This window comes from Macaca thibetana, chromosome 6 (assembly GCF_024542745.1).
Source record: "Macaca thibetana thibetana isolate TM-01 chromosome 6, ASM2454274v1, whole genome shotgun sequence".
In the NCBI taxonomy this organism is placed as follows: Eukaryota; Metazoa; Chordata; class Mammalia; order Primates; family Cercopithecidae; genus Macaca; species Macaca thibetana.
The window spans coordinates 148,720,353-149,008,710 of NC_065583.1; the positions used below are offsets into that span (position 1 = coordinate 148,720,353).

A 288,358-nucleotide genomic window follows, 5' to 3' on the forward strand; every position below is an offset into this window, starting at 1 on the left:
TATCATAGAATTTTGGTCATGTCACAGTTGACTGTTACATGTCAGCAGTAAAAAAAAGAGTAGGGGCTGTGTTCCACACAGTCACTCAGGTATCAAGTCTCCTTTGATCATGGGGTTCTCCAGCTTTTAGGATCTCCTACTCCTCTGTATTCAGTCAGTAAATGTTGGATAGAGAGTGTAGAGGATTTTCTGTGATCTTTTCAATAGGCTTCATCTTAGGTGGTGTAAGTTGCTTTTACTCACATCATATTGGTCATATTCAGTCTAATGAAAGCAGCTGAAGACAAGACTTCTAAATATAATCAGGCAGTATGATTTGTAGGTAAAGGAAATAGATAAACTGTAAAATGTAATTATATAAAAATACAATTAATGGTTTTTGAAAACATACATTTATAGTGGATGTGTATTTGTTTTAGTTTCCTAGTGGTGCTGCTATAAAACATTAGCACAAACTTAGTGGACTAAAACAACACAAATATACTATAATAATTCTGTAGGTTAGAAATCTCATTGTCTTTAACTCAGTGTTGGCAAAGCTGAATTCCTTGCTGGAAGCCCTAAGAGAGAATTCAGTTCTTTGCCTTTTCAAGCTTCTAAAGGCTGCCAATTTTCTTGGCTTATGGTCTTTTCCTCTATCTTTAAAGCCTGCAGTATAGCGTCTTCAAAAACTCTATCTAACTCCTCTTCTGCCTCACTCTTACTTTAAAGGACATGTGTGATTGCAGTGGGCCCACTAGGATAACCCAAAGACAATCTTCCTAATTTAAGCTAATCATCTAATTAGCAAACTTATTTCCATCTACATCCTTATTTCACCTTTACCATGCAACATGATCTATCCATAGATTCTACAGATTTGGGCTGGCATTTTTGGATGGGAACATTATTCTACTTATCACAATATGTAGGAAATTATTGCCTAATATAAACAACTTGTAATATTTATTGTCTCTCTCTGGATAGATTTCTAGAGCACTTCATCTGTATTTGCAATCCTATGTTTATTTTTAAAATATAGCTGTGAATAAACATCACAAAATTATTGGTCAATTCCAGTGGTGCATTCATGTTTTCATATTAATCTTTGTGATTTCTTGCATTTTAATTAGTGGAAATAAAAATACATCACATGTTAATGAATATGAATGAAGTGAAATAATTATAGATAACTAGTTCAATGAAAAGAAAGAAATAATTTATCTTTCTTTTAAGCATAACACCTGTAAATTTAAGTGCAGTTTTAAAAGGGGAAAAAATGAGTAGGGGAAAAATAAAAGAATTATGAAATGTATACTAATTATTAAGAAAAAAGCCCATTTGTCAGAAAAGAATAAATTATATGCCATTAAAGAAATTATAAATTATCATTCAATTAAAAAAATAAGAACTACATGAACATAAGTTGACAAAATAGCAATATTTTCAGATATATTCAGCATAGCCATGTACACAGAGAAACTTCTACCTTAACTTTGAAATTTAAAGTTCCTCCTGAGCTTGGTGTGGGAGGGGGCGGGTTGCACAGTTCCTGAGAAGAAGGAAGTTCAATTACAATCAGCAAAGTTTTCCACTACCAGCAGTAGGCTTTTGATCTGAGATTGCCACACATGGTTTATGTTCTGTGAAGGGCAGATATACAAATAGAAAAGCTCTGTGTTAAGCCTTGGCAAATGCCATCAGGAAGGTAGGAGGGCAGAGTAACAAGCAAAGTTGTTACCATAAAGAGAGTATAAATTTATGTCTCTTCGTCCCAACGAAAATGATCTTATTGAAAAAGATGTAGAAATGCAAGATGAAATGTTGAGGGGAACAGGAGGAGGAAAGTCAATTACAAATTAACTTACAATTTTGTAAATTTTGAGATAACTGTAGACTTTAAAATATTTGAGTAAATATTTATATCTCTAAATGAAATATTATTCAAAAAATTTTTTCACAGATGTGTCATGGCATTTAGATATTTTGTAGTTAGCATTGCACGTCCAGAATAATTATAATTTTAACCACCTCACAGAACAATTACAAAAAGTAGTATTGATTTTTCAGCTAAGAATTTTTAAATGTCTTAAAACTCTTCATTGAAAAGCTACTTTCTTTGGTAAATTAAATAAGGTTACTCTGGTGACCTGTGAGATGTACATTATACTGTACTATTCCAGTGCTTTTTGAGGGTATATGTAATGACACTCCTTAAATCACCATGACCATGGCAGTGAGATCTAGATTATGCTTGCAGGATGTTTTCCTGAAAAGTGTGTATGCCAGTTTTTTCAGACTCCTCTTATTTCTCTTTAATTTTGGACATTTTCAATATCTTCATTGCCTTGAAAATTCTAAATGGCTGAGTAATAACATCAATTGAGAAAATTATTGTTTTCCTAGAAAATATATGTCACAATGCAGCTTTTACCTTTTGTTTTTGGATTGTTTAAAATTAATATAAGTTTAAAAAGCAAGATGGGTTATTTTTCTATGTGCAGGCAAAATATCTGAGCTATAGGGATGAATATGAGTATCAAATCTTTAAAGGCTAAAGGAAATTCAAGGAGGTCATCAAATTTCCTTAGACTAATCTATAGTTTCATTTCCCTTTTGTTTTGATTTTTGTTTTATACTCAGCAATATTACAGTTTATAGACAGAATGTATTTTAAATTCTGTTTAATGGCAGAAATTTTATTACTGGAATAAAATTGGACTACATTATTCTGCTTTTGAGAAAATAAGAAAAGAGTCTTATGACACAACAATATGATTATTAACCTAAAGACAAAAAGAAAATGAAGACAATTTAAAACATAACTGTAGAAGCCAAATGAAGAGTAACTTCTGTGGGTCAAGTTTTCAATAGAATAGATGGATGAATAAGTAGATATAGACAGAAGTTGAGTAAGTGGGGATTTGGTGTTTTTAGTTTGTATGAGTGAATGTTGGAAAATATGGAAGATTAGCAGACATGAAAGTACAAGAATCTGTCCAAGAATTTTACAGAATTTCAAGTAAGATATTACAGTGGCTGGCCTAGGAAAGTGACTCTGGAGGTAAAAATAATTATAGAGGTCTTTAATATGTATATTAAAGAGTGAAATGACAGGACTTACTGATTGATTAGGTGTGCTTCACAGAGTGAGAGAAAGAGGAGATATCAAGGAGTATTCAAAAATTTTAACATAAGCCACACAATAAATGAGTGAGGGGTTAAGTGACATGGAGGGCATAAGTAGATTAGTACGTCTGTTGAGAGATGTATTTATTTTTGAGCATTTTGTGCCTTCATGACAAATTCTATTTAACGGCAGAAATATTATTACTGGAATAAAATTGGACATTATTCTGCTTTTGAGAAAATAAGAAAAGACTGTTATGACACAACAATATGATTATTAACCTACAGACAAAAAAGTCAGAGAATATAAAAATGAAATAAATCAACATAAACATGAAATTCTACAAAGGGAGGGTAAAAAATGAAGATAGTTGTGGTCTATGTTGAGGCCTAAAAAAAGATGAATAAAAATGAGAGGAATTAATTAAAGGGTATGGATTTCCCTCATGTTCGTTGCTATTTCTATTAATAATGAATAATCTTGTAATAAGTATTGTCACTTTATACTGTGAGGTAAGTTATCCTTAACATGGTTTGCATTATTGTTTTAATTCTTTATGTCCAAATACGTCACTCTGGTTACCTCTCTTTCCCATAGTTTTATTATTGCTTTCACTTTCAGCACCACCAATCCATTCTGGACACAGCTGCAGGAGTGATCTTTTCAAAAATGGAATTTGGATTAAGTATTCCCTAACATAAAATGACTTAAATTCATAGTATATTATATTTGTGACTATGGGCATACTCAAAAATCAGATAAACTTTTCAAATTACTGTTAGGAAACAAAAGCTAAAACTATGACTCTGCTTAATTTCTCTTGCAGAAATAGGTGTTGAGTTTTATTTCTGGTGGCCATGCATTGCAGGAAATCAAAACCAGGCTAGCAGCGCTAAAGTACTCACTGAATTGGCCCTTCTGCACCCAGGAACAGAGACTGTAAACCATCAGAAACTGAGCCCTATAGCTGTGGCTTTTATAGATATTGCTCCCCTGTGATAGTGAGAGGAAAAATGATAACCATTCAATTTTGTATCGGGCTAGGCTGCTTGAGGCATGATCTCTCCCTAGTTTCCTCTGAACAACAACCCCAAGTTGAGGGGCCCAGGATTGGGGAAAGGCAACCATAAAATAATGGGTTGGGAAGAAGTGAGCACAGATTTTAAAAAGTAACAGCACCCCCCCCAACCACCCAATGTGGAAACCCAAACCTTTTATAGTGAATAATAAACTGGCAAAGGTTTCAAAGAAAATGAGATAAAATAATGGTTCTTATTTATTAAATAAGGTAACTGACAGATCAATTTAACAATAGAATGTACACACACACACACACACACATATATATATAAATACACATATATAAATATATATATATAAATATAAATACACATATATACACACACACATAAAAAATATATATAATTTTTAAGAGATGAGGTCTCACTATGTTGCCTAGGCTGGAGTGCAGTAGCTATTCAAAGGCATCATCATAGCTCGTGTAGGTCAAACTCCTGGCTTTAAGACATCCCCCAGCCTCAGCCTCCTAAGTACCTAGGATTACAGGCATGCCACCATACCCTGGATGGAAATTTTGTTTGTTTGTTTGTCTGTCTGTTTTTGAGACAGAGTCTCGCTCTTAGCCCAGGCTGGAGTGCAGTGTCGCCATCTCTGCTCATTGCAACCTCCGCCTCCCAGGTTCAGGTGGTTCTCTTGCCTCATCCTCCCTAATAGCTGGGACTGCAGGCACCCACCACCACACACAGCAAATGTTTGTAGTTTTAGTGGAGACAGGATTTGGCCAGGATGGTCTCAATCTCTTGACCTCGTGATCCACCTGTCTTGGGCCTCCCAAAGTGCTGGGATTACAGGCGTGAGCCACCTAGCCAGGCAGAAAATGTTTTTAAAGAAAGTAAATTTACGTTTCTTAAAAAGAAGAAAATGTAAGTAAAGTGTTTAAAAAAGCAAGTAGAGATAGAAATCAGGAAATGATATAAAGGCAAATGAACCATGCTCGCTTCAGCAGCACATATACTAAAAAAGGTAAATGAAACAAATTAAATTCCTTATAAAGGAAGATATTATGATTGCCACAGGAAAAAACAAAAGTGGAAACTTAGACTTCCTAAATTAGATACGCTCTGATCTGGTAATAGTCAAAGAGAATTGATCAACAAGTTATACTCAAGAATTCACAGGGATGCCCTCTTTCACCACTCCTATTCAACATAGTGTTGGAAGTTCTGGCTAGGGCAATTAGGCAAGAGAAAGAAATCAAGGGTATTCAGTTAGGAAAAGAAGAAGTCAAACTGTCCCTCTTTGCAGATGACATGATTGTATATTTAGAAAACCCCATTGTCTCAGCCCAAAATCTCCTTAAGCTGATAAGCAACTTCAGCAAAGTCTCAGGATATAAAATTAATGTGCAAAAATCACAAGCATTCTTATACACCAGTAACAGACAAACAGAGAGCCAAATCAGGAATGAACTTCCATTCACAATTGCTTCAAAGAGAATAAAATACCTAGGAATCCAACTTAGAAGGGATGTAAAGGACCTCTTCAAGGAGAACTACAAACCACTGCTCAGTGAAATAAAAGAGGACACAAACAAATGGAAGAACATACCATGCTCATGGATAGGAAGAATCAATATCGTGAAAATGGCCATACTGCCCAAGGTAATTTATAGATTCAATGCCATCACCATCAAGCTACCAATGAGTTTCTTCACAGAATTGGAAAAAACTGCTTTAAAGTTCATATGGAACCAAAAAAGAGCCCGCATCTCCAAGACAATCCTAAGTCAAAAGAACAAAGCTGGAGGCATCACGCTACCTGACTTCAAACTATACTACAAGGCTACAGTAACCAAAACAGCATGGTACTGGTACCAAAACAGAGATATAGACCAATGGAACAGAACAGAGTCCTCAGAAATAATACCACACATCTACAGCCATCTGATCTTTGACAAACCTGAGAGAAACAAGAAATGGGGAAAGGATTCCCTATTTAATAAATGGTGCTGGGAAAATTGGCTAGCCATAAGTAGAAAGCTGAAACTGGATCCTTTCCTTACTCCTTATACGAAAATTAATTCAAGATGGATTAGAGACTTAAATGTTAGACCTAATACCATAAAAATCCTAGAGGAAAACCTAGGTAGTACCATTCAGGACATAGGCATGGGCAAAGACTTCATGTCTAAAACACCAAAAGCAACGGCAGCAAAAGCCAAAATTGGCAAATGGGATCTCATTAAACTAAAGAGCTTCTGCACAGCAAAAGAAACTACCATCAGAGTGAACAGGCAACCTACAGAATGGGAGAATATTTTTGCAATCTACTCATCAGACAAAGGGCTAATATCCAGAACCTACAAAGAACTCAAACAAATTTACAAGAAAAAAACAAACAACCCCATCAAAAAGTGGGCAAAGGATATGAACAGACATTTCTCCAAAGAAGACATTCATACAGCCAACAGACACATGAAAAAATGCTCATCATCACTGGCCATCAGAGAAATGCAAATCAAAACCACAATGAGATACCATCTCACACCAGTTAGAATGGTGATCATTAAAAAGTCAGGAAACAACAGGTGCTGGAGAGGATGTGGAGAAATAGGAACACTTTTACACTGTTGGTGGGATTGTAAACTAGTTGAACCATTATGGAAAACAGTATGGCGATTCCTCAAGGATCTAGAACTAGATGTACCATATGACCCAGCCATCCCATTACTGGGTATATACCCAAAGGATTATAAATCATGCTGCTATAAAGACACATGCACACGTATGTTTATTGCGGCACTATTCACAATAGCAAAGACTTGGAATCAACCCAAATGTCTATCAGTGACAGATTGGATTAAGAAAATGTGTCACATATACACCATGGAATACTATGCAGCCATAAAAAAGGATGAGTTTGTGTCCTTTGTAGGGACATGGATGCAGCTGGAAACCATCATTCTTAGCAAACTATCACAAGAACAGAAAACCAAACACCACATGTTCTCACTCATAGGTGGGAACTGAACAATGAGATCACTTGGACTCAGGAAAGGGAACATCACACACCGGGGCCTATCATGGGGAGGGGGGAGGGGGGAGGGATTGCATTGGGAGTTATACCTGATGTAAATGACGAGTTGATGGGTGCTGACGAGTTGATGGGTGCAGCACACCAACATGGCACAAGTATACATATGTAACAAACCTGCACGTTATGCACATGTACCCTAGAACTTAAAGTATAATAATAATAAATAAATTAAAAAAAAAAAAGAATTCACTCTAAGTTAGCAAAGGGGAAAAATAAAAGAATAGAATAAAAAGCCAAGTATAAATCCCTGGATGGGCGATTGAAAGACTCCATCAAACAATTAATAGGCGTTTTTGAGAAAGAGCATAGAGACAATGGCAGACAAGCTATTATTGAGGGTAATTGCTGAGAATTGCCCTGGCATTAAGATTAGCATCTCCCCTTAATTTTAAAAGGCCATAGAGAGCCAAAGGCAATTAACTTAAGTAAATCCACACATCTAGACACACTGTAATAAAACTGTAAGACACTATGTCTTTAAAAAAAATCTTTAAATATATTACAAACGGAAAAACAAATAATTAACTAACCACATGGCCTGAAAGGTCTGTATGACTGTAGCTTAGAACCTACCAGTTCTGTAGGTTCTCACAGGGCTTTATTCCTTGGGCTCTAGGTAACTGCCATGTTGACCTTGATCATTTCTTAGAGTAGATCAAGTCATTTCTTAACCCAGCCTCTTCCTTTATTCCGTTAGGCAAAAGAATCATGCTTCTACTATACTTCTCATAATTAAGTTTTAGTTATTGCTCAGATTTCTGCTTAAATGTTTCTATTTTGGGGATAACTTTCTTGAGCTATCAACCTAAAACATTTTATCAGGCACACTTACATTCTTTTATTTCATGCACTGTGACCTTCACCTTCTTTGCAATGAACAGAAGTTGTAATTACTCAATTGTGTTTACATTTTTAAAAGGTAATTGTTTAGTACCCAAGTATTATCTGGGAAATATACGATTTATCTTATGGTCAAGCACTTTTCCTAAGTATTTTCAAATGTGTGATTGTTTTTGGATGGATCTTCTTGCAGCCTTGCAGTGGAATTCATGAGTGAATTGTTTAAGCAGATAGGACATACAAATGTGTTTTTGTTTTTTTCCCTGTAGATTATGCATTAAAAACTGAGTGCTGCATGAAGTCCCTTGAACAGGAATTGCATTTAAAGTATCTCTCTCCTTTGTGTGTCTATTCCCTGTTACATTTCAATCTAAAAATTTTGAAAATAACTTCTCTCACATACTCAGTTCCACAGCCTCCTAATTTTAACCAACAGAGTGGCCAGCTAACTCCATGATGTTCAAACAAAAAACTGTGATGAACACATATTATCTGAGGACTTCTCTCAGGAAGGAAATTTGTCTGATTCTCTGTCTTGAGACCTACCTTGTGTAACAAAATGAGTATCTGCCTTTCATTCTTTGGAATTAATCAGGTTCTTCTGCAAATTCTCTTTGTTTATTCTTTGTTCATGCCTTAGCATTCTTTACTCATTTATTTACCTTTGCAGAATTGGGTTGTTCTCCCACTGATACCCTAAACCGGATGCAATGTGCTCTCTTCTGTTCCATCAATGATGTTCGATCATTCCCTGACTTGGTAAGGGGTCAGAACTTCCAGCTGAAGTTTCAAAGAAAGAGGGCTTTAGCTGGAAATCTTCTTGCCCCTATCCTCAATATATTTCATTACCTCTCAGCAGTTGCTGTCGTCCCTTGCTGATTTTCTGCTTTCTTACAGGATATGTCTCATTTACAGGGACGTGAAGCTCTCTAAGCCGTATTCTCAGATGAACATGTTATTATCTCTGATTCAGCTCTTTTCAGGATTTTGCAAAGAAAAACCCTGTTCTTCTAAGCAGCTTATGAACAATGTATTTGATTTCTTGTTATCTGTGAGCATATTTTTCTATTGTGCCTCCCACATATTTGCAAGTCTATAAATCTACTTCCCTTTGTAAGATCTGAAAGACACTTATGCATGGAGATCATACTCTGCTCTATTACCAATTTATCAAGAATCTCCTTCGTGATTTGTATGTCTGGACTTAGCCAAGAATACCAAAGCTTAGATATTCCTCTCAGAGATGGAATCTGAGAGGTAAGCATGTAAATTCTTTAATGCTAGTGTGATAGATCTAAGCCTTGAAATATTGCTTATGATTAGCAGGTCCTTGGGAACATGGGCGCATGCTGTTCTGATTGAAGACTCTCATAAGGTCTTTCATGCTCCCATGAAAATCTCAGATCTGTAGCCAACCTTAGCAGAAAATGTATCACCATAACTCAAAACCTGGGTTATTGAGAATCCAGTCTCTTACTTAGATTTTTCTATGATAACTTTCTATTTTCTTTTGTTTTTAAATAAATCCCACTGTAATAAGATTACAGTGTTCATAAATATTTTTATTTCCTACCCTTCTTTGATTGTTACATATGATATATCATAAATTCTTATTTACTTATAAATACCTTACTGTCATTTCAATATCTATCTCTAAAATATACTCAATGTAATAGAGACTGTAATTACTTCACAACTTTTATGTACTACCTGGCACACAATGGGTGCTCAGTTTTATCATAAAAAGAAGGACATTTTCTGATTACTTCTCTCTTACCTGACCTGCAGTTACTCTTGTTTTTCAATTCACATATCTTTACATAGTAGCATCTGAACATATTTTGGTCCTTAACTTGCAGAAAAGTCCACTGTTCCCTTACTTTGAAATGAGTTACTCCTCCAACAACAAATGAACCTGTAAATGTTTGACTCAGGCTACAGCCAATGCTGTACCAAAGCAATCATGGTGTGATGGAGTAGCTTCATCACAGCATTTTCCATCTATATCATGTTGATTCTCACTCATGACCATTACCTTCTGTTACTCAAGTGTGCTTTCCACAAAGCATTCAGAATGCACAGAAGTATCCCAGATGACTCAGGCAATTAAAATAGAAACGTGGTGAACTCCTGCAATCTCTCTTTCCATTCCCATCCTGATGGTGAAAGTAAAAGTCTAAAGGAAGATTAACTGATGTGTGATTGATTACACAGCTTATCATCTAAACAGAGACACTTTTGAGAGCGAAAGGGAAAACAAAATTAAATAAAATGATCTAATGTTGAAATATTTCATTTTTACCATTATTATTACTGTGGAGGGTGTAGTATTTATATTATTATATTTTCAAAAATAAAATTGTTTCTAAAACAGATATAACCTAATCAGTACAGTAAAACAAGATTTTTAAAAAATTTTTATTTTCATTTTGTGAGTAACAAATTACAAATGAACAGAGAAAGTGTTCTACATATTATTACATGAATTAGTTTCTTAGCTTCTAATTGTTTCTAATAATTATATTTTTATGCATTTATTTTCAGTATCAGTTTATGTTTTATAAAAGTGCCAGTAACCTCTTCAAAATTGTATTTTATTATTGCAAAATTTGAAACTGAGATAGTCTTTTATTTAAGCCATGTTTTTTATTGAAAGAGTAATTTATCTTAAAATGTTGAACTGAAAACAAATTCTACTAATGAAGTATTTTCTTAAAGCTTTCTTTTTGCATTTTAATGTGTAAATACTTAAGCTCTAGCATTTTCACAGATGGTGCATTTTTTCTTTCATTTACAGTATCTTTTTCAATAAACATTTTATGACACGCAACTTGTTTTATAGGCTCCCCTTACTTATGATTATTAACAATATTTTTTCCAGAGTTTGTAGACTTAAAAGTGAAAGCTCTTTTCAGATTTACTCCATTTAGGTTCAAGAATATTCATTGACCAAATTTAAAAATGTGTGTTCTATAAAAGCATTTTTCCAACAAGTTAAGATATTCAAACTTGAGGTGCGGCTGAATTCAAAACTTCAAATTACAGGTGCGGTGGCTCATGCCTGTAATCCCAACACTTTAAAAGGCTGAGGTGAGTGGATCACCTGAGGTCAGGAGTTCAAGACCAGCCTGGCCAACATGGAGAAACTCTGTCTCTACTAAAAAATACAAAAAATTAGCCAGCATGGTGGCGGGTGCCTGTAATCCCAGCTACTCAGGAGGCTGAGGCAGGAGAATTGCTTGAACCCAGGAAGCAGAGGTTGCACTGAGCCGAGATGATGCCACTGCACTCCAGCCTGGGTGACAGAGTGAAACTCTGTCTCAAAAAAAAAAAAAAAATTAAAACTTCAAAATTAAACCATGCACAGTGTTTCGGTTCACCTTATTTAATGTTTTCAGGTTCTTTTTTGCTTCTAGAAGGAAAATTCTAAGTAGCTTTCTTTTGAAATATTTGTTTTCAATAACTGCAATTTACAAAAAGCTTCAAAAGCTGTTGTTGCTAACTGTTTTAATCATAAAATATTTTACTAAATATTTTCAACTGGTATTGAACCAAATACAACCAAAATCCAGCAGTCAAACACTTCTAAATCTGATCAATAACTGGCAGTAAAAGGAGAATAAACAATTACAGTCGAAGCGAAGATTTTAAAAAAATCTAAATTTTAGCTTATGGAGATAATACGCTGACACCCATTTTTCCACTCTGCCTATGTACAAAAGAAAACTTCAGATATGAATAAAATCACTTTAAAATAGTAGTCATTTCATCCAAATGGGAAGACAAACTTCAAAAAGTGATATGCAAAGAATTCTTTTACAAGCACTGTGGTAATTCCTCTTCCTTGGAGATAATCTTCTTAAAATAACTATTACCATTTCCTCAATAGATTTATGTCTTCTGGTTTTCCAGTGGTCAAGGCCATTCCTACAGCTTCCATCATGGTTGTGAATGTAGACAAACATTTTATTCATGTTATCTATTCATCTTATCTATTGGGAAATTTAAATATAATAGTTAAGTTTTCATTAAATGCACAATTTGTTCATGGAAAGGAAGTGTACATTATTTTGCACATGGAAAGTGCTAAGGAAGAAAATAAAGACTATCTTCTTATTAAAAAAAAAAAAAAAAAAAAAAAACCCCTGAAAAAATCGGAATGGGAATTTAAGAAAACAGGTATAATCTAAGTTTGTTGCCAACAAAACATATGGTCATCTTTAAGTATACAACACAACTCCTGTCACCTCCTATCCCTTAGTGGGGCAGTTTCTAATCATTGATCAAAAGCCTCTTTCCTTCATGTCCCACATTCTGTCCCATAATCCTTCTCGACATCCACTAATTTCTAACAAATACACAAAAACAGAATTTGGTGACCAAAAGACCTCAAATTTAACTCATCAAAATAAGTGATTTGGTAGAAGTTGTCTATACTTTTCTTGACAGTGTTTGTTTTTAATAGCCAACTTAACATTTGTGTTCTTCAATATTGGGTTTAGAAATCTATGTAACATGTTACCTGCTAAATAAATTATGGTGATTTTCAAGGTATGGCACCTAATAAATGTTTGCTGACAATAATTCCTGTGTAACTCGTATCTGGAAACAAAACATCTTACAGAGCCATTTGAAAATGTTGTTAATAACTTTCCTTTTTGTGACTCAGCATCTATTTTTAAGATACATAGAATTTCAATTTGAATTGTAACATTACATTTCAACTTTTTTCCCTATTCTTTTCCTTTCACTTGAAGGACTATCATACCAAATGCAGAATAAAGAATAGAACTTCTTGTAATGATTTGATTATAGCTTGTTAAGAATAGACTTGTTTTTCACTCATCATTCTCTCTTCAATTTTTTACTGAGCTGTGCTCTTTTAGAAATTTTGTTGAGTGGGAAGATGTGAGCTTATGTAAACATGCATTGAACAGCTGAACTGAAATGTTTATAGCCCCAAACAGGAGATTACTCATTGGCACTAGTACAATGCACAGACATTTTCATGCATGGACTGTAATTGCAATATTGTATTTGAGGAAAAATGTGTTTGATAAAGAGTGAAAACAATTCTACAGTTGCTTAGGAAGATAACATTGGTTAAGTTAACTAAATCACTGTTTCATCTACTGGTTTATATTTCCTCAGATCTAAGGAACATTATGCTATAAAGCATGCTGAAATGCTAAATTATAATTAAATAAGACATGGTATAATTAATTCTAATTCATCCAATTGAATGATTCTATTCAATTTTGTATGTATATAATAGTATTATCCATACAGAAATTACCCAGTCACCTTAATGTGCATTTTACTTTTTTTTCAATTTGTGAAAAAACTACTATCAATTTCTATCCTACTGTTTTGATCAATCTATCAAAAATGCTTGCTCTAGGTGGAAAATAATTGAATCCAATGCACTATTATTCTGCTTAAACCAATTTAATAGAATTTCCCATAAAATTTTCTTCAAGTTGGTCATTTGAATTTTAGAATTTTATGTAAAACAAAAAGAATAACTCTTCTGATTATTTTATTTAACTTGCAGAGTATTAAGGAGATGTCTTTGGGAAGAGATAGCAGACAGATTACATGTTTTTATATTTTTGCTTTATAATCCTTTACTATAGTTCCTATAGCTTTTTAAAAATCTTTTTCTAAGGATAAGAACATCCCTCATAATAGACCTTTAAAATGCTGATCTGAAAGTGGAACTATTACCAGAAAGGGGTCCCTATCCAGACCACAAGAGAGGGTTCCTGGATATCACACAAGAAAGAATTCAGGGCAAGTCTGCCGTGCAAAGTGAAAGCAAGTTTATTTAGAAAGTAAAGGAAATAAAGAATGGCTACTCCATAGACTTAGCAGCTCTGAGGGCTGCTGGTTGCCCATGTGTATGGTTATTTTTTGATGATATGTTAAACAAGAGGTGGATTATTCATGCCTCCCCTTTTAGACCATCTAGGGTAACTTCTTGACATTGCCATGACATTTGTAAACTGTCATGGTGCTGGTGGGAGTGTAGCAATGAGGACAACCAGAGGTCACTCTCATGGCCATTTTGGTTTTGGTGGGTTTTGACAGGCTCCTTTACTGCAATCTGTTTTATCAACGAGGTCTTTGTGACATGTATTTTGTGTTGACCTCCTGCCTCATCCTGTGACTTAGAATGCCTGAACCATCTGGGAATGCAGCCCAGTAGGTTTCAGCCTCATTTTACCCAGCTCCTGTTTAAGGTGGAGTTGCTCTGGTTTGAATGCCTCAAAGGGAACCACTTTTCAACTTTCAAGTTGGATTTGGAAAGAGCTGGAGTGTTGATCCCACTCTTAGAGCAAGATAAAAAAGCTATACAACTGCTAATTAATGACTTTTCTTGAAACCATCAGAGAACTGAAGGTCAAGCAACTTACCTAAAATCTCTCTCCTTGAGGAGAGAGAGAGAATCTAGGCCTTTGCTTGGCTTGAATAGACACCTTTCAATGTCATAACATCTAGTTAGTAGATTCAACTGGAAAATATAAATGAGTTGCAAAAGGCTAAGTATGAGTTAGCGTGAGAGTGTGAAGCTACAGCTGACCAGAGACAAAAAGGAATTTCTTAGTCTTGCACTTACAGGCTGTTCCTCCTGGAACCCCGCCAGGTGCTCACATGGATGATCAGGGAGAATCCTTAGAAACCATTCCCATGTGGTGTCGACTCAGGTAGGAGGCACAGGCACTGCAGAAATTCTTCCAGATCTATCTCCCATCTTTCCCATATGGAACAAAAGTCTTAATATACTGGAATAACAACAATAAATGTATTCTCCAGGCATTGGTGGAAACTCACTGCAGAGAAAGTAGGTGGAAAGAAACAGAAAAAAAGAAAAAAATCTACCCTGAGAATAGATATAGAAGTGGCAGAAACAATCACTGTATGGGATAAAAGGGGAAGATAGAAGAATGAATCTGTAAATATAGAGATAGAATTTTAGAAATCAGCCAATCTAAACAAAGAGAAAATAGAATAAAAACAGTCAACAAAGCCTCAGGGGCCTGTGGGAATATAACTAAAAATAAAACGTTTGTGTCACTGAAATCCTAGAAGAAAAGGAGGAGAATAAAGCTGAAAAAGTATATAAAGAAATAATGGCTGAAAATATCTAAAAACTTACAAAAATACAAAAACCTGCATAATAAAAAAATCAAGCTGAGTAAACCTCAAACTGGATAAGTCCAAAGAAGTATAGTACAAGAGACGTTATAGTCAAGCGGAGAGACAGAACTAGCTGGATTTCCTAGGCCTAGCTGGGGAAGGTGAATGCACGCACCTGTAAACACAGGGCTGCTAACTCAGCTCACACCTGACCAATCAGGTAGTAAAGAGGGCTCACTAAAATACAAATTAGGCTGACAGCAGGAGGTAAAGAAATAGTCAAATCATATATTGCCTGAGAGCACAGAGTGTGGGGGGAGTGGGGCATGTGGGAGGGGGTGTGGACAATGATGGGGATATAAACCCAGGCATTTGAGCAGGGAGGGACAACCGTGGTATGGGAGCTCTGGTTTCACTCTATTAAATCTTGCAACTGTAGGCTCTTCTGGTCCGTGTTTGTTATGGCTCCAGCTGTTTAGCTCGCCGACACCACTGCTGTTCGCCACTGTTCCAGACCAGCCATTGACTTCCACCCCTCCAGATCTGGAAGGGTGTCCTCTGCATTTCTGATCCAGCAAGGCAGTCCCCATTGCCACTCCTGATCGGGCTAAAGGCTCACCATTGTTTCTGTGTGGCTAAGTGCCCAGGTTCATCCTAATCGAGCCGAACACTAGTCACTGGGTTCCAAGATTCTCTTCCCTGACCCACAGCTTCCAATAGAGCTCTAACACTCACCGCATGGCCCAAAGTTCCATTCCTTGGAATCTGTGAGGCCAAGAACCCCAGGTCAGAGAACAAAAGGCTTGCTGCCATCTTGGGAGCTCTAAGAACAAAGACCCCCCTGTAATAAAACTACTGAAAAATAAAAACAGAAAAAAATCTTGAAACCAGAGAGACAAAAAAGGCACGATACATACAAGAGAAAAATGATAGAAATGATCATAGTATTATTATTAAAAACCAGGGAGATAAGAAGTAAAGGACACAGTACTATTCAAATCCTAAAGGAATAAAACTGCCAATTCAGAATTTTACATCAGGCCAAAAAAAAAAGCCTTCAAGAATAAAGGATAATTCAAGACAACCTCAAAAGAATGTAAACTAAGGTAATTTGTGGCCATCTGATTATACAAAAATAAACATCAAATAATTCAAGCTGATATAAAGAATCTAATTAATAAATTGAAGAGAAGGTGAAAACCTTCCTTATAAGAGAATTCTGATTCATAAATATAAAAAAAAAATAGGTTAAAAGGAAAATCATCATGAGAGCACTACAGCATTGAAGGCTGATCAATGTTAAAATTCATAGTCAAAAACTTTAAAGAGAATCAGAAGTTTCAGAGATTCAAAGTGTTTCCTCAAAATATTGGATTACTATGGTGTTTTTAACTCATGTTCAGAAATGAGGCTTGATTTTTTTCCCCTCTTGAACTTAGTGATTTGCACACGATATTTAGTACCTCCTGATACAATGGGATAAGAAGGCATTCCACTTTGTGGTATTCACACATATTTAAGTAGAAGAATGTTCTGTAAATTACCTGTACAGTACTCTTCAAAAGGTCATGGAGAAAAAAAAATAATAAACAAACCATCATAGAGTAAAGGAACCTAAGGAAACGTGCTATCTAAATGCAATGCAATAGCCTGGATTGTATCCTGGAGAGAAGAAAGGACATTAGTGGGAAAATCAGGAAAATCTAAATAGAGTTTGCAATTGCACAAAACATGATTACTGAGTTTTGATAATTGGCAAAACATATAAACCTACAAAATGAAGAAGCTAAGTAAACCTCAAATAGAACAAATCCAAAGAAATATGTTCCAAAGCATAGGTTTGGACAGTAATGAAAGCTAGGTGAAAGATACAAAAAAGTCCTATGTTACCTCTGTTATGCTTTTAAATGGAAACATTATTTCTAAGTAAGAGGAGGTTGTAAAAATCTTAAGACAAGTATCTGTGATATTTCCAGTTTCAACGGTTCTCTCTAAGGATGTTCTTATATCCAATCCTTGTTTTTCCTAATTTCTTGTTTTAGATGAATTATTTCAAGTTATCTGAAAGAAATACAATGACCAAATATACAAGTAAACAGACTTTCCTAAATATTTAATCTTAAATGAGAAGCACATTTATGAATTCACATCCTTGAATGCAGTCTTTCATTTGAATTTCACATGGATGAGTCAATAATGCAAATATGCTTCATAGAAAAAATGTTTCTGACAGCACCATTCTCTCACCTAGGGGAACATTTCCATGTACATATAATTGCTCCTTAAGTGACAACAACTATGAATTTCTATTAATAGGGACAATGTTTTCTCTTGCCCTTAGACTGCCTCTGGGAAGATACCTTCCCACATGTGACTGTACCTCAGCAGTCCTGCTTTCCCCTTTGCAAAATCAATGGCTTGTATAACACTTTTTATTTTTGCCCTTACATTATTTTTAATTCCTTCAAATCATTTAAGGACTTGACATAAAATTATGTTCCACATTCTTGTGAACTTTGATGAAGAAAATGTCATCTATTTATTTAAATGCCTGTGAAAGTGTTTTTACTTTATTTATCCACACTATCTTCTAGGTAATGGTTATGTATTTTCCTTGTACCTTATGTATAGAGATGCAAATTTACAAATTCAAAATAAATAATTTGAATTCTATATAGAAACTACAAATCACTACAAGCTAGGAAGACAGCTTCATTTTTCACTGGAAGTTTAAATCTGATTTGGAAAAACACTGTGAGTGTTTGTATCTCGCTATGTCTATTTGTTATGCCACAAAATCATTAATGAGTCAATCCATTCTCCTTTAATGTCCATTATGATTTTTTTGTCATTCTGTTTAATTAAATTATACTTATTCCCATATTAACTCACAATAATAACCATGCTCAACAGATGCCTAAGTTATCCACGGTCTATAACCTTCAAAAAGTCTCAATCCAGAGTCACTTCCTAAAAAACAGTTTCCTGGAAGAACCCAGCTTCCATTCAACTTACTTTTACATGAATCACTAAAATATAAACAGGAAAAAAATAAAGAAAAAATGTTATTTACTGTATATAAATGCTGTGCTGTTTTAACTGTCTTATTCATTCATATGTTCACTCTGTAATATGGGTTAAATTAGAAATCCCCCTTTGAAGATAAATTTCAAATACCGAATACTCTAGTGTTCATGCTTTATTCCCTGCACTTCTGTTATTTGTGTTTGTAGGTGATAATAATCTTTTTACTTTAAACTTCCCCGACTACTAAAGAAGTATTGCGATTTATTCACATAGTAAAGTGTCTAGAATATAGTACAATCCCAAAATAATTTGGATTATGATTTAAGGATATCCAAAGATAAAGAGTATAAGATATTGGCACAGCATAATTAAAGATGTTAGATAAATTATTAGATTCGTAAATATTGATAGTCTGCTCAATTTATTTTACCATTGTCTTGGTGTTCTTATACAATTCTAACTTGTGCCAGAGCTCTGCAAAGTAGTAGTGTATATCAAGAGTACCCCTCACCCTCAAAATCCTTATTCCCCTATAATAAATAAAAATTCAGCCGGGCGTAGTGGCTCACTTCTGTAATCCCAGCACTTTGGGAGGCCGAGGCGGGCAGATCATGAGGTCAGGAGATCGAGACCATTCTGGCTAACACAGTGAAACCCTGTCTCTACTAAAAGTACAAAAAAGTAGCTGGGCGTGGTGGTGGGCACCTGTAGTCCCAGCTACTCGGGAGGCTGAGGCGGGAGAATGGCATGAACCCGGGAGGCGGAGCTTGCAGTGAGCCGAGATTGCGCCACTGCACTCCAGCCTGGGGGACAGAGCCAGACTCTGTCTCAAAAATAAATAAATAAATAAATAAAATCAACTAAGGTTCAATAATAAATTATTAATTTCTTCCTGATTTGGCATATATTTTTTCAGCATGGGTGACTTCTTAATCCTCATTAGGTATTCTTAATCTCGATTAGGTCATTTTTAATTACATATAACCCACAAACACATGGGTCAGTTCTTATTATCATAGTAGATTTACTGGATAGATGAAGGGAAAATTAGTTCACATTGTTTTTGTCTGGTTTATCTTCATGGGGAATTTCTTATACTGATTAAGCCCTCATGAGAAAAGCATCCTGAAACTCTTTGCAGCAGAACAAGGCACTCTGGATCATACCCATTGGTGCAATTAAAGATAATGGAGAAAACTTGCTTAGTAGAGAGACTAAAACTATAGTTACTTTGACACTCAGAAGTAGCTTATGCCTACCCACCATGTGACCTTTTTGGTTGTATAAAGTTCTATTCTGAGATAAATAACTTTTTTCTTCATCAAGTTGATTTCTAAGAAGTCTACTCCTTGAAGATGCTGAAGACATTAGCCTATTTACCACGTGAATTGTTGTAAAGAATCTGTTTTGTTCTTTATCCACATTTCCTATTACCATTTCCCATTTTAGACAACATTATCTTAATACTTACCTTTGAACCGGTGGACGAATATGTACATTTACAAAAAAGAAAGGCATTATCTTTGTTCTAAACGTGATTTGTCTTATATGGTGCACAGGCACTCAGTATAAGAACCTTTTCATGCCACCCAAAGCCTATATGCTATGCCAAACTAAGGGAAGCATTATGGAAGCCCTTATATTTTTTAAAACTCTAGATATAACCAATGCATTCATGGGAAATCTGCATCCAGAGACTCATAACACAAGTTAAATTATTACTGTATTTCTCTCGAGTTCCCTTATACATTTTACCAACTTGCATAGTGTGTAATTTTGTAGAATTGCTCCACAGGAGTAAGAGTGATGTCTGTTTTCTAATCTATGCTGCCCTTTGTGGCTATCATTGCTATGGGGTATGTTTTTCTTATTAAAAATTACATATGCTCACAAAAAAAAATTGTATTGTAGCTGTTTCAAAGGCACAAAATTCGGTGAGCTTATTATAAAGAATAATGATGAATAATTTATTCTCCTAAAATAGTTGTTTCACATTTATTCTAGTATCTCCTCTTTTTGGTATTTTGTGTGTATGGTTAGAATTCTTGAATACATCATTCAATCTGCGTCTTAGGATATAGGTTGTTAGGAATGATAATCTTATGTGATCCTTTAGTTTATAATTCTATCAAAGAGAACAAAGAAAACTCATATTAAGCTAACTTCAAAGTGCTTATCTCAATGGGAATCAGCTCTCACAGACACATCCACTGTACGTAGGCTTGTTATCCATTCTGATAATATCATACTAGACTTATGCGCATTAGTGGAAAAAAAGACTCACCCTGGTGAATCATTTCCAATCATCACTGGCAGAGATTAACAGAAGTAAAATCAGAGCACCCAATAAGAAAATTATGTTTTCAGATACCTATGTTTTGTATGTCCAATGCTTTCTCTCAGGTTTTCAGAACCTGTGTTGAAAATGGCATTACTACTTTATTTATTTTTATTTATTTATTTATTTATTTATTTATTTATTTATTTGAGATGGATTCTCAGTTTGTCATTCATGCTGGGGTGCAGTGGCACGATCTAGGCTCACTGCAAACTCCGCCTCATAGTTTAAGAGATTCTCCTACCTCAGCCTCCTGAGTAGCTGGGATTACAGGTGCTCACCACCATGCATGGCTAATTTTTGTATTTTTAGTAGAGACAAGGTTTTGCCATGTTAGCCAGGCTGTTCTTGAACTCCTGACCTGAGGTGATTGGCCCACCTCGTCCTCCCAAAGTGCTGGGATTACAGGCATGAGCCACTGTGCCTGGCTCTACTTACTTTTGCTGTCTTCAAGAGTGAGAAAAACAAATCACTCACTTGTTTCTAGTAGTTTCTACAGTGACTAAGTTAGCCCTAGTGCTAGAATGTCCTTCACATTCTGTACAGTGTTCAAGAGAATATATTATGTACTTTATTCCATTTTGAATGAGAACATGTATGCCCTGCCTTAGGTAAAATGAAGTTCTGTAATATGTAAAAAGTGTTATGTAATAAATAAGTAATTTGGAGAATATTGCATATTATGCTACAGTAGAATCATATGGTATTGTTCTTATTCAAATTTGTCTTATTATATTTACTATGAGAAAAAGAGAGAAATCCATGTAAATTAAGCAGGCCATGCTGTCATTTGATTTCATGAGCACATTGTATGGTTATGAGATGGAAATATTAATGTCGACTTTTTATTCAATTATCAATTTCCTTTATAGAAGACACATATTTCCAAGCTAAGTATAAACCTGGAAATGAAAACATACTGTAGTTTTTCTTAGTGAAACACAGCCAATGCACTTTTACTATTTGGCAAAATAAATAGCCTTCCATTGCTTATTCTATGTTGGTTTAATAATACTGTTGGGTAGGAGGGAAACAGCTTTTGGAAAGGAAGTTCTGACTCAAATGTGACCTCAGTGCTTTCTCTTCTTGGTGTTTGAAAATGCACATTAAGATATTAAAGACTAAAAATTTCTGCAGTGTGGAAATCTGGGGAAGAAAATATCTTGGCTGACATGGAGCTGATTTGTTTCATCTGACTTTCTCGGGTAACTTATTTTGTTGATTATTCGTGCTTTCTCAGTCTTTTGTTTCTTAGTTCTTATCACTTTTAATGTGTCCCATATTGTAAAGCAAACAAGCATGAAGCATACACACACACACACACACACACAGAAACACGCACACACACACAAACACAAGCGCACGCATGAGTTAATGAAATATCACACTCCAGCTGCTTTTATGTCTCATTTAAAAATAAGTATCTTTATTCACTCACATTACATCATTTCCCATTCATTTCTTTTCACACTGAGAACTGAAATTTAACCCAGCACTCCAATAAATCTTTCCATGGCAAGGTCTCAAAAGTCCCTAAATAAAATATAGCATTTTTAATCCTTACCTTGCATATATTTTAAGAATCATTTAACACTGTTAACTTCCCCTTTATTTTAGAGCACATACTTTATTTAGGTTTTATGTTTCCATGCTCTACTTATTTTAAAACTACATCTCTCAATTAACCGTGCAGATTCTTCTTGCTATACCTGATCCCTAAGTTTTCATAGTTGTTGTTTGTCTGTTTTTCCCAAATTCTTATCATTCAACACACTTTCCCTCAGTAAACTCATGCACTCCAACGGTTTCAAGTTAAATTTCTAACTCTGTCCTTTTTTCCTACTCTAGAATTATCTATAAAACAATCAAACATATAGGTATATATATTTGCACACAAGAGAGTCCAACTTTTGTCATGAAGGCACAAAATGCTAAAAAATAAATACATCTCTCAACAAACATACCAACCTACTTATGCCCTCCATGTCACTTATCCCCCCACTCATTTATTGTATGGCTTATGTTAAAATTTTTGAATACTCCTTCATATCTCCTCCTTCTCTTACTCTGTGAAGCACACCTAATCAATCAGTAAGTCTTGTCCTTTCACTCTTTAATATACATATTAAAGACCTCTATAATTATTTTTACCTCCAGAGTCACTTTCCTAGGCAAGCCACTGTAATATCTTACTTGGAATTCTGTAAAATTCTTGGACAGATTCTTGTACTTTCATGTCTGCCAATCTTCCATGTTTTCCAGCATTCACTCATATAAACAAAAAACACCAAATTCCCACTTAATCAAATTCTATCTATATCTACTTATTCATCCATCTATTCTATTGAAAACTTGACCCACAGAGGTTTCTATTCATTTGGATTCTACAATTATGTTTTAAATTGTCTTCATTTTCTTTATCATCATAAACTATATCCTTACATTATGAAACAAAAAACAGAGATATATTTAAAGAAAATTGTTTTTTGTGAACATACATGTTTCCAGAGTCAAATTTCAATGCAGTAAAAATAATGAGTTGTTTTCCTTTTTACAGCATTGAAAGACTATGAAAAGCAGAATTAATTCTAAATGGATAAAGTATTATTTAAATTGATAACAGTATGAAATAAGATGTTAACGTGAAGCCATTATATATCGCAAACTTTGGCGTTACAAAATCTTATTCCAACCTTGACTATAATGATAACTTCGAACAAGTCACAGCTGATTCTCACAAACAAAATAGAATACTGCTAAATACACTGAGCATTTTTAGTAAGAACAAAACAAATGATAAATATTTGAAAGAAAACTTATTTCTCTATCATCACTGAAAATAGAATAGAAAATTCTGTCAGTACACAAAAGAGTTGTAGAAAGCATTTACAACTCTTCTCTTCCCTGTCAGTAAAATATAAATTAAAACCTAAAAAAAAGTTCTAATGGTCACTGTTCTTGCATAATGCAAGCTCTTGCTTGTAGGACTTATGTGTACATGTGTAATTCTTTTAAAAAGGGCAAAAAATGACCTACTATAGTTTTTTATTACATTGATTGTTTCCAAGAAGTGAACCAACAGAAAAGAGACTTTTCCTTCTCTTTCTGTCTACCACTTCCGTACAGGAAACTATAATTATTCTTTCTGCCACAAACTTCTAGGAGCCTTACATTTGCAGATGAGAAAGGAAAGTTAGTTGGTGCTTGTCTGACTTCCAATAAAATAATGTACTAATCCTTCTTTGTCAGTGATGTCTGCATCTCATTGATTTATTTGTAAGAATCCATGAAATTATTGAAATTATTTTGTTTATGTTCAAACCATGTAATTTCTAATGTTATGATTAATAAGATTGCTATTAATATAATTTCATTGTTAATAAAATAAAAATAACAATAATAAATTTAAAATTTGAAGACCACATATCTCAGATCACCAAGATATGTAGTAAGTGGTAACGTGTGTGCATGTGTTTGAATTTATATTAGCACTTTACAGTTTACTATTCTTTGTCAATGTCATATTTACAAACACTTTTGTTAGAAAAACACACATTTATCTTTATATTTTATACTAAATAATATATAGGCTATTTTGCAGGGAACAAGTCGTATCCCTCTTAATTCTTAACTAGAATGTTGCTTTAAAGCGAAAACTCTGGAAAGCATATTGCAAATATCCATAGAAGCTAATTTGTGAGCTTAACAAAGCTAGTTCCTTTTATTCTCACATCCTATAGATTACAGAGAAAAAAAACTGGAAGATTTTATATCTATAGAAAAACATAAATTCAGCATGTTAAAAGAAATATATAATAGATATATGCCAAATGAGAGTCATAATTGCTCTTTCTGACACTACAGTGTTAGCATGTAAAATGCGTATTGAAAAAATATATAAAAAAAAACACATACCCTTAACTATAGAATAAAATTCATACTCAACAGGGTAGATTCCTCGACAACCTAGATTAATCCTCTATCTTTAGTTTCAACTTTAGCAATTCTTCTCAGTATGCCTTAGACTAATGATTTCAGACTTTTAGATCTTCTCGGAATTTGCTAATAACATTTCATTATGTTTAATAATGTATTTCATTACCAAATTTAGATTACATGCCTTTTAGCATGTGTCATGTAGCACTGAAGTGATTACAAACAGTTACAGAGTTTGCTAAATGAGAGACCACATGACTTGATGTGATAAAAAATACAGTTGTAATCTGCCGGGCGCGGTGGCTCACGCCTGTAATCCCAGCACTTTGAGAGGCTGAGGCGGGCAGATCACGAGGTCAGGAGATCGAGACCATCCTGACTAACATGGTGAAACCCCGTCTCTACTAAAAATACAAAAAATTAGCCAGGCGTGGTGGCGAGCACCTGTAGTCCCAGCTACTCCAGAGGCCGAGGCAGGAGAATGGTGTGAACCTGGGAAGCAGAGCTTGCAGTGAGCTGAGATCCGGCCACTGCACTCCAGCCTGGGTGAGAGAACCAGACTCCGTCTCAAAAAAAAAAAAAAAGAAAAAAAGAAAAGAAAACATAGTTTTAATCTCTCTCCCCATGAAAATTTACATCACACCTTATCAGATCATTGGCTTCAAGTAGTGAACTTTCAAACACATATACTACCAATATTTTGACATACAATTTGAGAATGTACACTGTGGCAGGACTATTCTCTGCCTGCTGGTAATCTTTTCTCCAAAGCCTTGCCCATATCCCATGGCACTGCTCCCTAGCATTAGGGACCTTGGGCTTTGTTGTGAATCTCCACTGTGATGGTTAACCCATCACATAAAAAGGTGTGCCTTGGCTGGGTTTGGTGACTTTGAAAGGCCTAGGTGGGAGAATCACTTGAGACCAGCCTAGGAAATATAGTGAAACCCTGTCTCTACAAAACATATGAAAAAATGGCTGAGTGTGGTGGCATGTGCCTGTGGTCCCAGCTACTATGGAAGCTGAGATGGGAAGATCACTTGAGCCAAGGAAGTCGAGGTTGCAGCGAGCTGTGATTGCACCACTGCACTCCAGCCTGAGCAACAGCATGACACCCTGTTATACCTCAAACTTCCATTACATTGTACATGCACAGAGGACTGCTTCCATTGTAATTTAGCAACTAGCCTTTAACACTGGACTGTAAGCAAAATTGGAAGTCATTCACTATGTGTTTAATGTACTCTGTCAAGTGTATTCCCTGTGAGATTTGTTATTGTTTTCTTGTTCTCTCCTTGACTGTAAGTATTGTGAAAAGCAATTCTAAAAATATCTTTGTACAGAAATAAAACATTTGATTGGTGAAATCATACTTTGATCACCTTCTTATTTTAACTACACAAAAGAGAATGCCTTACATTCTTCTGTTGAAGGTTGGACATGATGTATTGGGTGAAAGGCAGTGAGGTATGTTGGCCGTTAATTTTATATTTATGTGGCTAAGAGTTCAGCTTTGTTTGCATTCTGCTTAAGCTTTAGCGTCAAGGCTAAAATTTCCTCATGCTTGTTGTCTCCCCTGTTGTTTTGGGGTTTTCCTAGAGACTCCCTAAATAGATTCTGAGGCTTGCAGGTATTTTAACTGAAATAGCTCATAATTATAAGGAACACTATGGATGTGGTTGGAAGGTGTTGGCAGAGAGAAGCCTTCTATAATTCTATGATTGGGTCTTAGTCTTTTAGTGAGGCTGAGTTGGCTATTTCTCTTCCCCCATATGGAAGGACAGAGGGAACTGGAGATGAATAGTTCTTTTTCCTCCACCTTGGTGAGGCTTTGGTAAAGCCCGGTAGAGTTAGGCTCCAGTGAAATAGTTTCACTTAAGGGCAGGCCCTGTAAAGGATAACAGAGAGCTCTGAGCATATCTAAAACTATATTGCTCCTCTCCGCGCTGAAATCAGGATGGCGTTTATCTTCCATCTTTATGGTGTGAAGCAGTAGGGCTCCTTAGGGGTAAAACTCTGGAAAGTGTAGAAGTTTCCCTGAGTCTGGGCCCCCTTGGAGTATTTTACTCTCAAACTCTTCTACATTGAGCCTCCATCAGTTTGTCAATTATAGCTTAAGACTCCCTAAGTTATTATCTATCTGTGGGCTTCTGTTCCTAGGCTTCTACTGAGGTAAAATATTATTCTTGTTATCTGCCTGTCTGTTTCTTCAATTTTAAGATAGACAGTTTGCCCTGTGACTTCAATTATCTGATGGATATAAGAAAAGAAGTTGATTTTTAGTTTGTTCATTATTTTTACTTGTGAGGATAGGAGTGGCAAATTCCAAGCTCTTTACATGTCAAATTAGAAACATGATAGAAACTTAAGCATTTGTCTTTTGCTTTCTCACACTCTCCACCTAGATAAGTGAAATTTCTTTTGATTTTGAAGAGCAATATTCATTAAGTTTAACTGAAATAATGAGGGTATCATTCTAGGACATTAGCAATAAGGAAAGCAAGAACTCAGACCAAAACCAGAAATAATTGAAAGAAAAAGATCAAATAGGCTCGACAGTATCTAAGGTAAAATATGATTACTTGCAGGATACAACAGAGATCTACTAGTAACTCTTACCAGTGCCACATCCACAATTTCCATCATAGCTCACCCCTTTCTGTGAACTAAGTTGAACTGACTAACCACAATCTGGTGTCATTAGTATGGCTCAATGTTCTCTATTTCCAATTTTCTAGTTTTTCTTGAACACCACATTCCTTATAATTGTTTTTCTCTATATAAATCTTTCTTCATTGTCAATCACTTATTAGATTCTTTTTGTGTTTTTCAACTTGTAGTCTACTCTTTGCTAGTGACTAATAGATCTCTCCCTCTCTCCTTGCCATCTCTCTCAATATGTTTATACATATACACCCACTGACAGTCATTACACACACATAGACACACAACACACACATACATCTCTCTGTCTCTGTCTCTCTGTCTGTATGGCTATGCCCAACATATTCACTTTTCAGAATTTATTTGATAGTGTATCTAATCCAGCAAATATTAAAGTACAAGAAATTTTAAAAAGAAGACACAGAATATAGAATACAGTGACTGATCCACAAGAGAAGAGACAGGAGTTTCAGGTGGACCGAAGAGGAGACAAAATGGAAAGCAACCACAATAAAAAAGAAGAGAAAGTAGAGGGTCTTTGAAAGAGGTAAAAAGAAAAGAAAAGGCAAAAAAGGCAGATTATAGATTTTTTGGTATAATTCACACTTTAGGTGAAATTAATGATATAAGAAAGAGATATCATGTAATCAATCAATATAATGGCAGCAATCATTACTCTAGCAGAAAAGGCAACAAAAATTATACAAGAAAGTAATGTTAAAAACAGGAAGTCAACCAAACCACGGTCTAATTTGGAAGAAGAGGTGAGTGGATAAGAAGGTAAGTGTGTGTGTGCATGTGTGTGTGTGTGTGTGTGCACGCATGTGTGTGAGCATATGTGTGAAAGAAAAAAAAGAGTGTCAGAGAAAGAGAGAGAAAAACAGAAAGACATTGGACTTTTTATCATGATTATATTTTTTTACTGGCCTCTGGGTTATGAAATTGGGGTCTCAGAGAAGGAATTGTATTCTACCATATCATCAGCACATACAATATTTAATTCTAATATTAATGTAGCCATTATCATTTAGTATTAAGATTGTATTATCATATATGATTATAAACTGAAAATTAAACATTGTTTTTCTTTTTGAATTTAAAAGTATAGTGAACAGAGTTTGGAAGGAAAAAGAGGAGAGTTGAAATGAACAAAATAGTGAAAACATAAATGTTGAAAATAAATGTTAAAAACTGAATGGTCAGAAGTCAGCCTATTCTTCATGGAGGTTGTTTTGAAGATTAAATTTGTATATCCACTAAAGAAAGTGAAAGTAGTGATGAACCAGCAATGAAAGCAGTTAGGGAATGAAGATTGAAGGGATATGAGTTCATGAGAAAATCCTCACTCACTCCAGCAGAAAGTGGTCAATATCTAATGTAGACACTTGAAATAATAGGTACAGCATACATAGAGTTTAGAGACCTGGAACCAAAAATTGGAAGGACTAAAAGTACTAAAAGTTCTGATTTCTGGGGAAAGGAATGAGGAGTAGGAGGTGTTGGACAATTAACTCTGTTTTCTACAATCTACCATTTTTTACTATGTAATTTTATAAAAACTTAAAAGCCTTAAAAAAAATATGATACACTTTGTTGTTTTATTCACCTGGTATTTATTAAGAATCTCTTGCCGAGTGCGATGGCTCACACCTGTAATCCTAGCACTTTGGAAGGCCCAGGTGGGTGGATCACGAGGTCAGGAGATCGAAATCATCTTGGCTAACACGGTGAAACCCCGTCTCTACTAAAAATACAAAAAATTAGCCGGGCGTGGTGGCGGGCGCCTGTAGTCCCAGTTACTCAGGAGGCTGAGGCAGAAGAATGGCGTGACCCCAGGAGGCAGAGCTTGCAGTGAGCTGAGATCACGCCACTGCACTCCAGCCTGGGCGACAGAGCCAGACTCCATCTCAAAAAAAAAAAAAAAAAAAAAAATCTTATGTTTCAGCCCTATGTTTTGGATTAGAGTGTAAAACAGTCAAGTGTATTTTATTACCAAATTTAAATTATGCATGATTGATTATAAAGAAAGTAGAAAAGAAAAAATAATAATACATGTGATAAGAGTTAAGAAGGAAATAAGTAGTAATGGGTAAAAAAGTAATGGTGCAAGGGGTTCAGGAAAGACCTTTTAAATGACAACATCAAATACATCAAAGATGGGAAGGAGCCAGAATAAAAGAACTACATAATTTTTTTTCAAGGCCAAAGGGACAGACATGCTTAGTATAAAACAGCATAAAATTTTCTAGGGCCATTTAGAAGGCCACTGTATCTAAAGTGATCTTCATAAGAGGGTGCGCCTCACCAGATGCTGCCCCAGAGGTAAATGCGTCATAGGTTTGTATGACACTGCAAAACATTTGAGAATGGTCAAAGGTTGAAGAGAGTAACAAGTATATAAACATGTATTTGAAAAAAGGATCAACAGAACATTTTGAGCCATTAAATATATTGGTTTTAAAAACATATTCAAATGGAATGCTCCTAGCTTCTGGCTTTGGTAAGTATGCAGACAGGGATGTAATTATTCACAATGCTGGGCGAGTGAAAAGGTAGAGGAGATATAGGTGAGCAAGCTTCAAACATGTTATAATGTTTCTTTGATTGTGAACTATCAAAGTGATAAATAGGCAGTGTGACATACAAGCATGAACTTACGAAAAACAATTGGGCTTGAATATGTAAATATTATGGTTTAAAGAATATAGAATCTATAATGTAGATGGTATAGTAATGATGTTACCCAGGGGAAAAAAAAAAAAAAAATATATATATATATATATATATATAGACTGTCAGTAGGTCTTAGAAACAAACCTTGAGAGACTTTTAAAAGATTAGTTCATGTCAGGAGAGGTGTCAGTTAACTTCAAGTCAGAAATCTACACACTTAAATGAGAGGTGTTTTCAAATGATTATTGTAAGTGAGAAAAATGTGGGTGATAAACCTTTTATCTTCAATATTTTATAATATGGTCACACCAGTCTAGCAATTTTCTGACAATGAGGTCAGTGAGCTAAATTTGACAATGCTTCATGGCATTAGGGTCATCCTGGCAACTGCGGGTTACGTCTCAGTAAAGTGATGGTGTGAGAAAACTGTGAACAGTGGAGCTGAAGGTGAATTGGTGGCTTTTCACTTACCTCAAATAGGGGCAGCAACAAAAATATAATGATTAAAAAACCTTGCGTTGCAAATGCCCTCTGCTCTATCACTGCCTTGAGGAAATAGTGTTGATTTTCAAACTTTTAATGATGACCTATCTTAGTGACCTAGAAAAGGATGGCAGTATCTGAGATGATTTTGGATAAATGTACATGAATTATAACAAAATAATGTTATAAGTTATTCTAAACATTTGCCAATGATGTTCTTCAATTAATAATAACTAAACCGAATGAATCAGTATTCAACTGGCATTGAATAGCGATGCTCAGGTTCACATAAATCTGAATCCATCAATCATAAACTTCCTTAACATCCCTATTGAAGTGATGATTGACTTTGTACTAAATAACTTCTATAAATGTCATTGTATAAGATAAATTTATCCTATGCTCAAATTTACCCTTCATCTCCACTGTCATCCTGTTTAGATTAGCAAGCATTCTTACTTAGAACGTTTTTTTTGGTTTGTTTATTTTTGCTATTTGTATAACTCATGGGAAAAAGTCACTGATTCTCCCAATTCAACAAAAAAGTCATTTCAAAGGAGTTGACTTTACAAAGCTAAATTAATCCTCCCAAAGATTCTGTTTTAGCTGGTAATTCCCTTCATTCTGATTATGTAAAATTGAAAGTTTTCTTGAGATGATAAAGAAAATGCATGAAATTAAAATTTAAGTACAATAAACATATCATTAAAATTCATGAAACTAGAAATAATACATACAAATTTACAAAATAAGCAGAAAAACATCAGAGGAAATGAAACAGTTAAATAGTAATTTCTACATTTACTTTACAGTTTGATTTTTAAAATTTGTATGAAAAACAGAAATAAAAATTATATACCTTTTTTCTTGGCATTAAACACTTGCCAGAATTTGTTGTATATTGATTTTTTTCTAAATTCAAAAAAGTAATAAACAATAAGATAACATTCATAAATAAGGTCAAGTTTTAGGTAACTATAGAAATTATAGCTATAGAAAACAGCAGAAATCTATTAAATTAAAAGGCAACTGAAAAATTTCCCTTGTACTTCCCAGCCAGGAACCATATATATATAAAAAAAGCTAAGGCCTTTCCTTTCCACCCTTTTCTTTTTTTTTTTTTTAACTTTTAAGTTCAGAGGTACATACGCATGCTTGTTATCTAGGTAAAATTGTGCCAGGGAGGTTTGTTGTGGAGATTATTCTGTCACCCAGAGAATAAGCCTAGTACTCATCAGTAATTTTTCCTAATCCTCTTCTTCCTCCCACCCTTCACCCTCTATAGGCCCCAGTGTGTGTTGTTACTCTCTGTGTGTCCATGGGTTCTCATCACTTAGCTCCCAGTTATACATAAGAACATGAAATATTTGGTTTTCTGTTTCTGCATTAGTTTTCTAAGGATAATGGCCTTCAACTCCATCCATGTCCCTTAAAGGACACAATCTCGTTCTTTTTATGGCTGCATAATATCCTAATGTATAGATACCACGTTTTCTTTATCCAGTCTATCACTGATGGGCATTAGGTTGATTCTGTGACTTTGCTATTGTGAATAGTGCTGCAAGGAACATTCAAATGCATGCATCTTTATAATAGAATGATTCATATTCTTTTGCCTATATACCCAGTAATGAGATTGCTGGGCTGAATTCCACATACTCTTTCTTTTTTTTCTTTCTAAATTCCAAATAAATATGCATACACTTAAATGGTACTTCTTACTCTCACTCTTTGCTCTATAGCATAACTTCCAAAGTACATATTTATATGCAAGATAGATCAACTTAGGAAACAGAATTAGCCCATATAAGGTCATATTTGAGAAAGAAATGTACTGGCCAAATAGATGCTACCTCACTGGTTTGGCCAATTATCAGAAGAGTAAGCAGTTTCTTTCATAAATAAATGATTTCTCAAGCATCAATGGGAAAAAGTCACATGGACTTTTTAGGCTATGTTATATTAGATTTTTCTAGACTCTTTAAAATAATTCATATTATATTTTCCAATAGTCCTATAGGATGCTTTTATTGTCCATGATTCTTAAGCTGAATTCTGTTTATACGTGTACACATAACTTGTGTCACATTCAATTTACCTTTCAGCAGGACTTACAATAAAAATCACTCAAGTAAAACGCTATAAGATAAGTAAATTTCAAGCATAATAAGCAATGAATTTGTTATCAAGTTTTAGACAAAATGTTTCCAGCAATGGATGGCATCAGTCCAGTTTAGGCTGCTGTTATTATTATAACAGAATAATACCTGAGACTGGATTACAAAGAACAGAGATTTATTTCTTACAGTTCTAGTAGCTGGGGTTGAGGGGCCAGCATTTGGCAAGGGCCTTCGTGCTACATCATGTAATGGTAGGAGGCAGAAGTGCAAGAGAATGTGTACACATGTGCGTGTCCGGGAGAAAGTGGGGAAAGGGGCTACACTCATAATTTTATCATGAATAGGTTTGCAAAATAACTAACACATTCCCACAATAATGACAAGAGGGCAGAACTCCGATGGCCTAATTACCTCTAAAGTGTCTACCTCTCAACACTGTTGCACTGGGGACAGTTTTCAACACATGAATTTTGGAAATACCTTTGGGGTGATTTAAGCTACAGCAGTGGCATCATTCATCATGAAGCGTGAAATATATCTCTATGCCTAAAATAATCTTTTTGCTTGTTTACTTTGTGCAGCAATCTGTGAAACTCTGCCTTTCAAATATCTATTGTGATAGTTCAAGTTTCTCTTACAAAGGAAAAAATTTTATTTAATAACTTGAAAAGTTTCCATGCAAAAAAATTCAGTCTACTACAAATAATTTATTATTATGTGGCATGGTCATAGACACTCCGCCGTCATACACAATGCTCCAAGAAGAATTACGTTTGTCATTGTCAATACGCTTCCAGGCTAAAATTAATTTATGTATTTATGAAAGCCAATTGCTTATCAAATTAATTACTTGTTAATTATGTTGTTATTAATTTTAGCTGGTTGAATACCAATTTGTTTTAGATTTTAAATTCATTAAAACTTGTAAGCCCCCTATTAATATTGATCTTTGGTGCTATCTATTTGCTCAAAAAATTTAAAATAACAAACAAATATATCTAAATAGTATAAGGTAAGATCATATAATTAAAACCTGACTTTATTGAAGTTTCTAAAATCTCTATATTTCTCAATTATATACAAATATAATTATATGTATACATAATAAAGCAAATATAAAAATATGAAAGCAAAGATTATATATAATATATAATTAAAGTAAATACTATATATTACAATACACATATACAATATATTTGATATAAATATAATTTGTATTTATATAATACATAACTATATATAATACATATAAATATAATTATGTGAAACAATGAAAAAATAAACCAGAAGACCATTCCCTATGAATAGTCCAATATAAAATTCAAGGATCTATTTTCTTTTGAAAATATGACTCTCTGAATTTTATAAGGGTAACCTTTTAAATACAAGATAACAGATTTTAATTTTTCAAATAAATTTGTTTTGCAATCTAATTTTAGGAATCTGCTTAAAAGTGTATTAAATCATTAACAGTAAAACTAGTTCACTGGTTGATTGTATCTATGTATATCTACTAATATGTTTCTATGTTGTGTTGTTATTTTTAAGCCCATCTAAATTACAATGAAAAATGAAAAAACTTAAAATTAATAATAGTTTGGAGATCAAATACTCCAACTTGCTAGACAAAATATGAATTTCCCTAATAGTTATTGACGTGTATTGTATAGCTGCTGCTTAATGTCTGCTGCAGAGCCTGGTGACTTATTTCTTGATAGCACAATTTATGGAATTATTTATAAAATTGAATAATTACCAAAAAATCTTGTATATAATTACAATATATATTTAATTGGTATGGTAGTTGTACATATTTTGGAGATGCATGTGATATTTTGATACTCTTGTACAATGTGTAATGATCAAGTCAGTGTGACTGGGATAGTCATCACTTCAAATGTTTATCTTTACTTTATGTTGGAAACATAACAATTCTTTGTTTCTAGCTATTTTGAAATACACAACAAATAATTCCTTATAATATCTCTATTGTATTATCAAATAGTAGAATTGATTCCATCTATGTAACTGTAATTTTGTACCCTTTAACCAAATTCTCTTCCCTCTCCCTCTCCTCTTCCTTTTACATCCTCTGGTGACCACCCTTCTGGTCTCTCCTTCCTTGAGATACACTCTTTTAACTCTCACTGATGAGTCAGAACATGTAATATTTGTCTTTCTGTGCCTGGGTTATTTCATTTCATGTAATGACCTACAGTTTCATCCATGTTGCTGCAAATGGCAGGATTTCACATTTCTTGTTGGCTGAATAATATTCCATTGTGTACATATACCACATTTTCTTTATCTATTTATTCCCTGATGGACACTGACATTGATTCCATACCATGGCTATTGTGAATAGTACTGCAATAAACATGGTATTGCATGTATCTCTTTAATATACGGATTTCCTTTCTTTTGGATGTATACTCAGTAGTGAAATTGCTGGAGCATATTATAGTTGCATTTTTCATTTGAGGAACTTCTAAAAGTTTTTCAGAATGGCCGTACTACTTTATATTCCCACCAATAGTATGCTAGCATTTCTCTTTCTCCACATCTTCATCGACTTTTTTTTTTTTTTTTTTTTTTGTCTCTTGGATAAATGCCGTCCTAACTTCGATGAGATGATATCTCATTGTGGTTTTGATTTGCATTTCCCTGATAATTGCTGCTGTTGAACATGTTTTCTACATACCTGTTGATCATTTGTATACCATCTTTTGAGAAATGTCTATACAGGTTTAGCCTTTTGTATTTGGATTTTAGGTTTTTTTACTATAGAGTTGTCCGAGTTCCTCATATATTCTGGTTATTAATGACTTGTCAAATAACAAATATCTTCTCCCATTCTATAGGTTGTCTTTTCACTGTATTAATTGTTTCTTTTGCTGTGCAGAAGCTTTTTAGTTTAATGTAACCTCATTTATTTATTTTTGCTTTTGTTGTTTGTGCTTTTGAAGTCTTACCCCAAGAATTGTTGCCCAGAACAATGTTCAAAAGCACTTCCCTATAGAATTACATTTAAATCTTTATCTTCTGTGACTTCATTTTTATATATGGTGAATGATGGGGATCTAATTTTACTCTTCTGCCTATGAATATGCAGTTTTTCCAGCACCATTTTTTTAAACAGACTCTCTTTTCCACAGTTTGTGTTCTTGGTGACTTCACTGAAAATAATTTGGCTGTAAATATGTGAATTTATTTTTGATTTCTCTATTTTGTTCCATTGGTCTAAGTGTCTGTTGGACAGCATCATGTTGTTTCAGTTACTATAGCTTTGTAGTATAATTTGAAATCAGCTGGTTTGATGCTTCTACCTTTGTTCTTTTTGCTGATGCTTAATGTAAGTATTCAGGGTCTTTTGTGATTTAATAGGAAATTTGGGATTCTTATTTCATTCCTATGAAGAGTGTCATTGGCAAATTGATAGGAATTGTAAGTCACTTTGTGTAGTATAGACATTTTAACAATATTGATTGTTTAAATCCAATAAACATATAATATATTTTCATTTTTGTGTCCTCTTCAATTTCTCTCATTAATATAATTTTTTTCCCATAGAGCTCTTTCACTTCTTTGGTTTCTATGTATTTTTATTGTTTATAGCTATTATAAAAGGGAATACTTTCTTGATTTCTATTTCAGATAAATCCTATCAGTATACAGAAACACTACTGATTTTTGCATGTTGATTTTGCATCCTTCAACTTTACTGAATTTATCAGCTCTGACAGCTTTTTGTTAGAGTCTTTATGTCTTTCTAAATATGTCATCTGCGAACGAAGATACTTTGACTCCTTCATTTCCAGTTTGGATGTCTTTTGTTTCTTTATCTTGACTAATTCTTCTGACTAGAACTTCTAGTACTGTGTTGAATAAAACTGGGCATCCTTGTCTTGTTTCAGAACCTAGTGGAAAGGCTTTCAATTTTTCCCCATTTAGTATCTTATTAGTTGTGGGTTTGTTACATGTGGCCTTTATTATGTTGAGTTATAGTTCTTTAACACCCGCTTGTTGAGGGTTTTTGTCATGAAGGGGTGTTGAATTTTATTGAATGCATTTTCAGTGTCTGCTGAAATTATCAAATTGTTTTTATTTTTGATTCTGTTGATGTGATGTGTCATGTTTATTGATTTGTGTACATTAAACCATCTTTGCAGCCCTGGCATGAATTCCACTTCCCTATGGTGCGTAAAGGATTTTTTGTGTTTTTTTGAAATAGAGTTTCACTCTCGCTCAGGCTGGAGTGTAGTGGTGCCATCTCGGCTCACTGCAACCTCCACCTCCCGAGTTCAAGCTATTCTCCTGCCTCAGCCTCTCAAGTGGCTGGGATTACAGGCCCCCACCACCACGCCCAGCTAATTTTTGTATGTTTAGTAGAGACGGGGTTTCACCATGTTGGCCAGTCTGGTCTCAAACTACTGACCTCAGATGATCCACCCTCCTCGGCCTCCCAAAGTGCTGGGATTACAGGCGTGAGCCACCATGACTGACTATTGAGTGAAATTTTTAAAGTGCTGTTGAATTTGTTTTGCTGCTATTTTGTTGAGAATTTTTAAATCTATGCTCTAATTGGAGATATTGGCCTGTCATTTTCTCTTGTTCTGTCCTTTTCTGGTTTGTTATCACGGTAATGCTGGCCTCATATAATAAGTTTGGAAGTATTTCCTTCTCTTAATTTTGTTTGAAATAGTTTGAGTAGGATTAGTATTGGCTTTTACTTAAAAGTTTGGTAGTATTCAGTAGCAACCCCAGCAGGTCATGTACTTTTCTTTGATGGCAGAATCTTTGTGCTTCAAATTTGATACTCATTATTGGTGGTTCAGGTTCTCTATTTCTTCCTGGGTCAATCTCGGTAGGTCGTATGTGCCTAGAAATTTATCTACTTCTAGGTTTTTCATTTTGTTGGCATAAAGTTGTTCTTGGTAATCTCTAATAATTATTTGTACTTATGTAGTAATAGTTATTTTTTTTTTGTTTCTCTGGTTTTATTTATTTGGGTTTTCTCTCTGCTGCTTCGTCTAGGTAAAGGTTTGTCAATTTGATTTATCTTTTCAAAAAAACGACTCTTCATTTTGTTAATTTTCTGTATTATTGTTTTAGGTCTCAATTTTATTTATTTCCACTCTGATCTTTATTATTTCTTTTCTTCTGCTATTTTTGGATTTGGTTTAATCTTGCTTTTCTAGTTCCTTGAAGTATATCATTTGATCGTTTATTTACAGTCTTTCTGTTTATTTGATACATGTGTTTATTGCTATTAAACTTCTGCCTTAGTACCGCTGTTGATGTATCCAAGAAATTCTGGTATCTTTTGTTTTCGTTTTCATCTTCATTTGTTTAATTATTTTTTAAATTTACTTCTTAACTTTTTAATTGATCCATTGTTCATTCAGGAACATCTTTTTAAATTTCCATGTATTTGTATAGTTTCCAAAATTCTTAGTATGGATTTCTAGTATTATTCTCTTGTGGTCATAAAAGATACTAGGTAAGATTTTGACTTTTTTGAATTTATTGATATTGCTTTGTGGTCTAACAGATGGCCTTCCTAGAGAATAGTTCATGTGCTGATGAATAGAATCTATGTTCTACAACAGATGGATGAAATCTGCTAAAAATGCCTGTTAGGTCTATTTGATCTATAGTATACTTTAACCCCAGTGTTTCTTTGCTGATTTTTTTGCCTGGATAATCTATTCACTGCCAAAAGCAAGCTGTTGAAGTCCCTTACTATGATTGCATTGCAGTCTCTTTCTCTCCCTTTGGATATATTAATATTTGCTTTATATATTTTGGGTAGTCCAGTCATGTATATTGACTATTATTATATACTCTTGCTGAATTGAAAACTTTATCATTATGTAATGACCCCCTTGTCTCTTTTTACAGTTTTGACTTATAATCTATTTTATCTGATATAATTATAGCTTATATTTATATCAGATAAAATAGAAAGACTACTCTTCTTTGGTTTTCATTTGCAAGTAATTATTTTAATCCCTTCAATTTCAGTTATAATTGAAGTGAGTTTTTTTTAAGAAGCATATAACTGGGTCTTGTGTTTTAATCCATTCAGCTATTCCATTTTTTAAATTACCTAATTTAGTTCACTTCAGTTGATTGTTGTTATTGATTGGTAAGCACTAACTATTGCCATTTTACTACTTGTTTTATAGTTGTTTTATAACATCCTTTTCTTTCTTTCTTTCTTTCTTTCTTTCTTTCTTTCTTTCTTTCTTTCTTTTCTTTCTTTCTTTTCTTTTCTTTCCTCTTTCTTTTCTTTCCTCTTTCTTTTCTTTCCTCTTTCCTCTTTCTTTTCTTTCCTCTTTCTTTTCTTTCCTCTTTCTCTGTCTTTCTCCCTCCTTCCTTCCTTCCTTCCCTCCCTCCCTCCTTCCCTCCCCCTCTCTCTCCCTCCCTCTCTCCCTCCCTCTCTTCCTCCCTCCTTCCTTCCTTCCTTCCTTCCTTCCTTCCTTCCTTCCTTCCTTCCTTCCTTCCTTCCTTCCTTCCTTCCTTCCTTCCTTCCTTCCTTCCTTCCTTCCTTCCTTCCTTCCTTCCTTCCTTCCTTCCTTCCCCTCCTCCCTTTCCTCCCCTTCATTCCTCCTTCCTTCCCTCTTTCTTTCTTTCTTTCTTTCTTTCTTTCTTTCTTTCTTTCTTTCTTTCTTTCTTTTTTCTTCCTTCCTTCCTTCCTTCCTTCCTTCTTTCTACCCCTCCTCCCCCCCTCCCTCCCTCCCTCCCTTCCTTCCTTCCTTCCTTCCTTCCTTCCTTCCTTCCTTCCTTTCTTCCTTCCTTCCTTCCTTCCTCCCTCCCTCCCTTCCTTTCTCCCCTCCTTCCCTCCTTCCATCCTTCCTTCATTCCTTTTCTGTTTTCATTCTTTCTTGCTTTCTTGCTGTATTTATTGTTGTCTTCCTTTATCTCTGGTGGTATATTTTAATTTATTTTTTTAAATAATGTATCTATTATAAGTTGGATTACCAAAGGATTGACAAAAATATCCGATTGTTACAACAAGTTATTTAAAACTTAGAGCAACTTAACATTTGTCACAGTACAAAAAAAGAAACATATTAACAAAAGTCATATGCATTACTTTCCTTCTTTCCCCACATTTAAAATTTTTGATGTCACAATTTGCATGTTATAATGCCTACCTTGACAAATTGTTGTAAGTATTATTATTTTTAATTATTTTTATCTTTTAGTCTTCCTAGTAAAGATATAGGTGATTATACACCATATTCACAATACTAGTGTAACAATCACATTAGCATCTGGTTTTTTTTGTTTGTTTGTTTGTTTTGGGTTTAAGAATTCCCTTTAGCAGTACTTATAGAACATATCTGGTAGTGAAAGTTTCTCTCAGCTTTGAGAAAGTCTTTATCTCTTAATTCTGAAAGAAAGCTTTTCCAGTTATAATATTCTTAGTTGTCAATTTTTTTCCTTAAGCATTCTATATATAATATCCCACTCCTTCCTAGCCTGCAAGGTTTCTGCTGAGAAGTCTGCTGTCAGGTGTACTGGATATTTCTTATCATTTATTTGCTTGTTTTCTTTTGCTGCTTTCAGAATCCTCTCATTGTCTTTGACCTTTGAGATTTTGATTATATATATGGAGGTATTCATATTTAGTTGCATCTGATTGGTGACCTTTGACCTTCCTGTACATAGGTAGTTACATCTTTCTCCAGGTTTGGAAAGTTTTCTTTTAATGTCTATTTTTTTTTTTAATGCTTTGCTTTTCAGATCCCTCTTTAACTCTAATAGCATACATTTGTTCTTTTGATATCGTTTGACAAATTCTTTTTTTTTTTTTTTGAGATGGAGTCTCGCTCTGTCGCTCAAACTGGAGTGCAGTGGCCTGGACCTCAGCTCACTGCAAGCTCCGCCTCCCGGGTTTAAGCCATTCTCCTGCCTCAGCCTCCCGAGTAGCTGGGACTACAGGCGCCCGCCACCTCACCCGACTAGTTTTTTGTATTTTTTAGTAGAGACGGGGTTTCACCGGGTTAGCCAGGATGGTCTCGATCTCCTGACCTCGTGATTCGCCCGTCTCGGCCTCTCAAAGTGCTGGGATTACAGGCTTGAGCCACCGCGCCCGGCCCATTTGACAAATTCTGTAAGCTTTTTTCCGCCTTTTTTCTCCCTTGACTATGCATTTTTAAATAGTCTGCCTTCAAGCTCACTGATTCTTTCTTCCATGTGATCAATTTGTTTGTCTTCTATATTTCATTTACTGTAATGTTTAGCTCCAGGAAATCTTTTTGATTTTTAAAATTATTTCAATCTCTCTGTTAAATTTATCTGATAAATTTCTGAATTGATTAATTGTGTTTTCTTAAAGTTCATTGAGCTTCCTTAAAACAGATAGTTTTAATTCTTTGTCTGAAAGATCACACATCCCCATCACTTAAGGATCAGTCTCCGGCATCTTGTTTTTTGGTTCATTTTAGTGATGTCATGCTACCCTGAATGTCCTTGATGCTTGTGAAAGTGTGACAATATCAGTGTGCATTGAGTGATTCGGTATTCATCTCGGTCTATGCAGTCTGGCTTTGTTTGTGCCTGTTTTTCTTCAGAGGGATCTCCAGGGCTTCTAAGCAGACTGACTGTTTCGTTTCCTGGACCTGTGATCACTTCAGCCATCTCAGAACTATACGATGTTCTAAGCCAAGGCCTGTCGCAAGTCTTGCAAGCACTCTATGGTTGATGCAGTTTTATGGCCCAAATGTATGAAGGGAAAACCCAAGCAGGATACTGGGGCTGTGTGGGTATGCTGGTCAGGGGCCTGAGTTCAGAAGACTGTCCTGGTAGCCCAGGTAAGCATGCCTTTCAGTAGGTCTCTACAATAGTAGAATGGTTCCTTGACTAGAACAGAAATTGCCAGAAACAAGGCAGGGCCTCCTTCAGATTTGTTGTGGGATGGAGATTTCCTGTCACATTCACTCAGACAGGCGCATATCTCCCAGTAAGTCTTTGCATAGATGGATTGCAGCGGGAGGTGCAGAAGCTGAGACTAAGCTCCCTCGAAATCTGTAGAACAGAGACTGGAGAGTACAGTTCTATTGTCTCAGAGCGTATGCAGCTCCCAGGAGAACTCTGTACACATGGGATAATTTCCCAACTGCCGCTGGAGGAGCTGGAGCTAATACTGAGCTCTCTTGGGATCTTCTATGGGGCTGAGGCTGGAGAGCCTGGTCTTGTTAAATCAGAGGGACATGTATCCCTCAGTAAGTCTCTGCAAAATTGACATAGTTCTCCTGTTGCCATATAGAGGTGCAAGGCAGTGGCTGGAGCTGGGACTGGGCTTCTTGGAGTTCAGTGTGGGGCAAAAGCAGCAGAGTACAGTCTTTTTGGCTCACAGCGGTCCATATCTCCCAGCAAGTGCCTGCACAGATGATATAGTTTCCTCATTGCAGTGAGAGAGGCTACAGTTGAGATTGTGTCCTCATGGGATATGTTCTGTGACAGAGCTTGGTGAGCCCATCAGGGAGGCCCAGACTGCAAGATATGGCTGAGTCTCTCTCTGTGTCCTTGTATAAGCCACTCTTAGCTAGGACCTCAGCTCGAGAAGGCTAAAGCAGGGCCACAGGTCCACTTTCAGGTGCTACTGCTGTCAGTGGGCAGACGACCCTTTCCGTCAAGGTACTAGCAACCTTGGTGGATCAGCCACCCAGGTGTCAGTTGCCCTCAAAACAACCCTCCAGGGTTTTGTGTTCTACTAGAGTTCACAAACTCCTACCTGAATCCTGAGGCTCCTGAAGAAAGATTTTTAACTATTGATGGGTGCAGAATTTTTGCTGTTTTGGGGGAATATGAGCAACTTCTATTTCACCATTTTAATTATGTCACTACCCTTATAATATATATTTAAATATTTTTTGATAGATTTTGTTTGCTCTCATGTTATTCAAATAATATTTATTGCTTTCTTACTGTAAAACTTTATAAAAACTTTATGATATTATGTTACTCCCCCCACAAAAGGTTCTTTAATGTGATGCATCATTAAATCCAAATATATATCTGCACGGGGCTTTCAAAAAATGTAACACTGAAGTTCCGTGTGGGAAACCATCAACATTAAAGTCAATTAAGATAATGTATTGCTGTTTTTCTGAATGATAAACTTCTATAAAGATTCTATATCAATAGTTATTTAGTAGGGATACTGTTTGCTTGCTAAGTATTAAATAGCATAAAACAGATTTTATTACCTTAAAGTATTTTATCATAAAATTTCAAAATTTAGTAAAACAATTTTAAAAAGAAGAAAAGAAGGATGGAAAAGGTGAGTGGAAAAAATCAGTTAACTTAAATGCAGTGAAATGAGAACCCCTGATTAAGCTAACTTTCTGTTTCATTGAATTAATTTTATGTTGAGTCTTTATTTTTATGTATTTATTTATTCGTTGTGGTGGAACACGTTACTTGAGACATATACATTATTTAAATAAACTTATTAATGCTAATAATGGAGAGAACTTTAGGCAACAGAAAACCTGATTGTATTAATATCAGAGTAACTTGCAATTGGAAGTAGGGGAAAAGGCTCCAGACTTTCCCCCAGAAGACCTCAGACTTTTCTCCTACTATGTCAGTGACCGGATTAAGTGAGACAATACAAAAATGCAATGACATGCTATATCACCCACCCTGACATGACCAGAGTTAATGGAAGAAGTGGTGGGTAATTAGTTACCAGAACTCTCAAGGCCAATGATTCAAGACAGATTTCAAAAAATAATAATAACAGTTTTCTACTTTTTGACCTTATTCTTTGTGGTCCAAACTTCTTATCAAGTTCTTTCATATTTGTATTTTTCTTCATTACAAGATAATTGCTTCAGTTTGAGTTTTGTTCCAATCTTGAGTGAGGTAGATGCAATCTCACCAAAAGTACTCACCAAAACTTTGTATTGCTACTTGTGTTACCATCATTGTGCTATTTATAAGAAATAAAACACTGCACATTTTTATCAGAGTTCACCTAAATGTGTCTCAATTTCGATAATCTCTTTCATTTTCTCTCACATATCCTTTCTCTCAGTCTTTCTCTTACTCTCATGAAAATCTGGCTCACTTATTTTTTGATAATCTACTTTTTGTCTTTTTTTTTCCTAAATAAATATATTTCCCTTCTAAATTGCCTTTAATTTTCACACTTTATTCAAGATCCAGAAATGCAGCAGTTAAATTTAATCTGATAATGCCCCTCACATGTAATTATAAAGTCTCTATGTTTCTAAACATAATTTATTGATCTATCTTATCATTAATTATCTTGTGGTTTCTAGGTCTATTTTTTAATAACTGTAAAGTCTGCTACTTTCCAGGAGTGATTAAATAAATATATCAATGTACTTTAGTAATTCAAAAGTGCTACATTAAATTCATGGTGCAATATCTCTAGTTGAGAAATCTAAAGGTGTGTGATGCATAAAAACGTAATACTCCAAAGACATAGGGGATATTTATTGTACTCATATGCTAAATCAATCATTTTATAGTCACTTCCTTCTTGTCTATTGCATTCTTTTTTTTTTTTTTTTTTTTTTGAGACGGAGTCTCGCTCTGTCGCCCACGCTGGAGTGCAGTGACCGGATCTCAGCTCACTGCAAGCTCCACCTCCCGGGTTTACTCCATTCTCCTGCCTCAGCGCCCCCGAGTAGCTGGGACTACAGGCATCCGCCACCATGCCCGGCTCGTTTTTTGTATTTTTTTTAGTAGAGACGGGGTTTCACCGGGTTAGCCAGGATGGTCTCGATCTCCTGACCTCGTGATTCGCCCGTCTCGGCCTCCCAAAGTGCTGGGATTACAGGCTTGAGCCACCGCGCCCGGCCGCCTATTGCATTCTTAAAGTAAATCCAGTTTAATGGAATTTAAGGTATTTCTAGTCTGATTAACCAAGTTTTTCTGTAAAATCGAGATTCTTTTAAAAAAGGGCATATCGTAGAGTTTTACAACACAGTCTTTGGAGTGAAAATTCCATCTATTTAGATTTCTAGTCTGCCATTTACAAGTAATGTAATCTTAGGCAAGTTAATTATGATTTAAATCTACTTATTTGGTTCTAATAAGGCTTTCTTATGTCTTCTCTGGGTTGTTGTAGGAATTAAACTATTGGGGATGAAGTGAAGTAGGTCTGATTCCATAGGTTACTCAGAACCACCATTTTCTGCTCTCTCCTCATGTTAAACAATCTCAATTCCAAATAAATACGAGTATGGACTTGAACCCAAATAGCCAATACTCATATCAAAAATAGTTATCAAGTTAAGTAAAATTAGTAAAATAAAAACAAAAGGAAGGCGTTTGCAAGAAAGAATAAAAGCGAGGGTTTAAAGTCAGTCAGTGCTAGACTACAAAACATAAAGACTTCACTACTTACAATTTCCTGACTGTTCTCCTCAAGTTATTTGGTCTCCTAAATTAGCATGCCGTTTTTACAGGGCTGTAATGCAGATTAAATAAAATAAGTCATATGTAAAATATAGCACAGCTCTAAACAGTTAATAATATCTTGTATTAAAATTCTCAATGTTGTCATCATCATTCAAATTGTCTATTTTTAGAGCACAATTACACTTTTTTATTATCTGAAATGGGGTCCATATAATTTTACAGGGGGTTGCTAATGTGAAGGTTTACATTTAAAATAATCTCTGAAGAGAGAAAGAAATTTTAAAGAAATAAATGTGCTATACAAGTTAACCACCAGATTATCAACATCCTTTATATCTCCTAAAGATTACCACCATCTTCAAATTGAGAATTGCACTATCAATGTATACAATCTCTTTATTAAAATATTCTAGACATTTTATGTACTTTGATAATTCTTAAAGATAGAATTTTTTGTCTAGTATAACGGTTATTTATTACAGTGACTGATCTACCATAGCCACACAATAATTTTTATACACTGAATCAATTGAGTGCAAATGCGTCTTAAATCATTGAAGAAACTTTTAAAAAAATTTGTTATTCTGCACTATTTATCAGGTGTGTCAAGTTGTTCTTTTGTGTTCCAGAGAAAGCAATGTCCTCATGTCCTCCTCTCCAGCCTGGCAACACAGCAAGAGTCCGTCTAAAAAAAAAAAAAAAAGAAAAGAAAAGAAAGAAAGTAATGTCCTCCTTATTCTTTCAGAAGACCATTATCCTTTGATAAATAATTTTATTTAAAATTTTAATTTGCCCCCTACTTTTATTATATTCCCATACAGCACCATTTTACTCTTCATTACCAATTACCTTTCCTTTTGGGTCACTTGAGCTATGCAAATATGCATTTTGTTTGCTTTTAATGTAATCTCTGGAATTCACATTTTTTCACAGTGCACAATTAAACTACATTTATGAAATAATAATAAATGATTTCTTACTATGGACCCTTACAATGGATAAATAGCAAGATATTTTTAAAATATGTTTTGATAGTAAAAGATATAAGGAAGAATGAGTACCACCCTTAAGAAGAAAAGAAGGAAAGTCATTCAGAATAGACAGAAATAGAATCTAAGGGAAGTATTTTGAGTAATGAGATGACACAGAGACAACAAAAAAATACAGTTTAAGAAGATTCCTTGAGTTCCGGAAATTATTTTAAATCTCCACAATGGACAGAGGAATTTTAAATAGACACGAAAATGAACAAATATCTATCGGAAGGCAGTATGCATATGTCCATTTTTTCCAAATGTTTGCCAACTGAAACTTGAAGTAGCCAAATGAAGTCTACTGTGTGGAGAGAATCTAAGAATCAACCTTCATCATAGATAAGTGAGTAGTCACTATGGTCAAGGGGAAAATATAGAAAGGAAGAAACAATGATCCATGTTAGTTAAATTCTGAGTTCAGCTCAGTTAAAGCAGTATGTAAGGAACATTTTTTTTAGGTCCAGCGGCAGCTGTGTCAGAATAGGAACAGATGAGAGACTTAGATATAGATTATGAACAGTTAGAGGAATTAGTGTGATTAAAAGCTTTTATACCTAATATGCCTAGATGCACAAAATGTTCTGAAGCTTCAGCATCAAAGGAAAGCTGGCATAGAGGAAAAGCAGGGAAATGCATGCAGCTCCGCACTGTGAGGGCATTTAGAGACTATTATTTATCTTATTTCTGGAAGAACATCAGGGCAAAAATGAGTTAATCAGTATGATAAGAGGGGATTAAGATCACAAATAGGTTATTGTATTATGTCCTTTGTCTTAATGATCCGTCTGCTTTCTGTTTTCGGGGGCTAAACACATGTAGTACAGATAATTAGTTATTTAGATCAATGACTGCTGTTTGTTTCATATAGTTTACTTAAAATTTAAGTTAACCTCTGTTTCTTTGTTTTTCAAAAGCTCAAGGATGGAGAGAGTAGAAGTTCGATTTTCAAAACCATCTCATAGCTCACTATAGTATGCAAATAGAAGATAAATAAGTAGTATCAAAGATAGTATGTTGTTGTATTTTAGTCACATTAAAATTGTTGAAAGCACCAATGACAGAAGAAAAAAATTGAAGATAGTGAACAATAAACCAATAGGAGAGAGTGATTTTAGTTATGTTCTTCTACCTCCTCACTGCTCCTCTTCCCCCTCCTCTTCCTCCTCTTTTTCTTGCTCCTCCTTCTTCTCTCTCTCTCCTCATGTGTATATATATATGTATATAGATAAATAATATAAACATTAAATACGTGCATTTAAATAATATAAATGTATTAATGTACATTTAAATAATATAAATAATTAAATAATATAAATGTTCTCATTTATATATGGTATATTAATATATAATATATACTATACATGTGACATATAAATTAAATTATATAAGTATATATAAGTAATGTACACTATATAAGTATATATAGTATAGATGTATTTATATATAGTAATATAAATTATATTAATCTTAATATGCATATCACATGACATATAAATTAATATATCACATATGTGATATATAAATTAATATATACATTATATACACTTAATGAAAACATTTATATTATTAAAATGTTTATATTATTTAAATGTATATTTAATACATTTATATTATTTAAATGTATTTATTATATACTTAGTGTGTATATATGTATACATACTATATATACTTAGTGAGAACCATTTTAGTTTGATTCTCCTCTATATAAGTTGAAGTACAAACACATACAAATTATTTGCTTTGTTTTTACAAAGTAATATTTTTGCAAACTTAGAGATTTAAATCGAATTTAAATTCGTTTTTAAAATATTGTATTAAATACATGTATTCGTTTGCTAGGTCTGCCATAAAACAAAATGTGTGGTTTAAGCAACAGAAACTTACTTCTTTTTTTTTTTTATTATTATTATACTTTAAGTTCTAGGGTACATGTGCACAACGTGCAGGTTTGTTACATATGTATACATGCGCTATTTCTTGCATCTCTAGAGGCTGGAAGTCTAAAGTGTAGGTTATGGCAGTGTCAGTCATTTCTAAGAGCTATGAGGGAAAGTTTTAATTCCATGCACCTCTCCTTGCTTTCGGTGGCTTCAGGTGTTCTTTGATTTGTACATGACATTCTCCCTGTCTTCACACCATCTTACCTTTCTACACGTTTGTCTCTATGTCCATTTTTTTTTCTTTTTATAAGGACAGCAGTAATATTGGATTGGGTTTGACTCTAAAACTTCATCTTAACTTGAGCATTTGCAGAGGCTGTATTTCCAAATAAGATCCCATTCACAGATTTTGAAGGTTAGAACTTTCAAATATATCTGGAGGAAAAAAGAAATTCAACCCATAACAATCTTTGCCATTAATTGACTTCAATTGCCTCAACTCTGTGTTTTGAGAGCCTGGGAAATATCCTTGTTGCAGTGCTAAAAAATAGTAATTTGGAAAATAGGTCTGAGTTTTTTTTTCCAGTGATGCTTTCCCCACAAGTCAAAATAAATTTTTAAATGTCCAACTAAATACTATGGGGTTTACAAATATGATAAGGCATTTTCTGTAACATAAATTTACACTGTATTCATTGGTGCTAAAAGAAAAACTTTAGCCAAATTAAATTTAATTATTTTTTTTAAATTTTAAGTTCTAGGGTACATGTGCACAAGGTGCAGGTTTGTTACATATGTATACATGCGCCATGTTGGTGTGCTGCACCCATTATCTCATCATTTACATTAAGTATATCTCCCAATGCTATGCCTCCCCTCCCCCCATCCCATGACAAGACCCGGTGTGTGATGTTCCCCTTCCTGTGTCCAAGTGTTCTCATTGTTCAAGTCCCACCTATGAGTGAGAACATGCAGTGTTTGGTTTTTTATCCTTGCGATAGTTTGCTCAGAATGATGGTTTCCAACTTCATCCATGTCCCTACAAAGGACATGAACTCATCCTTTTCATGATTGTATAGTATTCCATGGTGTATATGTGCCACATTTTCTTAATCCAATCTATCATTGATGGACATTTGGGTTGGTTCCAAGTCTTTGCTATTGTGAATAGTGCTGCAATAAACATACATGTGCAGGTGTCTTTATAGCATCATGGCTTATAATCCTTTGGGTATATACCCAGGAATAGAATTGCTGGATCAAATGGTATTTCTAGTTCTAGATCCTTGAGGAATTGCCACACTGTCTTTCACAGTGGTTGAACTAGTTTACAGTCCCACCAACAGTGTAAAAGTGTTCCTATTTCTCCACATCCTCTCCAGCATCTGTTGTTTCCTGACTTTTTAATGATCACCATTCTAACTGGTGTGAGATGGTATCTCGTTATGATTTTGATTTGCATTTCTCTGATGACCAGTGATGATGGGCATTTTTTCATGTGTCTGTTGGCTGCATAACTGTCTTCTTTTGAGAAGTGTCTGTTCATATCCTTTGCCCAATTTTTGATGGGGTTGATTTTTTCTTGTAGATTTGTTTAAGTTTTTTGTAGATTCTGGATATTAGCCCTTTGTCAGATGGGTAGATTGCAAAATTTTTCTCCCATTCTGTAGGTTGCCTGTTCACTCTGATGGTAGTTTCTTTTACTGTGCAGAAGCTCTTCTGTGTAATTAGATCCCATTTGTCAATTTTGGCTTTTGTTGCCATTGCTTTTGGTGTTTTAGTCATGAAGTCCTTGCCCATGCCTACGTCCTGAATGATATTGCCTAGGTATTCTTCTAAGGTTTTTATGGTTTTAGGTCTAATATTTAAGTCTTTAATCCATCTTGAATTAATTTTTGTATAAGGTGTAAGGAAGGGATCCAGTTTCAGCTTTCTACATATGGCTAGCTAAAAACTGGCTTTAAGATAAATTTTAAAAATCCACATTGCTTTCTTCCCTAAAGTATGCTTAGTTTTAAGACATTATTAACAATCCTCAAAACATTCCATTCTATTTTATATTGCCTATGATTTTGGAAAAAGAAATCTCTATAATATTTCACATAAAAGCCATATTTGCTTATTATGCCTTTATCAATATTTTAAAATTACACAAATCTATAATTGATCATTAGTTTTATGGTCTTACCAAGGCTTTTGTTTTCCCTATTGATAATGTGTTTTATTTATGGTACTATATTTTATTTATTATTCTTTGAATTCTTAAATGTGATATTATTCCTTCTGGATATAAAACTGACACCCATACATATTTGGGAACAGAGTAATTATTCTGTAAATTTTTTGGAAACACCTGTGTTTCTTTGGATGTTCAGTACTTGTATCTAGCACTAGTTATTTGATTAACTGAAGAGACTACCTTTATTTTTCCTAAGAAGATCAGCTTTTTAAAACAGTTATTTACTGCATGATACTACTATCTGAATTTCCTTCTGACACCAGAATTTATATGCAATAATTTGAATTCACTATTTATAAATTAAATTTATACTATTGCATATTCTTAAATAAATAACTCTTTGCTAGTAAATATAAAGCGTAATATTACCTAGAGAGGGATGATAAATTATAAACTATTTGAAAATAGTTTTTGAATAATTATATTTGCTTCCTTTCTTACTTAAAACTGTAAGTGTATAAACCTTTCTATAATCATTTAGTGATAATTAGATGACTGTCACTTATAATTTTTCTATCAGAAAAAAATAGCAATACTGATAAGTGTATAAAAGTTAATCTTAGTGGATAATATTTCAAATTTCAGATTTATAGTTCAAAATTAACATATTATCCTGGAATATGTTTGCTTCTAAATAAATGAGAAGTAAATATAGCAATAGTGTTTATGATTTATAAATACTTTACATGCAATAGCTTAACCATCATCCATATGCAAACTAGTAAATATTTTTTCAAGAAAGCATTCAAGATAAAAATATTTACATTTTACTTGGCTATTGAGTTGTCAGACATCAAAAAGGGCTTTTTGGACACAGGCGTCTACCTTGTGACTTGGTTCAGTTGACATGTTAAGTTCATAAAAGCATCCTGCAAACAACTCTACATCCCTTCCTGACTATTTTTCACTTAAGTTAGGCAAATACCACTGAGGAATAACAGCATTAGCTGTTGATGCCATTCTTAGATCTTTAAGGTAATTATGCTTGTATATGTTATTTAAATTCTTAAAATGGCTTTAGAGAGGCTTTCATTTCTACAAGAATTAGTATTATGAAAGGTACACATGGAAGAGAACATTTATGTGAACTTGATAGTCTACTAACATTAATAAAAGTAAAAAGAATTAGACTTTATAGAAGTTTTGAGAGTGCCTAGCTAAATTGGGATTCCAGTACCAGAGTGGCTAGCAACCCTAGCAACCCTGTCTTAACATGAAAGTAAGAGGAACTGGATGTGAGTGTTTACAATGTGTCTGCCATGAGATATTTCTTCTGCCTGGCAGATGACCTTATGCTTAGTTGTCCAATCTGAGACCTGGGAAAGGGGGTACGGGTCCTGGCACAAGAAACTTGTTTATACTGTCAGAGGCCCTTGTTGGTGGTTCTTGTGTGTCCAGTTTTATGCCTGTCTGATCATCACCGTGGTGCTGAGAGTCTGACTTTGTGTTTCCCCTTGTGTTCCAGGGAAATCCTGGCCTGGAGCAGCCCCTGGTTTTCCAAGTGGAAGGCACATATTCCATATACCACCACGACAGGAAACTTGTTCAACGATTTCTACTTGGACCCAGGCAGGGAAAGAATAATGAGGGAGGTTTTCTGTCCCCGGGTCATCCAAGACAGGAATGAAGAGTCAAGCAAAAAGCAAGAGAGACTGAGTGAGTGGCAACTAGTGATATATATAAGGGAATAGAGTGTGGGTGACTTCAAGTTCATGGACAAATGCCTAAATTTTCCATTTAAAAAAAGTGGCAAGAAAGTGGAGAGCCAAAGCTTCCAAGTTCTTATCTCTGGCCCATGTTTGACCCATGTCGGTGGGATGTAGATCTAGAAACTGTGTTAAGGGTAATTGAACTCTGCTTCTGGTATGAACTCTGCTTCTGGTATGAAGTTAAGCTTGTATTCAAAATGGATGCCAAGGCAACATAAAACTATAGGAATTCATCACAACGGAGTGCTGAGATGACCAAAGTTGCTTGGATTCTGTTTTGATTTCAGAAAACTCTGACTCTTTGATTTTAGTTAATTTGAATTAAGCTTCCTGTTATGACAGCACTTTACTTTGAAGTGGGATTTTTGAATGTCAAGAATGAAAATCACCTCCCAGTTGGTTGACAATTTATTAAAGCAAGAGGTCTCAGGAGATTAGCACACATAATATTGTAAGACATAATGTCACAGGGTTTGTCGTTACAAAACAAACATTTTAATATGGATCAGAATGCATTTTGAGTCTCTCTTTTAAAAAGTCAGAAAAGGCATTTAAAAGGGTAACATTAATATGAATGACTTTATATTCACTTCTGAAAAATAAAATGTTAAGACTATTAAAATTTTTCAAATGTGCATGTGTGGAAGCCTGTCGAGGTAAATAAAAATTGGCCATGTTTGTACTATTAAAAATAAGCTAAGTGGAGAAACATCAATCACGTGTGTTACATTGTGTTTCTTTCCCTTTCCAGAATTGTAATTGCCCCTCACCTGTTCCTATTGCTAGTATGATAGTCACGTGTGTTACATTGTGTTTCTTTCCCTTTCCAGAATTGTAATTGCCCCTCACCTGTTCCTATTGCTAGTATGATAGTCAGAAGTTTTTCATAGTTGATTAGTAGTCACCTCCTATGTCTTCAGAATAAGTGAATAAGTTGGAAATGATGATGATCGTAATCCAACTTGTTTTATGGTACTCAAGTAGCAAATTGAGAACTTAAGATGAAATATAATTTGAATTTGAATATAGAAATTATTGAATTGAATAAGCAATTATTGTGCTGTTATGTTGTGGCAGATCTTTCATTGTTAGGTTTGATGAGGCAAATTGTTGATACAAAGTTAATGTCAAAGTATGAATATAAAATGTTACCTGTGCCTTACTAGAGAAAGGTGTAAGTTAGTGGGGAAAGCATAAAGGAAAGGAAGAGATACTTCATTAATCCCCAGTGTTTATGTTACTACTGTTCAATCTTAAACAGTATATTGTATTTCCATTTCCATATATAGTTTACTTTTAAAGGCATATGATTATAAATATACTTTACAAGTTTGAAGAAAATGGAAAGTCAACTACTGTTATTTGAATTATAAAATAGCAAAGGTTTAACTTAAAAGTTTATTTATGAATATACTATTCAACAATAATAATTTATTTTTAACTTAATTATAACGAAAGTGGAAGCAGCATTTATATGCAGATATTTAGGTTTTCCCCAGAGATACTCCTTTGTGCTCTCTCGTTTTCTCTCTCTCCCTCTCTGGCTTTCACTGTGTGTTTTCCAATCCATGGATAATACACACAATTAATGCAATAAGATGCAAAATTTATAGGAAATAATAAATTTATATTAATTTAGCAATTATTATGTGCCATCTCTGTACTAGATGTGTACCTATCATCCACTTACCTAAACATTAGAAGGAGGTAAATTGCTTGAGATTATATCACTCATAAGTGCTAAAGCTTAGAAGAACATTCTAGACTAGAAAGCCCATGCTCTTTTCTTCCATGATAAACACTTCCAATCCAAGTGGCTATGGTATAAGTCTTAACATTTATCAAAATAATAAAGAAATTTTCAAGTACTATGGTTTTATTTATTAAAGAGGCATACCACTGATGTTTAGATAATTTCTTTGTGCAGATACTAAAATATTTAACTTGCAAATATGTGTCTGAAAGATAATATACCTATGAGCTTCTGATGATCACAGAATAATTTGTCCTTTTATTAATCATGTACCATTTTAACTGATAAATTTAGAAATTGTTAAAACATTTAGAAAGGTTAATTTATAATATTGTTGATTAGCTCTACTGAAATCAACTGTACTGATTTCTACTGAAATCAAACACAAACTCTATACCCTGCACTTGGGTATGATTAAATGGCATCTATTCATTAATTACTCATTTGTCATTTTGTACCTGTATTCATCTGGATATAGTATCAAACTGGAGCATCGTAGACCAGCATATAACCAATAGTAAAATGCATTTATTCAATCAGCAAATGCTGCAGAAAAACATACACTATATTCTTGTAATAAACATTATTAGCATATATCAAAAAACTACTATAAAGTAGTTTTCAGTATGGAATACATGGAACATAAATTCATAAATATAATTTAAATAAAAACATGACAGAAAAATGTCATCCTCTGAAATGTTCAAGGTAGAATTTAATTATATATATAGTTCACTTGGAAAAGTAAAGGTAAGAGCATATACCATTAAAAAAAATTGTTAGGATTCAGTGGTAGAAAAAATATGAAAATTTACTCTAAATTTTAAGTCCCTGTATACATTGAAACTGCAATTTCTGTATATTTGACAGCATTATATGCAAATATCAATAATTTTGACTATACTGGTCTCTAACTACAGGTAATTGTAAATTTTGTGTATAACTGGTCCTCTGGGTACTTAGCTATTCTGTATTATTCTGGGTTTCTCTGTGAGGGTGTTTTGGATGACATAAGCTTGTGCATTAGTATACTGAGTACATAGTTTCTTCTTATCCTTGGGAAGGAGATAGCTTCCAAAATCTTCAGTGTATGCCTGAAACCACAAATAGTTCTGAATCTAATGGCTGTCAATTGAGACACATTTCTGTTCATTTCTTCCACCCACAAATGTAAAGCCTTTTCCATCTTAACCAAGCACTTATCACACACTGTGGCTATAATTTTTGCAGTTTGAGGTGAGACAGCAAATGTAATCTGAATTTCTTTTATTCTTTACAATTTCATGGACAGAAAATTTGCTTTTACTGCAAATCTTAGCAACCTCAACATACAGTATTTTTCCTTCTTAAGTCGAGGACTTTCACTTTTTCCCTTAAAGGAAGCACTTTAAAATTTATTTTTGGCATATTTGAATTACCAGCATCACCACTATTACACTTTGGGGCCATTGTGAAGTACAATAAGGGGCCCTTGAACACCAGCACTGCTGCTACATTGCTATACTGCCACAGTCAAGCTGAGAACCAAGCAGCTACTAAGTGACTGATGGGTGGGTGGTGTACACAGCATGGATCTGTTGGACAAAGGAGTGATTAGTGTCCTACCAGGGATGGTGTGGGATGCTGTGAGATTTCATCATGCTACTCCAAATGGCATGTAATTTAAAACTTATGAATTGCTTATTTCTGAAATTTCCTGTTTGACATATTCAAATCATGCTTGACCATAGGTTAATGAAACTGCAGAACTGCAGATAAAGGAGGATGACCATGAAGCAGCTAGCCATCCCGAATGTGAGTGGGCTTCATCCAATCAGCTGAGGAGCTAAATAGAACAGAAAGGCCGAACCTCCTCCAGATGAGGGAGAATTTTTCCTACCTTCATACTGAGACTGACTTATTAGCTCCTCCTGGGTCTTCATCCTGCTGGTTGTTAAACTGGAATTGCACCATCAGCTCTTCTGGTTCTCAAGTTTTGGGACTCAAACAGGAACTGCACCATTGGTTCTTCTGTGTGTACCTCCAATATTTTAACTCAACTTGGAAATACTCAGATTGTCAGCCTTCATAATCACAGGAGCTCTTTTCTTATAATAAGTTCTTCCTTTTCTTTCCTTCCTTTCCTTCCTTCCTTCCTTCCTTCCTTCCTTCCTTCCTTCCTTCCTTCCTTCCTTCCTTTCTCTCTCTCTTTCTTTCCTTCTTTCTCTCTTTCTTTCCTTCCTTATTTCTTTCTCTCTGTCTTTCTCTCTCTCTCTCTCTCTCTCTCTGTCTCTCTCTCTCACACACACACACACACACACACACACTCCATTGGTTCTACTTCTCTGGAGAACCTTGATTATTATAATACACTGTAAATGTCACTCTTACAAAAGATGATAACTGCTCTTAACATATGTATTTTTTTATTTTTCTAGGTCCTCGTTCATTGCCTAGTAAATGAGCAATTGTTGAATGAGAAATTCTCAGATTCAGAGTTTTGGTATAACATATACCAATACTATTCTATTGGTACAATATATTTTCACTAACTATTGACAGCCAGTGGTGGCAATTCATCTTTTATTTTGATCCTAATTTCATATTTTATTTTTATCATTACAATAAGACATTAACATTATAATTATGTAAGTGAAAAGTAAATTCCAATTTTTTTGTTTTTTTAATAAAACTACATAGTATTTTGTATTCTTAGCTATTTCAGAAGTACAGAATAAATTTCACAGTTGGTCTAAGGTCTTATCAGCATAATTCATGGAGACTTCCAAGAAACTGATTCCTATTCTATTTTCACAGTCTTAAGTTTGAAAATAGAAAACAGACTTAAATTCAGCTGTTGGCCTAGGTAGCCTTAGTGCAATGGGTGGATTTTTTTTTTTTTTTTTTTTTTTTTTTTTGAGACGGAGTCTCACTGTGTTGCCAGGCTGGAGTGCAGTGGCTCAATCTTGGCTTACAGCAATCTCTGCTTCCTGGGTTCAAGTGATTCGCCTGCCTCAGCCTCCCGAGTTGCTGGGACTACAGACGCCACTACGCCCAGCTAATTTTTGTATTTTTAGTAGAGACAGGATGTCACCATGTTGGCCAGGATGGTCTCAATCTCTTGACTTCGTGATCCACCCGCCTTAGCCTCTCAATGTGCTGGGGTTACAGGCGTGAGCCACCGCACTGCACTCGGCTGGATATTTTTAAATCATAAATGTGGTGCATAATCATAAGTACCACATTGTGTGTTCACTGAAAAATGTTGACACTAAGGAGATACACTGATAAGAATAAGAGATCTCTAACGTAAAATCGGTGTCTGCAGTATAGTGAGGACTTAGGACAGATGGCTGTGCTTCTAGAAGATCTGACATGACACTTCCTCAGACATAATCATTCCAACTATTTGGATTTAAGAGGTTGTAGCTTAAACTTTCCTCTATAACAAAATATGGAGCTACTTTATCCACACTTTAACTGTGATAATTTTCTTCAATATCCCACAGGATAAATAAAACTTACTTAATTAGCCCTGATTTAATTTTCATCACAGCAACTTATAGGACATTATTGAAAACTATAATATAATTATCAGCATATATGCTTAAAGCATCCAAACTTTTTTCACTATTAAAAGCATTCAGTATATTGAAATGGTAAAAACTATTTGTAATATAAGTATAGATATTACTTACTTTTAGAGAAATTACATAAGAAATATTAAACATTTTGTTTGACTTCAAAAGAGAAAACTTATATGTTAATTAGACTGAGTTCATGGGATGTATAAAATTTTATTAGTAATTTTTTCTCTAAGGTGAGAGAAAAACTGAATTTGTTTAAATGCTGATGGGATTCAGCAAACAGAAATATTTTGAAGATATTGGTAACAGAAGGGATAATTGATAGAAAAATGTCTCTAGAGAGCACAGAAATGGATGCGATACAAAGAACATATGGAGTCTTATTTCTCGCCCCAACAAAGCTACATCTTCCACTGCAACTGCTGGCAAAAGTAGAGAATGGTGAGCCAGATTTCCAGTGGTCAATTAAGCTTCAGCAATTTCAACTTCTGCACTCTCCCTAATATCATGTGGACTGGAAACCTGAGAATGATTTTTCTCAGATTTCTAACCACCATGATGCCAGGCTAGATTCCACCATCAAGAGGTACTTACATAACATATACAGACTGGAAGCTATAATTGTCTTCCAGAAGGATAGGAGTCCCGAGAGCAGAAAGTAGACACAAATTCTCCCTAATTCTAGAAATTTTATTTAACAAATGTACTTTAGTGCTATTAGTGGCCGAGGCTATCGGTGGCAGCTTCTTCATTTTCTGAAAGCCGGTGGCATTATTCTCTGTCTTTCATTCTACCAGCTCTTCTATAGGCTTGCCAATACCTAATTTAAATATTATCCCTTCCGGTTTGAAATATTTAGAACACTTTGTACTTTCTTTACTCAAACTTTACTGATGAAGGAATGTGGTTTCAAATACATTTACAATTATAATGGCTGCAGTTTGAAGCAGTTTCAACCTGAAATGTAGGAAGGAAATTTAGTCATGAAAAGGATGGGTTGGATATTTTTAAGAAACAGCATTTCTCTGCAGAGAATTAGAGAAAGAATTAACTTGGCAAACATGGTATAGCTTGGCAGCCATATAAACTAGGTAAATTTGATAATGAAGATAGAGTAGCCAAACTGTGTGTTTTTTTGTTTGTTCTTTTTTTTTTTTTTTTTCCTATCCCAGCACTTTGGGAAGCCAAGGTGGGTGAATCACCTGAGGTCAGGAATTCAAGACCAGCCTGGCCAACATGGTGAGACCCTAACTCTACTAAAAAAAAAAAAAAAAAAAAAAAAAAATGCCGGGCATGGTGGCAGCACCTGTAATCCCAGCTACTAGGGAGGCTGAGGCTGAGACAGGAGAATTGCTTGCACCTGGGAGGCGGAGGTTGCAGTGAGCCAAGACAGAGTCATTGCATTCCAGCCTGGGCAACAACAGTGAAACTCTGTCTCAAAAAAGATAAGATAAAATAAAATAAAAAGACAACCCCCAAAAAAGTAGCAATTAATGTCCCTGAAATTTCAAAAGTAGATTAAGGAAAAGAAATAATTGAGCAGACAAACAAACCAAAGAAGTTCAGGGTTTTAGTCCAAACGATTTTGATAGCAAAAGTAGGTTTCTTTAAAGGAGAAGTACAAGCGTTGTACAAATAACCAAATAAGTGTGAGTGAAGCACTTAGGTTTATTTGAATTTATTTAGGTGCTTTTCGATTTTTTTATACTTCTAATGGTTGAAGGTAAGTTGACGAAGTAGAAGAGTGTGAAACTAGATTAAATATTTAGTATGACTATGGTACATGTGGAGAAAAAACAGATTGTGAGATGCCAGCTCTGGGTAATGAAGCACAGTGACTGGAAAATCTGAAATCACAGCATACATAGCGTTGTGTGATTCATATTTTTCTTCAGGTAACTTATGGAAAAAAGAATTTTGTAGAGTAGCTTGGGGAGCTAATCCCATGGACAATAATGTTTGTAAAAGAGATATGTGTTTTAACTCTAAAACAACTGACTCAGGAACACAATTCTGACACACAACCCACTTGTTTCTGAAATTTTAAATGTGCTTAGATATTTCTCAGTCCTTCAGTTCTTTTTTAATCTGTGAACCTGAATGTTTTATTATCTTATTCATATAACTTACTTCTGGGTATGGTCCAAGGAATAGATAAGGCTTTCTTACTATAGGTAAAGTTTTTCATTTCTGTTTTAATATTTCACCTTTTTTCCTTTTCTTATTTCTTTAAAATTAAAGTCTAGTTATAGGCCAGGCTAGTGTATATTTCTTTATTCAATGCCAATACAGTTCAAGTTTTTGATCTGGTGTCTTAGTTTATTAACTATAGTTTGATGAAATGATATTAAATGAATAGTAGTGATTTAGATATGGTAAATTGCTTAATAATCTAGACAAGTCAGATCATAATGATCATGTAAAATATTCAGGGACAATTAATGACCAAAACCTTTTTATAAGATTGCATGTGTTAGAATATAAATATAAATACATGCTTTTTCTTTTAAATAAAATATGACATGTTGTTGAAAAATTATCACAAGCACATCAGTCACAACTCATTCAAAAAATACTTTAAAACATAGAAGAAATCATTACTACTTTTCCTCTACTACACTTTATTATGTTTAGTTTTTCATCATAAATAAGTGTTCACTTTCTAAAGCCCCTCCCTCTGGAAAATCTCTCAACTAATTTCTATTCTCTGGAGCTCCTCTCTTCTATCTTCTGGCCAGAAACTTGGGCTTTACTTGTCTCATTCTGTTGCACTTCCTGCAAATGTGCCCATATCTGGGAGAAAGCAGCACGTGGCAAGATAAAGAAAAATAAAAATGAGAATTCACCCCACAGCCTTGTAGTCACAGCTCCTTAACTCTGAAATAAAAATATTTTCTTCCTTAGAGTTTGATTTCTCTCGGGGAAAGGGAATGTTGTTGGTGTCCCTGATGTCACTGCCAAAGAATTTCTTTAGGCATAGTTTAACAAAGAACAAAGAAAATATTAACCAGAAAAGTGGGAGGGACCGTCCACTTTCTCTGAGCATCAGGAGTTCCATTACTTAACCATGTGGCCAGATGACTTTTCTAATAGTTTAAAGCATGCTGTAAAAAAAATTACCTAAGCTTAGTGGTTTAAAACAACAGAAATGTGCTCTCTCACAGTTCTGTAGTCCAAAAGTTTGAGAGAAGTTTTATGTACTAAAACTGAGGTATGAGCAGTGTTGGTCATCCTGGGAAGTCCAGGGCAAAATTTATTCATTGCATCTTCCACCTTCTGATAACACTAGCATTCCTTGGCCTATGGCTTTATCAATCTAATCTCTGCTTCACAAGTCACAATGCCTTATTTTCTTCTACAGTCGAATCTTTCTCTATTTCCCTCTTCTAAAGACACTTGGGATTACATTTAGGGCCCATCCAGTGAATTCAGGTTAATCCCTCCATCTCAGGATTTAATAACATCTGCAAATTTCCTTTGTCCGTATAAAAAAACATTCACAGGTTTCAGAGAATACGACCTGTATATCTTTGGGGCCAGTATTCAGTCTTCCACAGCTTCTGCTGTAACTCTTGCTATCAGCAGGCCTGTGCTCACCTTTTTGTTCAGGCTGTGGGATTCAGCTCAGGCTGCGGGGATGCAGGAGAGAGAGAGAAAGGTAAGCACAACTAGTTCAATGGAAATTCAAACCCTGGCCTTCTTCTCCAATCTGCCTCCTACTACTCAGTTTTAAAACAGTTGCTTCTAGCATTCAATCTAGGTTGAATAACTACATGTAGTGAGAGAGACAGAATGGTATGTGCTTATGGCATCTTATCAAGAGCTATAACCTCCTAACTTGATTTTTTAACTTTCATCTTTAAATCAATGTAATGCAAAAATTAAGTCCTTAAACACATACTTAATGGTTAGAATTTTTAAAAAAGCATTCCCCTGCTCTACCTTGTCTCTTATCTGATTTCTGTGCCCCATAAGCTACATTTTCCATGTCGTTTTTTTTGTTTGTTTGTTTTCTTTGTTTGTTTGCTTGTTTGTTTTGAGATGGACTCTCGCTCTGTCACCCAGGCTAGAATGCAGTGGCGTGATCTCACTGCAATCTCCGCCTCCCAGGTTCCAGCAATTCTCTTGCTTCAGCCTCCCAAGTAGCTGGGATTACAGGTGCCCATCACCATACCTAGCTACTATTTTGTATTTTTAGTAGAGACAGGGTTTCACCATGTTGGCCAGGCTGGTCTTGAACTCCTGACCTCAGGTGATTCACCTGCCTTGGCCTCCCAAAGTGCTGAGATTACAGGCATGAGTCACCGCACCTGGCCCATTTTCCACATTTTTATTGATATTTTTCCTTATGATTAAGGTATCAGAAAAATATTATGTAATTGTTAAAATCTCCTATAAACATCAATAGCCTGTATGCTCTTTAGTCTTCTGTAAATATACCTGTGTGTGTGCATGTGTGTGTGTATGTGTGTGCGAGGGTCTTTTATTTTATTTTTTTAAATTTGCCCTATTTTTGAGTGGGTTTTGCTTGTTTGTGTGGGAGGGTCTTTATAGACATGGAATACGGTCTTATGTAGTAGCATTAAGTTCCCATATCAATGGCTACCGACTTAAGTGGCTTCTCATTATTACTCAAGGCTGCGAGGAAGAAGGAGAGAGAAAGAAAAGGCAGGAAAGAGTCAAAAAGGAGAGAGAGAAGGAGAAGGATACATTGATATGGAGGTGTCAAAATAAACCATACATGAAAAGCGCAAAGCCACATTTACTGGATTTTCACTTAATGGAGGAAGTGAGGCCTTATGCTTAGATAATTTTAAAGGACTTGGAGCCTCACAGGCCAAGCCTAATGGCTTTTTCTCCTCTTAGGACATTGTACCAGACAGAAGACTCAGAATTGTTTTAAAAAATGGCATCAAGAAGAAATAATCATGGAATTAAACCAAATTATATTAATAGAGTTAGGGTTACATTACCTGTTGGTGGAAAGTCACATGATGATAGGGAGTTAGAAGAAATTACTTTATCACAAAGGATCAGAATTCAAAATTGGTGGAAAATGTTAAGAAATGGAAACATTAATGTGGAAAACCTTTGTGAGGGTTTTAAGATTTTGTGTTGTTTTCCTTTGAGATATTAAAAAATAAAAACAAACTATTTAACATGCAGTTGACATATTTTAACATTGTTCTTTGTGTGTTTTCTCTTCCGCCACTCCCTTCAGAAAAATTAGCATATGTACATATGCACACATATACACACACACACACATACACATATACACACATATACATTTCTTATTGTAAGTATTACAGAAAATAGACAAAGTTTTACAGATTACACCACAATTATCCCTTTGTCTGCTTCTTTGTAAATGAAACAATATTATGCTAAGGGGATAATACTGGTTATGGGTAGCAATCATTAACTATATGTATCCATATGAACGTGGAGGAAGCAGGCAAATGCAACTAGAGTACAAATCCGTATTGTAGATGGCTGATCCTTAGTGGGTCCATGGGTGCGTGCATGTGCACATGCTCCTGAGTGTGCATGCACTCATTAGCATTTGGAATAGGAAGCTGCCTGATCCTTGTTTTCAAAATGGCACCGCTACTTTTTTTTATAAAATAAGCCTCAGCTGTTTCTTTTCTTAAAAATATCTTCTTCATGTTCTCATTTCCTAATTTTATAACAACTTAATCATTTAATGTACATTTCTCTCTAATTGTGGTGGATAGCAGTTAACTAATTTCTGTGAAGAAATTAAAATGCAAGGAGAGGATTGCATCATGAAATTTGCATGTGCGTGTATCATATTTTTGCTCTTTTAAGAGCAGTTTATTTTTCTGTTTGAGAAATAACTTACCAAACTCTATGAACATTACATCATTTTCTGCAGTACGTGTCAAATCAGTGAACATTTTGTTTTAATAATTATTGTCTTTCTTTCCTAGAAGAGTGAAGTAAAGGATATTCAGCCTCCTGTTTATTATCATCTTTTCCCAATAGAATATAGTCTGGTAATTGGAAAAATGTTCAGCCACCCCAAACTCATTTCACATGTGCTTTCCCTCATCACTGATTAATGATTCTAACTGTCTCTTTTCCTCTAATGTGTGAAACGAGGTCTTCCCACTGTGACATGGCTTGTTAAAAGGGAGATTTACGCTACCATCATGTGGTGTGATGTACTCCACGTATTATGTAAAGCAATCATTTACAGGGTCAGGCACCATGGGTCAAATCAGGCACAAAGATTTGGAGAAACGTGCTATGACAATCTGAAGTGAATGATTTTATTTCAAACTATGTTAATTACTTGATTGTATAAGTCACAGAGGGCTAAGACTAAGGCAGGGACTATATCAAAATTCATTTTTCTAGAACACATTACATGAAAATGAAAGGCCACAATGTGAGAGTACCTGGGGTATCCTATGACTGTGAAGCTGGCTGATTCTTTGAAACTGATGCTTAAAATACATAAGCTTCCATTATAGATTAGTTTTTAAAATAACCAGCTAAGGTAGATATTAAATTTAAAACAAATCTATATCGTTTAAATTAAAAGTAGATTTTAGGACAAGGAACTAAATAATGTGTTTTCATAAGCCACATACTTTTTTTAAATATACAAAGTTGTCTTTACCTCCTGAAAATTAGTTTTAGAAAACTGGAAAGTAGAGCATATTCCACTTTCTTCCAACAACTTGTGCTATACAAAGTATAAAAAGTTTTATTTTTGTTGAAAATTAGCTTTTGAACAATGACCTCGGTTAAGGCATATGCTAAAAAATTCTGTTTTGATATAATAGTCTTTGTCTTTAGAGTATGGGTAGTTGCTGGGAAGTAGGGAGTATTGGTTTAAATGTACAGGGAAAAACAAATATTAAATTATCATTTTCATAAGAACAGGAATCTAAGAACCTTGAACTTGTAAATCATTACTACAATTACAAAAAAAAATAGAAACACAATGGGTAAAAGTAAATATTACTTTGTTAAGCACAATATAGGCTATTGAAAAATACGTGCAATATAATTGTATTTATATCAATTCATAGGTAAATGCAAAAACTTTACATGACTAGAAGAGCCACTGATTAATGACGAATGTATTTACTAGGGTCTGAACTTCATGAGAGCAGAGATTTTATTTTTTCTCTTTCATTCACTGCTGTAAACATAGTGCCTATTAATAGTAATTGACATATCAATAACATTCAGTGAATATTTTCTGAGCAAGAATTATTTCCTTATATCTTAGTTATTATTATTATTATTATTATTTTTACTGTGCAATACTAGAAATATCCTACTCCTCGGTTATATAACTATCTATCCATTTGGAGTGTAACTGACAACGATTAACTTTTGGTAACATGAACTCTCATAATAACACCAAAATCTTTTTTGTTGTTGTTGTTAAAACTCAAAATGAGTAAGTTTCGTGCTAATTTTTAAAATATTTTTTTTCTCTCCCAGTATTGAGAGCATGAGTTTGTCATAAATAAAGCGAACAAACAAACACCAAATATAAAATGTTAAAACAGGAGATAATCATTCTTTCATCCATTCGTTCAAGAAACCTACTATGTTTAGTACCTTAAGAGCTTTACCAACCTCTGCTTACTTTATGTTTAGTACCTCAAGAGTTTGGTGGATAAGAAAAACATACCAACACAAAAGTAAGTACGGGAGTAGAAAATATTCAACGTTAGAGACATTTGAAGAAACTAGAAAGCACTGGCCTACCAAACATAAAGAGCGGTACAGAGGAGTAACAAGAGAAAGTGGCAAAGTTTAACCCAAGACTTAAATAGTACATAGGAATTTAAAATATTATTTCAGTCATTTCAAAATACATAGACCTAAATCAATTATAGTCTAAAATCAGACTGCATATAAAAATATGCATTCCCTGTACTTCCAGTATTTCAGAATACTTAAGACACTAGGTAACCCTCAAATTTCTTCTAATCAATGAAACTTTTATACATAGTTCTCAATAATTTTTCCCAAACATAAATCTTATCATCTTGTATAATTTTAATGTTTTTATTTAAGAAAAAACAAGCAGACAAACAACAACACAAAACATGCGTTGTATTGTTTTCAGGACCCTGAGATAACCCTTCACATTCACTAGACTTTATGCAAACGTTCTGTTGGTTGTGAGTCAAAGCTACTCTACTTGTGTATTCTTAACTTGAACAATCAAAAATTGTCTACAAACACCTATTGATTCTCTAGCCCATTTCTATAATGATAATTATTATTGTGCTCCACAGTCACCTCTAGTTCTTTAATGCCTTTACTTTCTCTCTCTTGCCTTCATTCATTCCAGATTACATTCTATGGTACAAAATTTCATCCTTCCTTTTGATATTATCAACTGGCTTCATCATATTTATAATATGCATACTAAGCAGAATCAGAAAGGGAGGATAGACAAAGCAGTAGAAGAAAAAAAAAATAGACATTTAATGGGCTATTATTGCACAGAACAGGTTTTATGAACTGACTGTTTTTGATCTTCCCCCAAATTCTTATGTAGAAGGCTTAACTCTCAGTGTGAATTTGGAAATACAGTAACTCCCCCCACGGACTTATTCATGGTTTTGCATTTCACAGTTTTAATTACCCATGGTTAAGAATGGTGTAAAAATATTAAATGGAAATTTCCAGAAATTTCAGTTCGTAAGTTTTAAATTGTGTCTCATTCTAAGGAGTGTGATGAAATCTCAAGCTATCCCACTTTTTCTTGCCTAGTATGTGAATCCTTCCTTTGCCAAGCAGCTCCACTCTGTCTACACTATCTGCCCATGACACACTTAGAATCCCTCTGGATTCCCGATCAAGTTCTGTGGTATTGTTACTGGTGGAAGGTATTCAGTTTACTGGTGGTGAATCTGTACAGGTCTGCAGCAACCTCAATTCTTTCCTCCTTAGAAGAAAGAATTTAACTGAAGAGCATAAACCCCAAAAAGAGACAGAGACAAGTTTCAGAGCAAGATTGGAAGTTTATTAAAAACTTTAGAGAAGGAAAGAAAGGAAAGTTCACTTGGAAAATACCCAAGCGGGCACCTGAAGGTCAAGTGCAGTATTTACCCTTGATCCTAGGACTCTATATGCTGGTCCCTTTCCCAAGATTCTTTCCTTAGGGTGGGCTGCCTGTGTGCTCAGTGCAGTGCTCTCCTTACCCTTGGGAAGTGCGCACATGCAGTGTGTTGAGGAAGCTGTATTCATGCCTATCTGAGGCTTCTTTCCCTTTTCTGGTGGAGTGCCCCAGGAAAATCATATTTCACTATTTTGTGTCTTAGTGCACATACCCGGGCTCACTTTTCCAATATCTGAGATTTTACTGGAAGCTCTTTTTGCTTCCCCCTGGGACCTGCTATCAAATTATCATTTTTAGAGAGGCCATGTGATAACAGTTGAACCATCACCTGACATTCCCGGTGGGTGGGGGAAGAGCCCTCTTCTGCCCCGCTCATGCCTAACTACCTGTAACAGTATTGTAGTGCTTGCGTTCAAGTCACCCTAACATTACTCAGTATGTTATTCAGTCCCAAAGCTCAAGAGTCCCAAAGCAGCGATGCAAGCAATTGGAATATGCCAAAGAGCAGCCAGAAAGTGCTTCCTTTAAGTGAAAGTTCTTCACTTAACAAGAAAAAAAATCCTATGCTGAAATTCGTATGGTAAAAATGAATATTCTACCTGTGAAATTGTGAAAAAGGAGAAAGGAATTTGTGCTATTTGGTTGTCACACTTCAAATTGCAACAGCCACAGTGCAGGAATAATGCTTAGTTAACATGGAAAAAGCTTTACGTTTGTGGGTGGAAAGCATGAAAAACATGTTCTGATCGACGACAATCAAATTCGATAGTATCTGTGGTTTCAGGCATTCACTGTGAGTCTTGGAAGGTATCTTCCATGGGGATAAGTGGAGATAACTAGAAACTTTAAGAAGGTGAATAAAGTTCAATGTGGTCATAAGGGTGGAGCCTGATTCAATAGGATTCGTATTCTTATAAAGGGAAACACTGGAAAACTCACTCTGTCTCTCTCTGAGCAAACACAAAGAAGAGATCAAGTGGACACACAGAGAGATGGCAGCCATTTGCAGACCAGGAAGAAAGTAGAAAGCCCTCCGCAGAAACCAACGCTGTTCGACATCGATCTGGAACTTCTAGCCTCCAGAACAGCAAGGGAATCGATTTCTGTCGTTTCAGCCATACATTCTGTGATATTTTGTTATGGCAGCCTGAAGAGAATAATACAGCAAGTGTCACGTGAACAACTGAGCACAAGATTTGTAAATGGTTATGTTTGGGGAGGGAGTATTTTATGAGTTTGTGACTTCAGGAACAAAATAGTTCAGGAAAAAACAAATTCTAAGAAATGGTTATGGGAGTGAGTGGTTGTTCAAGGGGTAATAAAGTTCATTGAATTTGAATTAGGTCCAGAGGACTAGGGTTTAGGGTGAGATAGATTTAACACAGAGAGAAATAAACATGAGTGAAAGGAAGAGGATTTATATTCTTAACTGGTAACAACAACAACAAAAAGCATAATAGGCATGTAACAAATATGGAATCCCTTACCGTGAATATTTCCAAGAGAATGTAGTTTTTCCCCTATGTAAAAACAAAATAAACCTGCTGAAAATTTAGATTCTGCCATTATAAATGGCATTCATAAGAGTACTCTAATTTTTATGGTGAATACCCTCTCAAAGTAGACAAAGCATTGTGCCATCTGCTTTGATAATGTGACTACTAGGGTCAGGCTACAAGTTCAAGGCTGCTTGAATTAAATATCCCAGGAGAGAAAAGAGACATGGTCTGTCTATATGCAATCAATTTGAAAGGTAAAATGCTAGTGGCCTGAAAACTAACCTCGATGTGGACAGGGCCGGCACACAGCAATACAAGTCCAGAAAATCCATATTAGTCAGGAGCAACTTGGAGAGTATAGCCCATCAGGATTGGATCAGGAAGGTGAGCTTACTGTCCCCAAGGGTGATATATTTGCAACGAATCCTGCAAATAGATTTCTTATGTAACAAGAAGTTTAATGCTTAGATAAAACTATTAGCTGAGGAAAAATTACAACTTCAATCAATTTAGGTTTAGCTACTTTTTCAGTGTTTTTATTTTTTCTTTTAAATGTATCAGTTTACATTGAATTTTTTTTTTCTGGCTTGACACATTGAGGGTTGTAGAGAAATTTGCCTTAAAGAATACATCCCAGACAGAAAACACAAAGAAAAATAATCAACTCAATGAAAATTCACTTATCAAATAAATTTATTGTGCAGTTCTAAGTGTAAACAGACCTATAGCTAAATATGCCTTGTCAGACCTTTCTGTATCACAGGTCTCACGATTTCATGTTGGAAGAAGTACTACGATTCCTCAAAATTCATATGTCGAAACCTAACCCCCATGTTTATCACCATCACATTAGGAGGTGGGGACTTGGGGATGGGAATAGACAATAAGATTAGAGCACTCATGAATGGGATTAGTGTCCTGATAAAAGACGCCTGAGGGAGTTTGTTCCCGTTTCCACCATGTGACAGTTCAGAGAGAAGGTGCCATCTATGAACCAGAGAGTGGGTCTTCGCCAGACACAGAGTTGGCCAGCTTCTTCATCTTGGCTCCACTACTGCCTTTTTGTTTGTTTCTTTAATTTATATCTTTATTTCTCTCTTTTAAAAACAATTGTATAAATTTAAGGGGTATAAGTGCAGCCTTGTTACAAGGATATATTGTGTAGTGGTGAAGTCTGGGATTTCAGTGCAATCATCACCTGAATAATGTACATTGTGCCCATTAAATAATTGTGTAAAAGCTACTCAGTCTTTGGAATTTTGTTATAGCAGTCTAAACAAACTAGAACAACAAATTATTTGGTAACTATCAAGCGGTCAGACTTCTGGTTAGAAAAACTAGGTAGTCTGATAATCCACAGATACGTTAACTATTAGGCTATACTGACTAACTTCAGACATAAATGTTGAATAAGCTATATGTCTGCTTATTCATGAAAAGTGTAGATTTTTATTTCCAGTTTCTGGAACAGAAATGACTTTATTAAGAGCCTATCTGTTGTTTCTCATGGAACGGAATATTTGAGAAGTCAGGTTACTTATTAAGCATTTCCTTGGGTATCATAGTTTTTGCTTTTAATTTGTTATCCAACATTCACAACTATTGCCTATTTTCTTTCTCTGTTTTAAAAAATAATTATATAGATATTCCTTTCAAGAAATGTCCTATTTTTGTACTTAGCAGAGTGACAATCTCTGATGCCTGATTCTCACTACCATCTTCCATGAAAGAAAATAAGAGGCCATATTTTTCCTCTGCTACATTTTATGGCAGACACTAAACCTAAGATGGACTAAATAGCCCCTCCAGCCCTGATCTCTAAGCTGTAAGTGAAAAGGGTGAAGCATAAAACCCATGGGACCAGCGGTATTGGCACAAAAAGCTTGCTGTTCCTACCAAGTGCCCATTGTCTGCTTCCTGCCACTTAGAGGGCAGAACCACATGGAATTCTACCAGTTTTCTAACTCTCTTCCATCAATCCCCCATGAGTTTTATGAGCCCAATATCAATGAAGTAATTTTATTGTGTAGTGTTATGTTTTAGGCTTAAAATACCTAAAATTGGCTGGGCGCAGTGGCTCGCGCCTGTAATCCCAGCACTTTGGGAGGCTGAGGCCAGTGGATCACGAGGTCAGGAGATCGAGACCATCCTGGCTAACGTGGTGAAACCCCATCTCTACTAAAAATACAAAAAATTAGCCAGGTGTCATGGCGGGCACCTGTAGTCCCAGCTACTTCAGAGGCTGAGGCAGGGGAATCGCTTGAACTGGGGAGACGGAGGTTGCAGTGAGCTGAGATCCACCACTGCACTCCAGCCTGAGTGACAGAACGAGATTCCATATCAAACAAACAAACAAACAAAACCCAAAAGACAAAAAACAAACCTAAAATCACTTTAGTATTATATTGGGTGAGCATAAAATCAGGATATGGGAAATAAAAAAAAAATTCTTTAGTGTTTCTAGACTAAGCATTTTTCTGAGCTGGACAGCAGGCGATGCATTCTGAAATATTTTGCTTCTGTGAATATCACTTCCACGTTTAGTAAAATTTATTTTGGTAGTTTTCCCATGTTGTTGCTATAGTCAACTTCACACTGATATTCATGATGTTATTCACATGAGCACAGAGATAAGTTATCTCTTCCGTATGTGTTGATTTAGTTCAGCATACTTGAAAAGATATGCATATTGTCCATTGATGTTTCTGTAGTCATTAAGACAAATAACCTCATCAGATATTTTTTAAAATATTCATTTTATTTATTACTTTGTTTGTTGTGAGACAGAATCTTGCTCTGTCTTTCAGGCTGGAGTACAGTGTCGCTATCTCAGCTCACTGCAACCTCCATTTCCTGGATTCAAGTGATTCTCCTGCCTCAACCTCCTGAGTAGCTGGGATTACACGCACCCACCACCAGCATGCCTGGCTAATGTTTGTATTTTTAGTAGAGATGGGGTTTCACCATGTTGTCCAGGCTGGTTTGGAACTCCTGACCTCAGGTGATCTGCCTGCCTTGGCCTCCCAAAGTTCTGAGACTACAGGCATGAACCATTGTGCCCTGCCTATTTATTTCAATTTATAATTGGAAATGTATAAAATACACATATACATACATGTATATATTATACAGATGTATTAAATAGATATAAATGTCTCTATATACACACACATAATATACATACTTACATTTTATTTATGTATATGTATAGTCTGTCTCTCATATATAATATAATATACAACACTATATAAAATACATATATATAAAAAAGATATTAAAAGTGCCAACATTGGCAACTCGTTAAGATGCATCCTATCAGAGGACATAGACATGCAGCTGTCAATATTCTTATTAGTATCTTAGAGAAGTAAGAATTTTTAAAATTTCAATTTGTGGGTCAGTGATGAATTTTGTTTCAAAGTATTCCAGCCCCATAATGTATATAGAAATTATATTCTTATGAATTATAAGTACACATGCAAAAGTTTACATAGTAAACTATTTTAAAGACTTGAGCATAGGGTAGAGTTATTAAACAAGATAGTGAAATCATTAACATAAATATTAACTTTATACATCAAGAACTTCTTCAAAAAAACTTAGGAGTAAAGAGAAGTAAATATCTTAAGTTGATGAACACTATTCTCTTATACTTTCTGCTTCTCTATTATTAAAATTGCAGAAGATGTACATGTAGGGCTGACCTGCTCTTTGGTGTCTGAAACTGAGTGACTCAGGTCAGGTAGGGTCCCTGACTGAGCAGCTAAGAATCAGAAATTCAGAAGCCAGAAGTTTGAAGTGTTCATTCAGACCTATGTCCCTAAATTGCATTCTTTAATTCAACTTTGCTTGCAAAACTCTGAGTGTGGGAGTGTGAGTACGGGAAGAGGTCAAGGTTCTAGGGAGAAAGAGAATCAATTGGAAGGAGGGTGAGTTATTTTAATAATTTGGTTATTATTCTTAGTTTATTTCTGGGACGGGAAAAAGGAAAGAGATAAGAACGAGGAGAAAAATCCCACCTGCCTTCCTCCCTAACAAATCGGAATAAAGAATCTCCCAAAATTACCTTCCTTTTATTCTCTCATCCACCCCAGCCCCAAAAAGAAACAATTTACTGCAATTCTGATTCTTTGCATATTAAAAAAGAAAGAGCAGAAATATTTGATGAGGCTTCAACAAGCCATCACTTTGAGAATGCATTTTTTTTCTTTTTATTTCTCTTCCCAAGTTTGTCTGTTTTAAAATCATAATTCTGGCCAGGCTCACATATGTAATCCCAACACTTTGGAAGGCTGAGGTGGGAGGATTACCTGGGGTCAGGAGTTCGAGAACAGCCTGGCCAATATGGTGAAACCCCATCTCTAGGAAAAATACAAAAATTAGCCCGGCGTGGTGGCACACACCTGTAATCCCAGCTACTAGGGAGGCTGAGACAGGAGAATCACTTGAACTTGGGGGGCCGAGGTTGCAATGAGCTGAGATTGTACCACTGCACTCTAGCCTGGGCTACAGAGTAAAACTCTGCCTTAAAAAAAAAAAAAAAAAAAAAAAATCATAATTCTGGTAATACAGGGATTGGCAAATCGGCAAATATAGCTCACTATATATTTTTGTCAACAAAGTTTTATTGGAATATGGCCAAACACATCTGTTTACTGTTACCTATGGCTGCTTTTGTGACAGAGTTGAATATATGAGAGAGAGAGATCATATGATCTACAATGATTAAAATCTTTATTATTTGGCCTTTTTAAAAAATATTACCAACTCTTGAAATAGATGACATGTAATTACTTTAGTGGACAAGTTTAATTGACTACTATTAATTAGAGTAACTGTAAATATAGTTTTAAACACATAAATACACATACAGGCAACTTTAAATATGTACATATATATAAATATATATTCAGGTTTTTGTTTTTGTTTTTGTTTTTCCAGACGGAGTCTCTCTGTCGCCCAGGCTGGAGTGCAGTGGAGCGATCTCGACTCACTGCAAGCTCCGCCTCCTGGGTTCATGCCATTCTCCTGCCTCAGCCCCCCAAGTAGCTAAGACTACAGGCGCCCGCCACCACGCCCAGCTAATTTTTTGCATTTTTAGTACAGACGGGGTTTCCCCATGTTGGCCAGATGGTATCGATCTCCTTTACCTCGTGATCTGCCCGCCTCCACCTCCCAAAGTGCTGGGATTATAGGCGTGAGCCACAGGGCCTGGCCTATCCACAAGGTTTTTACAGATAAACTATAAGAGTTTGTATTTAATTTGGACTGCAAATATTTTTTCTAATATCTTGTTTTCCACTACCTGTGCTTTTAAAATGTATTAAATTTTAGTTTTTGTGGATAGCTCATTTTTCTTCTTTTATAGATTCCACTGCCTGCCTGGTTAAAAATATCTCACAATGTATGAACAAATAAAGGAATAATAATTTAAAAAAACTTTTAATTCACGAAATTTTATTTTTTAATGAACTGTCATAGGAGATAATTGTCTAGTTTTATTTTCATGTGGGTATTTATTTGGCTTGTGAAATCATGTATTCATCTACTGAAATCTTATAGGTACTCTGATACATTTCTGGACCCTCTATTTCATTTCACAGAAATTTTTGCATATTCTTTTGCCAATAGCATGCTTTTATGATAATGTTGACTTTATAAATATACTAAGACATTTTCAGTTATATTGATGGTATTGTTGTTATTACTATTATTATTTACAGATAAGACTTTTAAAATTATTAGAATTACCTGTTCTTTAAAAGTCAAATATGCTCTCTGAAAATACATGAAACTGTTGTCTCATGTAAATATCTTCAAATTAAAAATGTTTGCTGGAGGTACAATTTTGGTAACTTTTGCATTTGGACTAATTATGCATGTGTTTTCTATTTTAATTTAATAAAATTTCAAATGTTAACAGTTGGATGTCAAATCTAAATGTATGTTTTATCAATATTACTTTCACCTAAGCTCTTGATCTTTTACCAGAGAGGTGTAATTTGTCCCTATTGAAGTAAGCTTCTGTTATTCATTTTGTATGACTAAAAATATTACATATGTTTTAAAGAAAAATCAGTAATTTTAAACTATTTGATATACAAAGAGTATTTCTATATTCAAGGAATATATCTGTTTTTATACTTTATTAAATCCCAGTTATCTAACAAAATGCCTGCCATAGTATGGGCCTTAAATATATTTATTTTTGAACATTGATATTGTGTATCTCATGTCTAAAATCTCCTCAAAACATAACATATTGGCACACATTTTAAACTATGACTAGAAATATGCTATGACTACATGTTGCAAATGAAACTAAACAGATTGAAACATAAATTTCTACAAAGGAAAAGTAAATGTCCTTTTAATTACATAAAATTAAAATATATTTTGTGAAGATAAAGTAATAATAAAAATAATTATTATTACAGCTATAAATTTTGAGGTTATATTATGTGCCAGATGTGCCCTAACAGCATGTTGAAAATTAAACAAAAAATTATGTACAACTAAACACTAATTGCAAGAAGAAGGTGGGGACGATTAGGAAATAATGAAAGCAGAGAAAGTGATATTTTAAATTTGACAGCTGATTAACTGTATTAAGCTGATAACATAATTAAAACTTAGCAGCTGGGAGGCTGGCAACGGTTTTCATCTATGCAACTTAGGTTACTCCAGAAGAGAATACAGGGGAAAACCTTTTACTAGTTATTACTGTATCCCTCTGTGTTTGGCAGGACATGATGTGCAGATTATTTATGAATTATTAGATTAAAATTAAATTGACTTTCCATTGCATTTTGTGTAGTATAAATATGCATATATTTTTAGTTGTATATTCATGTTTGTAGTATAATTCAGACACCAAGACATCCAATTTGTCTCTTAAATTTCTTATACTCGTTGGAAGAGGATATGAGAGATTATGAAATATAAATTATAATTGAGTACATTGGAGGCACTATTTGGAAAGTTGTGAAGAAATGACTATATATGTGCCTGTCAGACATGTCTTTTAAAAGAAAATCAAATTGCATAAAAGTAGGATTATTGAAATGTATTTTACATATAGTAAAATTTAACTTCTAAAAATGTGAAGCTCAATAATTTTGACAAATGTATAGTTATGTAATCACCACATTATCACAACAAGTTGTCTTATGACCTTTTTTTTAAAGTCAGTCCTCTCCTTCCAAACCAAACTTTGTCAACTATCCTGAGTAGCGGGGACTACAGGTTCATGCCACCAAGCCCAGCTCATATTTTGTGTTTCTAATAGAGATGGGATTTCACCCTGTTGGCCAGACTGGTCTCGAACTCCTGACCTCAGGTGATCCACCCGTCTTGGCCTTCCAAAGTGCTAGGATTACAGGTGTGAGCCACTGTGCCCAGTCTTACGTTTTTTTTCTTGTCGCTTTGCCTTTTCCAGAATGTCATTTGAATGTAACCATCAAATAGTAGCTTTTTCTGCCAGGTTTTTTTTTCACTGATTCTGAGAGTGGTGTATGTATTTGCATATTATTAGTAATTTGGTATCTTTGACTGCTACGTAATATTCCATTACATAGATAGATGTATCAAAATTTATTTTTATATTTGTTAGCTGAAGGACATTTGAGTTTTTCCAGTTTATGGTTATTGTGGAAAAAGCTACTATAGATTCAGATACAGGGTTTTCTGTTGGTATATATTTTCATGTCTTTTGGGTAACAACTGGGAGTAAGGGTCAAAGGTAGTAAGACAAACACATGTTTAATTTATAAGAAACTGACGGCCAGGAGCAGGGTTGCTCATACCTGTAATCCCAGCACTTTTGGAGGCCAAGATGCGTGGGCTCAAAGTCAGGAGATCGAGACCATCCTGGCCATCATACTGAAACCCCGTCGCCAAAAAATAAAAATAAAAATAAAAATAAAAATAAAAATAAAAATAAAAAATTAGCCGGGCATGGTGGTGGGTGCCTGTAGTCCCATCTATTCGGGAGGCTGAGGCAGGAGAATGGTGTGAACCCGGGAGGCAGAGCTTGCAGTGAACTTAGATTGCGCCACCACAGGAGTCTCAAAAAAAAAAAAAAAAAAAAAGAGAGAGACTGACAAACAATTTTTCAAAGTAGGCATAACATTTCAGGTTCTCATCAGGAATATGTCAGAGTACTAGTTATTTCACATTCTCACCAGTATTTGATATTTTCAATTTTTTTGACTTGAGCCATTCTCACACTGTTTTAATTACAATTAAGTGAGTTATAATTAAAACTACAATGTGGTGTCGCATAGAAGATGATAGTCAACATCAATTTACTATTAATCCATATAAATATCCAAAGATGGATATATCTATATATGTATATATAGTGTATATAAAAATATATATTTATTAATCCATATAAATATCCAAATCCATCAATTTACTATTGATGTTAACTATCATTTTCTATGCCTTCCTGCAATCCATAGATCTTTTTTGAGGTGTGAGTTCATATATCGTGTCAAATTGTTGTTGGAGTTTTCTTATTGTTGAGTATTGAAATTTTTAGAATATATTCAAGATACACATCCTTTATCAGATATGTGCTTTAGAAATATTTTCTACTAGTCAGTGGCTTGACTTTTCAATTTCTTTTTTTTTTTTTTTTTTTTTTTTTACTTTTATTTTTAAGTTCAGGAGAACGTGTGCAGGTTTGTTACATAGGTAAACTTGTGTCATGCAGATTTGTTGCACAGATTATTTCATCACTCAGATATCAAGCCTAGTACCCATTAGTTACTTTTTTCTGATCCTCTCCCTCCTTCCAACCTCCTCCATCCGAAAAGCCCCAGTGTGTGGTGTTCCCTCTACGTGTCCATACGTTCTCATAACTTAGCTTTCACTTACAAGTGACGACGTGTGGTATTTGGTTTTCCATTCCTGTGTTAGTTTACTGAGTATAAATAGCCTCCAGCTCCATTCATGTCCTTGCAAAGGACATGATATCATTATTTTTTTATGCATGATGTTCCATGGTGTATAGGTACCACATTTTCTTTATCCAGTCTATCATTGATGGGCATTTAGGTTGATTCCATGTCTTTGCTATTATAAACAGTGCTGCAATGAACATATGCATGCATGTGTCTTTATAATAGAACAATTTATATTCCTTTGGGTATATACCCATAATGAGATTGTGGGGTCAAATAATATTTCTCTCTTTGGTCTTTGAGGAATTTCCACACTGTCTTGCACAATGGCTGAGCTAATTGACACTCCCATCAACAGTGTATAAGCATTCGTTTTTCTCCACAACCTTGACAACATTTGTTATTTTTTGACTTTTTAATAGTAGCCATTCTGACTGGTGTTAGATGGTGTCTCATCATGGTTTTTATTTTAATTTCTCTAATGATCAGTGATGTTGAACTTTTTATAATATGATTATTGGCTGCATGGACGTCTTATTTTGAAAAATATCTGTTCATGTCCTTTGCCCATTTTTGTGGGGTTGTTTTTTTTTTTCTTATAAATTTGTATAAGTTTCTCAGATTTGCTAGATATTAGACCTTTGTCAAATCCATAGTTTGCAAATATTTTCTCCCATTCTGTAGACTGTTTACTTAACCGTTGATAGTTTCTTTAGCTGTGCAGAAGCTTTTTAGTTTAATTAATCCCATGTGTCAATTTTCGCTTTTGTTGCAATTTCTTTTGGTGTCTTCATCATGAAATCTTTGTGCATGCCTATGTCCTGAATGGTATTGCCTAGGGTTGGATAGAAGCGGTGAGAGAGAGCATCCTTGTTTAGTGCCAGTTTTCAAGGGGGATGCTTTCAGCTTTTGCCCATTCAATATTATGTGGGCTGTGGGTTTGTCATATATGGCTCTTATTATTTTGCAGTATGTTTCTTCAATACCTACTTTATTGAGAGTCTCTAACATGAAGGGAAGTTGAATTTTATTGGAAGCCTTTTCTGCATTTATTGAGATAATAATGTGGCTTTTGTCTTTGGTTCTGTTTATGTGATGAATCACATTTATTGATTTGCATATGTTGAACCAACCCTGCATCCTGGGCATAAAGCCAACTTGATTGTGGTGGATGAGCTTTTTTTGTGCTGGAGTCAAGTTGACAGTATTTTTATTGAGAATTTTTGCAATGTTGATCAAGGCTACTGACCTGATATTTGCATTGATGTTCATCAAAAATGTTGGTCTTTTTTTTGTTGTATCTTTTCCAGATTTTGGTATCAGGATGATGCTGGCCTCATAGAATGAGTTAGAGTGGAGTCCCTCCTTTTCAATTTTTGAAATAGTTTCAGTAGAAATGGTGCAAGCTCTTCTTTGTACCTCTGGTAGAAACCAGATGTGAATCCATCTGGTTCTGGGCTTTTTCAGTTGGTAGGCTATTTAATACTGCCTCAATTTCAGACCTCGTTATTGGTCTATTCAGGGATTCAGTGTCTTCCTAGTTCAGTCATAGGAGGATGTATGAGTCCAGGAATTTCAATATTTTTAATTTACCTTCAAAATATTTCTGACCATCTTCATTTCTACCATCTAATACAGGAGACCTGTTCAGAAATATTGACTATTATATACATCTCTTTACTTTACCAAAATTTGCTCCTTACCTTGTGAGACAGAGATTGTTTACATTTGTATTGTTAGAGAATTGAGTCAGTGATTTGCCAGATAGGCATTTAATAATCCATTTCTTCTAGGTTTTCTAGTTTATTTGCATAGAGATGTTTATAGTATTCTCCAATGGTTGTTTGTGTTTCTGTGGCATCAGTGGTGATATCCTCGTTTTCATTTCTGATTGTGTTCATTTGATACTTCTCTCTTTTTTCTTCTTTATTAGTCTAGATAGCAGTGTACGTATTTTGTTACTTTTTTCAGAAAAAAAAAAAGAACCTCCTGGATTCATTGAATTTGTGAAGGGTTTTTCATGACTAATCTTGGTTAGTTCAGCTTTAATCTTGGTTATTTCTTGTCTTCTGCTAACTGCAGGGTTTGTTTGCTCCTGGTTCTCTAGTTCTTTTAGTTCTGATGTTAGGTTGTTATCTTAACATCTTTCTAGCTTTTTGATATGGCCATTTAGTGCTATAAATTTCCCTCTTAACGCTGCCTTAGATGTGTCCCAGAGATTCTGGTATATTATACCATTGTTCACATTAGTTTTAAATAACTTTTTATTTTTTGCCGCAATTTCATTGTTTTCCTCATTCAGGAGCAGGTTATTCAATTTCCTTGTAACTGTAAGGTTTTGAGTGAATTTCATAGTCTCAATTTCAAGTTCGATTGCTCTGTGGTCTGAGAGACTGTTATATCAGTTCTTTTGCATTGACTAAGAAGTGTTTTACTTCTGATCATGTGATTAATTTTAGAGTAAGTGCCATGTGGCAAAGAGAACAATATATATTCTGTTGTTTTGGGGTGGTGAGTTCTGTAAATCTCTATCAGGCCCTGGGTGATGAGTTCTGTAAATCTCTCTCAGGCCCATGTAATCCAGTGCTAAATTCAGGTCCTGAATATCTTTGTCAATTTTCTGTCTCAATGATATGTCTAATATTGTCAGTGAGGTATTAAAGTCTCCCCCTATTATTGTTTGGAAGCCTAAGTCCATTCGAAGGTCTCTAAGAAATTGTTCTGATTAGACAGCCACCACTTTCATTTTTTTTCCACATTGATTTTTCTACTATACTTTCCATTTACACAAAAACTTCAAAAAGACCAACTTCCACAGAATATAATATCATTGAGAGAAGTATAGTGCAATCTAATCTTAAAACAGTGAACTCATTTCATCTGGTAGTTCACAAAATGTCTAACGAATCTTGAGTATTGCTGTATTTCCCCCCAAATTTAAAATACACCCTGTGAATAGCATATATTAACTTTATCTCTCTCTCTCTCTCTCTCTTTCTGTCTATTTCACTCACCATAAACCTTTCCATTTGGAAATTCTGATGGTATTACCTTCAAAATATTTCTGACCATCTTCATTTCTACCACCTAGTATAAATTACCTCTTCAGAAATATTGACTATTTTTTGCATCTCTTTACCTTACCAACATTTTCTCCTTACCTTGTGAGACAGAGATTTATTCACATTTGTATTCCTAGAGAATTGGGTCAGCGATTTGCCAGGATAGGTATGTAATAATTGAGGCGTTTAATACATGGCCTGAAACAGGATAGGTATTTAATGAAATAGGCATTTAATATATGACCTGAAAATCGACATACAGTATAACAAGATGTGCCCAAGCTGAAGACTATAATTCAGATAAAATAGATTGAGCCTTCAATCTATTTTGGTTTGTAAGGTTTCTTCTGTTAGTTTAATGGATATTCCTTTACAGGTAATGGGGCCCTTTCATTTAGTTGCTTTTAAAATTTTTTATTTTGCATTAACCCTGTATAGTCTGATGACTATGTGCCTTGGGTATTGACATCTCATGTGGTATCTTTTAGGAGTTCTCTGGATTCTTTGGATGTGCATGTTGGCCCCTATAACAAGATTGAGGGGTTTATATTGAATTATATCCTCAAATATGTTTTCCAAGTTGCTTACTGTCTCTTCTTCTCTCTCAGAAATACCAGTAAGTCATAGATTTGATTACTTTACATAATCTCATATTTTCAAAGGCTTTATTTTTAAAAATATATATTGTTTATTTGTCCCTGACTGGATTGATTTAAAGGATCAGTGTTCAAACTCTGAAATTTTTTCTTCTGTTTGGTCTTGTCTGTTGTTAATGCTTACAACTGTATGTTTCCTGTAGAAAAATTTTCAATTCCAGAGGTTCTGTTTGATTTTTTCTTAATATATGTATGTGATCTTTCAAATCCTGGATTATTTTTCTGGCTTCTTTCTGTTGAATTTCAACTTTGTCTTAGATCTCTTTGAATTTTTTTGCTATTTTTATTCTAAATTATATATTCATCATTTCCCATTTTATTCTGGTTAAGATTCACTGCTAGGGAGGTAGTATAAGCCTTTGGAGGTGATGGAACACTCTAGCTTTTTGTCATGATGCAGTTGTTGTGCTGGTTCCTCCTCATTTGAGGAAGTAAATTTTTTTAAATTTGCTTTTGTTTGAATGGGGCTTCTTCATTTTTTTTTTCCCTTTGAGAGTACTCCTATGGTGTATATTGTGTATGACTGTATATTGTGTCTGATTGGCTTTGTTTCCGGGTGCTTTCAGAGAGTGAAGGCTTTGTACAGTTCCTTGGTTGCAGATGGGTTCATGTAGTGACTTTTCCAGACAGTGTGGTAGTGTCTGAAATTCATCATCACCAGACTGACCTTACAATAGATGCTTAAGAGAATTCTAACTTGGAAATGAAAAAAAAAAAAAAAAAAAATTCTTGCTATCGCAAAAGCACATGTAAACACACAGCCCACAAAGCCTATAAAGCAACTACATAATGGAGACTACAAAACAACTAGCTGGCAATTGTCGTACTGACATATTTTTGTTTTGTTGTATAATTCAGAGAGTAGTCCAGTAGATGGTGCTTAAGCATTAGCGCCAGGCTGTAGGCCCTTACTCTTTGCCTGTGCTTACCCTCATTGAAGGCAGAGGCAATGAGGAAGCACCAAAAGCGTCTTACTCCATTATAAGTTCACTTTCAGTGTGGTGGAACCACAGGATAAACCTGAGAAGTGTCTCTTTCAGCCCACTACATGGATCCTAATGGTAAGAGCTGCTGTGGGAGGCTAGAGATGATCTTTTCTCCTAGTCCATTCCCAACATTGGTGATGTTGCCTTCAGAATCTAGCAACATAGTTCTATATCCTTTAACTCAGGGGGACTTCAGTAGGCTGTGCCCCCCACCCCGTTAGGGGCAGTCTGCATTGAGGGTTAGATCTCCAGGTGAGTGGGGTTCACCTCCATTTTACTCCTTGAAGCTGGTAGGGCACTGTACCCCGATTGACCAAGGAAGTAGTCTGAGACACCCAGCAATGACATATGCAGACTGGTTCTAGGTCGTAAAGTCGTTTCTGGCTGCACATCTCACTTGCTAAGAGAAATCTCAGCTTCAGCAATTGTCCTCCTAGTCCACTCTTGTGATGCCAGAGAACCCAATTCCAGTGCCCATTTCTGGGGCACTTTCCACACTCCCACTCAATTCTGGCTATGTGGCGCCCTTACCCCACTCCAGAGCAGTAATTATAATCTCTGGACCAGGACTAAAATTCTTGTGGGAGCCACTGCCGGTTGCCAAACAGTGACTGACTTTGTATGAGCCTGGATAAAAAATGGTGCCCTTCTTTTGGTTCTGTGACTGAGAAAAAGTCTGAAACTTGCTTTTCCTGGTGCCTTTTCCTCTCTCCATCTTTCAGTCTCTCTCCATGTTAGCTCCAGGGCTTGGAGGAAGCAGGGTGCTATTTTTTGTTCTGAATTACACAGATCCCTAGTGGAAAGATGAGTCATAAAGGGTGACTGACTTCCCCTCTTCTTTATTGGGGCTTCGTTCACTTTTATCAGCCAATCACCATCACAAGGAGTGCTGTCCACCTTGTCATTTCTGGAGTCTGGGTTATTCTTCATTTTTCTAGAGAAATACCATCTTCTTTCTTGAATTAAAGCTCTTGGAGTAGATCTTTATGCGACATTTTGCTGTTTCCAAGTGACTAAGGCATGCTAAAAGCCTCTAGTCTGTCAACTCGGTGAAAAAAAACATTATTTTAAAGATTTTGTTGTTGTTGTTGTGGGTTGTGTGCTTGCCTATGATGTCAATTTAGTTGGATTTTGATTAAAGAACAAGTTCTAATATTTGCTATTTTGCAGAGTGATATGATTTGGCTGTGTCCCCACCCAAATCTCATCTTGAATTCCCACATGTATGGGAGGGACTCAGTGGGAGGTAATTGAATCATGGGGGTAGGTCTTTCTCATGCTGTTCTCATTGTAGTGAATAAATCTCATGAGATCTGATGGTTTTAAAAACGGGAATTTCCCTGCACAAGTTCTCTTTTCTCTGCTGCCACGTGAAACTTGGCTTTCACCTTTTGCCATGATTGTGGGGCTTCCCCAGCCATGTGGAACTGTAAGTGCATTATACCTTTTTCTTTTGTAAATTGTCCAGCCTCTTGTATGTCTTTATCACCAGTGTGAAAATGGACTAATACATGGAGATTGTTGAGATTTTCTTTATATCTTAGTCTATGTTAAAATATCATAAATATTTCTCATGTGGGTCAAAATTATCTCTATTTCTGTGCATTGGCTATAGTAATTTTTACATGTATCTTCAGTCAAAGTTAATAATTATATTGTTCCAATTGTTTAGATATTTATCACATTTTTTCTGCCTAATCTAATACTATGAAAAATGTGTTAGAATTTCTCATTCTGATTGGGTATTTGTCAGTTATCTTTGAAATTATGTTGATTTGGACTTCTCTTTTTTTTTTTTTTTTTCTTTTTTTGTTCATGTATCCTGGAGGCTTTATTTTAGCTGCATGCTACATTACAATTGCTATGACTTACTGGAAATTTTATACTTTACTCCATTTTTGTATCTATTTTAATATTTAACAATGATGTTTCATATAAGATAATTTTATCTAATATTAATATGAGCAATCCAGCATCATTTGTTTTATACTTACCTGAGCAACATGAATTTATCTATCTGAAATCTATCAATTTATTAATCTATTTATTCCACCCTCATATATCTTTTAACTTTTTGTATGATTTTTATTTGGATGTATCTTTATTAATCTGTATATTAGTTAACTTATATTCTTCCTGTTAGTAATTTTCATTAAGTGTCATGGTAAATTGTTTTTCATGTATTGTTATCAGTAATATACTTGTAATCATTTGTACTGTATTTTGTGCTGTTATCTCTCATTTTTCTATCTTTTCTCTTTTTCTGCCTCCCGTTGGATTGATCACATTTTCTGCTCTCTTTTTCTTTGGTTTCTCCCCATAACCCAAAGTTTTAGAATTTCTGTATTCTACCAATTTTCTTTCAGTGTTCATCTTTTTTTTCTTTTTTAAAGCATACAGACATTTTTCTTAAAAGGTGAAATTTAACTGTATCTTCACCTTGTAGCTGAAAAATACTGAAAAAATATTTTACCCGTTTTTTGTTTAGGAAAAAAAAAGTGCAGCTCACTGCCTTCACTCATTTAATTTTATATAAACATGCTCTTTGAGGCTGAAGCAAATCCGACTGATTTCCAATATGAAAGTAAAATATAAAAACTATTCTTGGAGTTATTTCTAAACAGAACTGGCATCAGAATCATCTGAATCATCAGAATCATCTGTTCTGGGAAAATTGAATTCATCAACTATATCTTCAGCTAATACTTGTATGAAAACTATGTTAATATCACATGTAGGAACGCTATGTTTTCTAAAACTTGACATTTTTAGCGATTGAAAATTACCATATTTTATAAATGGAAATACCACTAAAAAACAGAATGCTATAAATAGCATGATGTCTTTTGTTTCAAAAGTTGATATACTAGAGTGATGTGAAAATGATAAAATCAAGATATTTTGTAGAAAAGTTGTTTGGGAGTAAACATGGCAGCTGCAAGCACTGCTGGTCAGTATTCTTGGAGCAAATGGAAAAAGGTCTAAATCTGTTGCTTCTCCCTACTGTCTTGTATGATGTTTGAGTTTGTTAAATTAATGACAACATATTCCACCTCCAGAATTAAAAAAAATATATATGACTATATTGTGCAATTTGTTTTCTTCAAAATTGTCTTACATTTTATTCTTCCTACATAGATTCAATGTTGTTCTTTTTGAAATGCCAATTTTTATAGTTCTTGTAGTTCATTTATTTTAGTTTCATGTGTTATTTTTTACTGAAAATACTTTATTGTGTATAAATCAAATAATAGTTAATCGTGGCATAAGATTACAGATTGGTAGCATATTTTCTCAACACTTTAAATGTATTATTTTCTTGCTTCCTGGTGTATAGTTTTGTCCTTGAGAAGTATGTTTTCCATCTAATAATGTGCATTTTAGTTGTTTTCAAAAGGATTTCCTATGTTCTAATTGATCTGCTGATGTACATTTATCTATACTTGTCTTGACCCAAACTCCCATTCTTTAATCTGAGGAATGATGCTTTTTATTATTTTTAAAATACTGTCTTTGGATATTGCTTCTCCTCTAGCTTCTCCATATGGAGTTTCTATTTTATGCTCCAAGTTTTTTATTCCTTCTTTTTAAATAATTTTATAAACATAATTAGAATCATGTTATTTTCTTTCTTTAAACTATTAAAAACTTCTCCTGAACTTAAAACATAGAATCTACACTATGAAACATAAGACATGATCTAGTCATTTGCTTCATCAGAAACCCTCATCACTCATCACATCTGCCTCTCTTCTTATGCTCGTACATGGCAACACCATCAGCCACATATCTTTTAAAAAAGACAGACATTATTGGAAATTTGAAAATTCTGTTTTAAATAACTTTGTGTTATAACTAGAAACAAATACAGTTATTGAATAAGAGTAGTTTTTTAATGAATGATACTTAATTATAAAAGATGGATTAAACAATGAGCACATCAATGGTGGGGATTATTTAAACTGTCATTTTATCTTTTTTTGTCAGAAACAGTGCCTGGCACATTTTAGGTGCACAATAAAAACTGACTCAAGGAAATGTAATTGACTTTAATGAAACAGAATTTTTAAAGAAGTTTACTGGAGGTAGCAGCAGATATACAAATGCTTAAAACATTTAACCTGAAAGTTAGGAATAGCATTAAATAAAACTTTTAAAGAGGTCATAAAATGTGATGATGGTAATTTTTAAAGGTGTTAAGAATGCACACAAATGTGGTTAATATAGCAAATCTATTCAACTTGAAATTCCATAAAACATTCAACTTTTAAGTCTATATACTGGATATTATGACAAAATTAGATTACAAAATCATATTATCAGTCTTACAAATGAGATAGGCTTACCTTACTTTCTTTGTACAGAAGATTGTGAAACTTATATTAGTCCATAGTTCAGACTTCCTTGCATAAACTGTACTGGCAATTACCATAAAAACATAGAGTGCCTAATAAAAATGAATCCACTGTTTGGAATAAAACTTGCCTTTTATTGAATTCAGAGTCATCACATTTCTTCTACCTAACTTCTTGAATAATGAGAGTTTCTGCACTCTTTAATGTTCTGAGAATTTTCTTTCTGAAAAACATAAAGGCTTATATTATTATGCAGAGGAAAAGGTATGGCCTTCTCTTGTGAACATGCAGCAATATTCTATTTAAATAAAGTTGATTCAGCACAAGTCCTCTGGATACTAGCTATTTTATAGTTTGAAGAAATGTAGGATACTTGTCTGAGTTGACTCTCTCATTATATGCATGCTTTCTACTATGAGAGACTTTCTCAGGATGTTTCTTATAAAATATTTTAGAAGAAAAGGCACAATAAAAACATATTATTACTTTTTTCTTTTGTAGGTGTAAGATAAATATATTTAAATAAGCCTTTGGCTATTAACAAATAGTAGTCATGGACTCAAGAGGCTTATATTGCTTAATAATTTAAGGCCTCATTATTTTATATAAAAGGAATTACTTGAGATTTGAATATATCTAAAGTTTTTAAATTCATTACATTCGAAACATGATAAAATATTGAAGGCTTCTTATATAATGTTATTTTTATCTCCCATTAGATTATTAAAATTTAATAGCATTGTTTATTTGGCATAATAATTAAAATGATTAAGATGTTTTGAAAGCAAACTCTCGTAATCACATACAACATACACATTTATTAATATTGAAGCATGAGTAGAAATCTAAAAGTATTAACATATAGAATATTTTGATGTGATGAGTATAATTGAACAGAATATCAAAGAAGGAAGTAAGGTTTTAAAAATGATACAGTGAGGCTGAAATTTTTCACAATAAAAACTATTTCTTTACTGGAAAATGTATTTATCTAAACAGCTCATATTAGGTTAAAATATGAATACTAAACTGAATGCACTCTTTTATATATACTTTGTATTACACTAGTGGGTGGTGTTATACACTATACCAGTAAGAACTTGTATTTTTATGTAAGAAATTTTAAAAGCCTATTAATTACATGATTTTGAGTAAATTACTTAACGCCTTTCTTTTGAATTCCTTATCTTTAAATTTAATAACAATATTAGTACTTATTTCAGAAGATTGTTATAGGATTTAATTGATATAAAATATGTAAACACAGCATTGCTGGGTACAAATTAAATGCTCAATAAATGTTAACTTCTTATTATCACTAAATAACAAATCCCCTACTTTGTCAGATAATCTATTCCTGAAAGTATATAAAATCAGTAAGTGTTGTGTAAATAAAGAAGGGTGAGACACATGAATGGCATAAGTACTAGGGTCTTAGGAACAACACAGCATTAATGTGTATGTCAAATTAAATAGAAGCTTGCAGCAGATTCTCCAGTTTTCATATAGAATAACCTTGTTAGCAGAACTCTGATTCTATGGCGGCCCTGTGACCACTTAAATATACTCTAGTATTCCTCATTTCATGAAATCAGATGTGACCACATTACAGGATGCTAGGCAATAGAAAGAGCTAGAAGCAGCCCTTCCCATAAACTTATTGAAATGAACCCATTACTTTTCTTTACCTTTCCTTCATCTACCTGCCTGAAATAGTAGAAGTCATCTTGCAAGAATGAGACAACATGTATGAAGATGGAAGATGACAATATAAATGGTGGACGCAAGAAAGAGTCTAGTTCCTGTTGAGCCACAGTACCAGGGCTGAACAACCTGTATCTGAACCTCATAGAATGTTGTTATAGCATATACTTGTGTTTAAGCCACAAAAAGAGTTTTGTTTTTATTAGGTACAATGGAATGTACTCCTACCTGACATAAAACCGATGAATGAAAGAAATAATAAAGATACACTATGCAACCAAAAATGTAACCTCCTCTTATATTAAAAGTTCTCTGTCATTCTCACTTTCTTTGTCATTTGCATTAGTTCTTTTTGTTATTTTTCCTCTTATCAATATTCTAGCTGTCCCCTTTCCATCTTCTTTACTAGTTTGTCTTCCACTTGACCATTGAAGTTTCTTGTAGATTGTTACAGAAGTAACCCCCAGTAAGTCCTGTGTCCTTCTATCCTTACCCAATATTCTTCCTTCTCACGTTGACTAAGATGGGATTTATTGCTTTCCTCAGTGATTGGGATATTGGCAAATATGATGTAAGCAAAGCCTTGAAAGGCTTGGCCATAGAGGATTACTCTGCTTTTTGTTGGTGTGGGAATGAAGTCTCCGTGTGACAAATCCCAAACTAGCCTGATGGAAATGCGTGACCTGGAAAACAGCTAGCACTAAGTATCAATCATGTGAGAAAGGCTATTTCACAGCACTTAGCCCAAGACAACATGTTGAGTGATCTAAGTTGAAAGCAACCGAAGAACCACCCCATGAACCCAATCTAAATTGTTGATCCAAATGAAAGTAAACAAAACTGTTGTTAATTTTTTAAACTATTTAGTTTTAAGGTGGCTTGCTACATAAAAATAGATATATGAGACAAGCTTTCTAAAGTATCTTTTATGTTATTCTACTATATGGCTGCATGCTCTTTTCATCACTCACAAATGGATATCTTCACACTTCAAATTCCTTCTGGCCTACAGATTCTCATCTAACTATCTTCTCAATGTCTCTGTGAAAATGTTACTTGTACAGGGACTTTAGACACATGAAATGGGTATTTCTAAATCTTTCTTAGTTCCCCCTTTTGTCTCTGTGTGCCTCATGTCTCAATAACACTCACTAAATGAGTGATTTGATTAAGTATGAAATCGATAAGTAATAATTTCTCCATTTGCTGTTGTTGCTTCACATAATCGTTATTTAAAAATCATGTCAATGTTTCACGAAACAGCTCTGCTTTATATCAAATTCTCTTCATCTCTATTGACACTGTAATATGAACCAAAAATCATCTCTCTCCCTAACTAAGGAAATAAAAATGCATCCAGTTACTTAGAACTTTTATTTTTCTTCAATTTATTCTGCAAAAAAACAGATACATTTATTTTTTAATGCGGGTATCATTAAATTAACCTGCATTATATTCCATTGCCTTTGAAATAGAAGTCAAGATGTTTACATGATTCAGAAGTTTTTACATAATTGTTCACCTCGTTTCCACATCTTAAATTTCTTTCTACTGTTTCTTTTTAAAATTTAAGCCAAATTTGAACTTATTTCATTACATTCAATGTCTCATACCCTTTCTATGTGTTTTTGTGTTTATGCTATTTAACCCTCCTCTCCCCATGAAAATCTATTTTGTCTTCCTGTCACTACTCGATTTAAACAACACTTCATTCAGGAGATTTTCATGGATACCTCTTCCAACTTCTAAATACATGGAGTGTCCTTATCTTATGTTACAAAGAGGGGCATGATAACAAATATTAAAGACCAACTCTTGTGGAACAAAACAAAATTTTTATGTTCACCTTTGTTGATTTCTATTATGTAAATATTTCCACCATCGTTGATTTCAAATAACATGACATCAATAGATCTGCAAAATTCCTAAAAGGTTAACAATTCCTGAATATTTAACAACTTGTTCTCATGAGCTGCTACAGGCGAGCTCCAGCACAGCACTAACTTCAGAGTCCAACTTTCTGCCAACATGTCCAGAGCACAGTTAATGTGAAGGTTCCATGGCATTAAAGTCCATCTCTCTACTTATATTTGCTGTATTCCCACTGGCTGGAACAGTGCTGAACCCAAGTAAATATAAGCATGCACCTTATAAAGATGCATTCAGTGTAAGGAAAAAGGAATGCATTAGTGGAAATGCTATCCTGGCCTCAGGGCTACACATCATCAGGGAGCTAAAGAAGTGTCTGAGAGCAAACATCTCTATCCCTCTGTTTTGATCTACTCCCATCAGTATATTTGGGAGATAAATTGAAATGAGTATTATAGGTAGAAAATGCTTAGCTGGTGATTTCAATTCAATTCGTATTGAAGGATACCATTTTAAAATTATATATCTCAAGTGCATATAAGTCAAAAATAGTGGATATCGAGAAGATATTTAAAAGTAATTCAAACTATATTATGCAAAGGCTTTTGTATGTATTACTGTTAAAAACAACTAAGCTTCACAGATACTAAGTTAAATACCTAGTTACCAGTCAAAAAAAGGAACTAAATGGATGCATAACCCAGTCTCTTTCAACTTCCCTATTATCTGTAGTCTGAAGTATTTGAAATAAAATGATCTTGATTATTATAGAAAAGTTGCTTGAATAAGCTATAATTGACAGGAGATTGATTATAGAATAAGTCAACAGGAGACACAATGAATATAAGTATAACTTTAAAGCTTTAAGAGAATAATTCCAAAAGAATAATACATGATCTCAGCCACCACAAAATTGATGCTGAAATGCTTAACGTCCATGTTTGCAAGTTAAAAAATAAAGAATTCTTAAGAAACAATTACAATATTATTTAATAAATTAGCACGTTTCCAGAATTCTAAGATGCATGTTTTTAATTTTCATGTATCTAAAATTCAAATCAATAAATAAAACACATTGAATTATAATTTAATTGCAGTATTTGTTTCCATATTAGTAATACACTAAAATAATGGTACCATCAATTTGATAAAATACAGTAATTTTATGTTATAGTAGATACTATTTTACAAATAGGAGATACAATTACAAAAGTTCCCTTTTTTTAAAGTCCGAATCCGAACAACAAAATAAAAGAGATGTGAGTAATAAATATTAGGTTATAATTAAAACAATGCAACCAAGGGACCTGAAAACATAATTACAATGATTAAAATAACATTTATTGAGTTTTCATTATGGCTTTAAGACAGTGAGGTAGACATTTTCAAAAAAATCCTTATACAATCACTTCAACAAGTTATTTTATTTTTTGCCACAATTCTTCTAAGTTTAATTTATTGAAGAGAAAAAAAGAAACTGGCAGAGACAGAAAGAAAGAGGAAACAGACAGACAAAAGCGAAAGGAAAGAACAGGTTTGAAATTCAGCTAGAGGTTTAAAAGAATAAGTATGAATAGTTACGATAAAGAGTATTACTAAAATTGTGGTCCAGGAATCGTATCTATAATAATTACCTGATATGCTTGTTAAAAATGAAAATTCTTTGGCTCTACCCCAAACCTACTAAATCAGAAAATCTGTGGAAAGGGACTAGAAAACTTTATTTTTAACAAGCTCCCTAGAAAGTTTTATGCACAATAAAGTTTGAGAGAACCTGAATTGTAGGGTGAAAAAAAAAACAGAGATAAGCCAAAAAATAAATCAAGCATAAATTAGGACATTACAATTTTAATTATGAAGTGAGAACTGGCTAAGTATGCTGAGTAAGCACTTAAAATTACAATACTTTCATACGAGTTTCATATGAGAATCTATTTAAAAGTAAATGCATTTCAATTGAGTTATGAATAACTGCTTACTGAAAGAGTGCTTTAATAGTACAGAATACTAGATAATATTAAACTGTATATGTTATTGATAAATATGATCTAATGCTATCTTTTTCCTCTAAAGAATTTAAAATTAAGGTTGAATGTTCTAACATATATTGTTGCTTTCTTTAGAAAAAAATACTTATTTTTCACATCTCTTATTCAGTTTTCTAGCTTATATATTTTGTCTACCGGGAGTCATCTGCAGTGCTACAATTTTGTTGGAAAAGTCAACAATTATTGTGTCTGTATCAAATTGTATGAATAATATTTTTTATAAAATTTAAAAAGTATTACATATTTTTGTATGAAACTGAATATCAGCCACAAAGTCTTGAGTTTACTTGTTAATACTAAGTTCTCTGTTAATTTGAACACATAGAAATAAATATATTCTATATCTTTAAAAAAACACAGTATGGTATATAGAAGAGAAAAATTAATTGAAATTTGCCTTAATCAATTAAGTTGTACTTAAATCATCATCATTTTCTGAATTGTTAAAACATGTATAAAAATGTCCTGTCAACAACGACAACATAACCCTAATTTTCTGTATTCATCCTCAATTGTTTTATTATTTCATTGTATTTTCACTAGATAGATTTTATTTACAGCTAGCATTGAAATATTTAATAAGAGATTGCAATTGTATCCATTTTGAATAACATGGGGCTAAAAGTCATTATCTATGTGAATGGTTTTATTTTTATTTAAAGAGTAAAAGAAATTAATTAAATTTTTTATTTAACGAGTGACAAGATGTTAACCTAAATTGCTATACATTTAGGTTAACATCTTGTCACCCCTTAAGTACAAATTTTATTTTATTTTTTTTGTCTAATACAAGTTACTATTTTAAATTTTTGTCAGTATTAAAACATTTAATGTATATGTCCCATGCTTAGACAGCTATAAATGACTTCCCTACAATTGAGAAGCTTTAAGTTAGCACATGTAACTTTTTTTTTTTTTTTTTTTTTTTTTTTGAGACGGAGTCTCTCTGTGTCTCCCAGTCTGGAGTGCAGTGGCGTGATCTCGGCTCACTGCAAGCTCTGCCTCCCGGATTCACGCCATTCTCCTGCCTCAACCTCCTGAGTAGCTGGGACTACAGGCGCCTGCCACTACGCCCGGGTAAATTTTTGTATTTTTAATAGAGACGGGGTTTCACCGTGTTAGCCAGGATGGTCTCGATTTCCTGACCTCGTGATCCTCCCGCCTCGGCCTCCCAAGATGCTGGGATTACAGCCCTGAGCCACCACGCCCGGCCTAGCACAGATAACTTTTATTTACCTCAGCTTTACATGAAGAGTCAAAGAGAGAAATGAAAACTTAAAAAGGACGCAGATTGGTCCACATTTTCTAATGGAGGTTTGCTGCATATCATGTTTCTCTCTTGCTTTTCCTGGAGCAACCTCAAGGAGGAGAATATCTTCTCAAGTCAAGATTATGCTATGGTAACATATTAGCTATGAATTGATGCAGACAGCTTTCTAACCATTTGAAATTGCTCAGAGATACATAAAGGCTATGGATGTTAAAAGGAAAAAGCTCTTTTCCAAGTTTGCTACGTTCTTGATTTATGAGGTAGGGCAATTAAAAGGGAGTCTAAGCTTAAACAAATGTGCCTTTTCTACCTCTGCTTATTTAGCAGAATTTTTATTTTTATTTATTTATTTATTTATTTATTTATTTGAGACGGAGTCTCGCTGTGTCGCCCAGGCTGGAGTGCAATGGCCGGATCTCAGCTCACTGCAAGCTCCGCCTGCCGTGTTCACGCCATTCTCCTGCCTCAGCCTCCGGAGTAGCTGGGACTACAGGCGCCCGCCACCTCGCTCGGCTAGTTTTTTGTATTTTTTAGTAGAGACGGGGTTTCACCGTGTTAGCCAGGATGGTCTCGATTTCCTGACCTCATGATCCGCCCGTCTCGGCCTCCCAAAGTGCTGGGATTACAGGCTTGAGCCACGGCGCCCGGCCCTAGCAGAATTCTTAAAAGAACAAGTTCACAGATGTAAGAAAAATGACATTGGGACATTAGTAAACATTGTTACATTTAAATAATTATATCTTGTTGACACTTATAAGAAAATGATTTAATAGAGTCCAGAAGTGAAGTGAATGCTAAAGTCATATTTGTAGAACTTAGCCCTTGATAGTGGTCTATAAATTATTTCCTTACATTATACATACACACATATAGATGCACAAACATAAATACAAAACATTTGAGTCTTGCTATTTTACCTTGAATTTAATGATTTAACTGTATGCTGTCTTTTGTTAAAATCTATGCATCCATTTTGAAAGCAGTATAGTAGTGTTGGTATAAATAGTATACTTATTAATTGTAAAAAGAAGTTACATAATTGGAAATAGCAGAGTAGAAACTAATCATTGAAATTATTATTGTTGTATCAGTCTCTTCAAAGGTATCTTCTAGGATTATACATTTTCGTTAAACAGATAGTTTTCCTTTATCAGAGGTTATGAATCTACACTGTCATTACCACATTAAATAAATTTTTTCTCTCTATGGAAAATTCTGATGTTTTATAGCACGGAAAATAAACTGATAGCACTTTCAGCAATTCCCATAAATTACACACCAGTTGCTGTGGTTTGGATGTTTCCTGCAAATATTATGTTGAAATTTCATCTTCATTAGTATTAAGTGGAGGATTCTTTGGGAGGTAACTAGAATTATGTAAGGTCATCAGGGTGGGGGCCCCATGTTGGGACTGGTGGCTTTGTAAACAAAGGGGAAGAGAGACCTCAGCTAGGACTCTTGCTCTGCCTCACAATGTGATACCTCTTACCATGGGATGATACTGCAATAAGGCCTCATCAGATGTGTCACCTTGATCTCGAACTTTCCAGGCTCCAGAACCACAAGAAGTAACATGTATCGTTTTTTAATGAATTACCCAGTCTCAAGAATTCAGTTATAGCAACACAAAAAGAAGTAAGACACCAGTCTTGCACATCATTAAGATTATTATCAATGTTGCACATTTAGGTTAACATTTCTGAAAAGTTAGATGAGAATCTTAATGCATATTTTACATTTTACTTTTGCTTTTCTGCTACCAAGATGCTCATTACTTCTTATGGAAGCAAAAATAACAATAAGCTGCAAAATCCATTGTATGAATATATGTTATTTCTCTCATTATGAGTGACTCCATGCAGTTTACTCCAAAGTTAGTTCATGAGGAAATTATACTTTGGAACTCCTAAAGAAAAATTGTACCCAACAGTTCAACAGGCAAGGGAGACTTTATTCACAACTATTTCAATAGAGAAAAGAGAATGAATCTAACTCTGCTGAAACAAGAGTCAAGAAAATTTTCAAGTCCTGTGGTGATCTAGTGGAAAAATACTGGAAGGTACTAATAGAGAAGTCAGTCGACGTGATTAGGACTTCCGTGTTTGCTAATTGGTGCTTATTGGTGAAATTAGTCTTCTACAGAGAGACTGGAAGATAAGGCACTATCTTTCTGGATGATTAATTTCAAAAGGATGGCTCCCAGGTTCTTGAGAAAGGTATTAGCTGGTAATAAAACTGGCCAAAGGCTGGGAGAAGATTTACATCTCAAAGGGGCAGGGAAAGAATTTGCATTTAAAAGTTTTCTTCAGTAAATGCTCTAAGGGAAGGGAGGCTAGAAGCCTAGAGTCAGTGTCTAAAAGTTACTCAAACTGAGGACAATGTTAAAATTCTTTTGCTCAAAATAAGAGAAATCATACACTACTCAGCACCTTCATTTGGAGGTTACTTCTGCAGAGAGAACACCAGAGGGGAAAGGAATCTATCAGAAGGCAAGGTGAGTTTCTATAACTGGAAGTTCTTTTCCTTCTCTGTATCTTTTTGAGTCAATTTTTCTTCTCCAAGAAACTTTCAAAATATATTCACTTCACATGTCCCCAGTCTAACTTACATGTCATTTCTCTGGACATCTTACAAGTCGTATCTTTTTCAAAGTACTTATGACTAGAAATTTAACTCTTGAGGTCACTTTTTGCCTTCTTCGTTACACTGTAAGAATTTTTCTGGCAAGATATTATGAATTTTTTTCTATGAATTTCCAAGAACAAACTAAGTGCCACACCTAGTAGATAAACATTGAATATTATTGAATGAAAGAAGCATTGTTTTTTCAAAGTAAATACAGTTTAAAGTAAGCTAGGGTAAAGAGAGTCACAGATGGAGACAGGGTTCTACAAAGTCCCTAAAATCTTGATTCTTAAAGCATTTATTCTGTCTCTTTGAGCATAAAGGCCAAACCTATTAGGGGGCATTATAAATGAAAAATATGCAAATTAAAAATAATAGCCCAGTTTTAATGGGATTATAACAAAATCGAATATGAGCTTAACTTTGAATACTTTGAATTTCTTAGCTTTTATGTTTCAAGTTAAATCCATGATACCATTTGAAACTATCTTTTGGAATGCAAATCAGTATCAATACTGCTGAGCACAGTGAAAATTAATGAAAATAATAATAGAAAAGAACTTACAAAGTCTACTCAATCCCATTTTAACATAAGTAAGGTGGTCTTTGTTATTATTATAATTAACTGATTGCATGCAGACACAACTCTACTTATTTAACTGAAACATAAAGACAGTTATATATCTTCTAATAGGAAGAATATATATATGTATAGTCTAAAAGGTCAAAAAAATGTCATATTTTGAATTAGTGAGAAATGGTAACAAATAACTTCAAATCTTTTGTTTGGTTGGAAAATACTCATTGTATTCTGAATAAACTTTTAAACATATTTTTTAATTGTGTGTGAATTTTAAATTACAGAACTAGATCATTAAATATTGAAAGCCAGTTTTTCTTCATTAATATTCCTTTTTTTTTTCCTTTTTTGAGACGGAGTCTCAGTCTGCTGCCCAGGCTGGAGTGCAGTGGCCGGATCTCGGCTCACTGCAAGCTCCGCCTCCCGGGTTCACGCCATTCTCCTGCCTCAGCCTCCCGGGTAGCTGGGACTACAGGCGCCCGCCACCTTGCCCGGCTAGTTTTTTGTATTTTTTAGTAGAGACGGGGTTTCACTGTGTTAGCCAGGATGGTCTCGATCTCCTGACCTCGTGATCCACCCGTCTCAGCCTCCCAAAGTGCTGGGATTACAGGCTTGAGCCACCGCGCCCGGCCTCATTAATATCCTTATAAGGAAGTATAACTTTAACAGAAAGTTGTATTGTGTTTCTTATTTAATTATAGGTAATCATATATTTGAAAGATAATTTTAATATTTAATAAATATTAAACTTGTTGTTAATAATGTACAGAAACCCAGATAATTATTTTTGACATAATTATTTCTCACAGAATTGAACATTTCTTTACATCACCCACAAAAATGCTCTGTCTCTGCTTCTGTGATATAGAAATGATGATACATTATGGTGTTTAACAGTAAGCATGAATGATTTTTTAAAATAGAGTATATTTTAAGTGTTTATTTCAAACACACTATGAACATTTTAATTTAGTGAAATTTAATTAAGACAATTGAACTATTATTCAGCATGCTCAGTTTTTATGTAGTTTTATTTTAGAGAGAAATTTAGATTTTTATAAACTTCTGGCTCTAAGATGATATCAAACACATATCAGTTGAGGAAACATATCAGATGGGAGAGAAAGAGACAGTGACACAGAAGAAAGAGAAACTGTAATTGTATACTTCTGAGAATAAGGCATATATGTTTTGTGGTTTTGATTTGTGCCTTCTCACTAAATATTTTCTATGACATTAATAATATTAGATATCAACATTTTAAGATTTCCTACTCTTCTATGTAATAAATAAATAACAGCTAGTAAATAATTCTATTATTGCTGGAAATGTATATTATTAATAGGAGATTCATATATTTCTATTAATGTAATATGCTAAAATTTACATAATTAATAACCTTCAGTGAATGACAGAAAAGTCATTAAAATACTCTGAAACAATGAAGGCAGAGGCTGCATAGTTACACAGTTAACTCAGAAGTTACACAGTGCCACACAGCTAATCTTTGTGAAGTGATGCACCTGCCCCCGTCTAGACATCAGTAGTGATAAGCATCATATGCTGACAACTGCATCTACCCATATAAAAGCATTTCCAGTTAAAAAAGGGAATACTTCCATTTGGCTTCCTCAGAAACATAAAAAGAAATTGCCAAAAACAGGAAAAGAAACAAACAACAACAAATAAAAACCCATCCCACACTTCCCTTTATGTTATGTGGGAAAGATTCTCAGCAATAATCATGCAGAATTATTCTTTACCAAGTGAATCACTCCCTAGATCTCCTATAGAATAATATTCTGTGCCTGGAACAGGACAGAGGCCTAGAATTTACAAACAGGCTCTATTAGCCTGTTTTCACACTGCTATAAAGAACTACCAGAGACTGGGTAATTTGTAAACAAAAGACATTTAGGACCCACAGTTCTGCATGGCTAGGGAGGCCTTGGGAAACTTAAAATTATGGCAGAAGGTGACAGGGAAGCAAGGCAGTCTTACGTGGCAGCGGGAGGGCGAGGAGAAACTGCAAAACACTTTTGAACCATCAGATCTTGTGAAAACTCACTCACTGTCATGAGAACAGCATTGGGGAAACTGCTGTCATGATCCAATCAAGTTCCATCAGGTTCTTCTGTTGACACGTGGGGATTACAAATTAGGATCATTAGAAAAAGGGTAAAAAAAAAAATAAAACAGTTCTGCTGTGTATATCAATCATCTTAGATTTTGACGTTGCTCTACGTATTTTCTATGGCATATTTTATCAAGGATTGTAGGGCTATTGTCAATATTAAATATGACAAATTCAGACACATATGTAGAAGCAAATATAAATTTAATTAGTAATTTTTTTACCACATACAATGGGGGAACTTTCTAGGAGACTAGTATTTGGGAATCGTACTATGTTTCAGAAAACTACCATGCTGTTTTCTTGTAGGGAAGTCACAATACAAAGCTCATCAATTTCATTATAGAATACCTTCAACATTAATAAACATAATTATCCATATTTCTGAATTTTTTTTTTTTTTTTTTTTTGCAGAAGTACTTTAATGTAGAAAATATATTTATGAGAAAATTACTTATGCCCAGGTTGAGTGATACACAGTGTTGGGATGCTTCAAATATATACATCAAACAAGTGTATATATCTTATTTATTTATTTATTTATTTATTTATTTATTTAATTTATTTTTGTCACCCAGACTGGAGTTCAATGGTGCAATCTTGGCTCACGGCAACCTCTGCCTCCGGGATTTAAGCAGTTCTCCTGTTTTAGCCTCCCGAGTAGCTGGGATTACAGGCACCTGCCACCACACCCGGCTTATTTGTGTATTTTTGGTATATACGGTGATATGGTCTGGCTGTGTCCCCAACAAAATCTCATTTTGAATTCCCACATGTTGTGGCAGGAACCCGGAGGAGGGTGACTGAATTACAGGGGAGAGTCTTTCCTTCGCTGTTCTCATGATAGTGAATAATTCTCACGAGATTTGATGGCTTTATAAGGCAGAGTATCGATGCACAATCTCTCTCTTTACCTGTTGCCTTTTATGTAAGATGTGACTTGCTCCTCTTTGCCTTCTGCCATGATTGTGCGGTTTCTCCAACCATGTGAAACTGTAAGTCCAGGGCCGGTTGCGGTGGCTCAAGCCTGTAATCCCAGCACTTTGGGAGGCCGAGACGGGCGGATCACGAGGTCAGGAGATGGAGACCATCCTGGCTAACACAGTGAAACCCCGTCTCTACTAAAAAAATACAAAAAACTAGCCGGGCGAGGTGGCGGGCGCCTGTAGTCCCAGCTACTAGGGAGGCTGAGGCAGGAGAATGGCGTAAACCCAGGAGGCGGAGCTTGCAGTGAGCCGAGATCCGGCCACTGCACTCCAACCCGGGCGACAGAGCGAGACTCCGTCTCAAAGAAAAAAAAAAAGAAAAGAAACTGTAAGTCCAATTAAACCTCTTTCCTTTCTAAATTGCCATCTCAGGTATGTCTTTATCACCAGAGTGAAAACAGACTAATACAGATGGGGTTTTACCATGTTGGCCAGGCTGGTCTTGAAGTCCTGACCTCAAGTGATCTACTCATCTTAGTCTCCTAAGTGCTGAGATTACAGGCATGAGCCACCGTGCCTGGCCAACAATGTGTGTGTGTGCGTGTATATATATATACACACAATATATATATAATCATGGCTCATATATTTTAAAATAATAAATTTATGACCAATTTTCTCAGGAGGTCCTGAATTCACAATATTCTATTGCAGCTTTTCTACATGATGATGAAATCAGTCATAAAAGCCATTGTTAATGAATTATGTATGATAGAAATTATATTTACATGATTCTGAAAGCATTAAAGCAAACCCTGTATTCACACGTTGAATGAGCTAATAATAATGTTAGTGTTAGATTCTCAGAATAAACCATTTATATTCTTATACCTTACTGAAGGAGCACTACATAAAGCTGGAAGATTTCCTACAGACTGCTACTTCAAATTTTGAACTCAGCCAAACAAATTGATACATTTCCGGCTATCAATTTAATTATTTAAATTTTGTGACAAAGAATAATTCACTGGTGCACAATTGTATATTTAATTTTAAAAGACACTTATAGGCAAATTTTTAAGATTTATGTTGGCTATAGTATAAGGCATGAAGTAGAAAAGTAAGTAGTAATTGTCCTAATTTCTTTTGGTATACAAGCAAAGGAGATTGTAACAGGAAGCATGGATATATAATTCTTTTATTCTCCTAAATATGTTTGTTATTTATCCTTCTACAAGCTGGTGGTGACAAAGAAAGACTGAGAAAAATGCAATTTGTCTATATTTTTCTGGAGATTTTCAGGCGATTCTCTAGGTTTTATCCTGGAAGCTTAAAATCTGCTGCTGTCTAGCCTGAGTGTAGGTTATGACAACCTACCTGGAAAGCTGGCTAGTCACTTCAGGCATGATGTGAAAATTACATTAAGCTTTGAAGTTTCTCTTTGTTAAGTTTAGCAAAGTACTTAGACTATATGTTTATGTGCCTGAAAAAGTGAATGAAAAAATGAATGAAGGCACATATGAAAAAAAGCTTTTAAAAGTCAGAATTAACATGAATTTGAATGTAAATATGAATGTGAATAAGTGAGATGTTAAACAGGGACTAAACTGTGAGCAAACAAATTTCTGAAATTAATGCACACAAACACAACAGAATGGAATTGTGAAGAAAACAGACACTTATATACATGAGTTTCATTCCATCATACATGAAGTTTTTTCTTTCACATCTGGCTGTGGCAGAGAAACTAGTACCAGAAATGGCCTAGAACTAGAATGAAGTAGAAAAATTGGGCAAGGTGTATATATGAAACAGTGTGTTTTTACAATTTTGGCAGCTGGAAGCTGAGAAATGTTATCTCTGAAAGAAAGAAAACAAATGAGACACACGGAATGATTTTCCTCAGCTCTCTCTTTTGGGACACTTTCTGAATTGTGGCAAAAGAAGGAGTCACTCAAGCAGAATACTGGGGCCTTCAGCCTACCGACTGAAATTCCAAGAGATTGAGGCAGAGTACCATAGGGGAGAGAACTGCCCAGCATACAGGTTCCCTGCTATTTGCACAGGGACAACTTGATTCTTTGGATAACTACCTATTAAGAATAACTGGCTGTGTAAGAACAACTATTTGGGAGCTTATATCTAAAAAATTATCAGAAGACATGTAGGATGGGAGATGCTTGATTTACAATCCATGAGAGTGGAGAAACATTGTTGAACACCCAGCGTCTTCAATAGAGGCATAAGAATTGTCATGCTTGAACAGTAGTCCTCATCTAAAACTACAGTGAAGACTTTGCATTAGTTTTCTTCTGCTGCCATAAAAAACTGCCACAAATTTAGTAGCTAAAAATAGCACAAATATGCTGTCTTACAGTTCTGGAGATCAAAAGTCTAAAATGGGTCTCACTGTGCTAAAATCAAGATGTGAAACTGCATTTCTTTCTGGAGGCTCTAGGGGAGAATCCATTTTCTTCATTTTCAAACATCAAGAGGCAGTTTGCATTGCTGGGCTCATGATTCCCTTCCATCTTCAAAGCCAACAATGACCAGTTGAGTCTCACATCTCATACCTTCCTCACATCATCACTCTGACACTGATTGTCTTTTCTGCCTCCCTGTTTTACTTTAACAAACTATTGTGATTTAATTGGGCCTACTTGATAAGGATACTCTTCTTATTGTAAGGTAAATTAATTATCAACCATAATTGCACCCACGAATTTAACCCTCAACCTTCCTCTTTCCATGTACTATAGCATATTCATAGGTAATGGAAATTAATCTAGAACAGTCTGTAGAGGAGTGGGGGTGAGGGCATACTTCTATCTAACTCAATTGTTTTAAACACAAATTAACAAACAATGACCATAAAGCATTGAAAGATTCAAAAAAAAAAAAACCTCAAGGAATTTGACTTCTTGCCAAAACAATCTACAAAAGCTTTAAAAAAAGAAAACAATGCCATTTCCCCAAATTACCAAGACTGGGAATTAAAGACAGTGCCATACATACTTCAAACATTGAAAGAATAATAAAGATGTGTAATGAACAATTTTAATGCAGTGCTGACTTAAGAAACAGGAAACTTGAATACTCTTGTAATCACTTAAAAAATTGAATTCATAATTAAACATTTTACCACAAAGCAAACTCTAGGCACAGATGGCTACATTGGTGAATTTTATAAAACATTTGATGAAGAAACATTACAAATCACACACAATTTTTTTTTAGAAAATAGAAATGGCAAGAAACGATGTTTTTTTTCTCTGAAAACTAATGGTAATTTTTCTAACAGTATAAATTAATATCTTTTGAAATCCTTCCAGATAGACTAATAAAATGAAAGAACATTTTTAAAAAAGCTCTCTGCATCTGTAAAAAGTTAACCAGGATTAAAACAATGAAAATTCTATGAAAGAGTTGGAAAAAAAGAGGCTAATGCATTTTGAATCAAGATCTAGGGCCTTCAAATATCAAAGCTAAATAAAATGAACAGCAAAACATATATCAGAGAAGGAGCACCCTTTTTTTGAGTAGTGAGTCAAGCACATGCACCAAGTCAGCATCCCCTTGCAATCTGCACCCAGATCTCTGGAACTAGCTCTACCAAGTCCAACCCTTTTAAGAAACTCTTTGGTAGTTTCTTATAAATTAAATATACCCTTACCATGCAACTCAGAAATTTTCCTCTGAGTTATTCATCAAAAAGATGCTAAGCAGGGGAAAACTTTTGTGCATATAAAATAATGTACACAAATGTTCACAGAAGCTTTATTCACAAAAGTCAAGTTGAAAACTTAAATGATCATTAGCATGTAAGTGGTAATATATCCATGTAATGGAGTACAACTCTGCAATAAGATATTATAAACTCCTCACCATAAGTATATATGATTTTAATTTGTCAATTAAAAATAAACTAAATATAATTCTTTAAAAAATGAATTACTGATACAAATATTGACATGGTAGAATCTCTAAGCCATACCACTGAGCAAGAAGATTTTGAAGCAAACAGATCCTACAATTCTGTTTATATGGATTTTTAGAAAAGGTTTATGAAATTTAGAGAAATAGAAAGCAGATCATTTCTTGCCTGAGGATAGTGGTGTTGGGGGATGCTGCAAAAGGGAACAAGATAACTTTTGGGGACAATCAGTAGTTATATCTCTTGGTTGTGGTGGTGGGTATATGGGCTTATGTATTTGTGAAAATTTTCAAACTATACACTGAATATCAGTTTATTTTTTAGCAGATAATAACAACTCAGCACCACCAATTTTTAAAAATAAATAACTCTTGACCAACCAAATGCACAAAAACGTGCTCCAGTAGAAATCAATAGAAAAATATTTGCAACAATGTAATAGGCAAATACATTTTACTTAGGATTCCAAATCACCAACTTTAATTGTAAAATTTAAAAAATGCTTTTAAATTATATCATTACATTTAGATATAAATGTATTTATACCATCAAAAATGTAAAAATGCAAGCCACTATTTGGAAGAAAACATTTGCCATTCTTATATCTGACATAGTGACCTGATCCAGAAAATTTAAATAACACGACTTAATAAAAAGAAGGCAATACAATAGAATTTGGACCAAAGATTTAGGCAGATATTTCATAAAATATGACATACATAGCCAATATATGCACACAAAGCAGCTCACTATCATTATTTATCAAGGAAATGCAAAATAAAACAACAAGGAACTACCATTACTTATTTACTGTAATGGCTAAAATTAAAAGGAATAACAACACCAGACATTGTCCAGGATAAGAATTGATTTGAACTCATATATTGCAGTTGAGAGCATAAAATGGTACAACTATAGTAGAACCATTTGGCATATTTTGGCAAAGTTAAGCACACATTTACAGTAACAACAATCTCATTTTAAGGTATTATTTAAAGAAAAATGAAAGCATATGTCCACAAAAAATACTTATGTAGGAATGTTCACAGCAGTGTTACTCAGAAAAGGCAAAAACATAAATAAACCCAAGTTATGCAGATAACTGGATATGCATGATTTCATATATTCATCTATTTGTATACTAGTTAGTGGTAAAAAAATATGTTTTTTATGTAAAAAAACATAAAGAGGTAAATATCTGAAACATGCTGAGTGAAAAATATCATAAACAAATACATGTTGCATAATTTTATTTATTTGAAATTATAGGAAAAGTGAAATCTAATAGTGACAGAAAGTAGATCAGTGGTGGCGAATGTAGAGTGACTAAGTAGAGTAGGTAAAACTTTACTCTCCTAGAGTTTTTGTTTCTTTCTTTTGTTTTGTTTTTGACTGGATCTGAGAATTAAAATTGACATAAGACAAATGGACTGGAGAAAAGCGTATAAGTTGATTTAATACAAGTTGTGGCACTGAAGCCTTTATAAAGAAATGAAGACCCAAGGAAGTAGTTAGAATCAGAGTTGTATACTGACTTGGACAAAAGAAAGCAAGTTGTGAAAAGGTGATAAAGCAAATGGGACTTAGTCTAGGGTAGTTAATTGGGTAAAGAAGTGACTAGGAAGATAAGGGTTGTTTGTAAAGATTTCTCTTGTCCTCAACTCCCTGTCCTTGATGATAAGAATGCTATTTTCCTTTTGGTATAGGGAGGACGCCTTTCACATGGAAATTTCATCTCCTCCTTTTAAGAAATGGAAGGAAGGTCAGAGTGATTCTTCTTGCACCTGCTGTTTGTTAAATGCCTTTAATTCAAAATAATTCTTATGCCAAAGTGGCATATTTAGAAGTGGTGTGTGTGTTCTGAACTTCTTCAACTACAAGGTGACACATTTGGAAATGACAGTATTGTACTCTTTTCTTGATTGTTAACATACATGAATACATTTGTTCAAACCCCCAAGGATATATTAACAGAGTGTTTTATTTCTTGTAAAACATGCCTTAAAAAGACTTTTTTGAAAATAAAAATTAACAAAAAAGAATGGAGAAAAACAAGTATAGGAGGAAGGTGTGATTAAATATGTGCCAAAAAAGCTGAAACATGAAAAGGAATAATTATTTATAATAATTTATATGCAGAACTAGAAACATTAGTTATTTGTTTGTCTTATAACTGAAATTAAAATAAGATATGGAACTTTTTTCCTAGAAAATAATTAAGGGAGTATATTTTCCTTTTGTTTTCTGCTGAGATATGCTGGAATCTGGAGTAATTCACTGAGAAATGGGTACTAGCTATTGAAGGTGTGTTTTTAAACAAATTCTCTTCAGTAAATTTCTCTAAGGGTATCTTGTCCAAATTACCATCTACAACCCCTTGGAAAACAAAGCTTTTTAGACTACTGTTGCTATAAAATGTTTTGCAATGTAAGAAGTTTATGTGCATAAAACAAGTGATTATCAAAAAATTAGTAAAACTTTGTTGATAATCTCTTCCAGGCAAGTAAAGTGGCAGCTGCCTTAAATAAGTGGACAATAAATCCCAATATATGCCTAAACAATTGTTACATAATAAAAAAACTTTTATAATACTCAATAAAATAATTTTGTAATTCATTAACGAAACTTCATAATAATGAATACTTTAAACTGGTTTTATGTTTTGTTTGTGTTTAGTGAAATAGCTGTGAAATTTTTCCCTCAACAATTTGCTCTTGTGTAATAGAGTATAAAAACTCAACTTTTATCATGTAAAATATAAACATAGAATCCGTTGAGGACTAATGTTTATGACTCAAAGAAATTGTGTCATATATTGTTATAAAATTCACATGGCATTACTTCAAATTTTTTTTACCGGCTAAAAGATATTCCACGATATTGAAATCCTTATTTCTTACTAAAAGGGGTTTATTCAGTTGCCTACTAAGGCGACAAATTTCCACCAAAACAAGTTATTTATTGAAAGTACAGCTTAATATGCATTACTATGTACTTTTAAAAATGTTTACTTAATAATACAAATACGAATTTTCTAGTAATTATTTACTATATAATATAAGATGTGCTTTAAAATAAATCGACATTTGTGAAGTACTCTTTCTATTCTAGGCATTGTATACCAGTTACTCTATTTAATCTTTATAATCACCCTTTGAATAGTTACAATTATATTCCATACTTTCCAGATGACACAATCGAGGTTCACAGTTAAGGAACTTACCTAAGGTCATTAAAAGGGTCCTTAATTTTCAGAGCCAGTGCAGTGCTTCTCCCCATGTGATCTGCTGACAGTTTTTGTGTTTCTGAACCCAAAGAATCCCACTATTATTTAATTCCCTTATATCATCATATGGACAATTTAGATTATTTGTGCATTTCCAGTTTATGATATCCAATTGGCTTTTGCAGGAAAGACTTCCGTCTTACTTCCTCTTTATCGTTCTCTCTCTCTCTCTCTCTCTCTTTTTTTTTTTTTTTCTTTTGAGACGGAGTCTCACTCTGTCGCCCAGGCTGGAGTGCAGTGGGGCGATCTCGGCTCACTGCAAGCTCAGCCTCCCGGGTTCACGCCATTCTCCTGCCTCCGCCTCTCGGAGTAGCTGGGACTACAGGCGCCCGCCACCACGCCCGGCTAATTGTTTGTGTTTTTAGTAGAGACGGGATTTCACCGTGGTCTCAATCTCCTGACCTCGTGATCCACCCGTCTCGGCCTCCCAAAGTGCTGGGATTAGAAGCGTAAGCCTCCTCTTTTGTCTTTCTCTTAAGGCTAGTTGTCATTTATCTGTCTCTTCCCAAATCAGAATTTATCAAGGAACTCACTGCAAATAGAAACTGAGAATCTCTCTACGCAAGAGAACATGAATCTTGTCAGAAGCTTGGATGATATTTATACCTTTGATTTTAAACAAATACTAGTAAACAATTGATCTAATAAGTGTGGAAGAGTTTTACAACTCCCCTGTAGCTCCCAGGAACACCGATGTGTCTCCTGTCTTTAGAAAAGAGAAAGGTCATAATAGATGGGACCCTCTGTGAAATGTCTCATTAACCACAGAAAATGGGCCAAAATCTACAGGAAGTTATGAAGTTGATGGTAGATTGTGCTCTCCATATATTTATTTTGAGTTTCAATCAGGTTGAAGCCTGTATCAATAATTCATTATTTTACTGGTGAGTAGTGTTCTATTGTGTGGATGTACTATGATTTGTTTATTCATTCATCTATTGGTGAACATTTTGATGGTTTCAAATGTTTGTTTATTATGTATAAAGCTGCTATTAATATTTATTACAAGTCTTTGTATGCACACATGATTTAATTTCTCTTAGGCAAATACCTAGGGGCTGGATGGCTGGATCATATGTGAATAGTTAGATATATATTGTACTGCTTTAGAAACTGCCAAACTATTTTCCAAAGTGAATGTATCGTATTTCATTAATACCATCGGTATAGTGTAGCCCTAGTAATTTTATATCTTTGCAAACACATAGTATGACCAGTCTTTTCTTTGCCATTTCCATACATCTGTTGTGAAACCTCATTAGACTTTTAATTTACTTTATCTGATGCTTAATAATGTAGTTTCATTTTATGTGTTTATTTGCCATCCACGTTATCATTTTGGTGAAGCGTCTGTTGAAATCTATGCCATTATTAGAAATTGAATTACTTGTTTCTTATCATTATTGAGTTTTGAGAATATGTGTGTATATATATATTCCCTTTTCAGATATTATTTGTAGAGATTTTCTTAGTCTTTTATTGTACATTTATTTTTTAACAGTGTCTTTGAACAGTGACATTTAAAAACATTGGTGTCATATTTAGGAAAATGTTTGCCTAATCCCGGTAAATAAAAGATTCATTACAGAGATCCAGAAAAACCAGTGGTGTAATTCCAGTCCAGTCCCACTCCCAAAGCCCAGGAACTGATGATGTAAATCCCAGCCCAATAGCAGGAGAAGATGGATGTCCCAACTCAAGCAGGTAGAGAGAGAAAATTCTCCCTTCCTTCACCATTCTGTTCTATTCAAGCCCTCAACAGACTGGATGATGCCCACCCCCATGGGGAAGGTGGTCTACTTTACTGGATCCACCAGTTGAAATGCTACTTTCATCTGGAAGCACTCTGACAGACACACCAGGAATAATGTTTAACTTGGGCACTCTGTGACCCAGTCAGATTCATACATGCAATTAACCATCAAACCCATTCACAAAGGTTTTCTTTTTTGTTTTCTTCTAAGTGTTTTAAATATTTAAGATTTTCGTTTAGGTCAATTTCTCATTACAAGTTAATTTTTGTATCAGTTGTGAGGTATGCATTGAAGTTGAATATCTAAGTATTCCAGTATCACTTTTTGAAAACACTGTGCTCTCTCTGCTGCATTGGCTTTATATCTGAGTAAAGATTATTTGTCCAGATATGATTTAGTCCACTTCTGGACTCTCTATTCTGTTCTAATAATCATTTATTGATATTTACACAAATACCACATTGTCTTGATTACTGTAGTTTTATCATAAGTATTGAAATAAAGACAAGATTAATCTTCCAACTTGATTTTGCTTTTGAAAGTTGTTTTGGCTGTTCTAGATCCTTTCTATATCCATATGAGCTTTATAATGAGTTTGTCAACTGATCCCAAAAAGCCTGAAGGGATTTTGATTGAGATTATTTTAAATTTATAGAATCATCTGGAGGTAATAGGTATCTTAGTGATACTGAACTTCTGACATATCACTACAGTGTAACACTTAATTTATTTATGTCATTTTTAGTTTTAATCAGAAGTATTTCATAACTTTCCCTATACAGGCCTTTCACAACCCTTGTCAAATTTTTTTTTGTCTTAAAGATAAAAAATTTATTTTATGTTACTTGTAGATATTAATGTATCAAGGAAAGATAATGAACTAAGAGAAAACTGGGAAGGAATATGCAGATAATATCGCTTTTAGAAGTCATGATAGACATATACACTAGAAAATCAACTAGCAAATTACATAATATTGATAGTTTGCTGCTCTAAATGATTTTTATATAAAATTTGTTTTCAGATATCTGTGTTTTAAATATATTAGAATATGTTGAATACATAACTTTCTTATATACATTTCTTAAATGTACTTGTATTCACTTATAATCTTCCTTCAATTAAATTTATAATGATCTAGAATTTCTTTTATACATAAAACCTTATTTGATATTTTATTATTGATAGAATAACCACTATAATATTTATTTTATAAAATAATAACGTTAATACAGTTTCTCAGTGATCATATGTAATTTTTTATATACAACTTTTATTTTACTTAATTCAGTTACTATAAGTTATTGAAGTTATATTTTTCTTACTTGCAATTACTTTTTAAAAAGTGAATGTTTTACTGGCCTCATTATTTGTACATGTGGCAGGTAAGAGAATATCTTTATAAATGAATAAAAGAAATGACTATAAAACCACAACCATATAACATTGGAAGCCTGCATGGTAATAAGCCAATTTTTGTGGAAATGAACTCATTAATGCTAAATTTTTGCTGACTTCCAACTGATCTAAAAACTGCTTTACAAAATTCAAAAGGCACTTCATGAATTGTAGAAGAGATGAAGAAAAAGGGAATGAACCAACCATTACCAAGCATACTTCAGTCATTTGGTTTCCAACAAACTCCCCTATAATCTATAGCTGAGAGCTGGGGAAATATGAATAAAATTGATGAGGGTGACAGAAGGGTTTTATCAGAGTTTCACCAAAAGCTTCTTATTGAGCAGTGCAAAGCAGTTTAAACATGAAGTGCAGCTGGGCTTTGATTATTTGTTAGATTTTATTGTACCTTTCCTTGCACTTGCAAATTTTCACACATTTCTCACAAAAATGTCATATTGCCATAAGAGTGGGATGTAGACACTGAAGGGGGGAAATTGTGAAACAAAATAGAATTTGAAAAAGATAATTATACAATAGATAGAAGGCTATGAAAAAAAAAAATCTCATCTTTTGTTAGAGTACTTATGTAAAAAGTCATTTAAAATACTTGATCAAATTGATAATTGTCTTTAATAAATATTCATAGGTTTGGTTTATAAGCAGAAAAATAACTTAAGTAAAGATAATAATTAAAGATGTCAGTTTCCTATGATAATAATTATTTTTATTGAAATATCCCTGAATGTATGTGGTCCATTTTAAAGCACCCAAAACGTCAACACAGGTTAAAAGATAAGGATCTCAAATACAAGATTTTAAACATCTTAATAATCAAAACAATCAAAAACTTGATATTTCTTTTTCATTGTATTTTTAAAATGTGATGGCAGATTATTATTTTGCCACAGTTATTCACAACCTGTTTTCTCAAAGAAGTAGACCCAGGTAAACCTAACTGTACCCTTTTGTGTCCAAGGTATGGCTGATTTTAAATAGAGAGAAGCAAAATGCCACTCTAACAGAAGGTATTCTCAGGTAAGGGGCCAATTTTGTGTCTATTTATTGTTTACATTCCCCATAGTTAAAATATTTAAATAATAAATCATTGTCATAAGACAGTTATTACACCAAGAACAACCTTAAAATTAAGCTCAAGGCCTACAAGAAGCTGTTAAAATTAATGGAAGAGCCAAATGTGTACCAGAACATTTCTGGACATCAGGTTGACCAGCCAAAATTTCCTGGAACAAGTACCTTTCTGTTTTCCACAATAAATATACAAACCAAAATGCAAATAGAATTGGAAGCAGAAATGAGATACAGTCACTCATGCAAATTTACTAGTTAAGCTAATTAAAAGAAAATATTCCATTCATTTATTCAGCCTAAGTTTATTTGAAAGTTAGTTTATCCTTTTGAAATCCATCAATATCTCATATACCATAAAAAAGTAAAATTTAGTTAAATAAATATCGTTTGATTTTATCTACCATATGCAATTCAACTGGTTAGACATTCACGGAGGAGAAAAGTTCAGAGACATTTACTATAGCTGGCTGCTACAGGATAATTGTCAGGAGTTTACTATACACTTCACAAAGATACAGTAAGTGCTATAAAAGAAACAATTAAATTTTAGTTATAATGGAGCCACAGAGCACATGAAAGAGCTTTTTTTTTTTTTTTTTTTTTTTTTTTTTTTTTTTTTTTTTTTTTTTTTTTGCAATAGCACAAGGGAATTTTAATGCAGGAGATGGAAATATTAACTGGCTACATATATCTATAGGACTTCAAAATAAAAGTGATAATAATGGTAGTTGGTCAAACAAAGGCAAAGATGTGAAAAATGTTTAATGTTTTCAGAAAATGGTGATTCAAATTTTAAAATGGATTTCAAGGGATTATTGGAGAAATTGGGATAAGATTTTTAATAACTTGTATGTCTTCCATGAGCTGATATGCAACAGACTTTAAATTTCATCCTGTTATTAATGGTATAGACTAATCTTAGGTGATTCATTTTCTGCTATATTTATCTATCTTTTCCTGTCTCTCGATGAAGATTTAGTGCTCTATCTTTTCCTGTCTCTCAATAAAGATTTACTGATAACCTACAGTAAGACTTTGCCGAAGATAGGTTAGTTACATTTATTCCCAGGTAATTGAAATAAAATATATTGTAGAGAGTTCATCAGCACATATTCCTGAGAAATTTTCTTCTTTGATTGTATTTTTTATTTGCCAATCCATCACAAACCACAGTTATCACGTCTCATTTCTACACTTAAAAAAATCATAGCAGCAAAACTCTTCGTTTAATGACTCTTAAATTGCATCATTCCCATAAAATTATCCTGCTCTCCCAAATTGTTTCTCGCCTTTGATCTGCTGATAGGATACAATTGGGTTTTTCAGCCCTGTCCTAAGTAGCATCCTTATTTCCCTTCTGAGCCACTTTTTAAAAGAAGTAATTATATTTAGAACCCTGGAGCCAAAAATGGCTTATTTCTGATAAAATAAATTGGATTAATTTTTTTTTTCCCTTTAGAGTGAACAGCACTTGACTGAATAATATCTTTTTTTTTTTTTTTTTTTTTTTGAGATGGAGTCTTGCTCTGTCACCCAGGCTGGACTCCAGTGGCGTGATCTCGGCTCACTGCAAGCTCCACTTCCGGGGTTCATGCCATTCTCCTGCCTCAGCCTCCCGAGTAGCTGGGACTACAGGCGTCCGCCACCACGCCCGGCTAATTTTTTGTATTTTTAATAGAGACAGGGTTTCAACGTGTTAGCCAGGATGGTCTCCATCTCCTGATTTCGTGATCCACCCGCCTAGGCCTCCCAGAGTGCTGGGATTACAGGCGTGAGCCACCGTGCACGGCCGAATGAGTAATATCTTAAAGATGCTTCAGATTCAAACATTTTGAGCTTATGAGGATAGTCTCGGTTTCATTGCAACCGTAAACCTGGGAAGAGCATTCAAAAGTACAAAAATAAATAAAAAAAAGAAAAAGTAAAAAGAAAAGGAAAAAAGCACAAAAAATAAACAACAGCCAATACGAAAAGCCAACTTAGCTAATGTCTTTAAGATTCGTTAATTTTGTAGTATGTATCAGTAACCCATTCCTTTGTGTGGTGAATACAATTTTGTTGCATAAATAGGTCACATTTCATTTATTCATTGATGGAAATTTGGGGTTGTTTTCACCTTATGATTATAATGACTAATGATGTTTTGAATCTTCTTGTGTGTTTGTGTGTGTATATATGTTTTCTGTCTTGAGTTTATACCTAACAGCAGGATTCGTGGATCACATGTTAACACTACATGTTAACTTTGTGAAGTAATTCAAAACAGTTTTCCAAGGTGACTGTACCATTTTGCAGTCCCACAGTAATGCATGAGAGTTCCAATTTGTCCATATCTTCTCCAACACTTACTTTCCATCTTTTTGATTAGGTAACCTATTGCATAGGAAGTGCTATCTCATGGTTTGACCAATTATGTGGATCCTTTTTTTCCCATGCTTATTGCTCACTTATATGCATTTTTTGGAGAAACGTCAATTCAAATCTTTTGTCCATTTTTTAAGATTGTGCTATTCGTGTCCAGGCATGGTGGCTCACATTTGTAATCCCAGCAGTTTGGGAGGTCGAGGTGGGAGGATCACTTGAAGTTAGAAGTTCAAAACCAGCCTGACCAACGTGGTGAAACCTCAACTCTACTAAAACTACAAAAATTAGCCAAGCCTGGTGGTCCGTGCCTGTAATCCCAGCTACTGAGGAGTCCGAGGTGGGAGAACGATTTGAACCTGGGAGGCAGAGGTTGCAGTGAGCTGAGATTGTGCCACTGCCCTCCAGCTGGCTGACACAGCAAGACTCCATCTCAAACAAACAAAAAAAAAAAACAAAAAAGAATGTGCTATTTGTCTTTTTACTGTTTAGTTGTAGTAGTAAGAGTTTTAATATAGGTACAGGTTTAACACAAATGTTATTTTAGTGAATACTATTTTATTTTACTGTTTATTGCTTGTGGTTTCATATTATATCTAAAAACCATTGCCTAATCCAAGGTCCAAGAAATGTATGTACAACAGAGGAAATAAATACAAAAAAGAAAAGTGATTATGTCCATATTTTCTAATAGCTTTGTAATTTTAGCTCTTAAATTTATGTATTTAATCTATTTCAGTTAATGTTTTATATGCTTTGAAGTACCATTCCATATTTATTCATTTGTACATGACTTTCCATTTCCCCTAGCACCATTTGTTGGAAAGACTATTCTTTCCTTCATTGAATTTTCTTGATTCATTGTTGAAAATCAGCTGACCATTAATGTAGAGGTTGTTTCTGGACTCAGAATTCTGTTTTGCTAATGTCCATGTACAGTGTGCTACTAACATGATATCTTGATTACTGAAGCTATGTAGTGAGTTTTGAAATTGGGAAATGTGAGTCCTCCAAATTTTTCTTTATTTTCAAGAATTTTTGGCTATGTTGGGTCTCTTGCATTTTCAGATAAATTCTTCAATCAATTTGCCAATTTGTGCAATAAAGGAAGCTGGGATTTTGATAGGGATTGTGTTGAATCTGTAAATCAGTTTTAAAATAATGCAGTGAACATGACATGTCTTTATATTGATTACTTTTAATACTGTTTCATAGCTTTCAGTATACAAGTCTTGTACTTCTTTGTAAAACGTATTTATAATTTTTTTATAAAAATAAAAATAATTTCTTAATTTTATTTTCAAATTTTCATTACTAATGGATAGAAATTGATTTTTGTGTGTTGACCTTGTATCCGACAATATTATTATCGGGTTGGTGCAAAAGAAATTGTGGTTTTTGCAATAATTTAGTTCTTATAATTTCTACATATAAGATCATGTAATCTGCAAAATAATATAGTCTGATTTCTTCCTTTTTAATCTGTCTGGGTTCTTTTGTCTTTTATTATTTTCATTTTATTTATTTATTTTATTTATTTATTTATTTTGAGACGAAGTCTCGCTCTGTCGCCCAGAGGCGCGATCTTGGCTCACTGCAAGCTCCGCCCCCCAGGTTTACGCCATTCTGCTGCCTCAGCCTCCCGGGTAGCTATCGCTACAGGCGCCCGCCACCACATCCGGCTAATTTTTTTGTTTGTTTGTTTGTTTATATTTTTAGTACAGACGGGGTTTCACCATGTTAGCCAGGATGGTCTCGATCTCCTGACCTCGTGATCCACCCGCCTGGGCCTCCCAAAGTGCTGGTATTACCGTCATGAGCCACTGCTCCCGGCCTGGGCTTTTTTTAAATCTTTTAATTGCCTACTTGTTTTAGCTAGAACCTACAGTACAATATAGAAATGATAAACCTGTGGAGATTTCCGTTAGGACGTATGTTTTCTCATACATTGGTTTTGAAGTAAGCAAGTTACAATAAGCTGAAGGATTTGAGTTGAAAAGAGTCCTCTGGATACTGATGCTTATAGAAAATAATATTCAGAAGAATCAGAGTTAGTGGGAATTATTTTTTGATTAATCAAATAGCAGTCTTCACTAGAGAATTCTATATTTTCTCTCGCTTCTGTAAATCAAAATCAACTGAAGGGCTTCATATTAAAAAAAAAAATTACTGAGTCAAGGTTATGGTATATAGTGTTTCCTTTGTTATTATTACTGTACTCCAATATTTATCTGGCTTACGTTAGGAAATGCAATAAAACTATTTAACTAATTTAATTAACATTCTTGACAGTACCAGAAAAGAATGTGTGGCCCACATTATACCAACCCCTTAAACAGTGATTTTACTGACATTTAACTGGAAGTTAGTTTTAATAGAGGTGTAATTTTTTTTCTCTCCTAAGTAACTAATTTGATTTTATTACTATCATAAATTAGTTAACTGTGCCATCTTCTTTGCATTAACTGTGGGATTGGTTTGAGATAATTTGTAGCCATCTATTAGTAATAGATATGGTAAATAATTTTGACCAAAACATGTTCTGTGTGTTCCCTGCTGGATTTACGTGGTCTTTCCCCTTGCCATTTTTTTCATGCCATTTATTTTCCAAGTGATTTTTCAATGTCTCCTTTTGTACTGTATCTATTTAAGTCACTTTCAATGTTTCCTGAAACTAAGACACCTATAAATAAACAAGAACAAGAAAAAAATCTCAGAAGTACAGAGTATAAACTAACAATCTTAAACTGAAATATATTACTGTTTCTACCTCAGAATGATAAATGCTTTACAAAGGTTGAGGAAACTAATGTCCCATCCTTTTTTTTATTCTTTCTTCCCCCAAATTAGCCTGCCTGTAAGCATTACTGTGGATTTTGCTTGAATTCCACCCTATCTGGGTAATTTACACTGGCCAACGTGCTGCTTTTATCAACATATCTCAAGTTGCAAAATTATCTATATTGTATATGTATATTTTCATAAATAATTAAATATGCAATTGAATTTGATCAGTGAAAAAATATAAAAGGCCTCATCCTTGACAATTAATTTTTTTCAAGTTGTGTTTAGGAAGGTGACGGAGATCTTAGAGTCAGTGAACCAAGTCAAATGGCAAAAGAAGCTGAAAATAATGGAAAGAGCAACAGAAGGAAAAATGATTTTGCCTCAGCACAACCATTTAAATAAATTGAATACACTATCAGAAAGGCAGTGTGCTATTTTCAGGACTTAGAAATTGTCAGAACAGCCCTTTCTAGATTTGCTTCAAGCTGCTGGCAGTCTCATTCCATTCACCCATTAGGCTGACGATGAAAAGCAAGCCAGGTGGCTTATGCATGCATTCAAAAACAAAGTTGTTTTATCCAAATGTGAGAATGGACAAGAAGCGAAAATAGTCCTCTGATCTGCAAATGAGAAAGAGACTTCTTTCAAAAATGAGCTCTCACGCGGAAAAAAAAAAAACCTCTTGAGATACAGAAGAAATTTTTACTTATTCATTTGCCAGGAGAAGAACCTATCTGTATTGCCTTTACAAGATTTTGAAGCTGACATATATAATTTTTAAAAGTATGGAGGTAACATTTGAAAGACTTGCCAATTAACTTTTAATTAATCCTGATGTGTGTCATTTGAAGTCAAAAGAACAATTACTTCAAGATAAAAATATATTTGCTGCTGCCAATGACCAAAACCATAAAAAGAACAAAGCATGGAATTTTGAGTGTGATTATGCACTACAGATGAGGACATGTATCTATGGTTACAGACACACATACACACAGTGTAGAAGTCACTTCTTTGCTTTACAATATTAGCAACTAAAAATTGTAAACTACCTGAATTTTAGAAGATATCCTAATTGAGAACACATCTGATTTAAAAGCCTGTGTTTGGTGCAACACTGACAAAGCTGAATTGTAATGGCCTTATTTAATACTTATAAAATGCTTGGTTTTAAAAGGCAAAGAAAAAAAAATAGAGAGAAAACCATAGTTCTGACTCCTAACTCATAAAACTAAAATGAGTGGCTCTTCTAGGCACACACTTCACCAATCTCCTTTAGTCTCCTCCATTTTACATGGACCAGTTACGCCTTCCAGACAGAAATGATCATTGCTTGCCCTATTGGAAGTGTGAGCACATAATAACATGAGGACATTTGGAAAGGTGGAAAAATAGTATGCCAAGAAAGAAAAAGAAAAAGAAGAACTCCAGACAGGATTTGCGGAAGGGAAATAATTTATTCTATTGTTGGTTTAAGGCTTGCAAATATGATAATTCATGGACATTTGGAATTATGGTTCATACTTGAAACCTAATGGTTGAAGAAAGGAAAAAATACCACAAGATCTATTTCATAATATTAAAATACTTATTTCAAGCATTTTGGAACAAGTTCAATAACTAAACTGTTCTTTAAGAGAACGAAGTTAAACAGTAATTTAGGGTCAGATGTTTAAGCGCTTTTGATTGTTAAAAGGTTAAACGAGTTGTGAGTGTGCACCTTGTTCTAAGACTGCATTATGCAAGACATATTGAAATTTTGATTCTGTCACTCTGTACCTTTTGATCTGTCTGCCTGTCCTTTGTCAAGACAAGTGCAATTCTAAAATCCTAACATGGAACTGTTGAGAATTTCTGTCTTGTCTATTATTGTACTGTATTATGGGAAGCTTTCTCCATCTTTACATCAAGTAATGGAGGGGGGGGAACCTGTATATTTCTCGGCTGTTTCAATGTCATAAAAAAGACTTGAAACTTTCAAACAAGGCTGGAAACTTAGGAGCTTGAGTCCAACACCTCTGGGTTTACCATTTAACCATTCCCCGCTGAGGTTTTACTACCTTTCTAGGGCACAGCTAGGAATCAGTGCCATCATCACTGGTAGGAATCACAGGTGTTAGCCATTTCTTTATTATTGGGAATTTCTCGCTTTATAGTTACTTCCCCCACATTCTCTGCTTCCTTTCAGTCGCTCCAGAACATCCTGTATTCTTCCCTCTCTGCATTGGACATTTATGAAAACAAAATGTTCGTTTAATTGAAGGTTCTCCAAACTCTTGGAGGACAAAGAATTACAAATCTCAAATATATGTAACCTCAGGAAGAAAAAAAACAAGGAAAGGCAAATAATAATTTAATATTTTATTAAGTGGTCCTGCCACAAATATAACTTGGAAATACGCTTTCGTTCCAGAGTCCCAAGTTGCCAGATTTCATATTTGGAGTTTCATGGGATTGTTAAGCGCTAAGAAAACCTGAGAGTGCCTAAGTTCTACCCAATTTACTTCACTATATTATCTTTACTTTAGAAATTTCATAAGGACAAGGAATTCAGCCATTAAAAAATAAAAGCAGTAGAACATAGGTTAGAGTGAGGTTTCTAACTCACGTGCATTGCTTTCATACTTCACTGCTTTAAAAAATCACATTTATGCCCACATATGCACTCAAGGTCACAATGCATAGCTACTGTATATTACAGGCATTTTCCATAGATATTGTGATACCAGTTTTAGACCAATACAATAAATATCACAATAATGTGAGTCACACAAATATTTGGTTTCCTATCGTATATAAAAGTTATCTTTACACTATACTGTAGTCTATTAAGTATACAATAGCATTATGTCTAAAAAATGTACACACTTTAATCAAAAAGGACTTTATTGCTCAAGAATACTAACAATCACCCGAGCCTTCAGTGAGTTGTAATCTTTGCTGGTGGAGGGCCTTGCCTTGATCATAATGGCTGCTATCTACTTGGGGTGGTGATTGCTGAAGGTTGGAGTGGCTATGGCAATTTCTAAAAATAAGACAACAATGAAGTTTGCCATGTCAACAGACTCCTCCTTTCATAAAAGATTTCTCTAAAGAATGCAGAGCTCTTTGATAACATTTTACTTGCATTAGACACTCTTTCAAAATTTGAGTCAGTCTGTTCAAACTCTGTCAATGCCTTATCAACTAAGTTTATGTAATATTCTAAATTCTTTGTAGTCCTTTCAACAATGATCATAGAATCATCATCAGGAGTAGAATCCGTATTATGAAACCATTTTCTTTGCTTATTCATAAGAATCAACTCCTCATCTGTTCAAGTTTTATCATGAGACTGTAGCAATTCAGTCACACGTTTAGACTCCGTTTTTAATTCTAGTTCTCTCATTGTTTCCACCACATCTGCAGATACTTCCTCTACTGAAGTCCTGAAATTCTCAAAGTTATCTATAAGGGTAGCAATCAACTTCTTCCAAATTGTTGCAAATGTTGATATTTGATTTCCTCCCATGAATCACAAATGTTTTTAATAGCCTCTACAATGGTGAATCCTTTCTTATTGAAGTATAAATCATAGAACGGAAGGATTTCAATTAACTTTGCCCTCATCCATTAGAGGAATCACTATGGGAACTATCACCTTACAAAATGTATTTTTTAAATAAAGAGACTTGAAAGTTCAAACTACTTCAAATGAGATTATGAGAAATGTGCCACTCTTCCTTTTGCTTGAACACTTAGGGATTATTGTGGAGTTATCAATTAGTCTAATGTTAATATTATTGTGTCTTAAGAAATAGAGAGGCCTGAGGGTAAGGAGAGAGATGTGGGAGCTGTTAGTTGGTGGAGCAGTCAGAACACCAACAATTTATCAATTAAGTTTGCTGTCTTACATGGTCATGGTTCATGGAATGCCAAAACAATAACTGTAGTAACATCAAAGATCACTGATTACAGATTATCATAACAGATACAATAATAATGGAAAAGGTTAAAATGTTGCCAGACTGATTAAAATTTAACACGCAAATATGACATAAGCACATGCTATTGGAAAACCATTGCCAAAAGACTTGCTGAACCTAGGGTTGCCACAAACCTTCAATTTGTAAAAAAGCACAGTATATGCAAAGTGCTAAAAAAGTGGAGCACACTAAAGCAAAGCACAATCAGATGATACATGCCTGTATATTACAAAGCCATCTCAATACACTACTCCATGATTAACATTTCATTTAGTAGCAAAAGCCTTTTGAGGCATTTTTGGTGCTGTTTAAAGCATTTTTGTGCTGATTTCTGTGACTAAACACTTCTGATCAGTTCATAGCAACATACGTTAATGTTGAAAATTACTTCTCAAGTAGGAAAAAATAATTCAAGGTCCAAGAGAATATGGGCTCCTTTCTAAACTCAATGGCTGTGTTTTGGCATCAAAAATCCAATTGTGACCATTCATGAAAAATAGATGAAAAAATATTTGTTTAAAATAAAAATTATAGAAGGTTTACAGGTATACTCACATAATTATCAGTGTATAAGTATAGTTATGCATGCATGCATAATTTCCAGTTTGTAATAGTAAACCTGCAAAGGCCATAAAATAAATTAATCAAAATCAGCATCATTTATTTTCTGTGGAGTTTTGACCATTCTCTTGGTTTTTGTTTGTTCATTTTTGGTGTTCAGAAAGACAAGTTTTTAATGAATTAATCTATTTTTCAAAGAGCAATTTTGCTCTTTGGGAAACTCCTGTTTTCTTCTAAGCCCATTCTATTTTATATTGGTTTTAAAAAGTATTATATTTCATGCACTAGCACATTTTAAACAATGACTGTAAAATATGAAGAAATTGCAAATCACAAATGAATGTTCCATACAAAAGTATTTCTTTTCTTTTATTATTAATGTGAAAGGATTCTTTGTGGTAAATGTGTCAGAATATCTTGATTATAATTAAGTCAATTGTTTAGCTTAGTTTTATATTCAGGAACGTGAAAAATGTGGACGTCTGACTGTTTAAATGCAAATCTATAAGGAGATAAATCCTCAGCAGCATACAGCATACTTATTTCTGGCAGCATTACTATTTTTAGTGTTTAAAAAAAATAGCTACAACTGAGGATATAAATAGAATTAATAATCTGATGATTTTAGTCCAGTGGTTTAAAAAATTTAACAGTTTACAGATCTTGTTAGTTTATACCAATTTCATCAGGGAAAAGAAAGTCAAGAGTCTCATCAAAATTAATTTTACCCAATTACTATGTATAGTTCTTTACAATAGAAAAGAGATGACCTGTTATTTATTATGGTTTGCTTTGTGATAAGAATGTTCATTGTAAAGTGATTTTTAATTTTCAGAGGCTGTTTAATTTGCTGCCCTTGGATTTAGTATATGAACTGCCTGATCAGCCTCTTACCCTTTAAAGATAAGGGATTTACTACTTTGAAAGTTTGGCTATCTCAACTGCAGAGCTAATGAAAAAAAAATTTGTATGCTCTAGGCTTTTATGTTATTAACTGCTGCTTTCTGAAGTCTATGGCACTGTAGGAACTAGAAATAAAGAAGCATCAGTGTATTCACGTAAAAGTATAAATCATAGAATCATACGGAACGAAAGAAATGCAGACCTTTTTTTTTCTCCAATGATCAACCAAAACCAACTCCATTTCACAAGCAACTATGAGAAAATCCTTAAAAATCTGATTAAACATATTAATTAAGGAGGTCAAAAATTTTTATCTAGGTTTTATCTGCTTTGAGATAAGTAGAGAGAAAGTATCTTCATTTTTATCAAAACGTTTATTTTATTAATCACATTCACATGTGAATGAGTTATTTGAATATGTTAATTAAATCTTCTAATTCCAGTTCACTGAGAGTCATAAGACAGAAGTTTCAAAGGACAACTATTGAGATATAACTGATCCTTTCTCTCACTTATCACTCCCTCCTCCCCATTCAGCGGGTGACCAAAGTCTTTAAATGTTTCCTTTAAACTGGTTGCTTTTTTACCAACCTCACTGAGTCAGTCACTCCTCAGGAACTATCAGACTGCATGAATCAGCCAACTGACCTTCTCGTACCCAGTCATCCACATTTCAGTCCATCCTCCATGCAATTAACTTTCTAAGGTAGAAAGCTTATGGAATTCTTCCTGGCCAGGTTACCTTGAACAAGGTCAGCCGCTCGTAGTCTAAAGGCAACTTCCACATACCTCAGAAATGTCTTAAATATAAACTCTATAGTAGTTATAGTTCTGTTTATTTGTCCTCCCTTGGAAGTGATTTTAACTAGAATTAATTGTTCTTCCCTCACACCCTCCCTACAAAATGTCTTTCCAGTGTCTTATGTCTGTGACTCTTACTATATTCATTCTTTAAGGTCCAGAAGAAATGTCACCTACCAAATGAAGCTCTTCTTATAAAAACCCTCCATTAATTAATTTAACTAATCCCCCAAAAAAGTTATTCATACCTTTAAAAAATCTAGTTAGAGCTCTTTTAATGAGATAAATAACCTATTTTATGTTATTGAATGACTTGCTTAGGCCTTTAGGACACAGCGTCGTAGAAGATTGATAGAGGCTTATATAATGTATGACTAAATTTTATCGTATTTTATAATCCTTTCTTCTATAAGCCATCTTACTTTCAAGATGTATTTTGCATGTAGATTTTGTGATCTCATTAATTATCTCAAGTGATATTCATATTTTTTCAGATTAAAGTATATTTAGGCCTAGGACTAATATAATAAAGGTTCTAACTGAGCTATATTTGAGGATCATCTAAACATTTATAAACAGGTATGGATGAATGTGCAGGGAGATTAATTAAAAATACAAATAACATATAGATTAAATATAAAAATACTTGCTAAACATATTTTATATTAAATAATATATTTACACACATTCATATGGTCATATCAAAACCAGAAACTTAGTCCTGATTGGTCTCAAGAAGCCTATTCTCTATTTTTAGAACAATCCCCTAGTCTTTAAATGACTATTTCACATCATTTTTCACCTTAAACTGCAACCAGCTTTTTTTCTAACATGTCTCTCAGCTGAAGACCTTACTCTCAATCTCAAGAAAATGCAAGTAATCAGAAGAGAGCTTTCATGTGCTCCAATCTCCACACCAACTTACCTTTATTGCTAAGCACATGCTTAGTTCTCTCTCCTCTTATCACAGATGAACTCTTCAGTGGAAGCTAACTCTTCTCCACTGCATTAGATTGCATCCTTTCCAGCTTACTCATGTATATTGCTTCAGCAATTGCTCTCCTTCAGTCTGCACTGGTTTCTCCCTTCAAATGAATCATTCCCTTCAGCATGCAAGCCTATTCCAATGCCTCCTAGTTTTGAAAAAACAAACAAACAGACAAAAATCACACACCAACACACAGATGATTTTCTTAATTCTACTTCTCTCCACAGTAACCCACCTCTTCTCTTTTATGGCAGACCTTTTTAAATGAATTGTCCATAAATTATGTGTTATTTCCTCACTTTTTAGTCTGTTTGGAGCACACTGTAATATGTGAGCATCACACTAACCCACCAACAAAGCAACCAAATTCACATGTTCTTTAAGAAATTTTCTGCCTCTTCTTTCTTCTATAAACTATATTTTCATGGCTTCATTACATGTTTCCTAACATTACTTGCAATGGGTTCACTCTTACCTTCCCAATTTTTTTTTCACCCTTACCTTCCCAATTTTTTTTTTCAGTCTTCTTTGCTTTCTCAATACCTCCCTAACTGCCTACCATTTGACTAGGTTCAGTATTAGTCATACTCATTGCATGATTCATCTCACCCAGTTACAAGGTTTAGTGTCTACAGTGATGGTGCCCAAGTGTGTAACTCCAATCAAGATATCTCTCCTCAACTCTACATTAATTTTCCCAAAGCCCTACTGGGCATCACTACTTGGAGGTTCAACAGATATACTAAGCTTGTTAGGTCCAGAACACATGTCCTGATCGATATCGTGTCAAACCCCAAACTGCTTTGGTTGTGCCTTCCCCACCTTAATAAACAGCAACTCCAATTTTATAGGTACTAAGACAAAAATGTGTAATAATTGTTGTTCCTTTCTTTCTCTTTTATTGCACATCAGCAACTACTGTAGGCTGTAACTTTAAAATCTACCCAGAATCGAGCCACATCTCACTATATTTATTACTATGATGATTCCACTCTCCCATGTTGTGTTTTTTGTTTATTAGCAAGAGCCTTTACCAAATTGCCTTCATGTTTCTCAGATCATTAGAGAGTTTCTAAAAATGTAATCCTGTTAAAACATCGGTTATTAACTAGGGGATATTTTACCCCTTAATGGGGGATACTTGGTAATGTCTGGAAGTATCTTTTGTTGTCAAAATTAGGGAAAAGCTAGCGGGTACAGGCCAGAGATGCTGTTAAACATCCTATTATGCATACGGCAGCTCCTTGCAAAAAATAATGATCTTGAAAAAATTACATACAGAAATTTCATTTGAAAATATGTCACACCCTTTGCAAGACCTTCCATAGACTTCTCATCTCACTCTGAATAAAAACATCTTTGAAGTGAATTGCCTACAATGCCCCACAATACCTGGTCCTCTAATACATCTCTGATTTCATCCTCTCTCTTGACGTGTCACTCTTCGCCAGCCATAGCGGTCTCTTTGAAAAGTTTCAAACAAGTTCCCATATCAGTTTCCATAATTTTGCATTTTCTTTCCTCTCTGCTTGCAATATACTTTAAACAGGTAATTATATGACTGGCATGCTCCCTTCATGTAGGTGTCTGCTCAATATTTTCTTTATAGTGAGGTCTTCTCCCATTATCATGTATAAAATGTCATTCTCCAATACCAGATATCCACTCATATAACTGGCTTTGGCTATAACATTTCTCTGCTTTACTTTTCTGCATAGATACTTCCTTGAAATATTCACTCTAAAAAAAGTTCACCTCTAAAATATAAATGTGAGGAGGTTAGGGACAGTTCTCTTTCTCTCTCTCTCACTCTCTTTTTACTTTAATACCACTTATGAGAATGCCTGAACTAGAAAGATATATTTAATAAATACCTGTTGCATGAATGAATGCATAATCTGATTGAAAATTTATGGTTGTCTATCTGTTGACAGAGCATTAGATTATACTTTGCTTAACTGGAATCAAGGGAATAAAACATCAGTTTTGAACTGAAGAGTTTTGATTCCTCTCATATTTTATTTTGATTACATGAAAGTAGAACATCTAATAAGTTCCTTATCAGTCAAAGAAAACATGGAACACATCAATAAAACAGACACCAAAGGGCATGGAGACTAAGGGAGAAGAATTTAAACGTTTTTTCATTTTCTCCTTTACTTTCTATTGATAAGTAATTATGGGGGTTAGTCCTCAGTTCTTTGATTTGCTTTAAACCAATTTGAAAAGGAAAAAAATCCCTGAAACTTTAAAGACAAGTTATATTAATCAGTAAAGTGTAGATCATAAATCCCTTATGCATATCCATGTGCTGTAAACAGCTAATTCCAGATATATCTAAATTCTAAGCATAAATTCCAAGTTGTTATGGCCGAGTTAGCTTACTCAAGCTAGCTCATCCCCTCACTCATTCCATCTTTGTTTCTTGGTTTATTTTGTAGCAAATATAGAGAAATCAGGTCAGTTATTGCACTAGAGTTTGAAATACAGTTCATCTTGGTATTTTAAGGTTGTGAGTTACACAGAGCCTAGTTAGAAAAACCACAAATATCAATATGAGATATGTAACATGTAGGATAGTTGGCTACAAGTTCAGCTAATGCTATTACAAACTAGCTTGCACTAAGAAAATGTATTTCACAATACAATAAGTAAGAAAGATAACTATTAGAGATGGTTGATAGTCTTAAGGATGGGAATTATTACCTTCCCTCTGTTTTGTTATTGTATGGATCTTCATTTTTAGGTTAGCTGACATCCTTAAGCGTTCAATATAACCCTAGGTACAGACGGATCCTTTTTGAATATGTCTCTTTTAGAGGAAGGAGACCTCTCCCAGTAGCTCCTCCACCACTAAACCTGGTTTCTTGTGAGATCAAGATTTGGCTAATATGGCAAAATCAGTCACTAGTGAGGCGAAGAGGTTGTTTGGTTTAAATAATTCATAGTTTTCCCTGAAACAGATCTTTTCAAATATATGGTTCTGTTAGCAAGTAAGAATGAGGGAATGATGATTGAGAGAATACAGACAGTATATACTACAAGAGATTTGTCTTTGTTGGAACCCAACATTATTTATTTGCCCTTGTCCCAACCTTTTATGCCTCTGGCACTGCAGTGCCTTCATGGTGCTTTTTTATTACCCAGTGCTTCCTAATGTAACCACACAGGCCTTTTCTTGGCTAAAATGCTTCATATTTCTCAAATCTACCTTACTTATTTTTATTATTCATTATGAAAACATACTAATTTTTCAAAAATGTTAGGACTTACCTTAGAAAGTAATGCAATTCAGATAAATCATATCATTATGAAAATAATTGAGAAGTTATATCAATTTTTTCTTGACCTCTAAGCTTCTGGGTATTCCCCTGTTACATACTTATGTTGAAGTCTAAGTCTTTTGCCTCAAACTCATAATGCATTCTCTTGGTTTAACATGATTCAGCCTACTATTTTAACCAGGAACATAGACTTTTGTGATAGACCTAAGTCAGGGGCTCAAATCTAACCCTAGATTTATGGCCTTTAGCCAATTGATGAATTTATTAAACCTCTGTTTCATCAATTAGGAACAACATATGAAACTTCAAGCCCTTTCATGATGCATATGAAATGCTTAGCACCATGCTTGATACCTAGCAATGGTTCCCTTAATTATTGTTTTTCTGTTATTAGTGTTATCATTACCATAATTACTCTAAAATCTCCAGCACCTATAATAAAATAGTATTCAGGCACTTCAAGAGCTCTGTAAATGTGGTTTATACAAATAAATTAATTAATTTTACAGAAAGGTAAGATAAGAGTTATAGTCTATAATTTGTTCTAGAATTTTGAAAAAGAAAGAAAACTGTAAAATTTAGCTCATCCTGAGAATGTCTCAACCCATATTGTAAATAGAACATAAAGCTGGGGTTGATTCAATGTCCAGGATTTTCTGATTTCAGAAAATCTCACATATAAGATGAAATGTAGGAGTAAGTTGTGCACAGGAATGTGAAATGTGGGATGACAATGAGACATCTAGTGTTCCTTGTTTCTTTCCACTCTTTTTTTCTTTTTTTACCCTTCCTTCCTCCCTCCCGCATTTCTCTCGCTCTCTCTCTAAAATTTCTCAAGATTCTCAGCAGACTTGCATTTCTTTGAAAGCGACACTTGCAGAAGCTAACTCCAAAAAGACCAAATTTATCTGACTTTATGTGTACTACATCGTCAATTGCGTTAACTGTTTATTAGTTCTGCCTAATCACCACACAGTACAACCTGCAGGGAATAATCTGGACATCTGTTTAAATACGGTGGATTGAATGACACATTTATCTCTGATACATTTAGAAAACAAGTAAAGTATATTACAGGAATAGATAAAAGAACAGAGAATAGACAATCAGGCAACAAACACAGCGATGTCCTTAATGTTCTGGAGTGAAAAGCAAGTGAGAGCATGGTAACTGATGTAGCACAGCTGAGAAAGAGAACACTTCTCTGCAGATGAAGCTGCTAATGAAGAACAAGTTGGTATTTCAGAAACCAGAGGTACGCAAGTTCCACTGAAGGCAGAAATCAACATGTAGGCAGGGGAAATGGATAGGACTGAACACAGGAGAAGTGATTAACATTTTTTTCTGGTAGGCAAGATTCTGAAAATGTACAGGTCCCCAAGATTTTCCACCCTAATTCAGGGGACTTTGAAAACAACAGTGAGATATCATGCCCCCTAATGTGCAGTGTTTCACAGCAAAGGAATCTTGACAATGTTATTAGGATTACTAATCAGTTCCTCTTAAACTAGGGAGTGTAACCTGGATTACCCAGGTAGACCTAATCTAATCATACTAGATTCTTAAAAGCAGAGGGTTTTCACTTACTGGCAGTAGAAAAGGAAAGCAGAGCTTTGAAGCATTATCTGTATCTGATGCTGGAAGGGGTTATGTGCAAGTGATGCACGTCGGCTTTACAGCTGAGCAGCCTCTGCTGCCAGCCAGCAAGTAACAAGAGACCTCACTTTCACCCTCACTTTCACAAGTTCTAGGAACTGAATTTGGCCAATAACCAGAATAAACTACAAGCAGATTCTTCAGTCTCCAGATAATAGTTCAGTCTAGCTGACACCTTGATCTAGCCTGCCAGATATAAGCAGAGAACCCATTGAGCTTGCTCAGATTTCTAAGCTAAGAATGGAGGGATAATAAATGGGTGTCAGGTTATTAAGTCTATGATAATCCATTATGTGGCAGTAGAGAAAAAACAAACAAACAAACAAACAAAAAATTACTTCTGATCTAGCCCAGCCTGGTGGCAGTGTAGTCCTAGTTTCTCTGGGGACTGAGGTGAGAGGATTACTTCCGTCCAAGAGTTCAAGTTCAGCCTGGGCAACAAGCAAGCCTCACCTCTTAAAAAAATAAATTAACTAAACTGACTAAAACATTTGAATTCAGCAATGAGATCACCTCTCCCCAGTCACAACAGGGATTTATTCTCTGAGTTTCCACCATGAAAGGAGGAGGAAGGAAACACCCATTTGAGTGTCTTGGGAGGAAATAGTCATATTCCTTCCTCATTAACTAGACAGCAAATCACACCAGTTGATGAGGCTAATCAACTCACAAAGACAATTTTTTTTATTGGAGAAATGGGGTCTTCCTACTCAAACTCAAGGTCTATAGTCCACTATCAATTCTTATTGAGCAGGGGACCACTTCTTTCTAATCCTATTTTTTGTTTTCATATAGATAGAATTTTAGTATTACAATGTTCTTTGACCTCAGTCCTCCTGTTTAGTCATCTCATCAGAGGAGGGATGATCTATTCTCATTCATGGATGTGGAAGGAGAAATTGCACATGAAATACAACCCCATCCTCCCCATTTTTCTGTTTGGGAATCAAACTGCAGGTATTCTCCAGTTCCATCTTTTCAGCTTTCAATGGCTCACATCAAGCAGAGGACCTGATGTTTCCTTAGCAGGCTGTCTGGGTCTCAGGATGGTATGTGGGATGAGAGAAGTGATTCTTTTTAATTCCGGTCCTTATTCTCAGGAAGTCCACCTGAAAAAGATGTAAGGCACATTCTCTTAAATTATTTACACAGCAATAAATATATTTTGATCATCCAACTGCTCTTTTGAGTAAATTCTCAATGATTTCAACACATAATTGGGAAATTAACGGAGGTATTACTTATTGACATAAACCCAAAATGATGAATCTACACCCTCAATTAACTATGTATAGGAGACCTAAGAATATATGAAATTTGGTTAACACAAATAGCATGAAGAGGAGAAATAGGTGAGGTCCAGGAGATCTAATTAGGAGGAAATTGTGATATTTTTAATTTCACTTGTGCCTGACCATCATAATATAGCAAGAGGTATTAGTTGTTGGTAGTTTACTAATTTTCTGTCTTAGGCATTTATTTCTGTTTGCATATTTTAACCACTGAAGGAAAAGATATTAAGCAGTAAAATTGCATGTAAAAAGATAAATTCCTCAATAATTTGAATTACAATTTAATTTTTTTATTTTTTGCAACATTCTCCAAGTATTATCACAAACTCTGTTTTTTAATAAATCTGTTCTTTTTTTTTTGAATTATTTATTTCTTAAAGTACTCCTAGATCTCTTGAACTCTTTCAATGTAAACACTCTCAAAAAAGAAAAGGGTGAAGATAAGCAAATTATTCAAATTAATATAATAGAAAACACTCAAGAAAGAATGACTATGCAAAATTTTTCAAATTTTTTAATTTGATTAACTGAACATGGATCAAGGATAGAAATATATTAAAAGAACAAGTTTACTGACTCAGAAAGGGTTATCTATAAGTTGTTATTTTTCAGCATTACTGTCATTTTTATGATCTGCTGAGGTTAGTTCACAAAATCTGTTTTTAACTATCTGACTCTTAGGATTTATTGCCCTTAGGAATTTGGCAAAATTATCTGCTTTGGTTAGGTACTGATAATGTACTTAGGCCCAGAACTTCAGTTCAAAGCTGATACGTGGCAATGTACAGTTTTTCTCAAATTTCTTTTGGAACATTTCTGGATAGAATATAATTAAATTCTTATTATAACTGTATCTTAATGTACTTTTCTATTCTACGTTAATTCTTTATCCTAAAGGATTATTTATCTTTATTACTATTGAATCTCTTTGATAAAGCAGGTTAATTATTCCAATGGCTGTGTTCTTATGCAGTTTTATAATTTTATATGTGCCTTCATAACAACCTTTATCTGATTAGATCACCACTATCTGTTTAAATTAATGTCTTTTGCAATCTGTCCTTGAGGTCAGCGACTATTGCTTGTTTATATTTTTATCACCATTATCTAACATCATGCCTTGGACAAAATAGTTGAAAAATACTATTACGTTAAATTATATAAGGTGTTTGTTTAAAATAGCCCACTTTAACATCTTATCTTTGGTCTACAATGGCCACAAATTGGGTTATAGTGGCATCAGAAAATAATATTAGTAGAAATGTAACTGATCAACATTGAACATTCCTTTTTCATCTACTCTCTGCTGAGATTAAAATACTATATTATATGGAAACTAATTTTTCCTGCTAATATGATTCTTATTTACTCTATTTTTCTTCTTAATAACAGATGGACAAAAAATGTGTGCTTGCTAGATTTTCGAGAAGTAATATTTTATTAATACAAATCATAAAATCGATGGAGCACAAACATTAAAATATCACATTAATCAATAAAATTCAAAGATACTTTTTGTTTATTCTATGACACATGTATATCATTAAGGATAAAATCAAAAGTTATCCCTACTGCAAATCAACACAAATAGTAGTTTTTAATGGTCTATAACCTTAAGTGAAGTACAGCAAGCATTATGAGACAGGTAGTAAGATGCCTAGGAAATATTTCCAACGCAAGAATTAACATGTGGTTAGAGGCATGGAGATAAATCTGAAATATAAAGGGCTATAATATATGTACACACTGTAATGTAAAACTCTAAAGAGTAAATAAATGTAAGACAGCTTTATAAATAGAATTTTCAGAGTCTATAATCTTATGTATTCAAAATGGTTGTATTGGGTCTTATTGGTACATTACACAAGACAGTCACATGATGTTCAGTTTTTAGCATTGTGTATTTTTTGTTATTTGCCACATTTCTCTATTGTTAAGGTTCACAGCCTTGCAATTGTCACTCTGTAATTATGTTCTCTGCAATTCCTAGCAATAACTCTGTAATTTTATTTTATCCCTCTTTTATAGATGAATTCTCAAGAGTTTAAGTAGCTTGCCTAAATTCCTTAACTTGAACATGACTAAATTTGGGTTTTAAATCAAATATGTTTGACTCAAATCTTCAAGCACTTTTCTTTCTACTATGTCCAAGAAGTGAGAATTCTACTTTTCAATTAAAAAGGAGCATACAGATTAAGAAAAAATATTTTTTAGCCATGTAGTTGATAAGAGATTAATATCTAAAGTATATAAAACACTTACAAAACTCAATAGAAAAAACAAAAACACCCAAAGGAAAAAACCTAGTAGCTCTTTTAAAAAATGAGCAAAGGACCTGTATATACACATTAGCAAAGAAAACAGAAAAGTGGCCAACAGATACACAAAAAGTGCTCACTAATGATTAGTGATGACATCACTAACCATCAGAAAAATCAAAATCACAATGGGATATAATATTACTTTACACCTGTTGGAATGGTTATCTAAAAGACCGAAAAGAACACGTGTTGGCTAGAGTGTGGCAAAAACGCAAATGTTGTACACTGTTGGTGGGAGTGTAAATTGGCACAGCCATTATGGAAAAGAGTATAGAAACTCTTAAAAAAAATTAAAAATAAGACTACCATATAATCTAGTAATCTTTCTGCTGGGTATATATCCAAGGGTGATAAAATCAGCACCTCACAGAGATGTCTGCACTTGTATGCTCATTTCAGTATTACCCATAATCACCAAATATGGAATTAACCTAAGCCCTCATCAAGAGATGAATGGATAAAGAAATTGTGATTGCATATGAATACTATTCGGTTTCATTTGCTACAACATAGATGAACCTGGAGGACTTCATATATGTTAGATAAAACAGGCCAGACACAGAAATACAAATAACTTATTATCTCATTCATATGGGGAATCTAAAAAAAACTCAAATACGTGAAAAGAGAATTTAGAATGTTGGTTATCAGGCTTGGAGAGAGAGAGAAAAAAAGGGAAATGTAGTCAAAGAGCACAGACTTACAGTTAAGTAGGATGAAAGAGTCTGGAGATCTAACTGTTCAGCAGAAAGACTACGGTTAATAACATTTATTCTGTATTGAAAACTTGCTAATAAGAGTGTATTTTAGGTGTTCATATTACAAAGAGAGATCATTATGTGTTAATTTGCTTGTATGTATAAGTAACATCAAGCTGTACACTTTCAATATATACAAGAAAAATAAATTTTCAAAAATAATCTCACAATTTCCACCTATGTTATCATTTTAAAGATTTTTGGATCATAAAAAAACATAGAAAATCAGGAATGAGATACCTTGTGGAAGTAATCCATTTCTATAAAGTATTTGACTTTTGTATACAATATTTGCAGAAGTTGTCAGTCTCTCAGCAGAGAATTTTAATAACAGTGTACAGCAGTAATTACATCTAGGTATATTTCAACATAGTCTCAATATTGGAATGGTTATTTTAAATCAAACTCTATGTGTATATAATTTTCATGCTGCATTTCTTAGAAACAAAGATAACCTAGGTAACTGTTCTAAATAGTGTCTTACCTCTCAGCTTTCTTCTTAATGTATTGGGCCCTATTTAAATAAGTGAGATCCAAAAAAAAGAAATTTCCTTAGAATTATTCTTTGTGACTTATTGAGAATAAAAACATAACTAGAGACAACTCAGGCAGTCCAAAGTGTTCCAGAAGTCCCACTGGGAGATCCAAATGATTCTGATTACTGTGGCTAGGTGAAGTTTCCAGGACACCAACAGGGAATGACCCAGGACATTTACAGTTATTTGGAGCCAATTGTAAGTTTCCAGAGAGATTGCATTGAAACAACAAAATCGATAGTCTTCTCACTTCAAAATGTACCTCTCAGGAATCTGGGGGCAACCTACTGCCTTATGATCAGGCAAGATGAGGTTCTCATAAACAAATGTCCTGGTATTGTTTTCTCATCCTGTGTTTCTCTCAATATTTCTCCAAGATAAGAGCATTAGCCTGATCTCTTGAGAACCGGACTAGTGTGCTAATGACATGTTATTACAATTTGAATTCTTGTGGAATTGTACTCTAATTTACCACAAATTAATGTGAGACTCTGTCTTTGTCTTACTCTACTTGTGCTGCTATAACAAAATATTGTAGACTGGGTAATTTTTAAAGAAAATACATTTATTTCTCACAGTTTTCGAAACTGAGAAGTGCAAGGTCAAGAGGACAGCACCTTCAGTTGTCTGCTGAAGACTGCTCTATGATTACAAGATGGCGCCTTGTTGCTGCATCCTCTGGAGGGGAGAAGCGATGTGTTCTCACATTGCAGAGGCACAAGGCAAGCAAGCCCAACACTGCTGCTGCCTGAAGCTTCCAAATCCCACTCATGAGAGACGACCCCTCATGACCTAATCACATCTTAAAGGCCCCACCTCCTTGGCCACTAAGTTTTAACACCTGAGTTTTGAAATGGACATATTAAAAGAATAGCAAACCTTAATGCAGATTAGAATAACTGTAAAGCAAATAAATGTTATTTGCTTGCCTAAATTCCTTAGCAAAAAAACGTAAATAAATGTTATTTGCTTTACAGTGATAATCCATAATAAATTTACAGCCACCTAAAATTGCTGGTTTAAATTGCTGTTTTCATCCCCAACCCCTTTCTCTCTTATCCCTCCCTCCTTTTTCTCCCTCTCTTCTAGAGACAGGGTCACACTCTGTCACCCAGGCTGAAATGCAGTGGTATAATCATAGCTCATTTCAGTCTCGGCCTACTGGACTCAAACTGTCCTCTTGCCTCAGCATCTTGAAAAGCCGGGACTACAGTTAAACGCCACCTTGCCTTGCTATTTATTTTATTTTATTATTTATTTTATTTTGTGTATATGTGTGTGTGTGTGTGTATATATATATATATAAATAAAATCTATATAATTTTTCCATAGTTATTGGGGTACAGGTGGTATTAGGTTGCATGAGTAAGTTATTTAGTGGTGATTTGTGAGATCTGGGTGCACCCATCACCCAAGCAGTATACCCTGCACAATATATGTTGTCTTTTATCCCTCACCCCCTTCCATTCTTCCTCTCAAGTCCCCAAAGTCCATTGTATCATTCTTATGCCTTTGTGTCCTCATAGCTTAGCTCCCACATACCAGTGAGGACATAAATATTTGGTTTCCCATTCCTGAGTTACTTCACTTAGAATAATAGTCTCCATTCTCATTTAGGTCATTGCAAATGCTGTTAACTCATTCCTTTGTATGGCTAAGTAGTATTTCATTATATATATATATATATATAAATATAAATATATAAATATATATATTTACATATATATGTATACACACATATATGTATATATAAATATATATACGCATACATATATATATGTATACACACACACCACAATTTATTTATCCCCTCATTGATTGATGGGCATTTGGGTTGGTTCCACGATTTTGCAATTATGAGTTGTGCTGCTATAAATGTGTGTGCAAGTATCGTTTTCAAATAATGACTTCTTTTCCTCTCGGTAGATACCCAGTAGTGAAATTGCTGAATCCAATGGTAGTTCTACTTTTAGTTCTTTAAGGAATCTCCACACTGTATTCCATAGTGGCTGTACTAGTTTACATTCCCACCAGCAGTGTAGAAGTGTTCCCTGATCACCACATCCATGCCAATATCTACTTTTTTAAAAAATATTTTGATTATGGCCATTCTAGCAGGAGTAAGGTGGCATCACATTGTGGTTTTGATTTGCATTATCCTGATCATTAATGATGTTGAGAATTTTTTCGTATGTTTATTGGCCAATATCTTCTTTTGAGAATTGTCTGTTCTTAAAAGACAATTTCATGTCCTTAGCCCACTTTTTGATGAGACGGTTTTTTTTTTTTTTCTTATTGATTTGTTTGAGTTTGTTCTAGATTCTTGTTATTAGTCATTCATGAGATGTATAGATTGTGAAGCTTTTCTCCCACTCTGTGGGTTGTCTGTGTACTCTGCTTACTGTTCTTTTGGCTTTGCAAAAGTTGTTTAGTTTAATTAGGTCCCAGCTATTTATCTTTGATCTCATTGCATTTGCTTTTGGGTTTTTGGTCATGAAATCCTTGCCTAAGTCAATGTCCAGAAGAATTTTTCCAATGGAATCTTCTAGAATTTGTGTGGTTTGAGGTATTAGATTTAAGCCCTTAATTTATCTTGGTTGAATTTTTTATAAGGTGAGAGATGAGGAACCAGTTTTATTCTCCTACATGTGGCTAGCCAATTATCCCAGCACCATTTGTTGAAAAGGGTGTCCTTTCAGACTTCATGTTTTTTTAGCTTTGTCAAAGACCAGTTGGCTATAAGTATTTGGGTTTCTTTCTGGGTTCTCTATTCTGTTCTACTGGTCTATGTGCCTATTTTTATAAAAGTACCATGCTGTTTTGGTGACTATGGCCTTATAGGGTAGTTTGAAATCAGTTAGTGTGATGTCTCCAGATTTGTTCTTCTTGCTTAGTCTTGCTTTGGCTAGGCAGGCTCTTTTTTGGTTCCATAGGAATTTTAGAAGTGTTTTTTGTTGTTGTTGTTTGTTTGTTTGTGGGTTTTTTTTGTTTGTTTGTTTTTCTAGTTCTGTGAAGAATGATGGTGGTATTTTGATGGTGATTGCACTGAATTTGTAGATTGCTTTTGGCAGTGTGGTCATTTTCACAATATTGATTCTACCCATCCATGATCATAGAATGTGTTTCCATTTGTTTGTGTCATCTGTGATTTCTTTCAGCAGTGCTTTGTACTTTTCCTGGTAGAATTCATTTGACTCCTTTGTTAGGTATATTCCTAAGTATTTCTTTTTCAGCTATTGTAAAAGGGGTTGAGTTCTTGATTTGATTCTTCAGTTGGTTGCTGTTGGTGTATAGAAGAGCTATGGATTTGTGTACATTAATCTTGTATCCAGAAACTGTGCTGAATTCTTTTACCAGTTCTAGTGTTTTCAAGGTAAATGATCGTAAGGTCAGCAAACAGGGACAGTTTGACTTCCTCTCTACTGATTTGGATGTCCTTTATTTCTTTCTCTTGGTCTCATTGCTCTGGCTAGGACTTCCAGTACTACGTTGAAGAGAAGTGGTGAGAGTCGTCATCCTTGTCTTGTTCCACTTCTCAGAGGGAATGCTTTCAACTTTTCCCCATTTAGTATTATGTTGCCTGTGGGTTTCTCATAGAAGGCTTTTATTACATTAAGGTATGTCCTTTGCATGCCGATTTTGCTGAAGGTTTTAATCATAAAGTGATGCTGGATTTTGTCCAATGCTTTTTCTGCATTTATTGAGACGATCATGTGATTTTTGTTTTTAATTCTATTTACGTGGTATATGATATTTATTGGCTTGCATTTGTTAAACCTTCCCTGCATCCCTGGTATGAAACCCACTTGATCATGGTGCATTTTCTTTTTGTAATGTTGTTGGATTTGGTTAGCTAATATTTTGTCAAGGGTTTCAAATTTTTAGTACAGAAGAGGCCTCACTATTCTGCCCAAGCTGGCCTTGAACTCCTGACCTCAAGCAATCCTCTGACTTGGCTTTCCAAATTGTTGGGATTACAGATATGAGCCACCACACCTGGCCTAAATTGTTTTCTTGCATTGAGGTTTGTCAAAATTTTTCTTTATTTTACAGTTAAATAACAAAATGGAGGACTTTCATTAATATGTTTTATTTAAGTAAAATCTTTATGTATTCAACCTATCATTAAGATTTTTTAGTATTCTGAGTATTTCAAGTGAATATTTCCCGTACATTTTATTTTTATTTTATTTATTTGTTTATTTATTTTTTGAGATAGAGTCTCACTCTGTTACCCAGGCTGGAGTACAGTAATGCGATCTCAGCTCACTGCAACCTCTGCCTCCCAGGTTCAAGCAATTCTCCTGCCTCAGCTTCCCGAGTAGCTGTGATCACAGCCGTGTGCCACCACACCTGGCTAATTTTTGTATTTTTATTAGAAATGGGTTTTTGCCATATTGGCCAGGCTGGTCTCAAACTGCTGACCTCAAATGATCCACCCTCTTTGGCCTCCCAAAGTATTGGGATTACAGGCATGAGCCACTGCGTCCGGCCTCCCATGTGTTTTACTTATTTAAGTAAGTATTAATTTGCTTATCAAAATGTATTCATTCAACTCAAAAATTTAAAAAATACATATATTAAAAAGAAGTTGGCCAAGAGTGGAGGCCTTTTAGAAAATATTAGATGAATGTATTAAAATCTAATGCCTGAATAAGAGGCCCCATGTATGGATTTGCTTTGCTATGGCTTTGTGAGCAGAGCAGTGAGACAGACATAGAAATAACCAATTTGTTTGCATGTACTGAACACGGAACATATGGCAGAAATTCCCTCAATGGGGAAAAATAAGTAGCATCAGTTTTACATTTTTCGTTTGTTTTGTCCTCCATAAAATAATTACAGTGCAAACTTTACAAGGAAACTGCTGAGTACATTCCATTGCTGATTAACAGATGTCAGCTACGTTATAAACCTTTAAGTGCATTATTTGTCAAAGGTCATTTAATTGTTATTTAGAGCATTTTTAAATCATATATTATTTTAACATATATGTGGTGTGTATAGAAGCTGAAAGATTTAGTATACACCTCCTCATCAAATAACCTAGTTTAACATAAAACATATGTTGTTTTGATAGGCAATCCATGTTTATTTCACAATCTTTTTCTGAGATGAATACATTCAAAATGTATTGATCTTCACTAGACTAGTTTTTATAAAATATATCTCTGAGTATCTCAACATGTCATAACAAAATCAATATAGTCTTCTGTTTCAAAAATGTAAATCTTTTTATGTAGATTTTTTAAATTATTGGGAGTCCAAAATACTTTTGGTGTTTAAAAAAAATAGTTAATTCTTACTAATATGTATCTACTTATTATTAGAGAATGAACACTTTCCTTTGAAATTTGAAGTTCCAGAGCATTTTCCAAATAGAAAAAATTTCCAATTTAGCAAGTCTGTGTTGCATTGGATGGAGATGGGAGTTGCAGTTAGAAGCAGCAGCTGCTGAATCTTCCACTTGTATTCCTGGTACTTCTTTGTAAATTTGCTCCACATATGTTACCTTCTCTACTCCACCATTTTATTTTCCCACCAGACAGACTTATAAGATTTATTTGAACTCAGGATATTGCAGAAAGATGACTTCATGACCTGATGTTTTTATGGCTTGGTCAAGTGTGTATCTAAGATGGCTAAAACAAATCAGCATTTTTATCAAACTCATTTTTGTGACACTCACTATTAAGAAAGATAAGAAAACTATTCCATATTATACAGTTGGATCTTTCTATTTGATATGTTTCAGGCATTATACTTTAATTTGGAGAGATATAAAAATATATCTTATTATTTCTGGAATGTTATAACAAAATACCATAAATTTGATGGTTTTTTAAAATTTTAATTTCTTAATGCTTATTTTCAGATTCGAAGGATACACATGGAGGTTTATTAGAAAGATAAGTTGCATGATGTTGAGATTTGGAGTATAGATTAATCTGTCCGCCAGATGGTGAGCATAGTTCCCAATAGGTAGATTTTTAATGCTTGTCCCCCTCCTGCTCTTCCTGCTCTTGTACTTCCTGGTGTATATTGTTCTTACTTTTATGTCCACATGTACCCAATGTTTAGCTACTACTTATAAAAGAGAACATGTGGTATTTGGTTTTCTGTTCTGAATTAGTTCTCTTAGGATAATGGCCTCCAGCAGCATCCATGTTGCTGCAGAGGACAAGATTTTGTTCTTTTTTTATGGCTGCATAATTTTCCATGGTATATATGTACCACATTTTCTTTATGCAATCCCTTGGTGGCTTTTAAATAACAGAAATTTATTTCATATAGTTCTAGAGGCTGGTAAGTCCAAGATCAAGTCACTGGCACATTCTGTGTCTGGTGAGGGACTGCTTTCTGGTTCTTAGAGTTTTCTCCCTGTGTCCTCAGATGGTGGAGGAAACAAAGAAAGTCTCTGGCATTCCTTTTAAAAGGATAATAATTCCATTAATGCTGGTTCTGCCTCATGATTTAATTAACTTCCAAAAGACCAATTTCCTAATATCATGGCAATAACCCAACTCTTAGGGTCTGAATGTCTGTCTCCACCCCACGTTTATAAGTTAAAACCTAATTCCCAATGTGATAGTATTAAGAGTTTGAGCTTTTGGGAGGTGATTAGGTCATGAGGCTAGGGTCTTCATAAATGGAATTGGTGCCCTTATAAAAGAGATCCCAGAGAACTTTCTTGCTGTCTTTCACCATGTGAGGACACAGCAAGAAGTCAACCATCTATGAACTAGGAAGTAGGCTCTCACCAGAACCCAGCCATTCTTGCACCCTGATTTTGGACTTTCTGGCCTGCAGAACTGTAAGAAAAAAAATTCCTCTTTATAATCCACCCAGTTTATGATATTCTGTTATAGCAGAGTCTGAACAGACTCAGATACCGGCACATTCGTGATTAGATTTCTACATGTGAATTTTAGGGAGGCACAAAGATTCAGGCCACAGCAGTATAATAATAATAATGCCGTAGGCATGTTGGTTTTCTATTGCTGCATAGATAATTATCACAACACAAACTTAATATCTTGAAATAACACACATTTATTATCTCATGGCCATTCAGGAGTTCAGTAATCGGGGCACAGCTTTGTTGGGTGCCCTGTTTGGGGTTTCACAAGGCTACAGTCAAGGTGTCAGCTAGACTACGTCGTCTGGAGGCTTGACTAGGAAAGAATCTGATTTTAAGCTTATTCAAATTTTGTCAGAATTCAGTTATTGGAGGCTGCATGACTGAGAGCCTCTGCTTTTCTGGGCTTTTGGCTGGAGGCAAACTTCCCATTTTAGGCCCTGGTCAGAGTTCCCAGGGCCCGCCCCCACTTCCTTGCCCCAGAGGCTTCCTTAACATGGCTGTTTACTTTATTTCGTCAGCCAGAAGACTCTTTCACTACAGTCTACTGGGATAAAATCTTATATAGGATAATAAAATCATAGAAGTGACATCTCATTTTCTTTACCATATAGTATAACCAAATCAAGTGATTCATTAGAAGCAAGGGACAGGTCTTGCCTGCATCCAAGAGGATGAAATTACACAGAGGGGTAGATAACAGGAGGTGAGAAATTAAAGATCACCTAAGGGTCTTTTCACAATGATATGTAAGAATTGTTATATTCACTTGGTTGGCTAGAGTCGCATATGTTTTTAATATTGTCTTGTCAGTGAAAAGAACTACAGAAACTACAGATTATGAGTCAAAGAATTCCAGAATATGAGCTGTTTTCTGTTAAATTAAACTTGCTATAACTTCTTGTGTGTTTCTATGGTCAGAAGAAGATGAGAATCAAGGGGGATATCTTTCTTAAAAATGCTCATCACTGAAGCACCCTTAGTCTAGGTAGATTTATAGACATACACAGACCATTATATAAATAATGCAGAAAATAGTTCTGCTCAGAAAATTATGAACATCTTGTTATTAGGTTAGTCTTAAAATTCTATTGAACTTACGCTCAATACTGTTGTGGTCAGAGAAATGTTTAAAAGACTTTAAATACTGGTACTTCCCCAGTACTAAAAAAAGTCTGACTGAATACTCTTTCATGTAATTTGGCCTATTTTAAGTTGTCTGCAAACCTGGAAAAAAGAGAAGATAAAAATAACTTTACTGTACATATAGAGAATATTTAAGTCACACTAATTTTACATTTTATAGAAAAATCTCTTCAAACTTGATTTTGTGATTTGCCATAAAGTTGGAGCTATGGTTATGTAAAAATAGCATAACTGAGATAATGCTGATAAATATGCATTACTATTGAAAATAAGGTAAAAATTGTAATAGCCAATTAGTTATTCCAACTACTCTTAATATTTCGTATATTTCCCCTTGAGCTTTTATTTTATGCAAATCCATACTTATTATGCTAGTTACCGGAATTGAATTAATTTATTGATTGCAAATGCACTTGTCAACATAATTAGTGTAATGCACCTCTACATTTACTGCTCGGTTAGACATATAAACAGTGTTCCTTAGAAGTTTAGGTCGACTAGCTTTTGAAGTTCTAAATATAGGAGAAGGTTTTAGCAGTAAAGTGCACTTAGCAAAATCAAACAAAAATCTATGTAATTGCTTTCAGTTGAAAACAGGGATGCTTACCTCTTTACAGATACAAGTGTGAATACATAAAGTGTTAAACTGCTAATGAGCAGTCTCAGAGCAGAGGAGAAGAAAATGAGACATTTTTCTTTGCTATTTGCTCCTGACAGACAGGAATAGTCAAATGCCTGCTCTGCAAATCTGAAAAGGCATTTGGGCATGTGCTTGAAGGTAAATGGGTAGAATAAATAGATGACTGTCATTGCTTCCTTCTATATACTAGGAAAATCACAATGCTTTCAGATAGAAATCATTAAGAAAACATTTCTCCAATTTCAAATAGGACTGTTTGTAAATTACCTTCACAGTGTTATTCAGATGAAAGAGAACAGCTTTCTTAATAGAATCAGATTATGTGTGAAGAAATCTGGTTTCCTCTGTAGACGATAAGATTCCTCATACCTATTTGCCAGAGTATAGCCAGGCTTTAATATTATAGAAAACTCTGAATATGACCCAACGAGGTTAAGGGTATGGGTCTTCCCCCATAGGTCATGGAGGAAACAAGTGAAAATAAATGTGCCATGTTTTTCATTACCTTCTGTATAGTTTTTATGGTCTTGTTTACAGTTTTATTAATCTAATATGTTTTCATGAGCCTTAAAAGTCATGTCAGTGTATGACCTTTTAAAAATGTATTAAAAATACGTTTCGAGAGTGTGTATACCCTGTAAATGTATATCCTGTCAACTCTTTCCCTCGTGGACCTATGCCCTAGCCCTGATCATATCTCTGCTCTGGTTAATTGCAAATATGTAGAACAATATCTAGAGTTGTCTTGCCTACTCACTCAACAAGGTATTTCTAAGACATGAATGACATCAAAAGATGTAGATGATGCCACTACGATGGGTTGAATAAAAATTATGCTGAATTAAAACATCTGTAAGAATATAAGGTTTGAATTTTCAACACCTTTATGTATCCATTGTCAAATGGTAGAAAAGTTTTGGGGATTTTTTTTTTTTTTTTTTTTGCCTTCAATGGGGGATTTTATTTAATATAACAACCAATGGAAGGAACATTTGAGAAGACAGAGTAATAATTAAAATAGGGATATACTTAGTGGAACAGTCAACATTACGACATTTTTTAAAACAAGACATCAGTACATTTTAAAATAACATACAAGTCCTTATTCCCTGTGTCTAAAGAATGAAGATAGTATTTTACTAAAGAGGAGAAAGATGATGCCCAAGGTTCCCATTTGTGCTAACTGTGGTCTTTCAACTGTATTCATTCAACAATCGGTGTTTAAAAAATATTTAATGACCTTCTTCTCTATGCAGAATATTTTGTCTGTTTTTCCAGGGAATAGAAAAATGAATAAATTACTATTCTAAACTAAATAAACTCAAAAATTAATATGGAATTAGATTATTATACAAACAACTATTTTATTGAAGAGAATGCATTAAGTGTGAAGCAAATACCCTTTGAGAGCACAAAGGAGGGAGCAAAACTTTGGTCTGTAATTGTCAGGGAAGACTTTGGAAAAACTGAATTTGCTTTTATCCTGGATGGTCATGTTTAATGTTAGAGGAAGGTTAATTTTAGATACATAATGAAATATCAACTTAAGTCTATAAGTAAGAAAGAAAAGGTATAGCCTATCTTTACGCATTTATCCTACATAAGAAGGTTTAAAGATAAGCTACTTCATTTCAAGGCACTGGTTTAAAGGTTGACAGTCAACTGTTATGGAGATTTTTGCTCTAAGTGCAAATAAATCTTTTACTTTACTTTTTTTAAATTTTACTTAAAGAGCTAGTGACACGTGTATCAAAAGATCTTCCCTATATTATATTACCTGCTTAGTGTTGAAGGTTAATGTATCTTAATAAACCCAAATGCTGGGATTTTATAAGGCAATACAATTTTTGAGATATTTCTTCTTTCTTAATTTCCTATGAAATTCAACAGCTTATGGTTCAACAAAAAAGTATGACTATATGTCAAATAGCATTATCTGAATTTTTTTCTCATTTTTAAAAAGGCCATGAACACTACTGTGAATTAATCTGAAGTAAAATCATCTTCCTGTTTTGAGGCTTTATGAACATGAATATATAAAAACTAGTATATCTATATATCCTGAGTTGCTGGCACAATCCAAATTTAAGCCTCTAGTTTTGAAGTAATTGTTTTTTTCAGATTTTTATTTTTATTACATGTTTACCAAAACAATGCTTTTTGATAAAATGCTTTGATCTTATTTCTTGTTTTAAATGTATTGCCACTAATTTGGAGTTACAGATTTAGCTCATTTATGAAAAATATCTATCATAAAACCTCATTTGCAGGGCCAATCTTTACTGTCAAACCACTCAGCTAAATCAGATACATTTTCTGTCAGAAAAAGTTTTTTCATTTTTCAATTCAAATAGCTATTTTGAGGAATATTATAAAAATCAATGAGAACTAAAAGTATATCTCGTGAAACTGATCACTAAAAACAATTAAGATAAAGTTCTAATATAATTAATTTTTCCATTTTTAAATTATAAAAACAGATGACCAATACACCATTTCTCATATAAAGCAGGAAAATGATAAAAGGCATGGTATATCTCTAGTAAAATTATGTACAGGTATTGAATACTGCTGACTGGCTTTGGAGAATGATTAAACAAGAAATATGTTATAAGATAAAATGGTAGAAACAACTATGGTTTGAATGTGTCCCCTGAGTTTCATATGTTTAAAAATTAGTCCTCAAATCCATATGTTGATGGGGTAGACCCCATTATATGACTCATGGTTTTAAAAGAAGAGGAGAGACCTAAGTGGAAATGTACCTTTTGCCCTTCCACCCTTCTATCAAAATTTGAGGCAGCAAGAAGGCCCTCACCAGATGTTGAGCAAATTCCAGTGCCAGGCCCTTGGACTTCCCAGTCTCCAGAACCATGAGCTGAATTTCTTTTTTTAAATAAATTATCCAGTCTGGTACTTTGTTATAGCAACAGAAAACAGACTAAGACAAGAATTGAATGTAATTGAATAAATGTTTCATGTTATGGTTTGATACAATGGGTTCTGACAACTTTATTAATGAACACACATTGAATCTGAAAGAACCCATGTGAAAGTTTTTATCCTTGGGGTCTATTTACTGCATCTTATAAAAATTTGGCATTCCCAGAAGGCATTCTGGTTACATTTAAAATAATCGGTATGGTAAATCTGTACTGCTTTAGCTCTTCCAAGTCACTTTTTTCCCAGTCAAGGTACGTCCTAGAGAAGGATATTGACAATAGTGGAAAATAATTGATTACAATTATATAAAGTAGACATTTTTGGCATTCAGTGCTTTCTACTAATTTTCTTTGTTTTAGTCTCCCATGGCTCTCCCTCAAGAGCAAGAAATTCTTTGACAAGAGTCAAGAAGAGAAAAAGATAAAGTCATTAAAAAAATTGTCGTTATTACCATCACTCCACTTTATCGTATATCTGAATTCTGAATTCTGAAATCTATTTGTGAGTCCAAACACCCAATTTCTATGTTATCTAACATCATAATCAGCTTTAACATGTGTATAAGAGGTGAAAACCCAAGGCTCTATGGATTTATGATTAATCATCAAAGAAACCTTTCCTCTGTTTGCTGAGGTTTTTGGTGTCATATTAAGAGCAATGGATTATATTAAGATTTGGGATGGGTAGCCCTATATCTTTTTTTTTTTTTTTTTTTTTTTTTTTTTTTTTTATGTGGGAAAAGAAACAGTATGAACAAAGACTCATTCTCAGCAGATCAATTTAAGGAAAGAGTATAGTATATATAGAGGATCTGGAAATTAATTTCCTGAAAACTGTCCTGAGCATGCAATCCATGAAAAGCCATCACATACCTTTAGGTACACATACCTCAGTTTGAAAATTATGAATTTATCATACCTGTATATAGCTTAACCTGACCCAATCCAAGACTGTTTATCATGTGATCTCAATCCCTGGAGAAGGATAATCAAAGGATTCCAAAGAGGGCCCCAAAAGGTAAAGTTGGAATTGCAGCAGAGAAGTTTTGAGTAGCATTGAGGAACCTGCCATTCCAGTCTGATGTTCATCATCCTGCAAGTATTCCTGCTATCAAACAATGAGTGTAAAAGGTCCCCTAGTCCTTTGTAGGTGAAAGTAAGTGCAGCACCATCCTCCCCAAACCAGAAGATGGGTGTTGCTAACTGCCATACCAACAGAGGCAAGCAGATGATATAAATGAATGAAGCAGACAGGATATCATAAGAGAGGTGATGAGAGTTTGATAACAGAGAGGACATGCCTTATCCACAGGTAGAGGCAGCTATTCACCTCCTATCCCACTGTTGCTATATTTTCCACTTTCTACCTGGATTTTCATGTGAAATCGCCTGATATGTAAATGTAGGCAGTTAAGTCAACATTGTTATACAACACATTGCAAAATAAATCTCCAGATTATGTCTGCTCCATGGTTGTTAGCAGTCTCCTCCCAAAGGCAACATGGTTATTTGTTTGCCTCTGGTGAGACAACAAAGCAGTCTTGAATCAAAGTTTGGGTCTTCTGAAGTGAACCCAGCTTTCTCTCCAATTCTTATAACCCTTCACAACATATTGCTGGATCCTCACACGAGTCTTTTGAGTCTAAAGTGCAGAGTCAATTATTATGAAGTGATTGTTAATTGCCTCCTATTTAACTCCTTTAAGTGGGCTGCTTTGGATGATAAATTATTTGATCACTTTAAATAAGAAAAAGTATACGTGGAGCCATTCAGCTTAACAACATGCAGTAGCAATGGCCATTAGCAATCTCACCTTTTTCGCTTTTCTACATTATTGAATTCTAAAGTTCTAGACATACATGACTGTTTTGAATTGAATTTTGTCCTCCAGAAATGTATGTTGAAACTCTGTTAACCTATGAATATGACCTTATCTGGAAATAAGGTATTTGAGATATAAACAAGTCAAGACTAGATGATACTGGATTAAGTATACAATGGCCGGTGTTCTTTTAAAAATAGAGAAAGACAGAGAGATGCAGACACTCAAAGCAAAGATGACTAAGCAATAATAAAGGCAGAAATTAGAGCCATAGCACTGCAAGCCAAGGAATGCCAAGTATTACCAGCAATAACCAGGAACTAAGAAAAGACGAAGAAATATTTTTCTCTAGAGCTTTCAGAGTGAGCATGGCTCTGATGATTCCTTGATTTTTTGGCTTCTAGCTACCAGTGTTGTGAGAGAATACATTTCTATTGTTTTAGACAATCCATTTTGTGATACTTTGTTATGGCAATACTGAGAAACTAGCACAATGGTTATGTCCACAATTATCTGTATGGCTTAAAGCATGTATGTACTGATGACATAGAATATATGGTCTATCATTTTTATATGTTAATACTTTAAATAAATGGAGTTATATTCTCACTATCTTTTTGCTATCGTTCCCTGTTTTGGTTTAACTGTGGAATACTATTCCATTTATAAATAAATATATAAGTGTATAAACTACAATATGTGTATTTGTTACTTATTAATGGATTCTTAAATTGTTAACAATTAATGACTAATACAGATACAGCTTATATTTGTCTTTTTATACATATATGCATATAAATGAGTAGGTAATGCAGATTTTCAAATGTATGTAGTATTGCTAACTGGCTCCCCAAATTTTCTATACTAATATTTAACTCTATCAAGAATGTATAAGAAGCCCCTTGGCACCATGTTACTGCTGAAGTTAGTGCTACTAGAACAACATTACTGTTGTCAATTTTTTTTTTTTGAATGATTGGTGGTTTTGCTATTGAACTTAGTGTAGGGTTATTTTTTCTCATTTTAATTGGCAGTTCTCTGATTACTAGTGAAGTTTATAAAATCATATGTTCATTGGGGAAGTCAGATATTCTTTACTATGGATAACTCAGTCATAGCTTATTGTGGCTTTATGTTGATTTATTCATATTTCCCACAACAATATGTAATAAGGTTTTTAAATTTTGGATCACAATTCTTTGTTGGTCTTACATAATATAAATATATTTATCTAGATTGAGGCTCATATGCAACTCAATAAATATTTACTACAGGCAAAATTATTCTTTCTCTTCTCTGTGCTACCTTTACTGTTGTAAATATCACAATGTTTGTTACTTGATTGCTTCCTTGATTTCCTGTGAAATTGTGAGTTCTCTGAGAACAGGGCCAGTGATATTCTTCCCCTCTCTAGCCGAAGACACACACATAAGACCATATAACAACAGACATGAAGTGATTTGAAAAATGATTTTAGTCTTAAGGGGCTATTAAACACATTACCAGGGAGTACTGGATAATCATTTCTGGTAAAAGTTAGAGAATATTGTGCACAAAATAAGCCTTTTATTTGTGGTAAAAGTATTATAGTTAAGAACTGACAGACTAGATTTCTCAGTCCTTTATGTCCCTCAACATTTGACACAAAAATGCAGTAATATGGTTTGGCTGGGTACCCCCGCAAAATCTCATTTTGAATTGTGGCTCCCACAATTACCACGTGTTGTGGGAGGGACCTGGTGGGAGGTAAATGAATCATGGGGGTGGGTCTTTCATGAGCTGTTCTGACAGTGAATAAGTCTCATGACATCTGATGATTTCATAAACAGGAGTTTTGCACAGGTTCTCTTCTCTTGTCTGCCTCCATGTGAAATGTGTCTTTCACCTTATGCCATGATTATGAGGCCTCCCCACCCACGTGGAACTGTGAGTCCATTAATCCTCTTCCTTTTGTAAATTGCCCAATCTCAGGTATGTCTTTATCAGCAGTGTGAAAAGGGACTAGTACAGTAAATTGGTACCAGTAGAGTGGGGCACTGCTGTAAAAATTCCCAGAAATGTGGAAGCTACTTTGAAATTGGGTGACAGGCAGAGTTTGGAACAGTTTGAAGGGCTCAGAAGAATACAGAAAAATGTGGAAAAGTTCAGAACTTCCTAGAGATGTATTGAATGGCTTTGAACAAAATGCTGATAGTGATATGGACAAAGAAATCCAGGCTGAGGTGGCCTCAGATGGAGATGAGGACCTTATTGGGAACTGGAGTAAAGGTAACTCTTGCTATGTTTTAGCAAAGACAGTGGCAGCATTTTGCCCCTGCCCTAGAGATTTGTGAAACTTTGAACTTGAGGGAGATGATTTAGGGTATCTGGCAGAAGAAATTTCTAAGCACCAAAGCATTCAAGAAGTGACTTGAGTGCTGTGAAAAGCATTCAGTTCTAAAAGGGAAACAACATAAAAGTTCAAAAAATGTGCAGTCTGATGATGTAATAAAAGAGAAAAACCCATTTTTTGAGGAGAAATTCAAGTCAGCAGCAGAAATTTGCATAAGTAACGAGGTGCCAAACGTTAATCATGTAGACAATAGGGAAAATGTCTCCAGGATATGTCAGAAGTCTTTGTGGTAGCCCCTCCCATCATAGGCCCAGTGGCCTAGTGGAGGAAAATGGTTTCCTGGCCTAGGCCCAAAGCCTTCCTTCTCTATGCAGCCTACGGACTTGGTGCCCTGAGTCCTAGGTGCTCCAGCCATGGTTAAAGGGGACCAAGGTACAGCTTGGACCATTGTTTCAGAGGGTGCAAGTTGCCAAATCTTGTAAGCTTGCACATGATGTTGAGCCTGCGAGTGCATAGAAATCAAGAATGGAGGTTTAGAAGCCTCTGCCTAGATTTCAGAAGATGTATGGAAATGCCTAGACGCCCACAAAGAAGTTTGCTGCAGGGGCAGGGTCCTCATGGAGAACCTCTGCTAGGACACTGCATAGGGCAATGTGGGTTGGAGCCCCCACACAAAGTCCCTATTGGGGCACCACCTGGAGCTAGAAGAGGGCCATCGTCCTTCAGACCCCAGAATGGTAGATCCACTGACAGCTTGCACTGTGCACTTGGAAAAGCCACAGACACTCAGTGTCAGCCCATGAAAGCAACCAGGAGGGAGACTGTGCTCTGGAAAACCACAGGGTCAAAGCTGCTCAAGGACCTGGGCGCCTCCTTTTTACATCAGCATGATGTGGATGTTAGACATGGAATCAAAGGAGATTATTTTGGTGCTTTAAGATGACTGCCCTGCTGAAATATGAACTTGCATGAGGCCTGTAGCCCCTTTATTTTGACAAATTTCTCCCATTTGAAATAGGTGTATCCATCCAATGCCTGTGTTCCCACTGCATCTAGGAAGTAACTGACTTGCTTTTATTTTACAGGCTCATAGGTAGATGGAATTTGCATTGCCTCAGATGCAACTTTGAAATGTGCACTTTTGAGTTAAGGCTGAAATGAGTTAAGACTTTGGGGGACTACTGGAAAGGCATGATTGCTTTTGAAATGTGAGGACATGAGATTTGAAAGGGGTCAGGGGTGAAATTATATGGTTTGCCTATGTCCCCTGCAAAATCTCATCTTGAATTGTAGCTCCCACAATTCTCATGTGTTGTGGGAAGGACCCTGTGGGAGGTAATTGAATCATGGTGGGTCTCTCCTGTGCTGTTCTCATGACTGTAAATAAGTCTCATGAGAACCGATGGTTTTATAAAGGGGAGTTTCCCTGCACAAGTTCTCTTCTCTTGTCTGCTGCTATGTGAGATGTGCGTTTCACCTTCCACCGTGATTGTGAGGCCTTCCCAGACATGTGGAACTAACTGTGAGTCCATTAATCTTCTTTCTTTTGTAAATTGCTCAGTCTCTGGCATGTCTTTATCAGCTGCAAGAAAATGGACCAATACATGCAGCCAGGATGTATTTTCTTTCTTAGATTGTCCAGTCTGTGTCCAAATATGTTGTAAAATGAAGAAAAAATATTGAGTCAACAAACATAGGAATATGAACTCACCAAAAGTCTGTGGTACTCTGATTTGAGAAAAACTTTGCACGTGTATTCTGATCAAAAAGGCATTTTCATAATCTTCAAAATTACAGTTCAGTTTACTTTCTTCTTCGTTTTTGTTTTGTTTTCTAGATGTGTATACATTATTATATAAATATACATATATATATTTGTTTATTATTATACTTTAAGTTCTAGGATACATGTGCACAACAAGCAAGTTTGTTAAATAGGTATACATGTGCCATGTTGGTTTGCTGCACCCATCAACTCATCATTTACATTAGGTATTTCTCCTAATGCTATCCCTCCCCTAGCTCCCCCCATCCAACTGGCCTGGTGTATGATGTTCCCTGCCCTGTGTCCATGTGTTCTCATTGTTCAACTCCCACTTTTGAGTGAGAACATGCAGTGTTAGGTTTTCTGTCCTTGTGATAGTTTGCTTAGAATGATGGTTTCTAGCTTCATCCATGTCCCTGTAAAGAACATGAACTCATTTTTTTTTTATGGCTGCATAGTATTCCATGGTGTATATGGGCCACATTTTCTTGATCTAGTCTATCATTGATGGACATTTGGGTTGGTTCCAAGTCTTTGATGTTGTGAATAGTGCCACTATAAACATACACATGCATGTGTCTTTGTTGCAGAATGATTTGTAATTCTTTGGGTATATGCCCAGTAATGGGATTGTTGGGTCAAATGGCATTTCTAGTTCTAGATCCTTGAGGGATCACTACATTGTCTTCCACAATGGTTGAACTAATTTGCACTCCCACCAATATTGTAAAAACCTTCCTATTTCTCCACATCCTCTCCAGCACTTGTTGTTTCCTGACTTTTTAATGATTGCCATTCTAACTGGTGTGAGATGGTATCTCATTGTGATTTTGATTTGCATTTCTCTGATGACCAGTGATGATGAGCATTTTTGCATATGTCTGTTGGCTGCATAAATGTCTTCTTTTGAGAAGTGTCTGTTCATATCCTTTGCCCACTTTTTGATGGGGTGGTTTATTTTTTTCTTGTAAATTTGTTTAAGTTCTTTGTAGATTCTGGATATTAACCCTGTGTCAGATGGATAGCTTGCAAAGATTTTCTCCCACTCTGTAGGTTGCCTGTTCACTCTGATGATAGTTTATTTTGCTCTGCAGAAGCTCTTTAGTTTAATTAGATCCCATTTGTATATTTTGGCTTTTGTTGCCATTGTTTTTGGTGTTTTAGTCATGAAGTCTTTGTCCATGCCTATGTTCTGAATGGTATGTCCTAGGTTTTCTTCTAGGGTTTTTATGGTCTTAGGTCTTACATTTAAGTCTTTAATCCATCTTGAGTCAATTTTTGTATACAGTGTAAGAAAGGGATCCAGTTTCAGCTTTCTACATATGGCTAGCCAGTTTTCCCAGCACCATTTATTAAATAGGGAATCCTTTCCCCATTACTTGCTTTTGTCAAATTTGTCAAAGATCAGGTGATTGTAGATGTGTGGTGTTGTTTCTGAGGCCTCTGTTCTGTTCCATTGGTCTATATGTTTTTGTACCAGTACCAAGCTGTTTTAGTTACTGTAGCTTTGTCATATAGTTTGAAGTCAGGTAGCGTGATGCCTCCAGCTTTGTTCTTTTTGCATAGGATTGTCTTGTTAATGCAGGTTCTATATGAATTTTAAAGTAGTTTTTTTTTTTTTTTTTTTTTTTTTTTTTTTTTTTTTTCCCAATTCTGTGAAGAAAGTCAGTGGTAGCTTGATGGGGATAGCATTGAATCTATAAATTACTTTGGGCAGTGTGGCCATTTTCATGATATTGATTCTTTCTATCCATGAGCATGGGATGTTCTTCCATTTGTTTGTGTCCTCTTTTATTTCGTTGAGCAGTGATTTGTAGTTTTCCTTGAAGAGGTCCCTTCACATCCCTAAGTTGGATTCCTAGGCATTTTATTCTCTTTGAAGCAATTGTGAAGGGGAGTTTACTCATGATTTGGCTCTCTGTTTGTCTAGTATTGGTGTATAGGAATGCTTGTGATTTTTTCACATTGATTTTGTATCCTGAGATTTTGGTAAAGTTGCTTATCAGCTTAAGGAGATTTTGGACTGAGACAATGGGGTTTTCTAAATATACAATCATGTCATATGCAAACAGAGACAGTTTGACTTCCTCTTTTCCTAACTGAATACCCTTTATTTCTTTCTCTTGCTTAATTGCCCTAGCCACAATTTCCAACACTATGTTGAATAGGAGTGGTGAGAGAGGGCATCCTTGTCTTGTACTGGTTTTCAAAGGGAATGCTTCCTGTTTTTGCCCATTCAGTATGATATTGGCTGTGGATTTGTCATATATAACTCTTTCTATTTTGAGATGTGTTCCATCAATACCTAGTTTTTTGAGAGTTTTTAGCATGAAGGGCTGTTGAATTTTGTCGCAGGTCTTTTCTGCATCTATTGAGATAATCATGTGGTTTTTGTTGTTGGTTCTGTTTATGTGATGGATTACATTTACTGATTTGCATATGTTGAACCAGCCTTGCTTGTCAGGAATGAAGCTGACTTGATCGTAGTGGACAAGCTTTTTGATGTGCTGCTGGATTCAGTTTGCCAGTATTTTATTGAGGATTTTCACATAGATGTTCATCAGGGATATTGGCCTAAAATTCCTTTTTTTTTTTTTTTTTTTTTTTTCTGTGTCTCTACCAGACTTTGGTATCAGAATGATGCGAGCCTCATAAAATGAGTTAGGGAGGATTTCTTCTTTTTCTATTGATTGAAATAGTTTCAGAAGGAATGGTACCAGCTCCTCTCTTTACCTCTGGTAGAATTTGACTGTGAATCCGTCTCATCCTGGACTTTTCTTTGGTTGGTAGGCTATTAATTATTGCCTCAATTTCAGAGCCTATTATTGGTCTGTTCAGAGATTCAACTTCTTTCTGGTTTAGTCTTGGGAGAGTGTATGTGTGCAGGAATTTATCAATTTCTTCTAGATTTTCTAGCTTATTTGTGTAGAGGTGTTTATAGTATTCTCTGATGGTAGTTTGTATTTCTGTGGGATCGGTGGTGATATACCCTTCATCATTTTATTATTGCATCTATTTGATTCTTCTCTCTTTTCTTCTTTATTAGTCTTGCTAGTAGTCTATCTATTTTGTCAATCTTTTCAAAAAACCAGCTTCTGGATTCATTGATTTTCTGAAATTTTTTATGTATCTCTATCTCCTTCAGTTCTACTCTGATCTTAGATATTTCTTGCTTTCTGTTAGCTTTTGAATTTGTTTGCTCTTGCTTCTTAGTTCTTTTAATTGTGATGTTTGACTGTCAATTTTAGATCTTTCCTGCTTTCTCTTGAGGGAATTTAGTGCTATAAATTTCCCTCTACACATTGCTTTAAATGTGTCCCAGAGATTCTGGTACATTGTGTCTTTGTTCTCATTGGTTTCAAAGAACATCTTTATTTCTGCGTTCATTTTGTTATTTACCCAGTAGTCATTCGGGAGCAAATTGTTCAGTTTCTACTTAGTTTTGCAGTTTTGAGTGAGTTTATTAGTCCTGAGTTCTAATTGGATTGCACTGTGGTCTGAGAGACAGTTTGCTGTGATTTATGTTCTTTTACATTTGCTGAGGAGTGTTTTACTACCAATTATGTGTTCAATTTTAGAATAAGTGTGAAGTGGTTCTGAGAAGAATGTATGTTCTGTTGATTTGGGGTGGAGAGTTCTATGGATGTCTATTAGGTCCGCTTGGTCCAGAGCTGAGGTCAAGTCATGGATATCTTTGTTAACCTTCTGTCTTGTTGATCTGTCTAATATTGACATTGCAGTGTTAAAGTCTCCCATTATTATTGTGTGGGAGTCTGAGTCTCTTTGTAGGTCTCTAAGGTTTCTTATATATCAAACAGACATATAATGAGCTTAGATATGATAATAAATGAAAGTTATTTATGAGTTTTTATTTAAAAAATCCCAAGAATAACAAGTTTATTCTTTCAGTCCAAATTAATGTTTGAAATAACAAAGTTATTTTATATTTATTTGGAGATTTAGGCTACATAATTCCTATGAGATCACTGAAAATATTATTAACCCTAGTCCTTCTTAATTAGACTCTATCTGTATTCTGATGAATAGTGTATGTAGCAATGAGAAATACTGGTTTATGTCTTAGCACTTAGCTGTACATTTTGAGATGCATTGATAGTTCTTGTCATTTACATTATGTGTGTGTCATCTCCTTGGCAATATGCTAACAACATGTCATTATGATTGAGAATGCAAGGATTAATTTCCAGGAAAGCAATGATCTGACTTGATCCATTATCTGCAAGCAAGTAACATTTTTTACTTTTCTTTCAAAGTTTCTATGTGAGAGAATAACCATCATAAATGGTATTTATAACATAAAAATTAAAAACAATGTATTTGCACAACTATCTAAATATATTGAAATTATTATTTTTTAAAATAATACAATTAAATGTTGTTAAAAACACATAAAAGTTTTATAAATGTGGGATGCATGAACTACATAAATCAGTACATCTTTATTAAGAGGCAGGATTATTCCCAAATGCATGCATCAATTAGACTAATGTATTTTTAATTGTTTATCATTTTCATCATAGTTTTTGCTGTACTTATTTCTATTTTAATATGCATTATTATAATGCAGAGACAATAGCATGTTTAGAGAACACTGGGTAATATCATGGATTAAAAAAAACTAGGACATATAGTTCTTGATGTGTAACATACCTCCTTCTCCATCGCTACCTTTCTGTGACTATGCCAGCAAACAAAAGGCAGAAAATAAGCAATAATTCCTCCTACAGTGTTGTAAGAGACCTAGTAACAGATAACTAGTGATATATCTCTATAGTAATATACATAGTGATATGTAGATATGTTTATGTAAAATAGTCCAAGCAATTGCTGAAAATGTAGCATGTAGTTTTCCTGCTCAATTTCCAACAGGAACATAATATTAGCAAAGTATATTTATAAACATAAAATTTAACAGGGAAAAAACTTGCCTTAAATTATATGAAGGAGCCATAGCTAAGTTTCTATTGTAGACATCACACCATACTAATTTACCACGTTTTTAATAAAATGTTTAGTCAAAATCGAATAGGTACAAAATGGCACCGGGCTTGAAGAAAGTGGTGCGTTAAATGTGGGCACAATTTTATTGTATTTAGACTGTTGGTGACTCAGATATTCTCTATTGAATATATACATATATATCACATAGAAAATGCAACTAACCCATATGGAAAAGAACTGGAAGAATAACTTAGTAACTGCATTGTTATTATTATGCCCACAGGGTCAGTGAAATACCTGTATATAGAACTACAAATAGTTACAATTTAAAGTTTACATGTAAAAATGTATTACTATAAATATATATCCACTGATATGTAAAACAATCACAACAGTCTGATTATGTTTTATAAGATCGTTACATACAGAATTACAGGATTTCTGCTTTATAACAATACTTACAAGTCGGATTTTCCTTTCCCCTTTGGACAGGTAACCAAACTTAAAAACATAAACTATTTCGAGAAATAAACTTGATACCAAGGAACAAAGTAGATACCAGAACCCTCATGTCATATTGAAAACTTGATTCAAATTCCATTGCTCTAACATTTGTGATATATGTTTAATTAAAGGTTTACCTATTTTTATTTTTTAATTAATCTTATTTACTTGAGTAAATGAAATTATAAATGTTGTTCTATTTCACTCGGGCTGCTACAACAGAAACACCATAAACTGGGTGGTTTATACAGCAAATGTTTACATATCACAGTTCTGGAGACTAGGGAGTCCCAGATCAAGGCACCAGCAAATCTGGTGTCTTGTGAGGCTGTGCTTTCTAGTTCTTCTTCTGTGTCCTCACATGACTGAAAGGTGTAAAAGATCCCTCTGGATTCTCTTTTATAAGGGCACTAATCTCATGCATTAGGGCTCCATCCTCATGACCGAATAATCTCCAAAAGACCCCACCTCCTAATACCATCACTTTGGGGGTCAGGATTTCAACATAGGAATTTGGGGGGATACAAATCTTCAGTCATGGCAATGTATATGTGTGAGTAGCGAGTGCGAAGTATTATGGATAATGTCTAGTGTCTTTATATCAGAGAAGGGACCACCAAATTGCTGCTCTGACATTATCCAGATTGATTTGATATTTACATTGAAGACCATTTGCAAGTGATTTGTGGGAACAGACAAAATGCCAAATAACAACAGAAAACAGTGTCCAAAAGAGAGCATTCTTTCTTGATAAGCTAACAACAAGTAAAATTGGTGTGTATATTGATGTATCTAGTAGACAACATTTAAAGCTATATTTTCTCCTGTAAGGTTATTTTGCAATTTGATTACCTATCTATTTACAAATATGATGAAAATGTGTCTCACTACCCAGGACATTTTCATTTTAACCATTGTCTTTTTGGTGTATTTTTTATTAACACCTCATTTTACTCTCAAAAGAGCCCTGATTTGGACAATAAGTTATGTGGTTACTTTATAAATCACAAATATAATTAAAACACTTTTCACCTTTGGTCATATTTGACACAGATCTCAAAGGAAAATGTATAATAGTGTATTTTGCATGTGAAAATGCTGGAAGCAATAAAAAAAATCCCTGAAATTTCACTGAAAAAGTAAATTTTTCATTAGTGGTGTATGTAATCAGAAATTGTTCTAAGACTATATTTTCTAACACATGTTATGTCTGGTAAATAAATAAAAAAAATGAAGTCAAAAGGAGCTTAGAAGTTATCTACCTAGTATTTTCAAATGTGTCTTCTCGTTTACATAAGCAGTAATGTGTATAAATGTTTGAGAAATGCTGAAGTGCTTTACAGTCCTAATATTTCAGAAATGAAACTGAGTTTGGGAAAGATCAAGCTACATCATTAAGCCAGTTGTACCAGAGTCAGGACTGAAAGTCAATTACATTGACCTGATCAATTTAGTTTTACTACAGCATTGGGAATTTAATCATTAAGGAGTAACTGGACCACAGTTGTGTACATTATTCCAGAAATATCAAATCTATAAAATGCCTCCATAAGACACACAAAAAAAGTATTATCATGAAATTCACAGTTTAAATAAATCAGTTTTGTATAAGACATAAAAAAGAATTTATTATTACTAAATTCACAGTTTAAATAAATCAGTTTTGTATATACATACACACACACACACACACATATATATATAAAATACACTGTGTGAATAATCATTTTATCCTTCCTCTTGTATTTTCTTTTTGTATGTAGCATGGTGACCTATAGTCCAATACTGAAATGGAATACACATTAGGTTTCTTTTCCTTCCTAAATTGTAATTATTTCCTAAATTATAATTATAATACTGTTCTTCCTTAGGAAGCCATATCATTTTGTTATGTGTTTTAATTTAAATTACTTTCAGTCTGCTTCTGTTTTGATTATTTTAAAAGGCTGCATTGAGATTAATTTCAGTAGTATTACTGTATATAATTTAAATAAAAAACATGAAACCAAATTACCACAGACTTATGCAGTATTTAGGGAAGGCAGCTTAAGTTGGGGAAAAGTGGAATAAAGTACTACATACTATTGAAATGTGTAAATTAAATCTTTCCTGCTGTGTTAAGTAAAAGGATTGACATGAAATGCGTAGTTCAGAATTAAAGTGCTAGGAGTTTACATAAGGAGCTATGTGAGTGAGCAAAGAAGGATTATCCTAGGAAAGAAACAATAGCTGTTCTTTTAGGGAGATTTAAATAAGATTAAGTAAGCACACTCAAATTGTTCTTTCTCCTTTTGTAACATTATATTTTACTGCTTGTTATTTTATTTTTAGAGTAATTACATTTACCTACTTTTATTTGTAAAGTAGAGAAAATAGCACACTTTTTCATCTATATATGTAATTGCAGAATGGTAAAATGGTGCTAATTTGATTGAGTGCCGTATTTTTCTGTGAATTCTACTGAAATAATCTTTCAACAATAACCAATGTTAAGAAAATAAAGTTTACGAACAATAGAAAGGCCATTTATAGAAAATGTTCAGAATAGACAAATCCATAGAGTCAGAATGAAGTTTATATTTCCAGGGCCTGGGGAGAGAAATAAAGGGGAAGTAATTGCCATCGGGTGCAGGATTTATTTGGGGAGTGAAGAAAATATTATAAAATCATACTGTTGAGATGTGGATAGACTCTGTAAATATATCAAAATCACAATGTATAAAAAGTTGTACATAATTTAATACTAAATCTTACATTAATGTTTGTCTACTTCATTGGCTAAGAGTACCACAATTCTTGAAATAGTTGTATCCTTTAAACCAATAAAGGCCCTCCTCAAAATATTGTCTAAGAAAAATAAGGATGCAAAGATTGAGTTAAACAGCATTTATATCAGTGCTGTAAGAGTATTGCATGATTGGTATTTATCATTAAAAATTTGAGACACAAAGAATAATATCAAGGGTAATAAGTAATCTCTTTGGACTTTCACAAACATGACAAATTTAAACACAGGCTGTATATACCAATTTTGCACGTAACTTTTCATTTCATTGCTAAATCCTCACACTAATGGCAATATCAGTTTGTGTGAGGATTTATAAAATGATTTAAATGGTAATTCCACCAAGTTCTATATTGAATGATTTCCTAGTGAAGGGAAAGAGCAATATGTTTACTGATATAAATTTATCTTTAAGATATGAGCCAGTAAATGTTAGATTTGATAAAAATCTAAAGGTTAATTTTTAGGTGTAAATTTATTTTAAAAGTCTCGAGCTAAGCTTTGGTCACAGTGCATATTTAAGCTCCTATAAAATGTTGGAGGATAGTTAAGTTTATCACCTGTATCCTAACCTGGGATACTCTTTTTTTTTTTTTTTTTTTTTTTTTTTTTGAGACGGAGTCTAGCTCTGTTGCCCAGGCTGGAGTGCAATGGCCGGATCTCAGCTCACTGCAAGCCCCGCCTCCCGGGTTCACGCCATTCTCCTGCCTCAGCCTCCCGAGTAGCTGGGAGTACTGGTGCCCGCCACCTCGCCCGGCTAATTTTTTTTTGTGTGTTTTAGTAGAGACGGGGTTTCACCGTGTTAGCCAGGATGGTCTCCATCTCCTGAACTCGTGATCCGCCCGTCTCGACCTCCCAAAGTGCTGGGATTACAGGCTTGAGCCACCGCGCCCGGCCCCTAACCTGGGATACTCTTGAGATGACAGATGTGCCTTCAATTCCATGGGATGTATATGATCCTGTCTGTATTTGGGAGTCTTAAAGTTTTTTAAGTTTGCTCAGAAATGAGTGATATATTAGTTTTCATGACTATCCTTGAGAACTTTTCTAGCCTGGGAGTCTTGAAAGAAACTTTCCGAACTTGAGAGGAACTTTTGGTCTAGAAAGTCACACATTTCAACCTGGGAAAAAACAAAAAACAAAAAACAAAACCCTAATTTTTCCAGAATAGACCTGTGTTAGGCATGCCATAGATAAGTTGACCCTGTAATTATTTTAGCATTTCCCTTTTTACTATCAAACATATCAGGTTTGAATGAAAAATAATAAATAAATTCACTCTATCAATTACCATTCTGTTGCCATTTTGAAAGTAATTTATCTTCTCTGAGACTTTTGTGTCCTGCTTCAAAATTCTCTAGTTATACTATTGGCAATTAATGCTAATAGCTATTTTTGATTTACTATCTCACATCAATAAGACGTCTTTTGTGAGTCACCTCTTTCCTCCCTCCTGGAAAAAACTCTCTAGCTTATTATTGACTGGGTCCCTCTGAGACATTCCTCATGTCTTTGGCACCCTTTGGGGGGTTTAGTGCATTAGAAACCATATAGGATTTGACCCTGTGCACCACTGATCTTGTTCACAGAAAGCCCGAGCAGACATACATAGGTGAAGAAGTAGCAGATAAGTTCAAATACACACACAGAGGTGTCTAAAATAAGGAAATACAAAAGTGTAGTTTCAAAAAATCTCACAAAGAATATTCAGATATAAGAGCAGTGCAATCCTGTGTCAATGCTTGTCTTCCTTTCTCTCCAGTGAGCTTGCATTTTATGAAATTTCTCATTCTTTTTCGGTAACAATAGTGAAAAAGATTCCCCTCAATAACCAAGAAGTAACCTGTACCCTATATGACTCAGTACTTGCTTACACACCCTCAACTTGTTGCATATGGCTTTCAATGGACTGTACAACTTTTACATCATCAGTAACTGTTTCTGCATATTTGAATTAAGTAAGTAACAGTGTATGTATCTGCATCAAGAAGCTGACTCCCTTAGAGTTCTGTGCAAGACTTTCTTCTCACTCTCAAGCTAAGAGTAACCCTGCCTCATGCCTCTTTTGTTGAAACCAAAGTGTATCCTGGATACGGTGAGACTCACTAAGCTACCACGGTCTGAATTTTAGGTCTGATGTGGAATTGAGTCCAGGAATTTCACAGCATGTTAAATTGTTCATTGTAGAGGAAATCAACAATTAGGAGTAAAGTCACTTTCCATCTGGTATCACATTTTACATAATTTGAATAATTCTTATTTATGCTTTCTGTTAAGTATGTGTTTGTATTTATACTGAAATCCTTAATTGAGACATTTCACTGTAGATTTATGATGAAGAATTTTTTTTTGAAAATCTTGATAAACTGGGTAGGAGAATAATCTTACAACAGGAGATGGTGGAGTATCTGTACTGAGTAATTTGATATTGTGGCTTCCTAAATTCCTGGTTGCAAAGGATAAAATCCTGAGACAGATAATAGAAGATTACCATCTTTCTAAGGTCAGAATCTGCTCGTAGTTCAACAGGTTGTATGTTAGACATGTATTTTTGGTACTTTCCCCTTACATAATTTTACTTCCAAAATAGCTCATCAACTAATATGTTTTAAAAATGACATTATATTAGTTTAAAAATTATATAATCACAAGCTTCATCTAAATCTTTCCAGTGATCAAACTTCTGCCAATATTTAGGTTTTTAATAGGTACTGTTGGCAAGTAATACATCTCATTCACTGAATTTCACATTTTAATTACACAAAACTTTGGACCCTTAAAAACTAATACAAAGAAAAAGAAGAGATTTTTTTTTTTAAATACTTAATACAGTGGAAAAAAATACAACAAAATGTCCTGTGTTTCACATCCTCATAAAACATATATATATATATTTTTTGTAGCCTCTCTTTCTCTTTGATGTAAATGACTATGGAACCATATTCACCTTAGTAACACAAACTCATGCCAGCCTCTAAAATTTGAATGAAAATCATAAATGTTATGTGGATTCACCAGAAAAATGATGTTAATTAGCTAGATTTGACCTTCCCACAATGTATTCATACTTTGAAACATCACATTTTACATTACAAAAACATAAGCAAAAACCACAAGCAAACTCAAGCAAAAGTAATAAAGCAAGAGGCATCACACTACATGACTGAAATATACTATAAATCTACAGTAACAAAAACAGCATGGTCCTGGCATAAAAACTGTTATGTAACCATCTGTGCTGCCAACGGACACATGAAAAATGCTCATCATCACTGGTTTCCACAGAAAAATGCAATTCAAAACCACAATGAGATACCATCTCACGCCAGTTAGAATGGCAATCATTAAAATGTCAGGAAGCAACAGATGCTGGAGAGCATATGGAGAAATAGGAATGCTTTTACAATGTTGGTGGCAGTGTAAACTAGTTCAACCATTGTGGAAGACAGTGTGGCTTCAAGGATCTAGAACCAGAAATACCATTTGACCCAGCAATCCCATTACTGGGTGTATAACCAAAGGTTTATAAGTCATGCTACTATAAAGACACATGAACATGTATGTTTATTGCAGCACTATTCACAATAGCAAAGACTTGGAACCAACCCAAATATCCGGCAATGATAGACTGGATTAAGAACATGTGGCACATATACACCATGGAATACTATGCGGTCATAAAAAAAGGATGAGTTCATGTCCTTTGCAGGGACATGGATGAAGCTGGAAACCATCATTCTCAGCAAACTATCACAAGGATAGAGAACCAAACACCACATGTTCTCACTCATAGGTGGGAATTGAACAATGACAACACTGGGACACACGGTGGCGAACATCACACCCCAGGGACTGTCGGGGGGTGAGGAGCTAGGGGAAGAATAGCATTAGGAGAAATATCTAATGTAAATGACAAGTTGATGGATGTAGCAAACCAACATGGCACATGAATACCAATGTATCAAACCTGCATGTTGTGCACATGTACCCTACAACTTAAAGTATAATTAAAAAAAAAATGGTTATGTAAACCAATGGAAGAGAATAGAGAGCCAGAAATAAATCCATGCACTTGCAGCCAACTGATTCTCAACAAATGTGCCAAGAACACACACTGGAGAAAGGATCATCTTCTCAAAAAATTGTGTTGAGAAGACAGGATATACAAATGCAAAAGAATTGAAGTAGACCCTTATCTCTCACCAGACGCAAAAATCAACTCAAAATGAATTAAAGATTTAAATTTAAGACCTGGAACTAGGAATTATTAGAAGATAACAGGGAAAATGCTTCATGATGTTGGTGTAAGCAAGTAGTGTTTTGTAACGACATCAGACAAAAAAAAAGCAACAAAAACAAAATTAGGCAATTGGGATTACATGTGAATAAAAAGCTTTTTTTTTTTTTTGGAGACGGAGTTTCTGATCTCAGCTCACCACAACCTTTGCCTCCCAGGTTCAAGCGATTCTCCTGCCTCAGCCTTCTGAGTAGCTGGTATTACAGGCATGCAGCACCACACCCGACTAATTTTGTATTTTTAATAGAGACGGGATTTCTCTATGTTGGTCAGGCTGGTCTCGAACTCCTGACCTCAGGTCATCCAGCCACCTCGGCCTCCCAAAATGCTGGGATTACAGGCATGAGCCACCAAGCTCAGCCATAAAAAGCTTTTTCACAGCAAAGGAAACAATCAACAGAGGAAATAGGTAATCTACAAAATGGTAGAAAATTTTTGCAAACTATATATCTGAAAAGGGATCAATACCCAAAATATATATGAAACTCAAATAACTCAAAAGCATAATAATGATAGCCTAATTAAAAAAATGCACAAAAGACCTTAACAGACATTTCTCAAAATAAGACATATAGTTGACTAACAGGTATATGAAAAATACTCGACATCACTAAACATCAGGGAAATGCAAGTCAAAGCCACAATGAGATATCACTTCACCTGGTTAGGATGGCTATTATCAAAAAGTTGCATGATAAAAATGGTTGGCAAGGATGTGGAGATAAGGGAATCTTTATACACTATTACTGGGAATGTAAATTAATACAGTCATAATGGAAAACAGTAAGGTGGTTCTTCACAAAATTAACAGTAGAACTAACATGTGATTAATCAATCCCATATGGGTATACATCCAAAGTAAATAAAATCATTATCTTGAATAGACATCTGCATATCGTTGTTCACTGCAGTACTATTCACAATAATCAAAATAGAAAATGAACCTAAATGTTCACCAATAGATGAATAAAGAAAGCAAATGTGGTATACTATTTGGCAGTAAAAAAAAAAAAAAGAAAACCCTGTCATTTGTGAGCAACATGGAAGAACCTGGAGGACATTGTGTTAAGTGAAATAAGCCAGGCACAGAAAGACAAATACATCATAATATGACTCCTACTGGTATGTAAAAAAATTGATCTCATAGAAGTAGAAAGTGCAATAGTTGGTATCAGAGCTAGGGGTCAAGGGGAGTTGCGGTGATGTTAATCAGAGGATACATGCTTACAGTTAGATAGAAGGAATAAATTTCAGGATATGTAGAGCAAGATGATTGTAGTTGATGATGATATATTGAATTCTTGAGAAATAAAAAGTTAATGTTATGTGTATTCACCAGAAAAATAACTATGTGAGCTGATGTATTTGTTAATTAGCTAGATTTGACTTCTTCACAATATATACATACTTTGAAACATCACATTTTACATTACAAAAACATGCGATGTCATATGTCAATTAAAAATACAAATAAATAAAGTAATTAATAAATGATCCAATGGTGTTCATTGTTCGGGTTATCTGTCCTGACAGTCAGAGACAAGTTATTGATAAACCTGGAAAAACAACACCAGAGCCTTGGAATCAGAGTTGTTGCCTTCCGTGGTACACATTTTGAGAGAATTAAAATTGATGTCAGTCCTCGCAAAATGAATCTAACTCTGTTTGCCTATCAGTGTACCCCAAAAAAAAAACCAGAAACTGACACAAAACCACAGTATTTATGGAAATTAAACAATAAATACGTTATAGAGCAGATACCAGGCAGAATAGACAAATAGAATGGCTTCTGGATTCGTTATTTTCAATCTTTTTTCTCTTGAATCTATAATTTTTTAAATATTCTTGTCACATTTTCATTGATCTTTTAATTTTTTAGTATTAATGTAAACAGTAATAAAGGATGTATTCCCCACCAAATTTTAAGTTTTTTAAAATTTACATTACTTTCAGATGTATTACATTTACTCTTACAGAGTGATTTTCAAGTATCCATAAAAAGAGCAAATAAACAAGCTCCTCTTAAACAGTAATATTTTTTGTATTTTTTATCATTGAACTTTGCTTTAAATTTATCTTCTTAAAAATATTTCTTCAATATTTTTATGCATGTTTATATATATTTAAAAACAGAAAACATATTGTGTGTATTATATTTAAATTATTTATAATTTATATACACTTTAAAATATTTCCTTTGCCAATAAAGTGTTTTCCTGATTTAAGACAGCATTTCATTTTTCAGTAGTTCACCATTGACCACGTTAACATGATATATTACAACTTTTGGAAATGTTTAATTATAAAATAAATTTTACTGGAAATGTATTTAATTAAGGTGTATGGCAGGGTTATGATGTTTTTGTAAGGAAGACTTTAAGTATTACACTTAGAACTATCTCTCTTCTTAATTGTTCTGAAAATTTTACAGTATAGGAGAATATACCTTATTGAGATATAAAATGTGCTTGTACTTGTAAAAATGACAGAAGCATACCAGTGAAGGAGAAGATTGAAATAGGAACACTAGTTGTTAAGCAGATCAACCAGGAAAGAGTGTATATAAAAGTTAAGTATCTAGAAAAGCATTCCCTTAAAATAATGTGTGCATGAGTTTTTAGAAAGCTTTTGCGTAATGCCATAGGTACAGGCGTCATAAAATGAAGACCCCTGTTCTATATGATTTGTGGGGTTTTCCTCATTTTGTTTGTGTGGGTTAAGCAATTCATTTTAGAGCCACAAGTGGTTACAGAATGAGAACTCCAAAACAGAAATGCTAATATATTGATTAAAATGTAGGGAGGTAAATAAAGGATTACTTTCCCCCCATCCTTACTCCACAGGCTACTGTTTTCTGTTAGGAATAACTCCCTCCACGCTCCACCCCTTCCAGGATTCAGATTAAGTATAACAGTGAACCTACCTTCTATAAATAGTCTCTAATTGTGTAAATCATTTTTAGGAATTTGCCAGGGAATGTTAGAAATTGTAATTAAGACACTTCAGGGCCATTTAGCAAAATACCATCTTTGGTCATGATGGTCAGATTTTTTTATACCAATTTATTATAAAAAGCTGTTTAAAACTCTCTGTATAATTATATACAACAAATAATTACTTGCCACCTTGACAAATTTTTTTAGCATGTTTAACTCTAATAAAGACAGTTAAATTGGTTTGGACCATTTATTTTTTATATTCTATGCTCCCGGATTGTGTAATTGATTAGAGAGCTTATATTAATTTTGTATACATCTTTGAAAACAGCAAGAGAATAAAAAGCTGGGTCTGTATAAATGCTGAATGTGCTTTGAATTAAGAATCCTTGGCTTGCTCAACAGCTTATTGAAAACATGGAGATAGTGTACTCTGAAATCAAACTTCTAATTCATGTAAGCATTATTCATAGGTATTGTTATGGTCTTCCAAAATGTTCTTCCTTATGCTTTATAAATAATCCATTTTAAAAACATGTTTGTCATACTTAGAGAGCCAGAGCCTAGTTGGTAATACTGAATGAAAGTAACTCTGTAGAAAATCAATTTCACTTATTCACAGTACTAATGCCAAAAATTCAAACAAACAGGGCTATTCAGTTAGTCTTCTTGTAACTTAATTAACTCAAGGATATTTCATGGAGTGAACATAATCACTTTTGTATGTAGCACACAGAAAGTGGTTTTAAACAAAGTCTACTTTTTCTCCCAGAATATAGTCTATAGACTGTGCTAGAAGTACCTTACCTGAAATCTTCCAATTCTTTTGAAATTATATTCTATATTAATATTTTTAAAAGAAAACATAAAACATCTAAGGATGTAAGTTTAATGTAATTTATTTAAATTTTAAGAAAAATGATACTATTTAGAAAAATAAAAGTATTATTGTTTTTCCTAATGTTAACAGAACCATTTACTGTTTTAAAAACCACAACATTGATCTCAATTTTAAGTCAATTACTTTCTTTAATAATCATTTTATAAAGTTTTCCTTCACTCTATAATCTTACAATATTTGCTCATTAAAAATGTAGTCACTCAGAGAAATAAGAAGATATTTGGTAGAGCAAAAATACTAAAATTGCCTCACTACCTTAAATGTTTAATTCTGAGAGAATAAACAGAGCGAAAAACTCCAGAAATCAGTTTCACGGTATCTTCTGTGGTAAGTTTCATTCCTTAACTGTGACCTGTTTCTCAAATAAGTTTTAGGTTAAGGTTTGGTCATGGACATTGTCTCTGGCCCTTTCATCTTTGATTGTTTCCCAATTCCTTCTCAGGCTTCACCGATCGTTTTATATGCCTTTATTGTGCTACAACCACTGAAAATACTGTAACTCAAGTAAGGAAATTAGTGTTAAAAAGAAAAATAATGTAATCAGAAAAATTTACTGAGGTGGTGAGATATGGTCCACCACACACTGGAAAAGGAGTAAATTTATTCCATTGCAACTGGAAGGAAAAGATAGGTAATGTTTGGTTGGTAGGCCTAGGGTAGAAGCAGTTCCTGCATGACGTAAGTGTTGTGAAAATAGAGCCAGAAAAACTTGGGAGAAATATAAAGCATGAAATTTCATGAAATTTAAAGATCAAAATTGGAGTGACTAACATGGAGCAGTATAGTAACAATAAATAAGGTGAGATTTAGTTGGATTCTAGATTCTATTTTAACTTTTTTGCTTAAAATATTTTTCATCATACAACAAGAGGAGAGAATGGCAGCCAGGCCCCATCAGACTCACCCTGATGATACAATTATCTAGCTTCATCATACTTGTTTCATCTATCACCTTCTTTGTTGTCCTTTTCTTGTCAAAGTTTCTTGAGATAAATCTGATATCTCATAACATCCTCAGCCCATGACAGTTGAATACTGAAAATATAAGAATATTCTCCTTATATTATATAATATTAAACATCTAACAACATTAACCATAACAATAATATCTAATATCTGGTATATATCAAACTTCCCTACTTTATCAAAAATGTCCTTTTATGAAGTTTCCAGTCGTGACCATTGCACTTCATTGTGTGCCTTGAGCCTCTACATATATATAGAATCCCCCCACTTTTTAATCCCATGTCATTTTCTTATTATAGAAGCACTGTCAATTGCCACACAGAATGTTCCACATTTTTGTTCATCTTATTGCCTTCCTATAGCATTGTCTAACTGTTCTTCTTTACATCGTATACTCTGTAACTTAACTTATAGGTAGGATTAAATTCAAGTTTTTTTTTTGTTGTGAAAAAATTTCATAGGTAGTGCTCCTTCTATATTTTTATAAGAAAATCAATATTCCCTGGTAAAGTAGTGGTGTGCTAGGAGAAATAATCGAGAAGAATCCAGATTTGTTGGTCTGAACAACAGGAAATATGAAGTTGCCATCAAAGGAGATGGGAAAGGGTATAGATTGAGCAGACTTGTTGTGGATATCTGGAGTATGGTTTTTGAGATATTAAGTTTGAGAGGTGATGTGGTGATATTGTGTACACAGTTGAACAGAAAAAATGAGAGAGTAGGAAAGAGAATCAGTCGGGAAATATGAACAAGGAAGTGGTCAATGTATCAATGTCATCAAACACCTTTGAAGGAATGAGATCCACAAAGGAGTAACTATACAAAAATATCAGAAATCATACAATGATTGGCCTTAATATTAAATGGTCAGGAAAAAGGGTGGGATTCAGCAAAGAAGACTGAAAAGGAAAGCCCAAGAAAAATTGGTGTCTTGGATATCAAGTAGAAAGACTAAACATTTTTCCTAGGTCAAGCAAATTGAGGACTGATGATTAGCCACGGGTGACATTGAAAATATAAGTTGGCTGGGCGCGGTGGCTCAAGCCTGTAATCCCAGCACTTTGGGAGGCTGAGACGGGCGGATTACGAGGTCAGGAGATGGAAACCATCCTGGCTAAAACGGTGAAACCCCGTCTCTACTAAAAAAAAATACAAAAAACTAGCCGGGCGAGGTGGCGGGCGCTTGTAGTCCCAGCTACTGAGGAGGCTGAGGCAGGAGAACGGTGTAAGCCCGGGAGGCGGAGCTTGCAGTGAGCTGAGATCCACAGCACTCCAGCCTGGGCGACAGAGCGAGACTCCGTCTCAAAAAAAAAAAAAAAAAAAGAAAATATAAGTTTATTGGCATGGTGAAGCCCAGGGGATGATTGAGGGCATTCAACAGAGACTGGAGAGAGATTGGAGATGTTAAGTATAGAAGGTATTTTCAAGTACAGACTGTTCCTGACTTGCCATGGTTTGCTTAATGATTTTTTGACTTTATCATGACGCAGAAGGTATATTCAGAGAAACCGCTCTTTTTTTTTTTTTTTTTTTTTTTTTTTTTTGAGACGGAGTCTGGCTCTGTCGCCCAGGCTGGAGTGCAGTGGCCGGATCTCAGCTCACTGCAAGCTCCGCCTCCCGGGTTCACGCCATTCTCCGGCCTCAGCCTCCCGAGTAGCTGGGACTACAGGCGCTGCCACCTCGCCCGGCTATTTTTTGTATTTCTTAGTAGAGACGGGGTTTCACCGTGTTAGCCAGGATGGTCTCGATCTCCTGACCTCGTGATCCGCCCATCTCGGCCTCCCAAAGTGCTGGGATTACAGGCTTGAGCCACCGCGCCCGGCCAGAAACCGCTCTTTAAGCAAGCATACAACCATTCTGTTTTTCATTTTTCACTACAGCATTTAATAAATCACATGAAATATTCAATGCTTTATTATAAAATACTCTGTGTTAGATTATTTTGTCCAATTTTAGGCTATTATATATGTTTTGAGCATGTTTAAGGTAACCTAGTGTAAGCTATGATGTTCTATAGGTTATATATATTAAATGTAGTTTCTTTTTTATTTTTATTTTTTACTTTTTTGACATAGCTATCACCCAGGCTGGCGTGTAGTGGCATGATCATGTCTCACTGCAGCCTCCAGCTCCTAAGCTCAAGCGATCATCTCACCTCAGTCTCCCAAGTAGCTGGGACTACAGGTACCTACCACCACACCCAGCTAATTTATGGATTTATTTATTTTTGGTTGACGTGGGATCTTTCTATATTGCCAAGATAACTTCCCAAATGCAACTGAAACTCTTTCATGTATCCTTAGCGTGCTTTATCCCATATACCACTTACTTGACTCAAAGCTTCATGAGAGTGAGCATACACATGTTCTTTTTATTCACTCTTCTAACAACAAAACATAGCAGTTTTCTAGTACATGTATGTCGAATAAGTAGATACATAAAATATAAGACCAATGAAAAGTAATCTTTCCCTCTATAAAAATGTTAAATCATTCTTTGCTCTCCCAGAATCTCCTAGGTTATAAAAATCGGATGCAAGCTCTGATATTTTAAAATTATGAGTAGATGAGCATGTTGTTTTAATACAAATTCTTCCTTCTCAAAAGGTGGCTAGATGAGGTGGCAAGATGTTTTCAATGCTGTCTTCAACTCCCAGGGGTCTTTTTAGCATCCTAACACGAATCTCTCACTTCAGGTGCAGGAAGACTCCTCACTCTAAACAGTAATCCTATGGGGTGCAATGGAAGTCTCACCCCGAAATCATTCCTGTTCATAACTAATTTTTACCTACTGGATTGATTTTTTCTACAATTCAAAACTAGACTTTTGTGCCTTTGTATAAACTTGTATTATCTCCTTGCTTCTCAGTTAAGTAATGATGCTTACCTCACTAAGTTTTCCCAAAGAGAGCTCTAAACCCAGCTCCCAAGACAGGTTAGATGATTTACCAGAATTATTTTCCATTTTTTCCCCCCGTTTCCTCTCTGTCTGTATAGATTCCATATAGAGAACTAGTTAAACTAGAAGTCATAATTTTTAAATTATATAATTTCAAAATTTCTGCTCAGAGTGGAAATGACAGTAGAGGTTACTGGCTTTTTATATTCAGGAGCTTTCTCTATTACAATTCAGTCTCCCTACAGTTCAATGGCATGAGCCTAAAACAATCAAAACCAAGGATATGCAACTAAAATTTACTGCTGAGCAGTTTCCAGTCAAATTAAACTGAAACATTTAATTATGCAGCTATAACAGTTTCTCCATTTCAAGGTAATCAGGAATAAATGGTAAGCTATTTTCAGAAATGACAATGATACTAATGAAGTCAACAAGAATGATATATTTCTCACTATGGTATATCTCTTTTATCTATAATTAACATCTATAACAGATATTCCTTGGAGAAATACACCGTTTAGTTATCATCTGAATGATTAAACATCCTCATTCATTACACAGATTAAAGACAGACACATTTTGAAAGGTTAAGTGCAGAATCTGACGACGTGAAGCTGTATCTGCCTTGTTGTAGTACAGACTTAACCTCCTAACAGGGAAGTCGACAAAACAGCATAAACGAAGACAGTTTTTTGGTTTTTTTTAAAGGAAAACATACATTGTGTTTGACAAAAGTATGTATTTTTGTTTGACAGAAGCCTGTTGGATATAGTTGGCAGCAAAGTGAAAGTATGAACTGAAGGGAAGCCAAATTAATGAAAGCCTAGTCTAACGTGAAAGAAATGTGGGCTTTTTTTTTCAAGTACAGTAGAAAAAAGTGAGAGCAATAGTAAAGAGTAGAAAAGTATGACTGACAAAATAGAGTAGAATGACAGACTTAAGATAGTGAAAGCACTAGCTAAAACTTGAAGGCCATGGATGAAACCGGAGATCATTATGTTAACTGAAATAAGTCAGATATAGAAAGACAAACATCTCATGTTCTCACTTATTTGTGTGATCGAAATATCAAATCAGTTGAAACCATGGACATAGGGAGTAGAAGCATGGTTACCAGAGGATGGCAATGATAATGGGAGGTTTGTGGGGAAGGTGAGATGGTTAATGGATACAAAAAAAAAAAAAAAAAAAAAAAAAAACCCCATAAGGAATGAATAAGACCTATGTTAATGGATACAAAAAAAAAAAAAAAAAAAAACGGAAGGAATGAATAAGACCTATGTTTTGAAAGCACAATAGGTGACTATAGTCAATAATAACTTAATTGCATATTTTAAAATAATTTAAAGAATGTAATTAGATTGTTTGTGTTTTGAAGAATAAATGATTGAGGGGATGGATACCTCATTCTCCATCATGTGCCTATTTCATATTGTATTAAAATATCTCATGTATCTCATAAGAATATATACCTATTATGTACCAACAAAAATTTTATAAATAATTAATTTTTTAATTGAAGGCAAATTTTCAAAGGAAATAAAGTGATGAAAGTTTAAAGAAAAATAGTTTCTAAGCAGTAGTAACTAATGTGAAACCTCTTCCCATATGCACATATATGTTAGATTTTAATGTTTTCTTTTTCATGCACGGAGAAGCACATTTTAATAAACAAATGTAAGTTTCTTTTCATGGGGATGTGACAATATTGCAGAGCAGATAAGGTGACAGCTCCTTCTTCCCTGCTACTTTGCGCGCAGGCCCTGCTGTGTGAAGGTTGAAACAAGGCCCTGAATCAATCAGTAGAACGTCACCACTCATATAAAGTGAAATGTCCTGGAAACAGAGGCAGATTCTACTCAGACTTCTTTCCCTACTGTAGCACTTTTTTTTTTTTTTTTTTTGGTCCTTTTTTTTTGCCGTATCTTTTTTTTTTTTTTTTTTTTTTTTTTTTTAATACTTTAAGTTCTGAGATACATGTGCAGAACCTGCAGGTTTGTTACATAGGTACACATGTGCCATGGTGGTTTGCTGCACCCATCATCTACTTTAGGTGTTTCTCCTAATGCTATCCTTCTCCTAGCACCTCACTCACTCCTAGGCCCCAGTGTGTGATGTTCCCCTCCCTGTGTCCATGTGTTCTCATTGTTCAACGCCCACTTATGAGTGAGAACATGCGGTGTTTGGTTTTCTGTTCCTGTGTTAGTTTGGTGAGAATGATGGTTTCCAGCTTCATCCATGTCCCTGGCAAAGGTCATGAACTCATCCTTTTTTATGGCTGCATACTATTCTATGGCGTATATGTGTCACATTTTCTTTATCCAGTCTATCACTGATGGGCATTTGGGTTGGTTCCAAGTCTTTGCTATTGTGAAGAGTGCATACATGTGCATGTGTCTTTATAGTAGAATGATTTAAAATCCTTTGAGTATAACCCCAGTGATGGGATTGCTGGGTCAAATGGTATCACCTACTTTGCAAGACAAATAATTTAAGACACAATAAAAAAGCCTGCCGGACACACCTGTATTCCCAGCACTTTGTGAGGCTAAGGCAGGTGGATCACTTGAGCCCAGAAGTTGGAGACCAGCCTGGGCAACACAGTAAAATCCCGTCTCTACAGAAAATACAAAATAATTAGTTGGGCTGAGTGGTGAGCACCTGCCTGTAGTCACAGCTCTATAGGAGGCTGAGGTGGGAAGACTGCTTGAGCCCAGGAGGTAGAGACTGCCTTAAGTGATGATTCACCACTGCACTCCAGTCTGGGCAGCAGAGCAAGAGCAAGATGCTGGCTCAATAAACAACAAAAATAACTCCCCTCCCCAAGAAAAAAATATAGAGTCAAATGTTAATACTTTTAGTTTTCCTTCCTTTCCTAAATGCAAATTTTTACTGTGAAATAATAATCCATTCTAATTGACTTAATAGTTTTAGTAGAACACTCAAAATAGAGGTAGATATTTTCATACAAAGAAAATGTATTTTCAAATACTTTAGATATTGGTTTAATAGATATTGTCACCAAATTAGAAACAAATCGCTCCCTGCATTTAGTCTAAAAGAAGCACTAGAAAAGTATCAAGGAAAAATGATTTCCAAAGATAAATATATGCTTTTAAAAAACATACATGTGTAGATTTTACTTTGGGGAATACATATTCTCAATTTTAAGATAGGGACCCAGTAGAAATAATAGAAGAGTGGACTGTTAAAAATCCCTTTCTGTTTGAGTTAAGAAGTTTAGATTAAAGATTTAGGATAAAAGTGTTTCCAAATCATATGAGTTGTTTAGTTCAAATCATTTTCTCTTGAAGGTACTTTTGATTCATGACAAGAATTTATATTGACACAAAATGCATATAAAAGTTAGCATGAATTTCTCTAAGTGGTTGAGATATCATCTAGCTTATCACAGGCAAAAACAGTAGTATAAAATAAACAAAAAGTGTTATTATTTTAAATTGGATATATGTTAGGTAAAATACAAAGCTAAATTTTGTGATTATTTTTCAAATATATGAAGTTAGCAAAATTATTAAAAATCAGGTAAGTTAGAGTGTGATTAATCTTCCACTTACAAGTTATTCGAGTAGAAAATTATGCTTAAATGCTCAACTAAGATACAAATGTCATATTGAATAATTACTCGTATACTTCTGTATTAATTTGTTTTCTTAAAAATCTTGTATCTTATAGTATTAAAAATTGTTAAAATTTATTCTAACTGTATAGCATAATTTAATGGATCAAGGCGGCAAGTTCAATATATTTCAGGCACAAATAAAAATGTTTAATGGACAGGTTTTATTTTTCATTTAAAAAAACATTATATTAATTGTTTCAAAGCAATAAATTTGCTGAGTGATTTCTTAGCTTCACATTTACTTTTGTGCTGCAGTCAAAGCCAAAAGGCTATAATTTTCTCAGACTTTGAAAAGCACCACCAGTCTTTAACAACAGGAGTAACAGGGCTTGGAAAGAAATATTTACGGATTGATCCCAGGGGAACTGGTTTTTTTTTGTTTTTTTTTTTTTTTTTTTTTTTTTGAGACAGTTTCACTCTGTTGCCCAGGCTGGAGCACAGTGGCGTGATCTCGGCTCACTTCAACCTCCACCTCCCGTGTTCAAGCGATTTTCCTGCCTCAGCCTCCTGAGTAGCTGGGATTACAGGAGCACACCACCACGTCCAGCTATTTTTTGTATTTTCAGTAGAGACAGGGTTTAACTATGTTGGTCAGGCTGGTCTTTATCTCCCGACCTCGTGATCCGCGCACCTCAGCCTCCCAAAGTGCTGGGATTACAGGTGTGAGCCAACGCGCCTGGCCCTGACAGCTTTTAATTCATATAAAAATATAATTTTATCTCTATTTCATTTCAAATTGAGAAAGCAATTCTAAATGTATTAAAAACTGGTAAAAACAAAACAAAATTATCAAACATTGCATGTTATATATTGATGATTAGTATGAAAAAGGAAATCCTAGGAGTCAAAAATCATAAAGTTTTAAATAAAAGATTGATATGTTTCACTAAGAATTCATCAGTATTTACTATATTGCAAATACAGTAAACAAAATGATAGACTACCAACTAGAAAAAATTATATGTATTTTACAGTGTTAAAGGTTTTAATAAAAATATAAAGAACTCTTAAATAATCAACCAATCAAATAGAAAAAAAGGTGGGCAAATTTTTTTTTTTTTTTTTTTTTTTTTTTTTTTTGAGACGGAGTCTCGCTCTGTCGCCCAGGCTGGAGTGCAGTGGCCGGATCTCAGCTCACTGCAAGCTCCACCTCCTGGGTTCGGGCCATTCTCCTGTCTCAGCCTCCTGAGTAGCTGGGACTACAGGCGAAAGGTGGGCAAAATTTTTAAGTAGTGATTTTATGGAAGAGGAAATTTGAATAGCCAACAACTGTCTGGAAACGATACTAAAAACATCAACAAGGTGGAAAATAAAAAATCAAAAATCAATAAATTACACACTTCGATCAAACAAGATGTTTCAGTCCTGGTTACTTCACAGGTTGGTAAAGATTAATGTAGTGGAAATCTCATACATTGCTGGAAAAAAATAAAAGTTTTATAAACCCATTAAAAGTGATTTAATTTTCTTTAAAAATCTAGACATATGAATAAGAAGCAACCTAGTACATGAATGTAATGGTAGTTCAGTAATAAAGTTCACAACAGAAATGTTTTTTACAGCAATAAATGGAATCAAAGTAAGTGTTTCCAACAAGAAATGAAAAAATTGTGTTACCTATTAATTATATATGCATAACTCCCTTTAAATAATATTCAAAGACATATAAATCACAATAGCATTTTGTTTAAAGTTACATATTTATGTGCAATATATCTAAAAGCAATTGAAAAATTTGCATAACATAAAAATTATTGCTTCATGAGTACACAGAGAGTGAGATAGGATCATGTACAGAGATGGTATAAAATCTTCAGTTTTTCTCTATGGGTGTGTGTTGGTGGGGGGAGGTATATTCATCTGTATTGATTTTATTGTTGTATTTTACCCAATATTAATTGTTAAATATCCTTTGTATGTATTTAATATTTAGTTAAGTAAAAACAAAACCATCCAAATTAAAAAACATCTTTATTAAAAAGACATTATAGTATATAGCAACAAAATATGATCATCATATCTATATTTGTACTTTTATATGTTTATTTATTTTAAGCCTTTTTTAGGCATGCCAAACATGGATGACCACTATTATTTCACTTGGATTTCTTGCAACAAGGTATCATGTCAAACTAGACAAACTAAATAAATGTAAAACAAACCACTCGTTGAAACTTTGTGGAAAATTTAGAATATTCTAGTCTTTCTAATGTCTCACTTTTAAAAACTAAAGTCAATTATTTAATGTTTGAAAAGTAAATGTCCCAGGCAGAGGCAAAATGTAAATCTGTTCATCATTTAATTCATATATTGAATGTTTTAAAAGATAATTTCCTAAAGTAACATTTTATTCATGCTATAGAGCTATTTTATAGGTTTTTAAAAAAATTATTGCTGTGTAGTAGGCACTTGTAACAATGAATAACAACTGTTCATATGATCTTTAGTTGTTACACTGGTAAGGTTCACATTACTAGTGTAATGGATAGATACATTAAATTGTGATTTGCTTATTAAAAGAGGGAAGCTTAGCTTTCTTTAAGAGTAAAAAAAAGAGACTTGGGAATTCAGTTAATTCTATAAAGTAGAAATAATTTATAAAGTGATACCTGAGTTGGAAACAGCATTTAACTAAATAAGAAGTCAAAGAAAAGCTATTTTAAGAAGAGTGCATAGAAAATTAGAAGGCCTGAAGGTGGGAAAGAGCAGTACGTACACTGAGAAAACTGAGTAATTCATTTGTGTGGAAAATGAAGCTGAAGGGGATAGTTGCAAGATGACTCCATTTATGATACTGAGGAGGTAATGGCTCAATTAATGTAGGGCTTCAAAAGTCACAATAGTGTGTTTAGATTTTTATCCTGAAAGCAATAAGAGGTCTTTGTAGTTAGTTCTTAACAATAGCTGCACGATCAAATTTGACTTAATATCACATTGTACATGTAGAGTGGAGGATGGTATGGTAAACAAAGAAATAACAACTAAGGCACTTTCCCTGTAATCCATGCAGTCTATTACAGAGTAAACAAAGACAATGAGAAGGGCAGGAGGAATAAAAAAAAAGATTAGTGAGGAATTTTGAATTTCAGAATTTCAGAACTTGGAGATTAAGTGGATGTGGGGGTGGTGAGCAAGAGAAAACGCTCCAAAATGTCATATTTCTGGCTTTGACAAAGTGAATTGCTCTTACATTCATTTAGATAGATTTCAAAGTAAATATATTTCAAATATAGCCAATTATTTCTGTACTCTCTTCTATTTCATTTATCAATGTTTCCACTATGATACCTATATGAAGCCTAATTTGATTACTGAGGACTTCTAGAAATTTCTGATATTGAAAAGTGTAAGTCATCAATCTTTGTTTAGTTCAAGATTTTTGCTGGCAAAATTCTCAGTTTTTTGAATTTTCATATAGATTTAGCATCAACTTGTCAATGTCTACAAAAATAACAACTGGAATTTTGAAAAAAAAAATGTGTTGAAACTGCAGGTAAATTTAGATCTTATCAACATCCTCTGCTATGTCTTATCCATGCCTGTGGAATATATGTTTATTTTTCTAAGTCATTTTTAATTTCTTTCTTTTGTAGTATGCAGTCTTGCTCCTTTTTTTTGTTAAATTTATTTCTAAGTATTGCTTTTTAACTTTGATTATATGAAAATAATATTTCCAAAATTTAATTTTTGGATTGTATATTGCTAGTTTAAAAAATGCACTTGCTCTATTACATTCACATTGCATTCTACAGTCTTATTGAACTTGTAGATAACTTGTAGTCTTATATTTTTTGTAGGTTCATTAGGATTTTATACATACAAGATCATGTCATCTGTGATTAGAGAGAGTTTTACTTCTTGTATTTCAATTGGAATGTCTTAATTTATTTTTCTTGCATAGTAGGCTTGGATAAAACCTCCAATACAGTGTTAAATAGAAGTGGTGAAAAGTAGACATCCTTGTATTGTTCCTGAACTTAGCAGAAAAACATTTAGATTTTGATGATTTTTCAGGTTAAGAAAATTTCTTTCTATTTGTCATTTCAATGTTTTTTAATCACAAAAGAGTATTGGATTTTGTCATATGTTTTCCTTTTGCATATCTTAAAAATATTATGTGTTATTTGCTATGATGTGATCTATATATACAACATATATACATACACATACACACACATATATACATATATATACATATATACATACACATACACACAAAATATATATATATACAACTTTTTTTTTTTTTTTTTTTTGAGATTGAGTCTTGCTCTGTTGCCCAGGCTAGAGTGCAGTGGCATGATTTCAGCTCACTGCAAGCTCCACATCCTGGGTTCACACCACTCTCCTGCCTCAGTCTCCTGAGTAGCCAGGACTACAGGCACCCGCCACCACACCCAGCTAATTTTTGTATTTTTAGTAGAGACGGGGCTTCAACGTGTTAGCCAGGATGGTCTTGATCTCCTGAGTTCGTGATCCAGCTGCCTCGGCCTCCCAAAGTGCTGGGATTACATGCATGAGCCACCGTGCCTGGCCATATATTTTAATTTATTTTGATGGCATAATACAATGATTGATTTTCATACAATGAACTACCCTTGCATTCCTTGACCAATTCCACTTTGCCATAGTGTATTATCCTTTCATATGTTTCTATATTTGGTTTTCTAGTATTTTATAGGACTTTTGAATTAATACTCATAAGAATTTTTTCATCTGCAATTTTCTCTTCCTGTAATGTTATTGCAGGAAGTGCCATTTTGATATTAAGGATTGACTGGACTCATGGGATGACATTGATAATATCTAATTCTCATAATTTTGGAAGAGTTTTTGAAGGATCAGTGTTAACTTTTTTCTAAACACTCTGTAGATTTTGTTAACGAAACCATACGAGCATAGATTTTTCATCCAGGGAATGTATTTTGGTTTCTAATTCAATCTCTATTTATTATAGGCCTACTTAGGTTTTCTTTTTCTTCTTGAGTCTGTCCCAGTAGTTTTTGTCTTTCACAAAATGCATTTATTTTATGTAGATCATCTAATTTATTAGCATACACTTATTCAGAGTATGTCCTTATAGTTCATTTGATTTCTGAATGTTTTTTAATTATGTCATTAGCAAACTTCTTGCATTCCTGATTATAGTAATTTCAGATTCTGTCTTTATTTTCTTGTTTAGTCTAGGTGGGGGGTTTCAAATTTTTGAATGGTTTCAAAGAATCAATTTCAGGTTTCATTGATGTTATCTCTACTTTTTTCTATTCATTAATTGATCAATTTTCTTTTACATCCTATTTATGGAAATGCAAATTATTATAGCCATTATAGAAAACATTATGCAGGTTCCTCAAAAAATGAAACAAAGAACTATCATATGATAAAGAAATCCCATTACTGAGTGCATATATGTATTAGTCCGATCTCATGCTGCTATAAGGACATAGCCAAGACTGGGTAATTTATAAAGGAAAGAGGTTTATTGACTCACAGTTTTGTATGACTGGGAAAGCCTCGGGACACTTACGATTATGGTGGAAGGGGAAGAAAACGCATCCTTTTTCACATAACAGCAGGAGAGAAAAGTGCAGAGCGAAAAGGGAAAAGGCCCCTCATCAGATTTCATGAGAACTCACTCACTATCATGAGAAAAGCATGGTGGAAACCGTCTCCATGATTCAATTACCTCCCACCAGACCTCTCCCATTACAGGTAGGGATTAGAAGAACTACAAGATGAGATTTGGTCGGGGGGTCACAAAGCCTGACACATTATTCTGCCCTTGGTCCCTCCCAAAACTCACATCCTCACATTTCAAAACACAATTATGTCTTTCCAAGAGTTTCCCAAAATCTCAACTCATTTCAGCGTAAACTCAAAAGTCAAAGTACAAAGTCTCATGTGAGACAAGACAAGTCCCTTCTGCCTATGAGTCTGTAAAATCAAAAGCAAGTTAGTTACTTCCTAGATACAATGGAAGTACAGGAATTTGGTAAATACACCCATTCCAAATAAGATAAATTGGCCAAAACAAAGGGGTTACAGGCTCTATTCAGGTCTGAAATCCAATGAGACAGTAATTAAATCTTAAAGCTCTGAAATAATCTCCTTTGACTCCACGTCTCACATTGAGGCAACGTTGATGCAAGAGGTGGGCTCCCAAGGCCTCAGGCAGTGTCACACCTGTGGCTTTGCAGGGTACAGTCCCACCTCCTGGTTGTTGTCACAGGCTGTTGTTGAGTGTCTGCAACTTTTCCAGGTGCACTGTGCAAGCCATTGGTGGATCTACCATTCTGGGATCTGGAGGATCATGGACCTCTGATCACAGCTCCACTAGGTAGTGCCCCAATGCGGACTCTATGTGGAGACTCTGACCCCACATTTTCCTTCTGCACTACCCTGGCAAAACTTCTCCATGAGGGCTGCACCCCTGCAGCAAACTTTGGCCTGGGCATCCAGGTGTTTCTATACATCCTCTGAAATCTAGGCAGAGGTTCCTAAACCTCCATGTTTGACTTTTGTGTACCTGCAGGCTCAACATCACATGGAAGCTGCCAAGGCTTGGGGCTTGCACCTACTGAAGCCATGGCCCAAGCTATACCTTGGCCCCTTTTAGACACAGCTGGAGTGGCTAGGATGCAGGGTATTAATGCCTGAGGCTGCACACAGCCGAAAGGCCATGGGAACAACTCATGAAACCACTTTTTCCTGCTAGGCCTCTGGACCTGTGAGGGGAGGGCTGCCATGAAGGTCTCGGACATGCCCTAGAGACATTTTTCCCATTGTCTTGGTGATTAACATTTGTCTTATTTGTTACTTATGAACATTTCTGCAGCAGGTTTGAATTTCTCACCATAAAATAGAGTTTTCTTTTCTATTGAATTAACTCAATTTTAAATTACACAAAAACTTTGCTCCAATATGTCTTCATCCCCCATCTTTTTAGCTATTATTACCATATAGATTACATCTTTATATATTATAAACCCATCAACAGCTTTATAATTATTGCTATATGCATTGTCTATTAAGCTGCATATCAGGAGAAAAATATTACAAATAAAAATCTAAACTGTATTTTAATGTTAAATACATAGTTACTTTTCCCAGTATCCTTTATCTTTTTATCTGGTTTCAAGTTACTATCTTGTGTCTTTTTATTTTAGCATGAAGAATAGCCTTTAATATTTCTTTTAGGGAAATTTGGCTTGGTACCAATTCTACTAGCTTTGTTTATCTAGCACTATCTTAATTTCTACTTTACTTTTGAAGAATAATTTTGACAGATATAAAACTCTTGGAAGAGTCTTTTTATTTTAGTACATCGAATATATTATCCCATTGCCTCTTATCTGTATAGTTTCTGGCGATAAGTCAGCTATTAATTTTACTGAGGAGTTCTTATACAAGGTGAATCACTTTTCTTTTGGTGTTTTCCAATTCTCTGTGTTTGGCATTAGATGTTAAAGCTGAACTTACTCATATATTTACATCTAGTAATGTGAATAACTCTGTAAGTAAAAAGCATATGCATCAAGAACATACAAAAATGTTAATAGCACCACCATTCCTAATGGCTTCAAACTAGAGCTATTTGTGATATGTTTAATGTTAAACAAAATATAATGTATATACGTATTTTGCTAGATATTTTTATGACATATTTGAAACTACATATGTGTGTGTACATATATATCTACATATAAATATATAAAGTTGGGGTAAGTAGAGTAATAAAAAAGCAGCATCATTAGAAAAGTTGTAACAACATTTGAGCTTTGAAGAATAAGTAGACACATTTTGTCATTTCCAAACATAAGTAAAAATTTAGAAATAATAAAAGCTAGCCCGTAAGCAACTAAAATAGTTTCCTAAAAATTCAGGGGAAAATACTGGTATTTGTTTTAAGATAGATAAAAGATCAGATTTCTTTATACAAATATTTTTAAAAGTCATATAAAAATAAAGCTGGGGGGGGGGGCTAATTTTTTGTATTTTTAGTAGAGACGGGGTTTCACCGTGGCGATCTCCTGACCTTGTGATCCCACACTTGTACCGCGCCCGGCCCTGCACTTTGGGTAGATCCCTGCAGGTGGGCAAATCACCCGAGGTCAGGAGTTCAAGACCAGCCAGGCTAACATGGTGAAACCCAGTTTCTACTAAAAATACAAAAAATTAGTCTAGCGTGGTGGTGAAGACCTGTAATCCCAGCTATTCTGGAGGCTGAGGCAAGAGAATTGCTTGAACCCAAGAGGCAGAGGTTGCAGTGAGTCTAGATCGCCCCATTGCACTCCAGATTGGGCAACAGAAGTGAAACTCTGTCTAAAAAAAAAAAAAAAAAAAAAGGTGGAAACCACTGTTAAAGAGACATGCCGAAATCCATCTACAACTAATAACATAATAATTTAAAAAAACATTTGACAAAACCTCAAAAATTCCCTGGTGTAATTTAATTTTGTATATACAATCTAAATCTAAAAGTATTATAGTAATTACATATAACAGTACATGATAAGAAATGATGCTTCCAAATAAAGGTTCAGTTAAACTGGATTTGCACTACACTATATACATTGACTTGCAGTTTCTGGGACTAATGAATTAAAGAGAATATTTAGATTCTAGAGAGGTGAGCATCATGAAAATTATAAATGAGTTTATTAATAATGTCTTATTCTCTAAAGATCAAGGCTGTTTATACATATATACACACATATATTTGTGTAAATAATATAATAGGGTTGTATAGTACTCTATAACCAGATAAAAAATTTTGCCATTCTCCAAAACTTTAACATTAAATGAGGGAACTCTAGAGAATATAAGTGACATAAAGAACAAGCATTTTTTTTTCCTAAAGGGAGAATACATGTATACTGCATACACATGAAGATTTTCTTTGATAATATTATGCTATCAGAGCCTACTATCATGCATAGAAAATAGATGTGCATGCAATAAAAAGTTTTAATGAAGAAATAACTTAATTAATTGTGTCTTAATTTCTTTCATTGATATTTTATAGTTTTCAGTGTACAAATCTTTCACCTCCATGGTAAAATTTATTACTAGTTATTTTTACACTATCATAAGTGAGCTTGTTTTGTTGATTTCCTTTTCATCTGAGTCATTACTTGTATAGAAATGCTACTGCTTTTTGTGTGTTGATTTTGTATCTTGTAACTTTACTGAATTTATTTATTAGTTCTAAAAGATTTTATGAGGGCTTCAGGGTTCTCTACATATAGATATGCCATATACTAATAAAAATACAATATTGTGTTGCTTAGCACTTTCTTCATGACCATATATGATAGTAGTCCCTTAAGAATATCATAGAGCTAAAGAAAAATCCGTGTTGCCTAGTGACATCATAGCCATCATGACATTATAAGTACAAGGCATTATTACTCATTTGTTTGTGGTCATGCTGATGGAAACAAATCTACTGTGCTGCAAGTTGTACAAAGATACTTGGCAATAACCATAAATGACTATGTTACTGGTTTACGTATTTACCATACTATACCTTTTATTGTTATTTTAAACTGTATTCCTTTGACTTACTTAAAAAAATAAGTTAGCAGTATAATAGCCTCAGGTAGGTCCTTCAGGAAGTATTCCGGAAGAAGACATTATTGTAGAAGATGGCAAAGCCATGTGTGTTATTATCCCTGAAGACTTTCTGGTGGGACAAGATATAAAGATGGAAGAGAGAGACATTGTTAATTATGATTTTGTGCGGGCCTAGGCTAATGTATGTGTATGCTTCTTAGTTTTTAACAAAAACATTTAAAAAGTAAAAAAAAAAAATAAAGTAATTAAAGATAGTAGAATAAGGATATAAAGAAAATATTTATGTGTAGCTGTACGATGTCTGTGTGTTTTAATCTTAGTGTTATTATAAAAGATTTAAAAAGTTAAAGAATTCAAAAGTTTAGAAGTTTAAAAAGGTAGAGTAAGCTAAGGTAAATTTATTAGTAAATATAGTAAAAATATATATATTTCATGTATACTAAGTGTACAGTGTTCATGGAACAACACTGTGGTGTAGAGTATTGTTCTAGACCTTCATATTCACCTTCCACTCAACTTCCAGTCCTGTAAGCTGCTTTCATGTTGAGTGTCCTATACAGGTATACTATTTTTAAATCTTCTATACCATATTTTTACTGAACCTTTTCAATATTCAGCTATGTTTAGAAACACAAATATTTAACATTGTGTTATAATTGCCTACAGTATGTAACACAGTAACATGCTGTACAGGTTTGTAGCCTGGGAGAAATAGACTATCACATATAGCCTAGGTGTGTAGTGGGCTATAGATTTAGATTTGTATAAGTACACTCTATGATGTTCACACATGATGAAATCCCCTAATGACACATATCTCAGAACACATCCCTGTCATTAAGTGAAACATAACATAATTTTTCTTTTTTCTTTTCTATTTGATGCCTTTTGTTTTTTCTTTTCTTCTTTTCTTGTCTAATTGCTCATGCTAGTACTTCCAGTACTATGATAAACAGAAGTGGGGAGAGTGTACATCCATGCCTTGTTCTGGACCTGAATGGAAAATCTTTTGGATGAAATTACTATCTCATAAAAATATATGCACTGCCATGTTCATTGCAGTATTATTCATAATAAAGAAACAACCTAATTGCCCATGATGGGCAAATGGATATAGAAAATGTATACATATATACAGTGGAATATTATTCAGTTTTAAACAGATGTACCTGGAGGACATTATGCTAAGTGAAATTAGCAGACACAGAAAAGACTATTGCGTGATCTCCCTGAGAAGGAAACAGTAGTTACCAAGGTTAGTGGTACAGAAGAGATAAGGAGATGTATGTCAAAGGATGCAAAACAGCAGATACATAGGATGAACAATTCTAGAGAGCTAATGTACCACATAAGGACTAAAATTAATAACATGGTATTAAGATTTTTGTTAAATAGGTAGAGTTTATCTGCTCTAGTCACAAAAACCCTATGACAGATGATAGGTGTGTTAATCTTCACAACAGTATTCTTTTAGTATCTATATGGATTCAGTAACATCATGTTGTAAACCTCAAATAAACATAACATAGTTTATTTAAAAAATAAACTAATCAGATGCAATTGCATATTTGAGGTAAAATGTAAATTAATTACTGCCTGTTTTACATGTTTTCACAGTGAAATATGCAGTTTTTCACATCAAGGATAATATCAATTTCTTTCTCTTGGTGATGCCTGTTAAGTACAGGTACTAAACATAATAAAAGCGCTTATTTTATGGTGTACCTACTATAAGTTACATACTGTAAACTCTTTTTTAAATACTACATTCTCTTTTCATATAAACCTCATTTTCCCATTGTTACAAATAAATAAGTTTTAGGGAGGTGAAGAATCTTGCCCAGGGTTTTACCTGATGGCAAGGGCCATGATGACAATCCAGGTGAAGTGAATTGACTTGAATTCAAAGCTCTTTATCTCAACCTCTATGTTATAGGTTTTTATAAACCACGTTCTACTAAAGACAAGCACTGTTTTATTTCTCTTCAGGAAACGTTATACTTTTCCACACTGTTCCTTTGGAATTACCTATGTTTTCCTACGATAAAGCTAAGTCAGGGATGGTTATTTTTAAGACTATATATTAATAGATTTCTAAATAGGTCTTGAATTTCTGACTCTTATTCAATATTAATTAACCATAGGATGTACTAATTCGTGTATTTATTTACACAGAAAATATTTTTAAGTAGCTGCTATGTGTTAAAATTGAGTTAAATGCTAATATTCATTAGTGTTTTATAACCAGTTCCAACTAATATTTTTATTTTTGCAATATTTGAGGTCAAAAATCCAACTATAACTTACCTTGTATTTTATAAAACTAGATACAAAGCAGCAAAATCTGTTTTAGCATGTTTGTTATGTGTTCCATGAGTTATGAACACTTACAGGGAAATGCAATACAAATTTAACTATTGATTTTTTTATAATTTCTAGAAGATTATAGTGGCTCACTTGATGCAATAAGAAGCATTTCTATTAGGATAATTTTAGAGACAATATAAAAAGCTGGATTTTATGTGTATGTGTTTTGAGTGAGAAAACATATCATCAGTAACTATAATGAACAGTATAGACTTGCAGCATTCAAAGGAAAATCATCTCTCAGCAGTACATTTTCTGCAGCTTCATGCCAGGATAGAAATAATTTCCTACTGCTCTAGCTCTTGATAGGTGTATAGGCAAGAGAGGACTAAATTTCTACTCTTCTGTTTTGCTTGTAGTGGTCATTTAATTTAAATCTTTTAAATTTTAGATATGTATTTCATCAAAATATTATATCTCAAGCATATTCAAATTGTAGTTTTAAACAATTCAGGGCAAGATAAAATTGAGAAACATTATTATAATCACGTGTGTAGAATTTAAGCTCTTAAACACTGACTTCAAAAGTCATTTGTAAGCTTTGTTAATACTGTCCATATGCAGAACCTGCTGGACTTAGTTATTGCCATTTTAATTTTATTTAATGTGATTATACTTAATTTAATTTTATGTGATGTATTAAGTGACCTGCAAGAAAAAGTTGTAGAACTGTTAATGCTATTTATGATAAGCGACCACAATGTTAAGTGCCTATTAGTGGCTTAATAGCTGCTTTAATGATATACTGACATTAAAAAAAAAGTAAAATTATCAGTTACTGTCAAAATGAGAATATTTCCAAATATAATTTAAAGAGACAGTGGGTTTAGTTTTACTTTAACGAGATAACAGTGCGTTAGCTTTTCAACAGTCTGTATTTTTCTAACACTTTCAGGATATGTTAATTCACAGTAGATCACTGCAAAAAGGTAGTCTGCGTAATTTTCAAAAATTCAAATAAATCCATATATACAAAATTTGAAATGTTAGAAATTCTGTCGAAGTAATTACTTGAAACACAGGCAGCAAATAAGTTTATGATATCTTAATCAAGAAAATTTTATATTTATATTTATTTCAGAAATTATAAATATTACTATATAGATATAATAACATAGATGACTTACTCACAGATTAGGGTTTTTTCTTCTACTCATTTAGAAAACTTAATTTAATTGCTACCTACCTTTACTTCTATTTGACGAAGATTGTCAGGGACACCCTGATCATTTTTGGCAATTTAAAGATTTGGCCATCAAAATATAGGGACAGAAGGTGTATTCAAAACTTGATAAATATATAATAATGAGCATCATTAGAGAAAAAAGGCAGATCTCATAAAACATTAAATATAACTTTTTAATTAAGTTTGAAATCCAATTCTTTTTACTGTGTTCTATGTAAAAATGTTTATGGTTTATGTTTCATAAATGAATTATTTTTATAAATATTTATGCTTTGTGAATAAATTTATTAATTTGATACTTTTATTTATATGTTTAAAAATTTTACACAATATAGTTATATCTAATTTACATATAAATAGAATTTAAATTGTATACAGCTTTAGAAAACCCAGAATTGAGTTTCATAAACAAAGGTCAGTAATAGTTTCAATAATAACAGTAAATTTCCAGGTAAATCCAGGACTATGGGATGTTGCAACATAGAATATATATTAAATAATTAACAATGAGAACTGTCTGCGTGAGCCTGTCTATTCGGAAAAGGAGAAAAAAAAAGAAAGGAAAAAAGGAAAAAACAAAGAAACACAAGTGCTCACTCAGCTGGTTGGATGACAGTTTTAACAAACAAAATGGGTTAAGCACATTGTTAACACACTGCCCTGTGTTTTGACTATTAAAATAAAAACACTACCACCACCAAAATGTAGTCTTAATGATACAAAGAACTATAAAGGAGAAAAATACACTCATAATGTCAGTTAATATTTGGAAATTTGAAATGGATGGAGTCATGAAACAAAAAATTAGATACTTTGATGTCTACTACAAAGAAGGATGTAAGTGAAAAGGAAGCTGTTTCACACTGTAGGAGCCAGTAAATGTTCAGAAATTGTATGAGGTGGGTACCTCAAAATGCATAGGTGAGAAATGGGATGAATACTAATGAATTTATTCAAAGTCTGTTTATAAAGTATTCAGAATTGCAATTCCTCTTTTTTACCTAGGCAGGAGACGGGGGCTTTATTCCCTTAAAAAATGGAAACATACAATATCTGGGCCTGCGGCACATTGCACTCCAGGGGATGAGAAAAGATGCTTGAACTGTGAACAGTGGGGCTTCTCAGAAATCCAAATCTACTAGCTCCCAGAATGCTACCAGAAAGCTTCTTTCACTACCTCTGTGGCCACTAGCCCTACATTCTTGGCTCAATGTAAAGCATCCTCCCCAGAGGAACGCTTGGCCAAAAAGAGTAAAACGGAATATTTAGATGCTGCACTTGTTTTCTCAAAATAAAGAGACCAATCAATTCCCTATAAAAATTCCTCCACATTCAACTCCTGCTCCTCCATTGCTCCTAATAAGCTTTTGAGCTTTTTACTCAGTTTTCCATTTAAAGAATTAAGAACTAATATATAGTTGACCATTAGACAACATGGGGTCTAGGGATGACCCTTGCACTGTTCAAAATTCACATATAACCTTGACTCTCAAAAAACTTAATTACTAATAACCTGCTGTTGACTGAAAGCTTTAGCAATAACATAAACCATTGATTAACCAATTTTGTATATTGTATACTGTATTCTTACAATAGCATAAGCTATAGAAAAGCAAATGATGGCCGGGCGCGGTGGCTCACGCCTGTAATCCCAACACTTTGGTAGGCCAAGGCGGGCGGATCACAAGGTCAGGAGATCGAGACCATCCTGGCTAACATGGTTAAACCCCGTTTCTACTAAAAATTTTTTTAAAAATTAGATTAAAAAAAATTAGACTGGCATGGTTGCGGGAGCCCGTAGTCCCAGCTACTTGGGAGGCTGAGGCAGGAGAACGGCATGAACCCAGGAGGCGCAACTTGCAGTGAGTTGAGATGGCGCCACTGCACTCCAGCCTGTGCAACAGAGTGAGACTCCATCTCAAAAAAAGAAAAAAGAAAAAGAAAAGAAAAGAAAATGTTATTTAAAACTCATAAGATGAAATATATTTAATATTCATTGAGTGGAAATGGATCATTTTAAAGGTCTTTACCCTTGTTGTCTTCTTGTTGAGGAATCTTAGGAGAAGAGGAAAGAAAAGGGGTTTGTCTTGCTATATCTGGAGTGGCAGAGTGAACGGAAATCTGTATGTAAGCGGACCCACACAGTTCTAACCTGTGTTGTCCAAGAGTCACCTGCACATGGTAGAAAACTTATCAAGAGGAGGTGGAGCAAGATGGAGAAATAGAAGGCTCCACTGATCATCCCCTCACAAGACACCAATTTAACAACTATCTGCACATAAAAGCACCTTCATAAGAACCAAAAATTACATGAGCATTCACAGTACCTGGTTTTAACTTCATGTCACTGAAGGAGACACTGAGGAGGTAGAAAAAACAGTCTTGAATTGCTGCCACCCCTCTATCCCCCCACAGTGGAGGTGTGAAGAGAGAAAATCTGAGCTACTTGGGAGACGGAGAGTATAGCAATTGTGGGACAGTGCGTTGAACTCAGTGCTGCTCTGTTATAGAAGAAAGCAAAACCCGAATAACTCAGCTAATGCCAGCAGACAGAGGGAGCATTTAGCCCAGTACTAAACAGAGAAGACTCACTTATGCCAGCAGTTGGAACTTAGGTTCCCGCATGCTTCGCTACCACAGGCTAAAGTGCTCTGGGGATCTAAATAAGTTTGAAATGCAGTCTAGGCCACAAGGACTGCAACTCCAAGGTTGCAGGAGTGCTGAACAGGGCTCAGAGCCTGGGGACTTCGGGGACATGGAACCTACTGAGACACCAGGTGGGGTAGCTAAGGAAGTGCTGGTGCCACACCTCCCCTAACTCCAGGTGCCACAGCTCATGGCTCCAAAAGGGACCCTTTCCTTCCACTTGAGAAGAGGAGAGGAAATAGAGGGAAAACCTTTGACTTGAATTGCAAATACTAGATTAGTCACTTCAGGGAAGGGCATTGGTCAGAGTCATGAAAGCCCCTGTCTTCTCAGTGAGAAGAAGTGTGAGTTTGAATACAATGGGGGGCAATTTTGCCCTAAGCAGTTCCCAGCTTGACTTTCCCCTTTAGCTGAGTGATTTTGGGGCCCCAAGATTTATTTTCCTTTCACAGTATGTATGATCATAGCATGAACAGATTATTCACAAAAAAACAAATCAAATATACATGCAAAAGATATTTCTTCATGATTAATCATAAAAAAAAACTTAATAATTTAACGTGTAATTATGTCAAAATACATATAATATATAAGTAGTACTACTTATATTATAAATTATAATATATATTATATGTACTATATATACATCATATAAATGCATATGACTTCTAGACTGTGGAGTTATGGTAGTTTTTTTTTTTACTTTAATAAGTAAATGTAATTATAATAGAATGTGATCTTTTTGTTAAAACATTAACTGGGATTGTATATATATTGGTACTACTTACTATTTTATATATATAATATTAAAGTAGTAGTACTTATACATTATAACATTATAATATATAAGTAGTAGAAATACTACTATATACATATATTAGTAGTAAGAAGCATTGATAAGGATAAAAAGAAATGCATGTTCTCATATGTTTTTGGCAGAAGATTTTATAAAAAACTTCTGAAAAGTATTTTATTAATATGTATCAATATGTGATATATATATCTTTTGACAAACATTTCTGCTTCTAGAGTTGCTGTCTAATGAAATAATTTGATTAACATGAGAATAACTTGTAATTTGTAAAACTGAACTCAGAAATCTTCAAATTTATGGTAAATATGAATCTTTATGTCTGAATTGTACAAAATAAGAATAACTGAAAAATGCCAAATAATCACAAACATATGGATTTTGTTAAACTATGGTAGACATATAGTATAATATGGTACTATGAAATTCTTTATGTGATAAGGATATCGTATGTGTTGTTTTAGTCCAGTTAACAATTTACATGTATTAAGCTCAATGTAGTTAAAAAATGATCTCATTTTATAACTTTTTTTCTTTTTTGGAGACAGTGTCTCCCTCTGTCACCCAGGCTGGAGTGCAGCGGCCTGATCTTGGCTCACTGCAACCTCTGTCTCAGGGTTCAAGTGATTCTCCTGCTTCATCCTCCCGAGTAGCTGGGATTTAAAGAGCCTAGCACCATGCCTCGCTACTTTTTTTTTTTTTTTTTTTTTTTTTTGTAGTTTTAGTAGAGATGAGGTTTTGCCATGTTGGCCAGACTGGTCTTGAACGCCTGACCTCAAGTGATCCACGCCCCTTGGTCTCCCAAAGTGCTGAGATTACAGGCATGAGCCACTGCGCCTGGCCTAGAGCTGTTTTTAGGAACTGGGGTTCACTGCGACCTCCGAGATTGCGCCTCTGAACTCCAGCCTGAGCGACAGAGTAAGACCTTACCTTGAAAAAACAACAACAACAAAAACAACAAGGGTTGACTAATGCTTAAACACATCTGTTTTGCATGTCAGAATTGTGATATTTCACAACCAATATGCAATATAGGAATTATTTTTAAATCGACTATGTTTTTAGATTAATTTTTCTAAATTAAATAGCAGTCTGTTAACTTTAAGGTAGGGACAAACTCTACCATAGATATATGTTTTTGGTATAACGTTTAGTGATAAATTAGTAAAAGAGTATAATAAAAATCAAATTTATTTGCAAATCAATATATTGAAAATTTATGGACAAATATATAACCTTATTAACATTAACAATGATTATCTCACTTTTTAGTATTATGTTTAGTTTAAATACCATACTTTTTCTTCCTGTGGTGCATAATACAGTTGTAATGGTTAATACTGAGTGTCAACTTGATTGGATTGAATGATACAAAGTATTGATCCTGCATGTGTCTGTGAGGGTGTTGCCAAAACAGATTAACGTTTGAGTCAGTGGGCTGGGAAAGGCACACCTACCCTTAATCTGGGTGGGCACCATCTAATCAAGTGCCAGCACAGCTAGAATATAAACAGGCAGAAAAATGTGGAAAGAGAGACAGGCCTAGCCTCCCAGCAAACATCTTTCTCCCATGCTGGATGATCCCTGCCCTCAAACATCAAACTCCAATTTCTTCAGCTTTGGAACTCGACTGACTCTCCATGCACCTCAGCCTGCAGACAGCTTATTGTGGGACCTTGTGGTTGTGTGAGTTAATACCTAATAAACTCCTCTCTGTCTCTCTGTATATATATAATTATGTATATAATCTCTCTATAATATACGTATTTTATGTATATGTGTGTGTGTGTGTGTATATATATATAAAAAATATTCTATCAGTTCTATCCCTCTAGAGAACCCTGACTAATACAAATTTTTGTACCAGGAGTGGTTCTAGAGAAACAGAATATTAAGAATGGAGTTCTTTCATTGGTTTTGGGGTTTCTAGAGTTGGTTGCTTAATATGATTAGACCCCAAATGCTAAGAACTCTACTTCTAATATTATGAAGAGCACTGATAGTCCTTGGCAGAAACTGTTTAGAGAGTTATACAAAACAAATACATTTGACACTCCTGATTCACTCCTGATTCACTGTTCATGAGAGGCAAGGAGCTTAGTGACTATACATAATAACTTTGAACGTAGTTGGAGAACCAAGAAACATAATGAAGCTGGTTAGTTGCTCCTATATTCAGTGGACAAAGTGATGAAAGAAAATGAACTCAGGGATTCTGTCTCCCAGATTCAGAAGCAGATACTGAGCCTCAAATCTGATAAGATTGCCCTGAGTGAGAGTCATATCTCCCGTAAAGAAAGAGCTGAAATTGCAGAAAAACAGACACAAGCTCTTATCATGTAAGTGGCTGACCTGCAATGAAAGGTGCATGCACAGCCTCGCCAGGTGTCTACTGTTAAAGTGAGAGTATTACTGGAAAAGAATGAAACACTGCAACCCGGAATGTGGACATGTGGCGAGACCCTAGTAAAGTTGGGGACACTGAGCTTGTAAACTCTAATAGAGCTTTTTTGCCAAAAAGAAACAGCTGTCCCATCTCCAGTAGCAGCCACATCCCCTGCCCGACCCATGCTGCCATTAGCCTTTTCACCTTCATCTGAGGAGATGAATCCTTCCCTGCCTGAGGCAAGAGTGATGGCCTCCCCGAGGAAGTTGCCAGGCAAGATAACGTTGATTCTCTTCAGGAGCCACTTCCAACACCCATGTTTGCTTCTAGACCTATAACTAGACTAAAGTCCCGTCGGGCATCTAGAGGTGAAGTTGAGAGTGTGACACGTGAGGAGGTGCACTACACTTGAAAAGAACTGCTTGAGTTCTCTAATTTATATAAGCAGAAATCTGAAGAAAAGGTATGTGAATGGACATTATGGATGTGGGATAATGGTAGAAGGAACACAGAGTTGAATCAGGCTGAATGTGTCGATTTGGGGTCACTAAGTAGGGACATGGAATTTAATATTGCAGCTCAGGGAGTTAACAAAGGTTTTAATAGTTTATTTGCTTGTTTAGTGGAAATATGGATTAAAAGATGGCCCACTGTGAGTGAGCTGAAAATACCTGATCTCCCTTGGTTTAATGTAGAGAACGCGATCCAAATGCTTAGGAAGATTAAGCTGGTGGAGTCGATTAGTCACTTTAGAATTATTCATCCAAGCTAGGAGAGTCCAGAAGATATACCCTTGACCAATGCCTTCTGAAATAGATTTGTGAAGGCAGTACCTGCATCTTTGAAGAGCCCTGTAATTGCTTTTTTTTTTTTTTCTGTATGTCAGATCTAATGGTAAGAACTGCAGTCACTCAACTAAAAAATGTAAATACAAAGGGAATAATTTGATTCCGGGGTGGCAGGGGCCAAATGGTGGCACTCAACCATCAAAGGCAAGGTAGGCGTAGCTACTATAATGGACAAACAGCAGAGACAAAGCAGCAATCAGAATACTCTGACTTGTGTAGAGCTCTGGCACTGGCTAACTAACCACGGGGTTCCTAGAAATGAAACGGATAGGAAGTCTACTGCATTTCTACTTAATTTATACAAGCAGAAAATTTCTAGGTCAAATGGGCAGAAAACTAATTTGAATTATAAAAACAGAATCACAGCCCGTCAATCAGTCTCCAGACTTGAGCCAGTTTACAGACCCAGAATCCCTTGAGTGAAGGGGAAGCCGGGTCCCCTTGAAGTAGGACACCACTGGATACCAAGAATTTATGCAGTGAATCTTTCTCTCATTTTTCCCCAAGGAGACTACTGTCCTTTTTCCAGGGTAATTGTGCACTGGGGAATGGGAAATAATCAGACTTTTTGGAGACTACTGGACACTGGTTCTGAGCTGATATTGATTCCAGGGGATCCAAAACCTAATACAGTCCTCCAGTTAAAGTAGAGGCTTATAGAAGTTAGGTAATTAATGGAGGTTTTGCTCAGGTCCCACTTACAGTGGTTCCAGTGGGTCCCTGGACTCATTTTGTAGACATTTTCCCAGGGCCAGAATACATAATTGGCATAGACATACTTAGCAGTTGGCAGAACCCCCACATTGGCTCCCTGACTGGTAGGGTGAGGGCTATTATGGTGGGAAAGGCCAAATGGAAGCCGTTAGAGCTGCCTCTACCTAGGAAAACTATAAATCAAAAAACAATATTGTGTCCCTGGAGAGATTTTGGAGATTAGAGTGCCACCATCAAGGACTTGAAAGATGCAGAGGTCATGAATCCCACTACATACTCATTCAACTCTCCCATTTGGCCTGTGCAGGATACAGATGGATCTTGGAGAATGACAGTCAATTCTCATAAGCTTAACCAAGTGGTGACTCCAATTGCAGCTGCTGTACCAGATGTGGTTTCATTGCTTGAGCAAATTAACACATCTCTTGGTGGCTCGTATGCAGTCATTGACTTGGCAAATGCCTTTTTCTCCATTCTTGTCCATAAGGCCCACCAAAAACAATTTGCCTTCAGCTGGCAAGGCCAGCAATATATCTTTACTGTACCACCTCAGTGGTATATACATTCTCTGGCTTTGTTTCATAGCCTTGTTTGGAAACACTTTGATAGATTTTCGCTTCCATGAGATATCACACTGATTCATTACATTGATGGTATTATGTTGATTGGGTCCAATGAGCAAGCAGTAACAAACACACTGGACTTATTGGTGAGACATTTGTGTGCCAGAGGATAGGAAATAAATCCAACTAAAATTTACGGACTTTTTACCTCAGTAAAATGTTTAGGGTTTCAGTGATGTGGGACCTGTGGAAATACTCCTTCTAAGGTGAAGGATAGGTTGCTGCATTTGGCCCCTCCTAAAACCAAGGAAGAGGTACGATGCCTAGTAGGCATGTTTGGTTGTGTTACTCTGACCTATTTATTGAGTGACCTGAAAGGCTGCCAGTTTTGAGTGGGGTCCAGAACAGGAGAAGGCTCTGCAACAGGTCCAGGCTGCTGTGCAAACTGCTCTGCCACTTGGGCCATATGATCCAGCAGATCCAATGGTGCTTAAGATGTCAGTGAAATATAGGTATGCTGTTTGGAGCCTTTGGTGCGCCCCCATAAGTGAATCACAGCAGAAGCCTCTAGGATTTAGGAGCAAGGCCCTGCCATCTTCTGCAGATCACTACTCTCCTTTGAAAGTCAGCTTTTAACCTGTTACTGGGCTTTGGTGGAAACTGAACGTTTGACTATTGGTCATCAAGTCACCATGCAACCTGAACTATTATCATAAACTGGGTGCTTTCTGACCCATCTAGCCATAAAGTGGGTTATGCACAGCAGCATTCCATCACTGAATAAAAGTGGTATATACATGACTGGACTTGAGCAGGTCCTGAAGGCACAAGTAAGTTACATGAGGAAGTGGATCGAATGCCCATGGTCTCCACTCCTTCCACCCTGGCCTCTCTCCCCTAGCCTGCACCAATTACCTCATGGGTAGTTTCCTATGATACATGGACAGAGGAAGAGAAAACTAGAGCCTGGTTCACAGATGAGTCTGCATGATATTCAGGCAACACTAAAAAATGGACAGCTGCAGCACTACAGTCCATCTCTAGGACATCCTTGAAGGACAGCAGTGAAGGGAAATCTTCTCAGTGGGCATAACTTCAAGCAGTGCACCTGACTGTGCACTTTGCATGGAAAAATAAATGGCCAGATGTCTGATTATATACTGATTAATGGGCTGTGGCCAGTGGTTTGGATGGATGGTCAGGGACTTGGAAGAATGATGATTGGAAAATTGGTGACGAAGAAATTTGGGGAAGAGGTATGCAGCTGAGCCTCAATGAGTCATCAAAACTGTGAAGATATTTGTATCTCATGTGAGTGCTTACCAATGGATGAGTCCAGCAGAGGAGAATTTTAATAATCAAGTGGATAGGATAACCCGTCTGTGGACACCACATAGCCTCTTTTCCCAAGCACCTCTGTCATCACCCAATGGGCCCATGAACACAGTGGTCATGATGGCAGGGATGGAGGTGATGCATGGACTCAGAAACATGGACTTCCACTCACCAAGGCTCACCTGGCTATGGCCTCTGCTGAGTGCCCAATTTTCCAGCAGCAGAGATCAACACTGAGCCCTTGATATGGCACCATTCCTCGGGGTGATTAGCCAGCTACCTGGTGGCAGGTTGATGACATTGGACTTCTTCTGTCACGGAAAGGGCAGAGGTTTGTCCTCACTGGAATAGACAGTTACTCCGGATATGGGTTTGCCTATCCTCCATGCAATGCTTCTGACAAGACTATCATCCATGGACTCACTGAATGCCTCATCCACCATCATGGTATGCAATACAACATTGCATCTGACCAAGGCACTCACTTTATAGCTAAAGAAGTGCAGCAGTGGGCTCATGCTCATGGCATTCACTGGTTTTACTATGTTCCCCATCATCCTGAAGCAGCTGGATTGATAGAACAGTGGAATGGCCTTTTGAAGTCACAATTACAATGCCAACAAGGTGACAACACTTTGCAGGCCTGAGACAAAGTTCTCTAGAAGGCCTTATATGCTCTGAATCAGCATCCAACATATGGCACTATTTCTCCCAGAACCAGGATTCACGGGTCCAGAAATCGAGGGGTGGAAGTGAAAGTGGCACCACTCACCATCACCCATAGTGATCCACTAGCAAAATGTTTGTTTCCTGATCCCACGACATTACAGTCTACTGGCCTGGAGGTTTTGTTCCAGAGGGGGGAACGTTGCCACCAGGAGACACAACAATGATTCTATTAAACTGGAAGTGAAGATTGCCACCTGGACACTTCCTCCTCCTACCTTTAAATCAACAGGTTAAGAAGGTAGTTGGAGTGACTGACCCAAAGTATCAAGATGAAATCAGTCTACTACTACACAACAGAGGTAAGGAAGAGTATGCATAGAATACAGGAGATTCATTAGGGCATCTGTTAGTATTACCATGTCCTGTGATTAATGTCAATGGGAAACTACAACAGTTCAATCCAGGTAGGACTACAAACGACTCAGGCCCTTCAGGGATGAAGATTTGAGTTACTCCACCAGGAAAAGGATCGCAACCTGCTGAGGTGCTTGCTGAAGGCAAAGAGAACACAGAATGAGTAATAGAAGAAGGTTGTCATCAATAGTAGCTGCAACCACGTGACTAGCTGCAGGAACAAGTATTGTAACTGTCACAAGTATTTCCTCCTTCTTTCGTTAAAAACATGTTTGTGCATGTATACGCTTGTACTTAAAAAAAACTTCATTTTATTTCCTTTCCCCTTTATCGTATGAAATAAGATTGACTTCACATCAGCATTTAAGTTGTTAACTTTATGTAGTCGTATTTGTGTTGGAAATTGGTGCGTCCCAGTTGTATGAAGGATAGTTGTGTTATGTTAGGCATAATTATGACCTTTGTATTATCATGGGGGCATGATGGACCAGGGTCATCTTGGGAAATGCAACATTTGGGCACAAAGGCAGGAGTGCCTGTCCTCACCTAGGTCTGTGGGCACAGGCCCGGATATGGAACCCTCACCAGGGACCCACACTTCTCTTCCAGCACTTGTCTGTCCCACTTCCATATCACTAGAGAGATGTCCATGGTTCTTTTTTCCCAATTTTAAAATAAATATGTGTTCTATAACATTACATAAAGCTAGAAATATGTGAAGTTGTTTAAAAACAACAACAACAACCACAACAAAACTAGAATTTGGGGTCTCAAATATCAGAGACCCTATTGGGTTAGAGAATACAGTAACCTAATAAGTAGAACATTAGTGTCACTGGGAGTTGTTTATTATTCATCATATACTATCTTTATGAAACTTCATATGTCTTCCATAGAGAGCATGATTTAAAATACCCGAGTAGTTTGCCATGTTTAAAGAATCAGAATATCCAAGGTAGATCCCAGCAAATCATATTTCAACAATCTTTGAGATATTTGGTTTTCATAGTTAAGCCTGAGAACCTATGGTTTAAATACCTTTGTAAGGTATTTCCTATTAGCTAATTTCAAATACTCCAGAGGAGGTAAGATCTATTTTTCTAATTTTTTCATTGATTTGTCTTCAATGAATATCAGCCCCTAATGAGTTTCTGAGAGTGCATTCTTCCTGCGGTATCCACTCCTCTTTTCTCTTATTACTGCTTTCCCTCAGTTTGGTTATTGGCTTTTAAGAGGAGAAAAGAAGCAAGCTTTTACCTTAGGTCATCTTAAGATAGACTTTTATGAATGATTGAAGACTTCCAAGAATAATAGTAATATCGCTGCAATCAGATAATGCAAGATTTATATACTACTCTGTGTAATAGTCACAATGATATATTACATGGCTACTGTAATTGAGGAGCATAAATATAAAGTTCTGGGAATGAGTTTAATTTGATCACATAATTTTAAATGATGCACATTAATAATTAACATATTATACTCAAATATAATTTAAGTTATATAAATTCCCACAAAAATGTCATATTAAATGATCATGATTAGCATTAACTTAATAAACATAAAATAAATTATTGTCAAAACATTATTTTAAAATTACTCATGATGTATAAATAATGCATAAAGTATGTCAAAAATTAATACATATTTTTAAATAACAGTTCCTTCGAATGGTAGAATAGTTGCACAAAAGACCAGAATAATTCTTGCTTCATTTTGTAGTATGAATTTACAGATTCTCTTATCAAGAAATTGGGACTTATTTGCTCACTCTTTGAGTCTGGGTTGACTCTATGACTTGCGTTGTCCAATGGAATGCTGCAAAATTGATTCTGTAAATTTCTAGGCTTTGTGACTTCTTTTCTCACCCTTATTAAATGTTTCTCTGAAATCAACATTTAAAGACCATTATTCTCTGTACAGAAGGCTGAAAATACCTGTGGAGCAATTGGCAATTGCCAGAAGAGTTAGTGCAGCTATATTTGACCACCCAGTCACAGTTGAGTCACAGACGACTGCACCTGCATGGATTACCCTGGGAGAGAAAACCAAGTATTCAGCTGAGCCCAATTGAATTGCTGAAACTTTTGAGCAAATAATAGGATTATTGTTTTCAGCCACTAAATTCCAAGGTGGTTAATGTAAACAGATTGACTTGGGAAAAATTTTAAAATTATACTATTTCATATTTAGATTAATTTTTCGTAAGCACCATAAACATTTTAGATATAGTGAGGAAATATCAGGCAAAACATCAGATAATACAATGCACTCTTTAGAACAGGAAATAATATTTTGGAGCAAGTACTGTGTGCTAAGATATTACTAAAGGATGTGTTTTATATTTATGCTGAATAATACCATATAATGTGACATAGATATATAGGTATAATTATATATATGTAAGCTACACCTACTTTACACATATGAAAGGAACACAGAGTAAAGATGAATAACTTAATCACTAACATATGAGCAGAACTGAAAAGCAAGCCTGACTATATCTGAATTCAGAGGATATCTTTTTTTAATAGAGTATAGTAAAAATTCATAAAATACAATTTCAATAGAGCATAGTAAAAATCCATTAAAATCATATTTTTCCACTGTGCAGCTTTAAATACAGATAATTTTTATGAAGTTAGTTAATCAATATACATTAAACTTTACCATATATTAGACATTTGGTTAGATCTTGTGATTTAATTGTGAACAGCATAGAAATACTATCAGAGCCTAATGGGGATTCCATTTGAGTGCTGAGAAAACATTGATTAGTCATCAAATAAAAATATTGTCTTAAAAATGATTATGGTTGTTAATTACATACTTGCATTTAGAGACATAATTTCAATTGCATATCAAGAAAAGCTGCTATGAAGGTGCTATGATGTGAATGTCCCCTCTAAAACTGTTGATGAAACTTTATCCTCAATGTGGCAGTATAGAAAAATAGGTATATTAAGAGGTGACAGGATCATGAGGAGTTTGCCTTCATGAATAGATTAATCCATTCACAGATTGTGGAGTAATGGGTTATCATGGGAGGGGAACTGCTAGTTTTAAAAGAAGAGGAAAAGAGACCTGAGCCAGCACATTAGTACACACAGCCCCCTTGAGATATGAGGCCCTCCACCACCACCAGCAAGAAGATTCTTATCATATGTGGGCCTCTCAACCTTAGACTTCTTCGCATCATAGTAGTAAGAAATTAATCCCTTTTCTTTACAACTTGCCCAGCTGCAGCGCAAGCATCAGAAAGCAGACTAAGAAGTAGTAACATTTTAGGCATGAAGAATGATCAGCTATTAAGTAGAGGAATCATTAGGGGGAGAACATTTCAGGAAGAAAAAACCAGAAGTTTCATGCAACCAAGTTAAAAAAAAGATTGATACTCTCAAGAAACTGAAAGTCTCTAAGAATGATGGACTATCAAAAAAAGAGAAAGAAAAGGTATAAGAAAGAGAGCTGGGAGGTACGCAGAAGCCAGACATTGTAGGAACTTGAAGGACACAGTGAAAATTATGTTTTTTCTAAGGATTACTGACAATCACCAATGAGCTTTAAACAGTGTAATAAACAATTATGTTTTCTAGGTAGTTTTTTTTTTTTTTTTTTTTTTTTTTTTTTTTTAATGTTCCTGGCTCCGCTGTCTGAATGGAGAAAAGTTTGGCTAGAAGAAATAAGAGCCAAAATAATACTCATTGGTTTCGTAAGCACTGAAATAGTTATTATCATAGATGCCCGTTTTTAATGACATGAAAAACTTTTCAGATAATATACTTAGTTGTGTTTTTCCGGGAACTTTCATTTTACACGTCTATAACATTACTACATATTGGCAATTTATCTTCAAGGTGATTGTAAAAATTTATAAGTTTTCCAACAGTACATGTGTTATCGTTATCTCAAATTCCTTTCAAGAGTACGATGAGAATGAGAATTTTGTTGTTGTTCTTGTTGTTTGTTTGTTTTTTGTTTTGAGACGGAGTCTTGCTCTGTTGCCCAGGCTGGAGTGCAGTGGAGCGATCTCAGCTCACTGCAAGCTCTGCCTCCCAGGTTCACGTCATTCTCCTGCCTCAGCCTCCCGAGTAGCTGGGACTACAGGCACCTGCCACCACACCCGGCTAATTTTGTTTTTGTATTTTTAGTAGAGACGGGGTTTCACCATGTTAGTCAGGATGGTCTCCATCACCTGACCTCGTGATCCACCCGCCTCAACCTACCAAAGTACTGAGATTACAGGCGTGAGCCACCGTGCGGGGCCGAGAAGTTTTTAATTTATGTTCTCACATGAATTAAATATTAATTCATTTTTTTAACGTTTTATTGAGAATCTCAACATTTTATTGATCATACAGGTAGTCCTTAAATTTTTTTCTCTCTCAAAACATTTTCGTCAAAAGGTTTTAATGTGTGTTTTTTTTTTTTTTTTTTTTTTTGACATTTAGCATTTAATTCACTTAGAATTGATATTTTTGTGCATTATGAGGCAGGATAGAATTTTCTTTACTATTTTCTACATCGGTAGCCAATTTCTCCAATATTATTTAAGTCATCTTTTCTTCCCTGTTTTAATTTTATACTGCTCTGATAATAAATTGCCAAAAATCTTAGTGGTATAAAACAGCACATATTTATCATCTCACAGGTCTATGCTATAGGTAGAAGGTTTATACACATCTGGCCAGACTAAAAGGAAATTGGTGATCTGCCGCACTCGTTCTGGAAGCTCTAAGGCAATTGTTCTTTGCTCTCTGCTGTGGTTAGTAGAGTTCTGTTCTTTGCATCTATAGGGCCAAGGCTTCTGTTTTCCTGCTGGTTCTGAACTGAAGGTAGTTTCCGCTTATAGAGACAGCTGCATTGATTGGTTTATGACTACCTTTCTCCACATTCAAAGCCAGACACATAGGGTCAAGTCCTTCTCATGTTGTATCTTTCTCCTTGGGAAAGATTCTTTACTTTTAAGGATCCACGGGATTAGATATAATCCATCAGGATAATGCAGGACAATTTTCCCATCTCAAGACTTGTGACTTTCAGCACATCTGCAACATCGTTTTGGCCATGTAAGATAACATATTCACAGGCCCTAGGGATGAGAGAATGAACATCTTTGGGTAGCCATAATTCAGCCTGCCATACCCTTCTGATGGCTTTAAATGAAACCTATGTGTTATGCATAACTTTTTAATATGTGAGTTGGCCTCTCAGGCATTCTATTCACTTAATTTTCCTATATGAAATAATAGCTGAGAATTTCCTCAAATTGATGAAAAAGCTTAACTCGCAAATTTAAAAGGGAACACAGGACAGGTACAGTGGTTCGCGCCTGTAATCCCAGCACTTTGGGAGGCCGAGGCGGGAGGATTACGAGGTCAGCAGATCAAGACCATCCTGGCTAACATGGTGAAATGCCGTCTCTACAAAAAAAAAAAAAAAAAAAAAAAAAAAATAGCCGGGCAGCACATTGGCAGGCGCCTGTAGTCACAGCTAATTGAGAGGCTGAGGCAGGAGAATGGCATGAATCCGGTAGGCGGAGCTTGCAGTGAGCCGAGATCGCACCACTGCACTCCAGCCTGGGCGACAGAGGGTGACTCCGTCTCGGGGGGAAAAATAAAGAAAACAAAACAAAAGAAAACAAAAGTAAAAGGAACAGAAACCCCAAGTAGGATAAATACAAATTAAATCATGCCTTAGTAAATCATAGCAAAACTACTGAAAAGCAGAGATAAAATAATCTTAAAACCATTCAAAATAGAAAGACACGTTAAAGACACACCAATAAAAATGATGGCTGACACAAAAAAATAGATGTCATAGGTAATGGTGGGATATTATTAAAATGCTAAAAGGCAAACCAACAGCACAGACAAAACATACCAAACCAGAATGTTATACTTGATATTTTTCCCAAAAATACAAAAAAAAAAAAAAAAAATTATGCAGCCAGTATTGAAAGAACTGTCACAAGAACTGCCTTACAAAAAACAAACAAAAAAAAAAAAACAAAAAACAAACAAACAAAAAAAACTAAAGTGCTTTGTTTAAAACGTTACAATCCCACATTGAATTATGAATCTACAGGAATGAATGAAGAACTTTGGAAAAGGTGAATATGAAAAGAGTCAAGGACAATCAAAAGAGGGTTATGTGCAACAACAAATCTTGCTTTTGATCCTCTAGATGTTATTTACATTTATTATATTCTTAGTGATCATGAAGCTTGTTATCCATTTCATAAATCAGAAGGAACTGAGCATGTTTCAAATGACAGTGAGATTACTCGGCTAAACCTAATCTAATTCTAAACTTTTTCAGCTTTTCAAATTGCATTTTCTGCATCTTGGGGAAAATCAAGTGAATAAAAATTGCCATGGGTTTTGAGAATGAGGCCCCAGTGAGACCCCACTAAGGTCCCAAAGTGCAACCCCTGCTTCTCTTGCTTCTCCCTCCTCCACGTTGTATGTTTTGAGGACTCTCTTGTTTTCCTCCTTGAGCCTCCTTGCTCCTATTGCTTCTCTCACTTCCTTCTTTCTGACATGGCCGCTTTCTTACTTCCCCAGCAATTGCTTCCTAAAAGTGCCTGCTATTATCATCCACTGTCCACACTACAGAAGAGATGGCTTCCTTACAGTACTCTGTGCACTGAACTCAAGGCATCATCCTGAATAGTCTGGTGTCCTAGTGAGCTGCGGCTACTATAACAAAATACCTTAGACTGGGAAATTCATATCAATGGAAATGTGTTGCTTACAGTTCTGGAGGCTGAAGAGTACAAGACCAAGACACCAGCAGATTCAACATCTAGTGAGAACCCCCTGCTTCATAGATTGTGACTTGTTGCTGTGTTCTCACATGGCAGAAGAGACAGAAAGCGCAAATAGGCTAAGCTACTTCATGAAGGTGGAGGCCTCATGACCTCATCACCTCACAAATGGCCCCAGTTCTTATACCATCATTTTGGGAGTTAGGTTTTAATGTATGAATTTTTGAGGGACACAAATACTCAGACTATAACATATGGCTTTTTGGCCAGATGCTTTTTACTATCTGCCCCATCTTTTGTCTTGAGATGCTCATACACTAGGCTAGAAAACATGAAAGAAACATGACCACATGACCGAGGTGCACAACAAACAGCATTCTCCACTGACCCCCAGCCAGTGTTCCCAGATAGATGTTTCTGTATGCTAACTTCTACCTTTGGTGTATTTCTGCCCAGCCAGGTTCATTAGAGTGGTTGTACTGTCTGAAGAGCCCAACATTGAATCCAAAACTCCTTTTTAATTCATTTTCTTTAGTATATCTTCATGTCAAATGGACCCCCAAAAGACTTTTTGGATAGCTGTGTTCCTGGGAGGTGACCCCATCACCACTCATACCACACTTGCCCTCTGTCAAGAATACTCTCAATATTTAATGGCATCACTCTTAATGTTTTACCAGTTAGTGACTCTGCCTTACCTCAGCTGTCATGGCTGGAGGACAGACTTGCCTGCCAATACCCCTGCATATTTTTATGATTTGCTCCCAGACCACCATCTCCCTGTTTTTCTCTTTTAACTTCTTAAGAGTCACTCCATATTTGTTAATATCAGAACGCCCCAGAAAACTGTCAAGAACTTAAATGCAGGGAATCTTTGCTTCTCTGCATTGGCGTGATGCAGGATATCAAGAGGGCCACAAAGAATATTTGTCAAATAAGAAATAAGATAGGAACATTTGGAAAAAACGATGACAATGACAATGTATTAACAATAATTGTTTCTGGGTGATGGTTACATGTTTAACTATTATTAATTTGTTGTTTCTCTTTAATTACTATATATACTTATTTAAATCTATATATAGCATGCATATCATTTCAAACATAAGAAAATAAAAAGTGTTCTCATGACTATAATATTTTACTGTAGGTTTTCTTAAATTAGTCACTTTTTTTTACATTATACCTCGTTTTGTAAATAGCATGAACTGATATATTTTTACCTCTCCAGAATCTATCTTATATTCCTAGTTTCTTGACATGAGATTATTTGTCTCTTGTTAACTCAATGGTTTATTAAATTTATAATGTATCCTTACAGTTATATAAGCAGTTGGATACTCTTTTCGAATGAATAATAAAAGAGCATGACTTGGGCTTATCCTACTTTGCCAATTTATGGGTTTTTTTTTTTTCATACAGGTGTTAAAATGCCATAACATTTTTCAATTTTCAAGCAGTTTGAACTGACATTTTCCTTGGATGCAAAGATGTAAAAAGAGGCATTAAAATGAATCTGGTTACTAAATTGGCTTTTCTGATAATTATATGAGTTGGCATTTTTAAGCCTAATTCTCCCAAATGTGTGGGATTTTTAATTTAAATGTCACCAGAAGTGGTGTCCTATGTAACTATTAAAGCCTAGAATAGAGATATTTAAAAAGAGTTTATCATTATGGAATAGACGATATATTCAGATCATTAGTAATTATATTAAAAGCATACAAGGTTTCACATTTATAACTATAAAATTGCAAACCCAATAAACACATGTATATATTATCAACAAATTATAGGGCTCGTAGGGTTCCTCCAATAAATTAATGCGTGCTAATTACAATGTTTATTTATGCTTGTGTTATATTGATAAGGGAGTATATAGATCTCCTTTTGAGATATTGAGAGATGCATTATTGGCTCTAATTACAGGAAGTCAAAATTGCAAGTAGAGAGAAAAGAATCATAAGTTAAGATAAAGTTATGTGTTTGGAGTTAGAAAGGCAGGAAAGAAAGGCAAGAGATTTGGCTGGAACTATAGGAGACTAGAGGAATCATCAACCACAGTAACGCTGTTGGCACTTGTAATACCTGACTGAAATATGAGTTCTTCCGTTCAGGTGGTTCTTGTTTCACAAGTTAAGTATCATCATGTTGGGAAATAGGGCTGCCCTGTTCTAAAGATGATAATTTAAAAATATTGGCTAAAATTATGAGTTTAAAACTGGAAGTTGTTTGTTTGAAATTAATAATAATAATTGCAACAGTTAAATGTAAGAAAATAATCTAACTTTAAAAAAATTAATTTATAATATTCGAAGTTGCTAAAAACACTTTGTACTGTATATTTTTAGACCCATGTCTTTTGTTCTTCGAATACAGACATGCCCTTGCTGGAAAGTGTCACACTTACTTTTGCTTCGCCAGAAAACCCTGAAATGTTACAAGAATTATGCACTAAATCTGGACTAGAAAAAGATGATACCTACCAATGGGTAGTCATAAGATTTTAAGTATGATAATTTTTTCGTCCACATTAACTAATATGAAGCCACGGTCTAACATAAATGTATATGTACTTTTGTTTTATTTTTATTTTTAAAACACAGATTCTAAGTTAGTATGAAACATTCAATCTTACACATAGAATCTATCATTTTTCTTAAGATACTTAAAATCATTTTGAAAATAAATATGACTTTCAAAAAGCTTAAAATGTAATTACTTCCCTTTAGTAAGGAAAGGTGTTTTTAAGTTTAGTTTATTTTCTGCAGATATATTCAAAATGTGAACTAAATATGAAATCTCTGAATTTATCAGTGAAAACTCATATGTTTCAACTAAAATCTGTGTAGTTCAGATTTAGGTATAGTACAGATTTGTATTTTAAACTATGCAAGATATTTAAAATAAATATCAAGTGTAAAGGCAGTTTTAAATTGATAAATAATATGAAAATATCACTTCATATCATTTATTTATTTTGTTATAACTATATTATTTTGCATTCATCTTTATTCCAAAGAATTCCTATGAGAGTTCTAAGATGTTTTTGTTAAGAAAACAAATAACAAAGAAAAAAAAAAACGAGCAAAAGGAAACTATAAATATATAGGTTATGAAGAATCTCTAAGTTCAGATATAAATTAAAATGTTATTTTAAAAAACTCAAAGAGTGAAAAGTTAGAAGCATAAGTCCAACCAAGTGCCATTCCATATCTCTGGATCTGTTTAAGGTTTGGGGGTCATTTTCTGAGTTAGGTTGGGTTGGGCTCAGTGGTAAATCTTCTGTTGGCTGCAGGTTCTGGAGTTAGGTAGCAATCAGCTAAGAGATAGTAGGCAGGGTCAAATTGTAAAATAGCAAGCAAACAAACCAGTAAAAAAATCAAACAATGAGATAGAACAAATAGAAATGAAATAGAATGTAGGAAGCTACTTCTGGAAAGATATACTAACAAGTCACGTTGATGGTTTTTGTTAGGTCTTCTGACCTCACTTTGGGTAGGAAAAAAAGCTGTAGAGTAGTTGTGCTGCTCAGATATAGGTCCCTTAGGCTGCTACCTATGGGTGGAAAGTATCTAGAGTACCTTTGTGATTTCTAAAAGGAAACATTAACCCTTTTTACCAAAGGTCCCCCACTGTTTTTGGTACCAGGGACTAATTTTGTGGAAGAATATTTTTCCATGGACCAGGGTGTGGGGAGAGGATGGTTTGGGGATGATTCAAGTGTGTTGCATTGATTGTGCATTTTACTTCTATTATTGTTACATTATAATATGTAATCAAATAATTATACAACTCACAATAATGTAGAATCAGTGGGAGCCCTGACCTTTTTTTTTCCACAAGTAGACAGTCCCATCTAGATAGAGGTAATAGGAGTCAGTGACAGATCATCAGGGATTGGATTCTCATAAGGAAAACACAACCTAGATCCCACGCATGCACAGTTCACCATAGGCTTCGTGATCCTCTGAGAATCTAATGCAGCCTCTGATCTAACAGGAGGTGACACTCAGTTGGTAATTCCTGGGATGGGGAGTGGCTGTAAATACAGATGAAGTCTTGCTCAAGTGCCTGCCACTCACCTCCTGCTGTGCCACCTGGTTCCTGTGACCTAGGGATTGCAGACCCCTACTTTAGAACATACATTGGAGCTGGTTCTCAAATCTCTTTGGCCCATTTCTATAGTATGTTGATGTTCCCTGATATGGTTTCAAGTAACTAGTTTTTAAGATGCCAACATAAGTATGATTCATTTCTTAGAGACTGGTACATCAGGCCTAGAGACTGATAAACTGAAAATATTTCTTCTGTGAAAGATGATATTGAGCAAATAAAAAGGCAAGGTGCAGACAGGGAGAAAATATTTGCAAATAACATGTGACACAGTGTTATATATCGAGAATAGATAACAGACCCTCACAACTCAACAATAAGAAAACAAACCACTTGATTAAAAAGTAAGCAAAACATATGGACAAACATTTCACCAGAGGATATAAGTACGGTACATAAGCATATGAAAAGGCATTCAACACCATTAGTCATTATAAAAATGAAACATTAAACAAAAGAAACAAATGAAAGAACTCTAATGAGATATTATTACATGCTTAATTACATGGATGGATAAAAATAATGCTGACAATACTAAGCACTGAGGAGGGTGTAAAACAACTCACATTCTCAGACATTGCTGGTCAGGCTATAAAATTCCACACCCTGAAAAATGCTTTGGCAGTTTTTATAAAGTTAAACAGTTAAACATACTCTTAAGATATGACCAAGCAATGCTACTCTTCAGTATTTGCCCAAAAGTAAATTTATGACCACAGGAAAACAACATGACATTCTGAAGCATATTCATCCTGTCAAAGTGAATCACAACACAAATATCCCCAGAGAGGATAACGAATAAGCAAATAGAATACTAAAGACAATGGTTTGGAATGAAATACTATTTAGCAATAAAAATAAATAGACTTTTGATAGATACAACGATTTGAATGAATCTCATGCAGGTTATGCTGAGTGAAAGAAGCTGATATCAGAAGGTTCTATCTGTATGATTCCATTTATATTATATCCTTGAAAACAAAATAAAATTTTAGAGCTATAGGAATTGAGAATAGGTCAGTGGTCACCAGGGGTTATGGGTGAGAGAAGGGTGTGAATATAAAGATATAGCAAAGTTTTTTTTTAGAGGTGATGGTCCTGTTTCATAACCCAACTATGGTGCGTGCATGAATCTATCCATGAGTTAAAATTCATACAAATGTACTTGAAAGAATCTATTTCATTACACAGCAACGAAAAGATAGAAATTAATAATTAAAATAACTATCTCAGATCAGGCATCTAAGTCACCTTGTTAAAATGTTATTTTCAGAGTTAAAGTTATACAGTAATTATTCCTCTAGGTTCAAAAGCTTTTCTGAAAAAATGTTTTAATTAAACTAACAGCTTGCCATTATCTTTAAGTGAGTTTCCACAACAAATTAGGTAATCTTCAGGCCCTTCTTGATGACCAAAAAATTAGGAGACTTATAACAGCAAAGGACATGATTACGGGGATCTTCGGTTTGATTAGAGAAAGCAACTGCTTCAAATCCCTTGTTATATTTAAATTCTATTCCCTTCCATAGACAAGAAGTAACTACAGGTTTATTTTTTAGATTTTTGGTTATTTTTATAATCAACAGTCACAAATAAAGAATGACCCTTTTTGCCTTGCTTTATCATCCACTTTTCTCATTTTAATTTTTAAATGAAAATGACTTCTTTTTTTTTTTTTTTTTTTTTTTTTTTTGAGACGGAGTCTGGCTCTGTCACCCAGGCTGGAGTGCAGTGGCGCGATCTCGGCTCATTGCAAGCTCCGCCTCCCGGGTTTACGCCATTTTCCTGCCTCAGCCTCCCGAGTAGCTGGGACTACAGGCGCCCGCCACCTCGCCCGGCTAGTTTTTTGTATTTTTTTTTTTTAGTAGAGACGGGGTTTCACGGTGTTAGCCAGGATGGTCTCGATCTCCTGACCTCGTGATCCGCCCGTCTCGGCCTCCCAAAGTGCTGGGATTACAGGCTTGAGCCGGCGCCCGGCCGACTTCTTTTTTTAAAAACATATTCTAGTTTCCCTGAGGACTGGGAAAGCATGTTGTCTGTATTATTTGATTATATGTATATTTTTCTTTTGTTAATCTCTATCTTTAATTTTAAAAATGCTACTTTATTAACGCCAAACTTTTTTTTTTCTCACCATCTCTGTGTCATAGATAACAATACCAAGTACTTATACTGTTTATCCACCAGGTTGTTCTCACAGCAGCACAGAGAGATATTTTATTTTTACATTTTAACCTGTGAGAAAACTGAACAACGTACTTAGAACTCATAGACTGCTGCAGAAAATATAACAGAAAATATTCACTTAAGAAAAGAGTATATGAATTTAGGAGGAGGGGCCAAGATGGCTGAATAGAAACAGCTCCTGTCTTCAGCTCCCAGCAGGACCAATGCAGAAGATGGGTAATTTCTTCATTTCCAACTGCAATACCCAGTTCATTGCATTGGGACTGGTTAGGTAGCAGGTGCCACCCATGGAGAGCAAGCAGAAGCAGATTGAGGCATCACTACACCCAGGAAGTTCAAGGAGCTGGGGGATCTCCCTCCCCCAGGCATGGGAAGCAGTGAGGGACTATGCTATCCACTCTGGGCACTACATTTTTCCCACGGATTTTTGCAATTGTGCATCAGGAGATTTCCTCATAAGCCTACACCACCAGGGCCCTGGTTTTCAAGCACAAAACTGAGTGACTGTTTTGGCAGTCACTGAGCTAGCTGCAGGAGTTTTTTTCATACTCCAGCAGTGCCTGGAGCTCCAGCAATACAGGGGAATCATCCGTTGCCCTGGAAAGGGGGCTGAAGCCAGGAAGCCAAGTGGTCTTATTCAGTAGGTCCCATTCCCATGAAGCCCAGCAAGCTGAGAACCACTGGCTTGAAATTCTCACTGCCAGAAGCAGTCTGGAGTCAACCTGAGATGATGGAGCTTGGTGTGGGGAGGGGCATGCACCATTACTGAAGTTTTAGTAGGTGATTTTCCCCTGACAGTGCTAAGGAGACTGGGAGGTTTGGATTGGGCAGAATTCACCAGAGTGTGGCAAAGTGGCTGTGGCCAGACTGCTTCTCTAGATTTCTCCTCACTGGGCAGGGCATCTCTGTAGGAAATACAACAGCCCCAATCAGGGTCTTACAGAAACTTTCATCTCTCTGGGACAGAGCACCTCGGGGGAGGGGCAGCTGCAGTTGCAGCTTCAGCTGACTTAATCTTTCCTGCCTATCAGCTCTGAGGAGAGCAGCTGATCCATCCAGGCTGGGAGGGACCTCCTAAGCAGGGGTCCACAGACACCTCATACAGGAGAGCTCTGGATGGCATCACACCATTGTCCCTCTGGGAAGAAGTTTCCAGAGGACGAAGCAGCTAGCAATCCTTGCTGTTCTGCAGCCTCCACTGGTGATATTCAGGTGAACAGCATCTGGAGTGGACCTCTAGCAAACTGCAGTGGACCTGCAGAAGAGGTGCCTGACTGTTAGAAACAACAACAACAGCAAAAATAGCAAACAGAAAGCAACAACAACAACATAAAAAAAGACCTCCCACAAAAACACTATCCGAAGGTCACTAGCCTCAAAGATAAAAGGTAGATAAATCCACGAACATGAGGAAAAAACAGCACAAGAACGCTGAAAATTCCAAAAGCCAGCATGCCTCTTCTCCTCCAAATGATTGCAATGCCTCTCCAGGAAGGGTGCAAAACTGGATGGAGAATGAGTTTGACGAATTGAAAGAAGTAGACTTCAGAAGATGGATAATAACAAACTACTCTGAGCTAAAGGGCAATCTTCTAACCTAATGCAAGGAAGCTAAGAACCTTGATAAAAGGTTACGGGAACTGCTAACTAGAATAACCAGTTTAGAGAGAAACACCCCACTGTCAATAATAGACAGATCAATGATATATAAAATTAACAAGGATATTCAGGACTTGAACTTAGCTCTGGATCAAGAGTGGACCTGATAGACATCTACAGAACTCTCTACCCCAAATAAACAGAATATACATTCTTCTCTGCGCCATGTGACACTTATTCTAAAATTGACCACATAACTGGAAGTAAAACACTCCTCAGCCAATGCAAAAGAACTGAAATTATAGCAAAGTGTTTCTCAGACCACAGTGCAATCAAATTAGGACTCAAGATTAAGAAACTCACTCAAAAAAGCACAACTACATGGAAATTGAACAACCTGCTCCTAAATGATTCCTGGGTAAATAACAAAATTAAAGCAAAAATCAAGAAGTTCTTTGAAACCAATGAAAACAAAGAGACAACATACAAAAATCTTTGGGACACAGTTAAAGCAGTATTAAAAGGGAAATGTATAGCACTAACTGGCCACATCAGAAAGCTTAAGGGATCTCAAATCGACACCCTGACATCAAAATTAAAGGAACCAGAAAAGCAAGAGCAAACAAATTCAAAAGTTAACAGAAGACAAGAAATAACTATGATCAGAGCAGAACTGAAGGAGCTAGAGAAACAAAAAGTCATTCAAAAGTCAGTGAAAAAATTAACAAAAGAGATAGACTGCTAGATAGACTAATAAAGAATAAAAGAAGAATCAAATAGACACAATAAAATATGATAAAGGGGTTATCACCACTGATCCCACAGAAATACAAACTACCATCAGAGAATACCCTAAACACCTCTACCAAATAAATTAGAAAATCTAGAGGAAATGGTCAAATTTCTGGACACATACACTCTCCCAAGTCCAGGACCAGATGGATTCTACCAAATAAATTAGAAATCTAGAGGAAATGGTCATATTTCTGGACACATACACTCTCCCAAGTCCAGGACCAGATGGATTCACAGCCAAATTCTACCAGAGGTACAAAGAGGAGCTGGTACCATTCCTTCTGAAACTCTTACAAACAATTGAAAAGGAGGAACTCTTCCCTAATTCTATGAGGTCAGAATCATTCTGATACCAAAATCTTGCAGAGACACAACAAAAAAAGAAAACTTCAGGCCAATATCTTTGATGAACATCGGTGCAAAAATCCTCAATAAAATACTGGCAAACCAAACCCAGCAGCACATAAAAAAGTTTATCCACCAAGATCAAGTCAGTTTCATCCCTGGGATGCAAAGCTCATTCAACTTACACAAATCAATAAATGTAATCCATGACATTAACAGAACCAACGACAAAAAACACATGATTATTTCTATAGATGCAGAGAAAGCCGTTGATAAACTTCAACATTCCTTAAAACTATTGAGCGTATTGATGGAACATATCTCAAAATAATAAGAGATATTTATGACAAACCCATAGCCAATATCATACTGAATGGGAAAAACCTGGAGGCACTCTCTTTGAAAACCAGCCCAGGACAAGGATGTCCTCTCTCACCGCTTGTATTCAACACAGTATTGCAAGTTCTGGCCAGGGCAATCACGAAGAGAAAGAAATAAAGGGTATTCAAATAGGAAGAGAGGAAGTCAAATTGTCTCTATTTGCAGATGACATGATTATATATTTAGAAAACCCATTTGTCTCAGCCCAAAAATTCCTCAAGCTGATAAGCAGATATAGCAAAGTGTCAGGATACAAAATCAATATGCAAAAATCACAGGCATTCCTTTACACCAACAATAGACAAGCAGAGAGTCAAATCATGAATGAACTCCCATTCACAAATGCTACAAAGAGAATAAAATACCTAAGAATATAGCTTACAAGGACCTCTTCAAGGAGAACTACAAATCACTGCTTAAGGAAATAAGAGAGGACACAAACAAATGGACACTTCTCAAAAGAAGACATTTATGCAGCCAACAAACATGAAAAAAAGTTCACCTTCACTAATCATTAGAGAAATGCAAATCAACACCACAATGATATACCAGTCAGAATGGTGATTATTAAAAAGTCAGGAAACAACAGATGCTAGAGAGGCTGTGCAGAAATAAAAACACTTTTACACTGTTGGTGGGAATGTAAATTAGTTCAACCATTGTGGAAGACAGTGTGGCGATACCTCAAGGATCTAGAACCAGAAATACCATTTGACCCAGCAATCCAGTTACTGGGTATATAACCAAGGCAATATAAATTATTCTACTATAAAGACACACGCACACATATGTTTACTGTAGCACTATTTACAATAGCAAAAACATGGAACCAACCCAAATGTCCATCAATGATAGACTGGATAAAGAAAATGTGGTAGATATACAGCATGGAATACTATGCAGCCATAAAAAAGAATGAGCTCATGTCATTTGTGGGGACATGGATGAAACTGGAAGCCATCATCCCCTGCAAACTAACACAGGAACGGGAAACTAAACACTACATATTCTCACTCATAAGTGGGAGCTGAGCAATGAGAACACATGGAAGCAGGGATGGGAATATCACACACTGGGACCTGTCAGGTGATGGAGGCAAGGCGAGGGAGACAGCATTAGGACAAATACCTAATGCGTGCGGAGCTTAAAACCTAGATGATGGGTTGATAGGTGCAGCAAACCACCATGGCATATTTATACCTATGTAACAAGCCTGCATGTTCTGCACATGTATCCCAGAACTTAAAAAATTAAAAATAAGTAAAATAAAAAAGAATGTAACAAATTTTTATATAATTCTTTTTTATAATGTCAATGTCTTCCTAATATTGACCTGGGGTCTCAAATATGCTTTATTTGTGACAACTGAACCATTCCATGGAAGTGCTTAAATGATGTAAAATTGCTGAAATCAGGACAAGTAAGTGCCTTTCTTGAGCTGTTTATATTGAGCTTTTCTAAAATCCTCTAAGCAATTTAAATCTAAAAATAGTCTAAATTATTCAGATCTTTAATAATGTGCAAATATGATTCCATCCTTTCTAAGCTCTAGGTATGTGATAATTCCTACCATTTTTCATTAAAGGTTGTTGGGTTTTGAACATTTAGAATTCTAATCTCATTTCCACAAAGAGATGAAATGGCATTAAAATTAACCTCAAAGGAGATCACACATTTCATCTGCTTAAAGGAAGGACTGCGCTCTAGGAGCCTTTGACAGAAGGAGATGGAGAAGAGAGAAACACGACATTATGTCACTAGGAAGATGTTTCTGGTCAAGATGCTGGGCATCTGCCCTACAAAATATAAAAAGAAAACAAAACAGAATGTTTATAAAAACATGCTTCTACATTAAAAATTATATTTAAAAAATTATATTGTTTTTCCAGTTTGTCTGTAGGAAGACTGAAATTTTTAAGACCATTCTAAAATGCAACCTATTGAAAAACTAAAAAATTCCGTGCATAGTATATTTAACATTGGCAGGCTAGAGAAGAGTGAGAAAAAATATTTTAATATCTGAAATCAAGGAATTTGAAAAATATGATGTTATCAGTTTAAATGGGTTGAAAAACAAATGATGCTTTTGTATTAGAAATAATTTCACTTTAAAATAACAGGTCTTTGAGAATTCTCAACTATATAACTTAGGTATGGTTTTAATGGTAAGGCTAACTTAGGAAATACTGAACTACAGAAACCATAGTAAATGTCATCATATTATCAAAACTAGCAATTATGTGCATTACTTCTTTTTATTTTGAAATGCAATCCCGTTACTCTGCCATTGTATGAATAATGTATTTATATTAGTATAACATTCTTTCTGGTGACTTTCCTAAGATTGAGATTTAGCATTTTCATCTTGGAAGTAACTTCCTTTACTCTTTGATGATATTCAAAACGATGATTCTACATTTTTTCAAGAAGTCTTCTCTCTCTAACTACATGAAAGGTAATGTGAGGCCACGACAAACTCAGTACAAGACAGGAAACAGCAAGTCAGTTCAGCTTCTCTGCAATTTTAGTGCCTTCCAATTTCAAAGTATAAAAAACTGAAGTCCCCAGGAATTTTCCATTTAAGTTAACTCTGTCACCCAATACAATAATTCCTCCTTATCCTCAGGTGGTATGTCCCGAGATCTTCAGTGGAGGCCTGAAACTGAATATTGTACCGAAACCTATCCAGTATACATGGTGGTTTTTCTCCCCATACATACATAACTATGATAATGTTTAATTCATAAATTAGATAAGAATAAAATAAAACAATTATAATAATATACTGTACTAACTGTTTTCTTAATATGGTCACTCTCTTTCACTCTCTCAAAATATCTTATTGTGCTGTACTCACTCTTTTTGTGATAATGCAAGATTATTAAATGCCAACATAATGGGACTAAGTGAGGCGAATGACTTAGGTATTGTAACATAGCAGTGGGCTTCTATTAAAAGCTAATAATTTAACACATAAATTATTGATTTCTGAAATTTTCCATGTAATATTTTCTGACTACACTTGACAGTGAGCAACTAAATCTGGAAAGTGAAACTGCATATCGGGGGACTACTGTATGATACAGCTTCGTTCACGTGACCCCTATCATAGACTTATTATTACATACACATCAGTATTGGCTATACAACCTAACAGTGGTTCCTCCAAGCTTCTTCAAATATTTCATCACAAATATTATGCCTTGTAAGTGATTCTGATGACATGAGCAAACCAAAATTCTGTCTCAGGCACTAATTAGCTGCATAACTTTTGCAAATACTTTGATACTTAAACATGGGAAGTTCTCCTAATACTGTAATTAAGAATAACAGAATGTTTGTTACAATAACGATTTCTGGACATCACAGTATAAGGTTCAGGGTTGATTCCAGGAATCATATAGAGGGTAATGAAGAATCCAAGAAACACTCTTCTAGTCATTAACTTCCTAATCTACGACCAAATAGGACCGATCAGGATCTCTAACACGAATCATCTGGATATCTTACTAAAGAGGTTACAGTTTTGAAGTCTTCTTAAATGTTTGCTAATTACAATATCCTTCCATTTCCTCCCCCACTACACTCATAGACACCTAAATTACTTTCTCTTTCTCTGCAGGAAACACTGTTTCGTTTGGTTCAGAAGCATCCAGTCATCTTTAATATTCACCTGTGGTTCCCTGTCACAATTTGTTTGACTTGGAACACAAACAATGAACATGGAAAGAACAAAGACATTTCCATTGCATATTAGTTAAGAGACAGGGAAATTTTAATGCAACGGGATCAAGCTTTAGATTTAAACCAATTGCTGACTCCATAACCTTGGACAAATCACTTAACCTCTTTGAAACTCAGTTTCCTGTCCTTGAGAGTTGACTAATGGTACCTATCATTCAGTTTTATTGCATTGATCTGCAAGATAAAACACAATGAGTTGTACTGCAGTGCCTGCTGCATAACGTGTCCTCAAAAGTAGTAGCTATTTTTATAATTGTTGTATTTCAAAAAATTATTCTGCTACTCATCAAACTGTATAATAAACAATGAATGCATAACCACAATTATAATTAATTTTCTAAAAACAATTACACTGTTAAATTCTTTAGCTTTCTTCTGACACTTATCTAAAAACCACTTTTATTTTCAGAGCTGACATAATTAACTATTACTTTAAAGTTATGCTTACATGGAATCAGTTGGAGCTGGGTCTTAACCTATCAGAATGCTTTCCTTTCTCTCTAGTCTTCTCTTTGTTCTTCAGATTAGGAATTTGACTTTCAAATTAAAATTATAGAATTTATGTATTAATTTGAAGCCACAGGCTCAAATACTTTTAATAGTAAAGTCCTGCCTTGCCTACTATTAATCTTGGTATTGGTGGCCAAGACCCTACCTCTTGATCTAGGTGTAACCAGTCCCCACTGGCTGTTGCCATTTTTTGCTGTGGGTACCTAAAAAGACTTTTTTTTTTTTTTTTCCACCTGCCATGTATATCTCCTTTCATGTCTCTTTGTATCCAAGCACTAGAAGACTCCCTCATGGACACTCATGAGTTTCATTTTTGGGAGTTCTGTGTGATCAAGCCCATCAACAATTTTCAGTCTTTGTGTATGTCTCAATCAGAAGCTCAGCAGTCCTTCAGACTATAACAGCTTGAGGTTAAAGATTCTTCATTTTCAGGTTCACAGGAACACATGAAATTTTAACTACTGGCTGAATAATTCCCAGGCCAAATGGATTTAAAACTCCTTCATGTATTTTTCAATTATTCAGTTTTAAGGGGTCAAATGTGAGGACAGGGAAAGAAAGAAGGGAAAATATTATACAATTTAAAAAAAAAAAAACTTACTTCATTCAATTATCAGACCAAATTACAATGGATAGTGGATCAGATTCTCAGCAGAAGACCTAGCTAAGCAGCACGTTGACATGAAGATGACTACTGTTTCTCTAACGTGTCATTGTAGTTCCTCAAAAATAGAGCCTATTGAGCATTATCTTGTCTCTCATTCTAAAACCTCATGATTATCCATGCCACTGTGACTCTTCACTTTGTTCTTGCCTAGAATGTCTTTGCTGATCTCTTTGCCTCTTCAAATTTTATCAAAAATTTTTAGTTTAAAATTTACATGTAAGATTATTCATTTCTCTTGAGGGATTAGATGCACATATCATTCAGTCCAACCACTGCCATCTCTCATCTTATTTACTGCAATGGCCTCTTCTCTGGTATGTCTGCTTCTGCCTTCATCCATCTCATTCTATTCTCAATTCAGTGACAATTATCCCATTAAAGCATCACAGATCATATCATGCTTTGCTCAGAGTCCCCTGGTGTTTTTCTTTATTATGCAGAATAAAGCCCAACTCCTGAATAAAGATGTTGCTCCTGCTCTAAGCAATGTCTCTGACCTCATCGCCTCCTACCTTCCATTTCATTCTTCTCCATTCCCACTACACCTGTGTTGTGATGAGCACGCCAAGTACTCTTCTGCCTCAGGACCTTTGTACTTGCCTGCCCCAGCTGGCTAGAATGTTCTTCATCCAATTCTCTACATATTTTGCCCTCATATTTCTTCTACTTTTATGTTCAAATGTTAAACTGTTCTGTGAGGCTTGCCCAGCCTCAATTTTATATCACATGCTCAACATTCTCTTTCTCCTTTATCTGCTTTATTTTATTCATATATAATACACTTAACTCATTTATTTCATCTACTGTATTGTGTCTTTCCCCCCATAATGAAAAACTATGAGCTAAGGGATTTATCTGTGTTATTAGCTGCTATACTCTCAGACACTACAACAGATATGCAGTTAAAATTTAATATGGAGTGTTCACATTTTATTAACTTTCTAGGAAGTCAATTTTTTTCTATTGTGAGAAGTAGACCAACTCCTAGCTCAAACACTGCAAGAAGTAAGAGTATCATGAGTAGATTAGTTAAATCAGTCATCCTGTGTGGCTGGATGCACTGGCTCCAGAACAAAAGTAAGGTTCATTTGGAAGAGAATGGGATAGCTGCTGTGTAGACAACCTACAGTGCCTGAAAAAGCTATGAAGATTGGAGTACATTGACAGGACAGTATACAACAGGAGCTGTGGGTAAATATAAATATTCATATTTATTTTAACAATTTGACCAGGATCTGCCTATTAGTAGTGCCATTAGTCCTTCAAGTAACAACTCTGGAAAGAAAGGAATTTAACAAAGATATTGGTATTACATGTGACTAAATATTATAAAAGGAGGTCCTGAGAGCTATGAAATCAACATTGCCACTAGTTTTATAACTTATGTTCTATTTATTTAAGGGTGATGTAGGATGATGACCACCACCTTGCATTTGGATTTTGAGTTAGGAAGGCATCCATTTAACCTTACTCTGCCACATGGCATCTGTGTGACTTTTGGAAAATTACTTAACTTCTGTGATATCTTTCATAAAATGAGGTTTCAATCAATAGACACCTTTCAAATTTAATGAAAAAGTTACAGAGAATGAGTCAACATATCTTTCTAAACATGAAGGAGTCAAACACAAATAAGTAATCAGTAAAATAATTATTAAATCACTTTGATCTACAATTTAAGCAGTAATCATATTTTAACAATCCCTATTATTATGAATTTGCTCTAAGCACTGACAATATAGTATGTGTAATGATGTGAATATTTTATTCTAATGAAAATGTTATATTAGGAAAACTATAGAACCTAGAGGTCTTTATTACTAATGTAGTTGCATTTTTAAAGTGGTGATCCTGATGATTTTATTAACTGTGCATATGCCTATATATAAGATAAAATGACAGAGTGAAAATACAATTGATTTTAGAATCAGGGAGTTCTGTGTTAAAGTTACCTTTTCTTAATTCCTAGTTATATAATTCTAATAATTCAAAATTTCTCTGCTTTAGTTTAATTATTTCTAAAATGAAGAAAAGGATTATGTAAATATTTCTATTTATGTATCTAACTATAATCTATCTACAGATAATAATTAAAATATCTTAGCATATTGTAGGAGCTTAAATCATGTTTTCTATTATGGCATGTATCTGTATTCACATAAAAAGATACTTGAGGTATATACTAATAACAAGGATGATAATGGCAATTTAAAACATTTGGTAGGGCCGGGCACATTGGCTCATGCCTGTAATCCCAGCACTTTGGGAAACTGCAGCAGTGGATCACGAGGTCAAGACATCAAAACCAGCCTAGCCAATATGGTGAAACCCTGTCTCTACTAAATATACAAAAATTAGCCCCTAGTGGTGGCATGTGCCTGTAGTCCCAGCTACTCGGGAGGCTGAGGCAGGAGAATTGCTTAAACCAGGAAGGCAGAGGTTGCAGTGAGCCGAGATCGCACCACTGCACTCCAGCCTGGCAGCAGAGAGAGACTCCGTCTCAAGAAAAAAAATAAATTGTTGGGCATATATTCAGTCTCTGAATTGGGAATGGAATACGCTTTGAAGAAATTGCTGTCTGACATTATTTTCGTAATTAATATTTAAACTCATGAAAATGCTTGTTTTGTTATGCCCTATAAATCAGAATGAGTAAAAAAAATGTACTCCTTCCTCTGTTCCTTTCTTTCTCTAGATCACAATATCTGGTCAATACTAAGTACTTAAACATATTAGCTATTTTTAATTGTTTGTTTTTTCTAGAACTTCATGGTTTTGTCCATTTTCCTCCTCCATGAGAAGGCTTTTTCTTTATTGATATATGGCCATTGCAAAGAAAAAAACCCATTATTAAGTATGAAGTCCACATTGATTTGGATGGTTGTTATTCTTACATTCTCACCATGCTGTGAGCCTTGCTTCATACTGAAACACCAATGTTGTCCCCTTAAAGTTTTATTTTGTTTCAGAATGTTGAAGAGAGTTTTGTGAAATATTTGAAAACTTGATAATTTTAACTGAATAAAATTCACTGGCAAAGTAATTTTAAATAGCAATTGAATAAACTGATCAAAAGCTTCTTACTATGTCTATTTAAATAATTTTGTTGTCTCCAGTGAGTTGTGTGCAATTAACTGCCTACTGCACTATTTTATTTTGAATTTCATACTGTATTTTAATTAATATATTACATTCTATGTGCCTTGATACCATTATATTTTTCAAGTTTTAATGTTATATTTTAAATGATGTTAAATGAAAGTTGTTAATGATTAAGCGAGTTCAGATTGATAGTGTTATTTTTTGTGTGTTTTCAATTCATGAAGGTTTAGAATTTTTTACCAGAGCTACAATCAATCCATTAGATTATTCCTTTCAAAAGTATTAACATTAAACAAATATTAATTAAGTAATCACAATAACCTAAGTACTCTTCTGGGTGATGAGTTCCAAGTAGAAAAACATAAGGTCGCCTTGAAGAGTGAAGCAGAGTGATCTAAGTTATTGGAGTCAGAGAAAGCTGTGACCTGAGAATGAATATTAGCTCTGCAGATGAGGAACTGAGAAAAGGGAATTCCATTTGGAGAAAGCCTAGGGCAAGGCATGATTTGTCAAATTTTATGACTTATAAAATACTAAGATAATAAAATAAAATAAACGTGGCTGAAGACTAGTGAGACAAAGGGAGAATGCAGGGAAGTCAGGCTGCCAACATAGGCAGAGACAAAAACACAGTTCTTCTGGACATAGTAAAGTGCATTTAAAAAGTCATTGAGTAAAGAATGCAAGAAATATGATTTTTCTTTGCATTAAATTTTAATTTTTAATCAAAGTTTTACCTGGTAATACTGTGAAATCTAAAAAATTCAGTGAAAATTAAACCTGAATTAAACATCCCCGAAAATGCTTGTGTCTACTTTTTTCATTAGTCCGTTTTTGAAAAGACAGTTTTTATGACATTTAAACAGATTAATATATTTTATTTTACAGAGTAGTTTGAAAATTACCAAAAATTGCACAGAAACTGCAAAGAGTTTTCACATGCTCCATCTCTCCCTCTCCATTATTAAAGACATCAATACTGTCCTTTAAAGGACATTTTAATGATGATGTCTTCAGTTATTTATTTTGATATTTCTAAAGAAGTTTTTAAATTGCAGCAGAGTGTATTAAGTATTTTTAAGGCAGAGGAAGTTTTTATTTCACTTGTGTAAGGGTAAACACAAATTAAAAGAAAGAAGCATCATTCTCTCCATTATAAATAAGGGAGATTTCATCTGCCACTCTCTTAGAGCATTTACATTAGAAAATTTGTAATTATAAGGTCTTCCTTTGCTCTTTGAAATGCTGTACACCTTTTTAAAGTTTAAATAAGACTCTCACCAGCTTTACAACCCAGGGATGTCTTTCTCAAGGAACTGGTGGGAAACATTTCTTTGAAATGAAATCTTCAAGGAAAATAGTACTTCTCCCATTTCCTGAGGGATGGTGGGAGGCTAACTCTGGTGGATGCTTAGAAGTTTATTTTTCTTTTGCATAAAGCCAAATTAGCTGCCACAGTTGGTCATTACAAGTACCAAATGAATTTAGGATGAACTATGTATGACAAATGGTGTCATCAAGTGCTCTTACTAGAGGACTAGTTATTATTTTGAGGACTTGTTCATGATGGGGTATATTCGCTTGGCTTTATAAAAGGGTGAGATTCCTCTGTCTTTGCAATCTCTTAGGAGATTGCCTGTGATGTGCATCATGGCTAAAGTCTTATTCAACAATCGACGTGTTTTCTTTATTTTCCTTCTTTGTGGGGAAATTTTCTAGGTAGAGAGAAGATTTTGTTTTTCATTATATTTTCTCAACAATTGCACCTCACTGGGTCATACCACAGAAGTAATTGATTAATGTTCTTTCCTCAGAAGATAAAACTCCGTGAACACTTAATTTATCCTGCCTCAGTCTGGACTGGTTATTTTTGAGGCTTGCTGCAACAGGCATCCATTAATACAATATCTTCTGGCTGAGCCACATAAAATCAGTATCTGGAGATCTTTTCTCTTGTTGTGGTTCACTTTTTCAAATAAAGCAAAAATGAATAAATATGTAAATCAATAAATAAATCACGTTTTTCTTTCTTGCTAGATATAAGCATCACTGCTGGTTCCGTGTTCTGGGGCTGGTGGGTATTGGAGTTGGGGGGAATCACAATACTCCTTGCAGAATATTGTTTATCTCATTCCTGCCCTCCTTTTTGTTGAATCTGGTACATTTTCTCCTGAAAATAAACTGCTTTCTAATCATTCCCCACCAATAAGAAATAAATGCTGTCATTTCATTTGCCGTAGCTTGCTTTTGCCCGTTCTTTAACTTCAAATAGGTAGAGTCATAAGTATGCAATATTTTAATTTTCCTAACTTTTTTTTTTTTCTAAAACTAATGTTTTTGAGATTCAGCCACATTGCTGAGTGGTATTCCAATGAATAACTGAATTTGTGTATATATCCTTCACAATGTTGGATATTGTTACACCCAGACTAGTGAGTATGAAGTCATATGTTATTCCAGTTTTAATTTTCATTTCAGGATGTTATGTTTCTTTTCATATACATAATGATAATAAAAATATCTGTTTATTTTATTCTTTTTCCAATGCTTTGCCTTTACGTTATTGATTTTTATTATTTATATATTTTAAAATAATTCCCATATTATGGTTATTGAAAATATTTTCTCCTAATCTGCATTTTTCTTTGTTGTGTTCTTATTGGTGTCTTCTCAGGAGTAGAAGATTTTAATTTAATTAAATGCAATATATCGTTTATTCTTTTAAGGTTAACTAAAATTTTTAAGTTATTATATTTATGTCTATAATTCATTTTGCTTTAATTTTGGGGAGTAATGTAAAGTAAGACTCAAGGCTCAATTTTCTATATATTTATCCATTTCTTCCAGCATCACTTGTTGAAAAGACCATCCTTTTCAATTCAACCTCCTTATGCTTTTGTTGAAAATCAATGGACTACTCATGTACAACTGTTTCGAAATTTTCTATTTTGTTTCTTTGATTTATTTATTAACGGTAGATACTTTAATACATACCTGCTAACAGTTAAACAACTTTTGTTTGCATAGTATAGATTATACATAGCTATTGAATTTTCTCAAATGATTTTTCTTCATCCATTGAGATAACATGATTTCCACCTTTATTTGATTTAGATGATGAATGTTACTAATTTGATTTCACATCTTAAAGCAACTTGTTTTCCTGGGATAAACTCCATTGGATCATGTTTCATTATTCTTTTACTATATTGCTAGGTTCAATTTGCTAATATTTTGCTAAGAACTTTTGTACCCAGTTTTATAATTTAAAAAAAATTTTTCTTGTAATTTTTCTCTCAGATTCTGACATTATAGTTATTCTGGGAGTTCTCTTCTATTTTTTAAAAAAAGCTTCAATAAGATTGATATTTTTGTCTTTTTAAAATGTTTACTAGAGTCTTCAGTGTGGACATATGGGCCTTTGTTTTGTTTTGTTTTTAAATTTATTTTTCATTGCAAGAATATTTATTATAGAATCATTTTGTTTTAAGATAGATTTGAACAACTCACATTTTTCAGGGTTTTGCATGTCAGATTTTGGCCTTTTACTATTCACCTATTTTCCTTTAAATGTTTATGATACATGCAGTAGTATGTCTTCTTTCATGTCTGATATTGCTCATACATTTTTATCACTAATTTTTTTTCAGTCTATGTGCTTATAAATTGCATTAATCTTTCAGAAAACAAATTTTGACTTAAAATGTTTTCTTTATAATTTGTCTTTCTCAATTTCATTTATAACTTCTTTATTTTAATTATTATTTTTTCCATATACTTTGGGCCTAATTTGTTTTGTTTTTCTCTGCTTTCTAAAGATGAAAACTTACATGTTGATATAAACTTTAAAAATGTTTTTATAAGAGCAGTTACAGCTATAGCTTTTCTCTGTACACTGCTTTAGTCATATACAGTTAATTTTTTTACATCATCATTTAGTTTGACATATTTCCTAATTTTTCCTGTGATTCCCTTTTTGACCCACCTACTATTTTTTTTCTAACATTTGTGATTATTTTTAGATTCCTTAATATTTATTATCTCTAATTCTGTTGTGGATAGAGAATATATTTTTTGAAATTTAATGAGTCTTTTCTAAAGCATGTCATATGATTTATTTGGGAGAACGTTTCACTTGTAATAGTAGAAACTGTTTCCTTTGTAGTTTTAGCTGTAGAGTTTAAAAATGTCAATTAGTTCAAATAGTTTGATAGTTTGAGTCTATATTTTAGTTTTTTGTCTACAATTACTGCCAGTTACTGAGATGATGTGGATGAAATTTGTAACTGTAAATGTGAAGGGTCCATATCTATATTCAGTTTTGCTGGGCTTGCCTTATGTGTTTGGGTGCTCTGCTACTAAGGAAATGTACATTTGGATTGGCTATATTTTCCAGGTAAACCTGTTTTATCATTATTAAATGTTTCTCTTCTTCTCTAGTAATGGCCACTTTTTTGAAACCTATTTTTCTTTGTCATTAACATATTTCTGATAGATTTTGTTTCAATTTTTTACTCTCAAAGTTCTCATGTTGTGGTGATAAATGTATACCTCTTCGAATAGAAGGTTTGTTGTGCTTTTAATCCTGCCTGACAATTCGTGTCTTTTTGTCCATTATAGTCTATGTATATATAATTATTAATGTGATCAAATTAAAAGTGACCATACTGCTCTATGCTATTTGTTCTCCTAGCCCCATCTTTTATTTCCCTTTTTAACTACTTGTCTGCTTTCTTTTTGGTTGCTCAAATACTGGTTAGTTATGTCTTTGAAATCACCAATTTGTACTTGCTCTGAATATGACAATATAACCCTCAATTTACTAGAGTTTTCTCAGAGTTAAAATTGTATACATACTAATACATTTTTAAAATTACAACAGTAAAATTTGATGTATGTTCTGGTCCTCTGTGCTATTGTTGATGCATATTTTACATTTCTATAGATGATATACTCCACAATGCCATGTTACTAGTTTTTTCCCCAATGTTCAGTATCCTATCAAACAAATTAAGAGACAAGGAAAGATAAATGATCTATAATCTTCTGCCTAGCAACTCATTTACCTTTTCCAGCTTTCTCCATTCCATTATGTAGGTTCCGGTTTCTACCTGTTATTTCCTTTCTTCTCTTGAAGTAAAAGTCGAAGGGCAACAATTCTTTTCAGATGTTGTATGTCTTTATTTTATTTTCTATCTTCATAACATGTTTGCTGCACAAGGTGTCTCAACTTTGCTTTTTTTTTTTTTTTTTTTAACAACTTAACATCTTCCAATCCATTAACTTCTGGCCTCAATTGCTGCTGATATGATATCAACCATTGTTCACATAGTTTTCCCCTATCTTAATGTCACTTTTCTATAGCTGCTTTATGTATTTTCTCTTTATCTGTGTTTCCACCAGGCTTACTAGATTGTGTCTAGAAATGGGTCAAGTCAAATGTATGCTATTTGAAATCAATTACTTACTTGGACATATAAGTTGATCAATTTATAAAATTTAGGAAAATTTTAACTGATACATATATATTTTATATATATGTATACATATGTCTATATAGATAATCCATACTATATATAGATATATAAATATGCATATATATGTGCATGTGTTTTATAAACATATATAGAGAGAGAGTATGTCGTGTGCTGCATAACAACATTTTGTTCCATGATGGACTGCATAATACAGTGGACCTCTAAGATTGTAATAGAGCTGAAAATTCCTACTGCCTAGTGATGTCATAATACAATGCATTACTCATGTGATTTTGTTGATGCTGGTTTAAACAAACCTACTACTGTGCTGTCAGTCATATAAAACCATAGCACACACAATAATCTTTAGTACATAACACTTAATAATAGTAATGAATAATGACATTATTTATTACATATTTACTATATTATACCTTTAAATACTATTTTAGAGTGTACTCTTTCTACATATTAAAAAGTTATCTCTAAAGCAACCTCAGTGCGACAAGATGTGGAGGTAGAAGACAGTGATATTGACGATTCTGACCCTGTGTATGCCTAAGATAATATATATGATTGTGTCTTAGTTTTTCACACAAAATGTTTAAAAAGTAGAAATAAAAAATGGAAATGGCTTATAGAATAAGTATATAAAGAAAGGAAACATTTTTATCTAGCTGTACAATGTATTTGTGTTTTGAGCTAAGTGTTATTACAAGAGTCAAAAAGTGTTCAAAAATTAAAAGTTTTTGAAGTAAAAAAGTTGCAGCAGACTAAGGTTAATTTATTATCAACAAAAAGATAATACTTTTAAATAAACTTAGTGTAGACTAAATGTACAGTGTTTTTAAATTCTATATTAGTATACAGTAAGGTCCTAGACCTGCACATTCACTCACTCACTGTTGAACACAGACTCACATAGCACAACTTCCAGCCCTTCAAGGCTCATTTATGGAAAGTGTCCTATACAAGTTTACCATTTATACAATCTCATATACAATATTTTTACCTTGCCTTTGCTGTTTTGATATGTTTAGATGCACCAACACCTACCTTTGTATTACAGTTGTGTATAGTACTTTTCTTAGCATAGTACCATGCTATTCAGGTTTGAAGCCTGGGAGCAATAGCTTATACTATATAGCCTAGGTATGTAGTGGGCTATGCCATCTAGATTTATGTAATAATACACTTTATGATGCTTGCACAAGGATGAAATTATCTAACAATGTATTTCTCAGGATATATCACTGTGATTAAGTGATACATAACTGTATGTATTTATTGTTTATTCTACAAAGTGTTATTATCTCTCTCCTCCTCCTCCTTCAATTAAATTCATATAATTTTTCTTAATATTTTCTCTTAGGTCTCTGAAATTTCATAATTTTAATTTTTCTGTTGTTTATATTGAAATATGCTTCATTTCTACTACTCTTTTCTGCTGCAAGTCCCAGTATTAAATGTTAAAGACCTAGTATTATTTTTTCTTTTCAAGATACTATAATTTTTATTTGTAGTATTTATTTTTTTTCTTTTAGTTTCCGTTTCTAACTTAAATAGCTTTATCTGTTTTGTAATCACCACCAATTAAGTCCTTAAACATATTGGCTTTGAATTTCCTTATCCTCTGAAGAATTATGTAAAATACCAAAGAGCTTTGATTATGCAGATTAGACCAATTATCATTTACCACATTTAAAACCAACACTTTTTTTGTTCAAAAAAACAAAAATATACAAGCATACGTAATGTAGTCTTTAAAAAACTTTACCACATACATATAACAGAATGATAGAAAGAAGGCAAAACAGAAGGTTTCAGCATTGTTATGAACATAGTTTTGACACTGAAGACTTTCTAAATGAAGAAAGAAGAGTCTTCAGACCATGTTTTGAGAACTTCTGGTCTAACTTCACTCGTCTTGTGATATTTGGAAATTCAAACTGATACTGAATATAGCGTTAAAGGTATCTTTAATTGTGGTTAAATAATACAAAATTTTCTCAGAATTTATGGCCAAGGTGATGCCATGTATTCATCAAACCATTACAATATTTTCCTGGGCACGTAAGGCAACTGCATTCCCTACCCTGTCCTATCTTCTGTGATACCTTGTGGCCAGTTTTATAATATAAAATATAGAAGAAATTATGTAACACTTGGTTTCCTGGATCATCACAACTTTCGCCAGCATTTTCCTTTATCTTTCTGCTCTTCGAAGAGTATCCAATGGTTACCTGCATTGCTACAAATAGGAGAAAGGATTTCTGAGTCACCACTTGAAAGAGAGTTACTGTGTCAAGATACATCAGCTTTGGAACATGTATAAGTCAGAATCCTTTAAGAGAGATTTTTAAGCCACTGAAATTTGGGAATTTTTGTTACAACAGCTAGAATATTTTCCCTGATACACCAATAACCACATTTTAGACTCACTTTAAACATATTATTCCCTACTAGCTGAACCTGGAGTTCTCCTTTCCTATATTCATCTAGCCTATGCTCCAGCCCATCTGCCCAAAAACTCATTTCTTTTCATCTGCAAAGTTTACATCAAGGCATGCCTTAATTTGTGATTCTAAATATGGCTATAAAGTTTAATTTTTAAGTATCTTTATTTTCAAGTATGCCTACCATTTGGAAACATAGTATTTTTACAACTGTTATATATAATTAGTGGTATTTTAAGTGACAGGAGGTATAAATGCCTGTCTTATGTTGAATATTGTTTATAGCTTCTTCCAGTTATATGCAGGTTGTGTTATTATCCTGTTCCAAAAGTTCTTCACAAAATAAAAACAAAGTGATTCTTTGCCACTCAGCTTGTAAGATATTTCTCAAACTTTTATCATTGCGTTTTTCATTCTATGACAAATCGATTCACTTCATTTTTCTGCATATGATATCTGGTCCCATAATTTAAAAGAAATGCAGAGAGCCAAGCCCTAATTACTTTCATGCTTTTCTAAAGTTACGAGTTCAACTTTCAGAATGCCCTGCCATAAAACTTTTAATTGGATATAGAATTTGCTTGTCACTTGTATATCCAGAAATATATCGTTATGGAAAACATGGAAGAAAAAATACATTTCTACTTGTTAAGCCCCCCATTTGAAGTAAAATAAATACGGTTTCAAGTTTTCTTCTCCCACGTACTGGCTGTGTGACCTAACAGACTTTGTGTGACCTTGGCTTTCTCATATTTATAACAAAAATGTACAAAATAAAATAAATTATTTTTGTGAGATTTAAAACTGATAATATTTCTAAAGTACTTTGTATAATTTCTGACACATAGATTTAAATAAATAATGTTTATTATTTTTATCTACTTTATGGAGTTATTTTTTAATTAAATGATGTCCTTGAAGAGCTACAGATGAATAAGAGCAAAGATTATTTTTCCTCCCATCACTGCAGCCCTGTCATAGGGAAGAGTAAATCTGTTATAAAAGAGTATACATTCTCTGCTAGTCCAAAATAACTATGTTGCTAATAATATAGCAACATTAAACTATGAAAATATTGAGTATGTGTAACTTGTTCATTGAAGGGATTAAATCTATTGTGGATACGCCAATGAATATTACCTTTTTCTCTAGCTTTCCCTTTTCTACCTCTTGATATAATCTTGGGTAGATCCCACAGCTCTCTGGTCAATCTGAAGTAATATACAACTTTTTTTCCGTCCAAAGATAAACTTCAAACTCACTTCCAAAATTTACACCTTCTTTGCCTTTTCAGTTTAGGGCACTGAGATTTTGGGATTGGCAGTGCCTGAAGTAGTTATTTATTTACTGTAACTCTCTTCATCTTGTGTTTTTTCCAGGTCTGGGGGAAGAGATATAACAAAAGAAATGTGTGGTAAGTGGAATAATGACCTCCATTGTTGTATATTTACAAATTCTTGAAGCCTGTGACAGTGAGTCTTACATGGTAACAGGAATCTTACAGATATGATTAAGGTTACAGACTTTGAATGCGAAGGTCACCCTACATTATTTAAGTGGACCCAATCTAACCTTGTGAGCTTTTGAAAGCAGAGAATCTTTCTCAGCTGTAATCAAAGAGAGATGATTTGATGAAGGCAGGTAAGAAAGATGACAACGTAAGAAGGATTCTATGCCCTATTGATGACTCTGAGATGTACAGAGTATGAGAAAAGACTGAGAGAGGATACTAGGAGGTGTGGGTTGCCTTCAGTTGGCAACACAATAGAGACCTCCGTCCTAGAACTACGTGGAACTAAATGTTGTCAATGCCTGAATGAGCAAGGAAGTAGATTCTTGCTTAGAGTCTCAGATAGAAAAGTAGCTTGTTGAAACCTTAATTTTAGTCAAATGAAATCCAAGGGATTTCTGACTTACTCAAACTTTAAGGTCATAAATATGCATTGCTTTAAGCCACTCCTTAGTAACTTGTTGCCTAGCAATAGGAAAATAATACAGAGAATAACTGATACAGTTTATGCTATTTACAATTCACTTTTAACTGATCCTGCTTTGCATATCAGGCATCTAAATTCTGTATTACCTAAATCTGTGAGTTTTTACAGCCCTCAATGTTTCCCTGTGCTTTGGAGTTCCCTGACTAATATGGTTTGGCTCTGTGTCTACATCCAAATCTAATCTTGAATTGTAATCTGCATGTTTCGAGAGAGGGACCTAGTGGAAAGTGATTGGATCATGGGAGTGGTTTCTCCATGCTGATCTCATGATAGTAAAGAAATCCTCATAAGACCTGATGGTTTAAAAATGGCACCTTCCCCTGCTCTCGCTCTCTCTCCTGCCACCATGTAAAACGTGCTTTGCTTCCCCTTCCCCTTCTGCCATGATTGTAAGCTTCCTGAAGAACCACCACCTCCCCCGCCCCCCACCCACCCAGCCATGGGGAAATGTGAGTAAATTAAACCTCTTTTCTTTATAAATTACCCAGTCTCAGGTGTTCTTTATAGCAGTGTGAAAATGGACCAATACACTGAAGTCGATTCTACGCTACGAGACAGAAAATTTTGTGACAACATTCTTCCACCGATCCTTGATACTGTATTGACTAGCTGGCTGCTTTCTCGGGAAGAGTCCCATCTAATTAATTTGAACTTTGCCACCTTTCACAGAACCACTTGATCTACAGGAAGCTCATAACTTCCTTGCCGTCTCTATGCCAAGGGTGGGAACTGTCACTACTTAATGAAGTACTCTTCCTTTTCCCTTGGGGATATTTGGCTTGGGGTGGGAGTGAGGGGCAGAGTAGGTAGAGAAAAGCCAAGGCAGTTCTCATCGGGCCTACAAACTCCTTGATTCTCCTTCCTGGCAAATTCTTTGATTATGTTACAAAGGCTGGTACTGGGGAGTTGGGATGGGTAATGCTTATTGACACGATTTGCCTTAAGATTAGCTTTGAAATACTTTTCTTAAGCTACAATGCCCATTCACTGAAACAACTGGAAAAAAATATGCTTTTACACATTTACTTTTTATTTATATTTTTAAAAGACGTCTTTATTTTTATTTCTTAACTAGAGACAGGGCTTCACTTTTATATAATTGAAGGCAACATATGAAGCATGACTTTATGTGTATCTTAGAGTTAGAAATGATAAGATGTTAGATATATGATTCTATTGTAGACTACTGAGTTTTTGTGATGGCTACATGGGCTCAGAAGGGTATTATTTAATTAAACATTAGCCATACAAGGATAACATTAAACCTGATTATCTTCCTGTCTTCTTACTCCACAAGTTCTTTCAAGTAACAGAAGTATAAGTACCTTTTCAAGTAGCTTTCCCTATTTAATACATTTTTTAAATAAAAAAATGTATTAAAAATCACTAGACTGTTTCAGGGTCAACACAACTGTATTGAAGAAGAGGCTAGAAGATAACTAAGACCACAGTTGTATCCAGTAACCAGACACAGAGCCATGTGAATGTAAGCACTGTTGGAAACTGGCAAGCAGTGTTTACATTTTCATTAACAAAAATGGCTCTCAGTTGTAAAGAAGGACCTTTCTAGAAATCTGGAAAGAATGAAAAGAACACAAATTATACTAATTGAAGTAATGGAAGCCAGCTTGTAAGGCCCAGACTAATCTCTTTTTCCGTAATAAGTCCCAGGTTCATCACTGGCTTGTATAGAACACAGACGGTGGAAAAAGAGTCACTCTAAGAGAGCTAAAACTGGGCTTTCCTGAATTCCTTGTACTAGCTTTTCCCTTGGCATACAGTTGAGAGCCCATATAAAAATTCCTTTTTACTGTAAAAAAATTAAATTGTTAAGCTATTTTTTTCATTGTTTACTACTACAAGATGACTGCAATGGAACCCAGTAAAAGAATATTCAAAGTCAATAATAAACTTTTCACATGAATGGAGGATGTAAAAACCCCATTTCATTGGCTTTGGAGGATGTAAAAACCCCATTTCATTGGCTTTAAGATTTTCATAACTTTCTCGTCCAGGAAGAAACCAATATCAGCACTTCTGGGAATCAAACTCTTACTTGAAAGAACAGTAGAAACAGTAGCAAAGACTGTGGAAAGATTGAACATGAAAGATCAAGATTTAGAGAATCAATCCACAGGAAACTGTCCAACATTCTTTCCCTAAAGAAAAACTAGCATATAAACCTGGTGTCTTCATTATCTAGCTTGGAGCAGCGCTCTCGGTGGGCCGAAACTTTGTTTACTGTTTGATTCTGTCTACCAGTCTACCTGCAGCTGATTCCCGGCAGGATGCCATGAGGGTATTTAAACTCTTTTAGATCTCTGTCAAAAACGAAAGAGCAGTTGACTGTATTGAAATAGATGTTAAGACATTTTTCATGTTAAACAGGGCTAAAAAAATAGGGGTGAAGAATAAGCTGTTTGGGAGAGGAAAAAATAACACAATCAAGGTTCTATGTTTTTTAATCCTTAAGAATAACTTAATGATCTGCATGTACTAGGTTATGTTAGGCTATATTTTAATAGAAATTTCAAGATTTATAATATCTTGTAAAATGTGTAAACCAGTTTCTCATTCCTTTTCTGATTATCAACAGGACAATTGAGATATGATAACCTTTTAGTTTTCTATATCTGTATCTATAAACTACAACGTTTCTGTTACTCTAAGAAACACAAAACTGTTTTTTTTTTTTTGCTTGTGCCAATATGACTGCTTCTATTTAATAAAACAAAAATATATTCACATTGCATTTCAGTGTCCAAAATATTAGAAGTTTGTTTGTTTGTTTGTTTGCTTTTTCCTTTTAAGTCACCTAATCATTCCTTGTGATTTTTCCTTTTTTTTTTCTGGTAGTGGTAGAATTTAAAGTCAACAATTTACTATTAATTATTTCTAGTTAAGAAAAGATTTTTTAAGTTTAAAAAAATTATTTTCATGCTAATGATAGACGTTCTTCCAGCATTAAACTTAATTGTTTCATCTTAATAATTCATATATGTTCTTTTTTTCACGGTTAGAGAAACACCAACAAGCTTTAGTCTGAGTTTGCTGCAAGTGAAACAATGGCAAATAGGAACTTTTTTTCTTTTAAGGATACTAAGTTGTGAAAGGGATTAAGCCAGTCATGAAAAAAATCAATGACATATTATTTTAGGTAGCATTTATGTTCCCCTTTGAGGTTCTCTCTTAGAGAAAGACACAAACTAATTGATTCAAGAGCAGAGATGAGGTAATTCAAACTTAACATTTAAACGTGTTCAACATAATACTTCCATAACAACTTTCTTTTTTTTTTTTCCTCGCCAACAGAAAATAAAAATAGAATACTGTTGAGTTCCTTCTCTGAGGAGGAAAAACCCTTCAAAAGCATACATAATACAGCCTATAAGGCACTAAGGGAAAAACAGCCTATTTGTACTCAATTCTCTTTATTAAACTTTACAGAAGAGCAAGCTCATATGGGTTCTGCCATCTGTTTGGGAAAACTTATAGATCTGGGTGATAAACACAAATAACTTAGCCACTAGAACACTTATTCACCTGTAAAATATTTACTAACTTTATTTTATTTTTCAAGCAAACTTACTCTAGTAAAAGTAAATCTAGGGGCAAAAATATGAGGAAGGACAGTAATATCTTTTACATGTAAACTGGCAATAGCCTGTTTCTGTTTGTGTGTGGTGGTCTATTTATTCATGCATTTGTGTTTCTTCACTGAGTAGATTTTTTTTTAATTGTGAATTTTTAAAGCTTGTGGAATAGAACTATTACTGTATTACTTGCTTTAAAAATACTGTCTAAAAATTAAGAGGCCATGTTTTGTGGTATCCATTTGTTTTAATACAGATAGCATCCTCAAATAAAAATGACATTTCTCAATTAAAATTAATCAAGTCATTTTTATGAATCAATATTACAAATATTTTAAGTCTAATAAGCATAGCCAAAGATCCAAACTGTGATAAAGGAAGTTTTACTATATTTAGAAAATAACACAATAATTATATTTCCAAGTGCCTGAAATCAATATGATTTCCTGAACAAATTTCTTCTTAATATGAATAACTCTTGTTGTAGGAGGTTCAATGAGACTGGCTAAGTAATATAACCTGAGGGCATCCAGGTTTAATTCCCTCTCTTCCATTTTCCTTAGAAGTGTTTCAACGATACTCATGGTTCACTCAGTTTAATGATCTGGGACAAAAGGAATGTGCCCATCTTGGTTTGCGGCTTTCTGCAGATAAGGCATTCATAAGTACATTGAGGACAAAAGCCAAGTACCACTATTTTTCTTCTTATAGAAAGCTATTAAGCACAAACAGAGTAAATTTAGAAATATATTTTAATATACCATCAGTTTGTCCTGGGTCTACTTCAAAAGGTGAAAGCAGGGCAGAATAATTTCTTAGCAGAATATCTTAATCAAGATCTATTGACTTTTTTAAGCTTTAAAATAATTTTAAGTAGTGCGCTTTCAGTACACCAGTGAATCTGATATTACCCACCACAATTATGCTCTAAAAGAAATATGGATTAGGAGATAATCATAGAATTGCTTTTTGTTATTCCTCATACAAAATCATAATACCAGTGAGAAATAGTTTTGAGGTAAAGGGGTTGAGATGTGTGGTGATACAATATCATGGCTTATGTTTGTTTATTATTTAAAAATAAAACTGAAAGTAATGTAGGATCTGGAACAGAACAATTCCGGAATCACAGCATTTTAATATGATAAATGATTCTGAAAGCAACTTTGTTATTTTTTAACTAATGTTGTTCAAATTACATTTAATTTTTAAAAACTGAAATGAGAAAATACACAGACATGACAACAATAACTCATAATCCATGTATGTTTTATACATTATTTTACCTTTATAAGGAAAATAATTAAATCTACTAATACAAAGAATTATTTTAAATTATTTGGAAGAGAAGAATAGAAATTGCCCCTTGTCTTGTCTTTGAAAACATGTTAGCAACGACATACAACGACAAAACGATTTCAGTGTCTTTGAAAAACAAATATATTCCATTAGCAAGCAGCTCTGCTGCCAGCCTGTGATCTTGATTTCTTATTATTCTTCACTTGTTTCTGTTTTTAATGTCAATCTGTTGTCAAAGTAACACATATTAAAATATATTTTTTGTATAAAGCATTAGATATATCTATAAAAGACTACAATGTTTATCGTGTATGGTATTATTAGTTTGTTGCTTTAGAGTTCAAGTTCAGCAATTAGATCTACTCTATCCCAACTAAATGAAAGAGCTTGGAAAAGTTAACCTCTCTACTTCAGTTTAGTCATTTTTTAATATAGGAATAATAATAAGACCTATTAAAAATGTGTTGTATCCTGATTTTTAATTCTTACATATAAAATCGCATATATAGAGATCAGAGAGAAAAACGCAAGAGTAGATGGAGAGGTAATGCTGAAGCCAAAGCTGAAGAGAGAGGAACCTGGGAACCTCATGTCAGGTACCCAAACACTAGGGCTTATTTCCTGCACTGAAAAGACCCTGGGAAAAGGGTGAGTGAGGGAACTGAAGGAGAGCTCACTCTTGCCATGGACCTCTGGGATACTAGCTACAAGGGACTCCCACATCCTCAGTGGACATGTGAGCTGGCAGGGAGATCTGTCAAAGGAACAGCAAGAGGCAGGTCCTTGAACAGTGTGGAACCCCAGGAGCATTTGGGCACTAGGAACCTCTGGTGGAGAATGGTCATAGAAGCCCATTCCACAGGGCTCCCCATATCCCTCTGGGTGGTTCTGGCTACAGTTGACCTCTAACCCAGGATAGAGTGGGGCTGGCTTCTCCACATGACTGGGGCATGTCTAGCTGCCATGCAAAAGTAGGTGCACAGCGCAGACTCCCCAGCTCAACCTGAGTGCATTGCTCCACCTGAAGTAAATTCCGAGTTACCTGGGGGCACAATGGATCTCCCAGCATAGCTAGAATCTGACCCAGGCCACAGGATGTCCCAGTGACCCCAAAGCTGTGGTGCACAGTTTGGGAGTACAGAGCTGAGATCTGTGGCCAGCACATAAGGTGGGGAGGAGTCCTCACCTACAGAGCACTGACAGGGGCTCGATGTGGAGCTTCCTGGGCTGGGGAAGGAGTAGGGTGTGCCTTCCTCTGCAGGACCAGTCAGGAAAGAGGGTGGCCTAACTCCCTGTCACAGCCTCTATCTGAGAGGGATCCACAGCGCAGAATACCTAAGAGAAGAAATGTGGGTATGGCAACAGCAGTCAGAAGGGGCTCCCCCAAAGCCCAAGAGTGGACCTGGTGAGGGAGCTGTCCCTTCCATGCCCACCACAAAGCAACCCAGTGAAAGCAAGGAAGTACAACAGAGCTTCATAGCTGGGTCTCAGCCTAGCTACCGGCCATTATCCTTAAAGACCATCTACTTCATTGCAGCCCAAACTGCAACACCAGAAATTATCCTGCCAATATATGCATCTATGAAACCATGCACAACAATTTACCCACACATCAACAGTCTATGCAGAGCACTGACCCTCTGAAAGCACGCAGAAATGAAACCAACTGACTATATTCAACTTAACCAAAGTTACAGGAACACTAACCCTTCCAGATATGAAAAAGTCAGCATGAGAACTCTGATAGATCAAAAAGCCAGAGTGTCTCCTTACCTACAAATGATTCCACTAACTCCCCAGCAAAGGTGTTTAACCAGTCAGAAATGACTGATATAACAGAAATTCAAATCTAGCTGGCAAGGAAGCTTATTGAGATTCATGAGAAAGTTGAAACACAATCCAGGGAATCCAGTAAAATGTTCCAAGAGCTGAAAGACAAAATAGCTGTTTTAAGAACCAAACTGAATTTCTAGACCTGAAAATAATGGCTACAAGAATAATACAATCAGAAGTGTTAACAGCAGAATAGAACAAGCTGGGGAAAGAATCTCAGAGTTCAGTGACTTGTTATTCAAAACAACTTAGACAATATTAAAGAAAATATAATTTTTTAAATGAACAAAGCATCTAAGAAATATGAGACCATGTAAAGAGAACAAATCTACAATTTATTGGCATTTCTGTAATAGAAGGGAAAATAAGCAACTTGGAAAATATATTTGAGAATATAGTCCAAGAAAATTTCCCTTATCTCACTTGAGAGGTTGACATGTGAACACAAGAAATACAGAGAACCCTGGCTAAATATTATAGAAAACAACCATTCTCAAGGCACATAGTCATCAGCTTCTTCAAGGTCAACACAGAAGAAAAAAACCTTAGAGACAACGAGAGAAAAAAACAAGTGATGTACAGAGAAACCCCATCAAGCTAGCAGGAGATCCCCCAGTAGAAACTGTAAAAGCCAAACAACATTGGGGGTCTATTTTCTGCATCTTTGAAGAAAATAAATTCTAACAAAGAATGTCATATCCTGCCAAACTAAGTTTCATAAATGAAGGGGAAATAAAATCCTTCTCAGACAAGTAAATACTAAGGAAAATTGTTCTAAGTAGACCAGCCTTACAAGAGGTCCCCAGGGAGTGTTAAACCTAGAACTAAAAGTATAAGACCTGCTACCACAAAAACATGTAAGCACATAGCCCACAGGCACTATAAAGCAAGTACATAATCCAGTATTATACCAACCAGCTAACATCATGATGACAGAGTCAAAATCACACATATTGATATTAACCTTGAATGTAAGTGAGCTAAATGCCCCAATTAGAAGACATAGAGTGGGTGAGCTGGATTAAAAGACAGGATCCAGCCATCTCTTGTCTTCAATTTACTCATGTCACATGGAAGAACACCCACAGATTTAAAGTAAAGAAATGGAGAAAGATCTATCATGCAAACAAAAACCTAAAAAGAGAGCAAGAGTCACTATTCTTATATCAGAATAATAAAACAGATTTAAAACAAACAAACAAAAATTTAAAAAACAGCAATGAAAGGCATTATATAATGATAAAGGGTATGATTAAACAAGAAGACTTAACTATCTTAAATATATACACACACAACATTGGAGTACCCAGATTTGTAAAACAACTCTTCTTTGGCCTAGGAAAACACTTAGACAATGACCCAATAATACTGGGAAACTTCAACACCTCATTAACAGCATTAGACAGACTATCAAGGCAGAAAACTAATGAAGCAACTCTGAACTGAAATTCAATACTTGACCCCATGAACAATTGAACCTCTACAGAAAACTTCACCCAACAATCACAGAAAATATTTTCTTCTCATGTGCACATAGAACCGATTATAAGACTGACCTCATATTCATTTTAAAGCAAATCTCAATAAATTTTAAAAAATTGAAATTATACCAAGAACAATTTGGGACCACATTATAATAAAAATAGAAGTGAATATCAAGAAGACCTCCAAAACCACACAAATACATAAAAGTAAACAAGTAGTTGCTGAATAACTTCTGGATAAATATCAAAATAAAGGTGGAAATAAAAAATAAGTCTTTGAAATTAGTAAAATATAAACTACAACTTAATACAGTCTCTGGGATGCAGCATATGCAGTGTTCAGAGGAAAATTTATAACCCTAAATGCCCTCATGAAGAAGCTGGAAAAATCTCAGATTCATAATCTTAACATTACATCTAGAGGAACTAGCAAGAAACAAACCAACCAACCAACTTTGAAGCTGGCAGTAAAAATATAACTAAAATTTGGGAAAAACTTATGCAAAAATCCCTAAAAAATATGAGGAAACCAAGAGTTGATTATGTGAAACATTAAACATGAAGATATATAGATAAATAGATGATTGATAGATAGATAGATAGATAGATAGATAGATAGATAGATAGATAAAGAAAGAAAAAGAGGGAAGATCCAAATAACTACAATTAGAAAAGACAAATATAACATTATAAATTATAACTAATAACATCATAAATACCATAGAAATATAAAAGATCATCAGAAAATAATATAAACAACTTTATGCTCACAACTCAGAAAATCTGAAAGAAATGAACATATTCCTAGAAACCCACAACCTTCCAAAACTGAATCAGGAACAGATTGAAACTGTTTAGACAAATAGCATACTCTAATACTGAATTACTAATAAAAAACCTACCAATCAAAAAAAAAAATTCTGGACCAGAGGGATTTACAGCCAAATTCTATCAGACTTACAAGAGAAATCAAGACCAGCCTGGGTAACACGGTGAAACCCCATCTCTATTAAAAATACAAAAAATTAGCCGGGCATGGTGGCACATGTTCGTAGTCCCAGATACTTAGGAGGCTGAGGCAGGAGAATCTCTTGAACCTGGGAGGAGGAGGATGTAGTGAACCATGATCGCACCACTGCACTCCAGCCTGGGCAACAGAGTGAGACTCTGTCTCGAAAAAAAAGAAAAACTAATACCAATTCTAATAAAACTAGTTCAAAAAAATCACAAAGGAGAGACTCCTCCTTAACTTATTTTATAATGCCAACATCAGCCTAAAACCAAAATCTGGCAGAAAAATGATGAACAAAGATAACTTGAGGCAAATATCCCTTGTGAACATAGATGCAAAAATCCTCCACAAACTTCTACCAAACTGAATTCAGCAACACATCAGAAATTAATTCATCACAATGAGGTATGCTGTATTCCTTGGATGCAAGTTTGGTTCAACACACACAAATCAATAAATGTGATTCACCACATGAACTGAATTGAAAGCAAAAATCATATGATCATCTCAATAGATAAAGGAAAAGCTGTCAATAAAATCCAACATCCCTTCATGATATAAATTCTCAGACTAGGCATTGAAGGGACATATCTCAAAATAATAAGAACCATCTATGACAAACCTACAGCCAATATCATACCGAACAGACAAAATTGGGAAACATTCTTCCTGAGAAATGCAACAAGACAAGGATGCTCACTCTCACCATTCCAATTCCACATAGTATCAGAAGTGCTAACAGAAGCAATCATGCAAGAGAAAGAAAAGGCATTCAAATACAAAAGTAAGTAGTCAAACTATCTTTCTTTGCTGATGATGTGATTCTATGTTTAGAAAGTCCTGAAGACTCCACCAAAAGGCTACTAGAACTGAAAAATAATTTTAGCAAGGTTTCTAGATAAAAATATCAATGTACCAATAATCAATAGCATTTCTACACACCAATAATTGCCAGACAGAGTCAAATAAAGAACATAATCCCCTTTATAATAGCCACACACACACACACACACACACAAAAAAACATACCTCTGAATGCAGCTAACCAAGGAGGTGAACGATCTCTACAAGGAGAACATAAACAGTGCTAACATATGTCAGAGACAACAAAAATAAATGAAAAACAAACAAACAAATGAACAAACAAACAAAACCTTCCACTCTCATGAATTGGAATTGGAAGAATCAACGTTGTTAATATTGCCCTAGTAACCAAAACAATTTGAAGATTCAATGTTATTGCTATTAAACTACTAATATCATTCTTTACAGAATTAGAAAAAAAGAATACTATTCTAAAATTTGTAATAAAATGTATATGGAACAAGAACAAAAAAGAATCTGAATAGACAGACAAAGCAATCCTAAGCAAAAAGAATTAAGCCAGAGGGATCACATTACTCAATTTCAAACTATACAATAAAGATACACTAACCAAAACAGCATGATACTGGTAGAAAAACAGAGACCTATGGAACATGGTAGAAAACTCATAAATAAAGTTAAACACATATCATCATCTGATTTTTCACAAGGCTGATAAAACCAGCAATGGAAAAAGGACTTTCTATTCAAAAAATGGTAGTGGGATAACTGGCTAGTCATACATAGAAGAATGAAACTAAATCCTTACCTTTCAGTGTATACAAAACTTAACTCAAGATGGATTAAAAATTTAATGTAAGAACTCAAACTATTAAAAGGCTGGAAGAAAATCTAGGAAATACCCTTCTCTTTTTATTTTATTTTATTTTATTTTATTATTATACTTTAAGTTCTAGGGTACATGTGCACAACGTGCAGGTTTGTTACATATGCATACCTGTGCCATGTTGGTGTGTTGCACCTATCAACTCGTCAGCACTCATCAACTCATCATTTACATCAGGTATAACTCCCAATACCACCCCCCCCATCCCCATAATAGGCCCCGGTGTGTGATGTTCCGCTTCCCGAGTCCAGGTGATCCCATTGTTCAATTTCCACCTATGAGTGAGAACATGCGGTGTTTGGTTTTCTATTCTTGCGATAGTTTGCTGAGAATGATGGTTTCCAGCTGCATCCATGTCCCTACAAAGGACACAAACTCATCCTTTTTTATGGCTGCATAGTATTCCATCATGTATATGTGCCACATTTTCTTAATCCAGTCTGTCACTGATGGACATTTGGGTTGATTCCAAGTCTTTGCTATTGTGAATAGTGCCACAATAAACATACGTGTGCATGTGTCTTTATAGCAGCATGATTTAGAATCCTTTGGGTATATCCCCAGTAATGGGATGGCTGGGTCATATGGTATTTCTAGTTCTAGATCCTTGAGGAATCGCCATACTGTTTTCCAGAATGGTTGAACTAGTTTACAATCCCACCAACAGTGTAAAAGTGTTCCTATTTCTCCATATCCTCTCCAGCACCTGTTGTTTCTGACTTTTTAATGATTACCATTCTAACTGGTGTGAGGTGATATCTCATTGTGGTTTTGATTTGCATTTCTCTGATGGCCAGTGATGATGAGCATTTTTTCATGTGTCTGTTGGGTGTATGCATGTCTTCTTTGGAGAAATGTCTGTTCCTATCCTTTCCCACTTTTTGATGGGGTTGTTTGTTTTTTTTATTGTAAATTTGTTTGAATTCTTTGTAGGTTCTGGATATTAGCCCTTTGTCTGATGAGTAGAATGCAAAACTTTTCTCCCATTCTGTAGGTTGCCTGTTCACTCTGATAGTAGTTTCTTTTGCTGTGCAGAAGCTCTTTAGTTTAATGAGATCCCATTTGTCAATTTTGGCTTTTGTCGCCATTGCTTTTGGTGTTTTAGACATGAAGTCCTTGCCCATGCCTATGTCCTGAATGGTATTACCTAGGTTTTCTTCTAGGATTTTTATGGTGTTATGTCTAATATTTAAGTCGCTAATCCATCGTGAATTAATTTTCGTGTGAGGAGTAAGGAAAGGATCCAGTTTCAGCTTTCTACTTATGGCTAGCCAATTTTCCCAGCACCATTTATTAAATAAGGAATCCTTTCCCCATTTCTTGTTTTTCTCAGGTTTGTCAAAGATCAGATGACTGTAGATGTGTGGTATTATTTCTGAGGGTTCTGTTCTGTTCCATTGGTCTATATCTCTGTTTTGGTACCAGTACCATGCTGTTTTGGTTACTGTAGTCTTGTAGTATAGTTTGAAGTCAGGTAGCGTGATGCCTCCAGCTTTGTTCTTTTGACTTAGGATTGTCTTGGCAATGCGGGCTCTTTTTTGGTTCCATATGAACTTTAAAGCAGTTTTTTCCAATTCTGTGAAGAAACTCATTGGTAGCTTGATGGGGATGGCATTGAATCTATAAATTACCTTGGGAAGTATGGCCATGTTCACGATATTGATTCTTCCTATCCATGAGCATGGTGTGTTCTTCCATCTGTTTGTGTCCTCTTTTATTTCACTGAGCAGTGGTTTGTAGTTCTCCTTGAAGAGGTCCTTTACATCCCTTCTAAGTTGGATTCCTAGTATTTTATTCTCTTTGAAGCAATTGTGAATGGAAGTTCATTCATGATTTGGCTCTCTGTTTGTCTGTTACTGGTGTATAAGAATGCTTGTGATTTTGCACCTTAATTTTGTATCCTGAGACTTTGCTGAAGTTGCTTATCAGCTTAAGGAGATTTTGGGCTGAGATTATGGGGTTTTCTAAATATACAATCATGTCATCTACAAACAGGGACAATTTGACTTCTTCTTTTCCTAACTGAATACCCTTTATTTCTCTCTCTTGCCTAATTGCCCTAGCCAGAACTTCCAACACTATGTTAAATAGGAGTGGTGAGAGAGGGTATCCTTGTCTTGTGCCACTTTTCAAAGGGAATTTTTCCAGTTTTTGCCCTTTCAGTATGATATTGGCTGTGGGTTTGTCATAAATAGCTCTTATTATTTTGAGATACGTTCCATCAATACCGAATTTATTGAGAGTTTTTAGCATGAAGGGCTGTTGAATTTTGTCAAAGGCCTTTTCTGCATCTATTGAGATAATCATGTGGTTTTTGTCTTTGGTTCTGTTTATATGCTGGATTACGTTTATTGATTTGCATATGTTGAACCAGCCTTGCATCCCAGGGTTAAGCCCACTTAATCATAGTGGATAAGCTTTCTGATGTGCTGCTGGATTCTGTTTGCCAGTATTTTACTGAGGATTTTTGTGTTGATGTTCATCAGGGATATTGGTCTAAAATTCTCTTTTCTTTTTGTGTCTCTGCCAGGCTTTGGTATCAGGATGATGTTGGCCTCATAAAATGAGTTAGGGAGGATTCCCTCTTTTTCTATTGATTGGAATAGTTTCAGAAGGAATGGTACCAGCTCCTCCTTGTACCTCTGGTAGAATTCGGCTGTGAATTGTCTGGTCTTGGACTTTTTTTGGTTGGTAGGCTATTAATTATTGCCTCAATTTCAGAGCCTGCTATTGGTCTATTCAGGGATTCAACTTCTTCCTGGTTTAGTCTTGGGAGAGTGTAAGTATCCAAGAAATTATACATTTATTTTAGGTTTTCTAGTTTATTCGTGTAGAGGTGTTTATACTATTCTCTGATGGTAGTTTGTATTTCTGTGGCGTCGGTGGTGATATCCCCTTTATCATTTTTTATTGTGTCTATTTGATTCTTCTCTCTTTTCTTCCTTATTAGTCTTGCTAGCGATCTATCAATTTTGTTGATCTTTTCAAAAAACCAACTCCTGGATTCACTGATTTTTTGGAGGGTTTTTTGTGTCTCTATCTCCTTCAGTTCTGGTCTGATCTTAGTTATTTCTTGCCTTCTGCTAGCTTTTGAATGTGTTTGCTCTTGCTTCTCTAGTTCTTTTAATTGTGATGTTAGGGTGTCAATTTTCTATCTTTCCAGCTTTCTCTTGTCGGCATTTAGTGCTGTAAATTTCCCTCTACGCACTGCTTTAAATGTGTCCCAGTGATTCTGGTATGTTGTATCTTTGTTCTCATTGGTTTCAAAGAACATCTTTATTTCTGCCTTCATTTCGTTATGTCCCCAGTAGTCATTCAGGAGCAGGTTGTTCAGTTTCCATGTAGTTGAGCGGTTTTGATTGCAATACGCTTCACAACTTCGACTTCTGCAAAGAATTTTTGACTAAATCCCCAAAAACAATTACGACAAAAACAAAAATTGTCAAGTGGCACCTAATGAAACTAAAGATCTGCACAGCAAAATAAACTATCAACAGAGTAAACACACAATCTACAGAATGGGAGAAAATATTCACAAACTACTCATACGGCAAAGGCCTAATATCCAGAATCTCTAAGCAACATAAACAAATCAACAAGCAGAAAACAACTTTATTAAAATGTGGGCAAAGAAAATAAACAGCTACTTTCAAAAGAAGACATATGAATCACCAAAAAACATATGAAAAATGCTCATCATCTCTAATCATCAGAGAAATGCAAATCAAAATCACAATGAGATACCATCTCACAACAGTCAGAATGGTTTTATTAACAAGACAAAAAATAATAGATGTTGGCAAGGCTGCAGAGAAAAGGAAATACTTACAGACTGTTGGTGGGAATGCACATTAGTCCAGACACTGTGGCAAGCACTTTGGAACCTGAAACAGAAATACTGTTCAACCCAACAATCCCGTTACTAGGTATATACCCTAAAGAAAATAGATAATTATACCAAAAACACACACGCACTCATATTCATCACAGCACTATTCACAACAGGAAAGATGTGGAATTGACCTAGGTGGTCATCCATGGTGGACTGGGTAAAAAAGGTGGTATATATACCCCATGGAATACTACACAGCCATAAAAACAATGAAATCATTTTTTATAGCAACATGGATGCTGCTGAAGGCCATCATCCTAAGCAAATTAATGCAGGAAGAGAAAACCAAATACCACATGTTCTCACTTACAAGTGGAAGCTAAACATTGAACTTACATGGACATAAGCGAGGGAAGAATAAACATTACCAACTATTAGAGGGGAGGAGTAACAAAGGGAAGGATGTGGGTTGAAAAACTACCCACTAGGTACTATGCTCATTGACTGGGTGCAGTATACCCATATAGCCACCTGCACATGTACCCCTGTATCTAAAATAAAAGTTGAAATTTCAAAAATATATAAAATCACATCTATAAAATATATATGTGCATTTGCCAACAAATATTTACTAAGTAACTATGACATGATACCAAAAAACCTTGTAGCTACTGTTAAGTATTATAAAGAAAAAAATAAACAAACCAGCAACACCATTAGTCATAAGAACTCTACTCCCTCAGACACGAAATGATATTTGGGAGTTATGCAGCTTAGTTATACATTCATTTAGGACTTTATAACTAATTCTTCCTGTAATAGTCTGCTTTAAAAATTACGGCCATTAGGAGATAAAATACTTCACTTTAAAAGAGACTTTAAAAAATGTAGTTATCTGAAAAACTAAAAACAAATGAAACTAGTGTTATTCTTTATTATAACATGTAGTGTTAACTCTATTGTGTAAGAAATGTCTTGAAAATTATGAAATGATTGGAAAAACACTTATTTTTACTTCAATGACCTAGATTGCAGGGGACTGACAAATTGAGGCTTGTCTTGGAGACATAAATGTGTATGAAAGTTTCAGTTATCCCCTGGGCAACGTAAAAGAAACAATGGACCTCATGTGAGTATAAATTAATGTCACTTTTTGGAATACAAATATTCTGGCCCTGAAATGCTACTTCTTGGTTAGTCTTTTATTCTACAAAGAGGGCTATACAAGCATAATAGTTCAATCCATGTTTCTAACAAAAATTTGAAGTTATTTTTAATAAATAACTTTAAACAAATTACTATACTGTTGTACATCTTCACGACGAAATACTTTGCTGACACTGTAAATAAGGAAACGAAATTTTATATACCTACCTAAGGAGATTCTTTCTAGAGGTTAAGAACAAATTTTAAGATAGTGCAATCGTATTATTCCAGTTACATACAAAGTCATAGACTCCAACACTCTAATAGGTATTTTATGAGTATATGTATATATTTGAACATAGAGAGAAAAGCATTTAGGACTTTATACATTTTACTGATGGCAGCTCTTTTCTCAGGAAAAAGAACTAAAGGTCCTCAAGATAAATAAGTAATGTAATTTCATCAATAAATGTCAAATTTTAAAATAAAGTAAAACTACTACAACTGGCTGTGGAATTATTCTGTTCAGAAATTCTCCTTGAGATTTGCTCATAGAAAGGAGTCAAAGCAAGAAAAGAAAATACATGTCCCAGAAGTTCAATAGGCTTTTCTCAAGAAAGGAAAATGGGCCTAGAATTCTGCTTATTTCTAGCAATCTAATGTGACCAGATATGGTCAACAAACCAGAAACACAATCAGAAGGGTAATTTATATTCACCACTTGAAGTAGTGAGGAAGAAAGTCTGCAAGGACTTACCAGTACCACAGGAGACAACATAGAAATAACAGAGCTGAAGACAGGCAACTTCATTGTCAAATACAAAATGTGGGGGAACATCAGTATTTTAAGTTTTCTGGGAAACATACTATGTATGATCATATTGGGTAAAATTCATGACCTCCTCTTTAAGAAAACTCATCTTGATGACCCACTATTTAATCTAGTGCTTCTTTAGGTCATAATTTTGTTTCTTCGAGTGAACTTTGCGTAGAAACCATGTCCCATGATATGTCATCCCTTATCAGAGTTATACTGTATATTGGAGTAGAAATTCATTTGGGATCTTGGAGAAAACTAGTGTATTAATTAATTCTGTGACTTGAACGTCTCATTCCTAGGTTGTAGGCTGAGCTTTGTACTTCTATCCTTGAAGGAGTGAATTCCTTTCTGGACGCCCTGGGGAAGAATGTTTATTTGCTCATGTACATTGTTAACAGAATTTACTCCCTCAAATTTGTAAGGCTGTGGGTACCCTTTTATTGCTGCCTGCCAGCTGAGAGCCACTCCCAGCTTCTAGAAGTTGCCCAAATCCATGCCCTTGGGTCCATGCCCAAATCTGGACAAAGCGGCTCAAGTCACTTTCACGCTTCAACCTCTTTTGCCTCTTTCATATTCAGATTTCTCTGACTCACTTATTTTATTTTTATTTTTATTTTTTTGCCATTCTCCTTCATATTTAAGGTCCTATGTAATTATGCATATGATTTAGAAAAGGATAATGCCTCTAAAATCCATAAACTTAATTCCATCTGCCAAGTTACTGTTGCCATGTAATGTAACAAAACAGAAGTAACAACAAGGACATCTTTGGGCACAGGTGGCAATTACACTGCTCAAGACAATATATTTGATCTTTATTAGTGCAGACAATTATTTATTTCAAGTTGTAATTAAACACTTGGTAAGTATAAAGAGTAACAGGGTTAGTGAACTTTCAGATAGTGATGGTCTTGTTTTTGTTTTTGTTTCCTGTTTGGCTGATTTGAAGATGAGGATGAGGATGTTCACAGTGAAGTGAGATGTATTCACTTGTTTGAAATTTGTCAACTTTTCTGAGAAGTCTTGGAGAAAAATGAATTAATTTTTAAGCTAAAGATAATATTCTGACAAATACCAAAGTTGAAAAAAACCCTGATGATATAGAAACAAGTAGAGGGTGGTTTTATATCTGCGTATTTTCATCCTTACTTTCAACCCAAATTTTTAGAGAAGTTGTCCTGTCACAGCAACAAATGCAGATGGCTTTACTTAAGGATTTAATTTTTCCTTTGTATTTTAGCAATTCCTACAACACTTTTTTATTTCTTAATTGTAGCTGTAGTTTTTACATTTTCATAGGACTTAAAATAGTGCCACTATTGAAAATTTTGCTCTAGAAGCAGTATTTAAAATTATGATATTACCCAAATAAAAATGGAAAACTAATAAACACACAAAATATGGTAATGCAACTCACTAATCACTACATAATGGCAATAGAGTGATAATTAGCTCAGAGGTCAATTCATGATATTTCAAATTCATAAAAAGAACATTTCCATGAATGCTAGTATGTCAAAAAAGTAGAATAAAAATTCTAGATGTGTTTGAAAATAAAACTATCATTTTTCACATAGAGTTGACTTATTCTACAGTCTGAGTAATTTCGGCCTTCCACAGACAGTAAATTTAATGAACATCACCCTAACTTCTGATCCACCGCTAAAAGTTAAGGTGACAATCTAAAGTCTAGACACCAAAGTAAAATACAAAGCACTTGAAATTCAAGGTAAAAACTAATATTAAAGTGAGATCTATACTTTCTCTAAATTAAAACTTGTGAACACAGGCAATATATGATGCAGTAACGTTAGCAAATTGCATTCATGTCACAGTTGCCAACCTGCCTATTTTTTAAATGAAGGAAATGAAGAAACCCACATGGAATTTTTGTCCATATGTCTATTTGCAAAGCTGAATAGATGAGGAAAAAAATGATTTTGAGAATGTACTGAGTGTTTTCCAAGGCTTTGTAATGGGATCTAGAGACCCAGTTTTACAATCTGAAATAATATGGCTTCATATGATTGAAGTTTTTCAAAAGAGGGTCAGACAACTGAAAGCAGAAGAACTTAAAAATCTGATCTAAAAGACAATCTATTTAGTGGTTATCAGTCAACCTCTATCCCCAGCCATCTATTTCATATTTAGACCCTGTCCATTGCGCTTGTGACCCAAGTGACTATGCTGACAGCGATGAAGGTTATTCATGAGCTCAATAAAATGGACTTTCCCTTGTCCAGGTCACTTGAACCTCTGTTTGAACATGTCCAGAAGAAAGATCAACCCTGAGCACAAAATATGACATCATTTTCCAGGGTATCAGCCAGATACCAAGTTGCACAGTGATCATAGAGAAGAACTTTAATCAGGCATGGGATAGCACTTTTTTTCCTCACTGAAATAGACACTGCAAGGAAATGCATATGCCTGTCTGTCAGTAACATTGCTGATACACAGCATGGTCTCTGACCAAAAATTTGATTTTCTAGTAAATGAAAGTGAAGATTGAGTTCATGGTGATGAAATTCAGTGAGTTGGTTATATTACCATTCAGCCCGAATCAGCTGTCCTGAAGAAACAATGGAATGATCTTGAAAGTTAGTTATGGCTTCAGAAAGAAGATAATGTGTTACCCTGCTGGGGAAATGCCCTCCTCAATTTGTTACATGCTCAGAACCAGTGACCAATGTGTTGTCTCCCCAAAACCAGGATTCACAGGGCCAGAAATCCAAGGGAGGAGACAGCTCCTCTTCACTATTACCCTTTGGCAAAGAAAGTATACCGAGTGAGGTTACTGAAGAGGAAAGTTTATATTCTTTTTTTTTTTTTTGGTGAGATGGAGTCTTGCTCTGTCACCCATGCTAAATTTCAATGGCGTGATCTTGATCTCGGCTTACTGCAAATTCTGCCTCCTGGGTTCAAGCGATTCTCTTGCCTTAGCATCCCAAGTACCTGGGATTACAAGTGCCCATCACCATGCCTGGCTAATTTTTGTATTTTTAGTAGAGACAGAGTTTTGCCATGTTGGCCAGATTGGTCTCAAACCCCTGACCTTAGGTGATCCATCTGCCTTGCCCTCTCAAAGTGGGGAATGACTATATTCTTACTACCTTTCAGGGATAAGAAAAAAATTATTAGGAATGCAGGCAGTAACCTGGGTTTATTAATTGTATTCCACTGTTATAATTTTAAATGTAAATCTACCTCAATAGACAGTTTTGCTAATAACTAAAACCCATCAAGGAGGAATATTAAGGTCACCCAGTTAGACAAGGAACCACGACCAACTGAAGTGGCATTTTAGACAAAGAGAATAAAGAATCAACATTTACAATAATAAAAATCATAAAAGCTATGATTTTCTGGCCAATGGAAGAAATGAGGACTTTCATATTTATATGGTTTTCTGCCTTATTTTAGTGTGGGTGTATTTGTAAATATAACCAGTACTTTCCACTTGTTTCTCCTCACCCATACTCTTCCCATCTAGCATCAGTTTTGTTTATAGTAATTAGTTTTTATTCACATTTCAATAACACAAATGTGAAGAGTGTGATCTGGCTATAAGCAGAATAAACATTATTTTAAAAAGAATAAGTTGATCTATGGGAGTTTGTTTCATCTTTTGGGGAGATTATTAGTACATTTCTGGTTTTAGTAAAGATAGCTGTGTCATGAGGAGATTCAATTAGATTACAACAGTGATAATAGCTTTTGAAGGAATGAGAAAATGAGACTGATATTATGTTAAGATACATTTATAAGAATAAATTGTTGTCCTATATCTTGATAATATTTAAAACTATTTTCTGTTGCATTTAATTATTTCCCTGTTTATTAAATAATATACTAGTATTTGATCGAATAGGTTTACAATTATGAGATTAGACTTTTTTTTTTTTTTTAAAAAAAAAGGATGTTTGGTTTCTTAGGTTTCCTTTACAAAAATAACTTTAACTACCTGCAGAAAGATTTTTGGTGATTTATTTTATTTTATTTTCTGAACCCATATGTATTGCTACATGTCCTTTCACTGCATGAATTTCATAAAAGCTCAATCATTACATAATTTAAGTTTCACTTATTCATTTTCATAAATCACTACATTTTAGTATGAATCTTAACTTACCTGAAAAAATACTAGGTTTTGCTGCTTAATATATAACTTTATAAATTAATCTCAGTATATATATCTCTGTAACTAAACTTTTACTTAAAATTAATGCAATATTTCAGTCTGTTCAAACTTGGGTTTTTCAACTGAATTCTGGTAGTATAGTCTATTTATAGAGAAAAAAAATGCCATGCAAATAGCATTAAAATGCCTTTTAAATGTTGCATAATGAACACCACTAATTTATTTTGTACTGTTGGGGTGCATGATAAGCAATAGCATGGCCTACATAGAAAATTAAACTATATTATTTACATTGTTTATTTATATAATTGAAAATCGGTAAAAAATCAACAACATAATGACTGTACAAAATCAAGATTTTAGTCAATTCTAGTGGGGAAGGAAACAGGACAAAGAAGCCTGTGTAAGAGACTGAAGTTTTCTATTTATTGACCTAGGTGGAGAAGAAATGAGTAATAGTTCTGTAATTATTTATTAAGCAGTTCAGTTTTGCATCTATGTTATATTGCACCATCCAGCTACGAAGAAAATATACCTGTAATAAAATGTACAATAATCTCAAGAAAATGTGCTTCCAATTGTTGTTAAATACTAAATTATTCTCGGTAATAACGTTACCAAGAATAATATTACCAAGAATATTACCAAGAATAATTTAGTATTATGTTTGCAATTTTATATTTTAAATTTATTTGTACTTGGATTGTATAACTTTTTAAATATCTCTAAGAAAAAGTGTTATATCAGTATTTTCTAATTGTTTAAAAAATAATTTAAAATATAATACAAAATACATGGTTGTATACTAAATTTATAACAGTCACATATAAACTGTTATAAATATATTACCAATTATTTTGCCTCACCTGAGACATATTTTATATGTAGTATTTTATGCTTTAAACTCTCTGAGCTATTTTCTCTGACCTAACATTAATAAATTATAAAAATTCAAAATGAGAAATTTCCTCTCAGAATGAGCTAAGAATTAAATCATTTTCTCCCTTTAATATTTTACTTTATTTAAAAATTTCTAATAAACCTTTCTGAAGATATAACTCTCTAAGAAGCTAATAAGATATCCTTAGTAATTTTTCTGAACACTTTAACAAAGACCTGTTTGACATTTCAGCACTTTAATAAACCAACTTAAAAAATTTTAAAGCTTTGCTTTCTACAGACATATGGATTATTATTTTAAGGCAGATTTATAGTATTTTCACTAAATTGTTGTTTAAAGAAAGTTCATTTTTAAGGGTTAGAGTATAATATGGGACTATTTCTTCTAAGAATTATATAAAATTATAGCTAATAGAGCTGGAGCCAGTCTTAGAGTTTGCTTCAATCAATGCTCCCTACTTAATAATGAGTAAAGAAAGATCCAAAGAGAGGAAGTAACTTTCAGGAAGTCAACTTAAGAGACTAGTTTCCAAAAGAATTACATTTCCTTAAAATTTTACCTAGTTTAAGTAACTCTTGATATTATGAATCTTTGTTGATTCTACATTATCATTTGATTCACTGCATTCAGCATTTTAAATTAAATTAAGGAGTAACAGAAACATGATTTTGATTATGCATTAACCTCAGACCCAGTGTTTATCTAGCTTTTAATTATAGAATAAATGTAAAATCCAAGAAGACTGCATTTTTAGATTAGTAGTAATTTTTACGCAATAGGTATCTAGCAGAGGAGTATTTTGGAACAATTTTTATTCTTCCATTAAGCTTCAAGCACTTGGAAATAGTAGAGAATACTGTTACTTTAGACATCCCAAAACACACCTCACCTAAAAGTTACCTGTTTAATGAGCTGTCAAGGGTAAATCTATGTCACACCTTCTCTGGGACACCATTTTCATAGAATAGTAAGTTAGTAAAACAAAGCAGAGGTTGCCATGACAATGACCCCACAGAAAACCAATAGAATTGAACCTTAACAGATAATCTAGAGTAACTATCAGCCAACTTCATGAAGCCACTGAGAAACACTAAGGTCAAAGTATTTAGAAATATTAGCAGATTAAGTATTTTTTCACAATTTAATTAGATATATGTTCCAGATTTTGTTCCTTTCATTTTATTTGCATATGTTTCCAACTATGCTCAACACCTAGCAAGTGTGTAAAAATAGGCTTTCTTTGTAATTTTCAAATGTCCTTTATCTTGTCTCTCAAATAATGTTTTTAAAGTAGAAAAATAATGTTCATTTGGGTAAATAATCTGAATAATCTATGTAATAAATGATAAAATAATAAAGCAAAAACAGTTATTTTTAGATACTAACAGAAAAAAGTTAAATGATTGAAATAGCAGTTGTTATACTAATTTTTTTAGGTAGATAGATACACTCTTAAGCATTCAAATAGATTTTGACAGTCTTGAGACTAGTTGAATAGTGGAAATAAATTAGCAATCATTACTGTGTCTGAGAAGAAAATGAACCAAAGGGAACAATTCCTACATTTCAGAGTTATATTTAGAATTAAAACATTGTTATGACTAATTTTGATAGATAAATATATTAATAAGAAATAGTTCTGTTTTATTCTTGTTTGATATGTTGGATTTATCTTATTTAACAAGTAGAAGTTGAGATCTTGTCAATTTAAATGCAACTAATGTCAGGTCATCTGCCATAAATTTTAGAAATTAAGTGAAAGGCTGGAGGTATGATGTAAGATTATAACTAAATTATACTGGGTAATAAACTTCTGATTCAGAATCTATCTGTGTTATAACTATGGACATACATGGTCACATGTTCTTTGTCATAAGGCATAACATGTATTTCAAGCTAAAATTTTAATTATTTAAGGACAGAGACTCAGTTGCACTCTTTTCTTCAAATGCACTGACAGAAATGAACATATAGTATGTAATGAATATTTTAATTGGTGATTGAGGGAAATATAGATAGTGTAAAATGTATCTTTGTTTGATATGATTGTAAAAATTTTCAAAATGTCCCCTCGTTGTAGGTCAGAATTCTATTTATTTTATTTATTTTTAAAATTTTATTATATATACTTATGGTAGATGGCATGATATTTTGATTCACATATGCATATTAAACTGATTACTGCAATCAAGCTAATTATTATTTCCATCTCCTCACATAGTTATAGTTGTTGTGTTTGGTAAGAACATTTAAGTATACTCTCTTGGAAGATTAAAGTGTGCAAAGTAGCTTTATTAACTACTGTCACTTTACTGTTCAGTAGTTCTCCAGAACTTCGGTGTCCTACTTAACTAAAACTTTGTACCCTTTAACTAACATGAGATATCAGAATTTTAATAATTCAGAATAAGAATATATACAAAGGGCTAGCTGCAATGTTTGACTGTATCCTTGCAGATTGTATAATTTGGGAAGGAGGGTTGATTTTATTCATGTTTGAATCCCTGGTGGTGTGGCAGAACGCTGGCCATACAGCGAAACAAATGAATGTGCAGGCAGATGTCATTGATTTTAAACCACAGCGTAACCTGTGGTTCTTGATAAATGAAAAATGAACAACAGCAACAAAGCATGCTCTCCAGTTTGGTAAATATGTGTTGAGGTAAATAAATCTAGAAGATATATGCACACACACACACGATATGTATAGAGATAGATAGGTTTGTATATGTTGCATATATTTTATATTACATACAGGTTAATATATGAAATAAAAATTAAAATTTTTATTGATAAATCTACCCATTTAGATTATATTTTAAAAATGGATTCAAAGATTAATTATGCATGTTGGTTGCATGGATATATTGTGTAGTGGTGGGTTTTGGGTTCCTAATGTACCCATCACCCAAATAGTGAAGACTGTACTCAACAAGTAATTTTTCAGTGCTCACTCCCCTTACATCTTCCCGCTTTTAGAGTCCCTAGTGTCTGTTATTTCCCTCTGTATGTTCTTGTGTATCCATTATTTAGCTCCCACTTATGGTCTTTGATTTTCTTTTTCTGAGTTATTTCACTCAGGATAATGGTCTTCAATTCCATCCATGTTGTTGTGAAAGACTTGAATTCATTTTTATGACTGCATAGTGTTTCATGGCATATATATACACACACATATATATATGTGTGACATTTATATATAACATGTATATATAATGTGTATATATATAATGTGTGAATATATATACACATATACATATCCATATGTGTGTGTGTGTATATATATGTGTGTGTGTCACGTTCTTTAAATCCAGTCATCCATTTATGGAAAATTAGTGCTGCTATAAACATACGAGTGTATGCATCTTTTAGATATATTTATTTCTTTTCCTTTGGGTCAATACCCAGTAGTGGGTTGCTGGGTCAAATGGTAGATCTATTTTTAATTCTTTGAGAACTCTCCATGCTATTTTCCATAGAGACTGTACTAATTTACATTTCCACTAACAGTGTATAAGTGTTGCCTTTTCTCCCTGTTCTCACCGACCTCTGTTTTTTGTTTTTTTTCTTTTAATAATAGTCATTCTAACTCGTGTGAGATGATATCTCACTGTGGTTTTGATTTGCATCTCTCTAATGATTCATGATATTAAACATTTTTAAAGATGTTTGTTGGCTGCTTTTTTATGTCCTTTCTTGGAAAATATCTATTCACGTGCTTTGCCCACTGTTTAAGGGGGTTGTTTTGTTCCTTGTGGTTTGAATTCCTTACAGGTTCTGGATATTAGCCCTTTGTTGGATGCACAATTTGCAAATAATTTCTCCTATTCATAGGTTGTCAATTTACATTGTTGATTATTTATTAGGCTCTGCAGAAGCTTTTATTTTTAAGTCTCAATTATCTATTTTGGTTTTTGTTGCATTTGCTTTTGAGGTTTTAGTCATAAATTATTTGCCTGGGCCAATGTCCTGAAGAGTTTTTCCTATATTTTCTTCTAGGATCTTATAGCTTCACATTTTACAGTTAAGTCTTTAATCCAGCTTAAATTATAGCTTGAATATGATGAGATAGCTGTTTAGTTTCATTCTTCTACATATAGTACAATTTTCCCAGCACCATTTACAGAATAAAGTGTCCTTTCCTTACTATTTCTTTTTGCCCACTTTGTCAAAGATCAGTTGGTTGTAAATATGTGACTTTATTTCTGGGTTTTTCATTCTGTTTTATTGATCTATTTGTCTATTTTCATACCAATACCATAATGTTCTGGTTATTCACCTTGTATTATAATTTGAAGTCAGGTAATATGAGACTTTCTGCTATGTTCTTTTTGCTTAGAATTGCTTTGGCTATCCAGCCTCTTTTTGGTTCCATACAAATTTTAGAATTGTTTTTTCTACTTCAGTGAAAAATAATGTTGGTAATTTGATAGGAATTGCATTGAATGTGTAGAATGCCTTGGGCAGTATGGTCATTTTAATAATATTGATTCTTCTGATCGAAGATTATGGAATGTTTCTTCAATTGTTTGTGTCATCTACAATTTCCTTCATCAGTGTTTTCTACTTTTCACTTCCTCTGTTTAACATATTCCTATGTATTTTACTTTTGTAGCTATTGTAAATGAAATTGAAAGTTTTATTAATAAATCTATCCACTTGCATTATGAAATGTTTTATGAAAGGAAGATGTCACGTATATCTATGGTTCAATTAATTGATTCATCTCTCTTTTCCTCCATCTATTTAAACCTCCATCCATCTATCCATTTCCAGGAATAGTTATGACCAGAATTTTACATTAAAGTATATTTGATGAAATAAAAAATGAAATAATAAATACATTATTTTATATATACACATTATAAAACATCATTAATGTTTCAAGGCATATGTATATGTATATATCACATTTTTATATATATATCACATTCTTTAAATCAGTCATCCACTGATGAAAAGTTAGGTTGATTCTCTGACTTTGCTATTGTGAATAGTACTGCTATAAACATATGAGTGTATGTGTCTTTTTGGTCTATTTATTACTATAATAAATATATTTATAAATAAATATATACTTGTATTATATTTTTATCTATTATTTATATTTTATTTTAATATCTTTATAAATATCCATTATTTGTAAATAAATATTATTTATAAATATTTATGTGTGTATTACTATAATAATTGCATTATAAACGCATGTATATGCCATGAAACACTAATAAACACAATAAATGAATAAACCATTTAACTAAATTGATATTTTTAATATTTTTTTCATAACTCATACTAAACATTTAGCACTACAGTTTTGTTTGAAATCTAAAATATCATAATGGAAAAAATTTTCTTTGGGCAGAAGGCAAAAACTAAAAGAAATTAGTATAGAATACATTTTGTAAATGCAGGTACATGAGAGAGAGAAAGACATGTAGAGAGAGAAAGAGAGAGAGACACACAGAGTGAGAGAAAGAGGCATGGGAGGAAAGAGAAAGGGAAGGATGTAGGAAACTAGGAAGAGATGACAGAATAAAATAAGGAGAATATCTATACAAATTTGGCATTTGGTATTTGCCAGTTTTTACATAGTAGAACTCCCCTTATCTAGATATAGTCCAAGCCCCCCGGTGGATGCCTAAAGCTGTGGATAGTATCAAATCTTTTGTATGCAGTGGACTCTAGAAAAGCATGGGTTTGAACTGTGCGGGTCAGCTTATACGTGGATTTTCTTCTGCCTCTGCTAGTGCTGAGTCTATAAGATAACCACCTCCTCTTTATCTTTCTTTTCAGCCTCTCAATCTGAAGATTACAAACATGAAGGCATTTACAATGATCCATTTGCACTTAATGAATAGTGACTATATTTCCTCTCCTTTTCTTTTTCTTGTTCCTTTTTTTTTTTTTTTTTTTTTTTTTTTTTCTGAGACGTAGTCCCTCTGTCACCCAAGCCGGAGTGCTGTGGTGAAAATGGCTCACTGCAGTCTTCACCTCCTGGGCTCAGGCGATCCTCCCTCCTCCCACCTCAGTCTCCCGAGTAGTTGGGACTACAGATGCGTGCCACCACACCCTGCTAATTTTTGTATCCTTAGTAAAGATGGGGTTTCACCACGTTGGCCAGACTCGTCTCGAACTCCTGACTTTGATTAATCCACCCGCCTCCCAGAGTGTTGGGATTACAGACGTGAGCCGTCACTTCCGGACTCCCTTATGATTTTTCTGAATAACTTATTCTTTTCTGTTAATTACTTTTTTGTAAGAATACAACATATAATACAAATAACATAAAATATGTGTGAATCTACTGTTTCTGTTATTGATACTTTCGTTCAGCCGTAAGCTATTAGTGATTAAGTTTTGAGGTAGTCAAAATTACATGCAAATGTTTCACTGTGTGGGAGTTTGTAGTCTCTTACTCTCGTATTGGTCAAGGGTCAACTGTACTTTTTTTCCAATACATAGATACTTATGATAGAATTTAAATTATAAATTAGACAAAATAAGAGACTAAAAGCTATAGCTAAAAATAAAATGAAATAACATACTCTAATAAAAATTATGTGAATGTGGTCTCCCTTTCTGTCTCTCTCCTTGTCTCTCTCTCTCTCATCTCACAAAGTATCTAATTGCATGTAATATTTTGTACTGCCGTTTCAGTAATTGAAATTGAAGAAAGGGATAAGAAGGACCGATTATATTAAAATAATTAAACAAAATTTTGTATATTTCTCCAAAGAATCTCCTATGGTAATTAAGCTATTTTTGTAAAACTGTTTTTCTAAATTTTTGTTTCTACATTATTGTGTTTATAAGGGTTGATGCCCTGTTTTGTGACAGTTATTGGGACTCTTTTTCTTAAAAAAAAAAATACCTTATTGTCTAGAACTGATATTATATATGTCCCTATATTCTCAGATAAATCTCTTACTTTATTTCTATTGTGGTTTTTTTGGTAATAATATTTTGTTAGTTTTTTATTACCGTGTTGTAAATTACTAAAACTCTTAAAAACCCAGCAGCTTAAATAAATATACGTTTATTATCTCACGGTTTATGTGTGCCAGGAATCTAGCCACAAGTTGTGAAGTTCACTTGTTTATTGTCTTGCAAGGCTATAATCAAGGTATTAGTGAGTTTTCGCTCTTATCTGTGATTTTGAGTAGGGAAGAATCAACTTCCAACTCCCTAATGTTATTGGGAAAATTCATCTCTTTATATTTTTAGGACGGAAATTTTCAGGTTTTTCCAGAATGTCAGAATGAGGCCACTCTCAGCTCCCAAGAGGCTACCCACTGTTTCCTGCTACATAGCTTTTTCCATAGACAGTTCATAAGATAGCAGCTTCCTGATTTAAAGACAGCAGGAGAGCAGAAAACAGCAAGACTCAAAAGCAAGTTAGCTAGAAAGATTGTCTTAGGTAAAGTTAGCTAGAAAGATAGTCTTATGTAATGTAATCATAGGTTTGATATTCCATCAATTTTGTCACATTCTATTGATTTGAAGCAAGTAAGTTCACCCACATTTAAGAAAATGTCACTGTATTACATTGTAAATAGAGAAGGCAAGGATTAGGTGGTCATTTTAGAATCTGTCTGCCACACTGATTTATGATCATCTATCAAAGTTTTTCTGTTAATATTGGGACCCAGAAATTTTTTAATATATTAGTTTTATGTTTTCTGAAACATATTTTATGGTAGAAACTGAAGATTCTTTTTGATGTTAAATATGAGCTCTGTACCTCCAGTCAGCGTCATTTTATATACTTAACCAAATCTGATCACATCTTTTCAATTGACAAAAGCAATTACAAGTATTCTTAGAAATCGGTTTTATGCTCAATACATTATAACTAATGATATTGTTTCAGTTTCACTTAGAAAAATATTCTAAATAATCTAAACCAATTATATATATTTGTGTATGTGTACATATGTGTGTGAATATATATATACACATATATACATATGGTAACTCTAAAAGTTATAAGCTAACATTAAAACCTCAATAATGAAAAAAATCTGTAATAACTAACACAAATTTTTCAGTTCCAAATTTTTCTTCTAATATGTGACTTTAATAATGTCGCACATATAAATACAGGTTGAGCATCTATAATACAAAAATCCAAAATCTAAAATGCTTCAAAATCTGAATCTCTTAAACAACCACAAGATGATCAAAGAAAATGCTCAATGAAGCATTTTGGATTTCAAATTTTTGGCTTAGAGATGCTTAACGAGTATAATATAAAAATACTCTAAAATCCAAAACAAAACAAAATCTGAAATGCTTCTGGTCCTAAGAATTGCAAATAAGGGATACTAAACCTCTAGTAGTCCTGAACAAAATATGTGTATTTTATCAATAATAAATTTCTTTTAAGTTTGTTCTTCATTTAATCTTGAATGTGTATGTTGCTATATAAAATATGTATATATGTATGTATTATGTACTGAGTTTTAAGCATATTTTAAACTCGTAACATGCAATCATTTTTGTTTAAATAAAGGGAAAGTCTCCATATGTGTGTGGATAATTAAAATACTTTATATAGTATTGTTTGTTTCCTTAATTGAAACATTTTTTGTCTTTATAGCTTGACTGATTTTTACTCATTATTAAACCTTGAGATTCTAGTTATTATACAGTGAATGCAGATAATTATTTTCTTGTGTATCCACACAGAAATTATAGCTATACTAAATTTGATCCAAGCAATATGGAGAAGGAAATTTCTTGCTGCAGAGGGAAATATATCAAGAATATTCAGAATATCAACTAAAATCTTCTGGCTGAAAATTATAATTTTAGTTGTATTTTAGATTTACATTGTACTTTCTTAAAAGAGCACAGTTATTTTACTTACATAAAAGTAGTTAAAATATTTTTTCCTTATTTTAATAAAGATGATGAAAAGAATAAGTTTAAGATTAAATGACACGTGTAGGGTGAGGAGTCAGAGAAGTATGTATCCAGCATTTACTTAAGACTCTAAATGCCAATGTGAGTCACTCTAATGGAACACAGCCACGCACATGTAGTGGAAAGTTCTGTAGAATGGGGAGCAGACACATGTAGGGCCTCAGAAATGGGAGTCCCAAGCATATCTTAGCCTCTATCCAGCTAAACTTTTGTCAACATACTTCTGAATTGTTGAGCTAATTTCTTCAGAGTCTTGCATTTGAAATTAAATAGGAATATTTAAAGCAATTCTGAAGCATATTCAACATCTTGAGAGCAGAGACAATTTTATTTTCAATATAATATTGTAAATACAAGTATAATGCTAGCAGTTGGTAGCTGTTAAACATATGCTTTCTGAATGAATTAATATTCTATTTTTTCCAATACCTTGATTTTTTTTTTTTTTTTTTAGAAATCAATAATGTACTAGTTATAGGAGTGGTTTGAGTATCATATAAGTAATGCATTTCCTGCCAGAGATTCTTGTGGGTAAAGCCTGAGTATTAAAGTAGCTCACCAATAACTTTTTTTTTCTATAAAAGAGAAATTAAAATTATAAAATGAGGCATAAAGGAATTATCACATAGCTTGAATATTAATCACCACGGATTGCAATATACTTTAGGTTAAAAAATAGCACTACTAGTGAAAGCCCCCATATGTTGTTTTTTTTCTTAAATGTGATTTTTTAAAAAAGTTTAGAAAATATGCACCAATTGGGCTTACTTTACCGGTTGTATTTTTATAACATGTACTTACTTTTTTTTTTTTCTTTTAGGACATTGATGTTTTAACTTCTCAGATGTAATTATGAATTGATCAGCATTGACAGAAATATAACTATTCATTACTTAGGCATACACTGGCATGTAGTATGTTGGGATAATATATCTAAATGTCCTTTTATAACACAAATTGATTTAGAGTAAAATATTTTAATGAATGTATTAATTCATTCATCATTCATTCATTCTCAATTCATATGGGAAGAGAATTTCTCTGGAGGAAAAATTAATAAAAATGTTTTCAATTGTAAAGATTAAAGAGCATTTAAAATGTCTCTGATTGGAGATTCACTTCACAGAGAGCTTTACCTGGATTTAGCAACTGAGTCTTTCTGTTTTGGAAAAGTCCCCATGACAAGTGAGGAAGGTTATTGAATCACTATAAATGTTGCCATTCAGGCAAGCTTTTTGTTCTTAATTCCTTCCCCACGCTAGTGGATAAAGAGTGTGGGTCAATCCTAGAAAGCTTATTCTACTGTCACTTATATGTGTATGAAATAAAATAGAATTCTTTAGAGCTTTGCCCAGGATTAAGTTTAGAGGAAGAGGAGACGACACAGAAAACAAATTGGGGCTGGTTACATGACAGCAATTTGTCCTCCACCACCTCAGAAAGAGTGCGTGTACTTCTCTCTGCTTGTTTGTCTCACGAGTCTAGATGCTCAAAAAGCTTAATTTTACTGCCCTTATGATGATCCAGTAGGATGCTGAGAATAAACTGATGATACAGAGTTTTCCATTTTCTTCAAATTAATAGTTATCCAACTTACAGAAGTGTTTCTATAATTATAATATTTCTGCTGGCATAAGAAATGCTCATATTCATGAAAACTTGATACATCTTTATTAGTTTTGTTCCTTCTTTTCAGAGAAGTCTAGAATAATACAGAAAAGACACTTTTCTCTTTACTTTTGCAGGCTATAAGGGATCAAACTTCACAAATTTCTTTTATAATCTATTTCAGGGTTTTACTGTTGACATCATGAAGACAGTCACTTCTGCAGTCAAAAAACTCAATTCTGTTCTATTAAAGCATGTTTTATTCCTTTACTAGTGCCTATTGATTAATTCATCAGCAACTTAAACCAATAAATGTCCTCCTCTAAACTATTAAATACATATTAAATCAAATTATTATTACATTTTCAAATGAAATTGATGATTTTGCAAATTATTTTTGGTTTATAGGACTCACTGTAAGTCAATATATGATGTTGGAGGTGCAAATGATTCAATCCTAAAATTACAATTTCCTAACTGAACAATGCCAATTCTCTAAGCCCCCCACATTGAGTAAAGGTTAATATCTATGTCTACTTGATCAGGCTGTTGAATAGTTAAATAAAGTTGCATACTCACAACTATGATATTCCGCATGTGTTCAATATATTATGTTCCTATTATCTACTCAGTTCAGCTTGGCTTTTCACTTTTAATTGAATCAACATTTAAAAAAAACTATACTCTAAAATTTGTTGACTCAATTATTTGGATGTTTCAGCATATATTTTGAATAAAAAATAATGAGTGACCTTCCTATTGTCTTCTATGTAGTAGCTGAAACCTAATCCATTGTCTCACCAAATTATGCATCTTTTCATTTTCAGCAGCTGTGGCATTTATTTCTCAAAATCCCATGTAAGATTAATAGGGATATCGCAGGATATATATTTCTCTAATATTTAAAATTTAACATTTTATTCTACCCAAAATGACTTTTAGGAGACATATTATTTCTATATAAATATAATGGCATTATTAATGTATTTATTTTTAAGCTATGTTTAGTTTAATTTAAATATTCACTTACTAAGGCTAGCTATCAAAGTTAGCATTTTAAGCACACTTTGATCCACTTCTGAGAATGATGATTGGTAACGGACATGCAACAGGATATCAGGAATGTAGCTAGAGTTGGAGAAATCAAAAATCACAAACTCCTGCCTCTTAGAAAAGATAATTATGGTGTTTCAATCACAGAGACCCTCTACAACTATTCCGACTTTTCCCAAGCTTTTGGGAAGACAAAGGATAAGACCTCAAGTAGTATGATTTGCAGAATTTTACTTTAGAAATAGCTCATGAGGGAATGCAGTTCCTCCATGAACCAGCTATATGATCACTGGTAGAGCTTCTAGTAAGTGGAGACTCTGGATGCTAAACTCTCTTGATGCCTACTGTTTTTTCCTAATTGAATGAAAATGTGGGAAACATTGGATCTGAGAGGTTGAAGACACTCAATTATTATAAAATGAATGAATGTATGAATTATAAATCTAAGATTATATCCTAGCATTACATCAATATATCTTTTGATAGAGTTTTTCTTTCTGAACTCTCCTGTAATTTTTACGCTAAGAAAATAATATGAACTCACCGGATTTTAGAAATTGAATGTTACTACCTGAGAAAAACGACAATGTCATATATTCACTCGATACACACAAATTTACTGAGTAATTGCTGCCTGCAAATCATTGTTCTGTGTGGTCAGAATATATTAGTAAATAAAATGAATTTACAATTTTTATGATGATGAAAAAGACAACAATGATATCATCATCATCGTAAAAATAACAATTTTATAATTTTTGATATGTGACAAGCAATATTATAAGTATTTTATATCTAACATAATCCTTCTCTAAAAGCAATGAGATAGAAATTATTAGTTTCTGAGTTCAACACATGATAAATTCAAATATAGTGAGATTAAAGCACTTGCTCAAGGTCATGAAGCTAGTAGATGGTAGAACTGAGATCAAAGCCAGCGAGTCTGGCTCCAGGATCTGTTCTTCACCATAATGCCATGCTGTCACCTAATTATACTAAGTGACTATTAGTTGATTCTCCCAGTCTACTATCTGAAAAAAACCCGACAGTTAAAAGTTACAGTGACTGAGAAATAATGCCTTATTTGTACCTAGGGAAGGCTAGAAAAGTTTGGAAGAAAAAAAAAAGATCTATGTTAAGCATTAATTTTAAATCATTAAGGACTAATAAGCATGAAGTATAATTAATCTAAGTAATTTGTACGGTGTAAAATTGTTTAGTTACATGGATTCTTATATATTTAGAATGTTCTTAATTTGTGGAAGAGAAAGATGATCACTGTAGAGCTTAACTAGTTTTCTGTGATGACTGCGGGATACAGGGTAGGACTGCGACTAGGTCCTACCCTGTATCCCGCAGTCAAGGAAGGTCTCAGTGGGTTTTTTCACACATTTTTTCTGTCTCTATTGTGCATTCATTCAATTATAATTTATAAATGAATGATTTAATTAAAGTAATTAACACCAACGTACACACAAAAAAGATATGCATCATTCTGCCTTAGGTAATAACCCAAACCCAAGTTAACAATTCAAGCTTTCGCCTTTGAGATTCATAGTGTCCTTAATGAAAATAATTCAATAAATATTAATGAAAGATGACTAAGCACTGTGTTTATGGTAAATATTGGTGTTAGGTTAGTAAACAAGTTGAAAAAAAAATTATTAAAGCAAACCTCATGTTAAGATTGCTTTAACTACATAACCCAAGCAAGTAGATCTAAATGATGCAATATTTTAATATCAGAAAATTTTGTGCTCTTTCAGATGGTGAATGTAAATTACAATATTATTATTAATTAGTTTTTCTAGACTTCTACACTGTTACTAAATTATTAACTATGAAAATCAGTACACTGATTCTTCATTTATGTATCAGTTACCTCTAGCACACAAAAATACTATTCCACTCACCTAAACATAGGCATAAAGTGAATTCCTGTTCAATTGAAAAGTAACACAAAAAATAAATGTATTTTTAAGAAAAATTTAAATAATCCTGAATGTAAAAAAATACATGCTTATTCCTTCAGTATGAGAATGATATTTTAATACATTATGTTAAAGGAAAAATGAGCAAAACATTTTTTTCAAGAAAATTTATAATGTCAAGTCATGCATTAGAGTAATGAGATTAATAATAGAAAGTATAGATTTATTCATTCTCTGGATGATAAATCATGACAAGTCATTACAGTCATTTAATTCTGCTGCAGTAAAACTGTGTGATGGCAAAGAGAATGGATAATACTATTTAGAACAGTTCATGTCTAGTTGATGTGTTAAAATTAAGTCAAGGTTGTTAGTAGTGTTCTAAAATTGTTTTACATTAATAGAAGTCTGGCAAATTTGAGCAGAGTATAAATCATATAAGAATTGATTACTCTCTCTGAAGATTTCACTACAGTACATAAAGAGAACATCCCAAGATGAGCTAATTTGTCTTATAATTTATGATTTCATGACTCATACATTGATTGAATGCTTTCATGAAACATATCCTTAGCCCCAAAATTTAAGTTATAATAATGTAATAAACATAAAGATCACAAACTTCATTTTAATCAGTCCATAACCATTTGTATTTTTATTATTTCTATGTAAACTCTCATTTTATTTTTTAAATAATTATGTTTATAAGTATTATTTTAAAGTTATGTAAACATCAGGCCCACAATTCAAAAGTTACAAAGGGATTTTTCTTGGTTGCCTCTGACCCATAGTCCTAGTTAATTATTTGGAATTGCCAAGTGTTATGAGTTTATTTAGTAGTCTTTCAGGGATACTTCTTACATACAAAGTATATATATTTGCTTTTATATTCATTTATTCACTTCCCTTTTTACACAAAATTTAACATAATTTACACTCCATTCCAAACTTTTTATTTTATGTTACTGTTGTGAAGTAGGTCTTCGAGACCATTTTATGTAGAAAAAAAATAACTATTTGTAAAATTCAAGGTGGCCTATTTTATGCTAGAAAACACACTTACTAAAAAATTTAAAAAGTGAGATATATTAATATGTATACTTTTGAATTAATACATTAAAAATAAGATCTAGTAATAGTTCTAATTGCTATTCTAATTTTGAAGTGTATGAGTTTAAACTATATTTTGAGATATTCATGAAAATGTAAAGTACAAGAAAAAAAATCTGAGATTTCTACTTTTAATTATATTCACAGCTACTCTGAAAGTATTATGACTTGTGGCCTGTGATCATAATTTAAGAAAATGCTGAATTTTAGCGCTGAGTGTGAATAATTTGTTTGTTTGCTTGCTTACTTTGTTTTATTTTCTAATTCAAGATCACAGATTGAATGCTTTATGTCGGTCTGTGGACCCCAGGTACAGACCCTACTGTTTAAGAGAATGCAGAGTCTTTATTTTTGTTTTCAAATTTGTCTGTTTAGAAAATATAATCACTGACATAAAAAAATCTGAAAAGGTACACATCGTTTATTTTTGTGTTACTTAGTTTTTATCTGGCAAAACTGAATATTAAGAAAGTATTAATCTGCATAAATACTCAGTTATTCTAACTTTACTTTATGTTATATATTTACTTTCCATTGTAGCATAAAACAATGTTATTCCATTGTATAACATGAAAGAGTTCTTGTAAGTTCTGAATGGATACTGAGATAATGATATAAAATTAAGATTGTCAAAATCTATAGTTAATGTTACACCCATAATAAATTAAATTTGTTACCATTATCAATCATCTGATTTTAACAGCATTTCTGAGAATGAAAAATATTATCTTTTGAAAGATGTATTAGCTGAAATAATGTATATCTGTATTATGATAGGTGAGAGTTTTTCCAAATAATAATGTTAAAAGAAACACAGATATATCATTATAAAATGAAATTAATCCAGATCAATTTAACACTTTAACCATCATTATGCAGATGTACATTTAATCTTTAAAATACATTGAAATAAAAGCTGATTTCAGAAGTTTGGTTTACTTACATGTGGACTTTGGCATAAATTAGCAAGTGAGATTTTATAATTCTATGAGGATAAATTCACCTTTATTGAAGTGCAAATTTATTAGAATATGAATTATAAAATCTTCTCCCATGAAGATTGATGGCATGCTTTTTTCAAGTTAAAACTAAGGAAAACAAAATGTTCTCTAGATAGGTTAAAAAATTTTCTCTGGCCTCTTGGAGGTATTTATTAAAATGTCACATTCTTAGTAAGGCCTTTATAAGCCAGCTTTTTTCTTTCTTTCTTTCTTTCTTTTTCTTTGAGACAGAGTCTCAGTCTGTCACCAGGCTGGAGTGCAGTGGTGCAATCTCAGTTCACTGAAACCTCTACCTCTCAGGTTCAAGCGATTCCCCTGCCTCAGTCTCCCGAGTAGCTGGAACTACAGGCGCGCCACCAATCCGGCTAATTTTTTTGTATTTTAGTAGAGACAGGATTTCACCACGTTGGCCAGGATGGTCTAGATCTCCTGACCTTGTGATCCTCCTGCCTTGGCCTCCCAAAGTGCTGGGATTACAGGCTTGAGTCACTGCGCCTAGCCTAGGTCAGCATTTTTAACATTGCAACCCTATGCTATTCTTTCCCTACTTTTATTTTTTCCATGTACATTTAAATGTGTAAAGGATATTATACATTTTGTTTGTTTATTTATTTATTTATTTATTTATTTATTTATTTAGAGATGGGGTTTCGCTCCCGTTGTCCAGGCTGGAGTGTAATGGCGCGATCTCGGCTCACCGCAATCTCCGTCCCCTGGATTCAAGCTATTCTCCTGCCTCAGCCTCCCAAGTAGCTGTGATTACAGTCATGCACTACCACTCCCAGCTAATTTTGTATTTTTTGAGTAGAGACAGGGTTTCTCCATGTCAGCCAGGCTAGTCTGGAACTCCCGACCTCAGGTGATCCGCCTGCCTCGGCCTCCCAAAGTGCTGGGATTACAGGCATGAGCCACTGCCCTCGGCCGGATATCATACATTTTGTTTCTCCTCTTTTCTCTTGTTTACTCTCCACCCTGCCATCTAGATTACAAGCTCCAGGGGTGGAGATAGGCAAGATAGGGGGAAGACAGGGCTTTGTGTTTCTGCAACTCAGACTGCATAACTTGCCTGACACAGACTAGGCACTATATAAACCTATGTTGATAGAGTCTCATTAGTGTTTATAACTGCACTAGTGTGTCCAAACCTCATGAGCTTCCCTTCTTAACTACCCATGTCAGCCTGGCCACTTTTATCAATGCACTCATTTAACTAACCACCAACCCCAGCAATGATTCTCAAATTGCAGCTAAGCATATAGGTAGCATATAGGTAGCCTGGCATTATTACAAAAATTTTGAATCAAAAGATTTGTGTTATCTCTAGACTTAGTGCTCCAGGGACTATTCTTAAGGGCCTTAATTGTAATAATAAAGATTTCTGAGCTCTGGAATTCTAGACTAGTTTCAAAGACTTGGAAACTCTACCTTCCCAAATTTAATTTAATGCCTTCACTCTATAGGCATGCTAATTTCTAACACTTGTTCTAACTACCATGTCAAAAACTGATGGATTTTTCATTCATTCCAGCATGGGGAATTGGGACTCAATACCCAGTAAATCACAGAGGTCCATGGTATTTGGAATCTCAAAGTGATTTGGATTCAGACCAGTGATTTTCATGGATGGCAGCACATATGTTTCACTTGGGGTAACTTTTAAACTCCAGTTACCCCAGTTCTCAATGTTCCGTAGTTTCACTCAGGCATAAATTGCGTTTAAAACTCCCCGGGTGACTCCGCTGTGCAGTTCCTGGGCCAATGTTCTAGCTCTGTTGCATCACTAAGAGTTCAGTCATTCTTAATCAAGGTCTGAACACTCCTTTAATAATCAGTATATTCAATTTGATTGCTACTAAATTTTAGCCATGGGCATTTCAATTGCACTTAGTTGCCATACATCACAGAACAAAATTTGCAGGTTGCAAGGGAGTCTAACAAGAAAGATGGAAAGTTGTGTTTCCTTATCAGTCCAGACAATCTGGGTTAAGATTTTGTCTTCTTTTTATTACAAGTTACAAGACGTTAGAAAAAACAATTCAACCCCACTATGATTTCTTTTCTCTAATGATTGCTCTATTTTGGTTGCCACCAAGATGCCTATCCGACAGTTAGTAGGTATTACAATTTGAGTCTCAGAAAGATTAAGCTCCAGCAGAACAGAGTCTGTGTCTGGCATTCCCAGTTCCTGGAACAAGGCCTGGTACATAGCATGCTATGGTGAATAAAATAGAAACCTGGCAAAGGCTTAAATGGCAGATTAATAGCATTGTCTAATGGTACTCCATCTCAGGATTTGTAAGAGAGTATCAGATCCTTGCATATAATCACAATATTCAAAATAATTCAAAATACCTCATATTTGGGGAGGATACATGCAATTCCTTTCTACAGTCAGTCGTTGGGCCATAATTTGACTCCACATAATTAGCTGTATGTTGTAAGGCTGTGGTTAACCAAGGAAGAAGACAAAAAGAAAAAAGAAAAAAAAAAGAATCTCAGCATCCCAGCTATCACTCCCCGATGGAAATCATTCTCAACATTGGCTATGCATTATAATAATGTGGGTAGCTTTAAAAATTTTCCATACTCTGTGTACTTGGAATATACAAAGGTATGTTCCAAATCAATTTCATCTGATGTTCTGGGTTCATGGACTCAGTTCATCAACCTTTTAAAAGGCTCTTATACATGTGATTCCGATATATGGGCAGGATTTAGAATTATTAAAGTAGGAAAAGTCAAATTTTCTTTCATAAAGAATTATAATTATAGACACTAAGTCACTTAGCAAGGAAGATCACTTATCAAATAAAACAGCACTAAGGAACTTGGAAGGAGATAGTTCCGAATATTTTTCCTGTGCTTTCACATTTAGGTGACTCCCTTACTCTTTCTTGCTGTCTGTTTTTCTTTACGGTCTTCTTACGGAACCTCCTGTTCCCAAGTGTCTTATTCATGTTTTACTCCATATTTTTCAAATGTTAACATGTGCCTATCTGAATCACGTGAAAGCCTTCTTGGCCCTATCTTCAGTGTTTCCATTTCAGGATGTTTGAGATTGGGCTCAAAAATATAACTTTTTATTTTCTTCAGAATTCAAAGGTATATTCTAAGAGTTGCAAAGCAATTATGACCATCTATGTCAGATCGTTTTCATTATCTCAAAAAGAAAAAGAAATCCTCATACATTAGCAGTCATGTCAATTATTTATTCTAGACATTTTATGTAAAGGAAATAACAAAACGTGTTTTTTGTGACTGTGTTCTTTATCTTAGCATAATGTTTTCAAGGTCCATTGATGTTGTAGCATACATTAATATATTATTCAGTTGCATTGCTAACATTAATTTGTATGACTATATATTTTATTCATTCATTCATTAGTTGCTGGGCATTTGTGTTGTTTCCACCTGTGGGATATTATAAACAATGTTTCTAAAGCATTCATGTTTTTATATTAATCATGTTTTCATTTCTCTTGAATATATATGTAGAAATGAAATGAAGGGATCATATGGTAATTCTATGATTAACCTCTGTGGAACTGCCAACCTCTTTTCCAAAGCATTTGCACCATTTTACACTCTCTCCAACAGTGCATGAGAGTTCAATCTTTCACCATAAGTGTGATATTAATTAAAGGGTGGGTTGTAGATGACTTATATCAGATTGTGCACATTCCATTCTATTCCTAGTTTGTTCAGTGTCTTTATCATGTAAGTACATTCGACTTTTTAAATAGCTTTTTCTGTGTCTATTGAGATGATCATCTGTTTTTTAACCCTTATGATATTAATATGGCTTATTATATTAAGTGATTTTCAGATGTTAAAACAACCTTGAACTTCTAAGAGAAATCACATCAGTTATAGCATGTAATTCTTTTGATATGAAACTGGATTTGGTTTACTAGCATTTTTGAAAATATTTACATCTATATTCACATGGACATTTTTTTCTATAATGTCTTTATCGGTTTGGGTGTCAAGATAACACAAGCTTATAGAATTATTGGAAAGTATGTCTTCCTCTTCTATATTGTGTGAAAAAATGTGAATTATTGATTTTGATTTATTTTATTTTATTTTTCTTTAACTTTTAACTTCAGGGCTACACGTGCAAGATGTGCTGGTTTGTTACATAGGTAAATGTATGCCACGGTGGTTTCCTGCACAGATTATCCCATCACCTAAGTATTAAGCCCAATATCCATTAGCTATTTTTCCTGATGCTCTTCCTCTCCCACTTCCATCCCCAACAGACCCTAGTATATGTGTCCATGTATGCTCATAATTCAGTTCCCATTTATAAGTGAGAACATCCGGTGTTTGGTTAACTGTTCCTGTGTTAGCTACATCCATGTTCCTGCAAAGGACATGATCTTTTTAATTTATTTATTTATTTATTTATTTATGGCTGCATAGTATTCTATGGTGTATATGTACCCCATATTTTTTGAAATTTATTCTATCATTGATGGGCATTTGACTTTAGTCAAAAGGAACAAAATTACAGATAGGAGGAATAAGTTCTGATGTTCTATTGCACAGTAGAATTATTGTGGTTAAGAATATAATATTGTGTATATCAAAATAGCTAGAAGAATTGTAAATGTTCTCACCACAAAGAAGTGATAAATTTATGAGGTAATGGATATCCTAAATACCCTGATTTAATTTTTCCACAACGCTTACATGTATCAAACTATCTCTCTGTATCCCACAAATTTGCACAATCATTATGTGTCAATTAAAACAATATTCTATAAAAATAAAAAAATCAATAATCAAAAATCTTTCATCAAGAACATAGCATACCTAGAACAAAATAAATCCCAAATAAGAAATAAGGTTGTATTAAAGAGCAGAAACCAATGAAATTGAAAACAGAAAAAAATAGAGAAATCAATGAACAAAAATGAATTAATTGAAAAGATTAATAAAAATTGATGAGCGTTTGGCAATGTTGTCCAAAAAATAGAGAAGTTGCAAATTGCTAATATCATAGATATAACAAGAGATATCACTGAGGACTTTGAAAGATCTGATGAAGACATCAGAAATATAAAAGGGAGTACTAGGAATGAAAATACACACATAAATTAGACAACAACAAAAAATCAATTTCTCAAAAATACAATTCACTCAAATAAAATAAATAATTTGATTAGCCCTATTCTACTAAGAATATTAAATTACTAATTAAAGAACTCCTCCCAAAAATCTCCAGAACAGAAAATTTTACTGGAAAATTTTATAAAACATTCAACAAAGAATTTACATCAATTTCACGTAGTGTTTTCCAGGATACATCACAACAAATTTCATAAAACTAACATTATTCTGATATTAAAATCAAAGAATACATATTTGCATGCCAATAATTGTCATAAATATAGATGCAAAAGTTCATAGCAAAATGCTCACAACTATAATTCATAAATAAATAAAAATAATTTTATTCCATGATGCAGCGTGGTTTATGTCAAAGATGCAAGGCTGGTTTATATTTCAGAGTCAATTGATATAATCTATTAATAGACTGATGACAAAAAGCTCTCAAATCATATGAACCAATAAAATGAGGTCCATATATTTTTTGGTTAAAAAAAAAAGATGTCTTTTGGAAATTTTAAAAACAGTTTAAGATGTCATATTGAAAACCTCCCCTGTCAAATATCTAAGTCAAAATGTTAAAGTTGAAACATAGCTTCTTTGCAATATCTTAACCATTTCTAAAAATTTAATTTTGTTATCACATTCCATTACTTTTCTGGAAAAAATTTTAACTGTGATTATTCAATAATGATGCCCATAGTTTTAAATATATAGGTAATTTCCATGTACTTTGTATATTGTATTTTTAAGATCTTTGTTTCATGTTAGCATACGTGTTTATGTGTGTGTATTTAGGAATTTAAAAGTGAAAACATGTAAACATCTCAGCTCTTGCCTTTTAAGTAATTATTGTGTTCATGTCACTGTTTTACTTTTGTTAAACAGTTGGAATTTTATGGAGTCAGGGTATCAAGGTATTTTTCTGACATTCCCTATTGATGTAAGTTCTATGGCTAATTTTCTCCCAAATACATACACATACACATGGACATACATCTATGTGCAATATTTTATTATTATTGTGAAATTTAAATTCTAAATCCACATGAGATTTATTTTGGTGTTTTTTATGCTACATAGATCCCACATTGTAATTTCTAAAAACAATATTATTTTGAAAATATTTTTCCCACCTATTTTGGATATATTCTTGATTATATCAAAAGAGTTCTTAAAAACTTTTTTATTTCGTGAAACATTGCAAACTTCAGAATGACAAATCTACTTAGAAAAATAAGATTAAATAATAAACTTAAATTATAAAATTATTCCCTCATTCAAGCTTTTCTTCCTTATGTCAGATTCAACCAATTGAATCAATATGTTTGAAGGACAGACACATAATAATATTTGGATGCATTAGACAATTAAAAGGTGAAAAATACGTAAAATTTACAAAAATGTACCAATGAATTATCTTGTTTAGAACTTAAATGTGAAGGTTGAATGAAAAATAATTCATTAGCTCACAGTTGATATGTTACGTTGTTTCTGGTAAGGAAACTGAAATTTACACATGTAAATTATTTTAAAAATTAGTAGAATATAGTTTGAATTAAATCATTATTCTGTGGAATATTATAAATAATATAGCATTTTAACCAGAGATTTTATGTCCATAAATATTAGTTCTTAGTTTTGATCATTTAAAATCACTTATACTTTAATTTGTATACTTAGTTTCATGAAAATTTTGCCTACTTTATGTTTTTGAACTTAGCACTAAAAACAGAATATAATTCCCAGGAAGATTTCTACAGAGGATTTATTAGATTATGAGATGATGATTCATTTTACAGTCAGTTATAATACAACTGAGAAGTTAGAAAACAAAACGGAGCAGAAAAAAAACGCAAAACCTAAAATAGCAAAGATAAGTCCATTTATTTTAATTATTCTTATATTGAATACATATTTGTTACAAAATAAAGTTTTGCTGATTTACACATCCTGTTTTTACTCCATGAAAACCATGAATATCAAAAAGGTGGGTGAAATAAAAATTGGAATTTAGAAATACTCATACAATGAAGCAGAAATATTTTAATGATAAATTGCCTCTCAAGCTTTTACTCATAGTTACTGCCTTCAGTTTGGATGTATTTTAAAGCATCTGTACCTTGCTTTTCCAGTATATAACCTTTAAAAAGTAACAAAGTAGATTTTAGGTGTAGTTTCTTAAAATCAAGAACATTCCTAATAAAGGGATGTCTAGGCAACAAAATTAAATTTATTTGACCAAACAGGGAATTTATAATAGGAGATTTTATAGCTCAGAAAGTAAAAATAGATGAGAACTACTTAATATTATTTTAATATTTCCTAAGTAAACACTGTATTTTAGTAGAATAAAATTTTAGCAATGCATCCTGATAGAAAAATGATTATAATGAACAATATTGGGTGAGAACACAAAATTGTAATGTTCTTAATCTCATATGTTAGAATAAAGTTGTTAGGATTAATGGAACAAATTATGATTTCACAATAATTTCACTTAAATAGAACCTCTAATTTCTCTGATATGACATAGATCTAGAATTTATTTCACACAAAATACATAACTGAATGTGTGTATATCTGTTTGCAGACTATAATTCGTCTATAGATTGGATTTCAAAATCTATTAGGAAGTTTGTTGGTTCAAATTTGAAACTGAGTTTCCCTGCTGCTATTTTCTGAATGTTTGTGTCCCCCAAAAATTTATATATTGAAATATTATCCCCCAATTATACTCTTAAGAGATGGAGACTTTAGGTTGTGATTAGGTCATGAAAGCAAGCGCAGTCCTCATGACTGGGATTGGTTCAGACAAGAGACCCATGGAATCTTGTTTGCCCATTTCACCATGTGAGCATACAGCACAAATCTCATTATATATGAAGTAGAGTGCAGGTCCTCACCAGACAACAGATCTGCTGGCACCTTGATCTTGGACTTCCCAGACTCTAGAACTGTAAGAAATCGATTTCTGTTGTTCATAAGCCACCCAGTTTATGGAATAATATTACAGCAGCTCTAACAGACTAAGGCATTTGATAATGAAAATAAAATGGTTCATTGCAAGACTACAAGGTTTTACCCTGTACAAAGAGAGAATTAGACTCTTATACGAAATAGCTTTACTAGAAAGTTTTCCAAACAATGTTTAATATTGTCATTGTGTTATCTCTATTATGAGAATGTTTTCCTGGTCATTTATATCTTGTTCATCACTACATTAATAATTTAAGAATCACTTTCACACAATTACTACGAATCATTGTGTGGATATTATAACAACTCTAGTAACTACCATTTTGTTCAGTGACCTCAAAATTCATTTTATTCAACAAAATTATTCTTTATTATATGTGAGGAAAGAAACTTTATATATTTAAAAATTTTAAATGTGCTTATTTTACTATAGATATGTAAATTAGCTGCAAAAGACAATTGTCTAAGATTTAGTAAACCCATATAGACATATTAATTATTGCTTCCTTGATTAGAAGAATTTCTATGACATTAATTGTATAGTATTTATCTCTCTTAATATCTGTGTACAGATCTACACAGACATCTGCAATCAAAGTATAAAATACTGCTTATTTATCTGGCAGTACATAATTTTGAAACCATGAAAAGTAATGTCAGTTGCTTAAAAGTTAATCTTTTCTGTAGCAAAAGTTAAAAACACTACTATCTCAATATTTTTGTTAGGAACATAGCAGTCAGTGAGCATTACATTAATAAAAAGTCACCCTGATGAGCATAATAAAGAAACAGTTCAGTGGCCTAAGAAAGCAGTTTTGTTATTATGTAGTAGACAAATAGGCACCAATGGACATAATTATTTCCTTAAATATGTTTTGAGGGGAACATAAATTACAATGCAATTCAACTTTCCAGAACATGTGCCTCTTTAGGATAAATTTACCTTGCTTTCCTCATTGAATACAAATGTTAATACCATCACTCTTTTTTTCTACTCTCCTCCTGAGTCTCCTTTTTGACTAGACCAATATCCAAGACTAGTGTGCACTTTGTAACTCCACTGCAAAGCACATTTACTTCCTAATAATCTAGGGACTTAAATGCAGTTTCCTCTAGGTATCATTGAGAGATGGTTCTAAGGATTAATAAAATATGGCCTATGAGACTGTTATCTTGCTCTTACCTGCTTTTCCTTCAGATGGTGTACAGGATAATCACAGATCAGATTGTTTAAAGAAATATACCTATATTCTTAAAATAGCCAGCAATTTTCACATATAGATTAAATAAGAATAAATTCATATAAATTATTTATTATAAATTCCCTGGATCATTCATTAATGTATTCATTGAGCAAACTTTGGTTGAATAACTATACCTATAACATTCTTTTAGGTTCTGGTTGTAGAAATATTTGTATCAATATGTCACATTTATATTAATGTCCAGGTGAATGAAATTTTTATTTTAAAATTATTTTTAAATGTTATATTTTTATGATGCTTTAAATCGCCAATATTTTACAAATGAAATGTGTTCATTTATTCATTCATTCCTCTCTGGGAACTTAGAATACAATATGGAAGAGACACATGATGAACAAATTAAAAATTCATAGCTCCTCACTCAATATGCTCTTTCTGAAGAAGGAAACATTACCCAAGGACCAGTCTGACCTCGGGAACCCTCACTTCAGCTCCAGACTTGGAATGCAAACTTGGGAATGGAGCTACAGTGGCCCTGACCCATAGCAAGTTAAGTATTTGTGCTCATCCACAAGGTACCTGGGAGACTGAGGATTTAAAAAATTGAGATAGAATTCATATGCCATAAAATTCACTCTTTTGGAAGCGCACAATTGAGGGAAGAGCCAAGACAGTTAACTAGACTCAGCCAAGAAGAGCATCTCTTACCAAGAGACCAGACTGTCAAGAAGACCAGCACACTCTGAAGAAATACTTGAAAGGAAGTCATTGAAAGTGGAAAGCGGGGGGATGCAAACTCTGAGATGAAGGGGGAGGAAGCTGGGATCCCCGCATGGCGTTACCGATCACAAGCACTCATTCTTGGCCCAAAGTGGCTCCTAAGGATGGGCTGATTTAAATATAGTGACCCACTCTCACTACAGACCAGCAGAATTCTAGCTTCAACAGACCTCACAACCCCCACGGACATTTGAGCTGGCAGGAAGAGCTGTTTGGAGAGTTGGCAAGGACAGGACTCCAGGCTGTGTGGAGCCTAGAGCGTTTGGCCTGGGAACAGCAGCAATGAAGTGTGGTCAGTTATGCCCATCCTTCAAGGCTTGCCATGCTCCTGTAGGTGGTTTTGGGATTTCTTGACTATCGTACCTGTACAGGGACTGAACAGGGCAATCTTGCCAGTGGAATGGGATCAGTCTGATCTGATTTCACCCCTGCTTGCTGGCCTCTCCCAGGGTTCCTGCCTGGCCACATCCACTTATGGCAAAGCCTCAGATGCCCAACTGGGGCACTTCTCAGTGGCCACTGCCATAGCTCCTTCACCTGCAAATCCCACCTAAGCATCAGAGAGCTTCTGCCAACAGGTACCTTCTAGCATGCACCTGCTTGCTCTCTCCCCCTACTGTTGTGTAGGCACACACTTGCCTGCAGCATCCCCCCACCATTTTGTTAGTGTGTAAACATGTGTGGACCCAATGAGCCTACCATCCTGCTGCCTCTGCTATGTGCAAGTGCAGACCCCGCTGCCGCCAAAACAAAGTGCTTTTGCCAGCATCTCCATCACTGTGTTGTTGCCAGTGTACTGGGAACACTTCACCCCTTTCAGTAGCAGGTGATAAACCTTGAGTGGCCACACAACAATGTCGTGGGCCTGATCCCATACCTCAGACTTAGAGCAAGCAGCCTAGGACTGCAGAGCTGAGCCTTGTTTCCCTGATATTGTCCAGAAATGAAGCCAGTTGACTGAAATCAACTAAAACTACAGTCAAACCCCCAAGGGTACCTATGAATGTAAAATCAAAAAGTCTCACCCAAAGGAAAGTGACTTTAAAGAACCAAAGATCAGAAAGAACTAGTGCAAGAACTCTAGCAATGCAAAAAGCCAAAGTGTCTTCTTACCTCCAAATGACTGCAATAGCTCCCCAGAAATGATTCTTAACCAGACGGAAATGTCTGGAATAACAGACATAGAATTTAGAATCTGAATGGCAATTAAGATTATTGAGATTCAGGAGAAAGTTGAAACACAATCTAAGGAAAATAAGGAATCCAATAAAATTATGCAAAAGCTGAAAGATAAAATAGCTATTTTAAGAAGGAATCAAACCGATTTGATAAACTTAGTAAAAGTTTAGCTCAGTACAACAGCTGAAAAACTTAGTACAGGAATTTCATATCTATAAGAATTTCATAATATAATCAAAAATATTCACAGCAAAAGTGGTCAAGCTAAGGAAATAATCTCAGAATCTCAGAGCTTGAAGACTGTTTTCTCAAATCAAATCAGTCAGACAAAAATAAAAAAAAGAATATTAAAGAATGAATGAAACATCTGAGAAATATGTGATTATGTAAAGAGAACAAATCTATGACACATTGGCTTCCTTGAGAGGGAGAGAGAACAAACAAATGGAAAACATATTTGAGGGTATTTTCCATAAAAAATTCCTGAAACTTGCTAGAGAGGTCAACTTGCAAATTCAAAATATTTGAAGAACACATATAAGATAAGAGGTAAGACAATAATCTTCCGAACACAAATTCATCAGATTCTCTAAGGTCAACATAAAAGAAAAAATATTAAAGGCAGCTAGCAAGAAGGGGCAGGCAGGTCACCTACAAAAATAGAATCATCGGGCTAACAGCAGAACTTTCAGCAGAAACCCTAAAAGCCAGAAGGTATTGGGGGTCTATATTCAGCATCCTTAAAGAAAATAAATTCTGTACAATGATTTTATATACAGACAAAGTAAGCTTAATATGCAAAGGAGAAATGAAACCCTTTGTATATGAACAGACACTAAGGGGATTTATTACCACCAGGTACACTTGACAAGAGGTCTTTAAGGAATCACTGAGCATGGAAATGAAAGACCGTTACCAGACACCAAAAGAAAACACAATTTCATAGAAGATTTATACAATAAAGCAACTGTACAATTAAGTCTGCATATAACCAGCTAACAACACAATGACAGGATCAAATCACACATATCCATATTAACCTTGACTATAAATGGACTTAATGTCCCACGTACAAGGCACAGTGGCAAGTTGAATAAAGAAACAAGACCCAACTATCTACTGTTTTCAGAGACCATTCTCATATGCAGTGATACCCATAGGTTCAAAGTAAAGGGATGGAAAAAAAATCTACCAAGCAAATGGGAAACGCAAAAGAGAAGGGATTGCTATGCTTATTTCAGATAAAACAGACTTTAAATGAACAATAGTCAAAAAGGACAAAGAAAGATATTACACAATGAAAAGTACTCAACAAGAAGACAACTATCATAAATATATATACACTCAACACTAGACCACTCAGATTCAAAAAAGAAGTTCCTAAAGACCTGTAAAGAGACTGAGATAATCACACAATAATAGTGACAGACTTAAATACCCCACTGATGGCATTTGACAGATCATTGAGGCAGAAAACGAACAAAGTTATTTGGGACCTAAACTCAAACTTTGACCAAATAGACCTAATGGATATCTACAGAACATTCCAACCAATAACAACAGAATATACATTCTTCATATCTGCAGATGGCACACACACTAAAATTGAGCGCATGCTCAGTCATAAAGCAATTCTCTCAACAAAATCAAAAACACCAAAATCAGACCAACCACACTCTCAGACCACATTACAATCAAAATAGAAACTAGTACAAAGATCTCTTAAAATGATGCAATTACATGGAAATTAAACAACCCGCTCCTGAATAACTCCTGAGTAAACAATAAAATTAGGGCAGAAATCAAGAACTTCTTTGAAACTAATGAAAACAAAGACACAACATACCAGAATCTCTGGTACACAGCTAAAACAATGTTAAGAGGAGAGATGACAGTGCTAAACACTTACATCAAAAAATTAGATCTCGAATGAACAACCTGACATCACACTTAAAGGAACTCGAAGAAATAGCGCAAATCAATTCCAAAGCCAGCAGAAGGAAAGAACCAAAATTAGAGCCAAACTGAATGAAACTGAGATGCTAAAAAAAATGCAAAAGATAGATGAACCCAAAATTTGTTTCTTTTAAAGCATTTATTTTAGGTTTAGAGGTTGATTTGCAGGTTTGTTATATAACTAAATTGCACGTCACAGGGGTTTGGTGTACAGATAATTTTGTCACCCACGTAGTTAGCATAGAGCCTGATAGGTAGCTTTTTAATCCTTGCCACCTTCCACCCTTCACACTCAAGTAGATCCTCGTGGCAATAGTTCCCTTCTTTGTGTTCATGTGTACTTAATGTTTTGCTGCCACTTATAAGTGAAAACATTCAGTATTTGGTTTTCTCTTCCTGGCTTAGTTTTCTTAGGATGCTGGCCTCCAGCTTTATCCATGTTGCTGGCAAAGGACATGATCTCATTCTTTTTAATGGCCGTGTGGTATTCCAGGATGAATATGTAGATTTTCTTTATTCAGTCTAATCTTGATGGGCATCTAAGTTGATTTTGTGTCTTTGTTATTGTGAATAATGCTGTGATGAACACACAAACGTATGTCTTAAAATAGAATGATTTATATTCTTTTGGTTATATACCCAGTAGTGGGATTCCTCTGTCAAATTGTAATTCTGTGTTAAGTTATTTGAGGAATCACCAAACTCTGCTTTCTGCAATGGCTGCGCTAATTTACCTTTCTACCTGCAGTATATAAGCATTTCCTTTTTTCCACATCCTTGCCAGCATCTGTTTTTGTTGTTGTTATTGTTGTTGGTTTGTTTGTTTGTTATTTGTTTTACTTTTAATAATAGCCATTCTGAGGGATGTAAAATAGTATCTCATTGTGACTTTTATTTGCATTTCCCAAATGGTTAATGTTGTTGAGCATTTTTTCGTATGATTCTTGACTGCATGTCTGTCTTCTTTTGAAAAGTGTCTGTTCACATCCTTTGCCCACTTTTTAATGAGGTTATGTGTTCTTTGCTTATTGATTTGTTTTTTTTGTTTTGTTTTTCTTTTTGTTTGTTTTTTTTTTTTTTTTTTTTTTTTTTTTTGAGATGGAGTCTCGCTCAGTCGCCCAGGCTGGAGTGCAGTGGCGTGATCTGGGCTCACTGCAAGCTCCGCCTCCAGGGTTCACGCCAGTCTCCTGCCTCAGCCTCCCGAGTAGCTGGGACTACAGGCGCCCGCTGCCACGCTATAGATGCTGGATATTAGCCCTTTGTCAGATGCATTGTGTGGAAAAATGTTCTCCCATTCTGTAGGTTGTCTGTTTACTCTGTTGACAATTTATTTTGCTGTGTAGAAGCTCTTTAGTTTGATGAGATCCCATTTGTCTATTTTTGCTTTTGTTGTAATTGCTTTTGGCATCTTCGTCATTAAATCTTTGCCCATTGCTATGTCCAGAATGGTATTGCCTAGGTTGTCTTCCAGGCTTCTTATAGGTTGGAGTTTGACATTAAAGTCTTTAATCCATCTTGAGTTGATTTTTTATATGGTATAAGAAAGGGGCCCAGTTTCAGTCTTGTGCATATGGCTAGCCAGTTATCCTACCACCATTTATTGAATAAGGTGTTCTTGCTTTATTGCTTTTTTTAATCAGCTTTGTCAGAGATCAGACGGGTGGAGTTGTGCAGCCTTATTTCTGGGTTCTCTAATTTGTTCCATTGGTCTATGCATCTGTTTTTGTACCAGTAACATGCTGTTTTGTAGTATAAAGTCAGGTAGCATGATGCCTATAGCTTTGTTCTTTTTGCTTAGGATTGTCTTGGCTATTCTGTTTTTGTTGTTGTTGTTGTTGCTGTTGTTACATATGAATTTAAAAATAGATTTTTCTAGTTCTGTGATGTATGCTATGGAAAGCAGTGTGGTGATTCCTCAAAGACCTAAAACCATACCCACCACTTGACCCAGCAACATCATCACTAAGTATATATTCAAAGAAATATGTATCATTCTATCATAAAGACACATGCACAAATATGTTCACTGCAGCACTATTCACAATAGCAAAGACATGGAATCAACCTAAATACCCATCAATGTTAGACTGTATAAGTAAAACACGATACATATATACCATGGAACACTTTGTAGCAATAAAAAAATAACAAGATCATGCTCTTTGCAGGAACATGAATGAAGATGAAGCTCATCATTCTTAGCCAACTAAGGCAGAAACAGAAAACCAAATACTGCATGTTCTCACTTATAAATGGGAACTAAATGATGAGAACACATGGAAACATAGAGGGGGACAACAAACACTATGATTATATTCACTTTACAATGGAACACCTTGCAACATAATTAGTAAAACAGAGAAAACGTCTGCACAGAAATGTCAGAGTTACATATACATGAGGCACTCAGTAAATTTCCTTTCACTCAGAATTTTAAGAAAATAATATAGTTAAAACATTTTTAAATACGAATATCCACATTATATTTGTATCTTTAAAATCAAGAACACTCAAACATTAATATTTTACAATGCTGAAAAAATTTCTGCCCCCAAGAGAATATGTGATACGATTTTACAAATTATTCACTTTATAATTTAAAAGCTTACTGTCATCTTATGTCTCCCAGAGTATGTGCATGTATATGCACATATACACAAACACATACACACATATATGCACGCAAAAATGTTTATATATGTAATTTTGGGTTGATAACATTTGTAATTTTTCTGAAAGACCAAAGAAAACTAAAAAATCCAAATGTATGCACACACATACATATACACACACACATATACACACACACATATATATGTATATATACACACACACAGGTTTTTGATATATATGTATCAGAGTATAACATATACATATATATATGAGTCTAATCAGAGTATATCTCTGATTTCTGTGAATCTTGTTGGCTTTATAGACAAGATTTTTAAAGTCTACATCATGACTTTTAAAAGTTACAGGATGAATTCCTTCATGCAGCTGATTTTTGATGATTTCACAAGGACAAACTTTAGTTATTTGAAATTCATCACTAGCATTTTCCCAAAGATACATAAATAGTATGGTGCAGCACCGAATACATTTAAAATGAACTAATCACAAAATCATATCATGATGAAATATGTGTCAAAAAAATGGCATAGCCATGTTTATCTTAAACCAAGCATAGTCATCCACAGTCATTAAAGGTGGTCAGTTTGCAAAATGAAAATGAGATTTAAGGGTAAATATTCATATTTATTCCAGTGGTTCAAACAGAATAGCAAGAATGTGAGCCTATAAATACCTAAACTTTTGTAAGGTTAAGTGAAAAGTTAAGGAAAGGGAATATAATCATACTTTTAAAAATAAGGCAAGAAATTGTTTCTATAAGACAGAGCTATGATTATGCTATATTATAACATTGGTAAAATAGTGGACAACAAAACAAAGAGAATAAAAAGTATGAAATTAAGTCATTTTAAACTGTGAAACTCCTATTTGTTAGAAAAACATTACAAATCCATGGGTACATCAATTCAATAAATCTTATTTTAAAAAGTAGCTATACATAAGAAAAAAATAAAGTATGATTCCATCACACTACATGAGACAAAATTCCCAAATAAGTTAACCATATTAGTCCACTTTCATGCTGTTACGTTGTCAATAAAGACATACCCAAGGCTGGATAATTTATAAAGGAAAGACGTGTAATTGACTCACAACTCAGCATGGTTGAGGAGGACTCAGGAAATTTATAATCATGGCTGAAGAGGAAACAAACACATCCTTTTTCACATAGCCACATGAAGGAGAAATGCTGAGCAAAGGGGTAAAAGTCCCTTATGAAGCCATCAGATCTCATGAGAACTCACTCACTCTCACAAGAACAGCATAGAGGGAACAGCACCCATGATTAATTTATTTACCACCAGGCCCCTCCCACAACACATGGGGATTAATTATGGGAACTACAATTCAAGATGAGATTTGGGTGGGGACACAGAGCCAAACCATATCATTCCACCCCTGACTCCTCCCAAATCTCATGTTCTCACATTTCCAAACACAATCATGTCTTTCAAGCAGTCCCCAAAAGTCTCAGTTCACTCCATCATTAACCCAAAAGTCCACCTCCAAAGTCTAATCTGAGACGAGACAAGTCCCTTCTGTCTATGAGCCTGTAAAGTCAATAGCAAGTTGTTACTTCCTAGATACAATGAGAGTACAGGCATTGGGTAAATAGAAGCATTCCAAATGGGGGAATTGACCAAACGAAGGGCTACAATTCACATACAAGTCCAACATCCAGCAGGACAGTCAAATCTTAAAACTCTGAAATAGTCTCGTTTGTCTCCATGTCTCACATCCAGGTGACAGTGATGCAAAAGGTGGGCTTGCATGACCTTGGGTAGCTCAACCCCTGTGGTTTTGCAGGGTACAGCTTCCCTCCTGACTACCTTCACAGGCTGGTGTTGAGTGTCTGTGGGTTTTCCAGGTGCACGGTGCAAGCTGTTGGTGAATCTACCATTCTGGGGTCTGGAGAACAATGTCCCTCCTCTCATAGCTCCACTAAATAGCGCCCTGGCAGGGATTCTGTATTGGGGTGCCCACCCCACATTTCCTTTCCACACAGTCCTAGTAGAAGTTCTCCATGATGGCTCCACTCCTGCAGCAAACTTCTGCTTGGACAATCAGGTGTTTCCATACATCCTCTGAAACCTAGGAGGAGGTTCCCAAACTTCCATTATTGACTTCTGTGCACCACCAGGCTCAATACCACATGGAAGCTGCCAAGGCTTGGGATTTGCAACCTCTGAAGCCATAGACTGAGTTGTACTTTGGCTCATTTTAGCCACAGCTGGAGCAGGGGGGATGGAGGGCACCAAGTCCCTAGGCTGCACACAGCCAGGACGCCCTGAGTTTGGCTCACGAAACCATATTTTTCTTCTATGATTCTAGGCCTGTGATGGAAGGGGCTGCCATTAAGACCTCTGGCATGCCCTGGAGACATTTTTCCTAATTGTCTTGGTGACTAACATTTGACTCCTCATTACTTATGCAAATTTGTGCAGTCAATTTGAATTACTCCCCAGAAAACTGGTTTCCCTTTTCTATCGCATTGTCAGGCTGCAAATTTTCCAAACTTTCATGATATGCTTCCTCTTGAATGCCTTGCCACTTAGAAATTTCTTCCAGTAGATATCATAAATCATCTTTCTCAAGTTCAACATTCCACAGATCTCTAGGGCAGTGGCAAAATGCCACCAATCTCTTCACTAAAACATAACAGCAGTCACCTTTATTGTAGTTTCCAACAAGTTCCTCATCTCCATCTGAGACCATCTCAGCCTGGACTTCATTGCCCATATCACTATCAAAGCTGTTCAAAAAGTCTCTCAGAAATTTCAAACTTTTCCATATCTTCCTGTATTCTTCTGAGAATACAGGAAACCTCTGTATTAAACCGCCAAACCATTGAAACCTCTGCCTGTTACCCAGTTCCAAAGTTATTTCAGCATTTTCAGGTATCTCTACAACAGTGTCCCACTACCTCGTACCAATTTACTGCATTAGTTCATTCTTACACTGCTAATAAAGAAATACCTGAGACTGAGTAATTTATAAAGGAAAGAGGTTTAATGGACTCACTGTTAAGCATGACTGGGAGGCCTAAAGAAACTTACAATCATGGTGGAAGGGGAAGCAAACACATCCTTCTTCACATGGCAGCAGGAAGGAGAAGTACCGAGCAGAAGGGTGAAAAGCCCCTTTTAAAACCATCAGACCTCATGAGAAGTCACTCACTGTGATGAGGACGGCAGGAAGATAACCACTCCGTACTTTCAATTACCTCCCACCAGGTTCCTCTCATTACATGTAGGGACTATGGGAACTACAGTTCAAGATGATATTTGGATGGGATACTGCAAAACCATATCATGGGTGGGGATACAGTAAAACCATATCAATTTAGGACATAAATATTTAAAGAAAAACTCTCAAATAACATCAAGCAAATAAGATACTATTATTGTGATATTGAGTAGAATAGAAATTGTAAATAAAATGAAAGTATAAGGATCAAAATGAAGATTAAAATGTTCTATATATACTTTAAATATTTTTTCTGAACAAAGAAAATAAAACGAATAATATTAAAATATAAGCAAACAATTGAGAGAAGATATTTCAAAGCGTGTAATTAACCAAGAATTTTTAAC

The 288,358-nt window shown here is 34.4% G+C and overlaps 2 long non-coding RNA genes across 2 annotated transcripts; both read right to left on the reverse strand.

The window, feature by feature from the left end:
- Positions 1-60,541: 60,541 nt before the first annotated feature.
- LOC126955959 (uncharacterized) lies at positions 60,542-183,555 on the reverse strand. Its single transcript, XR_007726208.1, has 6 exons — positions 183,422-183,555; positions 167,252-167,382; positions 140,417-140,542; positions 128,547-128,658; positions 122,547-122,754; positions 60,542-60,664 (listed from the first exon to the last, which is right to left on the reverse strand). It is a non-coding gene; the product is annotated as an uncharacterized LOC126955959 (long non-coding RNA).
- Positions 183,556-228,981: 45,426 nt separating this feature from the next.
- Positions 228,982-254,249, reverse strand: LOC126955958 (uncharacterized). Its single transcript, XR_007726207.1, has 4 exons — positions 254,190-254,249; positions 246,279-246,333; positions 230,661-230,901; positions 228,982-229,315 (listed from the first exon to the last, which is right to left on the reverse strand). It is a non-coding gene; the product is annotated as an uncharacterized LOC126955958 (long non-coding RNA).
- Positions 254,250-288,358: the final 34,109 nt, after the last annotated feature.